Here is a 288358-nt window from a genome sequence, read left to right on the forward strand (position 1 = left end):
ACCGGTTTAAAACACACAGGAGTGAGGATTTAACACTGGGATGCTTTTGTGCTCAGAAATGCTAGAAGAACTAACAGTAGAGAGTTATAGTAGGCTTTGGACTCTAAATAAAAGAAAGCACTTCATGTAGAAGGTGGTGTTTTTTATTTGGTAGTTTATGTTGATAGATCAAGTAAGAAGAATGCACTGGAAATTGGTGTGAATGTACTTTATATATAAACAGAGATATGAAAAATTGTGTTCTATATGTGAAATAAGAAATGTGATGCATTCCGCTGTCATGTATTTAAAAATTAAAAGAATGAAAAGAGATAAATAAAATACATGATAATATTTTTTAAAAAGAATGCACTGTGCATTGGTGATATTAACGCACCAAGAGGATCACTGATGGATTGATAGAAGATTCGGTAGTGGGGCTAGTTACAAACGAGGTGAAGGCTATAGAAGAAAATGGATGAGAAGAATTAGAGACAAAAGGTAGACAAATTTTAAAACAGGTGCTTGTTTTTTATAAAGAAGAAAAGTAAAATAAGTTTAACATTGGAAGAATGTGGGTTGATAACACTTCATTTTTAATTTGGATGTAAATAACTAATACATCCCTTCTATAAATTAAAATACAATATTACTAATAATGTTAGAATTAAAATGTAATTTAAGCCCACAGAAGTCCATCAGAGTGCTTCCCCTTAAGTTCACAGAAGGAGAGTTTGACCTTGGAGAGATGTAAGCTTTATCCTCCTCAACCCTAAAGCTATTATGATTCAGTCTCTGGAATGAATGAAATGAGAGAAAGAGGATAGGAAAATATTTTTAATCCTAGGTATATAAAAGGAAATTATGACATGAATTTATTTTTGTCTTTGGACACTATTTGATTCCAACCATGGAATATTTTTTCTAAAGATGCACTATGAAAATAATTTTTGGAAGTTTGCCTAAGTAAAATGGAAAAACATCATAGTCTACATTCATCCTCAAAGTTTTGTGATACTCCAAGACTAAGGCCCTAAGGATTTTTATAATAGAGCCTAATATAGTTTTAAATATATATAAATATATAATTGAGCCTAATTTAGTTCTCAAATTTGTTTTTGCAAATAATGCCTTTTTGGTAAAAAGTTTTATGCACCATGAAACTAATTTTTAGCTAAAAGATGAAGGAAAACACTATTTGTATATATAGAATAAGCGGAAGATGTGTAACTAATTCTCTGTTCCTAGAAACTTCTAGATAAATCTTAGACACAAGTGGAGAGAGTCACTGAATGAACCAAGAACACCTTTCTGGTTGCAAGGAATTATTTATGTTGGATATTTTGAAATGTATTTTTCTGCTTAAATTAAATCATTTTTGGGGGGGAATAAGAAAGGAAAAAGACAAACATAAAAAATACTTAAATAAATTGTAAAGGATTCCTGACATTTTGTTATTTTTTTTAAATTTTGTCTTCTGTATGACATATTGTTTGATTCAGTATTTTGGTCCAGTGAGCTACGGCAAGTGATTGAATACAGTTTTCTCAATTTTTTATAATGGTAAATGCTTTTTAATAATGGTAAATTTTTTATAATGGTTACTGTATTCACACCAAATAGTGATTAGAATGTTGCACATTAACTCTTTTACAAAGTCACTGTGATTTTGCACTGTCTTGGGCATCAGTAACAATTAAAAAAATAAAATGACAAAATATTAATTAAGATGGCACCAGAAACTTCATCAGAGACTCAAAATTGAGAGTTGGGCTTTAGCTTTAGCCACCAGTTTCAAGGCATTCTGTGAACATATGGAATTACAATAAAATGCTTATGCACTTTTAGATAATACTGTTCCTAAATTACATATAAAATCAATGGATTATAGGACATTATTCATTAAGTGGAGAAACATTGCCACCAAATTCTGTTATGCTGGAGCTACTAAAATAAAAATTGTATTTTGAGGGATATAGATTATTTATATCTATATATAAACATATAATATCATATGATTTAAAATGATTCTTAAATGTTAGTATACCAGGGAAACAGAATATTATAAAATAAAACTTGAAATAATTTATGTTCTTAAATCATGTTCCTTACCCAGTGAGCAAGTTCCTGTGACTTTACTTAAAATTAACCAAATGGGAAAAGAATATCTGTCTTTAAAAATGAAATAAGACAGCTTAACTATTTACACTGACATGAACTGTAGTATTATTTTATGTATAGTCTGAATACATCCTTATGAAGTTCATAAAGATACAAGAAATATTAAATATTTTACTTTAAGAATACATAATTGTGATAATAAATACAGTTTTAGAGTAAAAGAGTCATGGCCAAGAATTCACATTATGAACATAGAAGAGATTTTTTACTAGTGTTCTGAAGCCTCCAAAGAATGACCTCTGTAAGCTATTTGATTCATAACTAAGTCCCTGAATAGCAACAAAATTGCAAATCACAATAATAAATACAATAAGGCAATTTTATACAAGTGCACAAACCTGATAATCTAAGCTGATAGTTTGGAAAATAATTACTTGCTTCCCTAAAGAAAGGCAGCTGTAAATTACTCAGGGGTTCTGCCAGCACTGGTGGAAATATTTCCTTTGTCTTGTATTTCTAGCTTAAATAATACCCTATCAAGAATTAGACAGTGTTATTATTTCCACATAAGTATGGATAGACTGGTTATCCTTTAGTTTCATATTCACATTTAGTTTCTTTTAAGGATCATCATTATCTCAAATGCCTCTTTCTATTCTGAATTTTTTTTTTAACTTCTCTTACTGAACAATTCTGTTAAGGCTTTCCTTGAATTTAAAAAAATAATAATAATAGTGGAAGAATTGATGGCTTGTATGCTAGAAAGATGTGAGTGTATGTGTATATATTCATGTGTATGCGTACATAGGTGGATGTACACACATATCTTCAGGTATCATCTTTCTTTCTCTGTCTGTCTGAATCCATGGACAAGTCCTGAATATTCCCAGTGGAGAAGAGAGAGTACCAGCAGATGGCTCAGCTCTAACATCCTGACCAAGGCAGTAGTTCAATAATGTCTCAATGCAAAAACAGCATGCCCTTGGAAAATCTCATGGCTCAATTCGTACGAGGATTATTTTTTATATACCTTCCATGTTTCAACACTCTGGTAGACTTTTTCATATTTATATGACCTCATTTATTGTTCCACGTGGACAATGATCATGTCTATGAACTTTCTTTTTCTGTGTGCGTGTGCGTGTGCGTGTGCGTGTGTGTGTGTGTGTGTGTGTTTCCCCACAATGTTCCATGGTTCCTTAGTCAGAAGGATTCTTTTGATAATAATAAAAGTCAATATTTATTTAGCACTTATTCTATGCCCCAAGAGGATTTAAATAGTTTGCACTTGTTATTTAAGCATTTCAACATTGCTCTGAAGTAGCTAAGAGCTACTTCAAATTTATAGAGAAGGATGTTAAAACTCAAAGAAATATTCAGCTTTCATGTGCTCTCTTTTTTTTATGCTCACTAGCTACTTAAATTCTTCTGTGTTGAAAACGGTTTGGTTGAGAAATAAAGAAAGATGCTGTGAAGTTGAACAGAACTGGTGTCGAATATGGCTCTGTTTATTCTTGATTGAAGAAAACTGAGAAGTAGCGAGACTGAGGTTGTGTGGCACTGACTCCACATACCTGTACTCCAAGGACCATACTCTACATACCTGTACACTAAGAACCATGACACATACTGCCCAATGGATCTGAGCACAAGTAAGGAAAGAGCATGTAAAACCAGAACTGCGATGCACAGCAGATTCTGGACCATGAAGACAGCTGAGTACCAAAATGATGATGGAGGTAAACAGAATTGAATTATTTTTCAAAAATTTTATAATTGGGGGCTTGTTAAGTCTGATCACTTTGACCATTCCCTCACTGTTCTAATTTGATTGCTCAAAGGTTATCTGAGCTTCGTAATATCAACTACCCCACAGCAGTTTGATGGTTGTAGTAATGCACATCAAACACCTAAATACCAGCTACAATACAATTAGGTGTTATTTATTTTTATTCTTGTTGTTTTCAGTTAATTGTTATGGCTTCATTTTTTTTTGTTCAGCAGCATAGTATTATTTTTCACTCCTTTAATTCTAGAGTTTCTATTTGACTTTATACATATAGTCTTTATTTTTTTCTTTCCTCCTTAATTGCACAAAAATACACAGACTTTTTTCCAGTTCGATCTGTCAGAACACGGTTTCATTGGTTCACATTCTCTTCCAAATTGGCATGACCCACTGGAATTACATATTGGTTTTCTTTCCTTACAATCTGAACTAGTTATGTTATTGATCCTTATGTTCTGACTTGGAAGAACTGTGCCATTTTACATTTTTGTAAACTTTATGACACGCAGAATAAACAATGCACGAAACTTGTTTAGTCAGTGTATTATTGAGCTACAGCAACTTCTTGACAATTCCATTAGCCAAAGAAGATAATTTACACTCTTAGATGTGTCCTAATATTTAAATTATTATGCTATTACTGAAAATGAATAAAAATCATAGAAGTGATAAAATATATAAACAATTTTTAGTCCATTATTCTCTGGCTGTTATTATGTTAGGAGATTTACTAGTAAATGCAACAACAACAACAACAAAAGCACAACTAAAGACAATACTTTTGGGGAGTAACAAAGTAAAATTATCTATCTATCTATCTATCTATCTATATATATATATATATATATATATATTGTACATTTCAGAAGTGTCATGAGTGTAATAGAATTTTACTGTGTTCTGTCATACCAAAGGGTTTCAAAGGAGATAATGTGTGAAGAAATGGCATTTTACTTCAGAGTGATAATTATCAGCTCTCTTCCATTACAGACAGATCACTACAAAGCAATAATAGTGCCTATTATGATTCAAGAAAACTTTTATGTGAAGTTATTCATATTTGAAGTGTGATTGTATAGATGACAATGATAAAATAACAGCACTTAGAAATAATAGCATGCTCCATTTTTTATTTTCTCCTGAAAGATCCTAGGTTTATATATTTGAAAGTCTCCCTTTATGCAATCATGGGAGGCAAGTAAAATATCAAATTATTTTCAGGGATAAGAAAGCAACTCCTCCTACCACAAGCACGCATGATTTGGAAGATGATATGCTTTTTTGAACAATTAATCATGACTTTGCAATGTGCTACAATAGATAAGTAATTTGACAACAAAAACAGCAGAAATTAGGCATTGGAAAACATAAAGGAATTCCAAATTGTAGACATCTCTTGTTTTAGGGCTCATTCAATAGTGATTTATTCAACACAGGGATTAAACAGTAATGGATAGTTTTATAATCATCATTTATTTAATATCACTTATTTTTTTCAATTATCATTTAATCAATAATTGATCTGACGATAAAAATTTCACATGATGAGCCTATATATATATATATAAAATATATATATTTATACATATTAGATGAGATGAATGACTCAAAACAAAAATAGGAATTTACTAAAAGTGATCCAAAAATACATTTGAATTTTTATATAACAGTTATCACAAAACCTATTAGGTAAATAGCTATGATTATAACTGTTGTTAAGGACTGATATGAGAATATCTCAATTTTAAGCAACTGATAAGTCTAAAATAAGTTAAACTTAAAATCTTCTAGGCCATAGAAAACAAATTGCAGTATTTCCAAATAAATAAATGAAGTTAGAATAACTTTAGTGTTAAAACTGGATATAGGGGGTTGGGGATGTGGCTCAAGTGCGAAGGATGCTGGGTTCGATCCTCAGCATCAGATAAAAAAATAAAATAAAATAAAGATGTTGTGTCCACCGAAAACTAAAAAATAAATAAATAAATATTAAAAAATTCTCTCTCTAAAAAAAACTGGATATATGAGGAGGGCTGGGGTGTGTCTCAGTGGTGGAGCACATGCTTAGCACATATGAGGCATAGGGTTCAATCCTCAGCACCACATAAAAATAAATTAAGTAAATAAAGGTATTGCATCCATTACAAATAAAAAATTGGATATATGATATATAGAAAAATAGATCAATCTTGTTGTAAATAAATATGAAGAAGTTAAATGTTAGATTTTAAAAGCCAGCAATGTATTAAGAGAAAAAATGCATTACTATACAATGTTTTTCTCTAAATTCAGCTGCAAATTTACATTAAGATTCATATTAATATTAATAATTTAAAGAGGAAAAATACATACTAACATCTTAGAATGTAATTTTTTGAAATTCATAGCAATATTGCTTTGAAAATAAATATAATTAGGAAAATTATCCGCATTTAATATTAAACATTTTTAAATATCAGTGGTTAATACTTTCTTTATTTGGGAAAGTAACACAAAATTGACTAAAACTTAGACCTTTAGAGCTTAATTAACACTCAAAATTGTTTTTGGACATTGTTTTGATGGTTGTACCAATTCCAGAAGACAAGGAAATAAGAGAATTATTTTTGTGATGATAAACCTAGGGGAAAGGAAAACTCGAGAAAAACATATCTAACATGAATTATATACCTTTATACATAAAAAAGTACCCAGAAATGTATATAGATAAATTGTTATCTAATAGCAGTAAAAACTGCACCCTCATTTATCAATAAATTTATCAATAATGTCCAGGTAGCACATGGTAAATCTTATCAAAACATATAAAACAGATTTTAAATGTAATGACATATGAACTTGTGTAAGAATGTTTTCATTAAATTTAATAATTAGAATGTATTATTTGAATATATAATTTTGAGTATATAAATGAACTTCTCATGTGACTTTGTATGATTTAGACTATGTTCAATTTTTTTAAAAAAAATATGTTCCAGTTTATATAACAGAATAAATTCTCTATGATTATAAACTAAAAATGATAATCAACACGGGAAATTACCCTATAATATATGACTGACTTATAAAACCAATTTGACCAAATCAATAAAATATGGACACAGTATGAATTAAAACATCATGGAATTGAATATCTAAAACAAATTCCTAAACATTATACTAACTAGAAATGTGACACATAGTATACTAACTAGAAATGTGACACATTTGCTTTACAGTGAAATACTTTTCTTACCTCTTATGCCTTCACTTTCTTTTTCATGCAACCAACAGTCCAGAGTTATTAACTCTGACCCTCAAGTGTGCAAATGTTATAGATTTCCTTAATCCAGGGATTCTTGACATGAGCACTTTGGAACAGTTAATTCTTTGTTGTAGGGGCCATACTGGGTGGTAGCAGCATCCCCCTAGATTCCTGTTGCCCCCCACTTTTGATCTCGAGAAACAAACATTGCCAAAGTTCACCAGGGAGGAATTAACTCTGTTTGAATTTGAAATTTTTGGTTCTATGTCATTCTTTAGGCTGATTTTTTTTCATGCTGGTTCAAACAGTTGTTAAATAAACATTTCCTGAAGATTAAATATGTCTAACAAAGACACCCTTCTAAAATTATCTTCCTAATATTTAAAGGTATTCAAATTTCAAACTGATCAATAAAAGACAAAGTAATAAGGTATGACCTGAGATGTCACTAAAATCAAAAACTCAGATGATTAATATACATATGAAAAATGACTGCAGTGATGTATAAGAAAATGTAAATTAAATAACAATGATAAATATATTTACCAAATATATTGATAAATATATTTTGCCTATGTGTAGGCAAAAATCTAAAAAAATTGGGGAAACGTGGTGATAAGAATAGAGGTTATATCTTTGTTGGTATTTTATTACAGATTTTTTTGAATGAAATTTTAAGTGACATCACAAACAGGAATCAATCATAAAGAAATAATTTCATATTTATATAAATATGTGTGTTGAATGATTTTAAATTTAAATATAAATGATTTGGATGTCTATTCACAGGGAAATGGCTAGACCAGGTGTTTGAGGAAACTCAAGTCCATGTTTGATGATAAATTGCTCTAAGAAAATTTTTCCCTTTAATGAACATCAGAGAAATTTCCAACTGCATTCTGTTTTGTCTGGATCAGTATCTGAGGAAAATGATAAGGAACCACAGGTACATTTTCCTCTCATTCATGTACTGATCTCCATCTGAGTCCCAGGCTCCCACAGTGTTTAATGTAAAGAGATCTTAGCAGGGATCTGCCAGTTCCACAAATATTTCATACACAACATTATTTTCTCTTCTAAAGGAGAAATGATGCTTTTCCCAGTGCTCTTCAATAAAAAATTATCTACTGTTTTTTCAGGATGAGAAAGCTGTTAACAGAGATTGAAAAGATGTTTGGCTCCTAACAAACCCAGAAAATCAAGATCTTTGATGAGGAGGTCTAAGCTTTACAGTTTTTCACTGTAATGAGAACCAAAATACTTTGAGATCCTCAATAAATCCAGCAAACAGGGAATATAATATTTTATTAGCCAACTGGATAAGAAAAGGGATTGGTGTCAAGATGCATAATTATTTATTAAGCTCTAATGATTATAAGATATTTATGAAATGTTTCTTTTTGGCTGTTACATTTTGTTATTCTGTTACCTTCATGAGCAATCAATATTTTGATAGCAGAAAAAATTTAACTCTTGAGAAATAATAAATGATTCCTATATTAGTCAGGATTCTCTAGAAACACAGAACTAGTAGGATTATATATATATGTATATACATTATAGATACATATATATAATTTATATATATATATATACATATATATATATGTATATACATATATATATAATTACTAAAAGGGGATTTATTAGATCAACTTACAGAATCAGAACTGGATGGTCCCATGATGGCTATTTGCAGGATGGATGAAGAGCCAGAGGAACCAGTATCTGCTCAGTCTAAAAAGATGGAGGTTTATAAGAAGGACTAAGGTTGCAGCTCCAGTCCAAGGCTAAAGGCCTGAAAGCTTCCTGAAGAATTGCTGGTTGGATTCAGCTTTGGAAGAGAGAAACACCTGCAGTCTGATGTCCTCAGATGGTCGCAGTAGTAATGGAGGCACCTGCTCCAGAAGGATGTGACTTGCATCTGTTTCAGCCTCCTCCTCCTCCACCTTTTTCCATATGAGCCTCCAATCTGTTAGACTGTACTGCTCATATTTAGGGTTGTTCTCTCTATTCAGTTGGCTCTCTCAGATGCTAATAATTTGTGAAAACAGTCTTACTAGCACACTCATAATTATCTTAACTGAATGCATCTCTTGAATGAAGTTGACAATCCACATTAACCATCACAGTTCTTAAGCAATCTTTCTTTACCTTTCTTAATGTTTGCAATTCTTATATTTTTTTTAAAGAGAGAGTGAGAGAGAAAGTGGGGGACAGAGAGAGAGAGAGAATTTTAACATTTATTTATTTTTTCCTTAGTTCTCGGCAGACACAACATCTTTGTTGGTATGTGGTGCTGAGGATCGAACCCGGGCCGCACGCATGCCAGGCGAGCGTGCTACTGCTTGAGCCATATCCCCAGCCCTGTTTGCAATTCTTTATACTTCTCTCTCAATGACTTTTTTATTATTCTTTTTGTTTCTTCCTTAGGTAATTGTTAAGTGAGTAATTGTTTGAGTTCCATCAAACACCTAGTCTAGCCATTTCCCTGTGAATGGATATCCAAATCATTTATATTTAAAATCATTCAACACACATATTCATATAAATATGAAATGTGGATATAAAAATGGCACAAAAGTGGGTATAAAAATCAATTTCATAATTTATTTTCCTATTTCTATAAGGAATGCAATTGGAATTTTGATTGGGATCTCATTGAATCTGTATAGTGCTTTTGGGAATATGTCATTTTGACAATATTAATTCTGCCTCTGAGAACACCGTAGATCTTTCCATCTTCTAAGTTCTTCTTTAATTTCTTTCTGTAGTGTGTTGTAGTTTTCATTCTAGAGGTCTTTCACCTCTTTCATTAATTTTTTTTGTTGTTGTTGTTTGAGGCTATTGTAAATGGCCTGGATTTCCCTATTTTCACATTCAGGGGATTTGTCACTGATGTACAGAAATGCTTTGGATTTATGGGTGTTGATTTTCTATCCAGCTACTTTGCTGAATTTATTTATTAGTTCTAGGAGATTTCTGGTGCAATGTTTTGGGTTTTCTAGGTATAGAATCATATCGTGTGCAAATAGTGATAGTTTGAGTTTTTCTTTTTCTATCTGTATCCCTTTACAAATTTTTTTTTTGTCTGTTTGATTGCTCTGGCTAGAATTTCAAGAACTATGGTAAATAGAAGTGGTGACAGAAGGCATCCCTGTCTTGTTCCAGTTTTTGAAAGGAATGCTTTCAATTTTTCTCCATTTAGAATGAGGTTGACCTGGAGCTTAGCATAGATTGACTTTATAATATTGAGGTACGTTTTTGTTATCCCTAGTTTTTCGGGGATTTTGAACATGAAGGGATACTGTATTTTATCAAATGCTTTCTTGGCATCTATTTAGAATATCATATAAAAGACCCAAAATAGCCAAAACAATCCTTAGCAAGAAGAATGAAGCTGGTGGCATTACTATTCCTGACCTAAAACTATACTATAGAGTAATAGTAACTAAAACATCATGATATTGTCAACAAAATAGACCTGTAGGCCAATAGTACACAATAGAGGACACAGTGTCTAACCCACATAATTTCAGTATGTACATTGGAGAAAAGATAGCCTCTTCAACAAATGGTGCTGGGAAAACTGAAATCCACTTGTAACAAAATGAAATTAAACCTATATTTCTCACCATGCACCAAACTCAACTCAAAGTGGATCAAGGACCTAGGAATTAAATCAGAGACCTTGCACCTAATGGAAGAAAAAGTAGACATAAATCTCTATCATGTTGGATTAGTCTCCAACTTTCTTTTTTTTTTCCTATCCCCTGCTATCCCCCCTCCCCTCCCCACCCATCATCCCTCTCTACCTCATCTACTGTTGTTCAATTCTCTCCCTTGTTTCCCCCCCCTTTCCCCTCACATCCTCTTCTATGTAATTTTGTGTAACATTGAGGGTCTCCTACCATTTCCATATGCTTTCCCTTCTCTCTCCCTTTCTCTCCCCCAACTCGTCTTTGTTTAATATTAATCTTTTCCTCATGCTCTTCCTCCCTGTTCTGTTCTTAGTTGCTCTCTTTATATCAAAGAAGACATTTGGCATTTGTTTTTTAAGGATTGGCTAGCTTCGCTTAGCATAATCTGCTCTAATGCCATCCACTTCCCTGCAAATTCTATGATTTTGTCATTTTTTATTGCTGCATAGTACTCCATTGTGTATAGATGCCACATTTTTTTTTTTATCCATTCATCTATTGAAGGGCATCTAGGTTGGTTCCACAGTCTAGCTATTGTGAATTGTGCCTCTATGATCATTGATGTGGCAGTATCCCTATAGTATGCTCTTTTAAGATCCTCAGGGAATAGTCTGAGGAGGGCTATAGCTGGGTCAAATGGAGGATCCATTCCCAGCTTTCCCAGGTATCTCCATACTGCTTTCCAAATTGGCCTTACCAATTTGCAGTCCCACCAGCAGTGTACAAGTGTACCCTTTTCCCCACATCCTCGCCAACACTTATTGTTGTTTGACTTCCTAATGGCTGCCAATCTTACTGGAGTGAGATGGTATCTTAGGGTGGTTTTGATTTGCATTTCTCTGACTGCTAGAGATGGTGAGCATTTTTTCATGTACTTGTTGATTGATTGTATGTCCTCCTCTGTGAAGTGTCTGTTCAGGTCCTTGGCCCATTTGTTGATTGGGTTATTTGTTATCTTATTGTTTAATTTTTTTAGTTCTTTGTATATTCTGGATATTAGGGCTCTATCTGAAGTGTGAGGGGTAAAAATTTGTTCCCAGGATATAGGCTCTCTATTTACCTCTCTTATTGTTTCTCTTGCTGAGAAAAAACTTTTTAGTTTAAGTAAGTCCCATTTGTTTATTCTTGTTATTAACTCTTGGGCTATGGGCGTCCTATTAAGGAATTTGGAGCCTGACCCCACAGTATGTAGTTCGTAGCCAACTTTTTCTTCTATCAGACGCAGTGTTTCTGATTTGATATCAAGCTCCTTGATCCATTTTGAGTTAACTTTGGTGCATGGGGAGAGAAAGGGATTCAGTTTCATTTTGTTGCATATGGATTTCCAGTTTTCCCAGCACCATTTGTTGAAGATGCTATCCTTCCTCCATTGCATGCTTTTAGCCCCTTTATCAAATATAAGAAAGTTGTAATTTTGTGGATTGGTTTCTGTGTCCTCTATTCTGTACCATTGGTCCACCCGCCTGTTTTGGTACCAGTACCATGCTGTTTTTGTTACTATTGCTTTGTAGTACAGTTTGAACTCAGGTATCGCTATACCACCTGATTCACACTTCCTGCTTAGAATTGCTTTTGCTATTCTGGGTCTTTTTTTCCATATGAATTTCATTATTGCTTTATCTATTTCTACATAAATGCCAATGGGATTTTAATTGGCATCGCATTAAACCTATAGAGAACTTTGGGTAATATCGCCATTTTGATGATGTTAGTTCTGCCTATCCATGAACAGGGTACATTTTTCCATCTTCTAAGATCTTCTTCTATCTCTCTCTTTAGGGTTCTGTAGTTTTCATTGTATAAATCTTTCACCTCTTTTGTTAGGTTGATTCCCAAGTATTTTATTTTCTTTGAGGATATTGTGAATGGAGTGGTTTTCAATTAAAACCAAGAATCAATAAGTAGGATGAATTCAAACTAAAAAGCTTCTTCTTAGCAAAAGAAACAATCAGTGAGGTGAATAGAGAGCCTACAAAATGGGAACAAACCTTTACAACAAGCACATCAGATAGAGCACTAATCTCTAGGATATATAAAGCACTCAAAAAACTTAACACACACATACACACACACACAAACACACACGTAAAATAACCTAATAAATAAATGGGCCAAGGACCTGAACAAACACTTCTCAGAAAATTATATAAAATCAATCGACAAATGTATGAAAAAAATGTCCAACACCACTACCAATTAGAGAAATGCAAATAATAACTACTCTAACATTCCATTTCACTCCAGGCAGAATCGCAGGTATTAAGAATACAAACAACAAGTGTTGGCAAGGATGTGGGGGAAAAGGCACACTCATACATTGCTGTTGGGACTTCAAATTGTTGTAACCAATATGGAAAGCAGTTTAGAGATTCCTTGGAAAACTGGGAATGGAACCCCCATTTGATCCAATCCTCAGCTTATACCCAAAGGACTTAAAAACTATATAGTATATGGTCACAGTCACTTCAATATTTATACCAGCATAATTCACAATAGCTAAACTGTGGAACCAAACTAGATGTCTTTCAGTAGATGAATGGATAGGGAAACTTTGGTATACATACACAATGGAATGTTACTCAGCATTAAAAGAGAATAAAATCATGGCGTTTGCAGGTAAATGGATGAAGTTGGAGAACAAAATGCTAAGTGAAGCAAGCCAATCCCCCAAAAAACAAAGGCTGAATGTTTTCTTTGATATGAGGATGCAGACGCATAATGGCGGTTGGGGCAGGGATAGCATAGGAGGAATGGAGGCACTTTCGATAGGGCAAAAGGGAAGAAGGGAAAAGGAGGGGGCAAAGGGGTAGGAATGATGGTGGAATGAGTTAGACATCTTACCCTAAGTACATGTATAGGACACGAATGGTGTGAAAATACTTTGCATACAACCAGTCTCTTGAAAAACTGTGTTCTATATGTGTAATATGAAATGAATCGCCTTCTGCCATCATGTATAACAAATCAGAATAAATTTTAAAAATGAGGATGTGCCAGGTGCAGAGGCGCACGCCTGTAATCCCACTGAATCGGGAGACTGAACTGATGTAAATAGCATTCTTTAAAATGAAAAGAAAAAGAGTTTTAGCAATTTATGTTTTTAAATATATTTTTAATTTTTTTAAATTACAGTGGAGCTCTTTTACTTCCATATAAGCTACTTGTCACATCATGGAAATAACAACAATATCCTTGTGTTCCTCTGGTTACGGTTTAAGATTAGGTGTCACCCCAAAAACTCATGTGTGAGACTGTGCAAGAAAGTTTAGAGATGAAATGACTGGGTTATGAAAGTTTTAACGTAGGCAACGCATTGATGCCCTGATAGAGATTGACTGGGTGGTAAATAAAGGCAAGTAGGTGTGGCTGGAGGAGGTAGGTCCTGGGAGTTGGCCTTTGAAGTTCAGATTTTGTCCTTCCTTCCTGGGGTCATGCTCCCAGTTGCTTTCCTCCACCACACTCTTCTGCCAGGATGTTCTGCCTCTCCTCAGGCCCCGAGGAATGGAGTCTACCCTCTGTGGACGGAGACCTCTAAAACTGTAAGCCCCCAAATAGACTTTTCCTTCTCTAAAATTGTTCTTGTCCGAGCTTTTGGTCACAGCAACAAAAAAGCTGACGAAAACACCTTTCAAATGTCCACAACCCAACTAAACTTTTATTCCTCCAAAATTCCAGCTGACTGACTCCTTGGTCCCAGCCAGGCAGGATAGGGGTAATCAGGAGGGAAATGAGTAAAGGCTACAGGAAAACTCACACTCAAGGACTAAAAGGAAACAACCCATCAAAACAGCCCCGGGCTCATCAATAGCCTTAGCCTTTTCCCAATACCTGATGAGTACAAATATCGAACACTGTCCCATTGCAGCAGCCCCACAGACCTCTGGACAGCACACTTACATGATAACCTGTATCAGGAACCTTCTTGCTCAGTGAGAGCTCTGCTGCTGCACTTCTCACTTGAATAAACTGTACTCTTCCACTCTCACTGTCATGGTGGATTTCCTTCACAAAACAAGAACCCAGAAAGAATTTGCTGGTGGTCTGCTCCTCAACTGCAGCACCAGCAAGCACAGCCTGCTACAGAGAGCGGCGACAGAAACAGACACAGTCGGCCACGACCACAGCACAGAGAATCTGGTTTCATGTCTAATCTGGTTCACTGTTACCCTCCCTACGTAATTTCATCATGTCAAACATCCCCCTTTACATTATGTTGTGCTCTATAATCAGATTAATGTTCATAAATAATTTATTTGGTAGAGGTACTTCCTAATTCAGAACACATTTAAAAATATATATATCTCTATAGAATCAAGGTTGAATTCTTGCTCCTGTCTTTAAGTGATTCTATAGATTGGCCCCAGCTTTTCTTTCCAGATTTAGTTAATTTTTCAACATACTTATTTGCCTGTGCCTGCAGACACCAAACGTATGTCGGTCCAATTCAGGAAATAACATTTCTTTGAGTATAATTTTGTATGATTATAGCTGAAACTTACTTTATCTGGAATAAAATTATTTTTTTTTCAAATTTTTAACTATAAAATCAGTTTTTAAGTATGACTTCGTCTAAATAATTTTCTAATTATCTTATTTTCAGGACATCTGGACATCCCCCCTTCCTCAAAACTTTTATAAGCACTTCCATATTCCTAATTTTATGATTTCTACCAGATTGCATGTCAGCAATTATTTGTATGTCCTAGCTTTCTGCTGCTGTTGGTATTCATAGTCAAGAGGGTATTATTCATGTGTATAATATAATGCAATATCTATCTGTAGAATATAGGGCAAAACCCCTAACTTTGATGGAGTTAGGGGTTTGTACATATGCTATTAAACAATTTCTACCTCTTCAGATAACTGATGTGTTGGATGAATTGTATTGTGGGTTGTGTTATGTGAATTATGTGTTGTATGCTGCAACACAGAAGTTCTTGTTACCAATGACATGTTTTGGTTTATGTTTTTTTTTCTTTTCTGAACACTGAGAAACTTCATTTTGAAATGAAATATAAAACATGTTATCCAGCTTTTCAACTCTGAAATAATTCATTAATATGTGTAGGTATGGATATTTAACATAAATAATTCAGACCCAAGAATAGGTATGTTTTTATTAATTTTAAGAATGCTAACATATAGTAGATTACTGACTAGCCAGGGCTAGTGCTAAATAAAGGAAAATTAAATGTGTGATATCACCAGTAAAGTCATCCCTCACGCTCCATGTAAACTCAGATCTATCCCATGTGTCAGCAGAAAGCAAGATGAGAAGCATTGGATTTGAAGGAAATGAGTATACTGTAGACGTGGTACCTCGAACATCATAAAGTAAAGTTTGGTTGGAATTAGAGAAAAGTGGAAGCTTATTTGTTTTATGTTGCCCAACAATATCAATAGAATAAAAATATAGGTAGTTTCCATTCAAATGAAAACTTTAGTTTTTAAAAATGCTTATTACACTTCAAAAATTCTTTATTTTCCTAAAATAGTTTTCCTTCCTCCAGGGGTCTTAACTTAAGGATATCAAAGAATCAGCATGGCCTCCACTTCCTCTGTTAGACTTACCCTTTTATTCTAACAAGTCAGTTGATGTCAAGTTCCTGTATTATAGCTGTAATAACCTGAGTGAGCTTTCCTAAGCACCACTGCACACTAAATTCCTAAATCCCAGGCAAAATATCTGGGATAAGGCACAGATGCCACAAACTTCCTCCTTACTATTACTACTTGACTTTCTCAAATGAGTATCGCACAGTTGCCAGCACTGTAGAGCCAAATGACATTCTGAACAGAGAGCACATGAATAGCAAGGTACTTTCAGATGGATCTATACATTTTGTCATTGTGCGAATACACAGGTTTTACATAATGTTAAGCCTCAGTACAAAGTACTCAAAAAATCAGATCAGTTCTTCACATCAAGGATGAAGGAGAACATTCTAACCATTCTAACATAGTAAAATTTCAGTTTTTCAACAGGCAGTTTCAATTGCTGAGAGAATTTCAATTGCAGAGTGAGAAAATTCCCACTGATGGCTAGATATGCATACTTAACCCTGATTTTTCACACGAAAAGACATAATAGCCAAAACCAGATGCTATTTGGTGCTTAAAGAATACAGACACACACACACACACACACACACACACACACACACAAAGTTATGAATCCTTCATGTACTTTTTCTATCTAGAGATAAATTGGGGAATGTTGGAAAACCTTGCTATCATAAGTTTAAGTTCTTATGGAACAAACAAAAGTAAATAAATAAATAAAATAAAAAGGAAAATAAAACCAAGCAAAGACAATATAGGAAAACAATAAAAAACAACAACAACAAAAAAAATCCCCAAATCCTTCCTGATGTGACAGTACTTACTCAGATACACTTGTCAGGTAAAATATTTGCAAACAGTTGAATCCTAAATAATGCACATAGACAAGTCATTTTAACCTCTTCGAGACAGTGCCTCACTAAAATAAAATTGGCAATGTCCCTAGAAGTAAAATGTGATGTTTTTAAGATGTGGAAGAAAGTAAACATGAGAATAAATAGTGACACATGGCAAGTTCAGGAGGTGAAACTGTGACCAGTAGAGAAGGGACAAGAACATACATTTTAATACCTTTTCTACTTGCAAAGCATAGTCAGTGGAGCTTGTGAGGCACCAGGAAATTTATATTTTACAAATATATTTCTATTATGAGAAAAATTGGAAAATGTGAAAGAACAAAAGAAACAGAAAATTGTTAGCCTTGAGAAAACATGAAAGCAGCTTGAACTAAGAAGTTAACATAGGGGAAATGTTGGTATATGTTTGAGGGTGATCTTAAAACATGTTTTCAGTGGATATCAATAATGGCTTTCATAGTCCAGTGGATATCAATAATGGCTTTCATAGTTCTACCTGAAGAGTATTATTATGCTAGCATGGCTGCTTCCCTTTGATCACATTAATTGGTAATTATAAATGTATAAGGTCATCATTATAAACTGTACATTTCAAAATCATACCTGGAATTTTGCTTGGTTCACAAATCACTGAAATACACATGACATTAAGGTTTGAAATTTAGAAAACATTTAAAATAAGAAGATTCCATGTAAATACACATATTTCTGTTTCTAAAAACTTGAGAGTATCTAATAACATTAGAACATTATTTCTTTATCCCTAGAGAAATAAAACAAGAGGTAACTTTTAAAATTACACAGCAGAAATCCCACTTAGTTAGTACTTTACTTCTTCAATTTACAACAATATTTCTTCATTCATTCATGTTTCCCTACCTGGTTACTATTGGTACCTATTTATATATACCTTTTGTGCCAATTGGCATTAAAAACAGACTAGGTAAAAATATTTCTGAAAAAAAAATTGAACTGAAGTCATATATATTAAAAATGCCATTCTCAAAGAGACAGCCAAATTAGGATCATTGTTTGAGATGACTACATATTTCTGCTTTCTTTTTGAAGATAAAATTTTTACTCACAGAACTCTGTTTTGCATTGTTTCATTTGTACTTTATTGCTATTGAACTTGATAATGAAATGTGCCAATGGGGTTGTCAGTATAACTGAGTTCAATCACCTTTTGATCCCCTGCTCTAGGATTCTTTTGAAAATCCAATAAATCTTCTGATGTCAATCACAACACTTTGTGCAAATATAGACAGGATTTTTCAACACATGCCACTCTCTCATTAACTGTATCAGACAGGAAGTATGAACTAGGAAGGAACAAGTGTTCTGTTCTTTTCTCTCTGAAGTGGAACACAATACACTATGCATGTATCAAGTTTCTACCAGCTAAATGATTATGCAGTGGCATATCAAATGATTGTAAATGGGGATGAAAGTAGAATTAAGTTTGTTCAATAAGATGATTGACATAGCTATTATTCTAAATTCTACTCAGTTTTCTACAAAATCTGAGACTCAGAGAATCATGTGATTCTCATAAAACCCAATATGTTTTAAAAAGTAGAGGTGGAATTAGAATATGTGTTCTTTCCTCTGTATCACCCTGCCTGCCCAGGAACTAATGCCTGACATCCTAACTCAATAAATTTCATTTTTAGATAGGATAGGCTATGTTATGCTAATATCAAACAACTCTAAATTTCAGTGGCTTACAGAGATCGTTTATTTTATTGATTCTACTTGTCTGTAGTTATTCTGCTATGGGCTTATTCCTTAGCCTGTTCTCTCCAAACCCAAGTGGAGGAACAGTTTCATTTAGAACATTTTTCTCTCATCAAGGCAGAGCAGAAAGAAAAACATGGCAGCTATGAAAGTACTTTTCAGGATTATGTTTACAAGTGATTTATGTTACATTTCACTAGCTAATGCAAGTCACATGATACTGCCTGAGATAAACGATTTTATGTATTATCCTTTCAAAAGCACTGGTGCTAAATATTTGGGAACAATATAATATGCCAGAAAACCACTAAGTAAATTGAACTTCAACAAACATACACTGAAATATTGAATAAATTAATGGAAAATGATTGCATCAATAAATATCACATAATGGAATCTGGGTAGATTTCTAGAATTCGTTTAAAATTGCACAGTGAAGTCACAACTTACCTGTGTGTCTTCCAGACTTTGGGGACTATTTTGATTCTAGAAAACTTGATCATTACAGTGCTGAGAATTTTCAATATTGGTTCTAAAATTTTTGAGTAAACAACAAACTAATTTAATTATGTTAAGTACATGTGTGACTTGGTGGATCTCTAATGGTCATTTTGCAAAGCTCTTTAGATATCAACATGTTAGAACACAAACAGAAAGACAGTATTCATTAACAAATGCATCAGACCTATCAACATAAATCTCTAAATGTGTGCTTTTTATGTTGAAAAACAGGAACTGTTTATTCCTGAAGTTTAGACAGAAAGGAAATCACTAAACTCAAATTTATATGAATGTTTCTCTTTTCCAAATGAGTTTTTCTATTGCTAATCTCTTTGAAAGCCTGCCAGACCACTTTGATTCAGGATTGGAGGGGCAACACAGATGTCTCTGTGTCATTTAGCTGCTTTCAGGTGAAATAAGGCAAAACGTAGAATTGACATCCAGCATGCTGATGAAAAGACAGGAATTCTACATCCAGTAAGTAACATATTGAATGAAATAGTTTTGTAGAAAAATGTATTTTCTTGACTAAATCACTTATATCATGTTAGAAAATTTTAAACTTCCCTCTGAGACAATTTAGCAATTTGTTTCTTTCCATAAAGCAAAGTTGTGTATTTTTAGATTCAGAGTGCTGTGTGAATTTTAGGAAGAATTTGCCGCATTTTGTGCTTTAATCTTCTTTATGATCTTTGGAAACCTACTTGCTATTTTCTCCATTTCATTTAATAAAACTCAGCAAGCACAGAAACATCACATTTGCACATCACTGTTGATTGCATTAAAAAAGACAGCATATTCATTTCATCAATCTTTGCACATGTGTAGCAGTCCTATGTACCAGGTGGGCATAATTAGCTTGAAATGTAGTTTGGCTGACAAATTGTTTCCTATTGGCTTCATCTTACCTCTGTTGTATCCCCATAGAAAAAGAAATAAATGATAATATTATTGAAAAGCTTTTGGAAAATATTTGATAGGCAATCATGGTTAGGTTTATCCAAATACAAATTTAAAATTCCAAAATTATGAAGTCATATAATCAAGGAAAGCAAAGAATATTTAATGAGAATTTTTTTTCTGAAGTCTGCCATTAAAACTGCATTACAATAAAAGAATTTGATCAATTTCATCCTTATAATGGTTTACTGAATTGTTCTTTCTCATGGGCAAGTTTCCATATCATTTACATAGCAAAAGAGTTACACAGTGACATAGTGAATATAAATAATAATTGATTTCATATTAACCCAAGTGGCCCATTTACTTTATTTACAATGGAAGCAAAATCATTTGTTTCAACAACTCCTCTTATGAATAAGAAAAAAAGGCATAAAAATTTTTATTTAAAAGAATTAGTAAGCAAAATAAACAGAAGAAAATATCTGAAAAACAATAGATGTAAATTTTGGATATGCAAGTGAATTTTTTCTCTGCATACAAGCACAGAAAATAGTAAAAAGCAAAGTATAATTCATAGTTAAATATTAGTGTTTATTTTGGCATACTGAGATTTTCTTAGGGAGAGAAACTTTTTCTGCGGTTTTGGTTACTAGTAAGTTTCACTAACAATTGTTTAGATTTAATTTGAAAAGAACATTAGAGTCACTACACAAGCCCTTTACTCAAAAATTCGGCAGGGTTTCAGAGATGTAAATATTCTATAGTGATTCTACCTATTATCTAAAATGACTAGATATGGGTTATTTCAGAGAGCTGTGTTGTATAACTTGCCAGTCACGAAAGTAGTAAATATCTCCATTTCATTATTTTCATCCTAATTTTTCAGAAACAAAGAGACTGTGGAAAGTATAATTATAATTAATGTTAAAAAGGAAACATGAGAGACAATTCTAAACGTGGTTAAAAAATAATCTTAAACCATTAAATGTAGCACATGGTAATGAACTCATTCCCAATTGAAATGAAATACTTTTATGAAATTCTATAAATATATTGCAATCATAGGCTTCCTAATAATAACTTTTGTATTTTCTTTGATTTCCATACCTGCCATAGAATCTCATCATTATGCAATAACAATTGGAATTTATGCCTTAAGGCCTGAAACACAGGCTTCCTTGGAAGTGACTTACTTGGTTGTTGATACCAGAAATCACATGTAAGAAACTGGGATGGTGAGGCAGGCCTGGGCAGGGCTATAAAGGACATGTTGATGAGTTGCTAGAGTAGAACAGGTCTCAGTCCTGCTAAGAACATCTGAGAAACAGCCTTAGGGCCACCTCAATTAGCTTCTCACTTCCCCCACGCCCTGAACCACCCCAATCTGTTACTGACCTGGAGTGGATCAAGCTTCACTGGAGACAGAATATTCAGGCCAAGAAGGAGATGGGTAAAGAGCATTCACAACCTCTCATCTATATCCCCTGAAAAGATTTGAAATAATCATTTTAGATATGTGGTTAAAACTTAAAATATCAAATTATTCCCAGGAAAAAAAAGGGCAAAATGAGTAGCTTTCTGTATTTCTGGAAAATCATGTGTCATTTCCAATATTAAAACCTAACAAGAAACATCCAGTTTGTTTCAGAAACCTATCAACGCATGCCCATTAGGTGACTGCTGTTAAGGGGGAAGATTCCATTCCTGGTGTGGAATCTGTGAGTTCAGTAGCTTTGAATTGGGATTCCTGCTGCCCTGAAGTGGAAGAAACAAGGGCATGGTCAATAGCCTTGAGGCACCAGCTCTCCAGAGCTAGAAAAGGTATTGTGCAAGTAGATAATCTCCAAAGAGCCTATTCCTGCTGGGCTTTGCTTTTTGTTTACCTTGAAGAAGTTCTTCTCACAATAAATCCTTTTGAAGTTTTTTTGTCTATAACATAACCATGCAGGCACTCCCTCTTTGTTAAGAGATCAGACTCTTCTAGGGCTGATCTACCCATGGAGCCCCACTGGTAATATATTAAGTGAGGCTTTGTCTTTATTTCTTATATTTCTTATTTCTAATGCCATCATCAGCTCTAGTTGGGGAAACTGAATAAACGTCAAGCAGGCTGTAACATTCATGTCTCATAATATCATTACGCTCTTGGATATTATAGAAGTATATATACAAGTTATATGAAAATATAACTGGCTCAGCTTTAAAACTCTCCATGATTTCTCCTTCCTCTGAGCATGGCACCATGAACAGAGTTCTCATCTGGCTCACCCACACTTTGTCATTTCCTTTGATGTTCTTTCTTCAGCAATAAGTAAGAATTAATTACTGAGCTTTGATTTTTTTTGCCCTCAACTCTCAATGAAATTAAATGATCTCTGCCCTTCCATGTGAATACAGCCTCTCATATAACTAATGTATACTCTTCTATGGCAAGTATTCCCTTCCTTCCTTCCCTCTTCCTCCTCCCTCTCCCTCTCCCTCTACCTCTATCTGTATCTCCATCTGTATCTGTATCTGTATCTGTATCTGTATCTGTATCTCTATCTCTATCTCTATCTCTATCTATCTCTATCTCTTTGAAAGTATTTATGCCACAATTTCCAACCCACCATCATGGAAAACAAAATATCAAGATATTTCTGTCTCGGTTTCTTCTACTTTTTTTTTCTTCTTGGTACCAGAGATTAAACTCAGGGGTATTTGATGGCTGAGCCACATCCCCAGCTCCATTTTGTATTTTATTTAGAGACAGAGCCTCACTGAGTTGCTTAGTGCCTCACTTTTGCTCACTGTCCTCTGGCTTCAGCATCCCAAGCCACTGGGTGTGCACCACTGCACCCAGGCCTGTCTGCTTTGGGTAGAGATATAATGACAATTAAACAATTAGAGCTTCAAAAAAACACACAGAAACAGTATGCATCAGACAGGCTGACATCATTGCACAGGAGTGGATATTCCAATGACCAAATTAAAAGCATTTAGGAGTGAAAGGAATACAAGATTCTTGATTAGATAAAAGTAACCTGAACAACCATGCAGCTCACCTGGATTTTCCTCTGGAAAAGGAATAAAACCTCGTCTACTGAATACACATTGAATGACATGCGTAAATTCAAGTTGAAGGATCATGGTGAACAGGTGCCTGATTCCAACACAGAATATTGAGTAAACACGAAACAAGTACTAAATGCTTTGAGGACAGGCAAAAGACAGTTGCAAAATTTCTTGATTGAGTTTACACAAAGGATATTCAGAGATTATTTCCTTAGCACTCAAAGAAATGGATAGTCAATCTAAAACACTACAGTCTCAAATAGGCGAAGTTTCTATGAAGTGAGTCAATGAACAAAAACAGAATTTGATAGAGAGATACTAGGCAGAGCTGAGAGCTACGGCGTGTCAGATGGGGAGCAGCAAAGGGAATTCGGGCAGCCCGAAGTTCCTAACATGTGATTATGGCATTCTCAACTGAAAGCAAAACCCCTCGTGGCACATAGCTTGTGTGACATGTGGAAACACTATGACCAGGAGTGATTCTTGACTTCTGTTAACTCTCCTTTCTCTCCCAGGCCAACCACAATTGCATGTGGTCAAAGAGCACACGATTTGTATTATCTTGTCTTACCCCTCCTTTCCTCTTATATGTCCTTATGTATAACCCTGAGGATCGCCGGAGGGGAGGGGAGGGGGGATAGTAGAGAATAGGACAGACAGCAGAATACATCAGACACTAGAAAGGCAATTTGTCAATCAATGGAAGGGTAACTGATGTGATTCAGCAATCTGTATATGGGGTATAATTGGGAGTTCATAACCCACTTGAATCAAATTGTGAAATATGATGTATTAAGAACTATGTAATGTTTTGAACGACCAACAATAAAAAAAAAAAAAAAAAAAAAAAGAGCACACGAGGCAAGCTCACAGAGGACGCCCGGTGGAAAGAGCAGACAGACCACATGCCTGTCCATGATAGATGGCCCAGGAAGAGGCTGACACTGTTGCATAAGGTGGACAGCTAATGGCCAAATTGAGGACATTCAAGAAACCTATAAAGACACGCCCATTTTCAGGTAACTGCTATTAAGGGTGAACATATGACTCTTAATTCCTTGAAGGCAGCCTGAACAGCCTGAACAGAGGATGACCTCTGGGAAGAGAATAAATTCTTTTCTACTGAATACATTTTAAATAACTGGGTAAATAAAGAAAAAATGATCATGATTTCATCACATAAGTCTACCTTTTTCATTGAATTAGATACAATATAAAATTTCATGCAGAATGGAAGGAAGCTGTTATATACTTTTTGATCTGTAGAATAATTACTTTTAGGAGATTACTGACATTAATTCTGCTTTGATGTGTTCAGCTATTGGCAAATATTATACAACAGGAAAAATTGACCTGCCAATTCAGATGTCCTCAGTTTGACTTCTGCCTACTTGGTTTATTAGTTGTGTGATTATTAGAATACTTAAATATTAACTTCACTAATGTAACATAATCTAAAATAGAGATAAATGTTATATCTATTTCATTATGGAATTTCGAGAGTGATTGATGCAGAATGTGATTACCTGGTAGAGTAGACCCTCACTATTGTTATCATCATTTATGTTATATAAATATTATAACCTAAATGTAAATCTTTTGTGGATGGTTTTCTTTGAATTCCTATCAAAAATTTCAACCACCTACCTGAAGATAGGTTAATTTAAGAATTTGAAATATCATTGAGACTTCAAAATAATTTTATGTCCAAAAATTGTATTGTGGGTAAAATATTCAGAGGGCAATTTCTTAAACAACTTAAAGAAACTTAATTATGAATGAGTACGGTATTTCTGTTTTGACCAGTTTGTATAAGTTCTCTGTCTTTGTTTACATGTGCTCAAGAATATATTTGATATTAATGTTCCTATTGAAATTTTTTTAAAATAAAAACAACCAAAAAACAATAACAAAAATTGTATAAAACCACTATATCAAACTGGATTACTAAGGTATTAAAACTGGATGGTCCCATCATTAATTTAATTTCTGCCCTTTATTCCTTACTATTGGGCTTAACAACTAGAATGTGGGTTTGGACCATAGACCAGACATCAAAGACAGATGTGAAAATATGTAGTTCTTATACTTCACTTTATTCTCCATTGTGCATGCTAAATAAATTAATAAAACATTGTCATTGGGGTTGAGGGGAGTAAGAGGGAACAAATGATACAGTCTAAGGGATACATAATTGAGATCTGCCTGTCAACATCTTTTATGGAGTGAGATGTTTGGTATGTTCTAGCCATAGAGTTGAATGACAATATGATGATTGAGATTATTACGTCTATATAGTTTACATAGTTTAAAAAGCTAAGTTTGTGTGTTTTATCTGCAACCTAACCCTCACCTGGGATATTCAGAAGTGTACATAAATAAATGCATGTAATAATGTCTCCTGGAAATTACATCATGTGGATGCTTTAGGTGTTTCATTACAATTGTTCTGTTATTTTCCCAAGTATTTTATCTTGTCCTGTGCTGTTTCTCTGAAATTTTTAAGAACATTTTTGTAATCATAAATAAAGTCAGTGTTAAATCTTTGAAACATGGATAATGTCAGTAACTTTGGTATGAATGGTTAGAAAGCAATTCTTTGAAGTAAATTTGGTCAATGCTGATGTCTTATGGAAAGCAAAAGTCTATTTTAAAAACACAGAGGTGAAACTCTGAAATTCCCTATTCTTGACACATCCAGGTGTCACGGGAAACATTTTCTTATCCTTTCAGTTCCAAGATGGGGTCAGTAAAGCTCAAAGGCCATTGCTCTCAATTCCATAATTTATTTTTCATATTATAAAAAATTGAATATATATAAAAGTATTTTTTTATTTAATAGAGTGGTGCAAGATTGATTTCCTCTACAATGGAGATTTTAATATAACAATCTTAGAGTTTCATGGTTTTCAGGCAGTGATACTTCAACATTAATATTTTAAGTATAAGAAGAGTAGAAATATTTATTTCAATAATAATTTGCTACCTCCATGTGTAGATATTGACAAAGTCCTACAAGGGACACATTTCAAGAGAAATCTCAATAAAAAATATAAACGTATACTGTACGAATATCTGCACTACAGGTAGTGGCAATGTAAGGTGTTATTTCTGTAAGCATGAAGAAAGGAATTTCAATGTTTTACTATAAAGAAATGATAAAAGTTTGAGGAGATATTCATTTTTCTATCCTGATTTGAACATTAAACAGCATACACATGAATTAAAATATTACATGGTACACAATTAATATGTAGAATTTTTATAGTTTTATGTATTTTAAAAATATGAAACAAATTTCAAGAGAAATTCTAAAATATGCATATCAAAAATGCCAAAGAGCAGTAAAAGTTTAAGTTCTGACATACACTGAGCACTATCATTTTACTCTGGGTAAAATAATGTGTTAAATTTACCACATAGAAAACATGTTGTTTTCTGCAAATCAAAAACCACATGTAGACTAAGAAATAATATTATTTCCTAAAAGTTTAATGTTGCTTACAAATAGAACATTTAGCTTTATACTATACTTTAAAAGTATAGTATTTCTTAGAAAGCAATACAGTTTTATTGCCCATTTTCATATGTTTACCTTATTGATAAAGTTCTACTTTCTCATTCTGTGCAGTGAGTAAAAAATATTAATTACATAATAAGTATTGGAAAAATATCATTTTCACTTCAGGAATGTTTATGATATACCATATGTTTCTCTTTGAAAGAGTACATAATAGATTACCTGTGCCAGTCAGGTTTCCGTCACTGTGAAAAAAACACTTGAGAAAACACGAAGGAGAAAATGTTTATCTAGGCTCATGATGATGAGGTTTCTGTCCATGAGCAGTCGGCCCTGTTGCTATGGGTCTATGGAGACACAGCACATGGACCAGTGCATGAGAAAGGCCGGTCTGTCTCATGGCAGCTGGGAAGCAAAAAGAAGAAGGAACTGGGGTCCTAGTGTTCATTCCAGGGCACCTTCCCAGCGACCCAGCCTCCTTTCTCTGGGCTCCCCCTCCCACAGGTTCTTGCTCCCAACAATGCCAGAAGCTGCAGACTAAGCCTTTGGCACAGGCCTCTGGGCAACACTCCAGACCCAGGCTATAGTATTAAGCTTAAAGATAACTTTACATAATGTGGTTGAGATGGCTTAGGATTCTATTTATGGAAGGAGAAGATACCACAAACAGTATAATTACTAAAGTTAACTTAGCTAGCATAAATAGCATGTTATATATCTTCGAAATATATTTTGTAATTAAAATAGAATTTTTTATCATTTGATTTTTTTTGTGTTTGTTCATTGCCTTTTTCATAATAAATATTTTTTGGTTTCTCCTATGTACACTCTGGATTCTCATAAAAATGACAAGAACAGTAATTGTCATTAAAGAAAACACTTGTATAATTAGTGTTTTCAGAAATTCATATTCTTGATAAATTAAATATTTAATTTCTTTAAAAATGTTCTTTAATTTCACATCAAAAAGCCATATCTGTGGGCATTAACTATGTATCTGGATTTTCCCTATTATAGACTTCAATGAGAATGTTTTTCTTTTTACACCCTTTAAATGGGTGAACATCTTTTTTACATGCTTCCCATCTAAACCCACTCCCACAAAGTGAAGAGCTTGTGGCATGAATGTTTTAACATCCTCGGAGCCAGCAAACTTTAACTGTTTCCAGAAGTGATAGTCTTTTCACAAAGGTAAAAGTTACACAAAGGGATTTAGAGACAACCACTAGACTTAGAGATAAATGGTAGCTGCTCAGTCTGGCTGAGCATAAATCACGAGCCACTGAAGCAGGAACAAACTTTATTTCTGAACTCCACCAGCACACCCACACACGCTCCCCGGGAACTCTCCCAAACGCCATGCGGCTCCTCCAGGAACCAGCAACCGGAAATATCCCTCCTCTGGCACTTCCCCAACCAATGGGAACTCTCCGGGAATCCCCGCGAGAGCTGGAACTCATCGGGAAGTCCACCAGAACTCAAAAGTCATCATCTTAATGGCTAGCTAGAGTCACCTCTCAACCACTACTTCTGGCAAAAATGCCATGCGTCATCCCGACTCAGCTGTGGCCCTCAACAGGTAGCTCCTCCACATGATTCAAAATGTAGTTGACATAAAATATGAGATCATTTTATCTGACTCTTTACATACTAAGCCTTTTATTATACCAGAAACGTTGGCTAAATTTCACATAAATTTCACAAGTATCTCCAATAACAACAGTAGGTAATGAGTGCGGTTTTACATGTCACAGTCGCAAATTCTTGAATAGCGTGAGGCTTTCAGATTTTTCTCATACTCATGCTAACAAAACTATGTAGTGCCAAGTACAGACTGATTACCAAAATAATTACCATAATAAAAAAATCCAATTTTCAAAAGACAATACTTCAGAAAATGCTTAAATATACATTTGGCTTTCTTTCAAGGGGAAATATTTTCTCATTAAGGGATCATGAAACATAACATTAATAATAGTAAGGATTATTATTTTACAGACTTTCGTGAACTACAAAAGTGCCTCTGAGAAAATGTTTCCTTTCCTGGATCTTGATTTAATTGGACAATTTTATGTGGGCTAATATTTGTGGTCTGGAAAGGCTTTCAAGGGAACCAATTATGTGCTTTCTCCCATCGATATTGCATTATTATAGGGTTTTCTGGGGCCTTTTGTCCCTTTTTTGTTGTAAATATTGAGTTAAGTTTGGCTCTTTGGGACACAACATTTCTTTGACTGTTATTGCTGCTGATAGCTGGAGGATTACCAGTAGAACCTTTGTTTTAAAGGAAAAGGAAAAGATTTTGCCCAGAAATGACTGTATTTTATTTCATAATCCATTAAACAGAGTTTTACTAACACTAGAGAATTACAGGTAGCTTGATATAGAAAGAAAGGGAAATTTCTTCCTATTGCAAATGGAAACTTCTGTAAATTATGACTGTAAGCCCTAAATAGTGATCCTGAGTGATAAGGAAAAGGGTACTTCTAAGCTTTCTGTAGTTTGTGCATTAATAGGTTTGATGAGAACCAAACAAATAACCACCTGAGAAAATCCCATCTTCAGGATAATCCCCTGGGATATTCAAAGTACAGGGAAAAAAAAAAAACCTGCAAGGCTGCTTTTCAAGATAAGGTTTGCTCACATTTAGTCTCTATAGGCCCTGGGGCTGGAGGCTGAAAAGCAGACCCACCTCTGTCAAAGAGGAGAGGTGCAAAACATTTGTGCTCACTCACTCGGCTCCCAGGGATGATGAGAGGAAAACAAGACTTCTCCATGTATAGGCTATTTGGCATGTCTCTTTCAAATTCTAAAAAAAAAAAAAAAAAATTATCCTTTTAAACATTCTGTGGTGTGATTTTAATGCGCAATTCTTAATGTTATTTAATAAAATCCATTTTAAAAATAAAAAAAATAAAAGTATTCTTAGAGAAAAGTGGTTTCTTTGGAGGTAGTGAAACTGAATTTGAGAAAAGATATATCAACAGTTGCCACTTAACCTTTTTTAAAGGAGGGAATTAACAAATAATTATATAGAAATATGGCAACACATTTCAAGTAATGGTTGAGTTTCATGTTAAAAAATCTCAACAGATAAATGCATAAAACACTCTTTTCTGAATTATTTCGAAATTTCTACTACATTACATATATTATTTATGATATAATTTACAGCACTTCTGAGAAGAAACAAAAGCATGAAATATTGACTAACATGAATCCAAAGTGGAAGTCGTGGATATCTCACTGCTTAATGCAAGGGGAAAAGTTATCATTTTTTTAAGTCACTGAATAAACATATTTGTATATTTGGTAACTGTCTGGATGTAGTCATAGTTGATTTTTAAATATACCTCAATAAATGTTCATGCTTTTTACTTAAACAGATTTGAATCTTTACTCCATGAATCCTTGGAGAAATCTCTCCTCTGTCCCTGAGGGTAGATTACTTTCATTCATTTACCACTTTCTTTCTGAATTTGACCATAGCTCCAGAGCACACAAATAGAGCAATTTATATGTATTTGGATGAAATAAGTGTTAGACTCAGGCATCTTATTAAAGGCTTCTAGAAATGTAGAAAATGTATAGTATAAAACAATGTCCATTTTCTTCTTTAGAGACAAATCTTGTTTTTTTGGGAGAACGTATAGTCTAATGTTAAAAGAACTAGGATTTAGACAACCTTATTACTCTCTGAAGGAAGTATTTAACTAGCCAAAATATCAATTTTGATATTTGAAAGTGTGAATAAAAATGGTATATATCATGATGACATAAAATCTCTAAAGTAATCCAAATATAAGATATCCTCAGTGTTTAGCACATTCTAGATATCCATTGATTATTATAATTAAGATTATCATCAACACTATTCTCTTTATCGCACTCTCCCCATACTGTTCATAAATTAGAGTTGTAAGGTAGAATTGCACTAATTAGAATATTCTGTTCAAAATTGTTTTTTTAATTCAGTTTACAAATTACTCCATAAGGGCTGGGGATTTAGCTCAGTTGGTAGAGTGCTTGCCTCTCATGCACAAGGCCCTGTGTTCAATTCTCAGTATCAACAACAACCAAAAAAAAAAAAAAAGAAAAAATTACTCCATAATCATACTTAAAAACATTTCCCTGTGTCTTGTACAATTATGGCCCAAAATATCCTGGGCTATACTAGTTTAAACTATGCATTCAATAAACAATAGGGGATGAAGTTGAGAATCCTTTAACTTGGTAGAAAAATTGGGATGTCATTTATCCATCACTGAGGCAGTCTGCTGGGCAGCCCGTAATTAATAACAATTTACAAAATCAGATATTTTGCTTCTGGGTGATATGACATATCTGGCAGAAGTGTTTGCTCCCTCCTAAAGAAACTAAAAAAGTCAAGTCAGGTAACAGAAATTGCCGCAGTCTGGCTGGGCACAAAATAACCCGGAGGTCATGAGCCACTTGTAGGTTCAAACAGGAACTACTTTATTGCCCGAACCCAACGGGAACTCTCTAGACCTCTACGGAAACTCCGCGAGAACCAATGGGAACTCAACGGGAACTCTGCGAGAACTCAAAAGTAGCGGGCACCTGAGGCAGCAGGAGCCGCCCCACTGCCGGACAGCAGAGGTCCACATACACAACTAATTACACAGCTTGCCCCAATCCAGCATCATCCAGTTACAGCAATCAGTCACCATCCCAATAATTAGACCCATCTTAACTTAATCACCATCATCCCAATGGCTCCCTGGCGTCACCTTCCAACCACTCCTTCTGGCAAAATGCCAGGCGCCATCCGGACTTGGCTGTGGCTCTCAACAAGAAATCATATGTTGAGAAGCAGCAGAGAGCTTCTGAACACGGTCTAGCGCGTCCAACATGGAGAAGGAAGAAGGCTGGTGGAGGAAGCTGAGCTCTGCAGCTGCTTTATCTCTGAGGGCCTCTGGCAGTTCTGAGCATGCGCAGGTGAGTGGAAAGATTCTGCACTGCTTGTTCAACACAGAGGGCTTCAAAAGACAAAAACACACCATGGTTTGAAGGAGGGTAGAGGGGCTCAAGCTCTTGAATGATTTTTCCCTACTATGACCAAGGGACTGGAACAGAACAATTTTAGAAGAGGAAGGTTTCTTTGGGGCTCACAGGTTTTTTTTTTTGTTGTTGTTGTTTGTTTTTTTGTTTTGTTGTGTTGTGTTTAGTACTGGGGATTCAATCCAGTGCCATGTGCAAGTGAGGCAAGCACTGTACCAAGGGAGCTATATCACAGTTTTAGAAGTCTCATTCATAGATGGCTGGCTCCTTTGCTCTGAGCCCAAGTTAAGACAGAACATCAAGGTGGAAAGATGCAGTGGAGGAAAGCAGCTCAGAAGCGAGGATCCTTAAGCAGAGAGAGATGCCCCTCACCAGGGACAAAGATAAAACACAAAGGCACCCCTCAGTGACCCACCTCTTCTAGGCACATCCTACCTGCCTATAGTTAGCACGCAGCTAATTCATTGGGGGATTAATGAACTGATTGTGTGAAAATTCTCATAACCCAATCATTTCTCCTCTAAAATTTCTTGTGTTGTCTCACACATGAGCTTTTGGGGACTACCTCATATCTAAACCATAACACTCAGGGTGTTTGCATAAACAGCACAGAAACTACACAAAGCAGGAGGACAATGGAAAAAGAGCTTTTAAAAAGCAGAGCAAAGATATTCTCTAATGATATGAAATAACGAGCACTGGACACTCAGCAGATGAAAGGACCCTGCAGAGTGCACCAGAAGCCTTGCAGAAGCTGCAGGGATCCAGGGTTAATAGGAGGTAGAAGAGCATTCACAGGGTTTTCACAAAATCCTTCTACCCAGCACAGCCTGATTGGGCCATGCTGATTGGTGTGTTATTGTATCTGGGCCCAGAGCAAAAGTAATCCTCCTGAACTGCATTTTATACATAAGAGGTTCCTGGCAATGAATATAACCCTCAGGAGAATAATAAAAGACACACTCCCACATCTGATAATTAGGGAAAAATTAGACTCACAGATAATCTAGATAGTGTAGTTATCTAAAAAAGATTTAAAAATCTCATTAAATTTTAAAAAAAGAGAAAGAAAAACAGAAAAAAAATAGGATAAAATAAAGAATTTCAACTACACACTGGAATGTGAAAAATACTGCTCAAATAGCAATATTATGACTAAATAATTATATATACACATATATAATTACATATAAAATACTATTAATGTGTATGTTATATAGAACATAGACTTCACATATTATGTTATATATGATATCATTTAGTATACACACTATATGGTATGCATAAATTATACACAATGTTATACATTTCATAGTATGTGATTACATATATTTATACATACATAAATATATATGAAAGATGTCATAAAACCTCAGGTTTCCATAGCAGATGACAAACAGAACAGATGGGAGGAGTGAACAGATAAGTACATCAATAGAAAGTAACCAAATTAAGCAAAAAGCTGGGTGCGTTGGTGCATACCTGTAATCCCAGTGACCCAGGAGTCTGAGGCAAGAGGATTGCAAGTTCAAAGCCAGCCCTAAGCACCTTAGAAAGCCTTGTCTGGGGATGTTGATTGTGTAAACTTGGGTTCAATCCCTGGTACAAAAAATAAAATAAAATAAGCAGAGAGAAGGAAAGGAAAAAATTAAAAATATGAGTTACCCTCAATCTCAGATACATGTAGTGGAAGACTTAGAACAAACAAAAATAAAGCCACAGTCAAAGAGTCAAACACAATAGGTGTGTTATGTCATTCCAACCTTACTAACAAAGGGATTATGCTAATTTGAATTAGAATGTAACATTTCAAGGATGTATGTTGTCATCTTTAGGGTAATTGAAGCATAGTGAAAAAATGAAAAGAAAATAGAGATAATTGAATTAAAGGCAAAAGTAATCAGTTCACAACGCAAAGAAAGAGTGCATGTGAGACATAACATAAGTGGACTTAGTGGGAAAAAAATACAGTAGTACTATGGTGTATACAGAATCAAGTGTATGATAATTACATTCTACATGTATAAATTGAATATTATAATGAAATGGCAAAGACTGAAAAACAGATAAAATAGAGCAATATCAAACAAAAATGCACACAACCAAATTCCATTTATAACAAACATATCTTAAACATATTGGCAGAGATAAAAGTAAGTCTATGAGTGTATTTCCTGTGAAAGAGTAACTAAGAAAACCTGATATTGTGATACTAATACAGGACAAAACTAGACACAAGGCATTAAGAGGAACAGTTCACAATACTATTGGCTGAAAACCACTAGGACAGAGTTTGTTTCATATGTTTACATTATAAGTACCTTTCAAGCCTAACAGAGTTTATAGAGAAATTTATGGCATTAAATTGGAAAAAGAAAGAAAATCTAAAAATGGACCATCTGTCTTTCTGGGCAGATAAAACATGGAAAGATTAATAAAGCCAAAAGAATGAGAATTAAGAAAATATCAAAAGAAGCAAACAAACCATATAATAAAGAAAGCAAGCAAAGCCAATTTTTACAAGAACAATTAATAAGGTGGTGGAGGAATGTGGCTCAGTGGTAAAGTGTACATCAATAACAAAAAGGGGTTAAAAAAAAGCACATGAATATGATCAATACACTCATGGGTAAATCGACTGGAAACAGGAAGGAAAACCCAGTAAGTAGCAAAATATGTAATAAAAATATTCACCAATACAGATTCAATCCTTATTAAATAGATAGATAGAAAATATTATGAGCTACTCAGAAGCTAAAGAGAGAGGAGATTCAAAAGGGAGGATCTCATGAGAATAGAGGAACAGAAGAAGGGTGCAGAGGGGAGGGAGGAGGGATGGAAAAGGAGAGGGAGGGTGAAATAAAATTGAGCAAACTAGGCTGTGTGCATGTGTAAATGTATCACAAGGAATTCAACTTTTATGCATAACTATAATACACCAATCAAAAAATAAATTAATAGAAGAAAGACCAAGAGAACAAAGAGAAGTGGAGGGGGGTAGTAGTGGGGAACTAAATGAAGTAAATTGTGCTGTATATATTTATCAATACTTCAAAGTTATCCCCACAATTATTTTTTTTAAGAGAGAGAGAGAGAGGAGAGAGAGAGAGAGAGAGAGAGAGAGAGAGAGAGAGAGAGAGAGAGAGAATTTTTATTTATTTTTTAGTTCTCGGCGGACACAACATCTTTGTTGGTATGTGGTGCTGAGGATCGAACCTGGGCCGCACGCATGCCAGGCGAGCGCGCTACCGCTTGAGCCACATCCCCAGCCCCCCCACAATTATTTATAAGTATAATGCACTAATAAAAAAAGAAACAATACTAACAATTTTAAAAATAAGAAAGGTTATAAGCAGTATTACACCAATAGTTTTATATATTGTTGATGTTATCATGAATGATAATATGGACAAACCCCTGAGGAATATTATTAATATAAGCAAAGAACACAGTTAAAGATAAAATGTTATAGAAAATAGAAATCAGTGTAAAATTTAATCCATTCTCAGAAATGAAGTCCAAAGACGAGGTAGATTCCCTTTGAAGGTTTTCACACATTTTATATATATAAATATTAACTTATACAAACTCTTTCACAGGATGCAAAATAGAGACTGGGGCCTCTATTTATTTTTCGAAACTAGTATGATCTTGCTTTCAACACCACCAAAGATATTATAAGAAAACCAATTACTGTCCAAACACTCATAAAAATAAATGACATCTAAAAAAAAATTCAGCAAATCAAATCCAGTGATGTATATAAAAGAATAATACGTCGTGAACAACTAGAACATATCCTAGAGTGCACATGTACCTTGTCATTCAAAGAGCAGAAAAAGAAAACCTGCCCCTGACAAGAGGAAACCACTCTGGTGTTCCTGCCAAAGGATCTGATGGAAGCCAGCTCAGCTTCTGTGATCTCCTGCTGAGCATCCGCAACTTCTCAGAACAGTGACATCTAACAAGGCAACTCTGTGACCAAGAAGGGTTAAGAAAAATATAAGATTCTTTACAATCAATTCCGAACAAGCAAATCCCAAATGTTGCTCAAATAATGAAAATGACCAGCATGCCCATCTGCAATAGTACACATAAAAAGTGTTGCTTTATTAATTGCAGCATTAACTTGCCTGCGTTCTTCTTAGATTTTTGTCACCGTATTCTCAAATTGCTAAAGACTCTATGTAATTTGTTGTCATGAAAAGCTACTGCTATGTGTAGAGGCATCTATACATATCTGTCAGGCAGAGTAAGATGTCATAAAAACCTAGTTGTACAATTTTGTACTTTAAGAACAAAACTATTCCTTCAAGGACATTTTACAGTACATTTGAATATTCTTAAATAAAACTTCGTTTCTTTTCTTGTATGATAAAATGATTTAGTTCGTGTTTCTATCTATGTTTGAGATGTTTTAATACACTGCTGGTGTTTTACCAGCTCCTATTAAACATGATGATAAAATAGTCTTCAGTTTCAATAAAGCTACAACAATATTGCCACATACCAGGTTACCAGGGATTGTATGAAGATTAATTAAGGTAAAATGTTTTTTTTTGTTGTTGTTGCATGAAAATAACTACAATAGTATATTTGGCATCATAAGAATTTTTGCAGTAGAAGGAAATGCTTCTAGGCATGGATACTTCAAATTGTTTATCTCACTTTGTCCACTTGCTCTTCTGATATGGGTCAGACATCAGAACTGATAACATAAGTCACTAATGTGTCTGGAAGCCAACCAAACTGTAAGTGAAGGAAGTTGTCTATTCTTATGATTCTATTTTATGATTTAAAAAAATACATAAGTAAAGCACTCAAGAGACACCACTATGGTCCTAGGATATTTTAAAAGTATAGATTAATCTATAAAATACCACTTCTGGATTAAAAATCCCAGGCTGAACAACTGCACTTTAGGTTTCCATTTTAAACCTGCAATAGAAGAGAAGACTTTTAAAATAATGGACACAAATAAAACTGTGCTTTTAAGTACTTATCCTCTTCAGTGTGCAACACATATCATCGTTCGCAGGAAGAGGAAAAAGCCATTTCAAAGGGAGGACGAGCCACTTATTCAACACTACCCTCTCTGCTACGGACCTGGAGGTGTAAAACAATATCCATTTTTCCTAAAGACTTTGTGTGAAGCCCACATTGCACATTCTCTACGTAACCAAGAAGAGGGAAACAGGTGCCATTGAAGCAAACCAAACCAAAGAACCGTTTGGAATTCTAATTATTTTCAGGTGAAAATTATTTATAAATAATTTTCAAGCGCAAGTAAATGTGAATCTATTTTTCAAGTACTAAATACAAGAAAAATGAAGCACCATTATATTCGTATTTTTCTTTTTTAAAAATATTTGAGAACAGTCATTAAGACTGACTGTGTGTGCATGTGATTTTGTGTGTACACATGCACAAGTTTGAATATTTACTCCAAACTTTAATATCTCAGTAAATCATTTCAAAAGGTTATGACAGGCTGTATTTGTCTGTGTTGTGCTAGTCTTTTTCTTTTTTCTTGACAGTTTTTCTTGCATAATTTTCTAATTTTAATTTTTTTCATCTTTAGATTTGAACACACACACACAGACACAAATTGTAGGCTCAGTAAGTTTTCTCGGATTACTCACAATTTCATCAGTGACTCCCTAGTGTCTCTGCTATAATAACTGTTTCAATATTTTTAAAGCTATTTTGCCTAATTAGTAATTAATAGGTCAAAAGTATAGATTAAATGTTCTAGTGCAAGGATTCCCAAACTTCTTGTTACTGTAAGCATTTCCTGGAACACTAAAAATGCACACTTGGTGCTCTTACAACAGACAGTGAAATAGACATTAAGTTGGGGAGCCTGGAGATCTGTATTGTGAATGCATTCTCAGCATGACCCATGAGATTGACAGAAATTCAGACTGTCTGAACCACAGTCCTAGCTACTAAATCAGATAGATATCCATATAAAAAAAGATACACAGGTAAATCATTCCATGTTTGAAGAATATTCCTCTACCATATCATCCCTTTCAATTACTCCCATAACTAAAACACCTTCATTATCTTTCCACCTATATGAAATAACATAATATTTCACTCCATCTTCACGCTTTATCAGAAAACAAAGATCCAGACATGTGGATTTTGATAATTAAATGGATCTTGATCTCTGTTCTCTGATGCGCACTGCTTTTCTAAAGTTGTTCTTGTGTGTGTGTGGTAACCAGGCTCTCTGTCCTTAGTTTATTATTCAAGGAACTCTATCTACCATTGGTGTCAATTGTCATTTTGAGCCAACTTCTGTTATTTCCTCTGTGTTCCTTCATTCATGCACTGATTGACTCGGGTAACATTGAACTCCCACTGATAGCCAATTTGGATCACTCATCATTCAGGACTCATCACACCTATCAGTCTTTGATGATTAAGGTCGTAAGGACTGAAGAGCACAACCCCATCAATATTCATGGAGAAAAATCTTGTAAACACTTCAAAATATTATTCAGTTATAATTTCCTCCCTAAAGCATTCTCTAATGATGGAGCTATGAAGGGATTTTTGTCTTCCTAAATCTCCTCTGGCAACACTTATTTTAGTTGCCTGTTGTTGTGGTAACAGATCAGGAACAACATTGTGGCTTAAAACAACACACTTTTTTTTTTTTTTCAAAAAAGAAGAGGTCAAAAGTCTCAAATCACTGTGCCAGAGAGCTGTGTTCCCCTCCAGAGACTTCAGTGGAGGACACGTCCAGTTAAAGTAAGATGTTCGAGGTTGCTGGAGGGTGGGAGGAACGAACACCTTTGGAGGGAAACTACTCAGTCCACCACAATGCTCTAGGCCTCTCAGGAAATGGATCACTAATGATGTGTTAGAAATAAGTGGTGCAATCAGGAAGGAAGGAAAGAAGGACAAAAAAGAAAGAGAAACACAAAGACAAGCAGAACTGGAATATCAAATTCAGCATCAATGGAGAGAATATTACTTTGTGTAGATCTTTTTGCAGTTAAACATGAGCTAAGAGCTTTGGTTCTCTCAAGTATGGGTTTCATGTCAGGCTAGCATGCCTATAATGAAATTTATTTTTTTGGCAGCATTTATTTATCCTGGAAAAATAAAAAATAAAAAAGTGACACTCCTCCTCCTTGTGGGGAAGGGATCGCATTACTCTGCACTCTTCGATAATTATAATCAAGAGAAACTTTTGCTCTTTATGACCTTCTAACCACAACAAGGTCTGTGATCCAACCTGTCTGATCACAGTATCCTTGAACAGCAGCTAAGAGAGAGAGAAAGAAAGAGCTCATTTCTGCTAGATTTCCTTCAGTCCAATGTTGTGGGAAAAGCCAGGCAGGTGGCATAGTTATGTTGCCCTTTTGTGGCTCAGATGAAAGAAAAATAAATATGTCCACATATATGTCTGCCTGTCTATCTATTTATCTGTCTGCCTACCTACCTACCTATTAATCATACACCACTGCATACCTTAACAGAGGTATATGTACAAGAGGTTTACATATAGCCATCTTTCCTAAACTTCTTAAGGAAACATTTTTTATTTGCTATTTCTCTATACTTTCATATCTAAAGAAAACTGTGTCATAATTGTGATTTTGTTTTCTTCAATACTATATATATAATATATATATTATATATATATATATATATTATTACATATGTATATATGTAATACTACACACACACACACACACACACACACACACACCATGAACTTTTACATAGGATACTAATCCTGGTTATAATATCCCATAGAAAATCAAACTACTTATAACAATAAAATCAGGAATACATAGTACTTTGAACACATTAATATCTATTTATCTATTCATTCATTCATTTTTTTAATATAACAAGTCTTCAGTTTTTTTTTTCAAACATATTTCTAGAATGGAAAATACTGGCAATTGATGAAAATAATTGTGGAACAATATTTTTTATTTTATAAGCTTATTAGTTCATTATATTTATACATGTTATTGGGATTCATCTTGGCATAATTATTTGAACATGGAATATAATATTCTCCAATTCAGTCCCAGTATTTCCTCTTTCCCTTCCCTTCTACCTCCCCTGTTTCCCTTCCTCTACTCTACTGGTTTTCCTTCTGTTTATTTTTAGGATTTTATTAAAGTAATGCTTATAGGTATACATAAAGGCTAGATACTTCATGACGTATTCGTATACGTACGTGGGTTAGTATGGTCAGTTCATTCCACCATTCCTCCCGTTTCCTGATCCTTCTCACCTCTCTTTTTCCCTTTCCTCTACTTCACTGATCTCTCTTCTACTTTCAAAGAATTCTTTGATAGCTTTTTCCCCCTTGTTTTGCTCTAGCTTCTACGTATGAGAGAAAACTTTCAACCCTTGATTCAACCCTTGAGTTTCTGAGTCTGGCTTATTTCACTTAACATGATATTCTCCATTTTTTATTTTTCTTCATGACTGAATATATACATGTGTGTGTATATATATACACACACATGTATATGTTAGATTATAGGAACATGACTGAATACACACACACACACACACACAATTTTCTTAATTTTATTAACCCATTCTTCTATTTCTGGGTACCTGGGCTGATTTCATGCTTTGGTTATTAAGAGTTGTGCTAGTCTTAACATTAACATGGCTGCATCAATAAAATATTCTGATTTTCATTCTTTTGGATAAATATCAAATAGTGGGACAGTTGGATGATATGGTGGTTCTATTCCTACTTTTGAGGAATCTTCGTACTGTTTTCAGAGCGGTTATACTAACTCTAGACACAGGAATCATGTAAGAAAAGGAAATTATAGTGATACAAATAGAAAAGAAGAAATTAAATTACCTCTGTTTGCTGATGACATGATTCTGCCTATATTTAGAAGACCCAAAAAACTCCACCAAGTGATTTACAGAGCTGATAACTTACAAAAGAAGCAGGTTATAAAATCAATATACATAAATCAGTCACGTTCCTATACTCCAAGAATGAATCTGCTGAAAGAGAAAGTAGAAAAATTGTCCCATTCACAATAGCCTCAAAAAAAGTGGGGGAGGGGAGTCAATCTAACAAAAGAGGTGAAAGACATCTACAATGAAATTCACAGACCACTAAAGAAAATAATTGAAGATGACATTAGAAGATGGAAAGATCTTCCATATTCTTTAATAGGCAGAATCAATATTACTAAAATGGCCATACTTACAAAGGCATTTTACAGATTCAATACAATGACCATCAAAATACCAAAGACATTCTTCACAGAACTAGAAAATACTATTCTAAAATGTATTTGGAAGAAGAAGAGAGCCAGAATATTCAAAGCAACCCTGAGCAAGAAGAGCAATGCTGGAAGCATCACAATACCTGATCTGATAATATACTAAAGACCCATAGTAACAAAAACCAGGACGGTATTGGTATCAGAGACAAGAAGACCAATGGGATAGTAGAGCAGACATAGGAAAACTGATAGTAGACAAAATTGTCAAAAACATACATTTGAGAAAAAAAATAGCCTTTTAAACAAAAGGTGATGTAAAACTTGATATTCATATGTAGAATAATAAAATTAGATCCCTATCTTTCACTCTGCCCAAAAATAAATTAAAAAGGACCAACGACCTAGAAATTAGTCCAGAAATTCTTCAATTGGTGGAAGAAAATATAGGCCCACCATTCCAACATATGGGTGCAAGAACTGACTTCCTTAACAAGACTTCCAACCTCAACAAATAAAACCAAAAATCAATATGGTGGAAGTCATAAATGATAAAGTATCTGTGCATCCAAGGAAACAAGAACATGAAGATAGAATCTATAGAATGGAAGAATAACTTTTCCTTCTGTTTTTCAGACAGCAAATTAATATCCAGAATATAAAAGAAGAATGAAATTATGGTATTTGCAGGTAAGTGGATAGAGCTAGAAAATATCATGCTAAGCAAAATAAACCAACCTACAGGGGAAAAAAAAAAAAAAACAGAGGCCAAATATTTTCTCTGATAAGTGGCTGTGGATCCATAATGGGAATGGGATGGGGGACGGTTCCAGAGAATGAAGGAATTTTGAATTTGGCAGAGAGAAGTGAGATGGGGAGAGGGTTTGTGGGAGTGGGATGGAGGGGAATGAGACAGACATTATTACATTAAATACATGTATGATTACATGGCCGGTTTGACTCTGTACCATGTTCAGCCAGAGGAATGAAAAGTTGTGCTCCATTTGCGTACAATGTGTTAAAATGCATTCTACTGTCATGTACAACTAATTAGAACAAATTAAAAATTAAAATAAATATAATCCAGGATATATAAAGAACTTAAAATTTTAACACCAAAAAAAATTAATAAATGGGCCAAAGGACCAATAATAAGAATTATAAATAGCCAACAAATGTAGGAAAAACTGTTAAAACATCTCTAGCTGAGAAATGCAAATTAAAACGACATTAAGATTTCATCTTACTCCAGTCAGATTGGTAATAATCATGAATACAAATAATAATACATGCTAGCAAGAATTTGGGGAAAAGGTACACTCAAAAATTGCTGGTGGGACTTCAAATTAGTACAACCACTCTAGAACAATATTCATTTATTCTCCTCTTTGGAGTCACATTCTTTCCCCCTTAGGCAAGGGCTAAGTTCATCCTGTTGCCAATCTCTTCTCCAAATTCTTCTGAAGATGACCATAAGGTAATCACAAGTTTCTCTTCCATAAGGACAGTCATTGAGTTTTGCTAGTATGCATGCCAGAGAAAAGAGAAGCTTAGCTGTTCGTACAGACTATTAAGAGAGATACATCTGGCTTAAATATTTAGCTTAAATGTTGCAGCATCAAAATAGAAAACTCTCAGCAAAGATCTGGGAGTGGCTCAAATATCCATTACCTCAAGCTCTTATCATTTATTCATCTTGAGTACATTCACATCTTTTCTTGTAATTATTCTGGGACATAGAATGCAATGGTTATGCTTCTTACCATGATTTGATTACCCTCAGTGGATGCATAGATCAAAACATCACACTGTTCCTCAGAAAAATGTCCAAATAGTATGTTGATCAAAGAAAGAATAAAATTAATAAAAGATTAAAATGACTCAAATAAAAATATGAAGTATAATGTGAAGTTTATATTTATTTGTTTAATTTACATTTTGTTTAAAATTCTACTTGAGTGTAAAAAGTTTCATGGTGTTACAAAAATCATGAATATTTAGAAAACTGGGGTGGGGGGAGTTTCCTCTATCATCATCTTTGCGAAATATATCACCAGATGAATTAGGGTAGCATTTTAAAACTCAGGGGAAAAAAATCTTACTTACCAACAAATACATATGCATAAATAGAGTACGTTTCATATGGGACACAAAGTAGTACTTCATTCTATTTCAGAAATGGTGCATTTGGTGTATGTACCATGTGGAGTGTGAAGTGGGGCCCAGGACCTGGCTAAAGAGCAAGGAATCCTAACCCTTTGGTGAATAAGGAGATGCAAATATAGTGAAGTAGAGCTGACTAGAAACTTCTTTCCACTCAGCAAATACTAATGTACTAAACCAGATTCTTCCCTCTTTTGGAAATTATCTATTTTATGACGGTTTATCTTACATTTTCTAAAACAAATGAAGAGTTTCATTTTTCTTAACAGAAATGTACTAAAATATTACATATGTAAAATAAGAAGTTTTAGGGCCCCAAGTTTAATACGGTCTATTTAGATATGATCTATGGGTCCTGGAGAAAATGTCTTTATTTTTCTTTTGGTACTAAGGATTGAACCCCAGGGGTGCTTAACTACTGAGCTACATCCCCAGTCCCTTTTAATATTTCATTTAGAGATGGGATCTTGCTGAATTGTGTAGGGCCTCACTAAATTGTTGAGGCTGTTTTTGAAATTGCAATCCTCCTGCCTTAACCTCCCCAGCCACTGGAATTACAGCCCTATGCCACCACAATAAGCAAGTTCTTAATTAATTTTTAAGACAACTCCATTTATTTGGTCATATTTGTAGAAACACCAGCTCACTATTTTAATTTTGATATTTAGATTCTCACAGTGCTCTACTAACTTCAATCCTGGGTCCAGTTTTAAATCAAGAGTTTGCAGTGCCTTGAAAACCCACAAAATACAAATAAAAATATAATAAGTATAAATACATGTTCAAAATTATATTCAAAATTATGTTGAGAGAACAAACTATTATTTTTCAAACATGGCTATCTAAAGGAAAAAATAGTTATGACATGGAGATTTTGTAGACACCTACAGTGATTAATTTGTACTATCACTGGCAATAAATGTTGCTATGTTCTTTGAGATGGTATAGTTTTAGTCCAAGTTTTCTTTCTTCATTTGAATCCAATGGGTACAGAGTATTTCTGGATATCCCTGCTTAAATGTAATTTTGAATGGCAATCTCACCAGTTTTTACACTTTAGAAGTAAAAAAAAAACTGAAAATATTTTTAGATAAGATGGTTTTATGTGTCCAATAACAAAGCTCTTTCTCCAAAGTTGAAGAAGCACACTATTTACATTCTACTTCCACTGACTCTCATAAGTTCATCAATACAATGGTATTGCTAAATCATCCTGTATAGCATTATATCACTTTTTTCCTATAATATATTTTCCATTCTATCATTCCTCACTTCAAGAATCAATAAGTGTTCAACATTGTCAATTGATCAGGTTTTTGAGAATTTTTTTGCTTATTATCTCATTGCATATTAACATCTCATCATCTTTGTCTATGTATTCTCTTTATAGTTCTACAAATTGTCATTATAGTTATAATTCCAGCTCTGTAATTAAATATTTCACTTATACAGTAGATATTATGTAATGTAGCTATACAACTATATACAACTAAAACAATGGTCAACATCCTGACATCAAAGACTGTCATATAAACTTCCCATTATTTCTCAATCCATTGAACACAGTGCAAATACAACATAGAGAAACCATGTAAATATATCAAATTCGACTCACAGATATTGAGAGTCCTGCCTACCACTTGAGAATGTATTCCAACACTCAAAATGTAAGTGGTGTAAACGCTTCTAATATATTTTAACATATTCCTATGAATGCTTTCACTTTCAGATAGACATCTTTCCTGAGTTCTTTGCCATAAAGCTTCGCATGGAAGCTTTAGGTGGAGGCATGTTTTTAGGTGGGGGTGGGGTACTGAAGATTGAACCTAAAGATGTTTTACCACTCAGCCAAATCTACAGATTTTCTTATTTTCTATTTTAAGATAGGGTCTCACTAAGTTGCTTAGGGCCTCATTAAGTTGCTGAGGCTGGCTTTGAACTTACGATCTTCTTGTCTCAGCCTCCTGAGTCCCTGGAATTATAAGCATGTGCCACCCACCACATCAGGCTCTCTATTTCATTATTGAAACTGTCTTGAGTATCTAGTCCTCAAGAATTGATCTATACCCAGTAGTATGCTTTTGATTCTTTTATTTCAGAATTAGATTTTTCATACATGTTGTCACTTAAGAATACTAAAATTTGGACTAATCACACACAGTTTGATACAAAATTTAGAATTCTGGATTCAAATTCAAATATATTTCATTTCAAAAGTCTTTAAAAATTTTTCGATTTGGTACAATTCTTGTTCAAACTATCTCTCTTTCTTAGTTTTTATTTTAGTTCTTTATATTTCTTTCTGATTCATATTTTTTTTATTTTTTTTGCATTATACAAGCTACACACGAAATAAGGATGTCATTACAACATCTGAAATGTGATGTAAAACAAGCAGGACTTTTAAATTTCACAAAATGGTCTCTATGCATAACAGAATAAAGTATAGTAAAAGTCATACAACAAACTGAGCATACTGCCTTGACCCTTCAATGCACAAATGATGCAAATATTTGATGTCAGTGTTCTCTGAAAAAGAGATTGAATGCAAGCGAAGGCATTTCTTTCAAGAACCACTGAGTCCAGCTATGTAGTGATAATTACTCTCGTCTTGTACACAATTATCTTAAGGGGAAAAATAGATTGCATAATATGTTCACTGGAGATATATATGTCTAATATATCTACCATTACCTATCTATATCTAATATGATATATCTAATATCTCTATATAATATAAATATCTAATATTTATATATAAATATAAATAATATATATAGCATATAAATATATTTATATGCATGATATATATTATGCATTATATATTATATATTATGCCATATTTATATAAATATATATAAACTATATATGTATATATGTGTATAGATATAGATATAGATATATAGATATATAGATATTTCTTTGATAAAAATAAAGTTTTTATTTCCTTTCCATAGTAAGCATGAAGAAATAAATTCATGGCCTTAATCTCTGTTTTGTACTCAATGTATTCTATTTCTCACATTATTTGAGAGTATCCTTGTGGGAAATGTTGAAAAATGAGTTGGATTAGAGATATGTTCAACTAACAAAATTTATAATTCAGTCAGAAAATGTAAAGATTGCAGTATTGAACTCAAAGAGTACAATGCATAGGTAATATGTGTTATTTTACATTCATTTTTCTTTCGTTTCGCATTTCTCTTAGATGTGCGTGTCAGACAGAGTGAAATTGACACTAGGACAATGAGCTCCTGTGCATTCTACTTTGTTCTCTTCTCCTTATGGAGAGGAAATCTTGAATAGAAACATTCATTTCCAGTTGGGTACCTTCTCTACTGAAGTGGAAAAAAATAAATAAATAAATCCATCATTGGATTTTTACATCCCATGTAAAATTGCTAGATTTAAAAGGCATTTAAAAAATAATGATTCTTTTCATGCGACAAAGTTTATGAAAAGAGAAAATGTTGGCTCAGGGAAAAGAGATGAATGAATACAATAAGACGTGTGTTGGGGGATTTATGATATATATTTAGCGCTGTAGACAACATAATACATCACTGCCATAGTCAATTTGAAAAATACATTAGATGCCATTTGCTTTTCATCAGCCTATCTGGGTTCTTTTCAGATGTCATTTTCAAGATTTATACATCCATTTTATGCCCTATCATAAAAACTCTATTACTGATTATAAACAAACTCTCAAACATAATGTTTTTGTTTTAATTTTGAGGCCAATCACATGCATGCTATGAACTTTGTGGTGATCCCTGAAAACTGAACACCACGCTGCTCAGGGATTCAAGGCCAGCACAGGAATGGTGAATGAAGTTTTTCTCCAGTCTCTTATGTGTCAGATTCAACGTCATGTGTGGCCACTTCTCAAAGAGTCCTGGCGGTCCAAGCTCAAATGCTGCCTGCAATTCTACAGAGACCTTTGTCTATCATATGTGATGCATATTGTGCGCACTGTGAAACCTACGGGTAGTTGTCTGTGTCTGACACAGTTTTGTCTTCATCAAGCTTGCGTCAGATTATAAATTCCTGAAGGCTTCTTTCTGTCAACTTGGCACCCTGATGTGCAATGATACAAATTGGTCGTGTTCACATTAATTTTATTTATGGGGATGATGACAGAAGAAGGCCAACAACTAAGAGTACATGTAGAATTCAAAATTCTTCAGGCTAGGAAAATCTCCTGATACCTTAACCATAAACCAAAATATCTAACAGTGTTCTTGATGAATGGCTATCATGGAATTTAACACTATTAATGTATGAAGGAAAAGCTTTAATATAAAACTCTGAATGAAAGATGGGCTTGACCTGCCCCCCCAAAAGAACTGTTGGAGCAAAAATTGACTGAAAAGAACATAGTTCAAAGAAACATACATATTATTGCCTTCATAGAACTCTCTCTACATTAAATAATATTTTACAACTTTCTGCTCACTCTTTTTATTAGAGAATGAACATTTTCACTAAATCAATCCAAGAATTAATGGTATTTTTTAAACTGAAGTTTTTAAATCATCCTTATTACTATTGACTTGCTTTTAATACTCTACCTATTTAAATATTTCAAAAGAGCTATTGCAGGGCTTATCATGTTAATCCTGCATCTTGCAGAGTTAAGTACGTTAATTTTATTTAATCCTTTTCTAAAGTATACATTTCAAATAAGCCAATGTCAAATCTATTTAAAATGAAGGGAGTTTGATATACTGCATAGATTGCTATGATAATAAGAATTATTCAAAATGTTTTATTTTTAGCTCAGGGATTATTTAAAAATATTCTATGATACACATTTTCAAACCCATCCTAAATAAGGTACTTTTCCCATAGGTAATCTAAGAGGTATTTAGAAGTTGAGTCTTGCCCACTCAAACTGATTAATGTGTAGATCAACCCCTGGTCTTCAGAGAGCATTTACATTAACACAAAAATTACATTTAAAAATGTCGTGTCCTCTTCTACCAAGTTAAATCAATGTGCTTGCTTTTTCCCTGAAGGCCAACACAAATTCAAGAATGCAATTTTAGAAGTGAAGGACCTCTATAAACAATATTCTATTTCCAATTTTAAGAAGGTGAAACCAAAAGATTGAACATATTTAAGTTTCAAAGTCTATTAATTACAGTTCTGTAAAAGAAGTAACCATTTATGTAGTTGATAAGACATAAACCATGAAGTTTAAAACATGAAACAAACAATATCCCAATCTGTGCACTGGTATTAATGATTAATACAGTCATAATGTTTACATTTTACTGATGTTTCAACATTTATCTGTATAGCTACCTACATTCTTCAAAAGTGAGGTATACCAGAGTGCAAGAGGAAAGCCTCACGGGAGAGTTTAAGCATGTATCTCATCAAGAATGTTCCATTATTACTCAATTGAAGCACTGAGAAAACCTAGACCAATTGGAAACTGAATAGGATCAATCACTTCGAACATAGTGTATTAACTATTTTTTTTTTAATTTTGAGTTCACAATTTAGTTTCTCAATTTAAATATTAAGGAAAGGAATCTCTGAGACTCTAAGTTGAACATGACACGGTAAGTATTGATAGGCTGTTATTCAAAGTCAGCTCTGTTCTGATGTGAAAGCTTATCCTGCTTTTGTTGCTACTATGTCTAGGTATCTCTGCATGGATCATTGCCCGGATTATCTCACTCACATATATTTTCAATATTTTTGTTCAAACAATGGCTCTAAAAATTATTTAGTGGTGGAGCTAAAGGAGTATTTCAAGTTATCTGAAACAACTCTTTATACATATAAGAAAAATAAGGCTTGATAAAGTGGTGGGATATCTCCAAGACAAACTTACTTCATATATATGTAAATATTTAGTTGTAGACAGACACACTACCTTTATTTATTTATGTTTATGTAGTGCTGAGGATCTTATCCAGTGCCCAGCATGTGCTAGGTGAGCGTGCCACTGCTGAGTTACAACCCTAAGATTGAGGCAGAAGGAGAAGGCAGGCCTGGTTCTGTTGGGCAGGAACCTTTTCAAGTGATCATCTTCTCGGTGAATATAAAATAGAAGTTCTAAACTGTAATTGAGGCTCTTCCAATTCTCTAAGCTTGATGCCCTGAGAATCATAAGAAATGTTAACATGAAATGGAAACATTGATTAACCTGAGACCAATAAAATATAATTTGAGATCAACAAAATATAAAATAAGCCAGGCATAGTGGCACACACCTATAATCCTAGTAGCTCAGGAGGCTGAGGCAGGAGGATTGAGAACTTGAAGCCAACCTCAGCAACTTAGCAAGGCACTGTTTCAAAATAAAAAAATAAAAAGGACTGTGTATGTGGATGTGCTTCAGTGGTTATGTGCCCCTGGGTTCAATCTCCAGTATTTTTTTTTTCAATAAGGTTTCATTTTCATTTATCTCAGTTTTTTTTTAAACTGAATTTATTTGGTATTTAAATTTTGGAATGAGGAAAACAAAGTAGTGGATAAATTATTTATCAGTGATCTTTTGTATCCATCCTTTCCTTAGAGATATATAATTATAAGATTTATGTATCTCTTTGTTTCTTTTTTATTTTGGTAACGTTTTTATTGATAAAATATGTTATCCTAAAAAATGCTTTAATTTCATATGCTGTCATACAACGTTAAAGTGTTTTATCTCTTTTATCTTAAAAAGAAAGTTTAATGATGAATTGGTATTTCTATTTTCCCTACACACTTTTATTGAGCTGTTCATAATAATGAAAATAGTACTTCCAAATTCATCAGTGTGTTAGACATTGGCTTTTTCTTCATAGTGCGCTTAACCAAAACTTTTCTTTGTAAATTATTATCTATCATCATGTTTCCCAATTGCTACCTTTAGTTTGACACTTGAGATTATACTGAATAGTGGAGCAATGGAAAAATTCTACTCCTTCTATTTTCACATTTCAAAAACCCTGAATATTGATATTTTTTTTCTAGTGTCTATTTTCATAAATAGCCTAGAAAAGTTAATTATATAGTCTTGGAATTGAATATACTTTCCTTCACCTTTGATATGTTTATTTCAATATACAATCATTTTATCTTATTATACCAACAAAGAAAGAAAAACCATATGATCTCTAATATAGGCACAGAATGCATTTAACAAAATTATAAGTCCTTTTTTGCTGTAAACTCTCTGCAAATTAAGAACAGACATGAATTTTCTTAATATGATAAAGGGTTTTTATATAACACTTATAGTTAACATAACACTGGTGAACTATTGAATGCATAAAATTAGGTTAAAAGAAAGAAATCATGTATACTCTTACTTCTTCATTTCAGTATTTTATACTAGAGGTCTTAGTCAATATAATAAATCAAGGAAGAGAGAGAGAGAAACTAAAAAGAAAAAAATTTCCCTGTTTACTGATAATGAGTTTCAATGTAAAGTTCTGCAAAATCTAAAAAACATCTACTGTAACTCATAACCAAATTTAGCAAGGTCATAGTGTATATGAACAATAAAAAATCAATTGTATTTCTCTACTCACAAATATTTGAATGACATGAATTTTTAAAACAATTATGTTTCCATAGCATTTTTAAAATCATAATATACTTAGGAATAAAATTAATAAAAATTTGCAAAATCTCTACACACATACACACAAAAAAATTATGGAGGGAAATTAGACAAGATCTAAATAAGTGGAAAATTGAATCATGTTCAAAGAATAGAAAACCCCATGTTAGATATTGATTATCCCCAAATTTATTGTGTACTTAGAGTTATTCATGTAAAAATTCTGGTCATTTTTTAAAAAATAGAAATATATGAGAAAATTCAAAATTTAAACTGCAGTGCAAAAGGTTCTAGCACAGTGAAGAAATTTTTGTTGGTTCTTTATAGTTATACATGACAATAGAATTCGTTTTGAAATAATTATAAAGTCATGGAATATAATTTGTTCTAGTTCAGTTCCCAGTACTTCCCCTTCTCCTCCCATCCTTCCACCCCATTCTTTTTCTTCTACTCTACTTATCTTTTTTCTGTTTACTTACAGTCTTTTTTTTCTCCCCCTTAATTAGTGTCTTGAGGATATATATGAGGGTGAGATTCACTGTGGTATATTCATATACATATACAAAAGAGTTAGGTCAGATTCATTCCAGTTTTTCCCTATCCCATCCCACTTCCCTTCTTTTCATTCCCCTTTGTCTTCTCCACTGATCTTTCTTCTATTCTTTTTTTTCTCCCCCCCACCTTATTTTGGATTAGCTTCAATTATCAGGGTAAACATTTGACCTTTTATATTTTGGGAAGGCCTTTTTACACTTAGAATGTACTCTCCAGTTCTACTCAATTACAGGCAAATGCGATAAATTATTCTCCTTCATGGCTGAGTAATACTATTTTTTGTATATATATTACTTTTTCTTTATCCACTGATTTGTCTAAGGGAACCAATGCTGGCTCCATAGCTTAGCTATTGTGAATCATGCCCTCATAAACATTGATTTTTGTTGAGTTACTGTAGCATGCTGATTTTAAATTCTTTGGATATATACTGAGGATTGGGATAACTAGGTCAAATAGTGGTTCCATTCCTAATTTTTTGAGAAATCTCCATACTGCCTTCCAGAGTGTGTTTCTTTCCCCCTTCATATAAGCTTAAATTTTTAAAATTAAAATATGGGAACAATAAATGTAGTTATTTTGCCTTTGTTAATTGAATTTACTAGTTATAAAGCAATTTGATCCCTGTGCAAATTTCTCACTACATCTTTATGGAATATAGAGTGATGTTCATTTATGCATTATGATTTGAAAAACTTAAAAATCTTAGATGATTCAACATCTCAAATATTTATCACTGCATTTTCATGATAATAGTCAAAATATTGAATCCCTTTGAACAAGGCTTTAAAACTGGAAAATTCTGCAACATGATCAAAAGTAAACATGAGTTTATAACAAAGTAATTTTAATACATTTTTTTTGTACTGGAGATTGGATTTAGGGGCATTCAACTACTAAGCCACATCTCCAACCCTATTTTTTTTTTCAATTTAGAGACAGAGTCAAACTGAGTTGCTTAGCACCTCACCATTGCTGAGGCTGGCTTTGAACTAACCATCCTCCTGCATCAGCCGCCCAGCTGCTGGGATTGCAGGCAAAGATATCTTTACTTAATATTTAGACAACCAAATTTAAGGGAAAAATACAATGAGGGAACTTATGAACAGAACACATAATGATATCTCAAATTTAATTTAAACAAATTAAGCATTTACATAAATCAATTTTATTTAAAACACAAGAATAATGTTTCCCCATGATTTCTTTAAAAGTTTCAATTTTCCACATAATTAGCAAATTATTTCTATTATTTTTGAAGCATCACCAAATGAAGTAACTAAATGATAATTTTTACTTAACATAAAGAAATTTAATTTCTAGGTTAAATTGATGATAATTCCATATTTCACATAACTTAAAATGACATTTATGTATTTATTAAAAGTCACTCAAATTACACAGTAGGTGAAAGAGCAGCATTCTGATCATTGAGGGCCACATTGCATGAGCAGGTGATACTGAAAGTGGCATGCTCAACTCTGTGAGGATTTCTGGAATAAAATGCAGGCAGGTATATTTCAACTTGATTTTTCATTAACATGCACTGGATTTTTATTGATATGAAGTCTAAGAACCTGCATTATAGGAAAGCTAATCTATAAAAAAAACAGGAGCAAGTAATTGATAAATCTGATAAACTAAAAATGTTGTATGCTTTAGAAGTACATTCCTATCGAGATTCTTTTTACAGTTTGGGAGCACAGAATTAAAAGGAGCATTGGACAGATATTTTTTTAAATAAAAGTAACATTTAATTATAAATAGTTGTCACTAATATATTCAAAACTAAAATATTCAGGTAGTTCTTTTAAAAGTAGCAAATTTTTTAAGGTTATTGTTACCCTTGATGGTGATATATTAATGAAATCCAAGTCAAGACTCTCACCTGTGGCAAAATTGTCAGTTTGCCTGGATGTGAAACTAAAACAGAAGGTGAAGAGACTGTTTCCATAATCTTCATTTTCAAATAAATATTCAATGACTGCATATCAGTTGTTTTATAGAACTCATTGATATAATAACTATAATTCCAATAAACTGAAAAATAAATTTTAACTAACTGATAATTTAAAAAAGGCAAATTCTACCAAGAAAAAAACAATTTTTTTAACCTACTGGCTCTAACACTTAGATGTAATTTAAATAAAGAAAAATCAGCATTTCAACACTTTTTTAAAAATATATTTTAGATATTGATGAGCCTTTATTTTGTCCACTTATTTATATATGATGCTGAGAATCGAACTCAGTGCCTCACACATGCTAGGCAAGCACTCTAATACTAAGCCACAATCCCCAACCAACATTTCAGCTCTTTTCATGTATGCATTTGGGCTGTGGTTGTGGCTCAGTGGCAGAGCTCTTGCCTCACATTTGTGGGGCATTGGGTTTGATCATTATCACCACTTAAGAATGAATAAAGTTGGGCTGGAGATGTGGCTCAGCGGTAGCGCGCTCGCCTGGCATGCGTATGGCCCGGGTTCGATCCTCAGCACCACATACCAACAAAGATGTTGTGTCCACCAAAAACTAAAAATAAATATTAAAATTTCTCTCTCTCTCTCTCTCTCTCTCTCTCTCTCTCTCTCTCTTAAAAAAAAGAATGAATAAAGCAAAGGTATTGTGTCCATCTACGACTAAAAAATAATTTTAAAATGTATGAATTTATATGCATGTGTATACATGTATACAAAGACATATATTCAAAAAATCTATGGATGATTTTTTGGCACATTGAAGATTAAACCCAGAGCTTTGAGCATGTTACCACCCAGTTACCTCTCTATCATTAAATATCATTTTTTAAAATATTTTTTTCTTTGAGACAAAGTCTCACTTTATTTCCCAGGTCCTACAGTCCTTGACTCAGGTAATCTTCCTGCCTCAGCCTATGAGTAGCTAAGGAAAAAATAAATTTATTTAAAAGTACAAATTTTGTTATGTACTTTGGTTCAATATAAATTTAGACTCATTACAAAGAACCTGGAGAACTTTGCAACCTTTATCAAAACCATAATTTATATACAATCTATAAAAATCTAAGAAAAATGTCAAATAGTCCCAATATACTTATTAAAGGCAAAGATTTAAGCAGGTTTTAAAAACTAGATATACCGTGAAATGTCAATATAGCAATGTAAGCGTAGTTAGAAGTAATGGCTACAAACTCTGTGAGACTCAGATAAGTATTTTATAATTATATTTAGATACAATGATTATTAATAATTATTAATGTATTTGGCATTATAATTCTTATCTAAGAGTATTCAGATGTATGCTTTGCTTGCCAGAATTGCTCAATTCTTAACTAGAAGGCTAAGACTCTGAGAAATTTCCCATATTCAACTTCAATGTTTTTACTGAACTATCAGTCAATTTCTTTAATTTCTACTAACTGGATCATGAAGGCCCAGAAACAACAGGAAACTATCAGAGAACTGCAATTCATTTGATCTCTAGTCTGCCTCAGAATCTTTCTAAGTACTATTTCTATGCATACCTTATTTGAACCTATAACATGAACATCTGGACTGCCCTTATGCACCAATGCACTGTACTCTGCTTAAAACTATTCTCCAAACAAAATATTTCTTGACCCTATGAAATCACATCTAAGATTTTTCTATATTTTTCTTATTCTTCTGATATTTAATGTTTTATGAAAATGTTTTGTTTTTTTTATATTTCTGACTTATCTGAGAAGACATATGTTTGAAAAGAACATGACCAGAAGTGTATTTGTTCTAAAATGACTATTGCTGTTGGAATGCAGTGGTCAGTGATTTTAAGCCAAAGTCGACAAAAAGTAATTAGACTTACAGAAGTTGTAGTTGCATTCAAACTCTATAATATCTAGAAGAAACAGGAAAAAGAGAAGCTAGCTTTTCCAAGTGATCCTATTTCTACCCCTTATTCTTATTCTTTTGCCATATGTAAGAACATATAGCCCTTCATATATGTTTGTAAAATCATCATATTGTAAGAAAAAATAATATGTAATATAATCAGAAACCAAGTTGCGTGAAATGTTAAATTAAGTAAAAAGTCGTAAGTCTATATTAAATTCAATACTGTAAATTACTGAATAAAATAAACATCTTTGTGGATGTAAGAGGAGGTAAGTAATAAATAGTCTCCTAGATATGTTATGAATTCTCTCACTACTAAAATAAGATGTGCAGATGAAAACAAATTTCAGAGTAGGCACACACACACACAAAAATTACTGTCTTTTCAGCAAATGTTTATATTCTAATCAAATAAAAAGAATTAAGATAGCACATTTCAAGCTAATAAAGTACTGGCAGAATATTTATTGGTTGTGCTTACCCTTATAATAATAAACATGTACAGATTGACACTCATCCCAAATGTGTTCTAGAAAGCCATCAATATAAAAATAAATTTAAATATGGTGCCAGAAACCTTCCCAACATGAGCATGTTTTGCAATATTCACATGGACATTTTAGTTAATAACCTCTTTAGCTTTGTTTTTCAGTGAAACAGGCCTGTTTTGTAGAAGTCAATTTTATGGAAACAAAATGCCTCGTTTATAGGTTTACGTTAATTATTTATATTTAGTTAATATAAAATTGCACTTGCTATGTCAATATGAATCATTATTGCCTAAAATCAAGTAAAAGCTCATTTGAGCTTCCAAGCAAATCAAAATCAAGATTTCTTTATGTCTTAGCATAGACCCTAAAATCTCTCAGTTGCTGGACTCCCTCCAAATACCCTGTCCTCCAAGAAGGCTGATCTTGCAGAAGGGGCCCGGATGGGTTTGTACACAGCACAGTCACCGAGAGCCTGCAATTCAGAGGGGTGCCACACTTGATTGAATGCTCCACTGCTACATTCTCAAAATGCTGTAGAGTTTTTGAAAAAGGGACCCTACATTTTACATTTTCATTGAATTCCACAAATTATAAACTCATTCCTGATTATCAGGTGCAAGAAGGAAGGTGGAACTATAACCTTTACCTGAGTGGGGCATGTTGGCCAAGGGGCACTGGGTTTGACCATTATCCCCACATAAGAATGAATAAAGTAAAGGTATTGTGTCCATATACAACTAAAAAAAATAATCGTATGAATTTATATGAATGTGTATACATATATACAAACATAGACAACCAAACTGCAAGACTCAAACCTCTGTTCAACCCCAAAATGAACTTTCAAAAATGACAATAAACTCAGCCATTGAAAGGCCAAAGGAGTTTTTATATTGATTTTTTTTCCCGTAGCATACATCTTAACTTTAAATAGAACCAAAAGCCTAAAAGTAAAATGATGTACAAGATATAATGGGCTATATATTACCAAAGTCAGAGCCAGATACGGCACTGTTAATATTAGGCAAAAAAAAACATATTAAGGCACTAAACATTAAATAAATATGGAGGTGACATAATAGCTATAACAATTTTAAATCAATTTAAATGAAAAGTAAAACATCTTTCAGTTTTATATATGAACATGTTCAAGGAAGAAATTATTAATTCAGCAGATAAGGAGATTTTAATAAAACTCATCTGGAAAATGATGCATTGAGGAGAAAGAAATGACAGACATCTGGATAATTTGATGAAAAGAGTTTAGTAAGTCCAGACTTACTGCTCATTCAGCAGTCTAGGTTCTAAACAGTCTACTTTCAAGCTGAGGTGATAAAATTATTACTCAACCCACCAAAAAATATGTACACTGTACTTGACCAAAAATAAGCCAGTTAAATAAATGTCAAATAACTGATACCTTATATAAGTGTTATTCTAGGATCACAAAGCAGTGACTTTAAAATTCCACTATAAAAACCATTCATGTTTCAGGGTTATAATTGCTGAAGGCAAGATCCATTAATGAATACTCAAATTAGTGTGCAAAACATTAAGGAGAAACAAAACATTTGCACAACCTCAAAGTATTGCACCCCAGATTTACAAATTGTGGTGTTATTTTCAACACAAGGATATACACCCTTTTGCACCCCATCCTTCAGGAGGTGGAGATCAATATCTTCCCCTTGAGTGGAGAGCTAGGGAAGATACAAATCAAGACCAACAATCACAGCTTTGCAAGCACTGACCCCCTGGGAGCAGCCAGATAAGTCAAATAATGACAATTCTCTAAGAATGAAACCTAGATGACACTCATCTTCTAATGCCCACTCCCACAGCTGTCAGACCATTGGTTTCTATCCTGATTGTGATGAATTGGTTTTCAAGGCTGGTGAAGAGCTGGAGAGAGAGATGGCGCTAAAAGTTAAAATGCCACAAATCTCTCTCTTCTTACTGAATTTCTGCAGCTATTCTTGAATAAAGCATCCTTGAATTGCTACACACTTTTGGTTGATTTCCAGAGTTACAAAAAAATGGGTCTTGAAAATTCTGTGAGCTTTTTTTATGAATTTGATGGAGGATGGACTGTAGAAGCCCCTACAGTCATTTCTTCTGACTAACATTAAACATATGATTAGCCTAAAGGACTGCAAGGAAGATTGATAGAATTAGAAACCTGCTGAAGAACCAGTAAAGAAAGTGTCTCCTGAATTTGTATTTGGTATAGTAAATGAGGAGTAAAATGATGTCTAAAACAGAAAGTGAAGAACAAGGCATAGAGGGAGGTTTTGTTTGTATTCCTGACTTTAAGGTGACATATATTGTATTAAATAAATGACATGCAAAGAGATATTGAAGAAATACATCCCCAAGGATCATATAAAAATTTTATTTTTGTTTCATGATTTTTAGGTTTTTTTCTTTCTTTCTTTTTTGTTGTTGACGATGTTTTCTTTTCCTTATGTGGAAAAAAAACCTGCAGAATTCAACTTACATAATTTGATTCCATCAGTTTGGATTAGAAAGAATTTTTTATTATCTGTATACACAAAAGGAATAATCTATTTTTGTATTGCTCTGCCATTTTCAAAGTGTTTCAACCAATTCATCTGATACTTACAGTAACATATTAAGAAAGTTTTATTTTTCCCATTTGTTATTGTTTTCTATTGTTACATAACAAACTATAGGAAATGTGTTGTTCAAATAACACCGATTTGTGAGCTCACAGGTTTTCTAGAGTGAGGGGTTCAGCAATGTTTGCTCCTAAGCAAGGCTGCAATCAGGGTGTTGTGTTTTTAAGAATTGTTAATTTATAATAGTGGGATACCAGGTATTGAACTCAGGGGCACTTGACCACTGAACCACATCCCCAGTCCTATTTTATGTTTTATTTAGAGACAGGGTCTCACTGAGTTGCTTAGCACCTCCCTGTTGCTGAGGCTGGCTTTAAATTAGCAATCTCCTGCCTCAGCCTCCTGAGCCATTCGGATTACAAGCATGCACCATCACGCCTGGCTTGACTGTGTAAGTTTGATCAAGTTTCTTAAGCCTCAGATCACAGGTTAATAAAATGGAGATACAATGGCTTATATCTTACAAGATTTTGTATACATTTAGTAAGTTAAGGCAAAGGCACAAGAAGTGCTTGAGATATCACTTACTCATTGTAATTGCTCCTAAGTTCTACTCATTATTATAAATGTTCTCAATAGCACTATTGTTTTGAACACACTAGACAACTTTAATATTAAGATTATTACTTAACATTTCTAAAATTTACTGTTTGTGCACTTCTGAAGATAAAGAAAATAGAATAGGTAAAATAAATATATTTAATTTTACTAAATCATGGCATTAAAAATCCATCTAAATTTTTTATAAAACACTCTCCCCAAATATTCATATTATGAAATTATAAATGAAAAGGTGGTGAAAGAAGAAAGCTATATTTAGGTCATAGCCTACACATTTATTCATTCTCTCCCACTTCACACATTTATTCATTGTGAGATATTTATCTATCTTTTGTAATAAAATAAGAAAGAAAGACATATGGATTTTGATATGAGTATGACAATGTTAGCAGTTTATATTATATGTTATAATTTTCTGCTTTCTACTCTGCTTTAAATAAATTAACACATTAGGGAGATAACCCACAATATCAAGTCTATAGAACAAATTTTGCCATAATAAGTATAAAAATACCATTATTACTATTTGCTTTTCCAAGATGTTGTTATGTTTCTCACTTAATAAACAATGAACAACCTTTTAGCTCTATATCTAATTCTTTTGAATAGTTAATTATTCTTTCCTTTATATGGATAAAAGATTGCTTATTTTTTTTCAACTGAAAACACTGTTGCAGCAAACTCCTTTGTGTGTATATTCTCCTTCATTCTACTCTATTTCTAAACGTAGACTGCAAAGAGTGCCACTGATGGGACAAGGAATTAATTTTAATTGCTTTATTTCTGTTTATTCTATTGAGAGGCAAATGTGTTCTCCTTTAGCAACAATGGAGATGAAAGATTCACTGGCACTGCAGTGACCACCATCTTCAAATGAATAAGTATATTTATCTCCAAATTCCCTGTGACCTTGGACTCCTCCTTGGACACACACAGGTATTCAATGTGATTCCCTTTTGTGAACTCTTAACATCTGACCACCATTTGACTTGTCTTTTGCTGCATTAATTTGTACAAGCTCAATGCTCACTGTGAGTTTCCAGTTTTTACTGGATTTATCAAAATTCCTTGCCTCTCTTCTTAGGTTTTTTCTTTGATTTTTTTTTTCTTTGGATGTATATTTGGTTTTTAATTTTATTTTTCATAAAACAAATATGTAAATCTGCTCTCATTTTTACTTTCTGGATTTATGTCTTTTTAAGGAAATATTTCTCCTCACAATTTACAAAAAGATACTCATCTAATTTTGTATTTTTATTTAATTACTCAGTTTTAATTCTTGATATTTCTCAAATTAATATTTATATGTTGATTAATGTGAAAAACAGTATTTTTCCACTCAATCATTTCACAATCTATCAAAATATTACCTTTACCATATATGTGTGTTAATTATGATAAGTATAATATTATGATTAAAATAATCTTGTAGGAGCTTTGCTGTCTGGTAAGTATGTCTGTCCATCATTATTATTGTTTTGTAAAAATGTTCATAGTCTCTCCTTTCTACTCTGTGTTGGACAAATAATTGAGACCTTCAATGATAACTGGATGACTTGCACATGGCTGGTGCTAACTTACCCCCTGTTGATATGGTGATCACAAAGACAGTGGTAATTAAAAATAATTGAAGGACTGGTCTGGGGATGTAGCTCAGTGGCAGAGCAATTGCCTAACATGTATAGTGCCCTTGGTTCCATTAAAATACTGCAAAAAAAAAAAGTGAAGTATGTATCCTGACAATGTCAGTAATACCACCAGATTTATTTCTTAAAGTGGTTTCATAGAAATGGAGGAATTTTTTTGTATTTCCATTTTGCCAACGGATTTTTGATAAGAATTCTTTGAAAATTTCTGAAGAAACTTTTTGTTGCCTTTAATTTCTATTTTTACTCCATTTGGAAAAGTCTATTTAAAAAAAATCAAACTGAAAAACTTCAGCAATGGAAACAATAAGTGAGGTGGATAGAAAGCCTACAGAATGGGAGCAAATTTATACCACACACACATCAGATAGAGCACAAATCTCTAGGATATATAAAGAACTAAAAAAAAAAGTTACCAAAAAAAAAATAGCCCAATTAATAAATGGGCTAACGAACTGAACACACACTTCACTTCTCGGAAGATGATATACAATCAATCAACAAATAGATGAAAAAATGTTCAACAACTCTAGCAATTAGAGAAACTCAAAATCAAAACTACTCCAAACAGATTTCATCTCACCTCAGTCATAATGGCAGCTATTAAGAATACAAACAACAATAAGTGTTGGCGAGAATGTGGGGGAAAGGCACATTCATATATTGCTGATGGGACTGCAAATTGGTGCAACCAATATGGAAAGCAGTATGGAGATTCCTTGCAAAACTTGGAATGGAACCATCATTTGACTCAGCTGTCCTACTCCTTGGTTATACCCAAAGGACTTAAAAACAGCATACTACAGAAACACAGCCACATCAACGTTTACTGCAGCACAATTCACAATACCTAAATTGTGGAACCAACTTAGATGTCCTTCAATATATGAATGGATAAAGAAGCTGTGTTATATATACAAAATAGAATATTAGTCATTAGCATTGAAAGAGAATAAAATCTTGACATTTTCAGGTAAATGGATGAAGTTGGAGAATATCATGCTAAGTGAAGAAAGCCAATTCCAAAAAAATCAATGGCTGAATGTTTTCTCTGATATATATATATATATATATATATATATATATATATATATTCTGATCCATAATTGGGATTGGGGGAATCATGTGAGAAATGGTGGAAATTTATATAGGGAAAAAGGGAGGGGGGAAAGAGAGGGGGCATGGGGGCAAGAAAGATGGTAGAATGAGATGGATATCATTACCCTAAGTACATATATGAAGACAAGAGTGGTATGACTCTACTTTGTGTACAACCAGAGAAATGAAAAATTGTGCTCTATATGTGTGCTATATATATATTGAAATGCATTCTGCTATCATGTGTAACAAATTAGAGTAAATAAATAAATTTTTAAAATATATTGAAGGCTTATTTGTGGTTTTAATAATTACATTTTCTTCCATTCAAATAATAAACAACCATGATCCCACTTAGGTCATTCCTAATATAAGTTCAAAGATTAATTAAGATGGAGCATATTCAGGATGGTATGGCCATGGACCATATTTTTAAAATGTCATGTAGAACTTGAAAATTTGGTGCATTTTTATTATTATGTATTTAGTGGTTCATATTTATTAGTGAATTATGTTTTAAATATCTTCTGTAATTCTTACTAATTGCTTCACTTTTTAACTTTGGAGATGAAGGTGTGGATTTTGATGAGAAATATCACTGTTCATATTTCCTATAAGTGTTTAATTATTTAGATTATTTTGAAACATTAAGCTTTTGTTTACAAGTTTTGTGACCTCATTTTCTATGAGGTTATTGTTACTTGACTCATTTTTTATATTGTTAAAACATTAATTTAGAAGGAATTAGACTGTATTTTCTGTTTCCCATGAATGAATGTGGAGAATCTGGTGGATCTGATGATGAAACTCTTATATAGTGTAGAACTATTGTGTTTTCTGGCTCCACAATTCTAATACCTTCTCTGCACTGATTCCCAGAAAAGACTCAAAAGTATGACCTTAAACATAACTACTGCCCACCAAACTCAAGTCTGATTAAGAACATTTGAAAATCTCAAGATGCAAACTAAGTATTTCCTGTACTTCCATGTTAGCTATCTAAAACTCTTTGTTGCTCTCTATATTTATGTTGTGATATAATTTTGTTTCTATAGTCAGTATTTTTCCCTGAGGGTGAAGCTCTGGAAAGAAGCATTCAATAGGTGTTTCTGGTTAGCTCTTATGGAAACACCTCCCTTCTGGTGATCTTATCTCTAAATGTAGTTTTTCCACAGTCACCCACTGTTCAAAGCCAGGAAGTTCTCTATATTTTTATTCTCAGGTCTATATTCCTATTTTTCCTCAATGGCCTTGGTTCTCTACTTTTAGGGATATATGGTTGGTGGCAAAATTGTGATTGCCACAGAGTAAATTGATGTTTCAGCAATTCTATTAAATTTGCAATCAATTATATATTTTCATTTCTTAGTATTAAGAAGAAAGAGAAAGTCTTCAAGGCAAAGTTTTTCTATAAGAGTAAAACCACATTAGATTCATGACTCTACCGTACTGTTTCCTAAATTTTAATACAATAGTAATTATATCAAAATCAAATAAAACACTGTAAGTGTTATGGCTCAATGGGATCAAGTTTTCTATACTTTGGAAAGTGTGTAAACATAAATTTATATTTTATGTGGTGAAGATGTCAAAAACTGTATTAAGAGTGATGATTTACTTTGTCTATAACATTTCAATGAATGCAGAAACACATAACTAAACTTATATGCCATTTAAAATACGAGAGAAGCATTTTCCATAAGTAGTAAGTTCTCAGTATTGCATGACTGACTGACATTTGTAAATCCCACCTGATTGTTATTGAATAATCTACTGGCTGTTCGAAGGCAAGCAGTGACAGAAACTAACTGTAAACCCGAGTTTTGGAAATTTCCTTGTCCAAATGAATAAAGAATGATAGTATATGTAAGTTCTGGAGTGAACTGTTGTGGAAGTTTTAAATATATTACTCACTTTTAAATTATCTAAATTAGCATGAAATAAATTGATGTTATACTTATGAGAAAAGAAAAGAATATTATTTTCAAAATTGAAGAGACACTAAAATGCATAGTGTAGGTCATTTGATAATTATCAGTATAACACATCAAAATCTTCCATAACTATTTATTCTGTGAACCATAGTCTGTTGAAATAAGAATTTGTTTATGGTTGGTTGATGATTTTAATATCAACAAAATATGTTAACACTGTTTATTATGATAAAACACTTTAGTTTAAAATAAAAAACAAATTTATTTCTTACAGCAAATTCTATGAAGAAGCAAAGACAATTTGAGAAAGTAATCTTATCTGCTGTGAGTTTATTGAATGCAACCACTTATTGGTCATGTCTGGGTGCAGAAGATGATATGGTCCTGATGAGGACAGATATAATTAGATGAGCACCCATTTTCTTAATGCAAGGAGTGTCAAAGTGTAGTTTTAATATTTTTAAAATACAAAACAGGCTATAAAGACAAGAAAATAAAAAAATATGACCATGTAGTATGTGAGTGCTTTTAAAAAAAAATGCTGTTTTGTTCTGTTTTAAACAGAAAGCTCACAAAGAAGTAAACTTTCTAAACTTGTATTTTAAAAGACTCCTTATATACTATGATTTGAAACATTTGCCATTTAAGAAAGAACACTCAATATTTTCTGAATGGTGAAAAATACTTTCCAAAGAATTCCACAAAGATTATCAATAACTTGCATGAATTTTGTGGTGTCATTTTTACCTCTATAATCTAAACAATTTAACCAGACTGAGATGTAAATACCATCCGTACAAAATCCTGCCCAGATATTGGGAACAGATTTTGCTCTTAATTGAAAAAGATATCATGAGCAGACAGGGAAGGACAGCAGCAGATGAGTAGAACAGGGAGAAATACTCAATCTCAATATCAAATGGGACAAGACAGTATAAATGTAATGGTGGGCAAGTCAGATGTGGAAAAAGAGAACCTGCTGAACAGGGGAAGGAAAAAGGAAAAGGAAAAGAGAGAAATAATCTCGGAATGAATTTTAGTTGTAACAATTATTTTTATTGCCCAGTATTTTTGACCAATATTGCTCTATCAAATGCATAATAGTAAGACATTTCTGGTGATAAATTAACATAGAATAAGGTGGCTGTTAGGGAGGTTTTATCATTTACTCATTTTTTTCACTAACAAAGTGGTATTCAAATTTGAGTCAGTATAATTATTCTTATTAAATTTTGAGCCATTAATGATTTTTGTTAATGTTACCATGTGGAACAGCTAGTAGACTTATTAATTGACAATGGCCATGTTTGTCAGCCAATGACTATAAGTCTACTTCCCAGCTCACAGTAGCTACTAAAGAGCTATTTCTTTTTAGGTAGTACATAAAGATGAACCAAATGTAAGATAACTACAAATAAAATATTGTTTTGTCAAGAGGAGTATACTGAAGTCATAATGCAACCTGGTAAATTATTTTTAAAGGAAAACAATTGGTTGCTGGAAGACAAATCTACTGAAATTATTCATTATGTATACTTTAATTCTATTAATGGTCTTTCAAACAATAATACCAAACAGTTTATGATGCTTCTCTTTAGGTCTTAATTCAAGAGGACTTACATAAAGCCACATTTAGCAAAATAATAAGGTCAAACATTTAATACAAGATATAAAAATGTTATTAAACGAAATCTGTTGTCCAAGAAGTCTCTCCACCCATTCTGAGAATGAGAGAGAGAGTAGCCCCTATTTTAGAAAGTTAATAAAGTTTATGTGAGGAAAGAGGAAGGTTTCTCATTTAAAATATATAAATGTAATGAGAATTTTCTCATAGGGTCCACTAACGCTCTGTGAAACCCTCTTCTGTTTCCCTGTGTTGATTAACTCGTATAATCTCAAAATGTAGTTGCATGAAGATTTCCAATAGTTCAGCTGGAATTACAGCAACTAAATTTGCAGTATCAGAATGAGTAGTTAGAAAAGCATAATATGAATCAAGTTTTAAAAACTTATTGCTGATTTCCTAAATTATATCACAGGAATTTGATTAGACCTGCTAACCTAAGGCTTGGGTGTTGAAGATGTCACCCTACCTGCACAGAAAAACAGGCACGTGTCTGTGTGTGTATTGCACATACGTCTGCAGATATGATGATAGGAACAGGAGACTTTAGGGCCAGGGACCATGTCATTTTTTTACAGAGCATTTTTCATGGTTTTGCCTGCCCCAGTTCTTGACCTGGTTACCCAGAGAGGGCCAGAACACATGATGGGGTTTTTATTTTGAATCTTGGAGAGTGCATAAGACTGTTGTCAAAGCAGTCCATTCACCCACTCTGAGAATGAGAGAGAGCAGCTCTTATTCTGGAAAGTTAATAAAATTTATGTGAGGGAAGGGGAAGGTTCCTCATCTGACAGCCCCTGAAATTGAAATGCATGGCCAAGGAGAAGCAGTGTCCAAGTCTCTTCGCGTGTCTTATTTTTAGTGTGCCAACCTAACCATTCTTTAACTTAGGTTGCAATGATTCCTTTTTCCTTCTCTGTGTTTTGTTGGTTTGTTTATTCATTTGTTAGAAAGCTCTGACCATGCAAAATGGAAAACAACCATGGGTACTGTTTCCCTACTGCTCTGCCCCTCAATTCTGTGCAGTCCAACCTCTGGAAGATTTTCTATGTGCCCTTGAATTGGCTGTTCCTATTAATATGTATAACAGGGCCAGGAATAAACCCATTCAATTAGTCTTATGCAACACGTAATAAACACTACTATGAGCAGGACAAAGAGCAGCAGAATAAGACTAATTCACAGTACTCGTTTCAGTTTTGATCCCAGATCCATAAATAGGTGGCTGAACAAATTCTACATACCATCAGTACCTCTTAAAAGACCAGGTAGCTTTCTCTTCAAATTTCTATATGCATCTTTCCATCTGACCCCAGGCATTAATCCAGATAAAGCATGATGAACCAACAACTGCATAGATATAATCTTGGCCTGCATTAAAAGTCTGGGGAATTGACAAATATTGAACCAGCACTTTAAATTGAATGACTCTTTTGAGTACACCTGCCTCCCCCATTTTACTTATGAATGATTAATCAGTTGTACCTCCAGGAGATTCCACCTTCTACTTCTTGAACATTACACCAATTCAGAGACCCCCATAGAATGACAGAATGGAGGTGGAGGAAACACATGGGAGTGGATTGCAGGTGAGGTGTAGGAGTTACAGATATCCACTGTGGCTTCACCGTTAGAGAAGGCTGACTCAGACTTTGAGATACTTGCAACTCTTTGGGAGATTAACACTAGAGTATTTTTCTTCCAGGAGCCATCTCCAGGGGTGGTTCTGAGAAGCAGCCATCATTTACAACCCTCCTGACTCTACCTCTAGGGTTTGAGGAGGTACCTCCTCATGTGTCAGGATTTTTTTCCTCCATCTTGACTTTCACAAAATCGATCTTTCTTAATTTAGTAAATAATTATTTACACCTTCTTCTCCAGTTATCACCCAGACATTATCCAAAAGGATCTGCGACAAGAAAGGCAAATGTCTTTTCACATAAGTTAACCAGAGTCCAGTGTGAATCCTGAGCACTCCTTTTGTTCAGTCTGCCATTCAGAGGGAGTGTCATCCTGGCTGAGCTGTGTTGCTATGAAAAAGAGAGAGGCATTTTTCTAGGAAAGATCAGAGCAGAATTATAAATTTCTAGATACAACCCTGAAAGGCCCTCACTCCTTTCATCCTGATATTAATTCAGGCAAAATAATCGAGAATACACTCTCTTTCTGAGTACAGCTGTGTTTACAAAACCAACCAATCAATCAACCAATAAACAGCAGGGTACTGTTCTCCTAGAGTATGGATCAGGAGAAGATGAGGGAGGAAACGGCAATCTTTCAGCTTAGACTGATTGACTTCTTGTATAAAATGGGCATTACCGTCAAACTGTGATTGGTCCAGAAAGCCAAACACATGAGACAAATTGGCTTCAAGCACCATATGAGCATGGTCAGAGGTAGCTAATCTATAGACAGGCAGGCAGGTGGGAAATATGAAGGTGTCAAAGTGCCAAGAATGATTGGTGGTCACATTCTATGCACTGAGGCCACCTTAGCCAGGAAGGTAGCAGAAATCATAATACTAATTTGTAGTTACTTTCTCTGCCTCAGAGACAAATCTTCTGGCCAGAGCTTGATTTCATGGTTCTCATCAGATAATAGGTTGTTGCTGAGTGCATAAACATACAGACAGGGGCTGGGGCTGTAGCTCTGTGGCAGAGTGCTTGCCTAGCACGTGTGAAGCCCTCAGCACCACATAAAAATAAATAAATAAAATAAAGCTATTGTGTCCAACTACAACTAAAAAATATTTAAACAAAAATACAGACAGTTCATGCCAAAACTGTGACCTACTTCCACAATCACATTGCTAGACTGTCCATCTGCATCAGTCTGAGTTCTGCCTATTGCGAAGCACAATAGTGCCCTGGTTTCAATTCGGGATACATGGTACAGAGGCTAGAAAAGCTACAGGGGACATTCCTGGGCTTTAGTTTAGCTTACTATTCATCAACCACTTCCTGTCATTTAGTATAACCTAAGGATCCTGAAAGAGTCACTAGGCTCCACCTTACTTCAGGCAGTAGAACAGGAAACAGTATTGAGGGCCACAGACAAGTCAAGATGGCACCTGGCACTTTGCCAGAGGGAGTGGTTTGTGAAGTAACGCCAGGGAGCCATTAGGATGATGGAGATTCCTTAATGACTGACTGCTGTATCTAGTTGATGTTAATTAATTTAAGCTGTGTGTAATTATTAAGATGATGAGGATTCCTTAATGACTAATTGCTGTATCTAGATGTTAACCGAAACAAGCTGTGTATTCAGTTATGTATATATATATACCCTTGCTGTCCTACAATAAAGCGGCTCCTGCTGTATCAATCTTCACAAGTTGCTTGTCACCCCCCCCCCTGGTTATTTTGCCCAGCCAGACTATGGCAAAACAGTTCTATCTCCGCCCCCAAGACATACCACCTTCATGCAAAGGCAGAGCTTCTACCTTCTCATGCAAAGGCAAGAAACTGCCTGAGATAAGCTGGTGAGTATTTACTATACCACATCCTAATTCAAAAACAGATTTTTTGAAACTCTTCCACCTTCTCAACGGCACACTTTTAATTTACCTTCTGAAAAAGTGAGCACTAGGTCAGAAAATCACCAAGATTTTTGTGGCTCAAGCATCCAACTTGTGATTTGGATATGATGTGTCCACCAAAAGCCTCTGTGTTAATGTAGGAATGTTCAGAGGTAAAATGAGTAGATAACGAGAGATATAACTTAATCCTTATTAGTTTGAATCAACTAAGTGGTAACTGTAGACAGGTGGATTGTGGCTGAAGAAGCTGGGCACCAGAGTTGTACCCTGGAAAGGTTTGCCTTCTCTGTGCCCCCAACCCCGCATACTTTCTGGCAAACTATGAATGAAATAGCACTTCTCCATCATGCCCTTCTGCCATGATTTTCTGCCTCAACATTAGTCCTGAGAAATGGAATTGGCCTACCATAAACTAAATCTATGAAACTGTGAGCCAAATTAGACTTTACCTTCTCTAACTTATTCTTGTCAGTTTTGATTTACAGCTAGGTAAAGTGGACAACTAGAGAGATCAGTAACAAGAGAGGGGCCATTGCTGTGACTAACGTTACCCTGTGATTCAGAAGCTTTTGAATTTGGTTTGTGGGAGGATTTTGGAAAAAAAAAAATTGGAGATGCAGACACTGAAGAAAACTTATCATTTTGTAAGCAAACTTTAATGGGTTATTCTTGTGGGAGCTCAGAAGACCAGATCAGTAATAGGGATGCAGAAAGTAAAGAAAATGATCAAGAGGTTTCAGAGGAAAAGTAGGACTCTGTTAGAAATTGGACTGGAGACCACTCATGCTACTTCTGACAAAGAACTTTTCTTTATTTTATCCTGTCCTGAGACCTTGTGTGAGACTGCATTTAAAGGTGAGTGACAAATTCATCTGGTGGAGGGAAATTCAAGGCATCATGACATTTAGTGGCAGGGATTTTGCTGGCATGTTTTAGCTAGATTTACTGTGCAACTTAGGAGTACAAAATAGAAATAAAGGATTTTAAAAATTTGCAGTTTCGCTAGAAAAGAATATGTACAATGGGACCAGGGAAGATGTGCTTGCTGAGGAGATTATTGTCACTGAAGAGGTGCTAGGTAATTTCACAGATATAAGTAGGAAATATGGCTTGAGGGCATTTCAGAAATTTGCATCAGGGTATAGAAGGAAATTTTTCTCTAAGAAGAGATCACAGGGATGTCCTATTGGCATGGGGAGACTTCAGAGGTTGTTTAATCATGCTCATTCCTCTGGGTACTCAGAGTATGCCACAGTCGTGATCCCTGGGGCTCAGCGACTGCTAAAGCTTGTGGTAGATCTTGTCTTCATCCTTGTGGTACTAGTTCTGCAGAAACTCAGGATGCTAGGGTTAGGGGGTCATGGAGGTTGCCACTGAGATTTCAAAGGAAGACCTTAGAGGCCACACAAGTGAAGCGGGGTCCAAACACCCTAGGAGGGTAATGTGTGAAACAGTACAGGTGAAGCCGAAGCTGAAATGGACATACAAGAAGGTCAAAGATGCCAGAAGTGTGGATTTTCTGATGAGAAAAATGCTGGCTGCAGAGAGATCCAGGTTAAAAGAGAAGCCAAGGGAGCAGGTCTGGCCAAATACTTTGGGAATGTGCCCTAGGTTTCAGAGGTGTAGTTACAAAGAATCTTTGAGTTTAGGTCTTGCTTTGGCCCATCCATTCTTCCTATGCCCTTATTCCTCCATTTGGGAGTGGGAATGTTTACTCCATGTCGCTCCATATGGGCTGTATATAACTTGCTTTTGATTTTTAGAGGAGCTAGCAAGGAAGTGTTTGTCCTCGTTTTTAGTCCTGGAATTTTGAGCAACACTGGAACTGTTAAGATTATGGACTCAACACATTTGGCTTTGTAAAATGGACATGAATTTTGGGAGTCTGGGAAAGAATGCTATATTTTGTATATGAAGTACTTCTCAAAAGCTCCTATTGTTAATGCAGGCTTATTCAGAGGTGAGGTAAATGCATGGTTAGAGCTGTAACCTAGTCAGTCCATCCTAGTTTAAATCAGTTGGGTAGCAGCTGTAGGCTGGTGGGGCATGACTGGAGCAAGAATGTCACTTATGGTGTTCCTGGAAGAGTTTGTCTTCTCTGTGGCCCTTCTCCATTTATCTGCTTCCTGGCCATCCTTAAGAAGAATAATTATCCTCCACCATTATCTTTAGCCATGATATTCTGCCTCTTCTTGGCTCCAGAGCAATGGAGTCAGCCTACCATAAACTAAATTTTTGAAACAATGAGTCAAAATGAAATTTCTATTTTCTACGTTGTTCTTGTCAGGTATTTTGTTCAAAGCAACATAAACTTAACTAACATACAAATCATTAGCAAGCTATATTTCATAAAATAATCTATCTAATAGGTTTTTCAAGACTCTAAGTCCAAATTATCCCAAGGTTAAATGGAAGTAAGTACTTCAACCTTTTGTATACAGTCTTCTCTTACTTTCCAATCAACAAAAATCATCATCACTGTCAGAGACTCCTTCTATCTCCATTATACAATGGTATAATAAGCCACTTGTTAAATCTTAATAGATTCAATAGGGGCAAAAATCTGGTCAGTTTTTTACATTAATTCACTTATCTTTTTCCAATTTTTCCATTCTTAGAATGTTCCCTTTGCCACAGAGATAGGAGATGACAAATATATAAAATCCCAAATCAATTTCTATTATATATTCATTTATAGGATCAATGAGACAACAAAAAGGCATTCAAATTTCTTATATTTTGTATTGTAATTTTTTTCTCTATTCTATGGCATAAGTTTAGCAATCCAAAGGGTATGTTCAGGCCTGTCAGGGTGTCCATTGTCTACTTGATAAGTTCTGGGAAATGCCAGATATCAGGGAAAAGAGATTGAAGGGAAATCATGAAGTGAGGTTTCATCAGCTCAGACTTCTATTCCTCCTCACTGTCTATTTCCTGTCCACTTCCCTGTAGCTGGCTGTGCATAGGCTCCAGGGCTGTTTCTATCTACTTCTTATTTATGAGCATGATTTCATTCCTACAGAATCTAGCACCTTCAGAATTCATTCCTTTGCCCACTGTTGGGCAGGATGTCTCTTTGGTGCCTCTTTCAACACTGCTGCGAACTTTGAATCCCTCCCAACTCTGAGGTTCCAACATATTTGAATGATTGCATCGTCAATCTTATGGGGTACATACCTTGAACCTATTCCTAATTCTTAAAGATGATGAGTTTCAGAGGAAGGCAAATTGACCAGTAAATATCACAGAGACATTCTTTTCTACTTCTGAGATGAATTTTGTTTACCAAACTCTCATCATATTTGAGACTCCTGGAATTTTTCTCTCCTACTTGGAGGAAAAGTAAAAAACAAAAGCACTATTCAGTTGTCTTTTTGCAAACCCACTTTCTGCTAGTTGGCCATCAACCATTTTCTTAAATAGGTAACTGACTAGAGAAAAATACACTTCTCCATGGACAGAACAATTTTTCAACGTACATACTACCACTTCACATTGGCCCAAAAGGCTTTTAATTTTTGATTTTGAGAAAGCTATGGTTTTGCAAGTATATCTCATCCTTATCACCAAAATTGTTAATTTTTTATATAGATTTGTTTATTTTTCCTGAACAAGAAACATGAAGTCTCTGGAATAGAGAACAGATCAACTATAATTTATATAGCATTTTATTGCTCATTCTCCATATAATTTTATATATATATATATATATATATATATATATATATATATATATATATGATTGCATTATTTGGGGACAATTTAAAAATGTTACAACAACTACCAAATCATCAAACAGTTATAAAATTATACTCATTTCTATATTGATTTTTCAATTTCTGCCATAACAAATTACAGCACAAACTTGAAGGCTTAAAACAACCCAAGCTTATTACATCACAATTTTGGAGGTTAGAGGTTCTACATGGGTCTAAAGGGGCTGAACAGAAGCTGTTGGCAAGGCGGTTCTTTCTGGAGGCCCAGGGGAGATTGTTGTCTATGACTCCTCCAGATTTTAGAGGCTGCCATATTGCTTGAGTCCTGGTTTCACAGTTCTAATCATTTATTCTGTTTCATACCACCTTTTCCTTCATGAATACTTTTGTCTTCTTGATATCAGGTCACTTGGGAGCCAAGAGATATTGTTCCTATTTCAAGATACTAGGTTTAGTCACATCTGTAAAGTTCCTTCTGCTGTGTAAGAACATATTCATAGGTTATAAGAATTAGAACATAAACATCTTGGGAAGGCCTTCCATATCACAGCTGTTTTGTGATGAAATATTAGTGAAATAACTACTCTATTTACCAATGACCTGTAGTTTCAGTGATAGAATGGAGACATGAAATAGGACATTACTCAAAGTCTATTCTACCAGAATGATCATTACTGGTTCTCACTGGAGAATAACCAAGAGAACAAAAATGTAATTAATATTATATATTATGCTACTGTAATCCTGGTAGTAACTAATGTTCAGATATATTTTCAAAACCCATTATCATTCCAAAATGTAACCCCCAAATATAAAATTAATGGTGATGCATTTCAGATAGGATAAGCACACTTTTCTTCATCTGGAATGTATCATATAGCTACCCCCCACAAGAGTATTAAGTGTACAGAATTTTAAAAAAATCAATGTCTACTTTCTGTTCAGTTTTAATCAATATTATTTTCTTACCTCAACTTCTGCAAAATAGTATTTTAATACCTCATGAATAGATAAGATACTTAAATAATCCTAAATGAAAAAGTTTAAAAGGAAGTGTATTTTTAAGTGTGTGCAAATTTCCTTGTGCCCACATATTATGCTTTATCATTCCCCATCTGACAGTGGGGAACGTGATTTATTTGAACAATCAAGACATACAACAATTTTTCCTTGTTTCCTGTTTTAGATTTGAGGGTGATGACTTTGAAACAACCCTAAATGCAAATTTTCCTTAGCTTTCCATCTCCCCATAAACCTTTTACTCACATGCAGAAGTGAGTTATTGGAATGTTAAAACTGCTGCAGATGGATATCTCAATAAAATTAAAACTAACATAAAAGTAGACCAAGTGGTAAAAGGAATATTGACTTTCTCTTTATTGCACATTTAACAATATGAAAGATAATAAAATATAATTTTATGTTAGATAATAATAAAAATATGTGTTCTACAACACTATGTATTTATGGCATGCTTTTCCATTTTCTGCTTAATTTCTGAATATGAGAACCTATGACACATTTTGTTTAGTAGCTGTGTAATTCCTAGTGAAAGTAATGTTTATTCATCATTGAAGTATTAGCAATTTCCTTTCGCAAATGATTATCATTACCAAGAATATACACATACATAAATACATTGTGATCGGTAAATAAGAAATGGAGAGAAAAGCCAGTTCTAGAAATGGTCTGCTATGTTCGTGAAGGTTTTGTTTAGATGCATATATGAATATAGGCTGAAAAGGTCATTTACTTTTCTGAAACAGGTGATAGTTTGCTGTGATTATATTTAAAACATATTAGATAATTCATTTGTTGTATGCATTTTCTTTTTTTAAAGTTATGACTTTGAGGTAGTTTCTGTTTGGTTGTAGGGAAACATATTTCCCCTCAATTCCTTGATTGGCTTTTTACTCAAGTTAAACTACACCACATATATGTAAAATATTATCATTATGGTAGACCACAATTTCAACAGTTGAAGACCAGTTACCTATTAAAAATTATTGATCTTTCCTTTCATCTTGCCAAAGCCATTTGGGCTTCAGATGAAGAAACAGGGCTATAAAACAAAAGATTTTGCAAAGTTTGTGTGCCCTGCATATTCTTAAATTAAAAATATGTTTTAACAGTGGCTGCTCTGGTTTGATAATAAATACAATTAGTGATTTAATTACAAAGAAAAAACTAGTCTTTCTTATTTTACACATGGGTAATTTAGCTCTGTTACACTCTTTGCTGTATATATCATGTATAATGATCCAAAGTGCTTCAGGTTTAAGCCACTGTAAAGTTCAGAGTTTTATACTGTTTTTCCATTTGTCAATTTTGCTCTAATAAGGCTGCATTTCTCAGAAGTGAGGCCCAGTTTTAAATCAAATACACACATAAACGATAGCCGTCTACAGCTAGAGCAGAGACTTTGGTAGGAGCCCCGCTCTAGAAACAACGTCCATGTTCCCCCAGGTCTTGCTCTTCGCCTACAACAATGCTGCCTGGAAGGAAGGGCAGCTCTGCATGTCACCATCTTTAGTCTCTTGGAAAAGGGATCCAGGAAGCTACGACACTGTATTTAAACCATGTGGTCTCTCCATCCTTTCTATAACCCAAAATGTATTTCAACAAAATTATTAAAATTCATTTGATCCAAAATGTAGTGATTGATTTACACTTGTATTATAGATGTGAATAAGCCAGAAGAACACCATTTCATTTAGCTATGACAAACTTTGGAGAACAAATGAGTAAAAGGCTACTTCAAAGTTGCTAACGTCCCCTGTGAGAAAGAAATATACTAAGTAGTGGACAATGTTTGCATGCAGTGTTTAACAGAGTTTCCAACAAAAACACTGTTTCATAAAGTAATTAGGTCAGTCTCTTACCCCATTCCCCTCAATGAGGTCGCATCGTTCATCTCTACATCTATCTGCCTGCCATCCCTCTATTGTCTAACTACCTATCTTTCTTTCTTTTTTCCCTTCCATCATATCTTGGTTTCTGATCCTTTGAAAGATGTATACTTATGCATCTGTGTGTGGGGGGCACACATGTGCACACACATGCACCTGCATGTGTTCATGAGGAATATCGCACGGTAATTTTATTTCAGCACCCCTGTCTTCTTTCACTATGGTAATGCTGCTACCATCATAGGACATGTTGAGTAACTTTCTACCTTCTTCTTTTTCTGTAGGAGATAAGGGAGAATTAATATTATTATTACTTTCATTTATTGAATTCACCGGTAGAATTCTCGACTCTGGAAAACTTTGGGGGGATGTTTAACTAAATATTCATTTTTATTAAACATAGGATTATTTAAACTATCCATTTCTTCCTGGTGGTGTTGTGAGTTTGAGTCTTCCAAGACATTGATCCATTTCCTCAAAGCCCTCAAATGGATTGATATGATTAACTTCTTCTCAGGAGGTGTCACCTTTTCACAGGTCCCTTATATCAATATTTAAAAATTTGCTACTTGTTTGCCTGAGCAGCATGAGTAGATGTTTGTCAATTGTATTAATATTTTTAAAGAGCCGCCCTTTATTTCAGTTCCGTTTTGTTGCCATTGCCACGTTGAAGAGTTTCTACTTCAATTTGCATTTTTCCTTACTCCATTTGCCTTGTATTAAATTTGCTGTCTTCCCGAGTTCTCACAGTGGACTTTTAGAGTGCTCCATTTGAGTTGGGTTAGCTTCCCTAAAAAGCTGGCTTTCACAACAGGGTTTTCCTCTGAACTCTATTTTAATTACACCCGAACATGTTGACACACTGTGTTCCCATTTTTACTTTAAAAATACTTTAAATTTACCCTCAACCTTTGTTAACATATAGATTTTATGGAAGTGTGTTATTTTTCCAATTATTTGAAGACTATCAAAAATATTTTGGTTATTAATCTCTAGTATAACTCTTTTGGTTCAAGAGCATACCTTATATGGTTTATATTCCTTTAGATTTGTTAAGGTGTCTTTGTGGCATGAAATATGGTCTATCAAGGCTACTGTTACTTGCGGATTTGAGAAAAATGTGTATTCGGCTATTGGATGATCTGTTCAGTAAATATCAACTCAACCAAGTTGTCTTCAGACAGAGCTGTTTGGGTTTACTGTTAACATGGATAACCTCACTGATGTTGTATTTCTTCTACCAGATGCTGAGACAAGAGTGTTAGAGTCTCCATCTACAATTTTAGATTTTTTAATATTATTTCTTTTTTTAATTTTCAGTCTTCTCATCATTATTTTAGAACTCTGATGGTCAGTGATTACACATCTGAGATGAATGTAGGCTTCTGTAGAATTGACTCTCTGTCATTATTTATTTTCTCTATTACCTGTTTTCCTTGTTGTTTGTGTTTGCATGATATTCAAATCTGCATCATTGTGTTTTTAATCTCTGTCAAATTTTAAATTAAGAGGTTTTATGTCAGCTTTACAGTAGGTTTTGTTTCTATAAAAAATTCATTCTCAGGGCTGGGGCCATGACTCTGTGGCAGAGCACCCGCCTTGCACATGTGAGGCATTGGGTTCAACCCTCAGTGCCACATAAAAATAAATAAAAACAAAATAAAGATAGTGTGTTCATCTATAACTAAAAAATATTTTTTAAAAATCTACTAATTAAAAAAAAATCATTCTCAGAACCAATGCATTCCTTCAACAAATGTGTTTACACTATTTCCATTTATAGTGACTATCCAAATGTCTTTACTAAAAACTATCACCTCCCTTGCTTTCTTATAGTTTTTCCACCTTTTTTCCCCATATTTCTTTTCTATGCTTTTCCAAGTATAAATTTCATCTTGTGGAAGCAATTTGGGCTATATAATAGGCATTGGAGGAAATAAAATAGAATTTTATTTTATTTTATTTCCTCCATTGCCTATTATATGGTGGCTTATGTAAAGTTTACAAACTATGTTTTTAAATTATATAATCCTTTCTAAAAATAATATGCAACTAAGGTAGCAGTTTTATAGTTTAACTTCCTATACCTGTATATGTCCTAATTCTCCCTCCCATCCTTTGCTCTATTTTTCATTAATTTCACTTTTATAAATGACATAACAACTTAAATTTAAAAGGTAAGAAAATGTCTTATCAATTGTTTAATTTCTAATGTTATTCATTCTTTGTGTGTAGAAACAAGTTTGTGAATCACATATTTCAACAATTGTCATATTCCTTCAACAAAAAGAATGGTTTTGAGCATTCCTAAAGATTAAGTGAGCTAAAAATTTCCTCTTTTTCTTTGTTTTAAAATTTCTTTCCTTCTCTTTAGTATTATTATGCTTTTGTTATTGAGTAATAATTCAATATAATATGGTTCACTTCCAGTATATACTTTTGATGTTATTAATTTTATACACAGAGTTTGACAACCATAAACTTAGCTTATTGGTAGAAATCCCACTTCCCCAAAATGAAGTCCCTTCCCAGTTAGCAATCATTCCCCATTCCTCAAATTCCTAACTCTAGACAATCACTAATCTACTTTCTGTTCTAAATTTGCCTTTTCTACATATTTCCTACAAATGTTCATTATCTAGGATTTTTTTCTATCTAAAGCCTCGTAAATCAAATGGCATAATATTTTTATAGAACATATACATAACTTCCTATAATTTTAAATCATCCCCAGATTACTTATAATATTTAATGCAATGTAAATAGTCAGGATTGGATTAGTTTACGCTGTGTTGTTTCTGTTAAGTTTCTTCAACTTGGCATATTTTATTGGTTGGATGTGAGTTACAAGTCCTGCCCCAAATCAGGAAATGGTCATTTGACCAACAGTGGAAATCCAGGGAGTAATTGGGAGGACCATGTTAGAATTGTGACCACATTTATCTAAATTTATGTGCATCTGTTGTCGACATTTTCTCTTTTATGTTGTACTTTACATAGCCATATACCAGGCCAGGAATGGACACTTAGACATTCCTTCTATTATTATTTTCTATGAGGACTATAAATATTTCATCTGTTTCAAACCAAGTTTTAATTATATGTGTACTATTATGCTTCCAGTGGATTTTATATGGTCAATTGATGCTCATAGAATGCTTTCCATAGCATTGTTAGGTTTATGTTAGAGAGAAAAGTGTTAAAAAGAAGAGCATAACCTGGAATTTTCCTCATTTATAAAGGATTCAGGAGTTGTTTTTGCTAAATTGAATTATCTTTTTTAAATACTTCAAAAATATTAACTCTTTATCTTTCCTTTCCTTCTTTTTAATTATAACTCAAGAGTGATTACTTTTTTAAGTACAAAGATGTTACCCTGATTTGATCATTGCACATTTTGTACATGCATCAAATTAAATGCAGTAACCCATAAACATGTACAATTGTTATTTCAATTAAAATAAATTTACAAAATTAAAATAGCCCTAATATATCAAAACATCAAAAAACAATAACTGATAATAATTGATAATAATTGCTGATTATCACAATATTCATAGCACTGCTTATTTCAAATTGTCAAGACGTTATCCTTGAAGACACATTTGGAAGGAATGTGCCAGTAGCATATTATATAAATTTTTTTCTGTACAAATACATATACAATTTCAAAAGTATAGATATTAGTACAATAAAAGATACTATGTCTTGATTCACTTTTACTTTGTTTATTATATAATGTATTTACATTTAATATTTATAAAATTTAATTTTAGATAACACATAGATTTAAAGTCTTCCAGGTAGACTCCTAAAATTTTACAATTACCTCTACAGTTTTATTCTTTTTCTAGCAGATGAGAACAGCAGTTTTATGGAGAAGTTACAAAGGGAGATGCATATGCTTGTGGCTAATTGTCTCTCCCTCCTTCCTTCCTTCTCCTCTTCCTTCTGTCCATCCAATTGCTCTTCCTTTTCTTCCTTCCTTCCTTCCTTGTTTTTTTTGTGCCTTCCTTCTCCCCTATCTTTCCTGTCTTTTTTCTTTTTGTCATTTGCTTTTTCTGCAATAAATTCTCTATAGTGGAAACTAGGGTCTATAGTTAACATATTGACCCACCTCCCAATATATTAAGTAAATAACTTTCTTATTGTAGGGCTTGTTTTTAATATTACAAACTTACAACTAGAACTTTACTAGAACTTTTGTTATTCATTGTTTATCTCACTTTTGATTTATTTACAAATATTTCATAAACATTTGGGCAAGTAGCCTAAAAATGATAATTTCTTTTTACTACAAAGTTTACATTTGGTGAAATAGTGTTCAAATTACAAAATAAATATTATAATAATTAATCAAATTAATTCTCATTTCTCTTTCTTGGATGGCCCAGAGAAGTAGCTTAGCTGACATTTTACTTTAGCTAAATGTATCTTGGAGTTCTTGGTACCAGTGTAGAAGACATAAAATAACCTCAATTTGGAAAAAAAAAAAAAAACAGTTGAGAAGTAGAGAAAAGAAAAAAAGGAGATGAATAGAGAAAGACTTCTAGACTGACAAGAAGCAAAGTACTCAGTTTTGCAAATTGCTTATCAATCTGGGGGTAAGTAACAGGAAAACTTGGCATTGGGCCCCCACAACTGATTTCAGTCATGGAAAACAACATCTGCAGTTATGTCAAAGTGAAGAATAGACTGGGACAAGAATAATATCCCTTTTACATTGGTGTTTAGGTCAGTTCATTTGGGACTTAGAAAAGCTTATGGAGTGCTAGACACCTGAAACCTGCTGAGAAACCAGGTGTTTCATTTGCTTTACCTCTGAAAGAAATGCAAATGGCCTTTTCTGATTGACATGTGGCAAGTTGAGATTGGCAAGACAGAAAAACAGATTTTACAGATGTTCATTTTTACTTACTACAGAGTAATAGCTTCAATGAGATATTCACAACTTCTTAAATTTTGTTTTATAACTGTGTTTCTGACATAAGCAAACTGACACTCTGGGCTCATAAGATATGTGAGATCATTTAGATGTCAAACAAATGTCCCTGTGTATTTGTACATGATGTACCTTGAAAGGAAATACTTTCTTATCTAAATTAATAGAAATAATAATATGTTCTTTTAAATTTGTTTTGCCATAACTTAAATAAGCTTAAAATACCATCTATATACATTGTCTGATTCTTTTAGGAGTTTTCTTTTAAAACTTGATCTTTCCCAAATACATGACTTTCTCCCCTTAGTTTATGTCTTATCAATTAGAAAAGTAATTTTGTGGATATTCAAGATAATACTATCTTCAGTACAACCTTGCACATAAAGGTGACACAAAGCATTTTCCTTTCATTTCCTACCAGACACACTTTTTTTTCTCTCTCTCTGTTTTGTTTCTACTTCTTGTTATAGGCGATATAGTTAAATAGAGAGAAAGAGAACTCATCTTTGATACATCTATCTACTTAGGTGGAAAAGACTTCTGTACATTAAGCATTAAGTCGTATCTTTTTAGAAGTATTTGAGTTTTCAAAAGCAATCTCCTGCAGCCAGTGAGCCCCATGTATTCAAATAGTCATATTGATGTTACACTGCTGTGCCTTTGGTCACTTGGCTTTAAAAAAATCTATCAGGAATTTAAATTAAAAGTCATATTCCTAATTTTGCTTAAACTGCCATGCTGGTGAATATTACGTGTCTGGATGATTTATTCTTCTCAGCGTGAAACCTTTACGGACCATGGCAAATGTGCAGCAGAAAATAAAATGATATGGTACTTCTCATTTCAAAGCAAAGGGAAAGATGCACTTACGGAACAGAAAGCTCTGTTGGCTCTGTTAGGAAAATAATATGTATTTTTTAAAGATAGACTGCTATTAGGACCTGCTATGTCAATAAAACATACTTTGCTATATATTTACCCAGTGGCTTTTAGTGAATTCAGAGAGAATCTTAACATTATGATCAATCAGGTCAATTACAGGGTTGGGGTGGGGTAAATGATACTATTATTTGCGTGATAAACTCCTTTTCAGATCTTATATTGCTTCAAACCTGCACCTGCTTATGCAGCTGCAGAAAAAAAAAAAGCAATAGGCGATGCTTTAGGAATATTATAGTGAAATACAATGACAAAATGGGGTTAAAACCTGCACAATTTTGGGTTACAGAGTTCATTACTCCTACAAGTTATTAATTTATGTTTGCTTCTGCCTAACTTTCTTCTCTGGGAGATGGGTGGAGACTATATAAAAACAAATAGAAAAACAGAAGCTCTATAATGTGCTAAAGTGGAGTCGTTATAAAAGCTGTGTCCAAAAACCCCATCAGCACAGATCCATGGAGATGAGCAAAGCCAACAAGACCACTGAACCAATAGCAAGGCAAGTCTCAAACTGATGTGCCTTCCATGAGCCAGAGCTTTATTCTTGATGAAAGGCTCCATTATTCTGCTGCTCAAAGTGTTTCAAACGATAATGGCCTTTAAACTTCCAGATCTTTATTCAAATGGGTATGACATATATACTCAATGTAAAAGGATATGTACATAAAGAAATCAAATTTTTGAGGGTATAGATATGTTTAACATGTTAAGTATTATACAGTGTACACATGTATGAAAACTTTACATATTTCCCATGAATATGTACAATTTTTATGCTTTTATATTATCAGTTAAAAGATAAATTTTAGATCTCACGTTCACTCAGATCATAACTCCTAGTTGTATCATCTTCAAAAAGTATCACAATTAGCCAATCCTCATAAACCAAAGGTAGAATGGAATGTTGCCTCTGATATGCAGATGTTGATTCACAATAAGGTGGGGGGCCCCAGGGAAGAATAAAGTTACTTTAGATTAGATAGAGGGGAGTGAAGGGAGAGGAGGGGATCTGGAATAGGATAGTAGAATGAAACAGACATTATTACCTTATATACGTATATGACTGCATGGCCAGTGTGATTCTACAACATGTATGATCAGAAAAGTGAGAAATTATACCTATTTATGTATGACATATAAGTTCCTAAATGCATTCTTCTGTCATGTATATAACTAAAAAAAATAAAAAAATATATATATATAAAGAAAAAAGTATCAAAAGTGTGAATAAAAATTTTTCTAAACATACAAGAGACTTCCCTTGTTCTATATAATAGAATACTTTGTGCTATTTATGCACATGTACAGAATACATTCAAAGAACTATACATAAAGGAGATACTGTCCTGATTACAAAACTTAGTGTATTAATGATGAAGTTTCCTTACCTCAAAAACAAAGCTGTTATTTTTTTAGGAGAAACCACCACCACACACACACACACACACACACACAACTAAGTTCCAAATGAGATGCACTATTTGTTTTCAAATTTATGATATCATTATAAGCAACTAGAACATTGGATGAAAACCAGTGGTTTTCAGACATTAGCAACATGGATCATAATCCCTGAAGGGAAAATTTTAGATAGGAGAATTTCAAGACTCTCTATCTTCTACTTTGAGGCATTTTTTGACTAAGGTAGAAAAAAGGGAACAGAATCCCATAACCAACAACTGAAAAGGAAATAAAGAATCATAGCAGAATAACAACAAAGATAAACATACGAAGTTCCATTTTAATCATTTTACTGTAAGACAGTGAAAAAAATAAAGATTTAAGAGCAGAAGAGAAAATGTTTAGACATACATCTAAACAGAACAATAACAAATTTAGCACCAAACTATCATCAAGCTTTAGTAAGCCATAGACAACGGAATGATGTCTTTCTTTCTTGTGTTAAAAATAAAACAATATAGAAGTAACAGATATGCATATCAAAATTGGTATTTGACTATTCATAGCAGTCTTAATCTTAAACTCATAATCACATCAAATAACAAATAACTCAAAATTCTGTTTATAGAGAGATGGATAAATGTATCTTGGTACCTACATATCATGAGATATATTCAATAGTAAAAAGAAATAGATTATTTCTATATGCCAACACAGAAGTTTATCTCAAAAAACAATAGGATGTACAAAAGTACACAACTATAGTACTCCATTTTTATGAAAATCTAGGAAAGACAAAACTAATTTTTAGAGACACATAGATCATTAGTGATTGACTTGTCTAAGACTTGGCAACAAAGTATGATATGCTTTTTGTAATAATAAAAAAACCCTGCATCTTAATGCCAGTTACATGGAACTATGAATTTGTTAACTCATAAAATTTATGAATTCTACCTTAATAATTTCAAGTAAAACTCTATGGTCAGAAAAATAAACATTAACAGGAAATATCTGGGGTTAAAGTGATAAAATCAAATGTTGTGTAAAGCAAGGTACCATGATTTAGCTGTTTCCTCTTCCATCACTGATGGGAACTGTGACCTAAGATGCTAGTTAATATTAATTTAATACATTTCTTCCCATTTATACTTGATACCATTGATCAAAAGCAAATTGTGGTGTGTTTGTAAATAATTCCCATAACATTTACTTAAACAAATCATTGATATTTTGAGTAATAAATTTTTAACTATGTTATTCTATCAGTATTCACACTTTTCTTTGTCCTAAATTTTGCTGTGGTTGAAAGATCAAATCATTTTTGTTTAATCCAGTTTTCCCTGTTTCTTCTCTATGATTGTCTAAGTGCCAGCATGTGCTATTACTCCTTCAAACTTTATCACCCATCTGTTTATCTGCTTCCACTTGAGAATTTCAAAGAAATCCCAAAATATCCAAATCCCTCCACCCACAGACACGAATAAACTTTTCCATGGTTTCTTACACCCTAAGGCCTTGATCCTTGGAGGCCAACCCCATTTTATTCCCTGCTTAAGAAAACTCCTGACTGCCAAACTGATTTACCATCTGATTCAGCAAACACCTCCCTTTCCTCAAATATTTACTAAAAAATAAATTGAGAATTGCATGTCCTTGTCCTGTCCCTTTGAGGCACATGTTTAGGCATGTTCTACAACCCAGTAAAGTCTTTCTCAGTGACCTGAAAGTCAGTTTAGGGCTGCTGTCTTCCATTCTCTGAGAAAGGGTAGCATCTAACTCCAGTCATCACGAGCTGGCAGACAATTCACCCTTGACTATGTCTTTGTCATTTTTCAGATTCCTCCTGTACTGGACCTGGGACCAGTCCCCTTGCCACTCCCTGGCTCTGCATTTAAAATGCCCCATCACCTCTGCAGAGATCAAAATGGAGCGCTGCACTTTTCACTCCCAAAAGCAGTTACTGAGTGACATGTGCATCCACCACTTTACCTAAAGCCCAGCTTTCATTATATGGACAATTCTTCAAAGTAAGCAAATGAGTCTAAGAATTAAATGGACATCCTCCCCAAAATGATTTCCATTGCAAACCTTAAATTGCATTTAGCTTAGTGAGTATCACGAGTGACCAAAACAAAATCAGATTTTTATTAAAGAAGATGGTCTTCAAAATCCACTTTATTGAAAACCCATTTTAATAAATGTTACTTAAATTTCAAAAACAATGTTGACTTGGACAGTATAATTCTTCCCAATTATAAACATTTAACTATAACATTGGTGAATATTAAATCATTCCTAATTCACAATCGCCTACTGAAGGCAGCCATAACTGAAATTAATAGAAAATAATGAATGGCAGGCATGGAGTAACATGTCTGTAATTCCAGTCACTTTGGAAGATGAAGGAAGAGGTTCATTAGTTCAAGGTCAGCTTGGGAAATTTAGCCAGACTCTGATTCAAAATAAAAAAATAACAAGGGATGGGGATGTGGTTCAGTGACAAAGCAACCCTAGGTTCAGTTCTCAGTACAAAAAAAAAAAAAAGAAAAAAGAAAATAATAAATGAAGAACTTAGGATAATGATTTACATAGTAAGGCATTATATAGTGTTTTAAAAGCCTGTGCTTTTGAATAATATCAACATTAATGGAAATTACATTATGTATGTGAAAGGTTTGTTTCATATTATTTAGAAAAGAGTAATTGAGAATAGAAATGGAACAAAGCAGCTGTTTTTACAAATTTGACAAGTGAAATATTATTTAGGATATTTTAGTTCTATTAAAACTGTTACAACAATTTAAACTAGACTTCTTCTTTATTTGTATTTTACATTTAATTCTAAATCTTACACTTGCCTTACATTTATTAACTGATATTTTCCATTTTTATATATAATTCATTTAAGAATAAGTTAATTGGTTAGCTTATTTCATAAGAGATTTTACAGTAAACTGTCAAAAATCTAGATTTCTTTTTGTTTACCTCAAATGGCAGCACCTGCCATAGTTATGGATGAAAATATGAATGGGTGAAGAGATGAATGAGAGATGGATTATGGATAGATATTTTGCATTATGGAGGCAAGAACTTATTATCAAAGGAAATAACCTGACTATACTGATTAAAATAAAACATTTCTGCAAGATAGAAATTATAATTGCTTTGCTGAACTTGAGCTGCTCTTTACACTTGGAATGAATTAGGCCATTATTATTCTATGTTCAGATTCCCCCAGGTCCTTTGCTTTTGGTTTGGATCTGCTTAATTCAGATCAGTTAGTGAGCACCTTTGGCTAGTGTCATGATATTTCTATTGTAGAATTTAAATTCGTCTGAAAGAAATGTGTCAAGTTGCTACCCTTTAGTGAAGGTGCACTCTATTAAAGCCGCTTTGATTTGGAGCTTCTTTAGAACGCATTTCAAGAGCATTTAAGGCATTAAGAAATTCTGTACAAAGGTACAATTGATTCATAGGATCCCTTTCTTGCTCCCATGTGCTATTTTTGTACATTCACCCCTTCTAATAGTCTTTTATATTTTTTCTTTTATTCATCCCAATTGTCCTGTTCCAATCCATTTTGCACTCTTCAATCCAATGTATTTACCTGCACATTTTTATTATTTTCAATGTGAGTCCCCAAAGAAAAGCTATTTTAGTTGAGTAGAGCTCACAGTATTCATTATAGCCAATCAATTGTGTGAGTACTGATAATGAATAATCAGAATATGTGAAAAATTATCAAAATAGAAAGCAGTAATAAATATAAATGAGATAGGGCTAATCATTCCCTGAATATTACAAGAGTAATATTGCTTGTGATTTCACATCAAATGAAAATTACAAAAACATTTATCAATATGTTTTATTCCGAATAAAATGTCAGATCATACAGGATGTACTCATGGGTAAAGAAACTAGAATAATCTTGGTAAAATGATCTTTATGTTTAGATAATAAACTTAGTGTTTGTAAATCCTAAGGAAGTTTGACCTCAACTGTTTTGGAGGTTGCACTTAGAAGCTTGCACCCATGTGCTGGAGAATTTATTAATTCTTATTTCACTAATCTCATGGGTGAATCCCACTGAGAACAAAAGTACTATTATTCATTAGTTCATTTTGTTGACCTTGAGATATAAGCATCATATGTGCAGTTAGGAATATTTTAGTAAATAGAAAAACAAACAAACAAAAAGCAAGAGTAAGTAAAGTTCATAAGTAAGAAAAATGGTGAGAGAAATGTTCTTTTCTGGGTATTGAGGCAAAAGACTAGATTATAGTTTGTAGAATCAAGGGCACATAGGAATTGCACACAACGGTCATGATTTATTAAAGTATTTTGGAAGGGAGAAAAACAATATTAATTGTAAAAATTTTGCTTTTTTGGGTTAATTTGAAATATTCCCTCACCTCTCATATCACATTGGCATAAATGTGATGGGTGAATTCAAATACCCACATACACAATTTTAGCACGCATTTTTATAAATGATTCTAGAACATTCACATTTAGATGTTTTAATTAGAATACCATAGTGGAGTACTTAGTTCAGAAAATTGTAAGAATTCAAATGATGAATTATTGGCTTATATAAGAAGTGTGCTAAATTTTAGACAGAATATATTCTCAATTCTAACTTACTGTGTCTAAATCAGGCCTCTAATTGCTTTTTGGGATTTAATGAAAATTTACCAGTAGAATAATTAGCTGGCCATCAATCCCCTAGAAATCTCAAATGCATGCCTGTGGTTTTTTTTTTTTTTTTTTTTTTTTAATGCTAGCTATACTTGTTTTAATGAAGTAAAACTAGAAAATAGGGGAAGAGGATTTGAAATGACTATTCCTGATGCACATTTTTGCTCAGTCATGTTTGGGGATGGGGACAAGGTATTAAATTATCTTTTTCATTTATTAATTCTAAAATTTCAGTTCCACTTCAAGAAGTGAAATCAGGTTGATTTTGACCTTGAGAGTTTGAATAGTATAGAAGAGAAGTTAGAAAGTTATTGAGAGTAAAATAAATTGAGGGATGTGTTTTATTTAAAACAAGGAAAATATTGTTAACAACCTCCATGGTTCAGTATAAACCATCAACATATCAATCCATTGCCTATTTGATATGCTGGTAGTTACAAACAGAGACTAGGTAAGAAACATGGTATGATTGTTCAATAATTTCCATGGCAATCAATTTAAAATCATAGTTATCCTTCACATAATTTGTCAATAATATGTCATTTATTTAAACAAAACATATATCAAAAGTATAATGCTCTAACTTCAATATGTCAAAAAGGTGAAGCAAACTATGTGACTCTATTTGTTGTTGCTGTGATTGTATGAGGATTAAAAGAACTATTGCCAAATGTGTTTGTTTAGAACATACAGATTATTTTTTTAAAGTATTTCTTTCAAGACATTTTTCTTATAAAGTCAAATATGGCATTAGTTTAAGTTCAAGTGTGGGAAACTCTTGGACATAGTAAATTGAAAATCATTTTTGTGCTCAGAATCTACATTTGTAAGATGGATAGACTTGTCATATTTCCATAACTAATGTGAACATACAATTTCATAACAGTATCTATTTTATATTTGCATAGAAATACACAATGATCTTTATTGTGAATGCTTTTTAAATTTTATAATAAAAAACTAGAATCAAAAATAATTACTTAGCAAGAGTGTTAAATATATGGTAATTAACTGCCAATACTTCTTGCTTATAATTCAGAAACATTTTAGTATTTATTTGTTCTATTAAAATTTTATTCAACAAAATTTTTCCCATTAGTTAATATTCTGATTAGAAATATATTTTGTCTATATTATATAAAATAAATGTAAATAGATATAGAAATAGAAGCAGACAAATGCACAATTAAAAATATGACTAAAAATATTAATTAAAATGTGTAAAAGAGATGAAATTTAAATAAAGGCAAATTAACTTATAATAATAATGTAGGTGGACACAGCATTATAGTTTTAGAAACAAACCTCTGTGTACCACACTTTGAGAATCAGTGCCATCAAAAACAGGTGACACCAAATGCTAAAACAGTTAATGTAGAAGACAGCTTGTCAGAGGAAGGAAAACAAAATCAAACAAAAGATCTAAGAAGAAAAACAGACCAAAATGAAAGTTGGCAGCTGGTAACATATTTCTCTGTCTTAATAGGCAGTGGCCATGTAATTTACACTAAATTTCGAATAGAAATATTTATTCTAGTGTGTCTTACTCATTTATTGTATTTTAGTAAACTTCTTTCTAAATTAGTAATTTTATAGCTTCAATTGTATATCAATATATATTTTTCTTTGACTCAATCAGTAGTTACCTTAAAAAAGTATTTTATATTCATGTTATCCTATATAAACAAGAGTTAACCCATAGAGTACCTTGCTTTCCAGAAATGAAAAGAAAAGCAAAAATGGAACTCAGTATGCTACATGTGAACTTATTTTTCCTATACATCCTTTTTTCCAAATGATTTAATTGCTGATCAATTTACCAGATAACAGTGCCCATCAAACATTTCAGAGCTCCTTAAAGATCTGCTGCATTCACTTTCAGATGACCTGCCTATGGTCCCACCAGCACACAGCAAAGTGAAAGTCCTTATGTATGCAAGTCAAATGTCTCTTTGACTTAGTAAAATAACATGCTCTAAAGGCCTCAAATCTGCCTCTCTGAACTACTTTATGTGCTTAGTTCACTAATAACCAATTTGTTAATTGAAAACTGATATTTAGTATTTTATTTTACTTAGATTTTATGCAATATTATATGGATAAATTTCAATTAGTAAATTAACATATCTTAAGAAGAAAGCAAAAACTTTCCCAGAAATATATTTTAAATCAAATGTTCTCCACTTGATGGAAAAGGTTTTGGTATTCATGTCTGAGCTTCTTTAAATGAACTTCTATTTGACAGATTCAGTAAAACCAACAGTCAAAATAAGTACAGTAAACAAAATTCAGTAAATCAGATTTTTAGTATTAATTTTGTCAAACATTGAAATACATATAATGCTGTTCTATTAATTTTTAGTATTGTTGACATTTCATTTTTTATTAGTTTGATAATATAATATCAAATGCCTTCTTGATTGAAGGCTGCTATAAGTATCATATTATATGCACATGTCTATAAGTAGAACAAGCAGCAAATTATATGTGGATTTGTTTAATTGTTATCATTAAAATCTATCTTTTATATTTAACCCATACAAAATATCATGCAAAACAAGGTGTTATTGATATTGCACAATATCAAATCTTAAATTTGAACAATAAACATGTAAAAAATTGCTGTCCACAATAGGCATTTAATTTCTGAGTTCCTAAAAAAAATTGAAGTATAACTAGAAGTATTTTGTTTTTAAATAAGTCTGAATTCAATTCAATATAATGCTATAGATGTTCAAAATATATTGTGCTTTCAGGTGAGTAGGACTAATGTTTATTGTATAGTATATACATCAAATTTTAGTATTTGGGGTTGATCTAAGTTTATACCAGCTATCTTGTCTATATTTCCATTTCGATGCTTTGTTATAATAAGAATATCTAATTGTTTATTCTTAATTACATTAGTAGTTAAATGGTAAGTTTCAGTAATAATTTACTGTTAATAGAATTCAAACTATTAAATGTTGATGTTAAAATATTAGAAAATATATAAAAAGTATTCTTTCATGTCCTGGAAGACAAATTTAATAAAATTTTAAAAAATGGCAGAGAAAAATTGTAAAATTTTACAAATGTAATTTTATAAATATAATTAAATATAACTTAAGCATATTTGAAACAAAGTCAGTTCACCAACAGAAAAGACAAGCACATGCCTGAATTTAGGTAAGGATTGCCTTTTGTGTAAAAAAGATTCATTAAGAATAACTGAACTCTCTGGCATGAGACTTCCAATAATGGTAGAATAGCCATTAGGAAGGGTGCACATTAATTGCTGGACACAGTCTCAGAAGCAAGAGGTGGTCCTTATTTAAAAGGTATATTTTATAATGCAATAGAATAGGGGTTGGGATGATAATCCTTTTTAAAGTCCAGAATATCTGGACCTTCTACCAGGAAATTTATATCTTATTTTACTATTTTATGTTATCTTTGTGTGATTTCCAGATTACAAAGTGATTATTAAAACGTACTGAGGTAATTGGTAATAAAATTAATATAAGTGTTTAGCTGAATGAGATGGAGACAGAGGCTATGGAGGTTGAGGCAAAGACACATGTGCCAGGCCAAATTTAACAATTTAGTAACTTAGTGAAACTTTCTCTCTCTCTCACTCTCTCTCTCTCTCTCTCTCTCTCTCTCTCTCTCTCTCTCTCTTTTACACACACACACACACACACAAAAAAAAAAAAAAAAAAAAACACCTGTGTGTATATAAACAAAAACTATGTGTTTAATGACTGATAATTACATGTGAAAGTATCAATCAGAGCAATGATTTTCAGATCCTGTATCCTTGATACATATATTTCATATTTTAATGATTTATTAAGTAGTATTTTTTAAAAAATTAATATAATTTATATTTATTCAAGGAAATGTGAAGCAAAATTAAAAATATAAAATTGCAAGTTCTAGAAGTCCATCATCTTTTAATTATTCCCATTGTTGTTTTCTATTATTCAAATATTTATATATTGCCTTCCCATTTCTCTCTGTTAAATTGCTATGAACATAGGCATGTGCGTTTTGTATAATAAATCATAATCTGAAGTGGGTTGGAGATTTTACTGTACTTACCTGCCACAGGCAACTCAACAGGGTCATATTATAAGGTTAGATATTTCCTGCTTAACAAACCTAAGATTATGAGACTGGGAGTATGTTTAAGGTAAAGGACATATCTGCTATTCCTTCCAACTGAAAAGAGACAGGTTTCACAATTCTAGAATGTAAACAGACGTTTTCAGAGGAGAGAGAGGAAAGATGTTTCTGTTTTTCGTATGGCGGGTCAGTGTTCTTTGTTCAAAATGCCTGGAGCATACAGACATACTACTAAATCTAGGGAGATTGTTTAGCCAAAAATAACTCTTTTTTCAAGAATATGTAAGTGGACCCTCAAAATAGTTAAATAAATGTAGCTTTCCATTTATTTCCAAAATCATCATTATGGATGATGGAAATTTTTTTACGTTTTTTTTCTGTTTGGGGAAAATACTAGATAGAACATCATAGCAAGAAACTCAGTAATCATTTGAATATGAAGTCACAACACTGGAAGTAGAAGTACCTGATCAAAGGGCAAACACTTCCCAAAGGCTAATGACTTACAGAAAAACTGTAATAATTCTATCTACATCATTTGTAGAGAAGTTTCAACACATTCCAGAGAGAAGCCATGAGATTTTATGTTTCAATGTATTCCCATTACTTTTGAGCACCATAGAAAAATTAGTAAATAAAAAAATAATAATTTCAGGACATTTGACATTTATTTTATCAAAGAGCTGAGAACATGCTTATCTTACGTTTTTATCAATTTGTATGCTTTCTTCTGATAAATGAACGTTTATACTTAGGAATATTTACTATACCTGGATTTGAATATTTTGCATTAATTTGTACACAATTTCCATGTTTTTTCATATTTACTGTAAATATTTATCAGCTTTCTCTTTAATTTCACTTATGCTAATATGTATAAGTCGAAAATTTTAACTATGTATTTCTAAGATTTCATGTTTTTCATATATCACTATTATCCCTCCAGAATTTTTTTACATATTATGGGAGGGAATACTAGAAATGCCTATGTTTCCACTAAATCTGTTAAGTACATATTTCAGTGCTTTCAATAAGATAATTGTATGTATTCTTATGATTTTTAATAACATTATTTTATGTAAAACTGTACTGTGTCTCCAAGTGTTGAGAAAGCAGCTCTTTCTTTGACTTCCACTTCTTTAAATCCTCATGTCCAGCATGTCTCAAATCCATTCACTCCTCTTCATTATAATTGTGAACATATTATTATTTAATAAAAATAAATCTTAATGACAATTTTGAGAACAAAAGTTTTCATAGGATCAGATCTGAATCACTAAAAATTAAGAAAACTGTGGATATATTTAGGCGATAGAGTGCTTGCCTAACATATGTTAGCCCCTGGGTTCTACCCACAGAACCAAAAAAACAACAACAACAACAACAAAAAAAAAAAAAAACAACAAGCAAATAAAAAAAATGAATAAGAGTTAGGAGAAACTACCCACAATTGCGTTTATTATATTGCTGGGTATGTTCTGTGTACCAATCACAAAAATTTAGAGACATTTTATGCTCAATATTGCATACATTAGTTTATTTAAGCAGTGCATAGCAATAGATATTTAAGACACAAAAACACTATTGATTCAACTTCTTCATGGAACACCGTACCAAGCAAAACTTCAAATGCTCTGTGGGTATAGAGGATTTCTCCAGGATTCCACATATACTCAAATGAAAAAGACAAACCTGTAAACAGATACAAAAAGCCTAAGCATTTAATCAGGGAGAGAAAGAGATCAAGTAACTAGGTGTAGAACAGGGACACAAAGGTAAGCACATATTTCTTGGAGGGAATGCCAGAAAAGTTGACACCTAGAAAAAAAATCAGCAAATCTTTGAAGGAGAGGGCAATGCACCGTGATTGAGAAAGGCAGTGGTGTAAGCCAAAGGAAATAGCTTAGACTTCCTGATAAGAAAATATGGCACATTTGCACTTCTGCATGGAATTCAGCCTTCCTAGAACACAGCAATGTAGTTTAGCAGAAGCAAGGCATGAAGTCAGAGATGCAGGCATGAGCTCCATGACGCCATGCCTTGTAATCTGTGTAAGGATACAGAGTGTTAGGAGACCAGCAGCACCATAGTAAGAAGCAGAGGACTAGGATGAGTAGAGTAGTTCTTTAGAAACAGTACAGCTTCTAAGTCACAGAGAGTGAAATTTGATTTGTGATGGGAACCATCCAGAAAAATGGAAAAATGTGACAAAATCGCTACATAAATGTAGATGACAGGTTATGATCTGCTGATGACACTTGTGCAAATAGCACCCTGTCACTTTATTCCTTTCATAGACACACACTTCCAACAGTTAGCTCCTAAGCTGTCTGTCTCTAGGTCTTGCTTCTCATTGTCCTTCCCATCCCTACATATGCACTGAAGGTTTCATTTAAAATCCATCAGTTATCAATCATCACAGAGAGTCTGATGTAACCACTCAGTGGAATTTAAAAAAATATATATTTCAACTCTGCTGCTTAAATTTCTTCCATGATCTTCATTACCTTACAATTCCTTCTGGTTTCTCCCAGTCTACTTGACCTATAAATATTAGTATTTCTCAAGTCTTTATTGTGACAATTCATTTTGTCACCCCTCTAGTTTCTCCAGAGGTGTTTAACAGAACTCAGTGAGACCTAAACTTCAAGGTCCCTCACTTGTATGCGACCCTTTCAAAACAGCAGCAAGAGCTTTTTAACATGTGACTGTGTCTCCTTATTTTTATAAAATCTATCCTAAATTGATGAGAACCCCATATATTTTTTCCTTCTCTATCCCTTATTCATTTCCCTTTATCACTGGAAAAAAATACAGAAGTTCTATCTTTGGGCTCCAGCTGAGAGAAGATGTCTTAGATATGTGTTCAATTTAAGTTGAAATGGTCATTTGTGTGGTTTCTCAGTCTCTGCTGTGTGTGATTAAATTACTCCCACTTGGACAAACAAGCCAGAGTGGCTTCCAGGAATGTCTCTACTGCTCCTTGTGCTAACTCACTAGAGCTGGGACATAAAAGTGCAGAGACAAGTATTGTATTCAAATGTGAATATGATATTCCTCAAATTCAATATAATCTTAAAATATTTATAGGCCCTACTAATAATGAGTTGGAAAACAAAAGAGAAACACTGCAAAACTATTAATATTGTAACTGTTAAAAAATTATGCTAGAGAAAACAGATTTATCGTGCTATCATTTCCACTGAACATGATACTGAAAATAAGTCATTTTCATTCGAGGTGATCCAACAAGGAGACTATATATATAAAGAGTAATATGAAGGCATGGTTTCAGGTTACTGATTAAGCAATATATTGTTGATAGAATTTTATGGGGTTGATATTTGCCCTATTTTATTTTTAATTTTTACTGAAAATTGAAAAAATTTAATGTAAACTTTTTTTAATATTTAATTTTTAGCTGTAGAGGGATACAACACAATACCTTTATTTTTTTTTTTTATGTGGTGCTGATGATTGAACCTGGGTCCTGCCCATGCTAGGCAGGCGAGCGCTCTATTGCTGAGCCACAATCCCAGCCCCTAATGTAAACATTTTAATCAGTTTGGAGATATGTAAGAAACCTTAGTACTCTCACCACAATCAAGGTACTAAAAAATGTCCAATACTTCAACAATTTCCTTCTCTTATGAAATTATGCCACTTCCAAAAACACATGTGTCTGAAGATCATCGTATTAAGCAACATAAGCTATATTCAAAAGACAAGTATCTTATGCTTTCTTTCATATGTGGAAGCTAGAGGGAAAAATTTAAAGAAAGAACATCATGAAAGGAGAAAGTGATCCATTAGGGTAGCCTGAGGGGATCAGGGGAAGGAGAGAAGGGAGGACAATAGGAGGTACTGGATGGTGAAATTGATCCTTAATTTAGATGCATGCAGGCATTCACCACAATAAAACCCATGATTCCATAAAATGAATATGCACCAATAAAAACTTCACTAGCAATGTATCACAAAAAAAAGTAAAGAAAGAAAAGAAATGAGTTTCCTAGAATTATTTGCCAAGCATGGCTGGAATTCAGTCAGGATGGCCCTGAATAGTTTGTCACTATTTTGAACTTTGTAGTTTCTGCTACTAGTAGCCAGTCATGCCAAGATCCAGCGCAGTTCCCATCTTCCTCCCTTTGACTTTGATTGATGATCACTGCCTAGAGTCATAAATACATAATTTCTCATTCTGTTCTTACATGGGATTTTGTGTGTGTGCTTGTGTACGTGCACATGCACATGTGCATGCAAATGGGCTCAGAAGCCTTGACATGGGGTCAGTCCTCTTAATGTATTTTAAAGTGCACAATATTATTTTGTTATTGTAGATATTCTGTTGTTCAGCAGATATCTGGAAATCACTCATCCTGTTCAGCTGATGCTTTCTACTTATTGAATAACAATTCCACACTTACCCCTCCATTAAGCCTCACTCTATTTTCTGCTTCTGTGTGGTTGACTTTATTTCAACTGTCCGAATGCAAATGCTAATCTTCTCTTTTTACATGCTTTTGTATTCTAAATTATTTAATTTGCCAAGATGGTAAAAACTCAAGATGTTCAATGTGATGATTTTGTATGTTTACACTGTAGAATAATACCACTTTCAAATTAATTAAATATTTGTCACTGCTCACATTGTACATCAGGTTCCCCCAAATTATTAGTCTTCTTAGTTAGAATTGTTCTTCTCTCTGCTTTTGTTAAGTTTGATTTTTTTTTTTTTAAGATTCCACATGGAAGTGAGATACACCGCATTTTTGTGTGTCTGACTGGTTCTGAGTAATCCTACTTATTAATTTTTGCTTTTTATTTCTAATCTTTTGATGTCATATCAAAAAATAAGTAAATAAACATTACTACTAAGACTAACATCAAGTAACGTTTCCTTGGTGTTCTCCTAGGAGTTGTATGGTCTCATATCTTACGTGTAAGTCTTTAAATGTACTTTTGATCCAGGATCAGAGATGCATGCCTATAATCCCAGTAGCTCAGGAGCCTAGGCAGGAAAAAAATGAGTTCAAAAATCAGTCTCAATATAATCAGGCCATCAGCAAGTTTGAAAGACTCTGTCTCAAAATAAAATGTATAAAAAGCGTCGGGATGTGGCTCAGTGATTAAGCACGACTGGAGTCAATCCTTGGTAACAAAATTATATAAATAAATAAATACATAAATTTATTTTTAGTTACTTTTAGTAAATGCAATAAGATAGGGATCCAGTATCCTTGTCAAAGACTAATTGTTAATACTCAGGTTTTACTCTCTTCTCTTCATTCTGTCCCACTTGTATGTGTCATTTTAATGCCAACACCATGTTTTTATCACTGTAGGCTCCCAGTATAGTTTGAAATAAGACCATGATGCCCCAGCTCATTTGTCTTTCTCAGGATTGCTTGGTCTGTTCATGATCTTTTGTAGTCTCATATGGATTTTCAACATATTTATGTGAAAATGCCATTGGAATTAAATGACAATTGCTGTAAGTTTGCCTATTACTTTAGGTACTATGGGAATTTTCACAATATTAATTACTTCCATCAGTGAGCATAGAATGCTCTTTTGTTTATTTGTCTTCTATAATTTCTTTCATAAATTTCTTAGTAGAATTCATTTTACATATCTTTCACATCCTGGTTAAATTTATTTCTTTGTATTCTTTCTGATATTATTACAAATGAGATTGTCTACTCGATTTATTTTTTTGAATTGTTCATTTTAAGTGTATAAAATGCAACTAATTTTTATATTGATTTTGTTTATTTGTTCTAACATTTTTTAGAGACTTTTATGGGTTTTTTAAAATATATTTATTAGTTATTGATGGACATTTATTTATTTATTTGCTTATATATGGAGCTAAGAATCGAACCGAGTGCCTCTCACATGCTAGGCAAGTGCTCTACCACTGAGCCACAACCTCAGTATAAAAGATCACAACATCTACAAAAGAGGCAGGAAGTTTACTTCCTTTCCCAATTACAATCACTTTTATCAGAGGGATTTCAATAGTATTCAACCTATGCAAATTGATAAATATTGATAAACATTGAAAGACTGAAGTCTACAGAGGCAAAGCACCATCCATTCATACATGCATACTGTATTCTTAGAAACATTTATTGACAGGACAGTGTGTATGACACATACTGCAACACAGTAAGTTAGTGTCTTTAGTACACTGCACTATTTCCATGCAAAGACAAATAATACCTTTCTCATGAGTAAGATTTACAGAAAAGGAAAATATATTTATGAAGGCAAACATTTCTCTGAATGATTATTAGGTTTCCATTTGTGAAATATCCTCTCCAGAAACCAGCAGTTCAAAAGAATTTTATATCTTTGTGGTGAATCTATTTTAGTCTTTCTTTCTCTATAAACTACGTTCTGAATTGATATAATATGGCAGAATCAGATTTCATTTGGGGGAAATATTTTGCTAAATACAATTAATATTTTGCCTTCACAAACTTATTAAAACTTTTATCACCAACAAATATGTAAAAAAATGTACTAAAATTCCAAAATTAACACAGGACAGGTCACAAGGAAGATTCTCTTAAAATTTTAAATTTACATCCTGAACTAAGGAACATGTATTAGTTTTTTAACAGGATTATAACAAGATCCTCAAAACTAGATAGTTTAAAACAACATGAATTTGAGAATTATACACTTAAAAATGTTTAGGGCTGGGGATGTGGCTCAAGCAGTAGCGCGCTTGCCTGGCATGCTGGAGGCGCTGGGTTCGATCCTCAGTACCACATAAAAATAAAGATGTTGTGTCCATTGAAAACTAAAAAATAAATATTAAAAATTCTCTCTCTCTCTCTCTCTCTCTCTCTCTCTCTCTCTCTCTCTCTCTCTGTCTCTCTCTCTCTCAAAAAAAATGGTTAGAATAAAAAATTACGTATTGTGTATACCTAATCACAAAAGTTCCTCTTCTCACCCCAAGTAAACTCCAAAACTTATTCTCTCGCAGTTCTGGAGGCTAGAGTAAAAACTTAAATTGTCAGCAGGGTGTTTTTCTTGTAGGTCTAAGATGGAGTCTTTCCTTTCTGCCACCCTCTGGGGAGCCATAGAGGTTCTGGCCTCCTGACAACACAAGTCCAATCTCTGTCTCTTTTTGATGAGTCTGTCTGAATCTCCCAGTCCTTTCTGTTATAAAGACAGAAGTGATTTGATTTAGTGCCCTCACTAGTCTAGTATGACCTCCTATTAACGTAACTCATCACATCTGAAAAGATCCAATTTCCAAATAAAGTTATGTTCTGATGTCCTAGACAGGCATGGATTTTAGGGGACACTATTTACCTGCTAAAGAAGAAATTGACTCACAACAGGACAGGCCCCATTTTCTTGGTCTGAGATTGGAAGACCTGTCAAAGCCTTTTGATCATTTGTTCATTTGTCCCATGGACTGACTTAAAAATTCCTGAGGAGGTCAAGTTGGATTCACGGAAAGCAGTAGGGAGGAAGGACAGGTTTGCTGAAAACAAGAGGCGTTTCTGCTTATAGTGGATCAGACTTCATATAAGTCCTAACTTGCCCCTCTGCATTTTGAAGGATTAGAATACAGAGATAGAGGCAGTTGAGCAGCATCAGATTGGTCACTGAGAGAGCACCACTGAGTTAAGACCAACACAAAGGAAATCAGCCAGTTACTGTGAAGACATTTGGTTGTAGAAATTTAGGAAACTGAGTAACAACAAATCAACATAATTCTTTTTATTTTCCTTTGTTTAGACACTTAATAAATACAAACCTTTTCTCTCCTAAATTGGGTGTAAGTCAGAGGACTATGCATGTGGACTTGGGACATGCTCCTTTCCGTTACTCAGTAGCAACGTAATAAGGGAATGTACAGGTACTGGTTGGAAGGAGCCAAAGTTCCAGATAGAGTGCTAAAACAACTCTCCAATATTAGCAAGAAGAGAACAAGCGTGCATTTATTGTACAAGAGTAAAATGGTAGTGTGGAAGCACTTTAACTCAGAAATGCCTATGCTATGTCACAGTCACATTCCAAAAAATTAATGTACTTTTTAAAACCAAACATGAAATTTCTGAAATCAATAAAAAGTTTTCATTATATTCCCATGTGTCATTTTAGGTTTCTGTGTGATGTTTTTCAATATAATTATAACTGAGATTTTTCTATTAATTGACAAATAATTAATATTTATGATGAAATGAAAGTACAGAAGAAATGCAGCTCAGAAAGAAAAAAATAGTACAGAAACCTCCTTGGGAGAGTTCTCCCTATCTCTATTTTCATTTGATACTAATAGTATATCACTTGCCTTTCTCTCTCTCTCTCCCTCCCTCTCCCTCTCTCGTTCTTTCTCACCTCTCTTAAAGTTGCCCAGGCTGGCTCTGAACTCCTGGGCCAACACCATCCTCCTGCCTCAGCCTCTGTGTTCCTCAGACTACAGGAACAGGCCCCTGCACCTGGTTTACCACAGCCTGGTAGAACCTTTCAGCAAAAGATAATTTGTTCTGTGAGAAATCAGAAAATTTATAGAACACATATTCAGAAATTAAGGAAAATACAGATTATGGTTTATGTACCTCAGACATACAATAAAGTTTATATTTATAGTCAATATTTATTATATTCATCTATTTAAAAATTAATTTTAAAAAAAGAAATTAAATTGGAGTTTTTCCTTCAATTAAATGAATGCTTAATTTTCTATCATGAAAGTACAGCACTAATCACAGAGCATAGAATGATAAAGATGTTGAAACATGGAAGTGTATTTTGTAATTGAAAATATCTTGGAATTGCGAATTTGATATTCTCAAAAAATAGTCATAGTTTTGTTTAAAAAAAAATTGTCTTGGGGCTGGGTTTGTGGCTCAGCAGTAGAGCATTTGCCCAGCATGTGGAAGGCCCTGGGTTCCATCCTCAGGACCACATAAAAGTAAATATATAAAATAAAGGTATTGTGTCCAACTACAACTAAAAAAGAAATATTGTTTTTAATTGTCCTTTCTGTGTAAGGCCCTGGGTTTGACCCCTAGCACAAAAATAAATAAATAAATGAAAGAAAGAAAGAAAGAAAGAAAGAAAGAAAGAAAGAAAGAAACATCTTGTCATATGTATTCTAATATAATAAGATTTTAAAATTTCCTATCTTTCTTTTCTTTTTTTTTGAATTTTTATCAGCTTTATTATTCTCCCCATATCTTTCTTTTTAGAGTGATATCTTTCCCCCCAAATTTTGTGTGCACGCACGCGTGTGTGTGTGTGTGTGTGTGTGAGAGAGAGAGAGAGAGAGAGAGAGAGAGAGAGAAAGAGAGAGAGAGAGAGATGTGTGTTACTGTGTGGAATTTAAAGGATTCCAGGATGAAAATAACTATATAAAATCTTATAAAAAAATTTATCTTCAGGGATCCCCATACACTTCATGAATGGCAGAACTGCTCCCCAAAACATTGACATGAGGAGAACAATAAACTAACCATTATGTCTTTCTTATTTCACTACCTAATTACTTTAATACTTACAGAATGCTATGTGAACTGAGGAAAAGTGGTTCACAATATAACTATGATATATTATAACTATCATAAATAGGGTAATTTCGGCAACACACTAAAATAGATCTCAGCCTCAAGACATTTTGGGGCACAAGTAACAATTACAAATTTTCCTTCCTTGAATGATTTATCTAAATCTTATGTGTAAAATTTGTGGTTCATCCATGATTGTACTTTACAATTTTTCAGGACTGAAACTATAAAAGATAATTAAAAGAAACTTTGTTGAAAATAAACTCAACTAACAATAACAAAGTGACTATAAACTTCACCCTATACTTCCCTGACTTTCACAAGCCATACAGAACTCTCTCACGGAGGTTAAATTCTTAATTTCTTTATGGGAAGTACTTAAATATTTATGTTTTTAAAAGGAAGGTCAAAAATTTTCTGCATCTAATTTTGGTGCAGTGATCACATCCATTAAGAAAATGGGCCCATGAAAAACTATAGAAGTTAAAAATGTTAAGCTATGTGTAATTCAAAATATCTATGTGATTGAGTTCATAATTATATTTAGCAATGTCAAATATTTCATATTCTCAGACAAATAAATTTTGTTTGTACAGTTTTTTTTTGGCTAAATAATCTAATAAAAGGAAAGTTCAATGGAACCATTTCTCTGTTAGTTTCAAACTTCCAGTTGCTTATTTCAGTCTATGTAGACCAAGATTTAACCATCTTTTATGAATCTATACACATAAATAAGACATTTTCTCTAAATATTGCAATTATTCAAAAAAGGCGGGGATAGTAGTTCAAGGGGATTTTATAAAAAATATCATTGTTTCTTTTTCTTCTCTTTTTGTCTCTTTCTCATCTACCATTTAAACATCAGTGGAGAGGTTGGTTTCCATGTTTTAGCTTACATAAAAGATGAAACAAAGAAAGAGGAAAATATAATTATTTGTCAATATATTTGTATTATTTAGCTTTTGATCACCATGAAAATACCTAAGGCAATTCCCTTTATACAAAGATGTTTATTTAGCTCATGGTTTTGATACTGGTCTTGGAGATCAGGAATGGGTCCTTCTTCCCCTGGTGCTGAAGATTAAACAACTGATAAACGCTGAAGCAAGCATAGAAAGCAAGTTTTATTACTAAAGGGACAGAGATAGACTTACCTGGAGAGAAGTAGGACCTGGCTTGGTGCCTGAGGGAGTAGCTATGCCTCTTTCTTTTATAAACCTTCAGAATCCCCTGCCCACCTTCTCTTTCTTCTTCTATGTATAAATGCCTAAGGGCAGAAAGGAGCAAGGAGTAGACTCCTAGCAACTCCTTTTGCTGGAAAGTGGGATCCTGGAGATTAGCTGTTGGCAAACCATTATCTTCTTTCATAACCAGCCCTCATCTTCTCCAAAGCCATCATTAATTATCTATGATAATTGCCAGGCCTTCTGGCCACCCTCCTCCTCAATTCATTGAAGAATGTTACATTTCCTGTTCCTTCAGAGGAGGATAAGCCTTAGGTTGCTTTTGTTAAAGAAACATGCGGGAGTCAGTCCAGTGGGCTCATTTTACAGAATTATTCTCTTAACCTCATGCTCCCACCATCCTCATCTACTTATCCTCTTACATTTTGAAGGCCAAAAGTGACAGCATATTGCAGGCTCTTGCAGAGACCCCATTGTGGCTGGTGGGAGTACACATCAGAGCAAGTCACAGCTACTAGTGGATCCATAGTAGTTCATGCGGATTCTAAGAAAAATTTTCCTGTTTCTGTAAAAAAACATCATTACAGTTTATATAGAGATTGTATTGAATCTGTAGATCACATTGGATAGTGTCTTCATCTTAACAATGTTAAATCTTCTAATCCATGAACATGGAATTTCTTTCCACAAATCTAGAACTCTTTTATTGAAGAGAACATGTTTTATTCCAAGCTCAATCCTTTTAAGGTCACAAATTATATTTTATTGCAAATTTTGATTTTTTCATAATTGAGCCTAAGCAGGTTTTGTATAGCTAAGAAATTTTCAATTCCATCCAGATTATACAATTTGTTAATTATTGGTAGTACTATCCTATAATTATTTTTATTTTCACATAATCAGTAGTAAAGTACCCGATTATATTTTTTATTTTAACAATTTGAGTCTTCTCTTTTTGTTAGTTTATTTTTTAATTTGGATTTTTTAAAAAGCAAATTTTTGTCTTTATTGATATTTCATTGTTTTGATATACTATGTTTCTTTTATTTGTTTGCTTTTTGGGTGGTACTAGGGTTTAAATTCAGTGGCATTTGACCACCAAGCCACTATCCCAGCCCTATTTTGTGTTTGATTTTGAGACAGGGTCTCACTGAGTTGCTTAATGCCTTGCTTTGCTGAGGCTGGCTTTGAACATGCAATCCTCCTGCCTCAGCCTCCCAAACTGCTGGGATTATAGGCATGCACCACAGAACCAGGCTCTCTAATTTTTACTACTTTCTTTCAAATTTGTGTTAGGACTTGTTTGTCCAGCTGTATTTCAGTCTAGTTTTGGTCCCATCCCTTCTTTTTGTGCTGCTATGTGTCTCTTTTGGAATGGAAATATTTACTCTGTGCCCAGATTACATATTAGGGATATGTAATCTGCTTTTGATCTTTTACTTTCTCAGTTATGAGTTTGTCTGTCACAGATTCTATTTTTGACTTGGATTTTCGGCTATGCTGAAATTTTTAAAACCAAGCGACTCTGAGGAATGAACTAAATGTATTTTTCATTGTGAGATGGGGATGAGCTTTTGAGGGCAGAAGCAGAGTGCTATGATTAGAATATGAGGCATCCCCCCAAAACTCACGTGTGAGCAGTGCAAGAATGTTCAGAGGTAAAATGCTCACATTCTGAGAGGTCTAATGTAATCAGTGGATTAACCCATTTGGTAATCAGTGGATCAACCCATTGGAGATGTAGGGTGTGGCTGTAGGAAGTAAGCCCTTGGGAGCCTGCTCCTGGTGTTCCTTTTTTTTTTTTTTTTTTTTGACCCTGGCACTTTGCCTTCTCTATCTTTGCTTCCTCTGCTTCCTGGTTTCCCTGACTGAGAAGCTTTCCTCTGTCCTGTCCCTCTGCCGTTGTGTCCTGGCATATTTTGGGCACAGAGCTATAGAGGCCACAGACCATGGGTCAATCTCTGAAACCATGAGCTCCAAATAAACTTTTCTTCCTCCAAGTTGTTATTACAAGGCCATTTGGTCACATGATAGAAAGTTGACTAAAACCTTAAAGAAAACCCATGCAAATGGAGATACTTATTTATATAATTCTAGTGTTGACCACAGGCTTTACTGGGTCAGTAGCTGTTTGGTGTGATGCGTTTTCGGTCACTTAGGATGAAAACAAGTGAGTGATCACAACTTGGGTAGACGAATCAAACCACTTAGGAAGGTGAAGTTTTAAAAAGGTCAAAGGTGACAAGTCCTTATTGGGTTTTAGAAAATTATGTCAGGCCTAAACATGGGATAGGCACAATTATATTAAACAAAAATATGACAATTGTTCACTTACGTTGTGTAGTAAAAGTGCAGACTTACAAATTAAAGTAATCGAACCTTTTAGAATTGTCCCTTTATTTACCTGTACTGTCATCTTAAATTTTTTAATACAGATTTTTGTTCGTCTAGTGTCTTTTGCATTTCAACCTCCAGGAACCTCTTGGGCAATTTTTTTTTCAGGGGGAGTAAATTATCCAGAGATAAGAAACTCCCTCAGCTTTTTTTGTTTGTTTGTTTGATTTCAACCTGGAAATATTTTTATTTCTTCCTTATTTTTGAAGATGAATATAAGATTCCTGGCTGACTTTTTGACCCAGTGTTTGGAATACGTAAACACATTACCTTCTGCTTTCCAACAGGACATCTGCTGATAATCTTATCTTATATGTTATGAGCCACTATTTTCTACTTTGTTGCTTCTTTCAAGATTTTCTGATTTTGTGTGTTGACAGTTTAATTAAGTGTGTCTCAGTGAGTATCTCTGATTTTGTTGTCCTGGAAAATTATTGAGTTCCTCAGATGTTTACATTCATATTTTTCACTGATTTGGGGGAAATTTCAGTCTTTTTCTTTCACCTATTTTCTGTGTCTAGTTTTTGTCTCTCTCCTTCTGAAATTCTTGTTCCACCTGGTCCTGTAGGCACTGTTTATACTTTTTCATTTTATACTTTTTTTTTCCTCTTTTTTTTTTCCCTTGATCAGCTCAGTTGACTTATTTTCCAAATTGTTGATTCTTTTCTGTTCAATATATCTTTGAATACCTGCAGTACTTTCTGAAATCCTCAATTACCATGATTTTCACATGCAAAATTTGGGGAGGAGGATGTTTTTCTTTCTAGAATTTTCTGTCTTTTGTTGTTATTTCCACTTTATTTATACATGATTTTCTTAACATTCTTGATGTCTTCTTTTAGTTCTTGGTTCATCTTTAATACAACATCAAGGTCTTTCCAGAATTTAGAGAATTCATAGACTTTGTACACTTAGTAGGTCTGTTGCCACTTCCATCTCATGGATAGCATCTATTGGTTTAATTCCTTGTTTGTTTGTTTGTTTGGATGTGATATACTTTCCTGCTTCTTTCTATGCCTCTTGGCTTTTATTGTCATTGTTAAAATGTAACATTTGGCTCTAATAATGTGGTCACCTGGGAAATCATACTCTTCTATCTTCCTCAGAGCTTTGGTGTTTTGTTGTCCTTGTGCTGAGTATCAGCCTGAAGTTTTTGTTGTTGTTTGTTTGTTTAATGTTTTCATCTTTAATGATCATGCCTCAAAAAGAGAAAAATTAAAGGGAGTGAAAAGTCACCAGCATTTTAAATTCTCCACAAATCACTTTACTTGAAAGTCCAAGGTTCTTTGCCAGAGATTAAAATGCACACACACAGATTGCAGTGACAAAGATGAAGTACTTGACTGCCAGCTGGTACTAGCTTATATAGAGAGTGAGAGTCAGTGATCTTCAACCAGGAAGCTCCCGGGGCCAATCATAGTAAAGGTCAGGTCATCACCTACAGTGCATGCATGTCCGCCCAGGGTAAGATTCATGAGTACAAGATGGGAGGGCCAATTAGAAGGTTTGCAAAACAACTGGTTATCCACCCACTGGCAATTTGCCTGCTACCATATTGCATTAGGGGCCCCTTATCTGAAAGGCCTGGGGAGAAAGGCCCAGGGAGTTCTCAAGGAAACTCCCAACATCACTCAGATTAGGAGAAATTTGCATCAAAGGAAGGTTTTAAAACAATGTTCCTCACCTCTCTTTCTGTTCCTCTGTATTCCTAAGCAGCAATCAGCAATTAGAGAGACCTCATAGCCCATCCTTACTTCTGTAAGCTATTCTAGTCACACATACCCTGTCGCCTGCTATGAGGCTGTTGGGTGGGGATTGATAGTCAAGAATTTAAACTAACAGATTAATTTCAAGTAACCATCTAAGCCTTCTGTTGGAAGTTACATTCACTTGATAGAATTCAGAGTTCAAAAATCTCACATCACAGATTTTGTGAGTGTAATTGTTCTTCAGAGAGTGACAGCTTCATATCTCTTTTTGATCTAGCAAATACCTAGAATCCTTTCATAACTTTTCTTTTGCTTTTTAAGGAAATGAGTTATAATGTGTTCCAACAGTTGCAAGCCTTGATGGTTTCAGTGACATATTTCACCAAAATTATACAAATCAAATAACAAAATCTTTGCAATAAAAATGAGAGAACAGCCTACTATTAATTGTAGAATACAAGAACCACACTAATACTAGAAACAGAAAAGGGTATTATAAGAAAATATAGATCTTTATACTTCATGAATCTATGGTCAAAACAAAACAAAATTAAGCAAAACAAAAAAATTAATAATATAATCCTGGCACTTACATATAGAAATATGAACTCAATAAATTATTAAAGTCAAAATAGTGTCCATAGAAGTAGAGATTCAGTTAACATATGAAATCAAACAAAAATGCAATTCATTATGTAATAGACTACACTGATTGATAAAATATCACAATAATTAGGGATAAATGCAAGTTTACTCAAATTTATAAAATACCTATGAATTACCTAGAGTTAATATGTTAATAATAAATTTGCAATATTTTTGTGTAGTATTAGAAGTCAATGATTATTTTTATTAGTTATGTTTAACAGTTATTGTATGTCTTAGCCATTATAACCTAAGGAAAATTAAATTGAAAGAATAAGAGAAAAATATTGAGTATGACATGATTATGTATATAAAAATATAAAAAAATCTACTGTGAACTATTAGAACTAACAGTTGCTGGATAGAAAGCAATTATACAAAAGTAAAATAAAATTCTAAATGATAGCAAAAACAAAAATTCAAAATAAAAATAAAAGATTCAAATTATCATAAAAATAATACTATAAAATGCCTAGGAAGTTTGATAAAAATATAACTAAGATCTCTTTATTAATGATTAAAAAAGACCTAGAGAAATAGAAAATTATTCAATGTGAATGCATTGAAACAGTTAACATGCTTAACATGTTACATTTTTTTTATTTATATATGACAACAGAATGCATTAAAATTCTTATTACACACATAATGGGATAGGGAGAAGGAACATGTTAATTCTTTACAAAACAATTTACAGGCTTAATATAATATTAATTAAAATTTCAACTTGTTTTTTATGAAAACTGACACATTCTAAAATATGTACAGATATACAAAAAAAACTAATAAAATAATGTTACAAAAGATGAAAAATAAGACTGCCCAATTTTAAAACATATACACAACTAGAGTAATCAAAATATAAAATCAAAGACCTATAATTAAATATTATTAAAATTTTCTACTCTATCAAAGTTACCATTAAAGAAATAAAGATGCAAGACATTGACCAAAGGAGAGAATATCTGCTAAATGCAAAAGGGAAAGATAATGTGTACAGAATACATGAAAAAGTTCCACGCAGTGTTAAAAAATAGAGAAATAAAACAGAATGGCCCTATGAGTTGAGTAATCTCTGTCTTTTTCTCAGGACAATAAAAAAAAGTCCAAGAACATGACCAGTGACCCAACACATTGCTCCAAAGAAAAGCAAAACATAAGAAAGCAATTTTATCCTACACATGAATGAAAATGATTTAGTTTGAAAAATGTCATCTCACTATAAAAGATATTGATCAGAAAGTAAAGAAATGGAAAAAGTCATACATTGCTGGTATTTCTTTTAACATAGTTGTATAAATAGCTATTCTGAAACAGCGAAAGCTACCTTCTCAATATTTTTTAATGAAAATTTGCAATATTTCTTCAAGAGTTTTGTATAACATATTTCAGACAAAATTTGCTCTAATGAAAAGAAAATAGAAACACAGATGTCCACCAACAATAGATAAAGCATGTTATATTTATACGATGAGCCACAACTCATGATTGAATATTTCCCACTCTGTAACACAGTGATTAGATCTGAAACAACCACATTGTATTTATTTGAAAATCTCAAATAAAATACAATGATAAGTAGAAACTTGTATTGGAAGCTTTTTAAAAAAATCATCCTCAGAAATTCCATTATATGAACCCATTATGAGATTTTATGAACTGAACGACAGGTATGGATCCTATGGGTAACAGAGCTTGCTGTCTTCCCACCAGGCCTGGAGGCTCTTGTTCCCTGTGATATAGGGGAGAAAGGCAAGAATTGTGTTTTACCCTGAATAAGAGCTGTCCCCTTCTCCCATACGTACACTAGCACCTGGAAATTTCCATAGCCCCATGGTGGCTCCCAATCTTTTTCATGAGCACATGATATTTTGGGGGAAAACACAAACCAAGTCAGTGCAAACCGTCTTTTGTCTGTGACTGTATGCTTGCTCATGCATGGCTTTCAGCAATTCATTAAAATTAGAGCAATGATGTGTAGAAAGATGAAGCAAAATGATGTGTAGAAAGATGAGATATTATTGATTTGAATGTATTTCATAGCACTAAACATGAAAATGCATTAACAAAAGATTTCCAACTTCTTAAGGAGATAGATAAGAGTGAGAAGAAGGAGAACATCAAGAATAAAGAAGTAAAGAACTATGTCTTCAAAGGTCAAATATTAAATTCTGTATTCTTGAAAGAATGAAATCTCTTCTCAGAGCTTTTGAAACAAATTTACAGGCTCAGAAAGTTTGGCTTTGAAATTGGAAAAGGAGGCTATTGCCAGAATAGAAAGTTCAAATTGAGGGTGACCAATCTTTAAAGATTATTTCTTTTTTTCCAAGACTTTTTTCTTTCGCTCTTAAATAATTCATTTTTTTTCCTATAAGATAAGAACATATATTGAAATCAAAGTTCTGGTTATGGATTTGAGGAAACTGAGAAGCATTACCATGTTTCTCACAAAAACCCAGTTCCACTGAGTCTCACTTCCTCTAAAGCTTGTCAGTTTAGGCTGAAAACTTTTAAATGGCACCAGGCTCAGTTGTAGATTTGCCTAGAATCTATCATCAATAATCTGTTGCCTTGGGGCTGGGGATGTGGCTCAAGCGGTAACCCAGCGGGGCGCTGGGTTCAATCCTCAGCACCACATAAAATAAAAGATGTTGTGTCCACCCAAAACTGAAAAATAAATATTAAAAATTCTCTTTTTCTCTCTCTCTCTCCTCTCTCTCTCTCTCTCTCTCTCTCTTTAAACAGAGGGCCTTCTTCCCTCAGGCTGCAGAGTTACAGATTTCCATGTATATAAATCAAGCTTTCTTAGATGTAATAGTAATTCAAATATTGGAATATAATTAGCCTTCAAATTGTCTCTTTTCTTTAAACCCCCAAATAAACAAAAATTCCACTTATCAAATCTTTCTTATTTAATAATCTTCTTCTATCTTCACAGTCATTTATTTCAAACATAAAGTTTGTATTTTGTAAAACTCAAATTATACTCAACGAATTCTACACGTAACTGCTTATGTATACACAAGCTCTTCTCCCCTAGGGGAACTCCTTCTCTGCTTATTTTCATTGCTTATCAGGAGAAGTCTTGTGCTTGTGCGTCTACCCCTCTTGAATAATTAATCATTTTCAACCCTATGAAGTTTTTTTTTCCAAAATTTCATCTTATATTGATCTTTCCTGTTTCTGAAGACTCGTGATTTATCATGTGTTTTGAAATATTCTAATCTGCTTTACATTATTCTTAAAGAAATCTATATTTGGAAGATGAATAGATAGAGAGATATGGATGTGTATGTGTATATATATGTCAAAATTCAGGAACAAAATAGTATAAAATTAGTATAAATAATATTGATATTTTAATTGAAACCCAAAGAAGAAATACTATTATCAATTTATTAGTATAATTTCCACAGCAATTATAATTATTCTAATCTTATTGCCTAATTATGAAAACTAATTATTAATTATTATTTTAAAAATATATTCAGGAATTAATTGGAGTATTTTGGTCTATAAAGTGTTATACTCTTATTGTAATTTAAAATGTTTATTAATCAAAGTCAAGGAAAATTACTAGAATATTGAAATAAGGAACTATAAGAAACAGAAAAAGACCTCATCAATTTAATGAACCTCTTCATATTTAAAAGCACCTTTAAACACCACACATGATGTGCTTTTGGCAATACCATTTATGTAGATAAGCTTTCTCCCATGAGGTCATAAGTTATCTTTTACACCCTTAAGTCATATGAACATTTATGCACATTTTCTACCTGCCAACCTGCATCCCAATAGGAGACTGGCTTTGACTCTTGGCTACTTACATGTGCTTGGCGTCAATTCTACAGTAGCAATGACTTCATATTTCAATGAAAATCAGAGGAATTCTTTGCTAATAGACCAATGTTATGTTATATTATTTGATACTTAAGTACATCAATTGCTATTTAGATCAATAGTCTCAGAAATCTACTTACAAAAGAAACATTGCCCTCCTACAGCTGAATTATTAAAAGGTCTGTGATTTTATTCATGTGTTGGGCAGTGAGTAGATGATTAGTATAAGCCAACAATGCATGTCACTTCTCTCACCAATAACTTCAAAAGGAAATGTCCTGAGGCCTCTGGGAAGGTAGTCCAAATGGAAGAGAGTACAGAAGGGAAACACTACACTGTCTTTAGATAGCGTCATACAAAGATGTGATGCTTCCAGCTCCAGGAGTCATTGTGAAAATATCATGATAAAACCCACATCATGACATAGCCAAAATAGACATCATTATTGCACTAAGAAAATCAATTTTTTCTTATGTTATATAAAAGCATATCACCCTGCTTATTTCCCCAATCTGTTATGTGAAGTCAAAGACAGCTTCACTGATACATTTGATATTATTTTACTATTAAAATCAGTAATAATAAAAGTAACTGACTATTTCCAATATTTAGTGTAGTTAAGAACAATGATTTGAATGGACTGCAAACAGAGCTCTTTTTCATTGCTCATGACAAGAACAAAAAATAAACCTCTCCTATATATACATTAATTTATTTACTGGGAAGCAATGTTTCCAGCAGTGTGGCTACAGCAAATCCAAGGTTCTTCAGCAATAATGATGAGGGGCTATCTTTTTTAATACTGAAAAATAATTTCACATCATGTGACACTTTTATTAGATCTAAAATAACCACATTATGTTTATTTGAATAGGTCAAAACTTGGGATTGGTATACATTTTGGGATTATCGTTAGCATTCGTTATTTGAACTCATTATAAGATTTTCTGAAAGGATTTCATTCTATGAACTAATTCATTATTTAAGTTGAAGGACAGATATGTATCCTTTTGGTGACAGTGTTCGCGTTCCTTCCTAAGGAATTACAGACTCAGAGACAGAGAAGGGTTAGGCATTGGGTTCTCTCATTGGTGATGGCTACTGCCTTCTTCCATGACTATACTAAAGCATGGAAATTTCCACAGCCCAATGTTGGCCTCCAGCCTTTCTCATGAGTACATTATATTATATGAATAACCAATCTTCTGTTGGTGGCTCCAATGTATTTTATATACTCAGTTCACACATATGTGGCTCTTAGCAATTCATTACTAGTGTTCATTGAATCTTATCTGCTTTTAGGTGGTCACATATTTTTCCTGTGCTCTACTCCAAGGAAGTGAGTGCTTGTGTTTATATGTTTCCTTAGAGGTGCATTTTTTCTTAGATTTTGAGATAATTGAATTTGTTGCCTTCTGGTCTCAACTCTCTAATAGTTTAAAGATTTCTTAAATTTTTATTATTTTTTTTTAAATCTTGCTAATGCAAGAGGACAATTTTTCTAACTTCATGCATTCATGCAGAAGCTAGAACTGTTTCTTTGTTTAATTTGTCCAGCATAATTAGGCATTAAGGAAACATTAGAGAAAAAGAACACAATTCTAAATCTATTATAAATGTAGATGTAAAAGTACTTACTTCTTTGTAGTATAGTTCAGTCGCAAATAAATAAGAAGAATAATATTTTGCTGATAAGAAATTAATAAATGACTTAGGTCACTGCATACAAGACTCAACTCTCTCCAACAGCAGAGGATGCTTAGAATTGAGACTTTTCTTACCTTGCTCTCTGGTGGGAAGGGTGAATGATCTGTGTCATTTGTCAATGATCCATCATCTCACTTCACCAGCTGTGGCCAGGCTATGGTCCAATAAGAGTTCTGCTGCATTATAACCATAATAATGGTATGTATTTACTTCAAATTTTGGTGATATTGTAGATCTCAGTGAAGAATTATTAGCATACTAACATAAAAGTAGAGATGATGGCAGATCAGTTGAAGGAGGTACTTTCCAGCAGTTGCTCAGGGCCAGACCTAAGAAGTGAGAAGACTGCTCCTGGGTGAGGTGGGTAACTAAGGGAACTCTCTGAAACAACACTAAATAATAAAGATCCAAGAGACACAGAAAGCCATAAACTTTAAATATAATATAAGAAACTCTACCATAAAGATGTGCTGGTTTGGCTGCTGATGGGAATAGAGTATAAACAGAAACAGAAAAAAAACAAAACCTGGTTTAAAAAAAAAGAGAGAAAAAAATTAAATTGGCCTTTGAAATGGAGATATTTGTCTGAATGGACCCACAGTTGGTGAGGGAAGTGGTTGAAATAACTTGGCCAATGGGAGGAGAGTTCAGAAAAAAATCCAGGTCAATAGCACAGGAATTATGTATAAGTGCTAAGCACAACACAGATCTCAAAGTTCATAAATAGATATAGATCACTAACAGAATAATCCACTAAATAAAAATCAAGACACAATTATATACATAAGACAAAATGAAATGTCAGGAAACTACAAATGTATTCATGATAACACTGAGTGTACATGACCTTATCTTCTCAATTAAAAAAAAATGAATTAGCAGAATAGATCAAAAAACAAGATCCAACTGTATTCTGTATGCCAGAGACTTATTTCATAGGCAAAGACACCCACAGGCTGAAAGTACAAGGAGGAAAGAAAAGTAATTCCATGAAAATGGAGTCTAAAAACAAGGAGAAGTAGCTATTCCCACATGGCAAAACAGATTCAAGCAGAAATTAATCAGAAGAGACAAAGGAAGCCATGACATACTGGCAGAGAGAGTAATCCAATGATATGGTGTACTGATAATAAATGTGTATAGCCCAAATATGCACCTAATTCCATGAATAAAAACATACACCTTGAAAGACCTCAGTACAATAATACTGGATGATTTCAATACACCCTTCTCAACAATAGACAAGTCATACAAACATAAAATTAATAAAGATATCCCTTACCTAAATAATACTATAAGTCAAATGGACCTAATAGAACTATACATAATATTTCATACCGAAACAGCTGAATTTACCATCTTCTCATCAGCTTTTCCAAAATAGATAAGCTTCTAGCTCACAATGTGAGTCTTCGCAATTAAAAAAAAAAAAGGAAAAGATATGATTTTGTACATCCTATTCGATTTATAATGGAATGAAAATAAAAATCAACAAATTAACAGCAAGAGAAATAATAGAAACCACATAATCCCATGGAGATTGAATAATACTCTTAAAATGAAGAATAGATCATAGAAGTAAAGAGAGAAGAAAAATCCTTAGAAACAAATAAAAACAGAGAACACTCTATCAAAACAAGACAGAATGAAAGAAGTTTGAAAAGGAACATTTATATCATTGAATGCCCCATTAAAACAAAAACAGATCCCAAATAACTAAGCTTATATTCCAGCAAAGGCCCTAGAAAAGGAAGTATATATTAATACCAAAATCAGTAGAAGACATGAAATAATAAATATCAGAGCTGAAATTAATGCAATTGAAAATTTTTAAAAAGTATGCAGGATCAATGCAACAGAGTTGGTTCTTTGAAAATATAAATAAAATTTATAAATCCTTAGTCAACCTATAATGAGAGATAAGAATCAAATTAATAAAATCATACATAAAAAAGGAGATATCAATGAAAAGGAGAGCGTCAAGCTGAGTGAAATAAGATAGACTCAGAAAATCAATGGTCATATGGTTTCTTTCTTGTAGGAAGCTAGAAAGAAAAGAAGGAAAATAAGCAGGGGAAATTGGGTATCATAAAGACATGGGGAAGATCATAAGTGTAGAAGAAGTGGACTGAGAAGAAGGAAGGTAGGGCAAGAAAGGAGAAAGCATGTGAAAATAATTTAATAAAATCACTTTATTAGAATACTAGTATAACACAAGGAATTTCACCTTTATGAATGTGTGGAGAGCACAAAAGATGGCTAATGGATGACCAAAGGGAAGATGAGTGGAGTTGATTCCTCCTGGGTGAAGAGATATGGGGAGAGAGAGAGGGACTGAAATGAAGTGAGTCAGATTCCATGCATGAATGACTTTGTTGGGATAAACGTAGCTACTATATATAACTATATTGCTCTAATAAAAAATAAAAGTAAAAACAAACTATAGTTATATCAAATGAAAATTATTTGCAATATTTCACACATTAGACATAAATATGGTAGAAATAATAGCACCCAAGAAAAATTCAGAAGGCAGAAGCTATTATTTATAAGATATTATGTGGTTAAATAATTTAAATAGAATATCAATTTAAAAGAAATTTCAGTAAGAATGAATGAAAATGGAATAAAATTTAGTCAATGTGCTAGTATTGGTTAATGAAAAAAGAATAAAATTACAAAAATGATGGAATATGTAAATACAAATACATGGAGGACATGCCATGATCACTGATCAGGGGATTCAATATTTACATATATATTAAGTACATATATGTGTGCATATGCAAATCAAAAAATATTCCTAAAATTATATAGAGTCAAGAATGAGTAAAGCAATCTTGAAAAGGGAAAAATTTAGATATTTTAAAGTGAAGGTTATCAAGACCTATTGTAACGCTAAACTAACTGAATGATGTAGTATGATTATGAAGTTAGAGACATTTTAATTCCTAACACTGTCCAAGGTCCAGTTAATGAGAGAGTCTAGAAATAGATCATATAGATATTGTCACCTGATTTCAGATGAATGTGACATTGCAGTGCAAAGTAGTGGGAAGGATATTTTTATAAATGAAGCTGGTCAATTGGTTATTTTATATTAATGTTCTATCAATTACAATGCACAAAATAATGCAGATTGATTGCAGATCTTCACCTGACAAAGAGTTTTAGGTAAATCTATAAATCACTAATAAAACATAATGATCATAACCTTAGAAAGAGATTTCTTAAATACCAAAATTATTACAAATATAATATGGTTGTGTTCAAATGGATAGCTTACTTGTGATTAAAAAAAACAAGAATAAAATGAAGTTAATAATGAAAGAAAAAATACAATTGTAGATATAAGCCTCTTACAACAAATTAAAACTCAATATATTAAACAAATTCTTCTATTTGCTAAAGTAAAACAAATTTTAAAAAGTCCTTCCCAAATGAAAGTTTGTCAAAATACATATAGAAACAACAACTGGATGTATTTAGGTAAAACATAAGCATCAGAGAAGGTGAACAATATTATCACTTAAAAAAATCTATTGAAGAGAGAAGTGATGGGAGGGGAAAGGGGGAAAAGAAGGACAGCAGAGTAAAATAGACATTATTATTGCTGTGTGTATATACCTGACTTCATGACCAATGTGATTCTGTAACCTGTGCACTCAGAAAAGTGAGAAATTATACCCCATCTGATTCATATGTATGATATGTCAAGATCTTTGTACTGTCATGTGTAACTAATTTAAACAAATTAAAAAATCTATTGAAGTTACCTTACAATACCACTATAACAATAAAAGAATGGCTAAATCAAAAGACGTTTATTTGAAAAGTATATAAGGATGTGGGATACCCAGAAATCTCAAGCAAACAATCACACAATTAAGAAAAATTAATTGGGGTGCTTGTTAAGAGTGAATATGTGCAATACCTGTGTCTTCCAAATTCGATTTGTAGCTATATTCATACTTTATTTTGATCCTCCCAAAAAACCAACAATGAGACAGAGTTTAAAGGTAAAACTGTGTTTGGCCTACAAGAAGTTTATGAAAATCAATATTTATAAAAGAAATCAGAGGTAGGCAGATTTGGAAAGTGGTAATATGTGAACTGGAAAACCAATCTGCCCCAGGCTCTTCCAATCCTATGAAGAACTCTAGAGAAAAACTTTGTTATACTTTGTATGTGAGGTGTCCCACAAAAGCTCATGTGTAGGACAATGCAAGAAGGTATAGAGGTGAAATGATTAGTTTATAAGTGTCTTACCCCAATCAGTGAATTAATTATTTGTTAGGGATTAAATGAATGGTAACTGTATGCCGATAAGGTATGGCTGGGGATGTGGGTCATTGGGGATGTTCCTTTGGGGTCTATAGTTTATATGTGGTGAGTTCAGTCTCTCTCTTTCTGCTTCTTGGTGTGATGTTTTGATCTACTTCCCTCCAACACAGTCTTCCTCCCATGATGTTCTGCCTTTCCTCACAGCCCAAGGAATGGAGTCAGCCATTTATGAACTGACACCTCTGAAACAATGAGCCCCAAATAAACTTTCCTCATCTAATTATCCTTGTCAACTCTTTTTGGTTACAGCAGTGAAAAAGCTGACAAAACACATCTTCTGCCAAATTCTACTCATGACAATCTACTACAGCCAACTGTCCTGTCCTCACCTGAGCTCACAGAGTCATCAGAAATGGCCTTCTGGGAAGAGTGTGAGCACAGGCAAGACAGCTCTTTGCACATGAGCAGGTGACAGCAGGTAGTTGCTGCCCAAAGACCTTTCAGCTGGTAGCACGGACTCCCTGAAACTGGACTAGTGCATCTACGTATTTAGAACAATATTAAAAATTAATGCTTGCACCTATTCAGACCCTTGCATAGACACACATATGCTTGTAAAATTGTATTTACAAAAGCTATGTATAATAGCTAAACACTGGAAACAATCCAAATACTCAACAATTGGGGAATGAATAAACAAACCCTAGTGTATTCAAGCCCAAACTGTAATTAACTATTACAATGTGGATGGATTCCACATATGTCATATTGAGGTAAGAATTTCAAGAGTAGATCATGTGTAAATACACTACATGAAATCAAGAAACATGGAAATTAATTCTGTAATTAGAATGTTGATACATTTACAGGAAGTAAACAGAGGGTTTTTTTTTTCTTTCTGTCAATGTTAAATGCTTGGATTTGATAGCTGGCATTTTAGTACAGTGTGTTGACGTGGCAAAAATATATTCAGCTGCACACTTAATTTGTTGTACTTCTTTCCTGACATTTTAATATAAACATTTTTCAAGCACTCAAAATAGCCAAAATAATTTTGAAACAAACACCCATGTGCCCTTTATCTCTATTACACCACTAGCTATTTATTTGGTTTCTCACAATAAAATGGTTGCTCATTCTGTTTTGCCTTTTTTATAAATCATAAAATGTATTCTTCTTTAAAATTTAGCATCAGTTATTATTTTATATTCTTGGGAATCTTTATATCCAGAAGGGTATTGCTTTTAGGAAACAGTAAGGCTTTCCACATTCTCTTCCTTTCTCTCCCTTGATCCCTTCCTCTCCATCTCATTCTTACAGGGATGTCTCTCACTGCTAGACCAACACTCTATCCCTGCATCACATCCCCAACCCTCTCTCTCTTTAAATGCTCACACACATATGTGCACACAGTGATTGTATATGTGTTTATTTACATATAAATATAGAGAATGTAAATATTAGAAAATATGTAGTATGCATGCATATATATGAGGATGGTCCCTGACATGTTTATTTGACTTTATAATGCTGAAAAAGTCCTGTGCATTCAGTTGAAAACATACTTGCAATTTTGAATTTTGATTTTTGCCTGGATTGAACATAGTCATACTGTCTTGCAATGCTGGGCAGCAGCCCCCAGCTGCAGCTCCCTGTCAGCCATGTGATTATGAGTATAAACAGCTATGCTCTGCACTGTTCTGACTTTACAAGCAATGCTATTTATTAAGTCAGATGCATTAAATGCATATCAACTTAATATAAACCCATTGTAAGTTGGAAAGAATTGTTATATATAAATCAAAACATATAAGAGAATATACAACATATACATGTATTGATGTATACATTTATTTTTGAGAATAATATGATCATGTGTACATGCAAAATATATATGGAATAATGCATGTACACACACTCGAATGCCTAGGAACAAAAATATATCTGCAGCATAAAATCATGTAAATGTATTTTGCAAGTTATCTCATTCACCCAAATATAAAAAATTTCCAAATCTCAGATTGTTCTTCACATGACATTCACTATTGGAAGTGAAATAAAAGTATTACTTAATGATCCATGTTATGAGAATGATACAAAATTTTGGAGGAAAAAAAACAGATTTAAAGGTGTATTACAAATGCATTCATGATATAATTTTTGAGGTGAAAAATGAATATGTGAAGTAGTGAAATATGACTAATCAAAAGCATTCTCCCTCAATAATACCATATTAAAGGCATTGCAGAATGAGAATTGCAATATAGTGATATGAAGGAAGAACAATCTATTTAAATTCTTGCTTCTATTTTTTGGTTCTGTGGAGGAAGGAAAATGTACAAAGAGAGAGTATTTGAAAGCTTAATACTCAGTAATAGTCAGAGTTTTTAAAAATGATATGTACGACAGTGTTATTTGTCTTCTAGTCCTATCTTCAATTTTTCTAAATTGTTGGTAATAGAATCAGAAGGCACTTACCAATAATCCACATAAATAATATAAATAATGAATTCCAGCAGAGTGAATCATGTGTCACAGACAAGCACTCACGATTATATATGCATTATCTTGTTCTATCCTCTCCATTACCCTGTCAGCTTATAGAACAAGATGTTTCAGTTCTTCAAATCTTCACAGTGCGACTTCCTTCACTTCAATTGCTACAGACACCCAGCTGTCCAAAACTCTTCAATTATTTATTTATCCTTTATTTATCTATATCTCCGCAGAACTGTAGCTTGCTATCACACATCTTTTCTCAGTCTGAGTGATCACAAAGCTTCTAATATAACTTCTTGAGAAATTGAGCCAGTCTAGTTGAAAGGAATGAAATTTTGCCATCTAATCAGAACATGCTACTACATCTTTCAGAAAGTTTTCAAAAAATATTTTAAATTGAAGCTATCATGCTCAATTCTGGTGATTTACTGTGAGGGTAAGAAGAGGAAGTTATGAATTATAACCATCATTTTAGTCTTGTGCTTTGTTTTTGTTCGTAGATGCTTTTCCTTTTATATATATCCCAGTGTAATGAGAGTAATCATCAAAAATGTCACTTCAAAACCTGTGTTAATGTGTTTGTTTCCTGCTTTGTAAGATATCACCATCTGTACGAAAATATAAACTAATACATGCAAGACAAAAATAAAGTTGTGATAAGAAGTAAAGTATCACATGTGATTCTAATATTTTTTCCTATGTTTACTATTTCTTAGTATAGATAAAACTTTGAAAACACTGCTAATATTTTATTACATTTTCTAAGAAATGCAAACCTATGACTTCACAGAGGTTCTTTATAGATGATATTCTGATTTATATAGTGTCTATTTTCAAAGGTAAAGTTTTTGAAATGTAACTCATATCTCATATACAGTCACAGTGGTCAGTGGTCTTCTTAATATCAATCAATATTTCATGAACTCTAACATTCTTGAAGTAAGCTGAATAAGTCATCATTTTCAGCTACCATGCTTGGGGACATTATTATAAATAAAATAAGTATGAATAGATAATTACTATAACAGATTTTCTCAAAGTGTATAGATATTGGAATTTCACCTTCCTAGTTAGCACAATACTTATGGTAGCCTCAACCTTATATTTATCTTATGGCTAAATTTATTCTTACTGTAATGATGCTTGAAACTAATATCCTCATGTTCAAAATACAACTCTTACATTTTATACTTTTTATTCCTGAAAACTCACAATATCCCAATCATTTCTTCTGTATTTTTGCTTTGTTTGATTTGGTTTGGCACTGGGGATTGAACCCAGGGATAACATTGCATTATATCCCCAACCCTCCTTACTTTTTTTTTTTTTTTTTAATTTGAGACAGGATCTCTCTAAATTGCTGAGTTGGTCTTGAATTTCATAATCCTCCTGTCTCATTCTCTCAAGTTTATGGGAGTATAGGTGTGAGAAAATAGCTGTTTCTTCTCTATTTTCTAAATATTGTTATCAAATATGTAGAAATTAATTGGAATATAATACACACATTACCTATATGCAAGATGAGATACCTGTATTAAAGGCGTAGGGTTGGTTCTAGATCTTCATACTTATAATGTTTGATTGACATATTTATAATTACATTAGTCAAATCATAAATTTGGCCAAAAAATAATCATTAAAGCTTGTGAAAAGTGAGTGATAAGATGCTTTAAAATAAATTTCAATCAGGTAGTCATTATGTAGCATGTATCAAAATTATTAAATTAAATGAGAAAATACAAAAAATAAACAAAGCATAAGAATAAAATAAAAACAATTTTTAGTGGTGACAGAAACCATCTTCCGAATTTATTTTATGATATTGTGCCAGAAAATATGGTAAGGTAAAGAAAGTATTTATGCAATAAAGATTCTGCTCCCTGTGTGAAGATTCCATTTCTAATTGAGTCTTTTTCCTGGGTAAACTGTTTAAGCTTTTGAAAATCAGTTTAATTAACTTTCTATCCATAGTGAAGTTGTTAGAAAGACAGTGCATACTAGTGACAGTTTGAAGGTTATGAGGGGAAAAAAAGTTTCTGCTTCCCATGTGTACATGGAAGTGCTGAGTTACTTCATTTTTAATATCAAAGTTCAACAGGAGCAAGAAATGGACATTAAGTGAGGGTCTGGTCTGTGATCAAACCTCATTCTTAAATTTAAATTCAGAAATGCTTTAAGATTTGAATAGATTTGAAATTATCCTCATGAAATTATATAGTTATTACCAATTTTAGGTTTAAAATTGTCTGTTTGATTTATATTGGCTTGGGAAATAACAACATAATTAGATTTACACAATTTTTAGTCATGAGTCTTCAAGAATGCTCAGGAGAAGATATGCAGGCTGAATTCAAAAAGTTCTGGATCACCTTTGAGTTCATTTCAAGAATAAATAGCAATTATTTCAAAATGCTTCTTTTGTTACTTTCCTCAGAAAGCTCACACTTATTATTTTATTCCATCTCCTAGGATATCCTAATGTTGTTTCCTATATTACCCCTACAAACAGTTCCTCAGAATGTCCCACTACCTGACCTCTATCAATTTCATATTTAATCTGTGGGGAGTAGAACAGACTTTTCATTTTTCACAGACTCTGCAGATCAAGGATGCGATTTTCACAGGCATTATTTTCATTTATTAAAAGTTATTACAATGCTTTTTCATTTTCCCCCCAAAACCTGATTGGATTTTTTAAAAAAAACTGTGTTGCTGTTTTTAAATGTACTTTCTCTGAAATTTAGCCACAAATTTCTTAAATAGTTTAGAATTATGGCAAAGTGAATTCTTTGCTGCTTTGTGTGTCTGCACTAATAAAAAATATTAATGTGTTCTTGTTTTTGTGATCTTTCTGTTATTCTGTTTTATTTATAAATATTTCTATTTACAATAAAAACAAGTGCAAGAAATGAAGCAATTTCACAGTATAGATGATCAATACATTAATTATTGTGCAGTTCTCATTTCCTATTCTGTTTATTTCTGGTACTATTTAATAAATATGCTTTTGCTTTTATTTTACTAATTCACTTTCTTTGGGTTCTGATGAATTTCAATATAACATTTTTCACTTGCTCAACTACTTTCATGTATATGAAGGCAAGTCTTGATAATACTAAAAGGTAATCATTTAGTTATGATAGAAAATCCTGACAGGTACAATATAATTTCTGATTGAATGCATATTTCTTAATAGAAATTGAATATCCACAGGATTTTTAAGAAATAATACAAAAAGTTCCTATATGCACTTCTACATTTTGTTCAAATTCTCCACTGGTAACATCTTTCAAACTACAGTATACGGTTATAACCAGATGTTGACATTGTTGACATTAATACTCCAACACTATACTTTAGGTTTCTGGTGTGTGTGTGTGTGTGTGTGTGTGTGTGTGTGTGTGTGTGTGTGTGTGTTCCTTTGTAACTTTTTAAAAAATGTGTAACAACTGCATTGTAACATAAAGTTCCTTTGTAACTTTTTAAAAAATGTGTAACAACCCATTCACATGGGTTAATTGGCATCTTCAGTTGAAACAAATAGGTCTGTTCTCCACACTTTGTGTTGGTTTTTGTGGAAACTCAAGCTTCATTCCTGTGCATTAAATATCCAAGAGTGCAATTGCTGGGTCATATGATCGTTGTATGTCTTCTTAAAGAAAACAGTCAATTGTTTTTCAGTGTAGTTATATAATAATTTTACATTCCAATCAGCAAAGTAGGAATGATTCTATTTCTCTAGGTCCTCTCCAGAATTTGCTGCTGTCATACTTTTTAAGCCATTTTGACAGATGTATAGACATATCTCATTGTGGATTTAATTTGCATCTCTCTCATGGGTAATGATACTGAACACGTTTTCATGGCTTATTTATCTGAATATCCCCCTTGGTGAAATGTCTATTGATATCTTTTGCCAATTTTTAAATTGGATTGTTAGTGCTTTTTTTCAAATAAATGCTGTTGGATTTTGTGTCATCTCTTTCATTTTTATCAGTTTTACTAGGTGTTTATCAATTGATTGATATTCATCAATAAATCAGTCTATCTCACATTTTTCCTATATTCAATTTCAGTAATTTCTGTTATTATCTTATTTTCTTTAGCCTGAATTTTTTGAGTTTATTTCACTTTTTCTTCATTTTTTGAGGTTTTATTGTTTGAGACTTTTTCTTGTCTCATCTATATATAGCATTGGGTACCATAAGTTCTCTTCCTTCCACCGCCATAGCTACTTCTCCCCTATTATATATTTCATATTTCTTTCCATACAAAAGAAAAAAAAGACTCTATAATTTCTTGCAGCTTTTAATTTTATTTAAGATTCCAGATTTAATGCATGGATTAGAATTGTGTTTCATAATTCCCAGTTTGGAAGCTTGCCTGTTTTCCTTCTATTACTGATTTCTGGTTTAATTCTACTATGTTTAGACAGAATACATTTTAGACAATATAAATTCTTTGAAAACCTTCAAGGTTTGTTTTAGGATGCATGCAATCATTTTTTTTTAGTTAATATTCTTCATTCAATGAGTTATATAAAATTTTGTTTCCATATTCTGCTAGTAATATATACACATAGATGCAGATACAGTTAATATAGATAATATGTACATTTGATTGATGTTTGTGTACCTGTTGTGTGTGTGTGTCTGAGTCTATGTGTGTGTTATGTAATCCTGCTGATGGATTATTTCAAGATCTATGTATTTGGTGACTGACGAATTTCTGTCCAATAATTCTGTGAGTTGCTAAGAAAGTGTTTTTAAATTCTGCAAATATACTCCACAACATTCACAATTATTTCAAAAGCTTCTCTTTAGTCAACATGTAAACACAAGTCTGCTAGCAATACATTTCTTCAATATGTTAACAAATATTATCAATCCTTCCTTTCTTGGACATAGTTTTACCTCATGTAATATTTAAAATTAGCAGTTTATCTTACAGCATCTGAAAAAAATATTTGTTCACTTCATTCTGGCCTCCATTAATACAGGAAAAAATTATTTCTATTCGCCTTGTTCTTTCTTGGTAGAAAAATGTATTGTTTCTAATTGACTGCTTCTAAGATTTTGTCCTTAGTTATCAAAAGTTTAACTATTTTGGGTGGGTGTAATGTGTTTGTTCCCTGTGGGACTTATTCAGCCTCTGTACTCTGTAGGTTTGTATCCATACAGTGGAATTCTATTTAACCTTCCACAGGGAAACTTTAAAACTCGAGTCACTGGGTCGTCATTTTCTTGCCCAGATGGCCAAGCAGTCACCAGAAGACCCTGAGTTAGTGAAAATGTGTCAGAGAACTTTAGCAGAGGTGGTATGTACGGCAGTCTCCATTATCTCCATTGCATGCAGTATGGCCCATGGAATGGGTGCTGCTGAATCTGGAGCAGAACTCTGTTGTACATTTTATCAAGAAAACATGCATTTTTCCATGAATCATGATTATTGTATCCTTTTGGCATATAATTGTTTCGGGTGTCATATTTTTGAGTTGGGTTGTTTATGATATTCAAATATTAAGGGTATCAGAATTTTATAAATCATGTCCTCACTTTTCAAATTGAAAAATGCTTTTCATAATGGCTCAAGAAAATTAAAACCTAATGATATAATGGCATACACAATATCAGCATATTAGCCATTTATTTGTAGCCTCTGGAAGTAAATGACAAATTGAAAGGGGGTTGTCAGCATTTTATTTGTTCAAGTCAAATATTAAAATCTGTAATAATAAATCCATTGAAATATGAAAATTGGGATATTGTTTATTCTAACTAATAAAATATGCATTGATAATCAAATATTATAGATTTTTATTAGTCATGACAGATACACAATATTTGCATTGCATTCTAATTGCATTTATTGAGATATATATTTACCCATGCATAACTTACTCATAATTTTAAGAAGACAAATGATTAAGCTTGATAAATGTATAATTTTGTATTTCCTGACAAATCCAGATATAGGATATCTCCATTATTGCATACATTTGGATATCTTAGAGTAAACATAAAGATCCTATTCATTATACTTACTTCTTTACCTTCTCAATGAAATTATGAAATTAAGTTACCTCTCACTATGTTCATAATTAAGTATTTTAAGTGACATTAATTCTTTATTAGTTATGCAGTATAAGTACTTGCATCTTTCCCAACTAAATTACACATGTGCCTTCAGTAAAGCTGGAATGAATATGGAATTGCTTTCTTTTCCCACTGTTTCTTTTTGAGCCAAGAAAAATTACTTTCAAGAATAAAAGTTATCACTGAAACATAAACAATTCATTTAAGAAAATTCAACCTTTTCCATTAACATGATCAATGTATGAATTTCCAGATATACATGGCAATAACTCTTCAGATAAAATGAGCAAACAAGAAGTTGCCATATGGAATCCAGTTTTTATATATGATTTGGAGGTTAATGGCGCAAGTTCTAGGCTGGGCTTCTAAATAATTCCTGGAGCTCCAGGAAATGACAGGGCAGAGGGGGGAGCTCCTTTGCCATGATTGAGGTGCTAGAGAATCAGGATGCACCCTGTGAAACACAGGCTCTCACAGGATGTGGGCATTGCCATCTCATTAACTTTGCATCTAAACAAAATGATTAGTTCAAATATTACTAAACTTATGTGAAACATTTTTAGAGAATAAAAGGATTCAACAATTTGTTTAAGTTATGGGACATTAACCAATTAATATCTCTACTTTTAGAAAAATTGCAAGAAAGGCAATATTTTTTTGTCCTCATTTCATGAAAGCTAAATAAGTTGTTCTGATATAATTTCTAAGTTTTCTTCTCTGTTCTGACACTGAAGCTGGGAAGGTCAAATATTCACATTTCAATTTAATTGTATAAAGAAATTTGCCATATACTTCATAGTATCATTTATAATAAACCATATATTTCTAAAAAGGAAGAAAGGAAGAGAAGGAAAAAGATAAAAGGAAGGAAGGGAAGAAGGACGGTAAAGAAGAATATGTTTATTCTGCTTTTCTCTTCACCATTTGCCTTAGAGTCACAGTAGAAGCCCCATTCATGTATTTCTCTAACAGGAATACTACATGCTCATTTTTTTAATACCAGCCCAATTCCTTTTTCTTTATTTTGCAATGTTCCTCTTCTTGCTAAAATCTCTGTTCCCTACCTTCTAGTTTGTGTATTCTTGTTTTATTTTATGTATCTTTTGTGTTTCTTGCATGGTTAATGCACAAGGCAGGAAATGTAGAAGTCAGTCCTCTTCCAAATTTAACTGGACCCTAACTGTGTCCCTATATTGTGAATCACCACTTTATTCTACAGGTTATATTTTATTGTACCAATAATTGTAGATTCCACTACCACACACAATCTTGGATCCTGAGATCTGTGGATCCGGTAGCTATGAATTTCAGCCATCATTTCTATGGAATCCATCTCAGTCTGCTATAGCCTCTCTGTCCTTTAAATATGAGAGTAAATATAAATGAGCATTATAAAGTCAGCCAGGAAGTCACACAGTCCTGTAAGTCACCTCTTTTCAAAAATCCAAAGACGCATATGCACAAAGTTTCTCTTTGTTTTTTCTCTTAGCATCAAAAAATGTATTTCAACAGCAGATTCTAGGATCATAGGATCCCAGCCACAACCATGGTTGAAAGATACAGAATGTCATTAGGTGCAAAACTGGGGACTAGAAATGCTTTTGTTTTTGTTTTTTGTTACTCTTGCTAATAGTAACTGGTTCTTTTATTACTGTGGCCTAAATAGCCCTATTAACTTACTTGCTAGGGAAAAGAACAGAATGGTATCTCCCACATGGGGTCTTTCTGCCTTGAAGGTAGTCACATCTAAAACTTGATTTCTCAGCAAGCCCTGGAATGTAGTAGTTTACCTTTTTCAAATTGAGCAGGTAGTCAAAATTCCAGAGGTTTGGAAGGTACCATGTTGGGGATGCAAATCAAGTCAAGATGGCGCCTGGCACTTTGCCAGGAGGAGTGGTTTGTGAAGTAATGCCAGGGAGCCATTAAAATGGTGAGGATTCCTTAATGACTATATCTAGATGATGTTAATTAAGTTAAGCTGTGTGCAATTAGTTGGGTATACGTACCTCTGCTGTCCTGCAGAGAAGCGCCTCCTACTATCTCAGGTGCCCACCACTTTGAGTTCTCACTCAGTTCCTGCTGAGTTAACTCGCATTAAAGTGGTTCCCGCTTCAACCTTCAAGTTGCTTGTCACCTCGCAGTTACTTTGCCCAGCCAGACTGTGGCAGTACCAGAGTAAGCCAATCTGAAATAGAAGAACAGTCTACTCAAAAATTCTTCTTCATTCATTCGCCTATTTGTTCTAAAGCCCAAACTTCAAAAGTGTAGCAATAACGAGTATGTTTCCCTCCCAAACATAATTCAATTTTATCTTGTACAAATTCAAGTTCACTGATGCACTCCAAAATACCTACTCATGATGTCCTTTCCTACTGATTCAGTCATTAACTGTGTCATAATATCCTGAAAATACATAGTACATTGAAAATTATCCCAATCAACCAACAATACCAATTTTTCAGTTGAGTAAAAATAGAGGGAAAAACAGTAAATCAATGTGTACCTGCCATTGCAGGTGGGAAGAACACACAGGAATGCGTTACCATTTATGTCATAACCCGTCATAGAGACGTGGACGGATGGTGATTATACCATTTTTTCTGCATTGCTTATCCTCCATTGCTCTGTGCTATATTAAATTATCCAGGTTTCCCTAACAAGATTTCACTACTCATGAACTGAGCCCTTAGTTTTTTTGTCAACATGAAGTTGTTTTGATCCTTCATTAACATTTTCCTCTTGACAGAAAACCTAGGTGGTATTTGAGGAGTACAACTCCAGGCCCAAACTCTACAGGATCTTTCTGCCACAGTCTGGCTGGGCACAATCAGGAGCCACTTGTCAAAAGAAACTAACTTTATTTTTAGAACCGCACACGCCAAACAAAACAGCTCTTCAGGAAAACCCCTCAGAGCCCAACTGCCACCACCGGCTTCCCACAAGCTTCTCCCCAAAACCACAAACCTCCCCACCTCCTACAATCCTCCTGCTCTTGAGGCCGATTGGCTGGGTCACGTGGGCGGAGCCAAAAAAGTCCCCCAATGAGCAGCTCCGTGGTCTGAAAGGGCAGGGAAACAGCCCAATGAGCATCACCGCAGAGGAGCCAATCAGCTAGATGTTGCTAGGGCCGCTGTGAGCCAATCATCAGCTGGCAGTCTGAAAGTTTGCTGGGGCCCCTTTGGCTGTGGCTCTCAACATCTCCCCCTCTCTGTTTAAACAACAGGCCTGTGGCTTAGGGACCATGCCTGCCTTAGGTTGTCCAATAGTACATATGGTTCTTACCCGTTATCGGATGAGCTGACCTCAAGGCGTCAGCCTCCTGTCTTAGGTTGGTACCACTGCAATTGGATCTTACCCGTCACTGACTACCGGTCCAGTATACAGCCACACCTGTGGAGAGGTCTTTGTACCAGCGGGGGGGTGAGGTTCTTTGCCTCACCTCTTTTGGCCCCAAAATTTTAGCTGAACGATCATGACAAGCAGAAGGGAGGAAGATACACCAAGCCAATTGACGGCTCCTTTTGGACAAACTGTACCACCTATGACATCATCAGCAAAAATACCCCAACACTACCACAAGTCGCTGCACCAACAGATAGTTCACAATGCATACAGGTGAGTTCACAATGCATACAAGTGATACATACAAGTTCTGCAAGCAGTTCAGTGATGGCTATTGCAGAAGCTGTAGATTGGTTTTATCTTTGTCTTCACCAGCACTGGGATGAAGATAGGAATTCTGGCAATAATGGCTAAAGAAAAGATTATGTAACATTCCAGGAGGCACTAAAAGAAAACAATTTTCTTAACAATTTACATTATCTTGAAGAGAATTATTAAATATAATGAAAAGGAAAGGTGAAAGTAAACAAACAGATCTGTTAACCTCCTTTTTTTGTTCACATATTAAAACAATCCTCAACAGTTGTTCAACCTTCCAATGAACTATCCAGTTAATATGCTCTCTGCCTAAAGTTGTGGGTTTTTTTGTGGAACACCCACCCCATAAAGGTGAGATTTACTATAAACTTGATTTGTATGCCCTATTTTTAACCTCATAAGTGTGTTGGTATCTAAATTTGAAAGAATTGCAAACATTTAGGGTGACCTAAGTTTTTATAATTTATCCCAAACTCATCATCTAAATCTTCCACCTAGCCATGTGTACTGAACACCCAATATTACTCCAAAAATCCCAATTTTGTACTTTCTCTCTTGCAGCATTGCTATATTTAAGTATAAAAAGGTTTTATTTAATTCCATGACTATTATTAATATCCTTGTTTTTAATTCTACTTCCTTCCTAAGGACTATACTAATGTCACAGTCCCCCACCCCACCCCCTGTGCAAGTATTAAGTCTATAGCCACAGTTGTAGAGTATCCAATGAGGTAATAATTTTTTTTGGAATTAATATTAAAATATTTATAAAATAATATTGTGTGGCCCATGGAAAAAGACACAAAATATTAATTTCAGTGTGTCCTCAAATAGTTTTTTTGCATCCCAGACATGATAATTCTTTTATATATCATCTACAAATGCCACATATAATAATGGCAGAAATGAGTACTGGCAACAGAAATGTGATGCAAAAATCTAGAATATTTACATTTTAGCCATCTAGTATTTATTTATTTTGGTGCTAGGCAAAGAACCCAGGTGTACTTTACCACTGAGTTACTTCCCCAGTCCTTTTTATTTTTACTTTTTTTTATTCTGAGTCAGTGCCTCACTAGGTTGCTGAGGTTCTTAATAAGTTTCTATAGTTGGCCTCAAACTTGCAGTCCTCCTGCCTCAGCCTCCTGAGTTGCTGGGATTATAGGCATACAACACTTTGCCTTGTGCTTTCTAGACCTTTATAGTAAAGATTTGTAGGCATGTTAGAAAGTATTCCATAAGTGTAGATCTGTATTATATTTTAATATAAATTTTTGTTTATCTGCATCCCAAGTACAAATTTTTTAGAAAAAGTGTAATCTAGAAACAGAAGCTACAACATATTTATAATTAGATCTCAAGCACTGTCATGCAATGGCAAAAATATACTGTGAAAAACAGTCGCAAGTTTCAAGCAAATAGGAAAAAATTATTTCTTCTGTTAAATCCCTTTGCATCCAACCAAAAATGTAGCTGTCATTCCGTTTTACCTTACTGCTCTTTTCATATTAACTCTGATACATAGTAATAAAATGATCATCAAATTTCTTAGTAGAGGCATTTTATAAACCTGAGATTTTTGCTTTATTTTTTTTTCTAGCTAGTACTCAAAGAGTGAAAAGGATCTCTACATTATAAAATCAAATCATTTAATTAATAACATTGAATCATCTAATAAATGAACTCTGGCTTAATTAAATATGTTCATTGAGTTTTACTGCTTTTCAAAATAACATTTGCACATTCATACAAGTAGATTCACAATGTGTCTACTCAGTTATTTATATTTGGTGCAGAATTAATAAGTGTAAAATTTGTTCGAACTGAAGAAATTCTAGAATTCAGAAGAGGAAAGAAATTTGAAATTCATGTTACAAGAAAATTGCAAGTTTTTAATTAATCATTATTTTATAGCCACTGTCATATTGGAAAAGGAGAGTTAAAATTAACATTAATCTTTAATAAATGAAATATCAAAATTAGGAAAAATTCATTGGCTTGTGTTATTATTTGTGTTATTATTTTACATATTTTTTTATAATTCTCTTATGTTTCTGTTATAAACATATGAAAGAATAAATGGAAGCTTGAAAACTAGGAAAAACGTATTTCTGTTGTATAGTGATATGAAAAGTCATGTTTCATAAACCTTTATAAAGTTGCAGTCATTTGCCATGATATTTGTTTTACATACTGATGTTGATAAATTTCCCTTATAAATTTTTCAAGTATTATGTTTTATGAAGCAAGTGCTTGTAACATGCAGCAAAAGGTGGCAGATCTGAAAAATATCATTATTGCCACATTGTTATGGAAGAACAATGAATGCCAGGAAGTAAAAATTATAGGAATGCAACTTTGCAAAATATAAGGAGAAAATAAAACTGACCTAGAGTTTCCAAAACACAAGCCATTGTGGTGGAAAACAGCAAGCAACACAGTTTGTGCTATGGCAGTCCAGCAACTGCTCAGAAGTTGGTGAGGTCTGCATTGCTCTAAGTTGAAGACAGAAGGCAGAAAGACCTACTAATGTATTTTAAGGAAGCAATGAGTTTATCCAACTCTCCTTTTTTTTCTGCGTAGACAAATAAATTGTTCCTCTACCACTTTAACAACCCAGCCTCTTTAGAGGACAAAACATTAAAACAAACTAGAGTAGACTACCACATGGAGATGGAAAGCATTCATGCAGACCTTCGAGACAGCCCTGATTTAAGCTCCACATTGCTCCCTACACAGGCCAAACAACTGCACAGGCTCATGGCAGGTAATTGTAATATATTGTCCACAAAAGAAAACCCTCCTCAGGCCAGGAACAATAGCCTATACTTTAATTAACATAATGGTCCATAGAAACTAGGTTTAGACTTGCACTTTATTTTTGAGTTATTTTAAATACTTACCTCTAAGTATTTCATTGTAGAGATGTTCTTCATAAGAACATAGAGGATTTTTTTTATTGGATAAAACATCATAATCTTGTAATTAGGTAATAGTTCATTGGATTCATTTTTGAAAACTCCAAGTCACATCATGGAATCTTAGTAATTGTAGTTTTATTATATCTTGAAAAATTTTTCTAAGTCTTCATACCAGGGATAATTTAATAATGCTTTATCAGTTTTCTCAGTTTATATTATAATTAAGTCCAAAATAATATAAAATGGAGAGATGGGATGTCAAAATATTTGATATAATAGATATAATAGCAAAAAAATCATCACTAGTATATCATTCTTATTGAATTGTCTATAATATTGACTATCTCTCAAAACATTTAGAAATAGATTGATGGTAGTATTTCTATGATCTTTCTTTACACTCATTGAACGGTGTTGACATTCAAAATGGTTTTGTTCATAGCATAAAAGAGATCAAATTTGAAAAAGATATTTTAAAATATTCCTCCAAATCTAAAGAATGTCAGTATATAAATAAAAACAATTTAGACCTCAATGATGGTGAAATTGATCGCCTAAACACATTCCACGCTATACATATTCAGCTTACAATATCCTATATGAATTTCCCAACCTAAGGGATACATGTAAAATATATCTCTAAAAATAAAAATAGTTATTTCCATAATTAGTAATTTAATATGGCCTTTCTTGCCTCCTATTTTGGGATAAAGGCCTGGAATAGTCCAAAAAATTTCAAAGGTTGACTTTTCAGGAAGTGATTGGACCAGAGGGCTCTGACCTCATCAGGGGGTTTGTCCATTGATAAGTTCATAGATGAGTATGCTACTACAACATGGGACACAGCTGGATGAGGAAGTTCATGGGGATTTGCTTTTCAAGAGGGTATATTTTGTTAGTGGCCTTCCTTTTTTCTTTCTGTCTGCCTACTAGCAGCCATGAGATGAGCAACCATGCTCTACCACAAACTGTCTTCCATGATTCTCTGCTTCCCTACAAACTCATAGCAATAGAGACAGTTAACCATAAACAGAAAGCTCTGAAACCATGAGCCAAAATATATCTCCTATCCTTAAGTTGATTGTTTTATATTTGTGTATAATGCTAGTTCTTGGAAATACATAATAAAAACTAAGCAAGTATTCTTTATGAAGTAAATATGTTTTTAGTAAGTTTTCTTCACTGTAATCAAAAGACTCAACAAGAGTAGCACAGAGGAGAAAAAGGATATATTGGCTCACAGTTTCAGAGGTTAAGTCCATAGTCAGCAGACTTCATAGCTTTGGAACTGGGCAAGGCAGAATTTCATGGTGGAAGGGTGTGGCAGAGGAAAGCAGTTCAGGACATAGCATTCAGGAAGCAGAGAGAGCTCTGCTTACAAGGGACAAATTATAAACCACAAAGGCATGTCCCAGTGACCCACTTGTTTTATTTTTTAAGAGAAGTGGCCATGGCATATTAGTGACTGAGCTTTGGAAGAAAGCTAAATCATCTTTTTTATGGCAATTACTATGTAATGTCTATAAGGAAGATATAAAGAAAGAGCACTACAAATAGAAATAGAGGAGAAAATTCCAAAATTAAACATCTGAATCAACTTGAAATCATTGCCTCCAAGGACCAGAACTGGTTGGTAGAAAGCAAAGCAAGAAACTGCAAATATTTATTTTGATCTTTGTAAAGCTAGAGGATGTTTGGTCTATGTGAATGTGCATAGAAATAAGACTATATTCATACAAATTTGTTTCCATGTTTGTAAAAGTTTTTCAGGTAATCAAAAAAGTCCCATTTTTCCTTTAGAAATATTTTCATCAGGAATTTCACATTTTTAAACTAATTGTAATCTACTACAACTGGGAAGTCTTCCTTCCAAGACTCAGGAGTCTTCCCAAATGGTTTTGGCTGACAGTGAGACCCATCCAGTCAAAGCTAATAAAGCACACAAGGAAACAAAGCAGTGTGAGCAATAAGTGGCAGGAAAACAAGAAAAATGAAAAGAAACAAGAAAATCAGCACAAAACTTGCAAATTTAATGTTAGTGGAGACTCACTGAAAAACAAGTATTTTTACTAGGTTTTAAGAAATGAAAAGAGTTATTGGCCAAATAATAAATAAGTAAATAAACAGTGTGTTTTAGCAGTTCTGACATGAAATAAATGGTAAATTTTAAAGAACGAATAATATTATGGCTGAAATAAAACAGCAGGAACACAAGCACATGAATGCTTTGGACACAGCCCATGAAAGCACTTGAGACCTGGAAGCAAACATGGAAAAGAGAGAACAGAATTCATGTCATGAGGGTGATAACAAAGCAGAGCTCTTGACAGAAGTCATGAGCTGGTGTATGGAAGGCACATTTAAATAGAGTTTGAGAAAAATAAATGGGGCAAAGAAGTGTTTGAATACTTACTGGTTTAGAAGTCTCCACAAAAGATGAAAGACATAAATGTATGTCTTCAAGAAGCCCAGTGAAATTAAACAAACAATAAACCCACACTAAATGATCCATCTGATGGAAGACATATTAAAACAGAAAAAAATGCTTTAATAATATAATTTATATTTTATGAAGTTCTAATTTTTATATTTTATAATTTACTTCCTTTTATTGAACTGAATATTTTATATATTATAAGTAGAATAACTCTTGTGTTTCGGACTCTTTCCACCATCATTCACACTTCTGCTTGTCCCTTCAAGAGAAGGTGACATTGGTGCTGGATGAATAGTTCATCCACATGTAGCAGAAACCTAGCAAATGCAGGAGCCTCTTTAAATCCTGCCATTTCTCATTATCTTTAGCTGGTGTTTCATCAGTTTTAGGAACTATTAACCCTATTACTACAAATTTTACATAAAATCATTGGTCATATTTCAGACCAAACTCTGCTCTTCATCAGATCACTATTAATTCCAGTCATGCTTTCATTACTCTGTCTTTCAGTACCTGCAGCTTCTGTTCCCATAGGAAGATACAAGATGTGCCTATAAAGATATATGCCATGTATATGATACTGTTCACACTGTAATTAACCAATTTTTGTAAGTTTGATGTAAGAAAACAAATATTAATATTGGCTTAAAAACCAATATATTGACTTAACTTTTGACCAACTGCTACCAGAAGCCAACATTAAGAAAATCCTAATGGGTGTGTGTTTGTGTGTGTGTGTGTGTGTGTGTGTGTGTGTGTGCACATTTGTTTAGACAAAATGTGAGTGATTAATATGAAAAATTTTCAATATTAAAAAGAAGTATGAACAAAAGAAATGTTAATCTCACTTTTTAAGAAATGAATAATGATATATAATGAACTCAGAGAAAATCTAAATGATGGTGGAATGTGATGGATATCATTATCCAAAGTCTGTGTTTGAAGATGAATATTGGTGTGAATATACTTTGTACATAACCAGAGATATGAAAAATTGTGCTGTATAAGAATTGTAATGCATTCTGATGTCATATATAAAAAACTAATAAAATAAAATCTTAAAAATCAAATCAAGGAGAAATAAAAGTGTAGATGAATGAAACTAGCATCTAAGGTAATTTCAATATATAAGAAAAGTAATTATTAAATTCAAATTTGAAAAATTCATTACATGTTTCCAATTTATTTATGAACATTAAAGAACAGAGTTCAGACATCACAAACTTAAAAAAGATCATAACCAAATAAAAAGAGAAATGCAAATTAAAAATAAGTGGAGACTTAACAGAAATGAGAGAAAAAATGTCTAGAGAGAAATCACAAAATAGAATTGGAGACTTAACATAAATATCAGCAAATAAATTAACTATGTGAATATATACTTTAATGAAAATAAATAATTTTGTCAACTTGTAAAAAATATCCAACTATATGGTGTTAAAAAAAAGAAATAACTGTGAGTATAGCAGGGATCAAAAGTAAAATACTGGAAAAGAAAAAACAAAACTAAAAAATCAGAAGAATGATATTAATATCTAATAGATATAAGAAAACAAGTATTTAAAAAATCTATAAGTAGATAATACAAATTATAATTGAAACAAGTAGACATAAATTTAAGTTGTGTGAGCTGAATAATATATAGAAAAAATTGAGCAACTCAAAGATAAATTTTCAAACACAAAATTACAAAAAGTGATCCCAACACAACCTCCTCCACAATGGGTTGAAATGTCAGGGAGATATATGATTATTAGTCTTAAAATATTAGGAATGAATACGTAAAGAATTTAATTTGTTATATTTTTCTATAATTATTTTATTTCTGTTTACTTTTATTAAGTCTTTATTCAGATAAAACACTTCTCTTGTTGAATGTTGTTTCCAGCTACACTCTCATGTTCATTGCACCACTAGTCACAATAGTCAAGATAGGAATCAACCTAAGCATCCACCAGTGCTAAATATATTCAATAGAATATTATTTGGTTGTAAAAAGGAAGTACTGTTGTTTCAAGTAATATTGATGAAGGAGGACATTGTATTAACTGAAATAAGCAAGAAAGAGAAAGACAAGTACAATATATTGTCAAACATTATGTGCAACTATAAAAATAGTTTACCTTATAGAGACAGTCTTTTTAAAAAAAATTTATTGTTGGTTGTTCAAAACATTACATAGTTCTTGATCTATCATATTTCACATTTTGATTCAAATGGGTTATGAATTCCCATTTTTACCCCATATACAGATTGCAGAATCACATCAGTTACACATCTACTGATTTACATATTGCCATACTAGTGTCTGTTGTATTCTGCTGCCTTTCCTATCCTCTACTGTCCCCCCTCCCCTCCCTTCCCCTCCCCTCTTCTCTCTCTACCCCATCTACTGTAATTCATTTCTCCCCCTTGTTTTTATTTGTTTTCCTTTCCCCTCACTTTCTCTTGTATGTAATTTTGTATAACCCTGAGGGTCTCCTTCCATTTCCATGCAATTTCCCTTCTCTCTCCCTTTCCCTCCCACCTCTCATCCCTGTTTAATGTTAATCTTCTTCTCATGCTCTTCCTCCCTACTCTGTTCTTAGTTACTCTCCTTATATCAAAGAAGACATTTGGAATTTGTTTTTTTAGGGATTGGCTAGCTTCACTTAGCATAATCTGCTCTAATGCCATCCATTTCCCTGCAAATTCTATGATTTTGTCATTTTTTAATGCAGAGTAATACTCCATTGTGTATAAATGCCACATTTTTTTTTTATCCATTCATCTATTGAAGGGCATCTAGGTTGGTTCCACAGTCTTGCTATTGTGAATTGTGCTGCTATGAACATCGATGTAGCAGTGTCCCTGTAGTATGTTCTTTTTAGGTCTTTAGGGAATAGACTGAGAAGGGGAATAGCTGGGTCAAATGGTGGTTCCATTCCCAGCTTTCCAAGAAATCTCCATACTGCTTTCCAAATTGGCTGCACCAATTTGCAGTCCCACCAGCAGTGTACAAATGTACCCTTTTCCCCACATCCTCACCAGCACTTGTTGTTGTTGTTTGACTTCATAATGGCTGCCAGTCTTACTGGAGTGAGATGGTATCTTAGGGTGATTTTGATTTGCATTTCTCTGACTGCTAGCGATGGTGAGCATTTTTTCATGTACTTGTTGATTGATTGTATGTCCTCCTCTGAGAAGTGTCTGTTCAGGTCCTTGGCCCATTTGTTGATTGGGTTATTTGTTTTCTTATTGTTTAATTTTTTGAGTTCTTTGTATACTCTGGATATTAGGGCTCAATCTGAAGTGTGAGGAGTAAAGATTTGTTCCCAGGATGTAGGCTCCCTATTTACCTCTCTTATTGTTTCTTTTTCTGAGAAAAAACTTTTTAGTTTGAGTAAGTCCCATTTGTTGATTCTAGCTATTAACTCTTGTGCTATGGGTGTCCTATTGAGGAATTTGGAGCCCGACCCCACAGTATGTAGATGGTAGCCAACTTTTTCTTCTATTAGACGCCATAAAATCAGGCGGGTAGAGACAGTCTTTGATGGTAGTTGCTAGAGGCTGGAATGATTAAGGGGCAGGAGGAGACAGATCTTGGTCAAGGATCAACTCAAGATTAGGTCAGGGATCAGTCATACCATACGGTAACCATAGGTAAGGATAGTATGTTGCATCCTTGAAAATTGTAGGGAATAAATATTAAGGGTTATCATATAGAAATGGTCACTGTGAGGCAATATGTTTTTAATTAGCTGGATTTAGCCTTTCCACAGTGTATATACACTTCAAGTCAGGGTGTATATAAATAAATATGCATGTTATATATATATATATATATATATATATATAAATCTTAAAAAATTAAAAATTATAAAGGTTTTTTCATTCTGATTATAGTGCAATTTTCACTTGGAAAAAATTTTAGAGCTTAATACTATTTTAGGCTTATAAAGTGAATTAAGCTGTGTTGAAGTAGTATGTAAAAATATACTGTTTTTGAGTAATTGCTAACTATGTTGAGTCATGAACCCATGAACCAACAGTAAAGACAGAATAATTAATGAGCTTCAGGCAAACTGCAAACAAGTAGTCAAGAAAAATGAAAGGACCTTTTCTCATGGTCATTCTTAATTAGAACCACTAGTAGTGAAGGCAAGAATGTTCAGTAGATGTGAACTTGTAAGCTTGGGCTGGATTCTCTGATTCACAGGCTATATTTTACCATTCTAACTTCTTTGGTTAAAAGTATTTTGTTTTTTCCACTTGAGCATTATTTTATCAATCTAAATGATAGTTAGATATGCACAAGTATAATAATTTGTCCAACATAATTATCAGGAACACACAGAAGGAATTATGAATAATGTCAAGCAAAAGCATAAAAAGCTGTATTTTACACACTCTATGTTTCCTTGAAATGTGTACATAAAGTTGAATCTGTACCTTAACCATTGACAGAAGTGCCTGAGAAATATATTAACTCAAATTAATTTGTTTGAAATTTATTTTTTATATTTTATAATTTTATTTTTTTCAGTGTTTCTGGACAGATAAGAACTAATTTACTTTTATTTTAAATGTCAGGATTATTTTCAGTTCTCTCCTGTAGAGTCTTTCGGGTGTTTAAAAAAAATTAATGCAAAAATTTGGATTTAAAGAACTAAGTTTCTTTCTATACTCAGGTTGAAAATACTGTTCTTGGACTTTGTTGCTAAAACATGCTTAAAGCTAACCAACATGTGTCTAAGCTTTCCTTAAATATGTTCTATAATGTCTTCACCATCAGGGTGTATCTAATGGAAAAAAGAGTCTTTTCAGTTTGCAAAAGGCAAAACTAAATAGGTCATGGTTTGACTATATTAATTGATTTGAATAATAGAAAATACATCAAATCTACTACTTGGAATCTTATAATTCTAAAATATTCTATCATTTTTAATCTCTGGAAGTAGAATTATAGCAATTCAAAGAGTTAAAAGCAATCCACATGTAGTGTGTGCATCTGTTTTTGATGGTAGGTTTTTAAAATAGATTACTCATCTAGAACTTTATTTTAAGAATACAAAATAAAAAAAGAACTAAAGATTAATCAAGATAAAAGAAAACAAAAGCAACACATCATCCTCTGGGTCTGCAATGTAAGGTATTTACTTCAAATTATTCAAATTTACCTGAAGTATGGTATATATTTAATTTCAGGTTTAGGCTGCATTTGGAAAGTAGAACACACTGCTTCATTCAAGCAATGAAAACTAAATTGAAAAACAGTATATATAGTAGACGGAAGTTGAACATAATCTTTGAAAATAAAATATAAACTTATATAAAATATTATCAGATTTTTATTGCAGCCTGGTACTTATACCATATATTAAAGCATACAAAGTGATATGCCATACATATGTACATTAAACAGTGGTCACCGCAGGGTAATGATAATACCCAGCACCTCATGCATTTTTTTTATTTCCAGTGTTGAAAACCCTTTTAGCAATTTGGACTGTGCGTTGATATTCCAAGTATTCTTCTTTTGTAAGACAGTACATGGGCTTATTCCTTCTGTCTACCTTTCATTGTACCCATTGACCAACCACTTCCTCATCCTAATTTCTTCTGGCCTCTCCCCATTTCTGGTAACCACTAAATTTCTTCTATGTAGTTGACCGTTTTAGAATCCCATATGAGTGAGATCACATGGCATTTGACTTTCAATTAACATAATGACTTTCATCCATGCTGTCACCAATAATGGGGTTTCATCCCTTTTTTTTTATGTCTGAAAATATTCCACTGCGTCTCTATGTCACATTTTCTTTATCCATTCATGTGTCATCATAGCTTGATTCCAAATCTTGATGGTTGCGAATAATACTGTGATAAACATGGGCATGAAGATATCATTTTGTCATACTGATTTTGATACCTTTGCATATGTGCCCAGTAGTTCTGTTTTTAGTGTTCTGAACAACCTCCATGCTGTTTTCGTATTTCCACCAACAGTGAATAAGATTGCCTGTTTCTCCATGTCCTTGTTAGTATTTGCTATTTCTTGTCTTTTTTAACCACTCCTCTCGATATACCTCATTAGATGTTGTTATTTTCATTTCCCTGAATAATGATCAGAGATAGTGAACATATTTTTCTACACCTTCTGCACATCTGTGTATCTTCTTTTGAGAAATAACTTTTCAAATATTTTGCCCATTTTAAAATCAGATTATTTGGTTTTTCTTGCTATTGACATGTTTGAGTGTTTTATATATCCTGAATATTAACTCCTCATAAGATGTACAGAATGCCAATATTTTCTCTCATTCTATAGGTTTCTTCTCCACATTGCTGATTCTTTGGTTATGCTGTGCAGAATTTTTTCAGTTTGATGTTAATACCATTGTCTAATACCATTTTGGTTAATTTTCATTTGCTTTCTGAAATGCTACTTAAAAAAAATCCTTGCCTTCACCAATGTCATCTGATGTTTAAATTTAAAATATATAATGAGAACAGCAAACAATGGCCTGGCAGTCAGAATCATCAGAGTCAACAGCTGACCCTCTATAGTACACTGTGTTGCTAAGGTATGTTGTTGGAAGGCTAGATGCTCCATGTACATGTTGATTTATGACATTTTCAATGTATGTTGGACTTATCAGAACAAAACTCCATCTTAACTTAAGCAGCATTCCTGAAAGGTTAAAAAAATGCAGACTTTTTAAGGTTAAATCTTAGAACATGCATTTTCTAGACTTAAATTTTCAGATTAAACATTAGGATAAAAATAATTCCAAGATTCTACTAATCTAATTCCAATATGTAAGTAGAACATAAAAGTACAGTGATCTCAGACATTACTTTATGATCAGTAGGCAAATTTTGTAATAAGATGGCATATATGCCTTTAATGTCTGAACACAGGACAATGTGAGAAGACTTGGGAGGTTCCATTTTATCAACATGCTCCTTCTCTCTCCTCCTCAGAACCACCAGCTTAGCACCAGAATGCCTACTACTTATGAGCTTTGTTTGTGGAGGAGGCTTTATTTCTAGAAATGCCAAATATCAGAAAATAATGGCTAATAGCGATTGCAATAACATAATAATAACTTCATTTATTTTGTTGAGAATTTTGAGGCAGCCAGAACACCTGCCTTTCCTACCATAATATCTACAAATCCACCTGAATCCACACACTATACTTCTCTCCCACCACCATGCATGAATTGATACTCAGTCAAGAACATCACTTCACAGGTTTTTCCTTCTTCTTCTGATATTATCTCTTCTCCCTCTGTCCCAAGATCATCACCATCAATGTGAAAGTTGCTTTAATATTTCCCATTTTAGAAAGAAAGAATTTTTTAAAAAATCTTTTCAACATCACATTCTTTTCCAGCTGGACTTTCATTTATTAACTCCACTTTCATTCCTTCTTTGAGCATATTTGAGGTAAGGGTTAGACTTTATAATGTCACTGAAGCTTACCTGCATTTTACCGAATACATTTCCAAAGCCAAATTTTATATTGATGTTCTTACTTATATTGAAAACTCTGCCCCCTGAAACACCAGTGTGTTTGCTATTGCTTCACTCTTAAACATTACAGGACGCTCGACTTGGTGCTCAGATATATCCCTTCTCCATACACATTTCCGTAGTGCTGTGACCTGCACAGCCTTTAATTCAGGTGCCAGACAGAATGATGAGTAGATGAAGAAAAGACAAACAGACCCACAAATAGAGAAAAGCTGGGGGCCTGGTGGTTCTCCAACCCCTGAGGAGGGATGGACTACCCAGAGCCAGCTCAGCAACTTCATTATATAGGTCTTAACATCAAAAGGGTTATTGTGAGAAAGTTTCTTCAAAACAAGCATAACCAAGGTCTTAGAAGTGAGCAGCTGAATTACGATGATCAGCTCCTGCCCATAACTTTCTACCCCCGGGCAGCTGGTATCTGAACTGACAACAGGATGGCTGGCACAGAATCTCCTACTGAACAGGGTGTCACCACAGCAACTGGGAAATCTTTAATCAGCAGCTGCACACTGAAGCTTCCCAGGAGAGGACTGCCTCTGTCATAGGACAGCTCAAGAACCACAATTCAGTCACTGCTCCTGACAGCTAAATAAGTGATCTCATTAAGATACCTCTTTAAATAATTCCTCTATGCTAATCATAAAATTAATAAAAATGAATACAATTAATAAATAAAAAGTAACCATAAAATTACTTTTCCATCCTTGAATGCTATGCTTTGTACAAAATCATAAGCCCTTGTAATCAACTAACAGTAAGTAGCCTCCACATGGAGAAGAAAATGCATCTCCAGTGTCATGTATCCAAAACCAAATCCATAATACCATAAAATTATTTCAATAGAAACCATGATTATTTTTATCTCAATAAGCAGAAAGTTCATCTTTCCTGGTGCTTTCCTAAGAAGAAAGAAAGAAAGAAAGAAAGAAAGAAAGAAAGAAAGAAAGAAAGAAAGAAAGAAAGAAAGAAAGAGAGAAAGAAAAAAAGAAGTCAACCTTGACTCTTCTTCTTGCATACTACATAGCAAATCCATTACTTTATCTTAATACTTCCCATCTTAAAAACAACCAAAGAATTCTCAGCTTAGACTTTCAAATATGTCAACACACCAGTCATTTCTAATCTCTGACAATATGTCAACATTCCCACTGTTCTAAGACAGCATTTTTCTTCACTAGGTCATTTCAATATCCTTCATATTTGCACTTTGTGTTAAACACAACAGCTTTTAACACTATTCAAATCACTGTGCTAGTCCAAATCTGTATCCCTCCCACATAACCTTACTATATTTTCATGTATCTTGGTCTTTCTCTTAATTTATTTCTTAACATCCTCCATCTGGTTCGTCCCACCAGAAACAAACCTATCTCCTTTGGTTTAATGCAAATATAATACCTCTCTCCCATCGGATACCCTTTTCCTGTTTCTTTGGCTTGGTTAATCTTTTCAGATATCTTTGTGTTAGTCATTGAATCCTTCAAATCTCTCTTAAAATGCCAACATGGTCTAGGACCACTCTAAGCCTTCCTTACATAAAATAGTAACACTTATCCTCAGTTCTGGTCAACTCACTGTAGCTCTTTACTAACTTTTCTGGTTTTATTTCTCCCAAAGCCTATCTGAACACTTGACAGAGGAGCCTTCTGTTGACTACCTCGTACCCTGCTCTAGCCTCAAGACCTGGAAAAGAAACAAGCATTGTGACATGTACCCGGTCAATGTGTACTCAATTAATAGTTTAATGAGTGCATAGTCAGCTATAAATAAATATCATTATCATTTGCATGTGAAATGCTAAAAACATGAAAGACTTTGAAGACCTCAAAGTTATTCTACTGTGCAGAAACAATTTGAAATTAAGAGTGAAGCATCCCCACACCTGGAATTGAATCCATGCCTGGTTCTCAGCAGGGATTTAGTGGTCACTGCAGAGTGGCCATATGTTGTAAGATAAGGATGCAAGGAATCCAAGGCCTGGCAGGTGGAGATATGCCGAACATACGCTTCACTTCACAGCTTTGCCTTGGATTTGTTGAAGAAGTTTAATACAACATGTTACCACTGCAAAAACTCTCCCCAAATCCCTACTCAGAACTTCAGCTCAGATCAAGGCCCGGATAGCTCGTGACATGAAATTGGCCTTTTATACATGATGATGGTCTTTTTAAGTCCAAGATAAGTACATTATTAAAAAGAATTTTTATCCTGTTTTATCTGTACTTTGATCAGTAAAAGGATTTTTCTACTCTGATATGACTTTATCATTCCTTTTTTAACAAATTCCTATCTATTCCTATTTTAAATAAGCATAAAGCCTACTACCATTTTTAAGATAAATGCTCTTTTATCTGCTATTTCCAGGGGTTTGCTTTAGGTATCCATCTAATTATAAAAGTTTTTGAAATTTTACATATTTTATAACATTTCATTCTGTGTGTTTTAATTTTTATAAGAAATATCTTGAGAGACGTGATACATAATATATTATGCAAAACCTCTCAAAAAACCTTCAATGATTTTTAGCATCAAAGGTCATTTATTCTTCTGAGAGCCTTGTGACCTTTAAGTTAATCTCCTATTTTATAGATTTTTATGAATTACTCAGTAGTGTGGGTTATGTGTACAGAAAGCATACCACCTTACTTTAACTTTTTTTTTCAAATTGTTTTTGTAAATAATCAGGCAAATCTCTACTCCAGCAATCTATTTGTAATAAATATTTGTGTAGAATAGTAGATGAAGAAAGTATATATATAATGTTGAATGAAACAGTACCGCCACAGTTAACCTGTAGGGCAAATAAACCTTTCAAAAATATAACAGAAGAGTTAAGCTAGAGCACAAGAGTGTGTTAAGTAAATGTTAGAAAGGATAAGCGACCACAAAATACCTGGGTTATCCACACTGAGAATTCAATATCCATGCATGAATTACAGGGGTAATCACAACTATCACAAATCCTGTTCCACCCTGTTTTGGAATTGTCATATCCACAAGGGAAAATAACTACAAAAATGCATCAGTTAAGTGTCTTCTGTTTGCCAGAGCATACACTATCTATATAGGCCTACACATATAGGCTATGTAGCTTTCTTCCTTAGTTGCTTGAAAATGTGCTTTATTAGGGAAATTATTACCAGGCTTTATGAGAAAATCATCTGTTTCTTTGCTTTGTGGAAAATTTAAGCAAAAGTTTGATTCAATAGAGAGTCATTTTACACAAACACACAGAGACATAGCTCATCACAAATACATAGATATTTTTAGAAACATCAAAATAGCATGCTAATTTAGAAAAAAAAATCTAACCAGCATTGTTTTGTGTTCTTAAAACGTTATTAGTGGCAATGGCTGCAGGATGTGGATCCTGATTAACTTCATTTCCAATATTAGTTTTATCCTTAAAGATCTGTAGGATCTTTGCAACTTTGATCATCTGTCCACACTTGAATTTTATCATCTGTCCAATAATATGATACTACTAGTGTTACAAAGTCAGTCTGCTCTCAGATCCATTTCCTCTGTGGTTTTATTATCATCATTAGGTCCTTGCTAAAGAAACCTGCATTGTTACCTTGGACTCAGGCAAGGCCAGGCAAGGAGAAGCCTGGGAGCAGGAGGAAGGCAGGGTATGGTCCTTTTCTCCCGCATTTTTCTCTGCAAAAGAAATGGACCCTCTATTAGAAGTCATATTTCTCAGTAGATATCTCCTTGCTAGGCAGGAGACTCCTGAGATCACCTTCCTTGGGCCCCTGGAACTCCATTCTCTGTCCATGATTCTCCTATGTTAAGGGAGCAGTTGGATTCCTCTGGGGCTATTCTCTGGGCTTCATCTCTTCCCCTAATTTTGTTTCTCAGCTTTTTTCACTGCATGGGTAACCTAGTTTTTGTATTAGAATAATAGTTTTTAATAAACAATAGATCCATTTCCATTTTAGGGGCTATGCCATCAACAAAGAAGTGAATACCCACGTCAACAGGTGAACAGTAGGAACTGGCTTAGGAGATGAGCAGTGTGCATGACACAGATTCAATTCTCAATAAATATTTTCTCTTAGTGAAGTGTAAAAACTACAAGCACACTCCTTTCATATTGTCATTGATTTTAGAGCAAAATAATCAGTCATTAACAAACCAAGGCTGGATTTATGCAAGATTATTCAGCCAATATTCATTAATCATTTACTCTGTGCCAGAAATGGGTCTTTGTGCTGGAGTAAGTGATGAAAAGAAATTTCTAAAAAAGCTCACATTCTTTCTTCTAGGGGGGAAAAAAACAGAAGTAAAGAAATAGAAAGAAATGCAGTGTGTGAGATGCTGATAAGTTCTAGAGAGAAATTTAAATCTAGGTTAAAAGTGACTGGGTGGCAGGTGGTTAAAGAGATTCTCTGTGAAAAGGAGTCCACTGAGCAGGTCCGGAGTGAAGTCGGGTCCAGGCTGCATAAGTACCAGAGCATGAGAATGTGCAGGCAGAAATGTCAATTTTAAGGTGAGTGAAGCTTGGCATTTTCAAGGAATATCAGGAATCTATTGAGGACAGAATGAAAGTAGTGAGAGCTAGGATAAGAGAAGTGATGGACAGGGAATTAGGGAACCTGAGAATGTTGGAGTTCACAAGTACTGGCAGGGTTTAGGCTTCTGAGAAGGGGATCTGTTAGAAAGCTGTGAGCAAGAGGATGGCATTCTTTGTTCTATGTTTGAAGATCCTTCTGACTACTGAATGGAAACTGGACTTTAGGAAACAGGGTGACACCCAGAACAATCAGTTAAGAAACTATTCTGATTATCTAAGTGCCTTGACCTTGCCTAGATTCGGCTGCTAGTGAAAGTCATCTGGTATCTCTTAAGGGCAAGCATTCATGGATTCGACATGGTGTTTGAAAGAAAGGAGTCACTACATGTAACACTCCTTGAGTCAAAATTGAGGAGTTAAATAATGAATGGTAATTATATTCAGAGATGAAGGAGAAAGGGGTTGTAGCAACCTAAGTCATTAAAAATGAAGCCAAAAATGAACAAGATTAAAACGTTATTATACAGTGAGCTGCTAAGATGGGAAATTGTCATATCTATATTCACAGATTAAAAAAAATAATTATCCCACAAAACTCCCACCCTTTCCTAGGAACTTTGTGTTCTTACCAGCTTTAATTTGGAATGCCTGGACTTCTAAATACAGAAAATTACATTTGTCAGCACTATTATTCCTACATTACTTTACTTCCTGTGATGCTTATTATGCAACATTAATATGTATCATTTTTCATAAACTAGTTTATTTTTATCATCACTTATATTTTAAAACACTCAACAATTACTGATATGTCTCCCCTTGTTTTCTTGGATTTAATATAGGAACACAAAATTTTGTTGTCAACTTTGCTTTTTTACTGGAATATCTATTGCTTTCCATCTTTTATTTAGAATTTTTAAAACTTTAGATGGTCTTTGTGACCCTGCTATCACTAAAAGTTTTATTCAAAAGTAACAAGGTGTACAATGTAACAGTTAATGAGCACATTTTAAAGTGTGATCATAAGTCTTAAGATACATTTTTGAAATTGTCACATTATCATCAATATAATATGGCAATATATCTTTAGTTATATAGACATGGATATTGATTGATATGAATGTCCCCCTGATTTTCTTACTTATGGAACCTTGATTTGATCGGGATTCTGAGTCTAGAAGCATGCTTCTTCTCATGTAGTCATGAAAAACTTTTCCTTAATCTTCCTTCTGTCATATGTTAAGGTCTGATCACTTCTTATAATTGAATAGGTAGACATTCTGTGGAGGACAGAGGTTGCTTCAGAATACGTATAAATGTTCATGCCAGACTTCCTGTGTATCTATTTTGCTTTGAATGTTGTATTCAAGGTAAGAGTAAGTGGAAAACAGAGAGAACGATCAAATGAAAAGAAAAACATTTCTGAAAATAATGAATCAAGTGAAAATTATTTGTCAAAAATTTTCAAAGAGAAAAAAGTAGATTTTAATATTATTCTGTTGTATACAAAAATGTTACTTTCTATGAAAATAGGTTAAATCATTCAGAATATTTTCTATTCATGATAGCTATTGACTCATTATTACATTTCATGCTAAGTCAGAGATTCATGCTCCATCAAAAGAAGTAAAAGTTTCCCCTAACTTCTAGGAATATAATAAGTACAAAAAAATACACAATAAAATATTTTCTGTATCTATTAAATCAGTTTAATATTTATTTGGAATACTCTCAATTTATATGAATCAGATTTCACAAAGGAGTTTTTATTTGAAATGCTATCCTCTTACTGGAGACCAAATTAACCACATTAATTTAAATACCAATATTTGCATATTTGCAGACCTGTGCAGAGAATGGAAGTTAATGCAAATATTGTGACATATACAGTCCAGGCTTAATTTTATTAATTCAAATACAGTTCAATGAGAAATTCAGATGGAAGCACTACAGTCACATAATATAGTTCAGAAGAACTACATTTCTTTACCACGTGTCTCTGTGTATTTCACTTTTACCATCTTGAAAAAATGAACCAGGTAAATTTTACATATACTCAACTCACATATCATTCTAAGGATGATAAAAACAACTCACAACCAAAGATTTTGTCATATAGGCAGATTCACGTGTCCTTTCAGGGTTTGGTGGGTAATTTTTTTTCTGAATCTCTTCTCTCTCACTCTCTTCTCTCTCACAGTGACTACAGGTGGAGTTTTCTCCTCCACCTGAGCCAGAAGAAGGATGCTCAGGGCTGGAACCTGTGTATGGAAGATGCCCTCGGAGCTGGCAAAGACTCTTCCTGGCTCACTATTCAGACTCCTGTGAACGCTTCTTTTATGAAAACCTTATTTCTGGGCCCTCTTTATAGACTGCCTAGTTCAGTTGTTGCATGAATCTGCTCATTTTAAAGAGAATCTTCCACCTTCGAAATGTGATCACTCTGGCCTGCCTTGAGCAACAATCCTGTTGGTAACAAGAAGCCCCTGTCCTTGATGTCTCCCCTTCACAACTTGCATCTATGGACCCTCTCACTCTGCCTGTTGTTTATTCTTCCGCAGCTATGATTTATGTATTCAGGGTTGAGCCCAGCCTTCCTTCCCTATTATAATCACCTGGCATCTATCACAACAATCCTGAATAAATTCATCCTTAGCTTTTTAACAAGTGTCAGAATACTTTTTTCTTTAACAGAACTGAAAAAAAAATTCCTTAACTATTGAAGTAAAACAATTATATTTCCTGCAGATTTTTTTTTCTCAATTATAATTCATTTCAAGTTTCTAAAGTGTGTTTGCTTTGTGTACTTTTTTATTTTTTTGTAGAGTAACTTCCCATTTATTTGTTTGGAGATGTATTTTTAGTTGAGTGAAAAATTTTCCTTCTTAATGGGTGTAAAATTAAATAAGAATGGAATGTTGGAAATAGAACACATGAAATATAAAACTGTCAGAACTTGTTAACTTAATTTTGGCTCCAAGGACCACAATGTTAATGAGGTGACTTCTGAAACTCGACATAATGCTTTGTATTAAGAGCTAAAGTAGTCATGAATTAATGCAGAGGGACAAGTGAAATATTGACTTCGTGGAGTTACGCCTATGTTAACCAAATGAAATAAAATAACAAGGAAGTTTGTAAAGAACATGCTATTTATTACTTTAAAAGTTTCATTTAGAGTGTTAACACAATATCTTATAGTGTTTATCATTCATCCATGTAGTCTGAGTGAAAAGAAACAGCTAACATTTTAATGAAATATTTTACTCCATAAAAATATTTTAAAACTCAAGTGTCAAGTTTAAGTTTTTTAAATGTTTGATTGTTTAAAATTTAAGCACATATAAAAATCTTAGAAAAGGACCATCATTACTAAAATATTCAAAATATGGTAAATTATGCATGATGATTTAATATATGCAAATTGACAAGTGAAATGAATAGTAAATTTGAATAGAGAAAATATGTACATAAATGAACGGTATTTCAGAATCTTAGCAAATTGATGACTGCATTATGTACTTGTCCCCAATGTAAATGAAATATTAATTAGAAAACATTTTTTATTAAAGGACCAATAATAGGTATGATGGAAAATTGGTATAATTTTTAACCCTCATCTTTAAGAATTTTTCATCTTAATTTTTCATTTTACTTTTCCTCAGACTGCTATGCTTATAACTGGACTGTTCTATAAAAGGATGAATAATGGAACTCTACTTAGCCATGGAGGAGTTGATGGTATGTATTCATCTACATTTAATCTTATTCAAATACACTTACAAGGCATCTATGCTAACATTACTAGTGATAGTTTTTAAAGCAGATATGTTTTCCCTGTGACTTTCTGAGAAAAGAAAGTCACTTGATATATGTTAAAATAAATATATACATATGCTACATATTAAAAATAAAGATATCTATTTCCCATTTAAAAATGCTTTGTGATTTACAATACATTTGTAGTATTTGATTTGGCCAATTGTAGGTGAGTCTATAATGATAGTGAACGGCAAGTTCGAGATTTTAAAATAATTTTTTAAATAAGAAAAAAAATATCTAAAATACTATCTTTAAACTACAGATCAATATTATACTGGTTGAAATATTGAACTCTTTCTGATGGTGAGTGAATACTTGTTGCTTATCTAGTAGCTTGTCCTAATTCCATAATGAAATGAGAACCATATGATTTTATGATCACTTTGCTCTGCTCCATAGTTTTGGAAATATTATGGAGAACTTCAAACAGATTAGAGACAAAAATATTAAAATGTAGCTGAATGATTTATAGTTTCAGTTCCAGAGCTCTTCTCTGAGAGATATGGTGCCTAGGGAAATCACATTGTTTTCTGCTTCTCTCTCCTTAATACTATTATATGGAAGTCCAGCTAAAATGTGTATAAAAACAGGTCACTCTCAGTGTGACCTAGCTGAAGCAATACATCTGCACTATGAAGAAATATTGAACATTTTGTTGGTTTATTTACTTAACTATAAACGTCTTATTTAATTTAAAATTTATAATACATTTAACTACGAATTTTTATGTCCTCTCTTTTATTCAATACTCTGTGCTTAAACATTTTTCTAGGCTACATTTATATATCACTATCAAAAGCATAATCTGCCACCTAACTGAACACAATACAAAAAAACTATTTTTCCTGAATGATAAACTCTATTTGTACTCCTATCATTGATTGAGATTATCTAGAGTATTAAGCAGATATGAAAGGGCATTTGGTAGAGTACTTACTTTGTCTTGGGAAGATACACATATCAACCAATGTTTTTCTCTGTTGCATACCATTCCGAATTTAAAAATCTATCCTTTGAAATTTTAATTGATTTGCTGCTCATTGGTTTTACTCAGTTCCTTTAGTAATTGTAAAATCTTCCAGAGCATAATAAAGTAACAAATTAGGTTTAATTCTGTCATATTTAAGGTAATCATTGTAAAGTCTAAGTCAGTTCTTGTTTTTATATAACTGTGTTCTAAATATCACATCTTTGCATGGTTTCACTGTTTTCTTATAACTTGACTTTTAAGAGATATGAAATGTTTTGGATCAGAGAAATCATATGCTTCAGATCAGTGGTGGACAGACTCCAAGGCATTTACTAAGTAACAATGATGGTGGCAAAGTCTGGCAAACAGTGAGGATCATTTTCAAATATTTTAAAAATCCCACCTGAATATTTACTTGTTATACATGGCAGCCATCAAAAAACCTAGAGTAAAGAAGATCTTAGTAAAATATGTTGAAATTGTCAAATAAATTATTTATTCATTTAAATATTATTATTTCACATAATTATTTAAATTTTGTAGAACAGTCAAGTCAAGCAGTGTATGTAAGGATATGAACAACCTTTTATTTTAGGCAAAAAAATTAAAATGCTAATTAGCTGGTAGAGATGAACTTTTCAACCTATGAAGCACAAACACCTGTCCTTACTGAATTTGAAAAGGTTAGTCTAAGTCTGTAAAGAAGATATTTTTTACACAATAAATGGTAAAAAAAATGTATTTTTAACCCTATCATTGCTTCACAAGGTTGTAATGTTTTTGACAAGAAATAAGTAAACATCCATCATATGACATTACAGAGGAGAGGATGAAGATTAAAAAATATTTTGTATCCAAAACCTTTGACATGAGGTATAATATTGAATCAATCTGAATATATTCCTTATCTCTGTACCAGAATGTGTGCATGTATTTCAAGACATCATTAGATCTCTGAATCACGGAAACCAGGGAAAGCTATCCCAAGCTGCTTTCTTGTCCTATAGATTAAGAATTGTAAGGTTTTCAAGATGTATTTACTATATCTCCAATAGTTCCAAATCTTATAACCATATGATGATACTTGAACATTCCATGATAGGATTCACATAGAAATAAGCATTTGCTTCAGTAACATGCTTATAAAAACACATTTTGAAGTTTAAATTATACATAGATTAAACAAAAATTTGTATATTCTTCACCTAACTACACATTTCTGAAGCCTATAGAAATGTTTAAATGACTTTCTAAGAATACAAAAACCAATGCCATTTTCTTAAGATTCACAGATGTAGAGTGCTCCCAAAGCAGAATCAATCTTATTAAACATTTTAAAGTTTGGCATAATTTTTAGAACTGGTTGTAATAAACAGAAGTATCATTAATTTAAACATAGTTGAAGGACAAGAGAGTAAGAATGAAAGGGAACATATTTACAGCATTGAAAAGTATATTATCCCATTAATGAGATCCACAAAGCTGAATTACTTCGCACAGGATCATGTACCTGCATTATTGGAAGGTGTTTCTACTCTTCACTTCTTGATTTTACCTGTTTGTCACGAAAATGAGCAAGACCTTGTAATAACTTACTTACTACCAATAGGCAGCACTACTTCAGAGAATCATGTAGTATTTAAAGACATAAGTCTTTCAGGTGAGGGTCTCTAAAATGTAGAAGTCAATGTAAATTAATGTTTTGAAAGCTATATCCAGATTAACTGGCAGCTATTGACAGTATTTCTCAACACTAAGGTTGAGAAGAAATTACAGAAATTGGAGAAATTTGAGCCATTGATACAAGTTTTATAGAAGCTCTGAACAAGACAAATTGAATAGTTAAGCATATTCTTAGATGATGATTAAAGCACCACCAAAAAAACGTGGACATTTCTGCACAAACTAATTGGTTTATGAATTGCATGACTCAAGAATATAACACACTAGATGTCAGAAAGAAAATTATGTAACAGTGGGAAATGGATGGAATTTTTCTTTGAATGTAATGACTGTTTTTAATTTAACCTCAGACACATTCACATGAACACTTTTTTAAAAAGTTGAAGGTTGAGTTGATAGAGCTCTCAAAATATCTCATGCTACCTTTCCAACTACTGGAATCGTTTCCATGGGTCATCTGACAATTATTTATATCCAAATGTCACACTTAGTTTATCTGACATTGTAGTCCACCTTAAGAAGCCAATTTTAAGAAAATAAAGAAACACGTTATTTTAAAAAATACTTTTTTTTCAGTAAAAGATATGAGTATGTTTGAAGTATGTTTCCATAGGGAAAGACAAACCTGCATTGAAACATGAGAGAACATTCAGCTCAGACATAGAGATTGAGGAGAGCAAAATAGATCAACTGTAAAGGAGAGTGTTTTCAGAGGAAGAAACAGAATGTGAGGGAAACAGAGAATGATATCAAGGGTAGGGTAAAAAGGCCGGAACGTCAGAGGGAAAATGGGAAGCTTGCTAGAGAAAATTGGGAATTAAAGTGAACACAGAATTATTTGGAAAGGCACAGAGAAAATATGAAGGTGTAAACAGAAGCAGAGAGGAAGGAATTATAGAAATGATAATGGGAAATTCTATGGAAAACAATTATGCTACCAACTTGGCCTTCCAGATTCTCTGGCATTCAATAGAGAATAGGAAACATGCGTTCTCTAAGACACTTGGAAATTAGAGGAGAAGATACTCTTTTGTTCCATAGATGCAAAAACATTTTTTTCCTGAATGCTAGTACAGCTGTTATCCAGCTGTAAAGACAAGAGAACCTCTCTCTCTTTCTTTTTCAAAATTTTTGAAAGAGTGTGATATACTTTCATCATTTGTCTAATCAACTCATTTACTGTTAATTGTTTTCTGTTTATATTTTTCTCCAAAAGTGGCAGATGTTCATAACACAAAAATTTCCCAGATTAATTATTCTAGTTGCGATGTTAAATTTATGTGGAGATATAGAAAGTACTCCTGGGGCACTCCTGGAGATGGAGGCCTGATGGGGGTGGGGTGCACTACATGACACTCTGGATCTGCAAATCCGGAGAATATATGGGAAACACATACTTGGAGAAATAGGTTAACATTTTAAATTCTATGAGGAAAACAATGAACATTGAGTAAGGAAGAGAAAAGGATGTAGAAACGCTTCCTTCCCACAGTAGGTGAAGGGCATTGTGAGGACCATACACTTTCATTCTCACCTGATTCCTGCAGTTGAGCAGAATAACAGGTAGGAAGGAGCTTTCCTGGTGTGCATTTCTCCATCTGGGTCTGAGTTTTCATTTCAGCACACACCCATCCTTTCATTTGCCATTCAGAGAAGTGGATGATCCAGGCTATTTTCTGCACTTCTCTTTTGTTTTTTAGCATCATTCCAATTGTGTATCTAATTTTGATCTCTGCTTCCATGACTCTTTGCTTGATGTTGAGCTCTTAAATGTTTCTCATTCTTTTTTTTTTCTTATAGACAGTGATTTATTTTTTCTTCATTAAAATTTTGTTGATTCTCTTAATAAACTGTATTGAACTATAGAAAAATATTTATAGACATATATGCCTTTAATTGTTAAAATATTCTCCCACTACCTTATAAATTTGGTATGAATATTAGCACAATTATAAAAGCCAAATATTTCAATCCTGCCTCTAGGGTCAAGGTAAAATTGCAAATAAGTTTCCCTTTAATGTATTTATTTTTTATTTTTTTTAAATTTATTTTTATTTTTATTTTTTTATTATTTTTTAATGTTGGTTGTTCAAAACATTACATAGTTCTTGATATATCATATTTCACATTTTGATTCAAGCAGGTTATGAACTCCCATTTTACCCCGTATACAGCTTGCAGAATCACATCAGTTACACTTCATTGCTTTACATATTGATATACTCATGTCTGTTGTATTCTGCTGCCCTTCCTATCCTCTACTATCCCCCCTCCCCTCCCCTCCCCTCCCCTCTTCTCTCTCTACCCCCACTACTGTAATTCATTCCTCCCCCTTGTACTGTTTTTCCCTTTCCCCTCACTTCCTCTTGTATGTAATTTTGTATAACCCTGAGGTTCTCCTTCCATTTCCATGCAATTTCCCTTCTCTCTCCCTTTCCCTCCCACCTCTCATCCTTGTTTAATGTTGGTCTTCTTCTCGTGCTCTTTTTCCCTAGTCTGTTCTTAGTTACTCTCCTTATATCAAAGAAGACATTTGGCATTTGTTTTTTAGGGCTTGGCTAGCTTCGCTTAGCATAATCTGCTCTAATGCCATCCATTTCCCACCAAATTCTATGATTTTGTCATTTTTTACTGCAGAGTAATACTCCATTGTGTATAAATGCCACATTTTTTTTTATCCATTCGTCTATTGAAGGGCATCTAGGTTGATTCCACAGTCTTGCTATTGTGAATTGTGCTGCTATGAACATCGATGTAGCAGTGTCCCTGTAGCATGCTCTTTTTAGGTCTTTAGGGAATAGACCGAGAAGGGGAATGGCTGGGTCAAATGGTGGTTCCATTCCCAGCTTTCCAAGAAATCTCCATACTGCTTTCCAAATTGGCTGCACCAATTTGCAGTCCCACCAACAATGTACAAGTGTACCCTTTTCCCCACATCCTCGCCAGCACTTGTTGTTGTTTGGCTTCATAATGGCTGCCAATCTTACTGGAGTGAGATGGTATCTTAGGGTGGTTTTGATTTGCATTTCTCTGGCTGCTAGCGATGATGAGCATTTTTTCATGTACTTGTTGATTGATTGTATGTCCTCCTCTGAGAAATGTCTGTTCAAGTCCTTGGCCCATTTGTTGATTGGGTTATTTGTTATCTTATTGTCTAATTTTCTGAGTTCTTTATATATTCTGGATATTAGGGCTCTATCTGAAGTGTGAGGAGTAAAGATTTGTTCCCATGATGTAGGCTCCCTATTTACCTCTCTTATTGTTTCTTTTGCTGAGAAAAAACTTTTTAGTTTGAGTAAGTCCCATTTGTTGATTCTAGATGTTAACTCTTGTGCTATGGGTGTCCTATTGAGGAATTTGGAGCCCGACCCCACAGCATGTAGGTCGTAGCCAACTTTTTCTTCTATCAGATGCCGTGTCTCTGATCTGATATCAAGCTCCTTGATCCATTTTGAGTTAACTTTTGTGCTTCGCGAGAGAAAGGGATTCAGATTCATTTTGATGCAAATGGATTTCCAGTTTTCCCAGCACCATTTGTTGAAGATGCTATCCTTCCTCCATTGCATGCTTTTAGCCCCTTTATCAAATATAAGAAAGTTGTAGTTTTGTGGATTGGTTTCTGTGTCCTCTATTCTGTACCATTGGTCCACCCGCCTGTTTTGGTACCAGTACCATGCTGTTTTTGTTACTATTGCTCTGTAGTATAGTTTGAGATCTGGAATCACTATACCACCTGATTCACACTTCCTGCTTAGTATTGTTTTTGCTATTCTGGGTCTTTTATTCTTCCATATGAATTTTATGATTGCTTTCTCTATTTCTACAAGAAATGCCGTTGGGATTTTGATTGGCATTGCATTAAACCTATAGAGAACTTTTGGTAATATCGCCATTTTGATGATGTTAGTTCTGCCTATCCATGAGCAGGGTATGTTTTTCCATCTTCTAAGGTCTTCTTCAATTTCTCTTTTTAGGGTTCTTTAGTTTTCATTGTATAAGTCTTTCACCTCTTTTGTTAGGTTGATTCCCAAGTATTTTATTCTTTTTGAGGATATTGTGAACGGAGTGGTTGTCCTCGTTTCCATTTCAGCGGATTTGTCGCTGATATACAGGAATGCCTTTGATTTATGCGTGTTGATTTTATAACCTGCCACTTTGCTGAATTCATTTATCATCTCTAATAGTTTCTTTGTAGACCCTTTTGGGTCTGCTAGGTATAGAATCATGTCATCTGCAAATAGTGATAATTTAAGTTCTTCTTTTCCTATTTTTATGCCTTTAATTTCTTTCGTCTGTCTAATTGCTCTGGCCAGTGTTTCGAGAACTATGTTGAACAGAAGTGGTGAGAGAGGGCATCCCTGTCTTGTTCCAGATCTTAGAGGGAATGCCTTCAATTTTTCTCCATTCAGAATGATGCTAACCTGAGGCTTAGCATAAATTGCTTTTACAATGTTGAGGTATGTTCCTGTTATCCCTAGTTTTTCAAGAGTTTTGAACATAAAGGGATGCTGTACTTTGTCGAATGCTTTTTCCGCATCTATCGAGATGATCATATGGTTCTTATTTTTAAGTCTATTTATGTGGTGAATAACATTTATTGATTTCCGTATATTGAACCAACCTTGCATACCAGGGATGAATCCTACTTGATCATGGTGCACAATTTTTTTGATATGTTTTTGTATCCGATTCGCCAGAATTTTATTGAGGATTTTTGCATCTAGGTTCATTAGAGATATTGGTCTGTAGTTTTCTTTCTTTGAAGTGTCTTTGTCTGGTTTCGGAATCAGGGTGATGTTAGCCTCCTAGAATGAATTTGGTAGTTCTCCCTCTTTTTCTATTTCCTGAAATAGCTTGAAAAGTATTGATATTAGTTCCTCTTTAAAGGTTTTGTAAAACTCTGCTGTATACCCGTCCGGTCCTGGGCTTTTCTTAGATGGTAATCTTTTGATGGTTTCTTCTATTTCCTCAATTGATATTGGTCTGTTTAGGTTGTTTATATCCTCCTGACTCAATCTGGGCAGATTATATGACTTAAGAAATTTATCGATGCCTTCTCTATCTTCTATTTTATTGGAGTATAAGGATTCAAAATAATTTCTGATTATCTTCTGTATTTCTGAAGTGTCTGTTGTGATATTGCCTCTTTCATCCCGTATGCTGGTAATTTGAGTTCTCTCTCTTCTTCTCAGTCATTCTTAAAATTTTAGCATCATGTTCTAAAAGAGACCTAAAGGAGTATTCTACTATGTTGAGGGGCCAACATAAACAACTTCCTTGATTGTTAATCCATTTAGAAAAGGAATAGTATTCTTCATTTTTAAGAGCATCATATGATTATATCCTGATTTGTATAACTGAAAAATTCCAGAAAAAATAAATGTAATATTTTTCTGAGAAAGATTATTTTTACAACCTCCCAAGGACCCATTAAACAATAGAAAGGAACTATCCCCAGTTTCTATTAGTGTTTTTAATATTAGATTTATTAAATATACCATACAACCTTATAACACTTAAGAGGAATAAATAAGTAAATATTTCAGCAATGTCTTAAATATATTTCTATTTAACAATTTGAAACAACTAGGACCATGTTTAAACTACTGAGCCAAAGGAAAAAACTTATTTTTAATAAAATATTAATTTGAATAATATTATTAAAATAGTATTTTGTTACCACAATTGTATAATATTTTAATAATGACTTTCAAAATGGTTTCACTTATTTATATTACAAATAACAAGTTACTGCAAAACCACACCATTTAGTTTATTTTAACAATAAACTTGTTTTATATAATCTTATTCCATTATTATTTTAATATTCATCCTTTCTATAATTTATTCATTACTATTTATGTTCTAATATAAATTTTATTTGCCTGCCTTAAATAAAAATCATGAATTGCAAAATAAAACTTAAATATGTTTATAATTTAATAACATGGGGTAAAATTTTCTCATTTAAAAGCACATAGCTTGAAACTTTCTTGATGTTGAACTACTGTGGATATATTTCGTCAGTTATTAAAATTCCCCTTTCAGGTTAATATCAAGTCAACAAAAATTTGAAGTACTCTTGACCCTTTTTCCAATGTGTAAATTAGTAATATAATGGCAATATTCAGACAAGCAAATGTAGACTAAATTCCTTTGATGAAAACGACATGAGGTAAGGCTTCCCTACTGAGAATCATCTTAGTTTGTGAAATAGTAATTTGGAAAGAATATATCTGCAAAGTATATGGGCAGAACGGAAATGTGGAAAGCATTATGCATCTCTAGTCATTTTATATGTCTTTATTATTATAAAATTTGAAATACACGTCTAACAGATAAATGCCTTCAACAAATTTTAAAAAAAAAAACTAATCATTTTATCGGTAGTATTCTGACTTTGATTTTGAGTTTGTGAAATTTAATTAGGGAAAAAGAGATAGCGTCTATATAAACATAATAGGATTTCAAATATAATGTTTTTCTTTGGAAATTTAAATGTTTTAAGTGAATGTATAGTAAAGACATAAATATTCATAAGCATTACATATCTATTCAGCATGTTCAGGAATCATTTTCGGTAATTATCTGACTCTTTCCTGCCCTGTCATTTTCTTCACCTTTTTTCCTCTTTAGCATAAATTGAGCTGCTTTTAAAACATCTATGAATAATAAACATAGAATTTTCCAACAATGTCAAATGTGCTTTATTCCAAATATTGATTTCCAAGGAAGTCAATATTTTCTGTATGCTGGAGATATTGGAACCAATAGAAAAAAAATTACAGAAAGTTATAATATTTGAAAATAACCCTATAAAACATTTATTTTAAAAAATAATTATTTTGTAAATTTAAGAAATTATCTGTTATATGACTGGTGTAAGTTCAAAGGTATATTAAGAAAATATTTTTAATGAAATAAAGTTTACCTATTAAATTTTCTTAAAAGCTGAGAGTTACAATTAAAATAAAGTTCCACTGACATCTAAAAAAGTTTAAAATATAGAGAATCATTTACAGAAAACAAAGACGATGTCAAAGGATTAGCTGATAGATTGCCAACAATAGACTTATAAATTTTTAAAAAACTGAATAATATTAGAGAATTCAGAAATGATGAAGATTTAACCATGAATCAAAAATGCAATTCTTTCAGCAATCGGGAGGCTATTATAATAATTCGATCATCTATATGTATAATTTATACATAAGGACATTTTGTTTAAATATTTTCTTTATTTTCATATTATACATCAATCAATTTACATATTTAATTAGAAATTAACTTATAAATGGGTTAATTTAACAAAGCTAAAATAGTTTTAAACTTTAAGTTCCAAAAGATAAGCAACTTTGTTTTAAAATAATAAATGAATTTTTTATTTTTTAAAATTTTGAGCATAATTCAGATGAGAACTAGTTATAAAATTTGCATGAGTAAATTGAGCAGTTTTTCATATCTTGTTTTCTTTGCCCCACTAAAATACGTTTCACTATCTCATAAATCAAATGAAAAGCTATGTTATTTCAGGAAGTCATCTTTTTATGTTATGTATTTATTATGTCATTAGCGTTCAAACATTAGTCTAAATTTGAATACTTCTTGAAATTCATTATATACATCTATATAAAATTGATTTATGTTGAATTTCTAAGATATATAAAAATTTTGTATTATTTTTTTACTTCTAAATGCTTATAATTCAAGTGGAAGTATTCTTAATGTTTATGTTTACTTGCAACTTGAAGTAGACAAAAGTTAGAAAAATTTTCAGAGAAACTTCAAAAAAGTGTGGAATAGTGGATAATTGGTCTTCATTATTTGTAAATTCACCTACTTCCTAAAATTTATTTATAGCCCCCAAATCAAGTTGGCAGTACCTTTGGGCTCATTCACTGACATGGTCCGAGAAGCTACAAAGTGAATGTGCCTCATGCATATTCCCAGCAGAGATTGAACACAGCAATGTTCTGTCTTTTTTCAGCTTTCCTAATGTAAGAAAAAGCTCTTACCATATTCAGTGTGGTGCCATATTTTTTTATATTTTTGCTACATTGGTGACTGTGCCTTGAAAATGACCTCAAAGATAGGGTTGCCATGCTACTGTTCCTCAGTACAAAAAAAAAAAATGTGTGTGGGATGAACATGAATCATTAATTTTTAATGCCTCATGATTTCGATATTAATAGGTTTGATTTCAGTGTTGATGTAACACTGGGGTACAGACCAAAAAAAGGAATTTAATTCTTTTGTCTATAAGGTTGATTTGGACAGTGTTGAAGTAAAATCTATAGTGCAGGATGAAGCGATGGGGAAAATGGAAATGTGGCTAAATTTACAGACTACTGAGTTGTTGGCTAATTTAAAAAAAAAGTGTAGTGGATGGCATTGTTGTGAGGGTGAAAGCCACAGAAATTTATAATCCTGTTACTCAGGAAACATAAAACCCCTTTTTGACTAAGCTGGCAGGGTGACATGTTTAAAATGGCAAATCGGCAGGAAGCATGTTAAACTTGCAGGTGAAGAATTATCTGCAGATCAAGAATTTATTTTTGAAATACCTGGTAAGAATGTTATACAGTAAAAGGGGTATATGGAAGAGCAGGTTTCCAATCTTGCTGAGATTGGCTTGGTTTACAAAGACATTGACATGTGAGTTTGTATAATACAAATGGCATTTCAGTTGTTGAAACATTGTTTCAAATTGAAGTAATGAAACTCAAGGCTTACAAGAACACAACCATGTGTTTCCTGTAGAAACAGGAGTGTATTATTCATTAATAACATTTGAAGTGATCTTAGAGACTATAATTGCAACAAAGACCTAACTATATTAGTAAATATTAAAATGATCCATATAATACAGAAGTAGATCAATATATATGAAAAAATCTACCCTATTTTTCCCTCCAAGTTGCACAAGTTTGTATTAATTCTAAAGAACAATGGAAAAACAAATTTATTTCAAATCCTTCATTTTATAATATGTATCTGTAAGAATATTAAAACAATGATAAGGGGTTAAACTCTGCATTTTCATGTTGATTAGAAAACAAAGGTTAAACATAAGAAAAAATGTCTCATGATATAAGGATAGACAATACATAGCTACACAGAAACATAGAGACATAAATGGGAAAATGCTAACCTAATGAATGTATTTAAGTCAAAATATGGTAAATATAGAATAGATGGCAATACCTTATACGGATAGATCTCATTTCCTAGAAACATATCATTTCAAACAAATATACCTAAGAGTAAATTCAATTTATATAAAACAAGGATTAAAGAACATTATATTTCAAATATAAGTTTAAAAACATGATTACAGATTTCAAGATCTAAAAAAAATTTTAACATCTTTATGAGACTACAATACTAGACTTATATAAATCTACATAATTCTGAAGTTTTTTTATAGTAAATGCACTGTTGATCAAGTTTCAATGCACTAAACAATATAAAGGAACTATTCCCAGTTTCTATTAGAGTTTTTAATAAATTACAAAAAGTATACCATACATTCTTGCAAAACTTGGAAGGAAAAAAATCAGTACATATTTCAGTCATGCCTTTAAATATATTTGTATTTAACAATTTGAAACAATCTGCAAACTGTTTGTATTACCAAAGTAAATGAAACAGCAATTAAATATATACATGCACATATATGTGTGTGTATTTATATATATAAATATATATATAAATACACATTTGTCAATGTTCTTGTAATAAAAGCAAAATCTGCAAGAACAAGAATGAGACTAGACTTCCTTGCAGTTGGGTCAGATCTGATATAAAAGTTCATAAACACTTGGGCCATAGTGTAGATGAGTATAAACACCTAGAGATTTTGAGAGCCCCAGAAAATGTTGTTCCTACTGCTGGAAGATCTTTATCATGGGTCTCACTCTGTTACAGTTAAAACCCAAGCAGGAGTGGGAAATCAGAGAAAACCACCCTTCAGTGTTACAGGTCAAGATGGGGAAGGAGCTATGGAAACCAGTGAAATCATTATATGTCTTTGGGATTCTCGAGAAAGACAGAAATAATTAATATTTGACATGATAAAGGCTGAGAACTTTCTTGAAATTATATTAGAGATCAAATCACAGATTCAAGAATTTCTCAAACATTAATAAAGTTAATATCAAGGACATACATGCAGGCACACAACAAAAACAGAAAACCTTCAAGGCAACTACAGAAAAACAAAGTCAAACTACAAATAAAGGAAAGTGAATGTAAGATTATGGCAGGTTTTGCCTCCCAAACAATGCAAGCCAGAACACAATGGATGGGCATGTTTCTTTAACTTTATTGGCTATCTAAAGCCATTTATTTCAATCTATCAAGAGACATGTAACTATGATAATTATACTTTGGTAAGTACAAAAATCTGAATGTTGGATATCTTAAAAGTGCTGAAAACTCAATCTAGATTTTTATATGAGCCAAGTTTAAATTCTATTTCAAATAAGGGAGAAAGAGCTTTTATTCAAACAAAAACTGAGGATGTTGAAGTAGTGGAAAAGCACACACACACACACAAAAAAAAAAAAAAAAAACAACTATTGATGTCAAATTCCATGAAGGAAATATCTTTCAAAACTGAAGAGAAAATAGCATGTTTCTCAGGGAAAAAGAACATAAGACACTTTAATATCACCTATTAAACACTGTAAGAAATTTTAAAACTAGGCATAAAGAATATAATATTAGACAAAGCATAGGTCTACATAAATATATAAAGATTCTCAGAAATGAAAAACATAAAGGCAAATATAAAAATGTACTTTTTCTCTTTTAATCACACTTATTTGACTCTTGAGCTGGTTAGGGGTTTTGTAGTAGCACATGCCTGGCATGTATGAGACCATGGGCTTGACCCCTAGCACCACAGACAATACAAACATGGAAATATGTTTGACTCTCTAAAGAAATAAAAGTAGCAATAAGGTTTAGCAACCTTATAGCCTATGTAAAAATAAAAGATAATGTCACAAATACAGAAGTGGGATTTTGAGAATATATTCTTCAAGGTTCCTTCTACTCTATATGTTCTTTGAATTTGATTGTGTTTACTAAAAGAAATATGTTGTAAACCATGGGACAATCACACAAATAGGTAACTAAAAAGAGAAAAATAATACAGTAAGTATAATATAGAACTATAAAAATACTCAACATGCCAAAGAAAGGCAGCAAAAAACTAAAAATCAATAAAATCAGAAAATCTAATAAGTGGGGTCATTGCCGATAAAATCTAAATATATTTATAATCACAATATAGAATGCCATGTCCCCAGATGCCTTCCTGTGGTGCACACCAGCTATGTTGTTCCACCTCACCTCAGGGACCAAGGCCTGGAGTCGATCACCTATGGACTGAGACTTCTGAAACTTGAACCCCCAAACACTTGTCCTCTCTCTAATTATTCTTGTAAGGTCTTTTGGTCCCAGCTGCAAAAAGCTGACTAAAATGTATTCAGTGACACACACAGTATACATTCTGTGACAAAAATTAAATAAACCTATAATTCAGAAAGACATGGAAAATTCCAAACATTCGAAAATAAAATCACACACTTTCCCATAGCCTCTGTGGAAAAATTAAGTCAATCAGAAATTTTTTTTAAAAAAGAAGAATGCTTTCTGTTTTATTTGTTCTTTTGCTTCTTTCCCCCTCCCCATTTCCTCCCCCTTTCTTTATCTGATTTGGCATAAGTGTGATACTTGCTTATAGATTGAGTTGGGAAGTATTATTCTCTCTTTAATTTCTGGAAAACTTGTATAAAAGAATTTTATTCCATTTTAAAATACATGATAGAACTCTAAACCAATTAAACTAGAAATTCTGGAGCATTTCCTTTGGTAAGGTCTAAAGTGGTGGTTTTAACCCTGTGGGGAATACTGGCAAGCTCTGTAGATATTTTGAGTCTTCATTATGGCTATGTGTTATTGGCATGTGTCACAGGTAGGGTTGCAACTGAGCTTACTCAAAGGCACAGACAACCTTCCACGACAAGAAATTATTTGAATCAATCTATCAAAATTGAGAAGGGTACAGGATGGTTTATAGCATTCATTTATGTATTCAATGTTCTAGGAATCTTGGGTTTTAGTAGTTCATAGACCTTGAGAAAGAGGTTCCTTTTGTCCAATTCATTAAAATCATATGGATAGAAGTGCCCATAATAATTTCTAATTAAACCATTAATATATATACAGTCTTATTAAAGATTTATCACTTTCTAAAAAAGAATTATCATCTGCTTCACTAATTTCTATTGTGTTCATTTACAATTGTAGGATTCCTTATGCAGTATTAATATTTCTCCTCTTTTTGCTATTTATTTCATAGAAGTTTAGATTTTCAGTTTGATTTATTTTTTTTCTCTTCTTTTTCTTTTTTTTACATACAGAAACACGGAGCTAAACATTTCCCTCTAATTACATCTCTAGATGCAACTTGGAGATTTTGCTACATTCTATTTTATTTTTCAGTTCTACATATTTTTTTAAATTCTCTTTGAGGCTTATTTTTTGACTGCTGGGTTACTCAGTAATGTATTATTTTAATTTCAAGTATTTGGGGGAGTATTTTGTTAATTTTCTGACCTCAATTTCCAGTTAATTGTATTATATACAAAGAATATGCATTTCATATTTTTAAAAATAATTTTTATTTTATGATGCAGTATTGATGCAGTTATTTCAGTTATTTAAAGAATGCCTTTCTCTATCATTTGTTTCCTCCATAATTTTTTTCCTACTTTCTAGTTTGGACAAGATGGAGTGCTTCTCTTTATTTTTTATTGCACAGTGGCTGGTGGGCATTGTTTACAATACTCTTCTTCAAAATCTTTATATTTACAGTATAAACTGATAGGAAGTGAAGGGGTTTTATTTGTTTACTTATTTTTAGATTAAAATTGCCCTGTGCCAAGAAGATGGTTCTGAAGGACCCCACTCTGGAGTTTCTATAGCACCAGAGAGGCCTCAGAATTCCCAACCCTGCTCACAATAGGGCAGAGAGGGCTCTCCATCAGGACTGTTATCCATATTGAGTTACATTTTTTTTTTCAGAACAAAGAACAGATATCAGGGCATGTAGCATCCAAACATGGGCAAAGAAATATATTTTTAAAAAATGGCTGCATTACCATTCTTAGAATGGTGATTTGATGATAGATAATGGTAACAGGTCATTGAAACACTGGGTTCTAGATAAATAGAGGCATGTCTGGCATATGTGCCTTCACAAGTGTGTATTCACACTCACCAAGAGGAAACCTGGGGAAGAGGCTTAGAAGACAGATCCATTTGCTTTTCTACGGGACCTAGGGAAGAGAGGACATGTGTAGCCCCCCTCCAGTGCAGGATATGGAACCAGGGTCACTAGGAGGCATTTGCGCTGGCACTAACAGATTACACAGACACAGAAAATACCTTTGTGGGGGTTGCCGTAGTCCAGCTGGGTTAAATAACCCAGCAGTGAGAAGCAACTTGAAAGTTGAATCAGAAACTACTTTATTGCCAGTGAACTCAGTGGGAACTGGGCGAGAACCCGAGATAGCAGGAGCTGCTTCTCTGCCAGACAGCAGAGGTACATATACTTAACTAATTACACACAGCTTAACTCAGTTAACATAAACTAGATACAGCAGTCAACCAATAAGGAATCCTCATCATCTTAATGGCTCGCTGGCCTTTCTTCACAGACCACTCCTCCTGGCAAAGTGCCAGGTGCCACCTTGACTTGATTTCAGCCCTCAACAGGGGTGATTTCAGGATGGCTTTTCTGCTTCAGATGTCAGCTCCTACAAGGAGGGGTAAGAGAAAGACACAGGAGACAGACAAGGTGGGGGCACATCCTGAAGCCTATTTATTGAGGGGAGTCATTTGATAGAACATTCCATCCAAAGAAGTTAAGGGGCAATATTACAACAAACAAATGGGCATAACTCAGCCCCATCAGGTGACACCCAATCCCAGAGCTGCACCTCTCTGGCCAAGCAGAGGCAAATCCACATGCATTGTAGCAGGTGCAATGCCAGTTCAGTATCTCCTTACTCAAGACTTAAAGATGTGCTTAGCTCCTGTTAAGGGCAGCCTCTGACAGGCTTGGGCAGGGTTGAGGTCTCAGAACTAATTCTGTAACTGTGGCTTATAAAAGAAAGCATTCTCCCCAGTACAGAACTAGAATTCCTACAGGGCTGATAGGATAATGGCATTACCACACCTGATAAAATTGTGGCTGCTGGTGAATTCAACTGTTTTCTAGTATGTGTGATGACTACTACTTCTGTATCTATTTATGCCTACTCTGTATCAACCAGATTAAGTGAGGAAGAGGAACTCAGTAGAACAGTACAGTGCATGCAATCTGGACCAGCACCATTCCCCGAGCACAACATATTTTCCAAAGGTTGAAATACCTATGAAAATCAATGACAAATATAGAGAAAAAGAAATATTACCAGATGATTAAAATATAGAATAAATTGGTTTTGCAAGGAAGAAAACCCAAATTGCAATGGTCCTTCAAAAAAAGTTCAGTACAAACAATCGCTATTGATTCCTGCTACAGTTAGACCAGGTGCCCCAGAAGACCATGTCAGGATGATCCATGCTCTTGGAACCTGACTTCAAATGGAAGTCTGCAAATGTACATCACTGTGAGATGTTTGGGTCATGTGATGTAAGGATGAACGGAATGAGTTTTAATAAACAAGTGGGATGTCAATAATGTGTTCATTTATTTTTCCATTTGCTTTTCATTGTGCACCTGATACAAAGGAGACCATTAAGGGCACAATTTTGGGGGAACTGATTTCAACCAGACTGTTGGACTATAAAGAATGCAGGCCCCACCTACCTTATTTCTATGCATCTAAACATTTTGATATTCAAATATTTGGAGAACTCAGCAAAGTAGATGAAATGTAGCAGCAACATGTCCAATGCTAGAGAGTACTGTGAACAAAAAACAGCTGTTTTGTGAAAAGAAAACCATTGGACATGTTAGAAATAGGAAATGGATTTCTGGTGGAAATAAAGTTTTAGACATCACATATTGGTTCAGATTATACCTGGAGAGAGCCCCATCATGAGGCAAAAGGAGTGCAGAGAATCAATCTACATTACAACTCAGTATAACCAAAATTTATCTAACTCTAGTGTGGACAACCCAAACATGTAGGGTATAAAACATGAGTCCTGGCTCCAGGAAGCCCTTGTGCACAATGGGAAGCACAGTCATGGTAATAAAACAAGGACTGGCAAGGCAGAAAAGTGCTTCAGGGAGATAGGTGCCCCCGTAAGCATGGTGGGACAGGCTAAGTTAGTTTCTAGTGTGTAATGACATTCAGAGGCATAAGAGTCGGCAACAAGAATACACAGGTAAAGGGGACTTCTCTTCTGTGAGAGAAGGGTGGGAATTCTGTCTAAAGTCTTTGTCTTATGGAGTTTCTCCTACTACATTTCAATTTGTTTGGACTTGGAGATTTGTCTCTGACCTTCACTTCAGGATCCCAAAGAATATGACTTGAACTTTCCTAGAACCAATAAATGTTCTCAAGGTTTAATTCCCTGATTAAAAACAAAAATCTTTCTTAATGATTGCCTCCTTAAGGCAATAATAATAGTTTTATATTTTATTGAACATTAAAAAAAATTAGTGGAGTGGAGAGTGTGTTGGGATTTCTAGCCTAGACTACTGCTGGGGGTGGAGGGACAGGAGCAAAGATTACTATCAAAAATAGGAATTCATCCTCTGGCATTATAGATTTGGGATGCATTCGAAATACAATGGAGATGGGGAATTAGCTTTTAAACTTTAAGATTATTAGCATAAGGAGTCATGTAACTTAAATTTCTACCGGGATTTAAGTTAATTTCTTTCTGGGTTATAAATGAATATGGTATTATTCCTCAATATTAAATATGAAATAATATTGAATCCATTAAGCAAAGATCTGTCTTAATTGTATAGAATATTTTGCCTTGGAATACATACAGATCTAGTGTAGATCAATATACATCTTAAATTATAGCACATTTTGTTCAAATTCTTTGCACTAATTTCATATGTTGTATTTTCTTTTCTAGCAAAACTGTTTATCTTGGAGTTCCCACTAAGAGAAGATTCAAAATGAAGGTAAAGAATTCTTATTAATCGTCTGAATCTGGTATATCAAAATGCTAGTTCTACATTAATATTGAATTCATAATGTGAATTATGAGGCTTTTTATAATTCTGTTTAGGGAAATTTACAGCTTTCTTTAGATTTTTATGTTGCAATATTTTCAGAATATGAGCCAAAACAGAGTTGTAATAAATTTTCTCATTTTAAAGATTTTTCACATATAATGTGGATTTTGGATTATTATAAATCCAAACACACTTACAGTAGATTTCTACAAGACATAATTAAGGAAAAATCATGATTAATTATACTCTCCTTATCAAGATAACCCAAATACAGTCATTGTTTATTTTAAAGATGATTATAATGCAACATACCCTTTTGTGAGATGGCACAGAATTTTCTATTATTTCAAATCTCTCAAGTTCAATGGTTCATGCCTAAAAGATGTAAAAATAAAGGTTGTTCTATGGTATTATGTATTATCAAGTACACAGTATTTTTTACTGAAAAAATGTGATTTCCTGTGACAATTTTTTCAAGTCTCTTCTATTTGTCCCCTATTATCAACAGGGGAAATTTTCTTTTCTTATTTCTCACTAATCATTTCTGACATGAAGTTGGCAAGCTGAGCTGTGAAGAGCCATCCACCGGGTCCAGGTCGACCTCCCCCCTCGGGAAGAAGGCACACATGGTGCCCAAGAATAAATGCCCTCCAACGGAGGGGAAGGACAGTGCTTCGTGTCATTTTCATATGGAATTTTTTTTTTCCCTCAGCATAATCTGCTTATCTCTTTGTGGTACAATTTAACTGTTGAGATATTATTTAACTGTTTAAAGTGTTCACACACATGATTTAGCAGGTGTTTGACATGCCCTACATTTTGTTCTCCCTACCAAGAAAAATGAAAGTTTTGTATTATATTTGAACTCTCTTCCTTAGATCATATGTAGTACAAGTCAGCTTCAGTTGAAAAAAATCCAAATTCTATTTAAATATTAATGAAAATAATCTTACCAAAGTAAGACAGCTGCAATATTAAAATCTGTGATGTGTGTGTGTATGTGTGTGTGTGTGTGTGTGTGTGTGTGTGTTTTCTCACATTTTAATAGAAAGAAGAGAAATGGATGTTTAATCATTGGGAAGAAAAAAATCTAAATAATTCTTACTAATATACATATTAAATTTCTTGTGATACTGAAACAGAGTTAATATTCTAAATGTCAATGACTGATGTACAAATTTACTTCAAAGCCCACTCATTGCTCTGAATTTTTGTAGTAACTACAATTGCATTAAAAAAATAAACAAGACACTGCAATATAGACCTCTTCAAATATAAATGCAAGAGTTTGTTTTTAATTCACTCAAGAATGTTTGCAGAGTATGTTAGGGTATTGAGTGTCTGTGTCCCTTCCAAAATTCATGTTGAAACTTAATTTCCACTGGGCAGTGTTAAGAGGTGGGACTTTATATGTAGTATGTCAATGAAGATAGAGTCCTCATGGGACTTTTGCTATAAAAATGGCTGGAAATGACTGACAAGATTTGACTGAAAGTATTTAAATCAATTTAATCCATAAAAATACTATAAAGTAAATTCAGGTAAATTCCCTTTTGCCCCTCCATCTTCTAATTGAACTGGTCTGATCCTTATTAGTTACCAAACCTACCTTGATTTTGGACTTCCCAAGCTCCAGAACTGTTCTTTCTTCATTACCCAGTCTCAGGCATTTTGTTGGGGTAGCACTAAGGGACTAAGATTGCAGACTGACATGCTAGGTATGTTGCTAATTTCAGAATAATGAGCAATAACTGCACTCTTTTGATCTCATGGTCTACTGCAGTGATAAAGCAGACATTTTCTTTTTTTCTTGTCTCTTTATAACTCTTTTTTTAAAATTATTAAATAATGAGAGAAACATAAAAATTTACAAACAGTCCTTCCACTGACATAATTGTTTCGAAGTCTGTAGTATTATTTTGTTATATGTAAACTCTAAAGCTAATACAGGCTGTATGCTAATTAATCTGTTCATTTTAAATGAAAATAGGCCTTGCATACATAGCAGTAAACACACAAGGTTAAAGGTTCTAAAACTCAGAAGAGTGAAAATGAAATACTCTATTTGAAACATCGGCATAGAGTTTACACTGAGGGTAATTTTTAGTCATTAGTTTAAATGGGACAAAATAAAATAAATATTAATTGGTTAAAACAGAGGAACTTAAATGGAAAGATGAAGTGATAAAGAGCCCAGAGAAAATTGCTCAGTTTGCATATAAATTAGGTAATTAGCCCCTCACCTACCCAGGTAGAGGTTCATAACCCTAATTAAAATAATTATATAAACTTCCAGGACGTATTAGGAAGATGTGAGAAGGAAAATAAAACACATCGTTGGCCTCTGTGTAATTTTACCTGAATTTACTTTATAGTATTTTCATAGATTAAATTGATTTAAGCACTTTCAGAAACATTTTCCACTAAAATAACAAAAACATTTGATAGTTGAAGACTGAAAGAGCTTTACTTAAAAACAAAACAGATGAGAAACATTTTTTCTATAAAAAATGAGGATAAGTAAGATGATGAGAATTTGAGGAGAATTAATGATTATTTTCATTGTTTTCTTCAAAACAAATGTGGTTGGTGTACAATGCTTTCATGGTCTAGTATTTTATGAGTATAAATATAATTATTTTCTTATTAATTAAATATTACTAAAAATGTTGCAAAGTCTTAAACTTTTGTGCTTAAGCAAGCCTCAAACTTAAAATCAATTTTTGATAGTTTATTGAATAAAGTATTCAAGTAGTTGACACTAATCCATTTCATACACATCTATGTATAAAATATCATGCTCAGAAGATGAGTGTGATTTAAATAAGGAGACAGGTTCCTGACATCAAGGAGACTATATATTTGTGAGGTACATAAAACAGAACAAATGAAAAAGGCAAACATGTAGGGTTTGTTTATAGGTACTATAAATTTGCTAATAGGGAAGAACTAAATAAATCAGAACATGAAAAAAAGGAAAGAAATGGACATATTAGTATACAATATATGTTCAACACTGTTCAGGGTGCCTTGAACATTTTAATACTTAATTCTAATACCAAAATCTTCTGATTTATTATAGATAATATAACTGAGGATAATAAAAATCTGTCATCTTTAAATTTTGAAATCTTCATAAATTAACTGAGTACATGATATTTTGTGAAATAAAAAAGAAGAATAATAAAATACTTTATAAGAATTAGAAAACAAGGAACAAATTAGGAAATAACAAAATTATAATATGACTTTAACATAGGATTTAAAAATATAACAGAATGGAGGATAGAATCAAATAATGGCTTCCTAGTAAACCCAGGCTAAAATATTAGAATCACATTCAGAATAATATAAGAGATAAGATATTGTAGTTTGTATAAGAAGTGAAAATAATTGAAAATTGACTTGACAGGAAAAGCATGACAAAGAAAATAACATCTCACTGGGAAAACTGAAACTTTGGTAAATTCCTCCCTGTGGACAATACAGTCTAACTTTCCATGGTGTCCTAAAACTTGGCCCTCCCTCATGGCATTAATTTTCTCGTGAGTCCTGCTGTCTTCCTAGTATGGTAGCATGGTCTGAATGCCTATAAGAAACACCAATCCTCCCAGTCTGCCCACAGTTCAGATTCTGGCAGAGATTTTCTTTTTATTTTGCTCGGGTTATCTAGATGTTTGGTGGTGGTTTTTGTGTTGTGTTTTTATTTGTTTTTAAAGAATCAGATTATATATTTTTTCTTTTGTATTTTTGTTTTCTATTTTTAGACTTCTAGTTTATCTCTGGATCTTACTTTCTTCTTCTTTGAATTTAATTTTCTTTTCTTTTTTGTTTGTAAGTTAGAAAATTTTTATCATTAACTTTAAACTACTTTCCTGTGTTTAATATAAATATCTAAAGCCATCAACTTCTTCCCAAGGAATCCTGAAGTGAATATGGTCATATTTTATCAAGACCAATTACTTTTTGGTTTACTTTTTGACTATTATTTGACATAGAGATCATTTTGAAATTTATTCCTTCCAAACATTTAGGGGTTTCCATAGAAACCTCCTGAACTTGGAATTTGTGTGTGTGTAAAAAGTTTTAAATCATAGATTCAATTTACTTAATAAAACAAGATAATTCATTTACTACTTATTTTTAGATAACTTTTTGGAATGTATTTTCTTTCAAATCACATTCATTTTATCTAAATTTTAAAATGTTTTGGCATAAACTTTAAAAAAGTGTTTTTATTATCTTTTATGATCTCTAGTACAAATATATTTAATCTTTTATTTCTTGTTTTAGTGTCTGTATATTTTCTCTTATATTTTACTGATAAGAATGATAATCATGGAGTCCATTGATATTTAATATTGTTCTGCTAATTTTAAATAAATTTTGCTCTTAATATATTTGAGATGTCATATCAAAATACAATAAGTGTATATCTTATAAAGAACAGAAGTTTATTCTACAGTTCTAAAGTCTGAGAAGTTTAAAATCAAGACAACAGCAGATTTGGTGTCTGGTGAGGGCACAGTGCCTCATATGTAAATGGTACCTCCCATGGTCTCCATGTGACACAGAGGGCAAACAGTTCTCCATGGCCTCTTTAGAAGTGGGACACAAATTGTCCTATTAAGAAGTCTTAGACTGCCATTCTCTTGACCTAATCTCCCCCCACCAAAAAAACTCATTTTTTAATTCTATCCCTGCAAGGATTTAGATTCCAACAGGAATTTTGAGGAGAAAACAAACATTCAGACCATAGCATGTAGCTTAATGATTTCAATTTGCTTTGGTTATTGATTGAATTATTTTTTCCTAATAGAGATATATATTGTTATAAAAGTTATTTCAAAGAGCATTGCTTCAGTTGTGTACATGAATTTCAAATAATTTGCATGCTCATTTTCATTCATTTCAAAGCAATTTCTGATTTTCCTTTTGATTTTTCACAACCTTACATTAGTTTTAGGTATACATAACAGTTTTTAGAAAGTTTGAATAAATTTTAAATAACATGAGTATTGTATATTTGAATTTTGTCTTGCTAGAAAACATATCTTTTCATGACATAAATTCTTTTCAATTTATTGAAACTCATTTTATGGACCTGAATATGGCCTATCATGATCAACATCTGCACACTGTGTTTTTCAGTAGTTATACAAATGTAAAATGGCTAAAATTGCCAGTATTTTTCAACACTTGTTTTCCTACAAATTGTTTATTAGTTATATCTTAAGGGATGTTAAAATTTCAAACTATACTTCAGATAAAATATTTTATTTTTAAACTTAATCATTTTTGGTTTTATGTGTTTGAATTTCTCTTTAGGGACAATTATATATATAAGATTTCTACCTTAATTCTGTATGTCTCATCATCCCAGATGTGGAACACCTCTTCAAAGTTTAAACTGAACAACAAATAGGCCACGGTATTAAGTTTTGAAATAAACATGATTTTAGAGTTCTTTTGAGAAAATTTGTATGACAAATTAGAGCATTAGAAAACACACATACACACACACACACATACACACACTATAGATTGTAAGCTATAAAATATGATTTTCAACCTATTTTAATGTCAATTTCATTGAAATAGGCACAGAACTGAATTCATGAATGAATGCAGTAGCCCATTTATAACTAGTGAATAGGTTTTCTATTCCTGGCAAAAGTTTGTTTGCTTTTGAAATCTTCTTAGTTTAATATTAAGGTAGTCACTCTTATCTATGTTCATTATATTCATGTTTTTTGTACCTTTTAAAAACTCACATTTATAACAGTTGAATATTATTCTGTTTTCTATATCATTTCTGAGCTTTTTCTCACTAATTGGTTATTTCAGGTTCAAGTCACTTTTCTCCTTCTTCTTACTGTTGGAACTTTTTCAGTGGAAACTAGATACTGTTCATTCAATGTTTCCATTTTATAGATTTTATTAAATTGATGGATTTGGTCGAATCCTATAATATTTTTGTGTTTTTTTTCTTCGACACAAATTTCTGTAAATCAGTTACACGTGTCCATAGACTGCTTAAAATTTATCTCATGGAAGATGCAGAAAAGCTAGGCTTAAGGCAAAGCTAGCTCTCCTGCAAAAACACTTCCCTGATGATTCTACTCAGTATCCCATGTAGTTCCCTGTCTTCTCCTCTGGCTGATGGCAGTGTAAACAGATGCAGGGAGTTTTGAACATTGGGAATTGTTCTGACTACCCTTGGTTTTGACATTTTTCATCAGGCTCAGTTATTTTCTTGGTGCATTCATGGATTACCATGAGCGGAAGACTCCATGATCTCCTGCATAGGTCTGAAAATCTCTCTCAATCTTACTACCCAGAAAACCTGAGTCTGGGATGTGGCTCATTGATAGAGTGCTTGCTTAGAATGCCAAGGCCCTGGGTTCAAGAACTGCAAAACATAAGAAGAAATAAATAAACAATATTCCAGAAAACCTCTCTGATCCTTGGTATGCAATTATAGCCACATTTCCTCCCCAAACTTCACTCCTCAGTTCCTTACTACACAGAGAGACCCGGACTCTAGTTATCCCTCCAGTCTGGAAATTGTAGCAGAAAGGCAAGAATTGTACTTACCTATCCTGCTTTCTATCAGGACCCAGCATCTTGAGTATTATTTTGTCCATGGCTTAAAAAAATCATTATTTATTGTATTTGATCAGCACTTTTACTTTTTGGTTTTGTATTTTGGTATTGGTTCTAAAAGGTTTAATCTATCCCCTGTTACTCCATCATGGTGATATACACCCCAGCTGCTCTGTATTATTTCTTTCTATTTTCAATTATTTATTTTTTATTGTTTTTCTTGAAAATTTATTTTATTTGGACTACTGGATTATCAGCTACATATTTTGCTTATTTTTCCCTATTCAGTGTTCTAGAGTGCTGTGGTCTGGACATGGAGTATCCCCCAAAGTATCTGTGTCAGTGCAGGAATATTCCGAGGTAAAATGCAGGTGGGGTATGCTGGAGAGGCTGGGTCACTGGGGACATCCCTGGGAGGTTTATCATCTTTGTGGCTCTTTCCATCCTCTCTTTGATTTCCAACTGCCATGAAGGCAGGAGCCTCCCTCCATCATTCTCTTCTGCCATGATGCTCTGCCTCACCTTGAGCCCAGCAGTGGAGTTTACTGACCATGGAATAAACCTTGGAAACTCTGAGCCAGAATAAACCTTTCCTTTTCTAAGCTATTCTTATCAGGTAATTTGGTCACACAAAGAAGTATAGTATCTGCCATTAATTTTCCAATTAATAATATTTATTAATATTAATAAAAGTTTTTTTTTTCCCCTGAACATTTCCTGAAGAAGATTTGCTTACATTCTATTACAGCTTGCCTACGGACTTTAGAAATGTAATAATTGAAAGAAATGCATACAATTTGCAAAAACATCTTTCTTAAAGATGAAATTATAGTTTATATGAAAAATTTAAAGAGCATCTACAAAAAAAGCTAAGGGAGAAAAAAATATCTTCAACTACAATAGGATAAAGGCCTAACACAAGTCATTTTTCTTATATGGATTCACAATACAATTAACAGTTGATTTGCAATAAAGAAAATAAGGATATAAGGAAGCACCCAAACAATGAAGGAATGAAGTTTATATTAAGAATTAATAAACAAACAAACAAGCAAATAAAAACTTGAGTGGCTTCTACCTGGGAATTGATAAGATTAAAACAACAAAATAATTACAGTAATGGATCATCTTCCACAGAGTAAAATAAAAAAATCCATCAGCCCACATGAGAAAAATGAATAAATACATGGCAGAACATACTATTTTCTCTGTAAGATAGCCAACCAATAAAAAAAAAAATAGTGATATACTTAAAACATCAGTCTTTGGCAGTATTATGGTAACATCTATCTGAGTTGAGAAACATCAATGTATTCTAAAACTTGTGGGTAAATGTGTGATAAAATTAATTAATAATTAATAAACTGGAATTCCTTACCAGTTTCAAATATCTTTCCACAAAATGCTAAATTATGTGTACATAGATAATGTGCATGTATGTGTGTATATATATATATATATACACACTTATCTCCACTATATGTATTTAACATACAATTAACTTTACCTTATATTGTTATTAAGAAAAGGAGGAATAATCTTACACTACAGAAACCAGAAAAATATCACCTTTCAAATGATCACAGTTTAAATAATTACTGACAGGTTAAACGTATTTCATAAAAATGACCTAATGAGATAATTAGGGAGGAAACAGCATCATTTTGGTCATTTTTTGGCTAAAAATGCAGATATTTACCACTAGTTATGAGACAACATCAGGGAAATTGAAATTGAGATAGATTCTAAAAGTATTATTCATCTGGCGTGTAATCAAAAACATTGAGGATGCCTGGCGTGGCGATGCACACCTGTAATACCGGCAATTTGGGAGACTGAGTTAGAAGGATTGCAAGATCAAGGCCAATCTCAGAAATTTAGAGAGACCCTGTCTTAAAGCAAATATAAACAGTACTGGATGCAACTCAGTGGTAAATGTTGCTGAGATCAATTGCTAGCAACAAAAAAAAAAAAAAAAAAAAAAAAAAAGTTTGGGAAGCTGTGAAGGTCAAGGAAGTTACTACACTCGTTGATTTAAGAAGCTAGAGAGACATGGAATCCAGGAGAATAGGTTTCCTATTAAAAAAGTGTCAGGCAGCTTCTGAACTCCAGTAGGTCTAATCTGGGTGAATGTTACTTGGCAGTTTATTATATTGCTTTAGCAACTTCTCGTAAGTTGCCATGGTTTCATATAAACATTAAAAAAAAAAAAGTAACTTCCACCAGGCACAAGGTACCTGCCTGATTTCTGTCTCAGAGATTTCAGAGAAGCTGTTTTCCTTCTAGAATTTTTTTTTTTAATTATTTGTCTATTAGTTTCATCTGGGCCATAATTGGTAGGAATCAATCCTTTATTCTATAAACTAGGATTTTGTTTCCAGTGATGTTTCACTTTTTTAAATTTTTATTTTCTTCCTTTTTTTCTTTTCTTTTTCCTTTTTTATAAATAGGAAAAGTTAATGATAAGGATCTTTTGACCAAGTAAACCAAGCAGTTTTATATCTAGTCACAATTAAATAAAGTATCAAATATTTGATTTTGTCTTGGCTTTCTGAGAGATACCCTTTTAAAGAGAGAATGCTAAATGGTTGTCTTAAAAATAAAACATACTTGATCTAGGAAAACTTACCTCTTGTGGTTTCTCCTTCCCAAAGTGGCCACACTCTGGGTTCTTGGGAACAGGTGCTGCCTCTCTGTGGAGTGGTGAATCAGCAGATCTGTACACCCAGGGTCTCAGCTACAGCATGTTTCTGAAAACAGGCTCAACTTCTGGCCTGTGCCGCTGTCTTCTTCATCAGTTTTCAGTTAACCCTGGCTGATTTGGAGAAAGTATCTCGGAATATGTATTCCTGCATCATTTTCTAAAGCACCATTTTATTTTGAAGTGCATCTGACATAAAATGAAAGAAAACAAATATAAAGCTGTTCCCCCAAATTGAGTTTGGCTAATTATAGTTTATTACTTTAAGAAGAATGAAGAGATGACTACCCATCCTATTATATTTTTCTGATTGGGATTTACTCAAACTTTACCAGGTAGTCTTAGGTTTTAGTTATGCTTCCCTTTAACAAGTTAAAGAATAACATATTATGGGAGCTATTTTATCAATTTGGGATCCATTCGAAAATACAGAGCAATAATATTTCACATGTCAGGGTTTATTATTGTAAGGCTTCATTACCATATATCTGATCATACTAAGTTTATGAATGTAAGAAATATTACCAATGAGTATTCAAGCACTATAACTGAGTTTCTTCTTGACTCAACAAAATAGAGATAGAAAATACCTACATATTCACAGGGATCTGGAAATACTGTCTTGGTTGTTTGATAATTCAACTATCAGGTGCTACAAGTAAGCATTCTTGCCTTCTCTATCCATTTTTAAGTATATTCATTTCCTTCCTTCATGTCTTGAATTTAGCATTCTATTCCCAACTTAAAACCAAGTCAAATGTACACTATTAGCACTATTATTTTCATTTCTGTTTTTATCTAACATTAAATATGAAATCATTCCTATCTTGATATAAATCTATAATATGTTTTTAATCATTCCAATCCATACCTACCATTTATTTAGTTATTATAATAATTTGTATGATTTCTGGAAATAGCCTTCTATATGGAATATTCTCCTTAGTTTTTTTTTTTTAAATGCAGTCAATTTTATGAATTCCAAATGTGAGCAAGGGATTTTTTTTTAATACAGAAGGCTTGACTTCTACAAATACTTACTTGATTTATTCTTAAAATGATTTATTCAATGACTACCTATCTAAGAGAGTGCTAAGGCTTGTGGATATGGTGTTAAGAAAAACACAGGGCCCTTGCTGTCATGAAGTTTTCATTCTCATTTTTGGGAAATTACACATTTTATGTTTGTATGTACAAGTCCACTGATATTCAGTACATGCTTCTCTCTTTGCTTTAGGAAATAACCACTCAGCCATCCAGATTTCACAATATGGTGATCCTTGTAGATCTCTATGTAGGTCCTTTATGTAGATCTTCATTCTGATGTTTTTGTTTGTTTGTTTCTTTCTTTGTTTTCAGAACTGACCCTGTGTCAGGACAGACCAGAAACAGACACACCATCATGCAGAACAGCATCAAAAGAAGGAAGAAGGGATTGGGGCTGGGGCTTAGCGGTAGAGTGCTCGCTTAGAACATGCAAGACTCTGGGTTCGATCCTTAGCACCACATAGAAATAGATTTTTAAAAAGGTAATAAATTGAAGAAAGAAAAGATTTTATTAGATGCTTGTCTGTTTGGATTATTATGCTAAGGACTTTGGGTATAACATTATATTTTATTAGTATATTTTATGATCTTCCCATCTTAATCATCCTTAATCCATGCTCCTTATTAATTTTCACTAAAAGTTTCACTTCAAATGCAAAATTGAAGCTTAAATTCGAATTTCCTTAACCCTTCAAACTCCACCTTTATAAAACAAGAATGCCTATTCCATATTCTTATAGCATGTATCAGGTACTATGATTACAGGTTACTTGACATCATGTTTTCCCTAATACATAACCCAATGCTTCATGTTTAATATATACTCATTGAATTAATGAATGATTAATTAGAAAAACTATGTGAACATTAGAAAAACTATATACTGTTTCAAGTCTTCTAAGAATCAGACGTGGAGACACACTTGCTCATGTATGAAAATAAACGCAGGAGAGGCCATGGAAGGGTCAAGAGAAGACAGAGCCAGAGGAGGCTGGGAGAGCCTCCAGATCAAGGGACAAGTATGGCACCTGCAAAAGGGGACAGCCCAGGAGGCCTGGTGGAGAAGGAGGAACCTCTGTTTGCAGTGCTGGCATGAGAAGTTCTCAGAAGCACTGGAAAACAAGAGCAGATACTACCCTTCAGAGGAGTTCAAGGAAACAGGCTTCAGTAAACCTGTCCCACTCAGCCAGTGGCCAAAAGCTACTGGGGGAGCACAAATCTGCTTTAACACTATGGCAGCACTGAAGCAAGATGGCTTGAGTTGACCACCATCTTCTGTCCCCCTGGAGGCTCATCTCCATGAAAATCTAGAGAGTATTTTTGGACTGACAAATCTTATCTCAGAATTTTAGCATAGAAATTTCATGATCCAATATAAAAATAAGTCAAGAAATAAGAGGCCAGAGTGTGTGCACCAACCTAATAAATGAGAACACCTATTTTCCGTTTTTGTTTTTTTTTATTTAATTTTCTAATGCTGTTTCAACTTCCCCCTCAACATGGCAGCAAAAATGTTTGCAAAAGTTTAAGGGCATTATACCCAAATATTATGATCTCCAAGACCAAGAGAGAGTGTGCCTTTTTTTTTTTTTTTTGCACTTCTACTAGAAACTCATGCAGAAATTACTCCTCATTTGTCTTTGTACTGAATTGAGTTCCATACCTATTTTTGTTCTAATCACAACAAACAAAAACAAAGTTAGACTATACTTAGATTAATCACATCAAACTTGAATCTGTGAGGGAGAGAATCAACCTTGAGGCTCAGATACACTCAATATGTTCAGTATTGAGGAGAAAAAGGAGAGGAAATGTATGCTGGCAGCTAAACAATAGCATATGCTACTAATGAAAGCTGCAAAGTCATTTAAGTTCAGCATTAGTGATTTTATTAGGAGCTATTTGCAGTACACACACCCAGTTTCTCTTTTCCCTGTACAATAAATTTGGATAATATTTACAATGTTCTACATATTGATATAGAGTTGTCGAGATGTAGATTCTAGTCTCTGAAACCTGCATAGAAATGATGGGCCCTTCCTACAGACCTGGCTAAGATAAACCTTCATCTCATAATTTCCAATATTCATTTTTCTGCATTTCTTTTTGGCTAAAATCAAAACAATCCTTAACACAACCTCAAGAGTATGTGTCAAGGTAGCAAAATCACAGATCAAAGAAAAATGGGTCTTTGAATTACGCTACTGGAAACCAAAAATATCATCTCTACTGTGTAAATTACCAGTGACTTATAGTATTCAGACTGGAAGATTTTGTTATTTCAGCATTATTGTTATCTCAATTATCTCAGAAAATAAAACCATGGTTGAAAAAACAATTAAAAGGAGCAAGACTTGTTGACATCTATGAAGTATTTTATTTCTCTCAATACCACACCCTCTAAACTTTAATTCTATAGAAAAAATTAACTATTCTCCACATTTAGCATAAAGGGGCATAAAATATCCACGTGTACTTCCAATGATCACAACTATTATACGAATATTATACGTTTAATTAATTATTGTTGAATGTAGGAAAATTTGAATTCATCCTTACATTTTCAATCTTCTTTTGTTTCTATTAAATATATTATTAAACTGTACTAGTGGTGTCATAGTGTCTTAGAAATAGTTATCATGTTTCTGATCTTTAATTTGCTTTGCATATCCTTGTAGAGATTCATTATACCTCTTCTAGATTATCCCATAAAGAACATACTATCAGTAACATATATATTTACAAAATTAAAACTTATCTGTAGTATATTCATGCTGCTCCTTCTAGATTAAGTTTCCTTGTGAGTTTGGATACTTTGTTCAGATGTGCTCAAATAGAATGCTTAAGAATCTCACAGCAACCTTCATTAACATTTCCATGCACAATTTCTGGTGTATGGAACAAAATCAAAAAACATATTTAATTGAGCAAAAATTGAAAGACATTGATAAAATGCAGTACAAATATTGATTTTTTTTATTTTTAGAAGCCCAATTCTGGAATGAGAAACTTAAATAGTTGATAGACCTTTTGTATCAGAAATTATTAATAGTCATTATTCAACATAAAGTGTAATGATCTGAGATTGATAAGTATTTCAGAGCTGAAGAATAAGAAAACCATTAAGGTAATCCCACAATTCTCATTGCTTCCAAACAAAACCTGATATAATTTAAGGCTCTGAGCAGCCTTCTTTCTCAGTAGAAAAACAGATTCACCTCCCTCTCCATTAAAGAGGAAGACATCATCACAATCAATCTCAATACACAATGCATTTTTATTAAAACTTCAGGAATTTTTACAACAAATTCAAACTATAATGGCTTCATTCAAATTATCTTTATGCTCTTGAAAGTTTTAAAATCCCATGTCTAAAAGTAGAATAGAGTACGGTAAAGGTTATCCACAAGTAATCTATTAAATAGAAGAATTGATTGGGATTTTTATCATTAGTTGATCTTAATTTAACAAATGTTTCAGTCGTCTGACAAGTAGACAATTTCCATTTGGAGCTCCAAGACGTTGTACTTCTCCTCTGATACATATCCTGTTTTTTCAAAAATTGAAATGATTTCACATTTGGAGTTTGATGAAATAATTTCTAATTGACTCACTTAAAATGGGTCATTTATATATTCCAAGTATTACCAGGCTCAAAATTATTTTCAAAGCAAAACAGAATTTGTTTCATTGTTCCAATAGAAGATAAATGCTCCTTGTTAGATCCATTTCTAGCCATTATTAAGTCTATGAATTGTATGCATCTTAAAGAATGTTAGAGAATCTAGAAAGAATAATATTTCTGGTTTTGAATATTCTTTAGCTCCAAATCATATAGAAAATTTTCCAACAAGGGAGTAAAAGAGAGGAAAGTTATGAATTTATGAATCTGAATTATCCCAAGAAGTTAAACAATAGAATTTGAGACTGTAGGCAGTCCCTACCAGAGGCACTGCTATTAAGTAGATCATGGAAAAGATGTTGAAAGAATCGATCAGACAAGAATGAGGGGTATTCTTTTAGGGGAAACGACACCAATAATTTGGAACTAAAGTGCAGAACTGCATATATGCATCCCTATATTTTGCAGAGCACTTAGCAAACTAAACTCTACACTTAACCAGCTTCTTTGTATCTTGATGAGAAAATGGAACTAATTTTTGAAGAATGACATGGTAGCAAAAGCAATATGTAGAGCACCCAATTAGTGTTGTTAAAAGAAATGTGTGCATCCGTTTATCCTCCTGCACTGCTAAACAGAATTTATAGACTATTTTGAGTTGTCTCATTTATGAAGAGAAAAAGATCCCAGGAATATAAAAGAAACAAAATAAATCAGCATCATGGGTCTATCATAACATCACTGGAATTCTCATCAAATTTTTATATGAAAAAAGATATAAATTCTCTTAAGCTATTCATCTTGTTTTTACATAGACTCCAAGATGTCATTAATTATTGCTTTATGTGCCACTAAGAAGCATTTAAAAGTGTTTCCAATTAAACTGTGGCACACTGCTAAATATCTCTTAGATGCCTCAAACAGGATTTTAAATTTAGTAATTATATTTCACATATACATGCCCATTTACCAATTTCAAGTTTTCCCTTGAAAGCGTCTTGTCACATTGAAAATCCTGCCTGAAATAATATTTTTTTATATTTATGTCTGTCTTTATATTTTAACAAAATAATCTGTTAACCATTATAAAAATTCAGAGTTATGAGAATAAAATATTTTAGGTCATTGTATAGAATTATATCTTGATTTGAAATTCCAGTTACTGATTATTAATAGATAAATGATGTACACTCTGCATGAATGAGACACATAAATCTGAAACCTAGCTCATAACATGTGTTCACAAGGTAAAGTGCCAGTGTTTTCAGAATGGGTGTAAGTATATATCGAGTACTGTTGCGATCCAGAAGTCTCTACTGTATATCCTCCCAGTCATCACCATAGGCCCTCATTATTCTTTTATCTTCATGAAACAAATTCACTGGATACAATATGGAATAGTAGTCATAATGATAATAATAATAGTAATGATTTCAGTCTGGCCTGTAAACACACAGCTAACAGGGTGCTTTTCCAGGCTGCTTCTCTGCTAGAGCAGTGGCAGCAAAGGCAGCAACAGTACACAAGTGTCTTGGGAAACTCCACTGAGAGTGCAGGGCCTGGGCTCTGCTCAGCAGCAGCTGTGCTCACATTGGGTCAGTGGTTGGTCTGGAATCATAGGATGAGACGAACCACCTTCTCCAGCTTATTCTTCCAGTTTCTGGGTGAAGTGGCCTCCATTGGTCTCGATTTCTCTTTTGACCTTTCGAAGACTTCAGTAACTATCCTCAAAATTATTCTCTTTCCTTTAGAAATGTCTCTATTTTATGCACTGGTACAAAATCTATTTTCCAACTCCTAGTACAAAACTATTGCATCATCCTTCATTCATATTATCAACTTCATTCTCGATTCTAGGACTCTTCAGTCCTATAGTGGTTTCTCTTTACCACAATTTACCCATTTGTGTGTTATTATATATTATAGTGTTTATATACGTTATATTATATATTACATTTTCAAGTAGTTAGGTATCTCCATGATTCATCTCCCGGTGTTTGGATCCATTAATGTGAGAGTGGTCAGATGAATAAGCAGATGCTTAGCCTTCTACAAGTCCCAACACATAGCATCTTTGCATCTTTCAACCTCAGTCTCCCATTACCATTTCTCTCTTTGATAAACTGTCTATGTAAATGGCTGGAGTTGGAGAACATCATGCCAAGGGAAATAAACCAATCCCACAAAACCAAAGGCCAGTTGTTTTCTCTAAAATGCAGATACCAATTCACAATAAGGCTGGGGACACTAGGGAAGAATACTGATGCCTTAGACTAGGTAAAGAGAAGTGATAGGAGGGATGGGGAGGGGATGTGGGATAGGAAAGATAGTAGTATACGAAACAGACATTATTAGTGTGTGTATATATATATATATATATATATATATATATATGTATGTATATATATGACTGCAAGACCAATATGCTCTGCAAAATGTACACTCAGAAAAATGAGAAATTATAACCTATCAAAGTATATAAATGCATTCTACTGTAATGTATAACTAATTAAAAAATTCAAATTAAAAAACCCAGCTATTAAAAAGGAAAATTTATAGAAGTCAGTGATTGATTTAAAAAAAAAAAAGTCATGTTAAGGAATGGTGTGATTCTACTTTGTGTACAACCAGAGATATGAAAAATTGTGCTCTCTATGTATAATATGAATTGTAATTCATCTGCTGTCATATATAAAATATTAGAATTTAAAAATTCACAAAAATAATATATCCTATTCATTTTACAAAGATTTTAAATAAGCATACAAAACTTTATATTTAATGGAATTTTCTACATCATGTTGCAGATAATATGTTACAAAAATAAAGTCACAAAACTACCAGTTTGGACAATATATCAATAACCATTATTATTTCGTCACGCAGAAAATGATTTCTTTTCATGTAAAGTAAAAATTAAAATGAAATAAGACACTATTCTATATTTCAAATGGCAAGGTTGTTATGACATCAAAGCATATGAAGATAGCTTGATAGGCCCATAGAGTGACCAATAAGTACCAAGTGATTGCAGGTGATATATGTATAGATGTGTCAACCTTAACAAAAGTGATGTAGTGGAAAATTTTAGGCAACTTTATGGAATATGCTCAAATAGTGATATTTATTGTTTCTGAAACTTTGTAATCCATTTCCAACTTTTCTTGGTAGGACTAGTTTTCTGGCAAATGGTAATTTTTATAGACCCTTTAAATATCCCCATTTCCCCAAGACATATTAATTCAGATTATAAGCAGCTAAAAATACTGTTAATAAAATGAAATATTGATCATTTCCAAAGAGAAAAAGAAAGTTTTGTAAGCTTCACATAATGATCTTTTACAGTCTTATTTTTGCAAGCAATTTGCCAATAGATTTGTCATGCACAGTTATGGTGAATGGAGACTGAAGCTGTTGCAATACAAAGTAAGTTGGTTTTTAATTAGGCTGTGAGTGATGCCCTGAAGCATATTTATTTGATATTTTATCTATTGTTTAATATTGTGTCCCAGGAATTACTTATAGGGAGAGAGATCAATATCTTTGAATGTATTGCAAATAATTATATAATTTAACTAGAAATTGCCTTATTCATTTGCCAACATTATTATAGTCACTGGAAAGTAAATAGCAAAATAATTTCCAACTTCTATGCATATGGAATTCTTATTTTTCAAATATCCCCAAATGCCTATATTTTTACAAAATGTTTTCTATTGATTTCATCACATGCATTTAAAGTGAATATTCTAACAGAAGGATACACTGTCACCCCATTACCCTTCCTAAACATTTACTGAAAACCTCAAGGTCCCATGAAGAACAGAGGCATTTGGAATCTATTGCTTCAAGATCAACACACAAAAAGAATAGTAGAAATTTCATGGCCATCAATATGCAAGGTTGTCCATGTGTCATTCCATAAAGGCATATCTTATGGAAAGTTGTTAGATATTTGTTGAATCAGGTGTTATTGTTTCATTGAGTTCTATGAAGGCAACCAAATATTGGGCTCTCTGAAACATATATCAAGATGTATTAGGAGTTAAACTAAGACACAACAAAGTTTTAAAGTTGACGTCAATCACTAACAATCCATAGTTCTGGTGCTCTTTCAAGGAAACATAAAAGGGAGGTTGATTACAAAATGGAAATGGAAATTCAGCAGATGGGTCAGAGTTTCTAAGTAACACAGTGGCCTTATTTGGTCTCTCCCATTGAAAAGTCGCTAGTATACATATAAGTTTGTTCACTGCTTCTGATTGGTCTAGCTGCATCCTGGTTTTCTTTACTATAGGCATTAAAAGAAAAAAAAAAAAACTCAAGTTTACCTTAGGTTTTTAGCTTGAGGTCCCTTGCAAGGTCTCACTGGCTTTGTGTGCTCAGCTGCTCTTCAGGCTGGATCCAGGTCTGTTGGCTTTAACCATGGTTACTTTAAATAGGAATTAAATATAGGATTTATATGATTTTAGTCAAAAAGTTAAAATAGATGTTAGAATTATTTGGGGTCTTTCAGACATGATGTTTTCAACAGTATAAATGGGCAGAATTACCAAAAGAAAACTTGAAACATTTTTCAGTTTTACAACTTTGCAAAAATCATAAGGAGTCTGACAGGACAAATACTTAAATGTTGAGATCGAGAAAAAGAAAGAAAAAAATGAGTCGTTACCAAAGTAGTCTCAGCTTACAGGTGAAATTGTTTACAGGACATATTTATTGAAATGATACTGACTTTATTAGGGGTACAGTTTACTATAGAGGGTATGCTTAGCAGGCATAGGCCCTGGGTTCAATCACCAACACTGAGGGCAACAGCGAGGGGTGGGTAGTGAAAGAAAGAAACAAAAGAAAAGAAAAAAAAAAAGAAACGTTACCTGAAAGTTAATTTATTATAAATCAACTAATTAATTATAGGTATTAAAATCTAAAACAGAAATGAGGCTAGTTAAGAAGGAATGTGATCCTGATAATTTTAATAGCGTATTTATTAAAATTAAGAGCTAAATCATTTGTTTCAGGGAGGCACATTTAACTTATTCAGACACTAATATAGATTTTTCCAGACAATTCAGGATGAAGAAAATACTGCAGAACTTTCTTACCATTACGCCTAATGTACACATAACCTCTGGTTCCATAAGTCTGTTCCCCTATTATCCCCCAGGGTAGGGATACAGACAGTCTGATACACACATCTCCATGTTTTGACATCACAGCTTTGGGTACATTTTTGTGATGGTATAGTTGCCTCCATTTGCTGTCTTGTTATTCTTTCCCAACTGAAAGGACATTAGCAAGGAAATTATAGACCAATTTAAGTGAAATCTATTAATGCTTTTTTAAATCACTTTTCTTGCACATATAAAATAGTCAAACTAGGGTAAATGGAGTTTATTTTCTTCAGATACAGTGATTTTCATGGATAAGTCTTTTCCTTGTGAAAGAGCAGTCACAGAAGTTTATTTTAACTTAGGTTTTTTAAAAAATTCCTCACAATTTGACAGTTTACAACATCAAAAATATTTTATGTTGTCTCCAAATTTTTTACATTGCTCTCCATATTCATGTTATTTTAGACTCTCTTCTCTACAAGCTCTTTGTTTTTAAGTACTCCTAAATGGGTAATAAACTTCTTTCTATGATAGTAGCTTATGTTTAAATTGCTTTTTCTTAATTTTCTTTGGCAGAGAACACTAATTTTCTTGTTTTTATTTTACCTTTTTTATTGGTTCTTTTTTAGTTATACATAACATTAGGATTCATTTTGATGTGATTTTTAAAAGCATAAAATATAATTTGATTTAATTCAATCCCTAGTACTTCCCTGTTCCCTTCCCTCTGGCCCTCTCCCTACTCTTCTTCCCTTCCCTCTACTCTCCTTATCTTTCTGCTATGGACTTTTAGTTTTGTTCTTGTTGTTGTTAGTGTCATGTGGATATAGTATACATGATAGTATACACATGTACACACACACACACACACACACACACACACACACACACATACACATATATGAAAGTTTGTCAGATTCACTTTTTCCTGTGGTAATCATGGTCTTACAAATATTTAGTTATTTGGAATTTAATCCTCTGTTATCTCTGATATTTCAGTGGAAGCTAATTTTTTCCAGTCTCTCAATCCACTTTCATCTTCATTCATCTATTCTCCTATGAACACAATTTGAGAACTTGTTCACTGGGCTTTTAATATTCATCTTTCCTAATTTAGTTTTGGATGTGTACAAAAATAGTCTTAGCCAGAAACAGATTCCTCAGTGAATCTGTTTTAATCATAACTTTTTCTAGTTCTTATTCTTGAGAAATATGAAGAGATCCAGGTTAACTTTTTCCATTGAATAGACACATTCTCTGTAGGTGAGAGACGAAAAATAATTCCTCTGTGTGTGTGTGTGTGTGTGTGTGTGTGTGTGTGTATGTTTCCAACAGGAAGGAAGCAGCTGCTCTCCTGTCCTGAAAAGTGTTCCCTCTTTTTTTTTTTTTTTATTTGTAAATTCGCTTCAGGAACCAGGTATTCTCATGAGTCAAGGATTGTAGAACTTAAGTTGTCTCCAAGTTCTGAAATTGCACTTCTTTTGGCCTGTGAATATAGCAGAGATAAAGCTCTAGTCTCCCTCCTAGGAAAACCTGGCTCTCGACTAACTAGACCAGGGAAACTCTGTTTTATTATCCTTTCAGACCAAAGCAATTAAAAAGGCAAATGGCTACAAATATGATTCTCCAGGTACGAGAACAATTTCTCAGGAAGCCATGCCTGTTGGCAGGTTCACTGAAAATTTCAGAATGTATTATTTCTCCACATGTTTTTGTAGAATACCATAGGGTAGAATGGAAAATTTAAATGGTAATGTGCTTAAAATATTTTAAATTGTCTTAAATGTCATTTTTTTTTCAAAATCCTTTTCAAATAGTGAACATTTTTCTAGGGTGTCTTTAAAGGTTTTCCAAAATGATATAGATGATCTCAAGTTTTCATTATTATCCCTACCCAAATATCATATCTACTTTCAACAAACCTTTTATTAGGTACTTTTACCTAATTCATTTGGAAATTTTTGTAGGAATGGTTAGATGATTGTATTTTTATGTAGCATATTTTCATTGGATTATCTAGATTTATTTTATGGTTTTAATTAATAATCACTTAAAAGTACATTTATGGTTTTCCAAACATGCTACATGTGCATTGGATATATCAATAAGCAATATAAACAAATTCAACTGAAAGACATCCTTGATGGCAACTCATATTTTGAAAAATAAAATATGACAAATCAAATAAAAGTAGATGAATTATTACTCAGACATCCACTTATGGTTGGGGACATATTCTGACAGGACATATCAGAAAAATGCCTCCAAGTGTCTTCACTTCAGGACAAAAAGTCACTTTGTTATTTTTCTAAAAGCTATTTTTGCAAACATCAACATCTTTTTAAAATCACCTGTCTATACATTGGCATGAACATTTGTTGATGCTTCTAAGCAAAATTTTAAACGCTGAATTTAGTACTTGAAATAGCTTGATGTAGTCACTTTTAAAACATTTAATATTAACATATAAACATTAGGGAACATTTTTCTCTCGAAATTGCATGTCATTTATATTTGTAAAGTGCTTTGCTTGTAATACTTAAATCTACTTCTTATGAAATTCCAAGTTTAACCCAAAAAGTCCACTTTTAGTTTTTTGTAAAAGTATATAATGTCCATAGTGATGCTCTCAAATTATAATCACACAGCCATGCCTGCACTTTATTAATTTGATTCCAACTGAACCCTACCACAGTAGACAGTAAGATCTGTGTATGCAAAAACACAGAGCCAGTTGAGAAAATAATTGTGATTTTACTAATCAAACACTGTGAATTAGGAGCCTCCCTCCTGAGGCTGTGCATACTCCGTCAGGGGTAGGAGAATGTGAGAGCCAGTAGCAGCACAGTGGCTGACACATCCTTAACTGATTTTACCTTCCTGGTGTTTGCAGGCTAATGGCTAAATAACTAAGACAAAGTACACTAGCTACCATCTTTTAGTTGGGAAATGCACTTATAGGTACTTTCTTCATAAGGAATTTCTATTATTTTTTCAGGTTTCCATAGAATAAAAGAAAATATCTCTCACTCTTAGGTAACTAACTGCACATATTAAATAGGAACGGTACAGAAAACATGTAAGACATCAATTTCTTTAAAATATCTGATTTGCTTAAGTTATCCTATAGAAACAATGTATCAGACTATATAACAAGGAACCTTTTATTTAATGTGGTTTTACTGTCTGAAACAATATTCAAATCAATCCATTATTCTTCTATCATGAATCATTTTTATTTGATCTACTTTCAAGAAAACATTATGAGGCTCTTACCAAGATATGTGCCTTTTCATCCAATCTCAATATTCTAAAATACTGTAGTTGCATGGTTGGCTGATAGCACAGATCATACTTTTAAAATACATGAGGTTTGACACAGGAAGAATCACACTGAAGGATTAAGCAGTCCTTGTAAAGAGGACAGATGTGACCTAGAAGAAGCAGGAAACAACATGTAGACACAGGTGGTTATTTGAGTCCCACAAGAGAGGTATTTTTCCGTCTTTTATGTGTTCTAAGTCTGAATCAATGCAGCTTATGATGCATAGGTGCTTGGACACTCCTGAGCACTTATGACCCAGTGGGAAGGTAAATACAAACACAGGGGAGTTTCTCTGTATGATAGATGGAGAGACAAAACAACTTAAGCTTACCAAGAAGAGAAAGAAGGAAGAAAGGTAGGAAGCAGGTGCAACAGTGATTCAGCCTGGCATTACATACCACTTGGGAAAGGAATAGAAGGATTAATTGAATGCCGACGTGGGTGGGAAAAGAAAGAAGAAAAAAGAAGCAGAGCAGAACAGAACTGTGACTGATTGATAATTATTGCTAATGTTAAATCATTTACAGAAGGTATTTATTGGGTTGGTGATTTAGGAGATTTGGGGAAAGATGTTGTCAAGCTAGTCTGTCACCTCACAATCCAACCTCAAGTAAATTCTGACTCCACTTACAAACATCAGTATCCTAAAGGTTTAAATTAAGCCAATATCATGAGACATAAGATGATGATATTTACATTTATAAAAGGGAAAACAATATTTATTGAGTGCTAAATAAGGTTTTTATAGAATCATAATTGTTATTGAAGTCACCTCAGTTTGAGTCAAGTAAGAAAGAACTTGAAATCTTTTGTGGCACCAGTGTCTAGTGATAGTGTATGAAAATGTGAGGATTACTTAATGTGCATAGTTGAGCTCAATAAAATCAAATCGAAACAAGAATTTCTAGGGGAAGAATAATATTCTTTTTTAAAATTGGTTCATAGCATTTAGAGTGGTGAGTTTCATGTGGCATATCCATTAATGCATATTACTTAATGTGATCAGTTCCATTCCCCACCCCTCCACTGGCCTTCCCTTCCCCCGTACCGTACCCCTTTCTCTATTCCAATGACATCCCTTTAAATTGTTCCCTTTCTAGCTTTCATAAAGTATATGACACTTTTCTTACTGAGTCTGGCTTTTTTGAGTTAGTGTGATGCTCTCCAGTTCCCTCCATTTTTCTGTGAATTGCATGACTTTCTTCTTCTTTACGGCTGAATAAAATCCCTTGTATGTCTACACATTTTCTTTATACAATCATCTCTTGACAGACACCTGATTCCATAATTTGGCTATTGTGAACTGTGCTTCTATAAACACAAAGACACACATATCTTTACAGTAAGCTGTCTTCAATATTTTTGGATAAAGACTCCAGACTGGTTCAGAAGGATCATATAGCAGTTCAATTTTTAGAATTTTAAGGTACTCCATACTGAGTTCTATGGTGGTTATACTAACATTCTTCATCCGTCAAGCAAGAAAACCGTAGAAGAGAAAAAGGCAGCATTAGATTTCAAGGTTGAAGTGCCCTTAGAGAGTCCAAGGAAGTCAGCAAAATTATCTCCAACATGAACACAAGGTGAAAAAAATGGAACAAAGAAACATTTCATAGATTTCAGGCACAAGCAAGAACATAAAGAAGCTGTATTTAAAGACAATAATGAAACTTTTGATAAGGCATTAAAGAAAAAAAATTCAGGTTCAGGAATTTGGCAAGTTCTGAACAGTCAGAAAAATAAATCCCAACTATAAATAACACCAATGTACTAAATCTTAAAAAACGTCCACTAGACAGACTAATATAATACATGATATAAAGTTTTCCGATTTCAAAAGAGCATCATTCTGATGAAGGAAGAAACAGAACATTCAGGACAACAAATGTTTTCAGAAATTTCAATAGACTTGCTGAAGAACTACCAACAAAAGTAACTCTGAAAGACCAAAAAGCTGCTAAAATACAGTTGCAAAAACATGTAGTGACTGGAAGTATCAGAACTGTTAAATTTGGGAGCTAATCTGCATTAGTATTGACTTAAAATAATGCTGCTAGTACTAATAAATACATGGCAACTGTAAGAATCGAAAATGAGTTTTGGTTCATAGTATAAACTACTCCAATTCAATGCTCCTTTGAAGGTCGCCAGTGTGATTCCCAGGTTGCTAGAACAAAAGTAGACTTTGTGCTCTCATTTTGTTGAACTACCAATAACAGTTATTTTCTTAGTCCCTTGTCTTAAAATAAACAACAAGACATTTTCTTGTTTGGTTTTGACAACACACTCTCCTGCTTCTCCACTTCTATCTTTATGGGCTAAGAGTCTTGGAGATTCTTCTGTAGTTATACTCATTCCCCTGATCACTTTTTCCAAACCTATGATTTAAAATTCTGTTTATTCCAAGAAATTGCAAATTTATCATTTACCTCTTACCTTTTTTCTAAATACCCCACATCCAAATATCCGAATTTATGTGATATCTTTGTTTGAGAGGCAGAAAAACAACTCAAATTTGGAATGTGCAAAGTTGATCCACACATTACAATTGGCCTTAGATAAAAAATCTGGAGTCATTTCTATCTCCTTTTTTTCCCTATATTCTGCACATCCATTCTCTCCACAGCTCTTATTGCTTTGTCACCAGAATTTATCCAAAAATTTAACCTCTTTTAGTCTCTCCCAGAAACAGATCCTGAGAAAAAATTATTCAGCCATAAGTAATCGATGGTGTGAAACAAGCTGATTTTCTCATTCAGGCTTTTAAATTATTCATGTAAATGCTGTTTGTTGAAAGTCATCCACTGATTACCTTTATTAAAATTATAATGTGTCACTATTTTAAAGCACATTCTACCTCACTTCATTTTTTCCATAAAACACATAGTATTTCAACATACATTTTATTTTCTACACTAATTTTCATGAGGGAGAAGATTTTCTTTTCTTTAAAACTCTAAATTTAGACGTTTCATTACGGTGGATTAAATGATGTCCACCCAGTTTCCAAAAGTAAAGAGTCACGTGCCACAAAATGATGTTTGGGTCAGCAACAGATTGCATATATGTTAATCATCATGAATCTTCCAGTGACGTAACCATTTTAGCTTCTGTAAGCCCACTCTACAACAATCAGAAATGAGATCAACCAAGGATGCATTTCTCAGAATGTATTCCTGTGACTAAGTGACACATGACTGTGTATGGAGATACATCCCAATCTCACCCCCAAAATCTATGAATGTGACTTTATTTAGGGAAAACAAAAGATCTTTTGCAGATACAATTAAGATAAAGATATTGAGATGAGATCATCCTGGATGTTCCAAATCACCTTAAATCTAATGATGAATATTCTTGTGAGACACACAAATGAGAAAACTGGAGAGGAGACAGGAGGACACAGGAGAGGAAGGGGCATTAGAGAGAAGAGGAGAGAGCCCAGGAGTGAAGAGGGCAAGGATGAAGGGAGGAAAGAAGAGAGGAGACGAGTGGGAAGAAGAGAGGAGAGAAAAGGAGAGGAGAGGAGAGGAAAAGGGAGAGGAGAGGAGAAGAGAGGAGAGGAGAGAAGAGGAGAGGAGAGGAGAGGAGAGGAGAGGAGAGGAGAGGAGAGGAGAGGAGAGGTTCCTTAAGAGTGACAACAGGGCTCAGGGTTATGCAGCCCCAAACCAAGGAATTTGTGAACTGGAAGATGAAAAGGGTTCACCCCAGAGCTTGGGAAGGACTGTGGCCCTACCAACACCTTTATCTGAGGTTTCTGACCTCCAGAATTATAAGGGGAACTGTTACTTTCCTTGCTGTAAGTCACCTAATTTGTGGTGGTTTGTTAGGCAGGCCCTATCAAACAGTATATTCACAATGAATTCAATAATCATTGATTGTAAATCTAGTCATTTAGATAGTGTGGCATTGATTTGGAAATGAGTAATTTAAAAATTGAAATAAAACAGGGAACTCATACATACAGATAAGATTTTTATCTCATATGTATCTTAGAGAGTGAATAACTGTTAAAACATAAGAGTGGTATACTTGGTTAACACATGGAAAAATTATAAAATGTAACATGCCATCATACAAATTCTAATTGTGAAATAAGCATTATGCTACTTTTAAAGAAAACAAAAAATATATTTTATTTATTCAAATTGAGTCTTTAAATGATAATATTTATTGCTTTTATTTTACTATTTAGTTTACTAGTTAGTATTTGAGAAAATCCTTTCTTCTTTGTGAGGGAATTAGAAAACACAAGCTCTAGTGTTGGATGGTAGAGAAGTAGCTCTATGGAAATACTCTGGAAAGCCACTTGGCAATATGAAGAGGCACATACACAAAAGTTTAAAATTCCCCTGCTCTGTCTATTCCATGAAAATTCAAACATATATGAGGAATAAAACCATAACTATTCATTGCAGATCTATTTATAACATTCAAAATAGTTAACAAAAATCAAATATTTATTAATATGAAAATTAGTAGTTGTATGTTTAATGAAATCCCATGACAAAATTTAGCAAAAACAGATATCCAAGCATCTCAGGAATGGATCACACACACACACACAAAGAAATTATGAAGCATGTTCCAACATAATACAAATAAAACAATAACACTTTATTTTGAAGATACAAACAACCCTTTATCCTGAATATAAATATTCTGCATATATATATCTATATTTAAAAATATAGAAATATTCATGGGGAAGGTAAGCATCAAGTTTTGGTGAATAGGTGTCACCCATAGTATCTCTTCTAATAAAATCTTCATATTTATGGTGCTGTATCAATTGTTTTCTCAATTTTCTTGATAACTTTGAAATATTTTATGGTTGGAAGTAGAACATTTTAATAACATAGTAGATTTAGAAAGAGAAAGAAGAAATGACTGGTATTTTTTTTAATGTACCAACACATGAGCACTTATATATCTAATTTTGTTTAAAATCAGTGGGAAGTCTTGGAAGGTTTGTGAACAGAACTGTTCCTGTCGTGTCATGGAGACTCTTGTATTACATTAATGGGAACAAGAGTGTTTGGGAGGAAGGAGATGGAATAAAAACTAATCATTTTCCCTTATCTGATAAAGTAGTATGATGTTAAAGTATCTCCTTAGATTTCAATTCTCATCCCATCAAAGGGTAAGGACCCAAAGTCCTTGACCTTGAATAAGGTCAGAGTGAGCCTCAGGAGGGCTTCCTTGTTGCCAGTCTGGGGGAAACCCAAGCCTTGCAGAGACTCTACAAACATGACTTCTGGGACCAGTCAAGTTCATTGGAGGCTTCAAAAGCACAAGGCCAAGTGCCAGATACAGTAGTACAGAAACATCCTGGGCATGAATAATGCAGTCCCAGCTGCTCCAAACCAGTTCCTTGAGTTAAGTTTGTGCATGAAAATCTTCCCAGTTGAGGCTGAAAAAGCAGGAGCTGAGGAGAATCAGCCCACTGTGCCACTGCTGAAATCCCCACCCACACAATCTGTGAGCATAATACAAGTGTATCTTTTATACCAATAAGTTTGGGGTGGTTTATCATGAAGCAATAAAGCTGGAATTAATAAAAATCTCTTTTTCAGTACATAAATTACATAGCCTAGCATCTGCTATGGCTTCAACTTGTCTCCAATCTCCATATTTTCAAAATAGTCTGGTTTTCTTTTCTATTTCTTTGGAAAAAAAAAACAGTGTGCTTTATTTATATATTAGATAAAGTATATTATTAAATCAAAATATAATACAATTCCCAAGATGTTTTAAAAAACTGATTTTTTTGGTGGGGATAGTTACCAGGGATTCAACTCAGGGGCACTCCACCACTGAGTCACATCTTCACCCCTATTTTTTAATTTTATTTAGAGACAGGGTCTCACTGAGTTGCTTAGCGCCTCACTTTTGCTGAGCCTGGCTTTGAACTCATGATTCTCTTGCCTCAACTTCCCAAGCTGCTGTGATTACAGGCATGAGACACTGCGCCTGGACTGAATTTAATTATTTTAGGTTTCAACATCTCTGTCTTCAGATATCATCCATTTGATAATAATAGTAGGACATTTTTCTTATAGTCAGTTTTTCTTTTTTCTCTTTTGAACTACAGTTCTTTCTACCATATTTGCCATGTTGGTAGAACTGCTCAAAACCTACAGTGTGTGTGTGTGTGTGTGTGTGTGTGTGTGTGTGTGTGTGTATAAATGTATAGTATATATGCTTTACAATTCTTTCCACATATCTGGTAATTTTGAAGCATTCCAGCTCATATCTTTGGCTCATCACATTATTCTCATAGATTAAATATCCTATTGATCATACTAAACACTCAAAAATGTTTGTTATTGAATGAGTTAAACTGTATTTAATCTACTATAATTTCCAGACTAAATCTATGTCATAAGTGTTATCTGCTTCAGATAGGTCGGGTTTTGGCTGAAAATCACATACAACATAAAGAAAAGGAGTCCTGACATACAAAGGGTTAATTTTCTTCAACAGAAGCAGCCAGGGAAGACATTCCAGGACTAAGAGAAGAGTAACCAGACAGTGACATTGAAGATTGAGTTACAGACATGGAAGGACATGTTTCACATTCCCTTGGAAAGAAGTGTCATCTAAGATTGCATGATATCTCTGGCACCTTGAGGCATGATGTTCATGTTCAAGGCATAAAAAGCTGGGAAGGCAGGAGCCACAAAGAGCTCAGGGCAAGAGACCGGCAAGCCATCTCTGCTTTTTAAGAACTTTCCTGGAACTCTTCTGTAATATTCACTCACATTTCACCTGGATCACCTTGCCAGGCAGGAGGCATGGATATCGGAAGCTTCACATATAAAAATCTAGGCAAGGGAAAAAGTTTACAAATAACTGTTGCATGGCTTATCAATACTTTCTGCCAAGACAATTCCCATATTTAATGTTTCAGAAAGTGAGGTCACAATGTAGCTAATTGGTGTCTTTTTATATTTAAAGTAAAAAGTATATGTGTATATGAGTACATACACACACACACACACACACACACACACATGTATTTGAAACCAACCAATTTCTGCTGCTTGTACTGTAAAACCCATGTTTCTGTCTCTCAAATTTGTCCCCTTTGAAGGTATCTTTGATTTTGGTAAAAACAGCCATGATTTATTGAGTGTTTTCCTACATAGAAATTACTGTGTAACTTTATTTCCATTCAGTATGTCATTTAATCTGCCTTTCTAGAATCATTACTAATATTCCTACTTTAGAAATTAATAAGGTACAAGTGGCCAAATTTAAAAATCAGCTCTTCTTTTCACTGCTAGTCAGCAGCACATTACATTTGATTACAAATTTCTTGGTTTCCAAAGCTCCTGTTCTTATCCCTTAGGTTAAACATGAGACCACTAAACATGTGCAGTGACAGTTGATTGCAATGAGTACAATATGCCTGATCCAACAGGAAAGGTACTGAGATATCTTCCAAAGTGAACAGCACTGCTTCTATGAGGAAGAAACACTGCCAATGAGTGTTTTGTTAATCCTCTGAGAGATATCCACATATGTACGTCACATTTTCTAAAAAATATCTGTGCAGTAATTGCCATAAGAAACCATATGTTCCAGCTTTATATATTCTGAAAGTGCAGTCCAGGATGGGGGGAACTTTCCCTGGTTAAACAGATTTGTTTGATTGTTAATTTGTTTAACACTAGTTGTCGGAGTCCGATCTCACTGCTGTAACACAATGCCATTATTTATAAGTAATTATATTCAATTTTTCACAGTTCTGTAAGTTGGGAATCACAAGATCATTGCACCAACAGATTCAGTCCAGCGAACCAATTCTATGATGGCATTTTCTCCGAAATCCTCACAGGATGGAAGATGCAGGAGGGCAAAGGGAGAGTGCTGCATCCTCACGTGGTGGTAATCCTATCCAGAGAGCTGGCAATTCTCTAAAGACTCTTTTGCAAGACCATTAACCCCATTCATGGAGGGACAGCCATAACATATTCATTTCCTAAAACCCCACCTCCTACAATCTTCTCATCTTTAAGTAACAGCATGAATGTTTGGAAGGACGCATACGTTCAAATCATAGCACTAGTTTAAATATGGTTAAGGAGATCTTTTTACTTTATAATGGTTAATATGTTAAAATTTTATGAATATTTAAACAGGATAAATTATATAATTCCCCCAAATATATTTACATGAAATAATTTCAATAAATTTCTGTACATGGCAACACTATATGGGCCTATGGGCTTTTTGAGATCATCAACTAACTTTTCTTAAATTTTTGATAGCAATTTTAGGATACTAATATTTTGCAAATTTTTAAAAACACTAGTGCTACTAAATATAAATGAGATGAAATCTGTAAGGAACAAAAAGTATTCGGAGAAACAGAACTAGTGACTATGATCACAAGTTTCAGCTGCTTCTCTGCATTGGTCATTAAGAATTAACACGGTGCTTATATCATTGGAGTTCCCCAATATATTTATAAATTCAGATATATAAGAATCTCATTCTAGGGATTTCAAGCATTACTTCTGGGATTTTAAAGGAATATTTGTTCCTCTTATTCACATACATAATGTATCAGTCCAATGAAAGCTGTATTTTTAATTAAGGACCAGTGGGGAAATATTTAACACCAAGAAAACTTCAGAGTCAACTGTGTGTAGGAAACTTCTGTTATTTGGTTGAAATTTTCAAATAAGTTCCACTACTGCCCTGAATTCTATTCATAGGTGGAAGAATAAAACTATATCCCCATCTCTTACCCTCCACAAAAATCAAATCAAAGTGTGTCAAAGACCATGGAATGAGAACAGGAACACTGAAACAGCTGGAAGAAAACATAGGGTCAACACTCCAACATACTGGTACAGGCACCAACTTCCTTGATAAGACTTCTAAATCTCAAGAAATAAAATCAAGAATCAATAAGCAAGATGTCTTCAAATGAAAATAAAAACAAGATAAAAAACTTCTGCTTAGTAAATGAAACAAGACAACAAGACTGTGAAGAGAGAGCCTGTGAGAGGAAAAAAACAAAATCTTTGTTAGCTATTGTTTTAGGAGGGCAGTAATATCGACATCATATAAAAACTCAAAAAAAAATAGAACAAAAAGAAAAAGCAAAGAACTCATTCAATAAATGAGCAACTGAACTAAATAGGCATTTCTCAAAAGAAGAAATGCAAATGGTAAGCAAATCTATGACAAAATGTTCATCATTCTTAGCAATGAACAAAATGCAAGTGAAAACTACACTTAGATTTCATCTCACACCAGTTAGAATTACACTCACCAAGAACACAAGCAACAATAAATTCTGGTGAGGTTGTAAGGAAAAAGATACATGTATATATTGTTGGTGGGACTAAAAATTAGCCCAACTGCTTGGGAAAGCCAGACACCAGACTGGGTGTCCCTCAATAGATGAATGGACAAAGAAAATACTGGATATATACAGAATGGAGTTATACTCAACCATATAGAAGAATAAAATTTTGTCTTTTGCTGGTAAATAGTTGGAATGGAGAATGCCATGCTAAGTGAAACAAGCCAGACTCAGAAAGTCAAGATTCAGATGTTTTCTCCCATACATGAAGGTTAGAAAAAATTAAGGGATTTAAGAAAAAAAAAGTGATCATGAAAATAGAAGGGAAAACATTAAAGTAGAGGACGGGGTTCAAGTAAGAGGGAGGAGAGATGAGAAAGAGAAGTACAGAGTGAAATTGACTAAAGTATGCTATGTGCTTGTACAAGTGCATCACAATGAATTCCACTTTCATGTATAACTATAATGCACCAATAACAAATATTAGAAGGAACACTGAATAGAATAGAGAACAGAGATTAGGGCAAGGGAGGAGGGGAGGAAATAGGGAAATGCAAGATTGTACTAGAAATTTAAATGGAGCAAAATAGCCTACATGCATATGACTGCATCAAAATGAACCTTACAACTATGTGTCACTATTATGTACTAATGCAAAAAATTCTGAATTGGCTTATACCTTTTTCTCACTATCTTAATTGAGATATTTAATGATTTTATTCTTTTTTGGAAGGGAGTGTACTGGGGATTAAACTCAGGGGCACTCAACCCCTGAGCTACATCCCCAGCTTTATTTTGTATTTTATTTGGAGACAGAGTCTCACTGAATTATGTAGTACCTTGCTTTTGTGGAGGCTAACTTTGAACTTGTGATCCTCCTATCTCATCCTCCTGAGCCACTGAGATTATGGGACTGTGACACTGCACCTGGCTAAGATTTTATTCTTAATAACTTCAATAAGCTGAGTAACTATTTTATGAGCATTGATAATTCTTGCTTTTAATTTAACAAATTTTTACTTTTTCCATGTTTTTCATGATTTTGAAGCTGATTATTATTAATATATTAATGAAAAATTTACTTGGCATTTTTCTGAATAATAAAAATCAGGAACATTTTTAGAGAGATATGGAACTGCTTTTAGAATACATAGACTGACAAAATCTCATTATATGGAACAATTTATATATATATATATATATATATATATATATATATATGAATAACAGATTTTCCAATAACAATTTATATATATATATATATATATATATAAATTGTTATTGGAAAATATATATATATATGAATAACAGATTTTCCATCAATTTTTTGCAGTTAAATTTTAGGGTAAAAGTTATGTATTTTAATAAGTGATCTAATTTTTTTAAAAATTCAAGACTAAATTGATTAAAAATTCATTATATTAATTTTTGTTAAGTTTGATTATCAATCTTTATTGAAGTATTTTCTCTAAAAGAAAGCAAATAACATGGGTTTATAAATAAATCAACATGAACTATTCCTCAAAGGATATTAGAATGGCAATTAAATGGCATGAATATAATAATTATTTAAAGTAGAATGTGATGTCATAAAAAAATTGTAGGTAAAATAACTTATTAAACTACAATAGCAAAAAATGTCTTGGGTAGCTGAGGCCAGAGGATCACAGGTTCAAAGCCAGACTCAGCAACTTAGTGAGGCCTAAGAAACTTAGCAAGACACTCAAAATTAAAAAAAAAAAAAAAAAATGAACTGGGGATGTTGCTCATTGGTTAAACATCTCTGGGTTCAATCTCTGGTACCAAAAAAGAAAAAATAAAATGAAGATGTTTCTTTGTGAGGCATAAAGGTAGAATATTTGGAAGAACTGATATTTAAGCAAATCTTGGAGAGACTCAACTTATAATAAAAACAGGCAAAAGAGATGAACGGCCACCTCAGATTAGAAGAAATACAAATAATTAAATACATGAAATATGTTTAACATTACTATGAACCATTGAAGTAAAAAAAATTAGCTACCATTTTTTTCCCACGCAAAGAATGGCAGAATAAAAACATTAATAAGGTTTTTGAGAGAAGGGGGAAGTGATAGATTCAGGCATGGTGGTCCAAGTGTAAAACCTAGAGTTTCTTCTGAGTGCAACCCTTTCATATTCTATATTTGGTACATGATAAGTTTCTGACATCCTGCTCCTGGAAATATTGTAGATAATTGCACAAGGCAGAGCTATCTGAATCTCAATCGTTTCCTCCCTGTGTTGACTCTGAGCAATGTACTTCCAATCTTGGTTTTTTTTTTTTTTTCTTATTTTCCTCATCAGTAAAATAGAAATAACTGCATTCTTACCTTCACTAGTTTGTCAGGATGATTAAATGAGATTTTCTATATCATACCTAATACCCACTACATAGTAAGCACCCCGTTAAATTTGCCTATTGCTATATTTATTATTTATTTTTATATTATGAGCATGGTAAGATTTATAAGTTACATTGTTGAATAAAAAAAAAATGATGTTTCAAACTGACCCATACGGTAGCACTTGACAATGAATGCAGTCTCCCAAAGCAGTGATCATATTTTCAGTAGGTAAATGTGCATGCATTCATCAATGCATTTAATGTGTTTGGAGAAAAGACACACCAAACTGGAAACATTGATGTCTTTGAAGAAGAGATTGTGCTTGAACAACATTCAAACAAGTCTATGTTTCTGAAATGTTTTAATTTTCTGTAAGAAGGAGGTATTTCTGATGCAATTAAGATATTATGCATACTAAGTCCTGAGTGACTGATGGAATCCTGTAAAATAGATGGGGACAGATGCTGCATTGGTCATAATATTTTCAGTTATTAAGAAATCATGGTCTTCTTCAAATATCTAGGCATAGTAGTCTTTTAGATGGTGATATGGTGTGAGTTCTTTCATTAAGCCAAAAATTATTAGTTAGTGAGCAAGAGATTATTTTTTCAACACAGGGGGCTCTAATGGTGTTTTCAGGTTTTTGTATTATGTTATCTGCAGGCCAAGTTACCCATTTCCATTCCAGCTTAGCATTCTGGTGACTAGAATGCATTGTTGTTCACATTATTTACTCTTCAGTGATCTAACACAAATAACACCAGCCTATAGAAACAACAGTCAATTATAACACAAAACACACTGAAGAATCAAACAGCACCGTGCGATAGACATAAAAACACCTTATTAACATTTTTATAACACTCTCAACCGAAATAAACAGACCACTCTCAATTATAGCATCTGGTTCCAAACAATTCTTGTTTGGGTGAGAACTTTTTTAAAAACAAATGCTGGGCATCTTTCATGGACTTCTCATCAAGAAACAGCTGTTCCTTTGGAACAAAATGTATGCATGTTGGAAGTGTGACTGATGCTCACTTCTGCTTAGTTTTGTGTGAAAAAGCTTTACGTTGGGTGCAATTCCGGAAGACAAATGGCTTCAGATGTTTGAAAGGATGCCATAGCAGTAGTTTCAATGCAGCTTCTTGTGATTTTTAGACTATTTTCAGCTACCGTTTTTGCATTCACATTTTACATTCAAATTATAGCTGGAGGAAGACATTCTTCTTCAGGACAAAGGCATTTCTGTTTTCATGTGCTCTTGGGCATCTTTAGGTTATTCATTATATCAATCATTTATCTTCATAAAGAGTTTGGTTATGAGCGATTACTTACTACACCAAAGCATAAAAGAAAGAGATAGAGTGCATCTATTCTTGAATGCACTTCCACAAGATTCCCTTAGGATAATTCTTGTTTCAACTTCAGCTATTAAAATTTTTGCTGAATTCAAATCACCTCATCGTGCTGGAGCATGTGGAGACAAATACCCACAGATGTTTGCCTGAAGGTCCAAGCATATTTAAAAGCAAGTTAATTATAAGACACTATGAAGTTTTCCCAATTAATTTGGATCTAAATATTCTACATCTGCTTAGTCTTTAAAAAAATTTAAAAACTTAAAGAAATATTTACTTTTTACATGATTATGTCTTTGATCTTAGGTTAAAAATAACATATATTGGCATTTAGAAAATAATTTTAAACAATGTTTCAATAAGTGTTTTTTAATAACATTAAAAATACCAGTCTTTAAAAACACACTCTATTTTATCAGCTGCTCATTTCTTGTTGCATTTGTTTATACTCCTGAACTTCTTGTTATTAAAACTCTCATGCAAAACAGAGAGAAACCTTGAATTGGTTATTTTCTATCTAATCTAGGTTAACATATTAAAGTTAGTAAATTACAATGCCCAATAACAAAAATCTCATGCACAGAAAGCTTAACATTTCTGAATAATAAGAAGTATAGCATTATGGAAGGTACAATGCCACTTTTGTATGATTTAGAAATGAGCACTGAGTTGAACAATGATCTCCTTCCCTCCCTCTGCCCCCTCTGCCTGTCTCTCCCCCTCTCCTCTCTTTCTCTCACTCTGTGCTCACTCTTGCTTTTGCATAATCGATATTTCAAACATTCACAGGGCTTTCGAATACTCTGGCCCAGATTTAATCTTCTTATTTTCTGTTTTCTTGCTTCAATGTCTGTCTGTTCTTCGCATTTTCCTTTCCATTTCATAAGAGGAGAACACATCTTTTCTTCCATGCTCATAAACACAATGCTAGCATTATTTACATTTCCCTTGCCTATATCTTTTCATTTTACTTCTCTTCCTTGAACCTAGGGGGAAATTTGGAAAGAAAGCAAAATCCTGCTCTGACCAGACGTTGATTGATTAAGCCAGGGATAGACAATCTATAGACAATGAGGCAAATCCTGGTGGCTCTCGCTGTCATAAATAAAACTTCATAGGGCCCAATGGGATTCTCATCCTTTACACATTGCCCTGTACTATTTAAGTTCTGCAGTCAGAGTTGGGTGTTTGCCACACAGGCTGTAAGACCCACAAACCTAAGCCAGAATCCTTGTTGTAATTTCAGAACAACTCTTTTTGAGTTTATAGTTTTGTTTTCTTTCTTGAAAAGCCCCACTCCCTATTCTCCAAATATAATGTGCTATAGACCTGACAAAATACAGATCCAGTATGGCTGTGGCATGGAATTCTCTCTAGTTATTAATATTTTCCTTCCCTCTCAATTTTATACAGTGGTATCACTCCTTTAGCCATTTGACTACTCTTTAGTGGCTTTTGCACTCAATCTTGACTACTGAGAGATTTTTTTTTTTTAATTTTGACTTAATAATAACTTACTTCAAAAAATTCTGTCCTTCTTTAATTCTATAACACTTTTAATTCCTACTTTTCCATATCGATTTATAAGTCATATGGGTGTTTATTCCCATCTACTCTGACCTCAAAATGAAGAAACCTTTTAAAATTTCTGGACTAATTCTTACACATAGACGCAATTTCTTGAAATGATAATAAATAAATAAATAGATTGTACTGTAGATCATACCGAATATCAAGCTTTCCTGGTAATTGTAAGAAAATGGCTTATGATCAGGCACAAGCAGAGCAGGGAAAGTTCAGACAGGTTGTCTCCTGAGAGCCACTTCTTCTGAGGCAGACAGACGCAACTTCTAGGAGATGTGTGTAACACCACACTTGCATGGAGGCAGCCTACTCAGTCAGGTGTATTCACTTTTTCACTGTAAGGGTTACACTTGTGACATATGTAGCTTTTCTCGGGGAGTCAGAGACCCTTTCCTTTTCAATCTACCTTCTTACTATGGTTAACATATCAGTGCAAGATATTCCGATGCATTCTCATTACTGGCTTTATAATATTTTTTTGCACTACTTCACTGAAGCTCACTAATACTCTGACCTTGATTGGAACCCTGAAATAGAGAAGAGGCATTTCCTCTGCAAAGCTTATTATCTTACAGATCTACTGATGTTCACTTAACAACTCAATTATTTTCCTCTTGATCACCCTTAATTATTTGAAACAATTTTTACCTGTATGTGGGAACATTTAATTGGATACATAATTTTCTCAGTTCACATTTTATGAAAAGTTAGTTTCTATATAAATTGTATTTTAGAGATTGCCAGTTTTAGCACACTCTGATTTTCATAGGTCATTTTCCAATAAAACCCCATTTTCCCCATTAACACCCCATAGATGTCACAGAATTATTCTTTATGCATTCAATTCCAGCCAATTCTACAACATGGAAAACAAACTCTCTTTATATCCATACTACCTGGGCTGTTAGAGATCAAAGTTCACATTGTTCAGTGAAACTCTGCTATATCTTAGGAAAATGTGGCTTTCTGCTAATTTAATCTGCTTGTCTTGTCTATCTGTGAACTCACTGAACAAAAGATATAGTGATTAGCATTTCTAGTAATTCTTCTTAAGTGAAGCTACATGCTTACCCCTCGCGCTATTGATGAGAGAAGAATTGGTATTCACTTCATATATTGAGTTTGATCCATATCTTCCACACAAATTGATTTCACTTGTAGCTAAGTCCTCTGAAAACTTGGGGCCCCATTTAAGTATGAGGCCTTTTCATTCTGATGAGTCTCCTAAATGCCAACTGAACTAGATTCAATTTCCTGTGACCAACTCCTATAAAATTTTTAAGAATGCCTGCATAGGGAGGGGGTAGTGCTGATTCATTGGTCACTTAAGTTGTTGACATTATATGTTAATTAATGGAGTTTGAAAAAAAAATAATTTGCTCCCCAAAATAGTGTGCTCCTCGTGATTCACAATTACATGCATTATATCCATAAACATTGTTTCATTTTGTTGTACCATAATGCTTCCCAGGAATGTCCTCTGGAGAGGACTTCTTTATTTTCAATGAACAGATCAAACACACATTTTATAGACCTAAGACTTTCTGAGTTCTAGTTCTGTATTTATATTAATTCGTAAATTTTATTCATATTCCAAATGGTATGTTCAAAGGAACAAATCGGATCAAACAGTGAATTGCTAAGCAGACAGCTACTATCTCCTCCCATTATAACAGAGAACTGTCTTAGAAACGCATCATCTTGATTTATGGCCATGTAGAGTACAGAAAGTCTGCTCTATTGCCTCCTCTACTCTGTACAATTCATTGCTGGTTTCCCTGAGGGGGGAGAAAGGAGGAGAATGGTAAACAAAGCCTAGGAACTAACTGATAACTGCAGACAGCTACTCATAAACTGAGCCATCAGGGGGTACTTTGTCATTACTTTTATCCAAATTATACAGGTAGAACATCCAAGTCAGTAGGAGTCCAATTTCCCTTCTCTACAGAAAACAAGCCAAGAGATTCCTACCAACAAAGGCCATTTGTTTCAACAACAATGGCAAAAGATGGTTAAGTATTATATCTTTTCTTTGAGCTGTTTGCATGAAAATATTGTAATGGTTTCCTTTTGTGGTAACATAATCTTATGAAAACCTTTCCCATCTGCTGTGATTTTATCCTATTTCCAAAATAAGTTCTCTTAGCTTGTAGACCTCATCACACATATTTATCTTCACAGATAATAACAAGAGCTTTCCTAAGGCCCAAATGAAAGTTATAAAATTTGACAGAGAACCTCAGAAACCTCTACTTGGTGACAGAACTGAATCCACCTTTAGACTTAATTCGGTTCCTGGGGATCATGCTTGGGAACTGATATAATCTTCCTCATAGCAACGTGCATTGGGTTTGTGGCTCTCTGGGAGGCAGAACAAAAGTTTGAAAGGTGGGAAACTCACCAAGTTACATCACCACTCCCTGCCATTACCGTCTCTCTTATCTTAGAAACCTTCACAGCGGATTTCGCAACTCTGTTCTCATATCTATCTGAGGACTCCATGATTTAACTGGCCAGTCATTCATTATTTTTGAGTAAGGACCTTACTTTTCTGTTTATTATTATGTCCTATGCAATTATGTTGCTGGTGCTGCTATTACTTCAGCTTCTTCATCTACTCTGATAACATGTGTCATTCAAAGGAATTATAAATAAGACAGATTTCCAATCAAAATTCTGAAGAATTTGAACTGGTGATCCTATTGAATTTTTCCTGGTTGGCCCCACTTTGCGTATGTTCTAATATCATCTGACCCACTGGATCAGATCCTAAAGGCCTGGGGCTATGGCCTGTACAACCAACTATCATAATATCTTAACACCACTTTCTGTTAATTGCCTGTAGTCTTCCTATTTATACCTTGCTTGGAATCTCAGAGAGTGATCTTAATAGGAAATTTCCAGGTATAATTAGTTAAAATGAGCTCAAAAAATATTAGAGAGAGTCCCAAGTCCAATAACTGGTATTGCCCAAATGAGAAAAGAGGACACACAGAGAGAAGAGGGTGATATGTTAAAGGGGAGGTTAGAGTAGCCTGTGCATAAACCAGGAAGCACAATAGATTCTAGGGAGGCCACAGCAGACAGGGGAGGTAAAAACAGCTTCTCTCCTGGAAGTTTCAGACAGAACACAGCACTGTCAACGCCTTCATTTCAGTCTCCCAGCATCCAGAACTGTGAAGTAATAGATTTAAGCCACCCAATTAGGAGTACCTTGTTACAGGAGCCATAAGATGCTAATTCGGTGCTATATTCACACTCTGAATACTTTTCAGGGACTTTGTAAATAGGGTAAACAGATTCTTGGTGAGGAGTAATCTTGGCAATTTCATTGTTTATTGGCAAGTTTTATGAGAAATTAATTACCTCTTACAGTTTAAAAAATGTTCCTGATTGCTTTATAATAATTGCCAGAAATTTTATATATTGGGCTGTCTTAAATTGTACCTGGTTTATCAGCTTGCTTCTCATTGCAGTACCGGCAACTATGATCTTTAATCTTCTATCCAGCTCTTTTCTCTGAAAACAAATAGCCATAAAGAAGTATACAATATTTTTATTGTTTGTCATTCATTTGACTTCACTGTATTATAGCAATGTGACAGTAGATTAATGAAACAAATCTGACATAAAATAGTAAACATATATTTGTGTCCATTCCACTAGGTTCAAATTGTTTCTGGCTCAAACTGAAACTTGGGATAGGAAAGAAAATACTAGCTAAAGCTGGAATAGCTTGCAAGACAGACCCATGTGCTTGCAGCCTGTGGAGCCACGGAGAACCCTGTGCAGGGGTTCCTGCCACTAATTAGTTTAAGGCTGTGTTGTAGCTACCTTGAAATTCTTAATAATTTTTGAAAAAAAAGCTTGTGTGTCTTTATTTATACACAGCCGCACAAATTATATATCCAGTTTTGATTAGTTTTCCTTCCCTTTTTGTCTATTTTATTGCTGTGTACTCTTTCTCCTATGAACTCCACCTAATGCCTTCAAATGAATCACTGTCCACCTTACTTATTGTCTAGTCAGAAATATTCAAAGGAAGTACTTAATGGAAGAAAAAGTTCTGAACCATTCCCTTAATTAGACAGGTAATTTCCCATTGCCCCTTAGGATTCTGCATTGCTTAATGTTTATTAATAATAAGAGCTTGAGAAACACTAAATGATCTCATTTGGCTCAGGTAGTTAAACCTAATGAAGAGAGAGCCTTGTCACTATCCTATGAGGAAAAGGCAAAGACAACAATGTCCCACTCATGTGTACATTCTGTCTTAATTTTATGTTCATGTAAAAGTGTAACAATCACTTCCTAGTGTCTTCAATCCTGCAGTCTGGTCACATCCTTCATCTTTACTTTGGCTTCCTCCCTCATTTTATTTTCTCTCAATCCACTGGGATTTCATAAGAGCATATGTGGGTCCCTCCCTGCCTTCCATGAGGGTTAGTGTACATTTGGTCCTTCCTTCTAGCGGTGCTAAAATACTTTGCATTCCATTCCAGGCCCATGGACAAAAATCTCTGATGAGGATTGAGTGAATAGATTTCACTATCTTATTCTACATTTTTCAGGTTCTGTGATTTTAACTAAAGGGGTAAATTCAGCCCATTCTACATCATTATCCTCCTAATGAATTTGAACTTCTCTTGTCACAGATAAATAAAGTGAATTTTCCATGGTACTTTAAGAGATGGGGATGAGTTACAGTACTTCTGTCCTCCCACTGAAAGGTTGACGATCTACCTTTACTTCCTTATTTACAATCTTATCAAGGTTCTCTTTTTTAATTTTTTAAAAATATTCCATCCCTCCCTTTTTAATGTAAATTCATGTAGATGAGCCAACTGTCTGTGTCCTTCTCTGATTTTTAACTTCTGTCTGTTGTGGTCAGGACATGAAAGCTTGTTTCTCCAGATAGCCCTGTGTGTATTAATTAAGCTAGAAACCTGTCACTGCTCTCTAAATTTATTTTGTTACTTTATTTATTCATCTATTTTTGGTCTCCCACCATATGCAAGGCTCCTAAGTTGAAGGAGCTTTACCTGGCCGCTGTTCATGGCATCTATGACCATCCTGGACCAGAGCATTAGCCGGAATACTCTCGGGACAGCATACAGCCTGCATCAGGTCATTTGTACCTGTGTCATTCCAAGCACATGGAAAGGAGTGTCCGAGTGGTGATTCAGGAAGGGGTTAGAGCTGCTGCTTGCCTTAGAGCAGGTCTGTCTTGCTTCGACAAGCGCTGTGGAGGTTCTCTCATAGTATCTACATGGAAGTGTCTTCTCAAAATGTGCACTCCTCCGTGAGTGCGGCCCTGCCCACGAGACACCTCAGAACTGAGACACATCCCCATAGCTAAGTGAAGAAGCCATGCCAAGGCAGCTCCACCAGTCTGGGTGGTGAATATGCTGTTGTATGACTGAAATTCCCACGTGACTCAGTCGTTACCTGACCTTGGCTTCCAATTATATGAATAGTTTTTCAACTGTTTACTTGTGCTCTTCCAAGGAAACGTGAAATTTCTCCAAGAAGGAAGGGAGGGATAAGAAGGCCTTCTAATGAAGAAAAATTCAGCCTTGCAGCTTTTTTTCTACCATCATTTCCTCCACTACGAAGGGTTCACAACTGTATTAGCAAAATCCTGGTAATAGATTTTTTTTTTTGAGGGGTTGGGGATTGAACCCAGGAATGCACCATAATTGAGCAACATCTTGGGCCCTTTGTTTTTTTGAGACAAGGTCTTGCTATGCTTCTGAGGCTGGTCTCAAACTTATGATCTTCCTTTTTAAGGCTCCCAAGTCCCTGGGATTACAGAAGTGGACCACTGTGCCCAAGTGCCAGGTGATGAAACTTTACCTGACTTCCCCTGTCTTCATTTTCCAAGTGTTTCTTCTGCAGATCTGACCTTTGCCTTCAGCCGTCAGTGGTGACACTCATGCCCTTTATTTACCTTGAAATTCCCCGACTTTACACCAAGAATGGCTGGTGAATGGTTTTAGAATCCAATTCTCATCATAATTGTTCCATTGCATCCTCTTTATTAGGAAAGGAAGTCTTTCTAGCCCTTTTATTTGCGGCTTAAAAGCCAATCCTGCCTGCAGTGCCAATCTGAACTCACAGAAAGTACTGAATTCTCAAATAAAAAGCTTGTTCAATATGGAGCGCAACTGAGGATTTCAAAGCTATAATAATGAAGCATGGGTGAAGAAGACAAAGCCCTAGGCCTTCTCTTCTTCCTGAATTTGCCCTGGCCTGTGTTTTCAGTCTTGATTTGTACATAAAGTGTTCACTTGCTTTAATTACACAGGAGTATCATTGGTCATAAAACACGTTTTAATCTTAGTGACAACTAATATGACATTTTCCTGGGAATTATGACTTTAAATTTATTCATTCCTGGTTTGCTTTTCATAAGTGATTACAGAAAACTCTGTATGTCTTCTTTTAAAAAAGTTTTATAAATGACTTTTTTGCTACAAAAATTGTTTAGTTTCCTTACCCAAAGCCTCTTAATACTTTTTTACAGAAACATTAGACAAGTACACCTGTGTTCTTTATTTCCCAGGTTTTCTCCTCACCTTCCTCCCTCAAAGGAAATAATAAACAGGTGCTGTCCCTTTCCTTGCCCCTCTGCACTCTCACACCACCTAGCTCCATGCTTGGGGTTGACAGCACCATTTTCATCCATAACCATATCTCCCATACATCAAATGTATATGATGGTATATTGACTAGAGATCACATATTTCCTCTTGAACCTGAAATGTAATGAAGCTTAAAATTGGTTGATTTCATCCAATAAATCTCCCCTCAATTTCAGTCCTCATCTCTATTCTTATTGTCACTGCTACCATTAAGGACTTCATGAATTTACATCTAGACACATGAATTAATTTAAAGTATTATCTTCCTGCTTTTCTTTTTAGGCTTAAATTTTTCAAACTTTTCCTCATTCTAATGAAATTCTGATTATTTTAACATGATAATTTGGTCATTGAAATCATTCAATATCATTTTCTGTCTTCTGATTTTATAAATAAACATTGGATTCACAGTTGTTATTTAGTTTTCAAGATACATTAACCGACACATATCCATAAAAACTTATTTTGTGCTTCATATATATGGATTATTATCTCACACGTTCAATCCTTCAAACATTTGTTTCTTCACTTATCCCCAAATAAATTCCTACCTACACAGGAATTGCCAGCCCATGGTGTTGATTTCACTCATCTCCAGTAGTTCTGGAACTTCGTCCATGCACCTGAAAGCAGCTGGAGAGAAGCACAGAGCTAAATCATGTTCACTGTTACCTCTTTTTAAAATCATGACCTCATCCCGTGTCCACGAAGCCCATTACTCCTTCATAAACCATCACCTTTTCTCCTTCGTGCAAGATTCTTTTCTCATTCCAAACCTCTCCCAGTCTTCTTTCCAATCTTAATGTCAGTTGATAGCCCTGTTTCTCATGTCATGTTAAAATGAATCAGGAGATGTGCACAAGCTTCCACAGATACTAAAGCCAGCGTCCAAAACTAGGTAGCAGTCATCCTGTGTGCTACTCTGAGAGAATCCTCTAGCTCTTTGACATATTGAGGCTCTGTCCGACTGGGGGGATTGGAAAATCACCCTGCGTGTTGGGAAATGTTTAGTAACATTGCTGGCATCTCCCATTGATGCCAGGAGACATTCCATTCAGCAGTGGTGACAAATGAATCTTCACACATTGCCAAATGTCACTTTGAGGACAAAGTCTCTCCTTGCTAAAAACCACCACCTGAAGTGTTCAGCTCCACCTCATGAGCATCCTCTTTGCTGGTCTCTTAACTCTCTGGTTAACTTGGATGCTGTTCCATAAATACAACCCCTTTTGTATAGCCAATTCCTCCTCCTTGCTGGGTTATCTCATGGCCATTTGGCTCTGTTATCAGTTCTCACACCACAGAAAACTGAACTAAAGGAGCACTTACTTTCACTTTCCACATTATCCTTGTCAAGTATCACCAGAGAATTTGATCCTTTTTTCATCAAAATGCCTCAAAGGAGTCATTTATTTTTACTGTGTCCATTTTCCTCATTTCATTCTCCATTATATCTCTTACATTCACTATTATTATTCTTATTCTTATTCTTATTATTATTATTTTGCCTCAGTACTTTAAGCTTCCCTCACAGTTTATTGCAATGGTTCTGTTCCCTCTACCCACCTTCTGTCTCTGTCTCTGTCTCTGTGTCTCTGTCTCTCTGTCTCTCTCTCTCTCTCTCTCTCTCTCTCTCTCTCGCATCTTCCTTGATCTATCACCAATATCTGAAATGCCTCATTACTAACTTCTCCTTATTAGACTATCTTCATTTCACGTCATGGTTCTTCAATTATTTCCCTAACCCTTCTTCTTTTTCTCTTACAGGGTCTTTCACCAGTTCTCCTATTCCTAAAACTCATACCTTGAAGCGCTTTACTCCGTACTTTCCCTCCGACCTCATTTTCTTTGCACTTTCTTCCTTGGTGATCTCATCCAAACTTACAGCTTTATATGCAATCTAAATGCTAATGACTCCCAAATTTATGTTTCTGTGCCATATCTCTATCCTGAATTGAACTCTCATGAATTGCATTTTTGACACTTCCATTTGAAATTGTTGATTATGATAGGTCTATGCTTTCCTCAAATACACTGCTCACTCTGCACTGTTGGAGGATGTGAACAAGATACTGTGTGATCTCGGGATTTTCTGGAGTTTGACATCTAGGTGAAATTAGCAGGAAATACATGTAGAATGGAGGAAAGGCAGGAGCAAGGGGAATCCGGGTTTATTTCCATTCCTTTTATCATGGCTGATAGCTGCATTTCCTAGAGGAATTTCCAGCTTTTACATGTCTTTTACATAGACATGCCATTATTAAAAGTGAATATGGTAAGATATGTAATGTTCAACACCTGTTCAGAAAGAGAGAGAACATTGGTCTTTTTTGGGGGGTGGAAAGTAGGGATAAAGCTTAGGGGCACTCGACCCGCTGAGCCACATCCCCCGCCCTATTTTGTATTTTATTTAGAGACAGGGTCTCGCTGAGTTGCTTAATGCCTTGCTTTTGCTGAGGCTGGCTTTGAATTGGTGATCCCCCTGCCTCAGCCTCCAGAGCTTTCTGGGATTACAGGCATGTGCCATCATGCCCAGTGAAAACAGTGGTCTTTGAAAACTGTGAAAGGCATCTTGGTAGACATGTAGAATGAGTTCTACCCTAATAAGGAAAGCAGGTATATGACTGGACTGGCTTTTGTTTCTTAGGAAGAACACATAGATCAATTGGGCTTTAATTCCTAGCTCTTCCCTTTGGGGATGTGTAATTTATATCATGTTTTCTGATATCTAAGTTTCCCATCCACTGTTTCTTCACTGTCAACACAGTGCCACTTACATGAGCTCTGTGCTGTACTCCTATTCATTCCTTCTAACACTTGCTTTCAATGAAGATGGGATATAGTAAAAAATAACTTCAGATCTCTGTGGTGCCATGGGGAGTTTCAAGAATGAAGCTTTGGGATGGCTTTCAGGACTGCCATTCATATTTCATTGGCCAGAACTCACTTACTGCATAGCTCACTGCCATCATCAATCACTGAAGTTAGATCCCCAAGTCACAGCCTTGGATTTTTCTCTTCCTCAACAATCCATCTTCTTGGACTTTGGTTTTGATTCAGCCTGTCTCCTCATGAAATATCTTTGACTTCCATCTAATTCTCATTTAGATATTGTGAAAGCTTTCTGCTTTACCTCTTTACTGTCAGGCTCAACTTCTCTGATCCATTCTTTCAACATTCACTAAACTATGTCTTGAAAGAGTTGATAAATCATCATATCAACGTCATGATTAAAGCTTAGCTTGTATTGCTGCAGTCAGAAGTTCAAATTCCTTCAACTATAGAATTTTATAAGAACTGGCTCCTGACTTACTCTTTGTCCTGATCTCTAATCTTATTTATTCCAGTTAAAAATCTGTGCCTCATGCAGCATAAATTTACTGTCTCAGTGTATCTCACCTGATGAAATGTGTTTTGGCTTTTTTTCTCAAAGCTGTATTTTTAACTTAATAGTAATTTCCACAGTTTTCATGTTTATGTTAACTTTCATCTATATTCACTTCATACTTTGATTTTTGAAAATCTGCCCTTAGCTGTTATATGTTGTATCAATAAAATGTAAAGCTAGAAGAATATTTAAAAATAACTTAAATATTTTTTTAAGTTTAGCTATTTAATTATGTCTCTAACAGTTAACAAATTTTATGTTTCCCTTTTTGCATGACATGCATATTAATTTTGCCACTTTTTATTTCCACAATAAATCATAAGGTCAATTTTACTCTATTAACTGAACTTGATCTTAGAAATGTTTGAAATTAGAACACAATATGAGCATATCTTGAGAGATTTCAAATCTTAAAATATCATAACTTATGAAAAGAAAAATGTGTATTTGTTTCATTTTTCCTTTTAATGGATCAGTTGAACAGATAAAATTATTCATTAAGTGAGTTCTAAATATCAGAATTTTTTCCCAATTAATCTTCTCAATACCATAATAAAAATCATGCTAAATATGAATAATTAATAACAAACCATATTTTAACTAAGTACTGAATAAAATGATATTAAAATTTCTTTTTAAAATTGTATTACCAAATATGTTTATTTTCTAGAGATGTATTCTCATGCACATTGATAGAAATGACTATAATATAATTTTAAATCTATTTGGTAAAAAAATGAGGCAAAATAGCAGATTATGGTCATTGTTAAATATGGGTGAAGGTTGAATATAGATTTATTATATTATTTAATGTGGGTATGAAAACTAAGTAGTTCTCATGTTATTTAACATTATAGTGTCTACATATACAGTGTCTGAAGTATCATTGGTACAAGCCAAAAATTATTTAATATCTAAGGATACAAAATTAAAAGTTCATGAATGAGGGCTGGGGATGTGGCTCAAGCTGTAGCGCACTCGCCTGGCATGAGTGTGGCCCGGGTTCGATCCTCAGCACCACATACAAACAAAGATGTTGTGTCCGCCAAAAACTAAAAAATAAACATTAAAATTTAAAAAAAATGTTCATGAATGACCCATATTAAGGTGATGAAATATCTACTGAGTAACCATATAGAGTAATATTCTTATTTATATTTTTAAAATATATTTTTCTTATTATCTTAAAAATGATATTAAGCTTATACAATTTGAAAATGCACCAAAATGGCTTATACATATATAATGACATGATTAAAAAAGAAAGCATAAAGGCATGTTTTATGGTTTAGATATGAGGAGCTCCCCTAAAGCTCTGTACTAATGCAGAAATGATTGCTGGTGGAATGATTGGATTGGGATTAACTATAACCTAATCAGTTCATTCTAGTTTGAATGGACTGAGTGGTAACTGCAGGCAAGTGAGGGATATCTGGAAAGGGTGGGTCACCAGGGGTGTGATCTAGAAGGGTAGTGCTTCCTGGGGGGGAGGGGCTTCCTGACCCCACCATGAGCTGAGAAGCTTTACTCCACTAGGCTCTTCCCCACATGGTGCTACTTTACTTTGGGCCCAGAAAAATGGAGCTGGCCATCTTTGGACATTGACCTCTGAAATAGTGAGCCCCCCCAAAACTTTCATCCTTTAAATTGTTCTTATCTAGTGTTTTGGTCAGAGCAATACCAAAATTAATCAAAACAGCATATTTCTTTTAGAAAATAGTTTATTGTTTACCTGAAAGTATAATTTCGTATTACATCTTTCTCAATCATCATCAATTGCTATTATACAAATTAGAAATTGAAAAGTTCAAAATTATATTAATGTTAAATCTGAAAGTGATTAGTAGTAACTAATGAGAATAAGAATTTTACAGCATATTATGTCAATCAATGGAAGGGTAACTGATGTGATACAGCAATCTGTATACGGGGTAAAATTGGGAGTTCATAACCCACTTGAATCAAACAGTGAAATATGATGTATTAAGAACTATGTAATGTTTTGAACGACCAACAATAAAAAAAAAAAAAAAAAGAATGAGGAAGCCCTCTACCGGAGGATGTACGGGTCAGAGCAAATGGGAGCCCGCCTCAGCATAGCATCCACCGCCTATAACAAGGAAAGCTCCCGCAAGTCTGGTAAGGGGCCCAGAAGTGTCCTCCTGAGGTCCTTCCTGTCAGAGGAACCAAAACTCCTACCATCCTTGGCTCAAAGGCATCCACGTCAATCCAACCCGTGTGCACCCAGGAAAGCCACCTAGAGTCTCTGTAGGGATCATGCCCTATGGCAAGCAGGGGGTGACCTGGACAGGAGGCCAGTAGCTGCAGCCACCCCTGTGAATTCTCTCTTCTCAGGAAATCAATATAATGTATTCTGAGTTCCCAGATCATGTTGATAACACGGACCCCATGAATTCCCAATTATTTAAATAATTTAGATAAGGTGACAGTGTCAATCACAAAAGGTGCCACACCTGCAGACCTGAAGGGCTGCCAAGGCCCTGCTCACACCTAGGGAGGAGCAGGTGTCAGTTACACCAAAGCCCCACTTCCAAGTTCTGAGCCCCGTGTTCCACCACTTTGTAATGGACTCAGCGTTGTGTGATCTGGGCAAGCCTCTCCATCCCTATGGTCCAGTTTTCTCACGTGTAAAATGGGACAATAACATTACCTGCCTCATAGTGTGGCAGAGGGGCTTCGGCAAGATGTTGCATGTACAGTGTCCACTCTGACACAGGGGAGATGCTCAATAAATATCAGTGACAATTGCTAAGTAAAAATTTGGCTAAAATCTTGGGTAGGTGTATCATGGGGTTAGAATAGCAGATGCATTAGTTGTACATGGCCTTTTGAAACAGAAGGAGGAGGTGAAAGAGAAACCTGGAAGGGATTCCAGCTAGCCCAGGGGAAAAGCAGGCAAGAGCCTTTGAATGGGAGCTGCCGATTCTACCACCTAATGTTGCCTCAATTGTGCCCAAAATATGTCTTTCCCCCCCCTTTTTATTTAATGCACCAAAGACAGTGTAATCAAACTGTAGTCAGTGGCCTGTCAGGATAAATATGATTGTTCTCAATACAGTATAGGATCCTGGACTGAGTCCCCGAATAGCATTTTAGTGGAAAAACTGATAAAATCCAAAAAAGCTCTGTAATGTACCAATGTTTATTTCTTAGTCTTGATGAATGGTCCGTGGGCATAAAGATGTCAGCATTCAAGAAAACTGAATAAAGACTGTATAGGAACACTCAAAAAAAATAAACTTTACAAGAATTATATATGCCAATAAACATTATGCCTTTGAACTTAAATTCTATATGTTTTACTCTTCAATTTTTAAAGGCTTGGAAATTCTGACTACAATTTTTAATGAGATATTATGAATTGGGCTTGGTGGACATTGCTTCAAATATGCTTGAAACATTAGTTTATTGCACCACCTCATTATTTGTTTTAAAATATATTTGTGTTGTGGTTGCTTGGAATAAAGGATTTTACATAGTTAAACTCTGGGTTTAATGAAAACTGCCTACATCCAATGCCATTCTTATTTTTATTGTAATGTGATGACAGTTATTTTGTATGTGTTTATCATATTTTTATGATATAATGTTTGATTAAAGTATCTGACCCATGATAAATATTAATAGAATGAATACATTGGAGATAATATCCAACTGAAGAGTGGGAACAGTGTCACTAATTTTGCAGCTGTCTTTCACACACTGTTTGCCATACAGAGCAGCTACTCTTGATTTTGAGCTTAGAGTTCCTTGTCTTCCTAAGAGCCAGCATGAGGTTAAAGACATATCTGTGGATCTAGACAGCCTGTGTTTGGATCTTGTTTCTCCTATTTACAATCTATTTGTAAGCATTATCTCTGGTTCCTTTCTGGAAATTTGAATATTTTGAAAAAGTAGAAAAGTGAAATGATGAAATCTGCTGCTTTTACATACAGAATAGAGAAACTGACCTTCAAAGTTTCCCTTTCTGGATGAAGCCCAAATGTGAAATCACAAAAAATCAAATAAGCACATCACTTCCAGAATTGTAACTAGAAAATTGTCATTTGCAACTCCTTTTTAATATTAATATATGAATGTTAATATGCTGCTTGAAATATCTTGGGGTCCTAAGTCAAAAATATATATCCTAGAAGTGTCATTATAAGCAGTAAATTCTAAATCCTTTCCATGATTCCTTTAAGTCAAATACAGTCTTCTGCTGAAAAGCAACATAAGTGGGATATAACTGTGTAGGAGCAACACTGCATATTTATTGCACATCAGAGAAAGATGCAGATGCTCTAATGATTCTGTTAGTAATCCCAAGAAATGATTGTTGCTCTTCTTTCAAGGGGTGTGTATACACATGCTAGAGCGAGGGAAGAAGAGAAATTCTTATGCATGGCTGCTCATTCAATCAGTTATATTTTTTAAAGACCTGAAATAATACTGGATATTAGTTATCCACAGTGGAAGACCTCAAACATGAAAATAGAAGCCTGGACAAAAAATAAAGAAAAAGAAAAAGATCTCACTGACATTTTCACTTAAAAATACAACAAATCAAAACTAATGAGAACAATAAAAGCACAAGCTCAGTGGGGAGAGAGTCAGGCTGTCTTATCTAGAGGCATTTCAGAGGCCAAATCTGTGAATTCCAGGAAGAGAACACTAAGTGTTGGAACCACGTGACAAATATCTGTAGCAAACACTGTCATAAAGGTGATCTTGAAGGAAGGTAAAGAAAGCAAATCATCCTAGTGAATAAAATTTCCGGAGATACAGTCCCTATATTGCCATCTTTTCCAAAATAATCTACTTCTGTTAGAGAAAATGCAAAGTGCTTCAAATAGGAAGACACACATTATTAAAAGTATCTTCCTTCATATATATACACTAATCAGGACTCTAGTAATGCCAAAAATTATCAAATGTATATCTGTATATATTTTTATAGGAGAGCTTATAAAATATAAAATAACTGCTGTCATGAAGTTATAAATTAGACAAAAGATTATGGGGGAAATGCCTACAAGGACTTAAGGAGAGAAAGCAAGTGTACAGGAACACAGCTTCCTCAGAGACATAAGCTGACTTCTGGAAAAAAGAGGGAGAAGGAAGAATGACTGAAACAGAAACGACCCAGCCTACAGCACAATTCCAGCAAAATGTGGCCAGGTCAGTGGGAGTCTCCAATCCAAAGTTATCTGCTGGAAGACCCATTTCTTAAAAATGGTTCTTGCTCAGTCATTGTCCAAAAGCACCTGAAAAATATGACCTTAATGCAAAGACAGTTATGCAAATACAGAGACAGTACCTGGGGCTGCCTGTCACCTAGGTTCTGAAGCAGAATTTCTGAATGACCCCCACTATTAAAACCAACAACAACAAGAAAACAAAACCATGAAATGATAGCTTCCAAAGCCCAACTTAGGTGAGATAAGTGTTCTGTTTGGTACTTAAATATCTAATCATTGCATATGCACATATATATGTACTTATGTGCATCATTTTCTCTTTTTAACTGAGAATGCTTCAGTAATATTAACATTATCATTTATGTAATCCTGATTTTCTTTTTAAAAGTCCACTTAAAAGGAGAAGCTAAAATACTCAGCTTTAATTTCTCCAGTAGATTTCTAATGTTTTGTAATCATAATGTTTAATTTGTGCTGTTCTTAGAACTTTAATTATGAAGCTAAATTGTACTAATACCCATTAGGTACTTCTTAATTGAAGGCACATCATATGTCTGATGCAGCAGTACTAATTGGTGTAATTAAATTCTAATATGCATCAGTAGCCTAATTTTAAGAAGTGAATAAAAAGCAGATAGAAATAAGTCAGTTCTTGGAGCTGCCTAGCTGTAAAATACACACATGCATTTGCAATTGTAACATACACATTTACTCAGAACAGGGAACACACCATTCACATTTCAAAATGATTTCACCAGATAACTTGGAATAAAGACTTCAAACAGATTGGTCAGGCAAATTGGAATGTGCCATCAAAACCAACCACCATGAAGTTCAGCTTTTCTCTTTTACAAATCCTTCTCAAAGTTAAACACTGTGAGAGTCACTCGATTCCTGATTGTACTGTTTGGGGTGAAATCACAACCCTCTTGTAAATGATGTTATTGAGTTTTTGATCAGAGGTGGATCACTGCTTAGAGATCACCCTGCTGATGCAATCTCCAAAAAACAGCAAAAAAAAAAAAAAAAAAGTTGTGTTCAAAAATGCTCAATTTTGATCCAATTTCTTTTTTTGTTAAGCTTAATAAAGGTGATTTAAAAATAAGTCATTTTGATTATGTATTTATTCTGATCCTAATTGATTTAATAATGGAAAATTAAATGTAGCTTAAGTTTTAAAAAATCATATGGAATTAAAGTATCAAATTAAATTATAAATTATAATTTTTTGAGATTTTTCTTTAAAAATCTTATTTTCTTATCTTAAAAATGTATTCATGTAAAATTTATTTCTGAGCACAAATACCAACATCATTGCTAATTTAATTCAAGTTTTCTTTTTCTTCATGCAAGAATTGAATTTTTCTCTTTTAATCAGTTTGCAGAATCTTTAGACTCACCTACTTAAAAATGGTCTCAGGGCTGGCTTCATGCTTGTATGCCCTGGGAAGTCTCATCGGATCCCATGGAAGAAACTTCATTCCTGGTTGAATTCTCTGCTGTTGCCTTCTTGAATTTCTAGCATGTTCTTAACAAGATGTAACCCTTCTCACTTTGCACTGCACTCTGCTAATCAGGTAGCCAGTCATGGATGTGCTCAGTATTATCCTACAACCAGAAATTTTAATGTACTGAAGACATAGAAAATTAATTAAAAACTCCAAAGGATAATTTTAAAAGACATTTTAACTTGCGAAGAAAATAAATGTTTTACAAAGACTAAAAGATGACACAGCCTTTTGATATTGCTGGTTTGGGAAATGTGAGTAGCTCACTTCCAGACCATGCATGGAGAAGCTGTGTCATTCCTGTGCAGTTCAACTTGGAATCATCCTTGAGCACACACTTTCAATGCAGTTTGTAACCACCTAATGCACACTGAAAGTTAACCTTCCACATATATATGAAGAAATATGTAGAATTATTTGATTATAAACACATAAAAGTGGTTCTAAACTCTTTAATGATTTGATATCTGTCAGAGGAAATTACTAGAATTAGGGATCATCCAAAGCACCACAAAAATAACCCTCTCACACAAAAATAATCACCAGTGACAATAACTCTAGAAAAATGGAACTCTCTGTTTTTAGGAGTAAGATATGTAAGAATAGAGAAAACCAAGGGAAGTATGCCTATTGATGTGAGATTGCCAAGTTGTAAACAGAAGACATACCATAAAATATTGGCAAAATCCCTAGGTAGAGATTTTTTGTGGTTGTTTTATACTTGTCATTTATTATTTATATTTACTTATTTCATAAATATATAATGACTAACAAATACAACTACTTCAAATAAATAGATCAAAAGTCATTCAAAATCAAAGCAATGATAAGCTGTTGATATAAAAATAAGTTGAGGCCAAAGAAAAGGCTAAATATTGGTAATGTGGTTTTGTTTTGAATTTGCTTTCCATCATAGAAAGTACTCAGATAAGCCAGGCTCAGTGATGCATGCTTTTGATCAGAAGCTGAGTCAGGATGATTGCAAGTTCAAAGCCAGCCTCAGCTATATAACAACATTCATTCTAAAAATAAAAAAGTAAATAAAAAGGTGAGGGTATATGGTTCAGTGGAAAAGCATCCTAAGTGCCCCTAGGTTCAATCCTGCTTTAAAAATTTAAAAACAAGAAAAGAAAAAGAAAGTGATTTCTATAGTATTATCATTTTTTAAAAAAAAAATCAGAGTTTTGTAAGAAATTCTAAACTTAAATAAACTCCTATAAGTAAAATATTTTGCAAATATTTAATTTATTTATTTGTTTTATTCAGTGCTGGGGATTGAACTTGTTGACATATTTTAGAGGTGGGAGAATCAGAAGCCAGACTGGAAACAAACATATTTAAAGTAAATTGGGAGGCAAGGCTCAAATATCTGAAAAGAACATATCTTTGAGTACAAGAGCCTTTCCAACAAGCTCACAATTTCCACAATTTTCAAGTTTTCTGATACATCTTTTTCAAATCATGTTTAACCTAGAAGTAGAAATAAATAAAAGACACAAAATTATAGCTAATTTTGTTGAAACTGGGTTGACTCCACAGAGCATAGTTAGCAAATGATTACATTAAGCTGTATATATGCAGCATTCTTGTGAATTTCAAAGCAGTAGACAAAAATCTATAAATAATGTAAAAGAAATATTAGCATGCTAAGCACAATATGCATTCATTGCTTTGACTTAACAGGATAGTTCTTTATTAATTCTTTCACTGTAATAAAATTTCTTTGCCAAAAAACACCTTGAAAATCAATATATCTCGGTAAGAAAAATATGTAGCGAGGACAAAGAACAGGAGAAGAGGACTTTTTAGGCCTCTGGTGGCCTATGCTTCCAGCCAGTCTGACCCATACCAGGATTCCCAATAAAATTCAACTGGTCTTTGTTTCTTAAAAAGAAAAAAAAAGAAAAGAAAAGAAAAGAAAAGGAGCAAAATGATGAGACAAATACTCATAAATGTAACACTCAACTAGACTAATTTTGTTTTTTGTAATAGTAAACGAGTACCATGGGACTTTTCATTAGGCAAGTCTTCCTTCAAGTCTTAAATGTAGTGTCTGGAGTCACTAAAATACCAGTGGAAGCATTTAAAAATTTCAATTGAACCATTTTTCTTCTTCCGTAAAGAAAACTATCAGGACTGAAACGCTGTACTTGACGTTCTATATGAGTCTGCCAATTTCATGTTATCTTTTGTGTGTTTTCCTCACCATACCACTCTATTTCTCCATGGGAACCAAATGTCACTCCACCCCACATCTGCATAGGTTCCCCCCAATGCCCATACTCTGATAGGCAAATTATTCCACGTTTTTAATGAACACTGGAACCCTGTTGTGGCTGGAAAATATTTCCTTCTCAGCACCTTTTTATCAGAGAGTGGCTACCTTCTGGTCTATTTCTACTTCACACACCTGATGATCAAAACGCTGTTTTTATGTGATTTTGGTTTTTATTCCTAGCTGTCAGGCTCCTATTCTTCTCCCCTCTACAGAAAAACACAAACCTGCAAACATCACCAGTGAACTTTGCCCATTTGTGGTCATGGCTTGTGCCTGCGCCACGCTTTCCACTTCTCAAGGCTCTTTACCACGTTTTCTTCTCTTTCTGCACCATGACAACTTCAGCTTTTGGCTTTCAGAAATATTTTCTCAACTGAACCCCTGTCATTATTTTATACTGTTTTTACTAAAAATTGATTATTTCAAAATCTACCACTCGGTTGTTGTTGTTGTTTTAACCACCACAACTGTATTGACTTACATCTGTTTATATTTTAGATAGCATTTGTTTCTTAATTTAAAAAAAAAAAAATCATGCCTTAGTCTGTAGTTATCTCCACCTCCCACTTCATCCATCGGCAAATGTTCAAGATCCACACTAGTAAAGGTGATTGAAATCTTAGAGACTGGCACTCTGTAGACTACAGTATCTTCCTTCTCCTCTTCCTTCTCTCTTTATTTCTGTTCCCTATTTTTCCAGGAAAATATTTCTTGTTCCTTCATTATGAGACTCATTCTTTTCAAGTTAATACAAAACAATTTATTATGCTAAATCATCACATTACATATTTTCTGTGTCCTGCTTTGTACACAGTAGACATTTTGAAATTTGATTTTCATTCACTTAACTAATATCTCTCTCCCCATTAGACAATAAATACAGTACAAACAGATAATGAGTTAGTTTTTGCTCATCATATTACCACTGGTGTTTAGAATATTTTGCCAAATGGTCACAATAAAATAATTCCGAGTCAATAAATTTATTTCTCACAGTGATCTTTTCAAATTCAGTGCTGTATTTCTATGCAAGTTTCTATTTACACATTCACAGTCTCCTTTTTAAATGATTTTATAATTATTTACTTAAGGCAGAACACATACTTTAACTCATGGTTAACTTTCTTTTAGAAAATTAACTCTTGTACACTAGATGCAATGTCCTCCTTTCTTAGGGTCAGCATACAATTTACAGTTATTTTTCCTGTACATAAAAGTCTAAATCTCAAAGAAAAACTTCTATTTACCACTCAGTGCTCATATTAAACTTCTTACTTCAAATAGAGATTATTTAAGCTGGGGGGGATTGTTGTTGTTTTTATTCATTCTTTAAGTGAAGAAAGTCTGTTTCAAGAATAGCAAGTAAATAATCTTTGCAGAAGATTTGTTGTTCTCTAAATTTCTCAGGCTTACAGGAACGAAAAGCAAAAAGTAGATTCTGTTAGGGGTTGAGTAAAATCCCCTCATTCTTATCGGCTCATACAATATGCAATGCCTATCTTGGCCATACGTTAAATCTCAAGACTGATGTGGCCTTGCCAGGGTAAAAATCCAGGTGCTGGCCTTGTTGGACCTCAGTGAGGAAAGTCCATTTTTCTCCCTGTCTAGAGACAAGGTATTGAAAGGTTTTCACCTTTACAAATTATGACCTTCACCATCCTATAATAGTGACTCTTAAAAAGTCTGCAGCCCCCAAAGGAATAGGAACACATTGACGGGGGCCCCCATCCTTGTGGAAGAATACCTGGGTGCTGTTTTTAAAATAGCTGACTTTTGCATGGAATGCTTCATTTTGTTTAGTAGACACTTCCTTATGTGTATTAAATACATTTTACAATACAAAGAACATGGACAACAAGTTTAGGAAAGATGATCTCTAATTTTTATTTTTTTTGTGACATTGCCCCAAGAAAATTAGGTAAAGTTATTTTCTTCTCAGTTTCACATTTGAAATAGCAAACAATTATTATTGAATTTGACTATTTATCAACTCAAAATTCCACAGTTTTAGTCTATCCATCATTCCATAAGTCTTCATGATTGATTTAGCCAGAAGACATATTTAATTTAAACTGGAAGAAAAATAAGTGCAGTCATTTCATCATATATTCAAGTTCATTCTCAAAGTATGTACTGATATACAGGAACAAGAGAGTTGGCTTTGCATAGTATATTTTAATGTGGTTTGAGTATGGGGCTTAAAATGTCTCTGAGTTCAGTTGTTATAAATCCTGTAAAGTGACATTTAACTCATACTCTGAACATGACAAGTGGCCATTGATTTCTATTGGAAGTTTTCAAGTTAATTTTTAGAGATCCAAGAACAAACCACATTATTTTAAAAAATAAAAAAAAAAATCTCTGAAAGTTTAAAGCTGCATAATCTTCCATAAGTCTAGAACTGTCTTTACCATAACAAAAACTAAAAATTAATGTCCTTCACAGACAAAACAAACTCACCAAACATTGTTGGGATTAAGAAAAAAAATTAGACATGACCTACATACCCAACAGTAGAGAATGCTAAAACAATGTACAATGCCCCACAATGAAATTCAGTACATTAGCAATAACAAATGCAAATCAATATTCATGAGCCACAGAAGCTTGAAAAAAAAATCAAGAGGCAAAATAATAAATCTATGAAATTATTTAGAGTTAAAAACAGGCAAATATTTCATTTGTCCTTGGGTTAATAATAATTCAGCAGAAGAATGTTAGAAATGCACAATAAGGATAAACATTAAACACATGCAAGCAATTGTTTGTGGAACAAGTGAGTAGAATGGATCAGAGAAGAGCATAGAAAGGATGGGTTGTGTTTAGGAAGGGGGGTGGTTGTGTGAATCATTTAACAATTTTTTTTTTACGTTGCATCTTTCTAATATTTTCAATGAAAAAAAGCACAAGAACATTGGATACATTTTATCAAAGTGATAACAAAGAAGCAGCTCCACACATCTAAATATTGATTTAGGTAAAAACCTTACATTAATTCCTAAATAGGGACATCTTCATGCATCTGGAAATAAATGGGAAGGTGAGATGGGATTTTAAAATTCCAGACACCTCTGTGAAGTTGTCTAGCCAGCAACAGTAATAGCCACCACTTACTTACCAGGTGTCTATCTGCATGCCCAGCCCGGCCTTCTGTGCCTGGTTACTTCTTCCACTTGGCATTCAGATCACTCTGATGTTTATTTTATTTTTTTTCTATTTTAAAGATAATAAAGATACCATGACCAAACAAATAGGGAAATTAGAAGTGTTTTAATGCTTTATCCTATTATCTGTTTCTAACAGCAAACATAATAAATTTGTAATACTTGATCTGAATGCCTTTATGAAATGATTTTGGATTTCACAATATTGGAAACATAATGTGTTTTTTGTTTAATGTATTTTTTTTTGTTTTCTAGTTTTTTTAAGCTGGAAATGTTGCCAATTCTTGACTATTTCAATAATTAATTTTCAAATCATGTACTTTCAGTTTACCTGGATAGGCATCAGATGGCATGGCGGCATTTGGCTCTAGATAGGTCAGAGAATCTGCCCTTTACACGCGATGTCCAGATGCTCTGTGTAATCAGAGGCCTTCCATTGCTTATTTTTATTACATCTGGTCAATAACACTTATTTGTGCTATTTACCAGGCTCCTTGGGGACAGAAAGAGGAAAGAGGAAGGAATAAAAGGAGAATGAAGAGGCTGAATAAATGTCATTCACCTACTCAGAGTTGTCTCAGAAAATTAAATGTTTCTCTTGGTTTCTTCACTAAGCTCTTCCTCCAGACACATTAGGAATGTCCTCATGGAGTCTTAACTGCTTGTCCTCAGGACATGCTCTGGATTTTATATAGGGACTTTTTTGACCATTCTATGTTGAAGAAATTATAGGGACCCTGATGTTAAAATAGAAAATATGTGTTAATATGACATATTTAATGACATTTCCATAGGCCAGAATTATGTCATGATATGTTCCCTTACTGATCTTTGCCATAGCATTTTTAAGAATGAAATACCATGACCCAAATGATAATTGTTATTATGAAAATCAATACTGATTCCAAAAGGTTTCAATAATTTTGTGTCTCTTTTTTCAGATTGGTAGCATCTATTGTATATATTTATAATAAAAATCAATATTGAAATTCAGCTATCTATTCTAATGTTCTTGATTAGCTCCAAATTATGCTGAGTAGATGATTATTTTATATACATATGCTGATATGAATATCAGTTTGGGTAATCAAAATAGAAGTTTTACTCCAACATACAGGCAAAGGCAATGACTTCCTAGTAGGATTCCTATAACTCGGGCAATAATATCTAGAATTAATAAATAGAGAAACATCAAATTAAAAAGCTTGTGCAAACAAAGAAAACACAAGCATGAAGAGACGGGGCTACAAGTGAGAAAAAATAGTTGACAGTGGATGACCTGAAGGAGGGTTATATCCAGAATATAGAAAGAACTAAAAAAATGCATGAATATAAATACCCCAATCAATAAATGGGAAAAGGAACTAAGCAGACATTTCCCAAAAGAAACATAAACTCACACTAGCCAAGTCATGGGACTAGTCTTGGCAGATGAATGGATTAAAAAATGTAATATGCATATACAAGGGAATTTTATTTATCCATAAAGGAGGAAATTATGTCATTTGTCGGAAAGTGGATAGAACTAGAGAGCATTGTGTTGAACAAAATAAGTCAGATTCAGAAAGTCAAGGATCACGTTTGCTCCTACATGTGGAAACTAGCCAAAAAAAAAAAAAAAAAAAAAAAGATCTCCTGAAGGTAATCAAGGGTAGTAAGGAGAGAAGGGGGAGGGGAGGTACTAGAGAATGAAATCAATCAACTATGTTATGTGTATGTACAAATAGACCCCAGTGAAATTCACTATTCTGTCCAAGTGGTATGCACCAATAAAAAATTTTAAAATAAAATAATACATACTATCTAAAAAATTATAGAATTTTTTATTTGTATGTTTCTTGGTTTTTTTTTTTTTGGGGGGGGGGTACTCTGGTTTGAACCCAGAGGCACTGGTTTGAACCCAGAGGCACTCTATCACTGAGCCACATCCCCAATCCTTTTTTTAAAAAAAAAATATTTATTTTGAGATGGAGTTCACTAAGTTTCTAAATCTAGCATGAAATTTGTGATATGTTTGCCTCAGCCTCTCTGGGACTACAGGTAGGCAGGGCTGTACCCAGCTGATAAAAATTATAAGTTTGACTACAATCATTAAGTAAATCATGATAGGAGTATATAATTTTTTGCTAGATTTCCTATGAATTAATATCTTAAAAATAAATTAAATGTCTCAAATAAAAATCTTAACTTCTATAAATTTATATATGTATACACATATATGTGTGTGTGTATGTTTCATTTTTGCCTTGTAACATATTGTACACTATTATTATTTTTCCCAGTTAAATTTTGTGGATTATTTGTGTGTGTGTGTGTGTGTGTGTTGTGTGTTTATTGTGTCTTTGTCTTCTCCAAATATAGGAAAGTTTGACATCTACTGACATCTACTCTCCTTAAATTAAGGTGTAAAAATAAACTATGTGATTCTGTGAACATTTTTTATGTTGGCCCATGGAAGCTGGAAGTCCAAAAAATTTTCAGAGTGAATTCAAGGACTCTGAAGATAGCTTAGTTAACTCAACTTTTTAAATAAACTGTTACCTTATGGCACTCAAGAAGACTGTCCACCCGGGAGATGCTGTTGACTTGAAGGTCACTGCAACCCAGGAGGTACTCAGGCTTGGATGCAAGTGGGACAGACAGGCAAGTTGTGATTAGGGGACTTTTCATGAGTCACAGGCCAATGATGTATAACTGTAATTTTATTGTCCATGTATGTGGGTGATAGTGCAAAAGCTGCAGCTATAACTCCTTGGTAAACTCCCTGTGAGTTTGGACACAGACAAAGAAACAATGATGGAGTCAGAACCACTCCCCCCACTTACAGCTTAGAACAAATGAACATCACTTTGAAATGAGGAGATGCCAGCCATTTTGAAACTATTAAAGTGGTATGTGCACTTCAAAAAGGAGATGTTAGGAATTCATTACTTAAAAGGGGCATGATGAGCCAGCCAGCCAGGAAGGCTGTGGCAGGAGGATCTTAGTTCAAAGCCATCCTCAGCACTTAGTGAGGTCATAAGCAACTTAGTGAGACCCTGCCTCAAAATATAAAAATGGAGATGTGGCTCAGTGGTTAGGCGCCCCTGGGTTCAATGCTGGTGCCAAAAAAGGTGTGTGTGTGTGGGGGGGAGCATAATGAGGAATGACTACAAAAATAATCTAACTAAAGTTGAATTCGATTTCTTGAAATGAGAATCTGTGCATTAAAAAAAAACATAGTGCTGAAAATGGCTTTATGTTGCTTAGAAAATTTATATCAGCATTTATTTTAATTTTAAATTTAATTTGATTTTAATTCCTTTGCACAAGTCTTTCCATAGCAGAATGAACTTTTTGTTGCCTTTTGTCATCTTAATATATTCTTTTTCTGAAAAAAATTTTATTATCTATTGCCCATTCCACTTAGAGTATAATACAAAAGTAATACAATCTGCCAATTAACCAATTCAACTATAATGTATAGCAAACAAGATGGAACTGAAAGAAAAAAAGAAAAACCTAAAAATATGCATAATCATGGTCAATATAATGTCATTAAAAATGTTCAGATATGTGCAATGTACCATCCTAAATAAAGAAGTATTTGAATACTGAATATATATAAACATATATATAAACATATATATAAACATTAAATAAATCAAGATAAATTATTCACAGTCAAAAGTAATTTAAGTCTAGTTCATATTTGGTTTTACCTATAAGATGTCGAAAATATTGATAGCACATACTGCTTTTTTAAGGTAAAAATTAGTACAATAAGTACAAGTAATAATAACATTATTACTTGAACACATGGGTATTTTTGTTAAGATTCTTGGTGTATATTTCATATACAACAGGAAAATTTAAGAGCTTTTTCTTTTTCATCCAAATCCTTTGAATACATTCTAGTCTGCTTTTGACATGACATTTAGATGATAACTATTAAAAATATATTTTAGTGCATCATTACTTCTCCTGATCTCTTTGATTTGAAGAGGATGATTCATAGTGGAATAGGGAGCAGGAGCATGGTAGGAATAGACAAAACCTAGAAAGGGCAGGGGTTTGGAGGGGAAGGAAGGGGGCATGGGATTATTAACGATGGTGAAATGTGATGGACATTATTATCCAAAATACAGGTATGAAGACAGGAATTGGTGTGAATATACTGTGTATACAACCAGAGATATGAAAAATTGTGCTCTATATATGTAATTAGAATTGTAATGCATTCTGCTCTCATATATAAACCAAAATGAATCAAAAATATATATTTTAGTGCATCATTTCTTCTCCTGATCTCTCAAAGTTTCATATATATATATTTTTAAGAATTTTAAAGTTCTGAGATTAGTATGCATAAACATATCCTCTTTTCAAATAGAAAAAAAATTATACTATCACTTTGTAATATATTTAAATGATAATTCATCCTAATTTGTAGTTTTATTACTTGAACACATGGGTACAGGAGTTTCCAGCAACTGAAGAAAATTAAAGTACGAATTTTAATTTCTGAAATACTTATTATATACTTTTTGTATACTTCTGAAGACAAATTATGCAGTTATTTTGGAAAACTGAGCACAAAATTCCAGTGTCAAGCAATTCAGATGCAAAACTATTGTATGAGGACACTCTTTGATCTTTAGTAACAAGATTCTCAGATCAGGATAAAGCCCCACTCATTTTCTGGGTACTTTGTCTAGATAAAAACAGAGAAGAAGAGAGAGTCAGATGCAGATATACTTACATAGATAAGTGGAATAATATTTTAAAATATCATAAATAAATATGCATGTGTCAATATGTTTTTTGAGAGTTAATTTCTAATCAATCAAGATAGAAAGGAGCTTAACATAATTTACAAAAATCATCATATCTAGTCAAGTGTGTTTTCAAAGGTGAAAGGTTTCTTTTCTTTTTCTTTTTTCTCTATGAGATGAGAAAGCAACTATTGGAAAATTTTAAATCTTGCTTTTATTAAAATACATTTTCTCAATTTTTATTGTTGAAATAATATAGAATTTGGTTTAGTAGTTATTCTAGTCAGGTAATGTATTCTTTCAAGAGGACGGCAAGGTACCTTGCATACAAAATCACCAAATAAGTAATGTTGCCGCTGATGAATTTTTACCTAATTATTCAATATATTTCTTTCTCTCAAAAGGAGAATGATTAAATGAATTAAACAACAGTTAAACAATTAGATTCAGTTCCTGCATTATGTGTCCTCTGTGCATACTTTTGTGTTTTCAAGGTCAATCATTACATAGAAAAAATATAATTGTTTCTTCAGAAGATAAAAATATAGTACTCAATCTTGAATAAATTTGTTAATAACTAAGGAACATTTAAAAAAAATTCCTGCCCAAAGCTGCAAAACTGCATTTTAATGTGCACACAGAAGTTGTCTTTAGGATACCACAGTAGGAAAAATAAGTGAAAAATAAAAACTTTCCAAAATTCAAAACCCGAACCTAAGTCTCACAAATTTTCCAAAGCAATAACCACAATAAAATATGCACAGTATTTCTGCTTATGTTTTAATGAAAGAAAACAACAGCACTACCAGGGAAATGGATCTCCACTGATGGCTTCTCTGGATTTAATATTTACAATTGAAAATCAGGTTGTTCAAGATTCTCTCAACTTTACACTCTGGCATCATTTTCTCTTCATATTTCTACCAGTCACACACAATACTGATATTGTTTCATTTGCAATCCTTCAATGTCACATTGCTTTCTGCACATCTGTGTGTAAGTCAGAAGATAGAAGTTTGTCAGTCAGAGGGTAGAAGTTATCCAGGATCCAACCCTGGGCTACTATGCCAGACTCTTGGAATCTGATTAAATGAAGCAAGTGGAAGTATAATTTTATTTATCTATTTTTCTCCCCCATCCCCCCTTTTTTGGAAGTACTGAGGATGGAATCCAGGGCTTTAGTACTTGTTATGCTAATTCTCTAAGACAGAGCTACACCTCCAGTGGATGTACAATTTTTTGGATTGAATGGTTTGCGTACCGAAGACATGCTCATGGGCAAGTTGTTTGCTATTTCTAAAAATTGGTGTTCCGTGGGTTAGCCAGTCGTCCACGTCCACAAGGCCAATGATGTCAGATGCACCCTCAAACCGTGTTCCATTGTACTCCATTCAGAGTATTAAGTTTCTTTTTACAGTTGTTCTCTCAGCAGATGCCATTACCATGAAACAGCAAAGAGTTCAAGAAGATTTTGTGATAAGATTGAAAATGGAGTAAAGAGAACAGTTCCCAATTTGTGATGATCTGGGTCCCTGGGTCTCTAGCCTTCTGATAATTGGATTGGTCCAGTTCTTATCAGTGAGTTAACACAATGCAACAGATAGCCAGACCATATATGAAGTTTGACCCATTACCTCTATAGCTACCAGCCCAAGAAGCCAACCAACCTCACCATAAAGCAAACCAGATAGCTATGACTCAGTGAATAATGGCCAGATTTCCTGTTCCTTGTTCCCTACCCCAGACCATCGTGAGTAAGTAAAAAATGGTTCCATGACTATCACATAAGATGCTCCTCTTACTTGTAGCCCACCTCCTGCTTCCTCATACCAGGAACCAGAGGAAATCTGATTCCCTGCTCTACTCAGTATTAAAGCCTGCCTATTCCTTGGTCCTACTCTGAGTCTCTGAAAAACAAAAGTTATGGTTCCTGAGTCCCTAACAAGATCTTAACAGCCTCAGTTTGTTCTCATTTGTATGGCTTTTATTTATTTTCCAAAACTACTAAAAATAATAATAATAATAATCTATAGTCATGATACTAGTTAAAGTGGTAATATTGGAAAATTATCCTAAAATCAGGATGAGAGAAAGTGTGTCTAACCATTTACTTTCAATATATATCTATAAGATGTAACCATTACAAAAAGACAAGAAAAATGAGTAGACTACATAATAACTGACTAGGAAAAATAAAACTATATTTACTTGAAAAGGATATCTTTATTTATGAGAAAAATCTAAGGAAACTGTTTTAAAAACTAAGAAAACTATATTTATATAAATTTTTTAGCAAACAAGGTTAATTTACCAAAGCTAAAATGTATTTCTACCTAGCAATGAACAAAAAAAAATGAGAAAACTGTATTTATAATAGAATAGTCATAAAAATAGTGCCTGGGAATAAATATAGCCAATTTTATGAAAGGCTTTTATCTGAGTACTACAAAATGATATTGAGACTATTTAAAAAAGATTTAACAAAAGGTCTATACATGATTGTATTGAAATGTTATTAAGATTCCTAGTCTACTTAAATTTATCTAAAATTTCATTTTAAACTCAGTAAATAAAAAAGCACAGTAGATTTTAATACAAAGCAGAAATAACTGATTTGATACTAAAATGTATATGAATATTTATGTAGAAATACAAAGGACTATGAAAAACCAATCTTAGTAAAGAATAAAATAAAAGCTGTAGCATTAAATTATTTCAAAACTTATAAAGATGCATATTTCAAAAGTGTTGTTTTGGTATAATGATCAGAAACTAAATTAACGGAGCATCCATAAATACTCTCACATATAATATATTGGGTGAATTGATTTTCTACAAACTGAAAGGGCAATTACATAGAAAATAAATATCTTTGCAACAAGATAAATTTATGGAAATAAAATTAACTTCAATTCTCATGTCACACCTTATACAAACTTGAGATGGGTCCAATTTGAGATGGATCATCGGCCTGAATCTAAAAACTAAAAATATAAATACATGGAATTATAAGCTTGTTTATTTGAGAAAGCAAGGATACTTTACAGAAAAGACACAAATAAAAACACATAACCCTAAAGGGAAAAATAAATAAAAAGAGCTTCTTCAAAATAAAATTATCTATTCTTCAAGATAAAGCAATGTAAAAAATTAAAAGTTCATGGAAGGAGAAAATATTTGCAACACAAATGTTCACAAATTATGTGCACAAAAATAAATTACTGGTATACTACCTAGTAATAAAACATCTAATAACTTACTCTAGAGAGCCATAAGTCTTGAATTTTTAGAAAGGAAAACATTGTAATTATGCAGCACATACAAACATTATGTACCTTTAGAGTGTAAAATGGGACATTCTAGAAGGCAGTATATTAATATTTTACAAACTTCAAAATATTTTTACTTTGACCCTTTCACAGTTATGTATCCAACAGTAACAACCCATTCCCAGATAGAGACTTGTTGAAAACTAAGAAGAAATGCTTCATTCCTAATGCCCTAAAAATTGAACAACACAAACATCCCTTAACAGAAGAGTGGAGAAATTGCATGTACATACTCATGCAACTGTAATGCAACTGCACTCAGCATTAACACCAGTAACTACAAATCAACTAGTGATAGTGTGAAAATTATTTGGGTGTTTATAATATTAAGTTGAATGTAAGAGATGGGAAACAGAGGATTACACAGATTTCAAATACATTCATATGATACTCAAAAATAGATAAAGCTAGGCCAAGATTATGAAAAGAAGAAGGAATGATTTATATGATGTGGGATTTAAGTGGAAAAGTCATGAGGGAAATTTCAAGGTGCCAGCAGTGTTCTGTAGCTTAAATGGATATTGATTACATGAACACTTTATTTTAATTTAAAAAGATTATAAATTAAGATCTGTTTAATAATCTTCAAAACTATATTTTAAATACAAAAGATGTTGTTTGCTGTTCTGTTAATGTTGTTGTTAATGCTCAGTTGCTAAGGCTGGCCTTAAACTTGAGATCCTCCTACCTCAGCATCCCAATCCTTTCTGGGATTACAGACATGTGCCACCACACGGGGCTGATTTTCTATTCTTGATATTGCTGGACCATGAAATATTGACTGTCTGCACCTGGGTGTACTAGAGGGGGAAGGGGGGATGTGTTAATATATAGATCATTCTCCCAAACCCAAGTTTTGGATTCATTATAAATTGATACGAAGAATATGACAGGAAGTTGAGAAACTAACAAAAGTGCTCTAATTAAGAAGACTTGGAAGAAGTAGATGAATTTGATTTACTATGCATGGAAATGGGGCTTTCTAATACTGAATTCCAGAACTAGGCACCACCTTTCAATGTAGAAGTAGAGGATGTGTGTTTCTTATAGAAAGTACTTAAATTAGAAGAACAAAAAGACATATATTTTTCTAAAATAAATGTTACCTTCAGTAAGCCTCATAGAATTAATTTAATAACCCGTGCTTTGCCATAAATAAAACCGTACAAGGTACACAGTCTAAATTAAACATTTGTTAAAAGTGCATTGTATTTTAACACAAACTGTATTCATAATTCATATTGATTTAGTTCTCAGTCATGTATATCAACCTCTGAGGACTTCCTTTTTCATCTTTTATTTTCTTAGTGGCATAATATTATTTTTTTTTAGTCTTCTCAGAAAGCTCTCATAAGCTTTTTATTCCTCTAATTTCCTAGATGTTTAAGGTTAACTGTATCATACATTCAGTGTCAGGGAATTCTGATTCTGTTCGAAGCTCTCTAATTATGCTTTTCCATAAAAGTTGGTAAATAGTATTTTGTTTGGAAAACCCACGTAGAAGAATATTTTGCCTATGTTTTAGATTCTTGTGTTTTAAAAATTTGCTTAGAGAATAATTATTTTTGTCCAATAACATCTTAGTGTTTTCATTGTTCTTTATTCATAAAATGCTTCCAGATACATTATTATTCTTTATGTTGTTATGTGACATTTTCTTCTATTACTTCTTTAAACCTCACTGTATTAAATATATTAATATTATTTTACTATGTCTAAAAATTTTATCTTATTCTAATGAATATTCTATAAAATTTTACTTTTATTATTGGAACATCAACAACTCAATTTCTAACTTATGTCTGATTGCAGTCTGTTAGAACCATTATCTATCCAACATTCTGTAATAACACGTCTCTGGGAATCCACTGACATCTTGACTCTGCTGCAGGTTCACTTGCAGAGTGCTTCTTGAAAAAAATATCTTTTGCACTGCAAATTTTATATCAGAAATTTTGGAGAGAAAATTAGAAAAAGATCAATGAGGGATTATTGCAATAATAAAATAAAATAGCAAATTCCTGTCATGCAAAAGAGAGCACTCTTTTATCTACTTTTCTACTGCAGTGTACATTAAGATATATATGGTAGGGAAAATGTTTCATATATTTATGATATCCATTTTTATGTCTATATAAGAATTCTGAGATTTACTTTAATTTCTATTTCCCGTAAAATAAAATGAATAAACTACAAACACAAGTTAAAATAGAATAGATTTTTAAGTCAATAAATTTTTGAATCATTAATAAAAATACCTACTACTAGAAACACCTAGATAATAAAGCTAGGTTGCCTTGAGCAGAGTTGTCCTTGATGATCAAGTACTAGAAAGAGCTTATTTGTTTGTTGCTCATGAATAACAAGTATATCTGGTGCTCAAATTAATCATGAAGAATATTTATTACATCTCTCATTTCTCCCTATCGTGATAAATTATCGCTATGCTGCTTTCTGCATTTTTGAAATGTTTTTCATGTTTGAATAATTATTTCATACAAAAAGATTGTGTTTAAAAGTCTACATTTAGTGCGACAATAAATGTTTTTGACAATCTAAGCATTTTAAAACCTTATACATGATTTAATACTGTATATACTATTTCCTAGATATTTAGTCTTGGCATGCATATAAAATAACCAAGAATTATTGCTCCCCCTGAGTACATTGATTCCAGTATTTCAGTTTTTTTTTTTTTTCAATTTTGTCTAGTGAATAAGCTTAATTCCATGGCATTGGAATTTTTAAAGAGAGGCCTAAGTGTTTATGGCTACGCCGTGGGTGTATTTTCTTTATTACTCAAAGTGAAAAAAAAAATTAACAGCAGTCTGTCATTGAGCCTCCAACATGCAAACCGGCTCAATACACTTAAAGCCCCGATGGAAGGCTGAATGTCTCCTGTGCAAACAGCCTCAGACATTTGACACCTAGGCACAGTCTAACCTTTTAAAGGGAAAGGTAAATGAGGTTCCATGGAATTAAGGTGATCCAAGACTGAACTTGTTTTGTATCTAACTCAGATCCTCGAATCCTTAGAGAGCTGGAGGCTATGTTTTGTTGTAAAAACGATGCCTGGAGACAAATGGTTAGGCTTTCCCACCCAGGGTATCTATCAAGGGCAAGTCCATGTGTGTTCTTTCTGACCCTGGATTATTCTTCTCCATGAAAAGACAAAGTGACTTCCTTGCAAGTTCTTATTCCCCTCATAATTCTGGATATTCTTTAAGGTGTACAAAAGTTCAAGAGTTTTTTTCTTTTTTTTAATCAATAATTATTGTCCCCTTGTTACCAATTTCGAGCCTGTGTTTTCATTTGGTTTTGAGTTTCACGCCTATAGAGCCTGCTTCCTGGAGCAAGAACATTACCCACTCACCCTTCCTTTTCTTTTTCAATTTCAGAAATGAAAAGGAGAACAAGGAATTGCCAAAAGCTGGTTCCGAGAGACCCTAGGCTTCTGTCAAAACCTAGTTTGGATGATCACCTAGAATATTTAACATTTTATTAATATCAATATGTGCATTCACTTGTAGCAAGATTTTGACTTGATTTCTAAGTCACTGACCTTCAATGAAGAATTGCAAAATAGAAGACTTCACAAATATTATCATTTAAGGCATCCTTACTTTAAACATTTTAAAGTTATTCTTATTTAATCCATCATACTCTCCATCATACTCTGACCTTTACCTTAGAAAAGGAAAATGTAAATCTCCCAGACAGCAGCGAACAAACTGTCATAAAAATGAAACTGTATTTTCTAATAGCTGTAGTTGTACAGTGCTGCTCTAACCCAAACTGTCACTTCAGTTGCTTCAGATTATTAATGGAAAATACTTATTTTCTAGCTTTGAACACACACATGCAAAAAAAAAAAAACCCTTAGTTTATGAATTGTTTAACTAGGATATCCATGTATTACTCATAGTTATAAAAGAAAACTGATGGTATAATTAGAAAAGCATAATTCAGGGAGGGTTTGGGGACTCTATGAAGCTGGTGAAGGGACAAGACAGAATACAAGGGTGCAGTCACCCATGAGAGACATCTGGTCACTCTTCTGTTTAGCAAAACTTGCTAGGGCAAGTGTAATAAAATTTCACCAGGAGAGAGGAGAGCACTAATCCATGTGTGAGGGTCAAAATAAGTCACTGTTTGGAAGCCAACATTAAAAGTCCTTCAATCTTTCAAGGACATAATGTATATTATTAACTACGGTCAACTTTCTGAAAAATAGATTGTTTTTTTTTTAAAATTGTTCCTCTTAACTATAATTGTATGTCATTTGACCGAAAATCTCCCCATCTCTGCCTACCACCTACACCCTCCAGGCTCAATGAAGAGCCATTTCATTCTGTGTTCTATGAGATCAACTATTATTTATTTATTTGGGGCTGAAGATTGAACTCAGGCCTATAGCATTGTAGGCAAGCACCTTACCACTGAGTTAAACCCCAGCCCTCAACTGGTTTTCAGATTTCACATAAAATAATACCCACTACAACAAGAGTAACTTTCTGAGATAATGCATTTGCTAATTAGCTGAATCCAACTATTGGCAATGTATATGAACTTGAAAACATGTTATACACAATAAATACATAGAATGATGTCATTTTTTCAAAAAGTTAAAATTAACTTTAAAAATTCCTTGATCTTGTTTTCTGCCTTCCTGTGAATTGAAATCATTTACTTTACCTCTCTGAATTTCCCTCAGCAGTTAGAAGAGAAAGGGGGACGTACTTGTAGATGATACTTGTGGACGGAACTCATGCTCAAGGGATCTATGCTAGTTTCTTTTTTACTAAAACACCTGACCAGAACCACCTGGAAGAGGAAATGTTTACTTTGACTTTACTATTTCAGAGGTCCAGGATCAGTAGAATTCAACCACTCTGGGACGAGGAGAAGGAGAGACATCATGGCAGATGGACACAGCATGATCTGGCTCATAAAATATGAAAAACTTTATCTCGTAGATCCCTAGAAGTTGAGAGAGGAGTGGTGGTTATTAGAGTCTAGGAAGAAGTAGGGGTGGGAAATTAAGAAATGCTGACCACTGGGTACTAAGCTATAGTTAAACCGGTGTAAGAAGTTCTGATTTGCTATTAAAAAAGGTGACTCTAGTTAGTGGAATACTTTAAAAAGTTGTAAGAAATTATTTCAGAAATTTTCACCATAAAAGATGAACTATTTTTATTAGATGCATATGCTCAGCCTGGTTTAAACTTTATTCAATGTATGCATGTGTTAAGGTTTGAATCTGTGATGTCCTCCAAAAGCTCATTTGTGAGACAATGCAAGCAGGTTCGGAAGAGAAATGATTGGTTTATGGCATTAACCTACTCAGTGAATTAATCCCTGGTGGGTTTAGCTGAGTAGTAACTGGAGGCAGGTGAGGTGTGGGTAGAGGAAGTGGTTCATTGGGGGTGTCGCTACAGGTTATATATTTTATATCTTGAGAGTGGAGACTCTGTTTCTTGATCATCATGTAAGCTGCTTCCCTCTGCTACTCTCTTCCACCATGATCTCCTGCCTTACCTCCAGCCCTGAGGGGTGGGGCCCGCCTTCTATGGAGTGAGACTTCTGCAACCATGAGCCCTTAAATACACTTTCCTTCCTGTAAAGTTTTCTACTAAGATCTTTTAGTACAGAAGAAGAAAAAAATGGCTAAAACAGCATGTAATAAAAATACCACATCACTCCACTAATATGTACAACTTTCTGTTCATCAAATAAGAGATCAATTTAATTAAGATTTTTTTTTACTAATTTATTTAAGATTAAGAAAAGATATTTAAATCACAGTGCCAAAATATATATATTAGGACAACTACAAATCATTTGGGAAAACAAAAATGTCTGTATATAAAAATAGGAAAAGACTTTACTGAAATATTTAAAGGAGTGGATCTAAAGATCTTCAAATTCATCAATAATTGGGTAAAGAAAATTGAACATATGACACCTTTTGTTTTTAAAAGTTGTTTGTGATTCTTAAATAAAATTGTTTGTGATTCTTAAATAAAATCTTCAAAATCAACTTTTATAAATCAAAGTAGATCAGGGGTTAGAATATTTTCAGAACCCAGAACCTCCAAGTTGACTCTTTCTAAGAGAAGTGGCTATTAACTTGGCTTTTATTATCATTTCATTGTTACGCTTCAAAAAGACACACATTGTAAGTGTTTCTGAAAAACGCCTTCGTTTTTTGCCTGCTTTGAAAATTCACAGGAACTTCTGTGCGTTACTTTGTGTCATACTTCTTTTGCTCAATATATATTTCTGAGAAACATCCCTATGGTTGAAAGTAGCTGTAATTCCTCTATTTTTGCTTCTCTGTAGTGTTCCATTTTTTACATAAATGTGGATTATTTTTCTAGTCTTCATAAACATTTGTTTTATCAGAAATGTTGAGTGCTTGGGAACAAAGCTTATAGGAAAATACATGTTTTGAGAAATGCATAAGTTCAGGAAAGAGATATGAATACTTATTTAATTTGGGACAATATTTTTTATGTCAGTATGATTAATTTGTGCTTCCTGAGATATAATGAAATAATATTTTTATGCATAAATTTAGTAAAATTACAAAGATTTAATAACATCAAATTATATCTATAATGTAAAACTTTAATTAATCAATTAATTTTTGGAATTAGAGATTGAACCCAGGGGCATTTTAACACTGAGTTACATCCCCAGCTTTTTTAAATTTTTATTTTGAGATGGTTTTCACTAAATTGCATAGAGTCTTGCTAAGTTGCTGAGGCTACCCTGGAACTTCAGGTCCTATCTCAGCCTCCTGAGTCTCTGGAATTACAGTCATGACCACCACACCCAGAGGTAAAACCATTTTAGATGTCAACTTTTAAAATGCATGAATTTTATATCTTCTGCATCTTACAAAGGAAATTTTCTTTGATTATCATCTGCCTAGAGAAATAGTAACATGTATCCATAAAATGTTATTTAAGAATGTTCATTGAATTTTTTATTTAAATACTCAAATCTTTGTAAATATCTTAGATATTCATCAACAGAGAGAGAGAGATCTAAATAAATTATGGCATATCCAAGGGCTAAAGGAATGATGTATATTAACATGTACTGAGTCACTAAAAAATACAAGGCACATTAAACTGAAAAAATAAAATTTCAGTATTGTGGGTAAAAATATACACAGTACATAATCCTTGATTACCAAGTAAGACTCTCATGCATTGGAGGGAGATCTTTTTCTTTAAATTATTTTTTTATTAATATATGACAGCAAAATACATTTCAATTCTTATTACACAGATAAAGCACAATTTTTCATATCTCTGTTTCATATCTCCCTTCCCTTCCCACCTCTCTGCCCTATATAGAGTTTGTCTATTCCTCCCTGCATTGGAAGGAGATCTTATGCTAGTTTAGGTAACAGTTTCAAGGACACAAGTGATGTAAAGGCACAGGCAGCTTGGGGTGTGATCCAGTCACACACAGGCTCCTCTGATCCCTTATTTCCATATTAGCTCTGTTTGGCCCAAGAAGTAGATGATGTTTCTAAGAAAATGTTCAACCTTCACTTACACAAGGGAGACACTTAAATCATGAAATATCACATTACATCTTCAAATACTCCAAGACTGCTTTCCCAATAAGTTTTTTGGGTTTTTTTTTTTTGTTTGTTTGTTTTGTTTTGTTTTTTAGGTGAGGTATTGGCGGGGCAGGCTACTTTTTAAAAAATATTCTGTAGGTAAGTAATTCCCTTCTGGGAAAAGAGTAGTTTACATGCTTGCAGGTCTGTCAGTACTGTTTCCAGAGAAATTGCCTTCTTTGTCTCTGGCATACTCTTATTAAAGGCAGTGAATGCAATACAGAACTATTGCTTACCCATGTGATGACACACATCTTCCTGTAAACTCAAAAATTCCTTTGGAAAATGTCTGGAAGCATACAAACCACAATAATGGCAACAGTTGTCTCGGGAAGAAACAGCACACAATAGAGTTATTTGTGCTTGCATTTTCCTCAGAATAACTCATTCCTATATTACTTCTATAAATAAAAAATATATTTAATATAATTTCCATGTGTGATGATAATATGACACATGTATAGGGTACTGGTCTTACTGTGATAGATACCTACAGTGTATTTGTAGTTGATAAAGTTCAGAAAATGCAGCTTGAAGACTGAGTCTGTTTTGCTGTCTAAGTGTATACAGCCTGCAAGCTGACAATGCTTTTACAATTTTGAATGGTTTAAAAAATCAACAGAAGAGTACATAAAATTATATGAAATTAACATATGTCCACGAATAAAGTTTTATTATATCATTGCCATATCCTTTTGTTTACATATTATCCATGACAACTTTTGTGCTAATACAGAGTTTAATAGTCATGATAGAAACTAATAGTTTCATGAAACATAAGCACAGTAATGCTCTTTGCAGAAAAAAAAAATTGCTGAATGCTGGTGAGTCATAATGAAGTTTAAACTAATTTTTAAATTAGTTCAACAAAAATTTATAGCACACACATACATACAGATGGGGTTGCAAGTATTTGAGTATTGGTTTTATTATTATTGCAATTTTTATGGGATTTTGAATTTTTAAAAAAGATACGCCTTGGGAAAATGTTTACAAAGGATAAATTGCTAGATAGCAGTCTCACTCATTACTGAAGTTTTGATGTTGATACAGTTACAAAATCCTATTCTATGAATAACTGTTTCTAGGGAATCATTTCTTGAAAAAGAAGGGTAAATAAAAATAAAATATAAAACAAAATAGGAATTGGAATAAAATGAAGAGAAGAGTACAATGTTGTAGAAGTTGTTTTTGTTTTGTTTTTTGGTAAAGAAGTACCTAAAATGATTTGGATAAAAAGGAAACCGTATATTATTCTGTATCTTCCAGATGAGTTGAAATCTGTTTCCTTTTAAAGTTATGTACGAAACCATTCTTGGAACTTCTTTGCGTCACTGAATTACGATGAATTTACCGTATAGACTCCTTTCATAATTTAGACTAAAATTTAATTCCTTTGAAGGTGATAATTATTACATACCTCTTGGGTTTGCATCCCCTCCAAATTGGGATTGTATTTGAAAATAATTATTGCTTTGAAAATTTGAGAAAGAGAGCTAAGGGAAACAGTTAACAAAAAAGTGAGTGAATTCTGTGTCTTATTAAAGTGTTTTAGAGACTAAAAAAAAAGGACAGAAAATGAGTGAAGATATAGGAGAATGCAGGTTTGAATATTAGTATTATTAGGCTGAAAATTTTCAGAAGGCAGGAAACAACTAGTTGAATCATTTTAACTAGTGGTCATTTGATTGCTATATGTATGACCCATTCCTTTGTTCACATTTTGGATAAAATGTGGAATATCACAATGGAATAAAGCCAGGAGAGAAACTTGAGGGAAATCAGTGTGCAGAGTGAGCTTAATTTATTTGACACAGTAAATTCAAGTAGGCCATTGAAAGAATGAGCAGGAAAAAATAAGCAATTTAACTGGATACAATGCAACTTTTTTTTTTCTTTTTGAAGTTTATCTGTTCAGGCACTACTTGAAAAAAAAAAAATCAGTTTCTACTCTTGCTTTTGTTTTTCTACCAAACTCTGATAAGTTTGTCTTCTGATGACCTTTCTAAGCTAATTTGTGTGTTAGAATGCTGTGGGCTAATGGATCTCAATGTTTTCTTGTGACCAATATTTTATTCCATCTACTAAGGAATAGAAACTTTTACCCTCAACCCAAGAAAGCTGTGAAATAAACTTCTGTTTATTTCCAATTGAAACTTATTTGATAAAATAGAAAGAGGAATTTTTATCAGATATGTTATTTATATTTTCATGACTCTCATTCAAGAATTCAAGAGTTTCCACACTTCTTTATACATTCAAAAGTTTTAAAGTTTTTTTCTTGAACATAAAATGCTACTCTAAATGCTTTTAATGCATTTTTATAATACTTTTGTTCTTATTCTCTGAGGATCTCTTGAGCCTTTTACTTCCTCTCAAAATGATCAAAGAAAGAATTAATTGACAAGCTAAGAAAAGTTAACACAAAGTAACACTGTATGTCTAAGTAACAGAGGTTACAATTACCATTTATTAAAATACTAGTTGTCCTCTACATTGTATTGTTGAAAATGTAGCCATGAAAGTTAACAGTTAGACAGTCTTTAGTGATTGAAAACAAAGCATCCATGATGATTAGGAACATACAATGAAGGGGGCTTTGTGGGAACACAGCACTTTCCAAAAATAATGATGGGTTCAAGTATGCATTCAGTAGCCTTGGTTAGTCTAACTTAGGAAATGACTAAGGCTTCAAATGTCTAATTCCAAGCTAGTCAAATGAAGCCTCTCCCTCCATGTTTGTATTCTGCACTGTTAACATACTTTGAGAATTAAGATGAAGTTTACACAAACAACAAAATCCTGTCCTTTCATTATTGAGAAAGGAGTTTGATGTAATGAGAGAAACAGGTTGTGGTTACCGATTTGTCTCTTAATGAATGTAAAACTTTATGCCTTTTCCTTTCAGTTTTGCTATTTTTTCTGTAACTAAGTCATCCAGTTAGTAATATTCTGTATGTTCTTATTAAATACTTTATTTTAGAGTGAATACCAACTCTTGTACTTCTTTTTTATAAGTAGTATAGTATAGATCTCAGCATAAAATAAAATTTTAATATGATCTTTGTGATTTATAATCCTAGGTGAGATTATGTTGTGGGTTTCCCTTTGTCTTAAATTATACTTAGTCAATTGTGTTTGCAACAGTTTATTTTTATCTTTCTTTTCTTCCTTTCACCTCCTGTCCATGTATGCTTCCTCCATAGACTGTCTCGACTGCAGTGACCCTACCACCCTTCTCCAGAAACCTGGGCTAGGCTGAGTTTCCCATAAGTTACCTTCCAAAAAGATCGATATTTCTGAAAACAAAATGTTAACTTAGATTATTATACTTTAAATTAAGAATCACAAATCATAAAAGGACCCTCAATGCTGTTAAGCTTCCTGCTATAATTCATAATGCATTCACTCTCACACTGTGTATGACAATATTCTACAAAGTGCCCACCTATATTTGCGTGAGCATGAGTGTGTGTACAGCAACATGCCCATCCAGGTCTATTTCTATACCTGTAAATTAATTTCTATTTCCATTTCTAAATTAGGAAAAATAAACAAAAAATGCATATTGATATATGTTATTCTGATCAAATATTACCGAAGTCTTACCTCATTCTTCTCTGTAACTTCTTCCTCCAAGACAGAGGCACATAAATCCTCTTGTACTCAATATACTCAGTGTAGTTAGGTATTGCTATTTTATTTTCTAGTTTCTACGATCTGTCAGACAGGATCCCTAAGAATCTAATAATGTCTGATATGTACTTAATACTCAAACAATATATATTAAATAAATACATGTATAAACATGATGGAATATCATGCAATATAATTCCTTTATAACATCATATCAAAGGAAAAACATTAATATGATAATTATAACATTAATATGCTCACTATTGATCAGTCTAATTTACTATTTCCCTAAATCTATAGTAAAGTCATTATCATTTGAAATTTTGGATTAGTTATCATTAAATAAATATATGGATCATACATTAGGTCGTTAATGTTTTCCATTTCTCAAGAAAAATACATGTGTTTGGTATTTTTAATGTGAAGTATTTTATTCTTTTTTTGTTATATAAGATCTTCTGAGAAGGGGAAAGGAAAGACAAAGTAATTATAGTAGAAATATTGAAGGGTTGTTATGAATTAAATTCCTCTAAGGCAGCAGTCATTCAAGGAACTCCATCATTATACATTGTGTGTCATTAAATAAAGTGCTTTATTGTTCAGTTACTCTTTTTTTGTTTTTGTTTTTTATAAGTGTATTATAATTATACATAAAAGTGTAATTCATTATGATATGTCCATATATGCACATGACATAGTTAGGCTAATTTCATAGAATGCTTCCTTTTTATTCCCTATAAAATAATTATACTATGGTCATTGGAATATTGTGTGCTACAGTCACATAGGATATTCTAATAATACTACTTGTGGAAAAAGTATTGAGGAGGTTTTAGGACCAAAGACTATTTGTTTAATCGTGTCAGAACTCATTTTAACACTATGAAAAAGCTATGTATTTGTTCAATTTTCACTCACAGCACAAAGCATTAGATAAAAGAAGATTTTCAGTAATAGCATTTCATTTTGAGTCTTACCAATCCTTTTAGTTTTGGTATAACAAAAAGGCTATTAGATTCTACTCTGTTGTGTTGAATTTTGATGATTTCTGACAGTCTTCACTGATATGCTCAAAGAAATGAGACTTGCCAGTCGAATAACGAAGATTTCATTAAATTTACCAGCAACAAAATAGCTCTTTCGTCTCTTAACTTTGTGATGTGTTGTCTTTTTCTAATCCTCCTCTCAAGATCCATTTAAAAAGCAATAAAATTTTTATTTTTGTGTGTTCAAAGGTTTCTCCATTATCAAGAGAATAGTCAATACTGAACTTTAGGATTATTACATTTATGGACAAAATAAACACAAAAATTATTATGGAAATTAATCAAATTCTGGTACTAATATGTAGTAAAAGTTGTAAAAATATTGTGCATGATATTTATAACATTTATACAAAAGATATAATATACTGTTTAAATTTTAACACAAAATAAATAGGACAGATGATATTATCATTTTTATCAGTCAGAAAAAGGCCTATAAATGTGAATATCTTTCTTCAAGCTGTAAGCCAGTGAGCCATAGAGATATTAATGATTCCAAATATTGCAAAATTCTCTTTTGAAATGATTCCCATCTTTGTCTTTATATCTCATTGTTTTAACAAGGGACTTTATGTTCTGTTGTATTTAATGGGTACTCTCTATCTACAGAGCATCATTGCAATAGTTTAAATTAAACATTTGAAGGGAGAGCGAAAAGACCTTTGCTGCCTGACAGTAGAAGGAGGAATATTTGGAAGCAATGTGTTGCCATTAAGTAGCTTAGTATGATCTTGCTTCCCGGAATCCTTGGGTGAAGACAGATGCTCTTAGAATCATGGAAGGAAGAAAATTTTCCTCATTTTCTGGAAATCAGGGTTATAGTAAGTGCTAAATATATATTTCAAAATAGAAAGAATGAAGGTATTGATAGAAACTGGGAACAATGTAATACATATAAAAACCAATATATCTAAAGTATTTTACTGTGAAAATGGCTTTCGGTTATCAAAACTCTAAAAGAAAAAACATGGAGGTATGTTTTTTATACAAGATACTCTGAGAAGCACACATAAAACCTGTATCTTTCCTGAAATAACAGCACATGGAGGGTTGGTATTTTTACTATTTCCTTTTTAGAAAAGAAGAATGGAAGACTCATCTTAGTATCATTGAAATGTGTCATATGAGTGAATTACCAGAGATGTTTTGTTTGTTTTATTATTAAGGATCAAGAGTAGACGCAGCATTGATTGTGCAAAGCTAGTACAGTAATGAAAAAAAATTACTGACCAAGGATTCTAAGAGTGGTTTTTCTTCTAGGCTAACAAAGAAGGATATAATATGTAAGCCAATGAAATTCAATAATTATATGAACAAGAAGATCAAAGATATAAATAATCCAATGGGAACTAAGGCTTATATTCAATTTAAGGATAGATGGAGACAAATTCACTCAATCTATAGGTATTTATTTTGGTGTCTCATTGAATAAATATCTATTCTGAAGGAGATCTTATTTTATTTCATTATCTCAAGGAAAAAAACTGTACTAAATCAAGGACCAACCAAAAGTGTTTTATTCATTTATTTTCATGTAAAACAGAGTGTCAAGTATAATGGGATGTTAGTTACACTGTACTTTTCTGAGTGCTATGTGAAAATGAGATTATTTTGTCATTGTAAATAAAATAAAATAAAGCAGAGATTCTCCACAACAGAATATGGTGTCTGTCTGTCTGTTTTTAGTTATTCCAAGGTTTCCTCAAAATACCAGGAATAACAGGAATGTAATGGAGTAGCAAAACAAAGAGCTAAGTAATCATATAAAATCTAGAATGCAGAATAAATTGGCTGAATCTTAAGAGCATGAGACCAGCAGAGTGGGGTTCAGGCCAAGGAGAAAATGAACACAAGGGAGAAATGGGAAGGGCCTACCTACAGTCAATAGAGTGCAATGAAAAATCAAAAATCAATACTCATCCCTTAGAGAAAAGGGCTTTACCCTGAAGTAAAACAGAGAGAAAATGAGGAGAAAGAGGAGACAAAGTTAGACATTAAAATGATCTAAAAGAGTAAAAGGTGAGCAAACAAGAGAAGGACAATTATTTTCATAAAACATAAAAACAACTTTAAGGAATATCATATCAAGTAGAAACAACACAAAATCAGGAAGAGATAAAGAGGATAAAAATGAGAGTAATTCTCATTTTCTCATGTATTCTACAGAAGAAAAATAAAATACACAGGTAAATTTTTTGAGCATGCAGTTAGAAAGGTAGGAAACTCATATTGACAATGAAATCTTTGACATTAACATACAGGAAAATAATCAACTGATTTAATTATTATGAAAGAAAGAACATGGTAGTCAAATAATGCTTTATTTACCCATATTGTGCATCATGTCTAATGAATGCAAAACATCATGAACACTCAGGAATTTGGGAAATACAGTCCTATGATGATTGAGAAATCTCCTAGTTACTTATCTTCAGACAACATATCATAAGGCTTGTAAATAAGTATTAAATATATTTAATTTTAGGGTTGAGATTATGTAATGGGGATAAAAGTGACAAAACTTACTAACTTCAAATGTGCCAAGAATGAACAAATAATGCAACTTACAACAAATAGGAAAAAAGGGGAAGATAAGGAAAGAAAAAAAATCATCCAAAATTTCAAGAATTCCTAAGTGCTGTTAAGAGGATAATCAGTAAAAATAAATGCTAGTCAAAAAGAAGGGAGGGGGGAAAAAGGAGACTGGAGAACATATCATTATCTTTAAAGAAATACCAGACATTGTTAAAATACAATAGAAGAGTGATATATGTTTCTATTATTCTAAAATAATGACCAGAATAAACATGAACATTTCTAAATCTGAAACAAATCTCTGTGTCAATCAGCTTTTCATTGTTCTGACTCAAATAATTGACACAAATAATATAAAGGAGAAAGGTTTATTTTGGCTCATACTTTCAGATGTTTTGGTCCATGGGAAGCCAGTTCATTGCTCTGAACCTGAGAGAGGCCCAACGTCATGGGGGAAGCGTGTGGTGGAGGAAAATTATTCAGCTCACAGAAGCCAGGAATCAAGGAGGGAGAGAGGGTGGGACAGAAGGAGCCAGGGACAAGACAGAGTCCCCAAGCTTATACCCCCCACTAACCTAACCTAGTCCCCACAACCATGCCCAAACTTCCTACAGCTTTCATTACCATCCAGCGGTTCATTCATATTCTTAGGCCATCAAATTTATTAACGATGAGACTAGAGCCCTCAGGATCCAATCATTTCCTAAAAGCCCCTGAATATTACTGCATTGTGAACCAAGCCTTCAACACATGAGACGTTAGAAGACATTCCAGATCCAAGCCATAACAATCCCCCCAAACAAACCACAATAACAACAAAAATGTGTAAATGTAGTGCAAAGTTTTATCTAAATAGTATATATAGCAAGATAAGCAGGACAGAACTGAAAATGAACACAGTAAGCATCTCAGAAACCAAAATGAGCTTAACTTACCATTAAATAAGTGTTTTGGGATCATATAATGAAATAGAATACAATACATTCTTGTGCAAAGAGACAGCATTCTGAAGTGTTTCAACATACAGCAAGATCAAAGAAATCTCTTTTCTGATGGCAAGAGTGTGAAGCTGTCATGACAATTATGCTGAAATAAGGTAGAATTTAGAACAAAATATATTAAAGCCTTCAGCCAACATTAAAATCTAGTGGATAGTAATAAAATATACCAAATTACAAATTTCCATAAGGCAAAATTGACAGAGATTGAAAGAATAAACTGACGTGTTAAAAATGGAGATTTTAACATAGCCTATTCATTGGAAAGTCATTGAAGAAATAAATAACCATAATCCTCAGATTTAAAAAAAAAATCATATTTCATGACAAAGATTCTCCTATAGGCCAAACTTTGTTAAGGCCCTATGAGCCATCTTCTCCACAAGATCTTTACCTGGGACACTGTTCTTGCCCAACTGTAGTAGACCACTTCAAGCAAGAACTCTGCTAAGTGAGTTTAAAAACAATCTTCTTGTCTTGACTTCTGATCATCCTGGTGTGTCTTCAAAGCAAATCCTGAGATACGGTTTAGTTAGGATTGCTATATTTCTGATGTCTCATCTTAGTAATTTCTTTATCCACTCATTCCTCATCCTGGTCCTTGGCCATGTGTTTCTTCTTGTCCTTATAGTCACAGTTGAGATTAATTCTGCACTAAAGCCTCTATTCCCATCTTAAAATAGCTTCTGATTAAAACCTGACTTTACCACTTTACTATCTGGATTTGGTTGTCTTTGACATTGCTCTTTGAAGACTCCATTTTAGTGAAAAACAATGAATGTAAGGTGACCAGATCAATGTCAATTACCCCAGTACAAACTGCAGATGATGATAACGAAGATGATGGTGACTTGGACAGCAATTGCAATGGACTGAATGATTATTTCTGCCCCAATATTATATATTGAAATCCCAACCTCCATATGATGGCATTTGGGTATAGGTTCTTGAGGAGGTGAGGAGGTCATGAGGGTGAGGCCTTCTTGGATAGGATGAGTTTTTTCATAAAAGGGACCCCAGACCACTTTCATTTCCTTTCTGTTATATGAGTATATGAGAAGGTGTCCTGTTGCAGCTCTGAAGAGATCAATCCCCCAAACCCGAGCATGCTGGTAATTTGAACTCAGCCTCCAGAACTATACAAAATAAATTTCTGTTTCTGATTGGCCATCCTGTCTGTGACCCTTTGTTATAGCTGTCGGAACCAATTAAGCAATAGTAGCAATGCTGAGAGAAAAAGTAAAGTCATTTGAGATATGCTTTGGGGAAAGAAATAACAGGACTATCCGTTATTTTAATGTTTAGAATGAGATAATTGAAAGAAGGTGATAAAAAAAAAAACCTCTGGTTCTAAGTCTGTAGGTAGAGAACAATCAAAGGTAAAGTAGCATTGTCAGAGTTATAAATATATATGAGGCTTTTTTCATATTTACTTTCAGTTGTAGGTGGACACAGTACCTTTATTTTATTTTTATGTGGTGCTGATGATCGAACCCAGTGCCTCACTCATGCTAGGCAAGTGCTCTACCACTGAGCCACAACCCCAGCCCCCATGTGAGCCTTTTTAGTCAATGATTTTGTTGTGTTGGTTTTAATCATCCAAGCAAGGGTTTAGATAGAAAAGAGAAATCAATACCAAACATCTCAAGAAAACAAACGTGTCAAAAGTTGAGCTGAGAATAAATAGCTGAAATGGCAAGAAAAAAAAATCCACATCAGTATAATTTTAAAGATACCTATAATGGAAAATGCTTTGAAGGGGAGGAAGTTGTCAATTATTTGAAATACTGCTGAGACTGGGAAATGTGAGTAGTACCCATGTAAAAGTTATTGATGGTCATTAAAAGAACACTTTCATTAGAATTATGGATGGGAAACTAGATTAGAATGAGATGAATAGGTCTTTAATTCTAAAATTATGGCAATATAAAAAAAAAACCTAAAAACTCTTATTAGAAACACAAGAAATGCAACATAAACTACAACAACTCTCCATTTAGAAACATACTAGAGGATTTCTCGTTCTGGCCATGAGTGAACAAGCCCACACAATGAAGAGGGCTATAAAAGCTCAGCAAAATATATCAGATAACTGCTGGAAGGCACAGGAGAACAGCCCACCATGCAGAGCACGAAGGGATTTATTGGGAAGAAGAAATAAACATACAAGATGAATTATATTCACCCAGATTTTTTTAAACATTTCCCAAATACTGATGTGAAGAAAGAGAGCATAAGACCCTTTGAGGAGATAGAGACAGAGCTTGGAGCATCCAATGTGTCTGGGATACTAGGGATACGTTTCCAAGAAGGAGGTGACCACAGAGATGGCCCCAGACCTTCATACCAGTGCTCTTTAATTGTGGTCAGCCTCCAAACTCTGCCTGCACAGAGTGACCCTTGAAGAATCCCAGCAGGAAGCACTGCACGGGAGATTGGAGTGCTAAGCTGGAATCCCACTGGTGCTTCAAGGAAGGAAAAGGCTGTGGCTCAAATATGTAAATTCTGGGTGTTTCTGAAACTAAATGTTATTGTTTAATTAACTACATGTAGAAGCTGGCCATGAATAGGTAGGGGTGAAAGTACACATATATCAAAGACAATGATTTACCTCTTTCTCCAGATTGAGACCAAATTGACAACCACAGTTTTCATCATATTCTATATATTCTGATTAACCCTGAATTTAGAAAGCGCCTCATTAGCCTGGTAAAGCATATATTTTGAAATTTTGTAATGAATATCTTTGACATGATGCAAAATATTAGAAGACCTCCTCAAATTTAAGAAAAAGGCAAGAAAGATGAACCATTAACTTCTTGAGACTGGTACAAGAATTTACCATCATGTGGCTAACTTAAAACAACACAGATGTATTCTCTTACAGTTCTGGAGGCCTGAAATCCATAATCAGTTTCACTGGGCCACAGTCATGGTTTGTGACTACACAGGGCCATAGCTGCTAGACACTTCAGGGCAGACTTGTTCAAGAAGCATACCAGTGCACTCAACCACAGAGGTACATCCCCAGACCTATTTTGTATTTTATTTAGACACAGGATTTCACTGAATTGCTTAGTGTCTTGCTTTTTGCTGGCTTTGAACTTGTGATCCTCCTGTCTCCGCTTCCTGAGCCCCTGGGATTCCAGGTGTGCGCCACAGCTCCTGGCTCTAAGATCTCAGTGGATCCGTTTCAATTTTTTTTTTCCAACATTGCTTCCTGGGTTGATCTTAGTTGCTTTCCTGTTGATATTGATTTTGAGAAAATAATGATTGACTAAGCTAAGAGAGAACAGAAGACAGAAAACAGGCAATTCTCAATGATAAAAATGGAATATTATGATTTGTGGACAGTGAATGAAAGTAAGCCATGCTGCTTGCGAAAAATCCCTCTAGATGTCAGATAAATTGTTGAAAATTAATGTATTAGCTACTTCCAAATTTTCTAACCTAAATAAATATGAATTACATAGGGATCACATTAAAGAAATAACTTTTGAACTCTGTTACTTATATATTTAATCTCCCATTTTTTGGTGAGGCATTTCACATAGTTTCAATGTGGTCATTAAATTTTAAATAAAGTTAAACAATAAATTAATATTCCTTCCCATAGTGTCTAAAATTCTATTGTAACCTCAGTTTTAATGATTCCAAAATGCTAAATTATAAAACAAAAAAGGAAAATGTGTGCTAGATTCAAATTAATGTAATATATTATAATATTATATGTGATAAGGATATTTAAAACCCAATCATAAAGATGAAAGGATGAGAGGACTTAACCCTAGAATACAATACTCGAAACCTCTCTAGGTTTCATTAAATATTAGTTCAGTAATTTGATTTTGTAGTTTGATATCTATAGACCACAGAGATATATAGGTTCAAGAACTATCTTGGTAAATAGAGATATACTACAATACAGTGACATCAGATGTTTTTACATATCTTCTATGACTGTTTAAATGTTATAATGGCAAATCTGAGTAATTATGACAGATATCCCATGGCCCACACAGTCTAAAACATTTTGAGGTTGATTCTTCACTGGAAGTTTGAGAAGCATTGTTCTGGGCTAGCTCAGATTCAATGTCATTTGGTGAAGCAATTTTGTTGGTCTGACCATGTTTGGTTTCCTTTTTAGTGACAATAATCATCACTGCCTCTAGACAGAAGATTCCAATTATTTTAGGGTTTCATTATTAGGAATGGTTCATTTAATTAAGCTATAGTTTTTACTTCAAGTATAATTAATTAGTGAAGGTATATTGCTTTTATGGGATATAATTACAGGCAGACAGGTTACTGCTTTGCAGCATGGTTATAATTTAGATGTTGTGGCTTTATAGAATTTAAAGATACAGTTTGTTTTTTATGGATTGTGTCTCACATTATGTAGTTCGTGTGATACCACTCTGGTATAGCCTGTTATTGGTGTTTACTCTTAATTTATTTTACACATGAAATTTGGAAAGGAGAGAATTCATGTTGATAAAGGTAAAATTCACACAAATATGCCAGATACATTGTCAGAGTAAACAAATGCATATATTAACTTAGTAAGTTATTTTGTCACTTGAGCAAACAACAAATTTTGCACACTTAACATCTGTATAAAATAAACCATTTTGTTATTCATGTTGTATTTCTGAATGACCTCTAGATATAGCTTACACTTTAACCTTACTTCTTTAAAACTTACCCTAAGTGGTCATTTAATTTTGTCAGCAAAAAATAATGCACTTAGGATGGCTTAGTGAATACATGTGAAGAACTCTGGGTCACAACAAACCTGAAATGTAGGGTCTCCATAGTTATTTTAGCATATTTGAATTGCATATCTAGGTGTGTTTATTATTGAAGCTTAGTAACTTGATTTGAAGAGTTTTATTCTTCTTCTATGTTTTGCTTGTTTGCACAAGTTGGTATATGATTAAATAGTAAAATTTATAGTACAAGAGATCTGGAGTAGGCGACAAACAGAGACATCCACATGAACTACACATGGATTTTAAAGCAGATTTACATGTTTTGAATTTGTTATTATTCTTTGTTTCCCATGGTAACAATGGGTTACAGCCATTTGCCCATATCTCTAGTGAAACAATACATAACAAGAGTAATGGGACTATTAACTAAAAAGGGAGGGGGCAGTATTCATAAGCCATGCTTGATTTTCAGTACCATGTAGATAGGTTCTTTATTTTTACAAATATCTTGGCTTTGTATAATAATTATTTAGGAATTTTTTTTTCTCATTGGAAATTTCTTGTTAGAGAACAACTTGATCTGAACATTTGTGAGCAAATTAACTTTATAATTAATTTGCTAAAACAAAGTTAAACACCTATTTCCCAGGTTGATAATTTATCAGATCGAAAATGAATACTAATTCTGAAGCATTCTATTGATTGCCCTTAGAATGTCTCTGTGTGTTTGTTCCATATCAGACAAACCAGAGGAATGTACCTATATACCAAAGGAGCATGACCATGGTCAGAGTGAGGGTGGGCTGTGGGGCTCTTCTACAGGAATCACTGCAACTTCAAGCAGCCCCTGAGCATGAGTTCTGCCAACAAAGTGTATGGGCTCTCCACTCTCAGGATGCTGACAGAATAGAACTTCTCGCCTTGCCTACAACTCGGAGATAATGAACACACAAACCATCAGAGCAATACCATTTCCATATATCAGTATTCTGTAAAAATAGGATAAGTTCTCACCAAACTATCAGTGGCCTGACTCCGCTCATTCCTATTTCATTCACTTCACATACCCATGGTGCTCATGCATATGGACAATAAAAAAATAATAATAATAAAATTAGCATCTCTAAAGTTTACCATCTGATGGCCCAGCCTAAAAGTGGCAAACATAACTTCAGGTTATATTTTATTTACCAGTCAAATAGTACCAATGTACTTGTAACTGAGGTTGGGAAACATATTAAAAACAACAACAATACAACTCAGCCAGATGCAGTGGTGCACACCTATAACCCCAGCTACTTGAGAGGCTGAGGCAGGAGGATCACAAATTCAAGGCCAGCCCCAGCAACTTTGCAAGGCCCTAAGCAACTTATTGAGACTCTGTTTCAAAATAAACAATGAAAAGGGCTGGGGATGTGGCTCAGTGGCTAAACCCTGCAGGTTTAATTCTTAGTACTTTAAGTTTCTTCCCAGATCACTACAACTTTTAGGGAAATAAGTCACCTGTAAATTTCCCTCTAAGACTAGCTATTTTTCATATGAAAAGAAAAATCATATAAAGTAAGTCAAGCACACTTTCAATTCATCTTTATTTTTAAAACAATTCTTGTTATTTTTTAAAATGTCCCAATTATTAGTTTTATCTTACATAAGAACCAAGTTTGAAGAATTATCAATCACAAAAGCCTTTTCCCCATTTATTACAAATTAGCAAGAAGAATTAAAGGTCAAAATTTTAGACAATCTTGGATCATTATTCTTAGCATTTCATATTGTGCATTATTTCATATTTTCTTTCATATTCCCAAAAATAGTACATGGTTGATAAACTTCTTCTTTTTTTTTTTTTTTTGTAACAGTGATTGAACCAGCAGAACTTAACTGGTGAGCCCAAATCCAAATCCTTTATTAAAAATCTTTATTTTGAAACAGTGTCTCTCTAAGTTGCTTAGAGCCTAACTAAGTTGCTTAGAGCCTAACAAAGTTGCTGAGCCTAACGAAGTTGCTGAGGCTGGCTTTGAACTGGTAATCCTCCTGTGGTAGCCTTCCAAGAAGCTGGGATTACAGGCATACACTCCTGCTCCTGGCCTACATAGTTGAGAAATTATTAATAAACACCTGTCACTATTTGAGCCATTAGCAGTTCTGGGGATGTGAGAACATAAGATGAATTTACAAAGCTGCAGAAAGGTGAGAAGATGATACGATGTCTCTGAAAACAACAGAGTGGCAACCTCTCAGCCTGGCCATAAATTATTCCAGATTTTTTAAAATCACTTTTAGAGAAGCAAAGAAGTTGATTTCTCAAGACCTTTTAAGGGGAAAAAATAGTTTGATATAAATGCCAACATCTCTCAGGAATGGGTATTTTAATAAGTGCTTCTCTTTGTTTGTTTGTTTGTTTCCCAATGCCAGGGACTGAACTCAGGGTCCTCTAAGAGCTCAGAGCTACATCCCCAGCCCTTTCTATTTTTGCTTTGAGACAGTGTCCCCTGCTCTGTTGATGAAGCTGGCCTTTAACTTGTGGAACTCTTCCCTTGGCCTCCTGGGAAGCGGGGACACCACCATGACCAGTTAAAGAAGTGACTTTAATGCAGTAGTGCTGCTTGTCTTTCCAACACAAGACATGGGGGGATGCTCTGTTCCTTGTGTTCATTCTGGCCCCAGAGTGGTTTCCATCTTGTTGCTCTCCATAGTTCTCATTTAGGGTTTTATTCTCATGATTGAAGTTATCTCAGCAATATTTCTTCATTCCAGCTAGAACAAACTATCTGAGGGGAAAACAAAACAAAACTAAACTAAAACTTAAAACAATCAGATTTGTCTTTACAGAACTTAACTGGAATTTATGTCCATGTTGCTTTCCTATTGCACTTGATCAAAATTAATCATTGTATAAGAATCTTTGAAGTGCAATTGTCTGCCCATCATCATCTGTATTTCAGAATACATACTAAAATGTATAAAAGAATTTATACTAAAAACAATTTGTGTCTCTAATACAAAAAGTCACTGAGTCATTTGATAGCACAGAAAAGCTTTTATTTTCTGCTGTGCTATCACCCTGGGAAGGTCTACATGGCATTCAGTAATAGTCAGGATATGAATAACATGAATAATGAGGTGCTTCGTGACAGAAGTGGAAAAGCATATAAGTTGAATGATTATTGCTTTATAATGTTCTTGGAAGAAAAATAGAAACTGGAGAAAAATCACATTTGATTGACATCAGTTACATAAATTTATTAAATTTCTGTCTCTGAATTATTTCTGAAAAATAGAATCAAATAGATACAAATCTTTACCTTTTTTGGCAAATCAATTTTTTAGTTTCATTCTTTCTTAATCAAGAATAGATAACAGGTTTGGTATTCTTTCCAAATTTCAACATTTATAAGTTTTTGAAATTCCATCTAGGAAGAGACATGGTTATACTTAAATTATGTTTGAATGAGGAGATAAGTGTGTGTGTGTGTGTGTGTGTGTGTGTGTGTGTGTGTGTGTGTGTGGGAGAGAAGAGAGAGAGAGAGAGAGAGAGAGAGAGAGAGAGAGAGAGAGAGAGAGAGAAGGAAGAAGAAGAAGAAGAAGAAGAAGAAGAAGAAGAAGAAGAAGAAGAAGAAGAAGAAGAAGTAGTTGTTGTTGTTAAAGTGGAGAGAATTCAGAATTTAAAATAAAAAAGGAAAAAGCACTTTCCCCTTAATTTTTCTATAATGCTAGCCACTCATATGCTCAGTTATATATAAAAAAAAGTCTGGTTTTCCTTCCTTAGTTCCACTTTCCTGAGACTTTAAATAGCCATCCATTAGAAAATGTCACTTCAACTATAGTTCCAATTTAATTTACCTGCTAAAGATATGCAGCACGGTTAATTAGAAACATATGATCTTAGAGCATGAAGGATTCTTTGAGATTGTATAATCCCATTCTCTCACTTAGGCTTGTGGAAATGGGTTTAGTAAACTTATTGAGGTCACAAAACTTCAAAAAAAAAAACACTCAGAAAATCTTTTTGATAAAATGCAAATAAATGTATAAATTCATCTGAAATATTAATTTGTTTATTTGTGAATATATGTATACAGAAATATTAAGTCTTTTAAAACTATCTTTCCTGTATGGAATATTGCTGGTAAATTTAGTGGCATTCAAAGCAATGGCTTTAAATATTTCAAGATTCTTTTTTATATAATAATATACTTTTTTACAAGTGTTAGGGGTCCGCCACAGTGGAAGTTATTAATTTTGAGACTGGACAAACCATGGATGTATGGGATTGCATCAAACTCTCAAAATGTACACTTGAAGAATAAAAAATATATTTTTGCCAAAAGGGCTCTTGACACCAGCGCCTCAAAGGACTGGCCTTTGCTATTGGTACAAATTCCATTGATTTATTATTAATATTTCAAAAGCCCAAATTTGTTGTTTTATAATAAATTTTGAAAATTGTTTGATGAAATAAAAAGTTAGCCCTCCTTTTCATAAAATTATACTACTTTTACAATCAGAGTTTGAAAGGAAACCTATCAATCTCCTGGAAGTTACAGTGAGCGCACTAATTTTGAAGATCCATAGACAGATGACGCTGGGGCTAAGGATGACCATGGCAAAAACAATATAAAAAAACAGTTACATTCCTAATTTATTACTTCATAGTAAAGTAGAGGCATTTTTGATTCCTACATATCAACTGTCACATTCACATGTAAACTTAAGCACACTGAGGTTCCGTAAGTTCCAATTCCCAGCTGTCATGTGAATGCTGCTGAGATTCCACATTCATTTATTAGCCTTGGATTTTCAAGTTAAAAGTTTTTATGAGACAATATGGAAAAAATGAAAGCATTATAACTGTCCTATCAGTTTGGAAAGAGCTCATCAGAATTCTCTGAAGCATATAATGAGGAAAATATATTCTGCTGCATTCTAACAAGTTAGTATTTAATAACATTAGTGTCTTTTTCTTTTAATTGAGATTTTACCCACATTCCAGAGTACTGGCTACAAAATCATGTATGCTATATGACATAAACAAAAACACCTTTAAATATTAAATAAATCTTCTATGTATGCATGTTTATCATTGCCCTGAAAATACATATGTGAATGTATACACATATGTACACAAGTGTTTACACACATGATTATATTCTCTGGTGATGATATTCTTACTTAAAAATATATGCAAACCTAGAGTGACTGTTAAATTAATCTTAGCTTAGCTGTAGATGATGTATATGAGCTAGAAAACATTGCTGAAGATCATTTCTCAGTCATTCCACAGAGACTTACTGAGCACCTCCTATGTGCTAGCACATTTCTAGAAGCTGTGGTCAAAGAAGTGAGTAAAACACTTGAAAAGCCTTGATTTCATGAGGCCCTCATTTTAGTACTATAAGAAAGAATAATTGCATCAGAAAGTATAAGTTCTTCTGTGTCACACAATGTTAGATTCCACGGAAAAACATGGAGCCAGGAAGGAGAAAAGGGAGTCCTGGAGATGGGAGTTGGATTCAAAGCAAAGTGGTTGCTGGGGTCTCACTGTCAGGCACAGTGGATACAATGACTGATAATGACAAAGGAGCAAGGAGCTTAGTGACAAGAGACACTTCAAGGAGTGGGAGCATCACCTGAGGCCTTGGGGTTGAGGTGCATGGGACACTCCTGAAAGGATGTCCTGGTGGTGGAGCGGAGATGAGGTCAGGTGCCCAAGGATGGGTAAGGTCACATAAAGCTTCTTAGGAAATGAGGACTTGGCCATTTTCTTTAGTAGACAAAGATGGTTGTAAGGAGAAAAGCAATACTCTCTTTAAAGATGGGGCAGCATCATTCATGACTACTGCTACAGGAAAATAGACAACAGGAAAGGAGGGAGATCGGTGAGGGAAATCCTGGGTAAACTGTTTCTGAATCTCTTCTAAATTTGTATGACTATGAGCTGAGTTTTTTCTCTGAAAATCACTTGTTTTAACCCTTAGAGACATAAGTTCAGATTTTTGCCTGAACAATTAAAGGAAGACTTTCGGGGTTACTTATTGAGTGTATTTGAGAGCAGCAAATTTGAGTTTAGAGGTGGAGTAAAATAAATATTTTTACAGTTAGCATGCCTAATTTAAATAGGTATTTAATTGTATGGCATATTTTAAATAAATTATTATTCTTATAAAAGAATGCCAGGGTATATTGATAATGTCACCTCTGACATAAATTAATATTAGAAAAAATACCTATTGACCACCAATTGTTGGCACAGTTTGGCAGTGAGGTAACTTTTGATTTTGTTTCAGTGCATTTCACAGGATTTTTAGAAAATAAATAAATTACATAAATTTTTAATCACCCATGATGCTATAAAAAGAAGTACATTTTTTAGTACTTATGCTATCAGTATATTTTGATTGAATCTACTGACAAAAAATTACATAGTAGGAATTTTTAAAATATCCTCAATGTGTACGTTGCTTGCATTTCTAATCGAGTTCCTTTTAAATATGATTCTCATTCCCATATTGATATAATTCAGAGACTACATTGGACACATTTTAATGAATAAGCAAATTAGTTCCAGTTATTTCAATATAAAATTCCTCTTTATGTAATGGCTGTCTCTAGAGATACAGGATAATTTGAATGTTTAATTTGGTGACTCAGTCCTATTTCATATTGTCTTATGAGTGTGTGAAAAAAAGAAATGCTACGATGTGTGTTCCAGAGAAAATTCATCATCTAATTACATTTGGGGGCATGATACCTCTTCAAAGCCTTGTTTTAGCATAAATATCATTCATTTTTAAAGGCTATGGTGCCTATGTGTTTATGTCTTTAAATTTTTTTTTAAAGTTTTGGCATTTACGTAAAATATAGAGACAATAGCAATAAGAAAACTTATTTATATTTCAGCATCCAAACAACTGTGTGATGACATTTTTTATTTTACTAAAAATAATACATTCACATTTGTCTGGGGAAAATTTACAATGTTTTAGTTAGAATACACCTTTAATTCCAGTGTCGTCATTTGAATTAAATGAGCACAAGTCCTGAGTTCTCTGCTCCATACATTGGACACATTTTAATGAATAAGCAAATTAGTTCCAGTTATTTCAATATAAAATTCCTTTTCTCCATGGACCTACACAGGAAAGGGTCAATCTTGTGTATTGGGAAATGAGGGTCAGGATACTGAGATCTGGAAGCAACATTTAGATAGTGTGCCACAGTCCAGAGGGATAATCCCCGAAGTTGGAGCCCTGAGTAGAGCATGGCTTTACTTTTATACATAACAAGTTTGGGGTACATAGTCAAGAGAGTTAGTGCAATTCTGTTGGAGTGTGCATTCTCATTCTTTATATGGGTACAAGCTTGTCAACAGTGTAGAGACTCTTAGCTCATACAGCTTTGGCGTTTTACTGCACCAAGCCTAGAGGGGGCTTGTTCTATTTTGTTTCCTGATTCTGCTACTGCAGTTATTTGTTTCAGGTACCTGTTAGCCACTGCTGCAAGCCTCTGTGGTTAAATGTCAGTAAGCAGAGCGGCTGTGTGTCAGCATGCAAAACCACAGCCTGTCAGCTCTTAAACTGCTGAAGTTCCCATCCAGTTCTACCACACTTGGAGAGCCCATCCCACCAGGACCTCCATTCAAAATGCTACCCCACCACTTCCCTGATTCCTACTCAACTATTCTGACTCCAGTAAAGACATAACACTTAATTTTCTTATAATGTAATTCAATATGATAGTGATTACCTCAAGTATTTGGGTACCATTTAATTGAATAGATATAGTAAAAGCACTTCCTAAAATAGAAAGCTCTGAACAACTGTTACATATACAGTGTGATTAAGCAATAATCATATGTAGTACTCTGCTTTTTAAATGTTTTGTCATGGAAACATGATACAAAGGAAATTTTTAAAGCATGCCATAACACCAGTGGTGATAGTATTGTTCCTCAGATAAGGACTAAATTGGGGTGTGTGGGCAGCCATGAGCCAGGAGCTCCCACAGTGGAGTCCCTTCTTTATCCTGCTGTCAACCTTGCAGTACCTCTGAGAATACTGAGTCCACTGAGCAAGTGCTTTTGAGCATGCAGTTTTATCATCACAATTTCACAATGAGTAAAGGGATAGACTTAAAAAAAATTGAAGAACATCACTGAGTATCATACTGAGGAAAATCTTCCATTCTATGAAGTATTTATAGCAATTCTTCATTTATGGAAGCACTGTTGTTTTATTATAAACTCCTGCTCCAGGTGCAATAGACAAGATCACCCAGAATGAAGTCACTGTGCTTGCTAAAACATTATCAAGAGTAATTTCAAAACAGGAGAGCTATGCAACATACTACATGTATAGCAACCAGTCAGAAGGGACCCAGTGTACCTGGGCTGCAATGGTAAGGAAGACCCTCTGCTTCAAACTTACAAGGGAAGTAACTTTGAATATATGAGTCTGGATTTGTTTTGTTTTGTTGTTCTATTTCTGTGACCCTTTCCTATCAATGAAGCCACACTCTACTTCTTATCATCAAAGCACCCTTTGTCCTTCATAGATGATATGCTGCCAATTCATGAATTTCTAACAAAAGTCAATTAGACCTGTTGACTAAAGTTTTTGAAATTTTGTTTTGTTTTCAACAAATGCAACCATAGATGCCTCTTGTGGGAAATAAGAAGAATGGAAGCATTGTTTATAGAATAATGAAGATGAGAACAAATGACTTAACAATATAGTCATGTAATTTGCTTTTACATATGAAAATAAAGAATGGCAGATATTTTGAAACATAAAATGATCAAGGGAAAACAGTAACTATGTCCTTTTCTTTGGAAAAAGACATGATGGATTGCCAGTGTCCCAGAAATGAAAATGAAGATGTAGCAATCAAATGATTAATAGTTTTAGATACATTTACATAACAACAGAGAAAAAATAACCCAAGGGGCTACAGTTACACAACAGCTGTTATAAACCTTTAAAATACTTTAGAAGTATCAAAAAAATAAAGAACATATGGAAGGAAGCTAAATGCATTAGCATCTTCTTCATAGCATGTAATCAATATTCAAGCTTCATGATTCCTGAGATAAAAGAAATATTATTTCATCTATTTTAATCTTACAAGTGTCGTTTGTAATGTTCCTCTAAATACTTTAAGTAACCAAAATTACTTGGTAAAAAAGCCAAAGAAAAAAAAATAACAGTAAAATCAGAAAAAAAAAGCACTTAGGGCAAAACTGGAATACAGGGAATCTCCACAGATATCTTAGTTCAGTTAACTTGGCCAAAACACAACAGCATGTTCTTGCAGAAGACACAAAGCTATAAATCTGGTTTTGGAAGAAAATGAAAAAAACAAACAAACAAACAAACAAACAAAAAACACTACCTAAAATATCTACAAGATTTAGAATTATTTTTAATTTGTTCTTTTTAGTTATATACACAACAGTAAAGTGTATTTTGACATATCATACATACATGGAGTATAATGCCCATTCTTGTGTTTGTACATGATATGAAATTTAGATAATTTTAAATTACTAAAAATAGTCATCATTGAAATGACAAGTTCCTAGTTTAGGAGAAAACCTAGGAGGATAAGACTGAAAAGCTGATTTTTGAAATTAAAAATAAAAACAAAACAAACAACAACAGCAAAACCTTCACAATGTATATGCTGTATACTGCAAGTGTTTAAAACTGCCATGAAAGCCGATCCCGGAGGACTACGAATGGCTCAGAAAAGCTGACCTTTGAAGACAAACTTGAGAAAAGATCTAAATTTCAGGAAAGCTGGGGAGAAGAAAAAGAGAAATGAAAGTGAAGCCAGAACTCAAATAGACAGTCAGTGTAGACAGATAAATCAGGCCAGGTTGAAGAAATCAGGTTGGAGGCCACAAGGTTGGAGACTGCAACATGGGAGTCTGAAATGTCCACAGCCTATCCTGCACTGCCCCTCTTAAGAATTGGTACTGAAGCAACTCTTGAGCAGCTGGGGAACTGCTAATTAATTTGCCCTGGGCCACCCCCTTCCTTGCCCTGGCCCCTCTAGCCCACCTGTTTCCCCCATCACATGTAAGGGATGAGGACAAATGACCAAGGAAAGGAAGAGGAATGTAAAAGAACAAAGAAAGTTTTAGATGTGTAATAGGGATGGGACTTCCTCATCCCATGGATTCCACTTTTGGGTCCCCTTCTTCCTCCAGGGAGAAGTCTCTTCTACTATCCTTTAAATACACCTTCTTACTTTCTACTCTGTGCTTGCCTGGGTGAGCTTCTCTAGTGTTATACTTCAACATCCTGGGAAACAGGACTTGTCAAGTTAACCGGTAACCAGCAGTATCAAAAGGACTAGTAGAAAAAGTTTCCCCAAAACAAAACAACAAAAAAAATCACCATAAACTTGTCAAAGTCAGACAATAACTACCACCAAAAGCAATGTCTAGAAAAGAAAATAATTTCTCACATGAAGACAAATGAGGTAGAAAGAGTTTCTGAACCAATTTACACTTTAGAAATAGAAATTCTGTATTTTGAAAAGACATGAAGCCCAGAATACAGTTTAGGGTCATTTCTTCAGACCCATAAGTTTTCCGGTACTCCGAGAAAAGTAAACTAATTTAAGCATGGAGAAAACACAGAATCGAAAACCAAAATGAAGATTGCAAGATAAAACTGCGAATTAATGATTATAGCACAGTGCCAAGAGGAAGGCATTGAAAGGCAAGACCCCAAATAGGTGAAAAACCCCAAATTCAGAATTAAGCTAATATTTCTCTTGCATAGGTGACTATTTTAAAATGTTCTTAGATTTAATATAAAATGGTTTTAAGTAATTTTGGATTTAGATAGAACTGGAGTTTTTATCAACTTCTCCTCCAAAAGAGTTGTGTGGGTAGAGTTTGCATTCCCCTCCCCATGATGTGAAAGAGCTGATTTCTCTAGCCACCCAAGGGAGGTCCTGCGACTCTTCTTTCAGAGAGTGGGCTAGGTAAAAAACATGTCTGTCCTATGAATTAGCACTTTACTAATTATCTTGAGATTTTGTTTCCTCTGACTAAACATGATTTTCATATCTCTTTGGTTGTGAAATTTCTGTCCTTGTATTTGTATTGGACTTTAGTCCTTTGTCCCTCATTTTTAAGAGCATTTTAATATATAAGGGACATTCACTCTTCATTCATAGAATGCACTGAAACTATTTTCTCCCAGTTTATCTATTACTTTTACTCATTTTGAGTATGATTACTTTCAGTAAATATAAGCAAATAAATATAATTTGTTTTCCTGTTTTTGAAAATTTTATTATGAATGAATATTTAATTTTATCAGTTTTAGTGATTCATTAAATATTTATATGATTTGTTTTTAGATCCTTAAATATAGTATGTGATATGTTTGAATGTTGAAATGACCTTGCATTCTTGGAATAAGTCTCTTTGATTATAGTGTATTATTTTCTGAATTTTCAGTATGAAGTCAAATTCTATTTCTAATATTGTATTTATTATTTTCACCTGAAGTTCATGAGAAGTTTTACCCTGTATTTTTTTCTTTTTTTAATAGAGTTCAGCATTAAAATTATATATGCTTCATAAGAGAAATTTTGAAGATTTCTTTTTCCTTTTGAATGTTCTACAATAATTTATAGAACATCAGGACTGGCATTTAAAGTTTGGATGAAATTTCTTATTTGAAATCTTCTGGACCTAATATTGGTTCTTTTATTATTGTTGTTTTTGCTTTTTTTTCTTTTTGTCTGGTTTATCACAAGTCCATGACAGCTTTTAAAAGTTTATCCAATGGGAATTCATGTCATTAAACTATTTGTCCTAATCAAGGCCTTGAAACTACTTCAGTAGTATAAATTTTCTCTAGACATTTTTTCAATTTATTATTTCCCCCTTTTTCCTTAATCATAATGGTAAGTAATTTTTCTTTTAATTCTTCAAAATCATAGGATTCTTCTTTATTAAATCAATGTACATTTTAATTCTTTGTGATTAATCCCATATTTACCAGTCTTAGTTTTCCTTATGCTTCATTTTGTTTGTTACTCTTTTTTTCTGTATTTTTTAATTAAATATTGATTTATTTTCCTTCTTTCACTTTTATAAAATGTGTATTTCTGTGAATCATACTTTGATTACAGCTATAATAGAATTCTATATATTCTGACATGTTTTGTCTTTGATGCCAATACATCTTTAAATTCCATAATTTCAATTTGATTCATCTTTTACACCAAGTTACTTAGTAAAAGATTATTATTATGTTCCTCTGTGAGAGGTACTTCCTAGTTTTTATTTTAGTTACCTATTTTAGTCTATGTTTATTGTATTGTGAACAGAGGGTTGCGATATTTCTGTTTCATGTCAATGAGTGTTTTATTTTGCTTTGTTTTGTTTAATTTTAGCACCTACCTAAAGTAAGATCAACTTCTATGAATGAGTTTTGGAGACCAGGTAAATGGTAAATAGGTACAAAATGTGTCAACAGTGGAAATACGAGGAATGTAGAAGAAAATACTAGGCGCAGGAAAAATCTTGCTTTTGAAATAATACATATGTTCCAAACAAGACTAGCAAGGAAACATTCTACTTCAGGTCAACATGGGGTGACAATATTTACCCTTCTACCTGATATAACTAAACACACACACACACACACACACACACACACACACACACACTTCCAGACATCAGCAAGCAATAAGACAGAAGATGACCTTTGTATTGTGTTAAAGAGATGAGGAAGCCTACCATGTTACCATGCATACTTGTGCAAGGAATGCACACCTGTAAGGAAACTACTGAAAGACGGTTCAAACGTCCCCAAAACATTAAAAGAAACAAAGGGCTGGGGCTCGTGTGTTCTTAGCATATAAAGGGAGACTTTGGTCAATAACTGAGCATCAGACAATGTACAGATAATTGTTTGGATTCAATAGTGGGAAAATTAGCTCAAACTTAAAGCCTGCTCTTATTCAGCTGACCAAAGCTTAAAACAGGTCAGTCTGTATCAAACTAACTGAACTATGTCCTAAAATAAGACTCAAACATATTTATAGGAACACAAAACTGCCTCCCACCCAACAGGATAAAATTCACTATATTAACCATCAACAATGGCCAGGGTAAAAAAAAGAAGCAAAAAAATATGACTCCTAGTGAGAATAAAAATCAGTCAATAGAATTATACCCTGAGATGACACATACATTAGAATTAGAGACAAAGATATCTACACATAAAGGATTATGATAGAAATAATATTTGATAAAGTTAAGCTAAAAGGAGTTATAAAATTGCATAATGTAAACTCAGTTTTGTTAAACAGTGAAATGCAATGACTAGAAGTTATACTAGGTTCAACATTTATGATGATATTTTTAACATTTTATATGTGAGTATTTATCAAATAATCTATAATAAACAGTTAATATAGATTCTAAAATTTTTATTTTGGATGATAAATAATAATAATTGCATCTTATTAAAATCAAAATATATTTTTCAATGTATTCATTTAACTATACATATTTAAGCATAAATTATACATATTTACAACAGAATACTAGAAGGAATATAAAATTGCATAGGAATAAGCTAACCATCTCTATATATTTAATTAAATATAATTAAAAACAAAGTTATTACAATGTAAATATTTTAGAAATGCATTTTATTTCTCCCTCAGTGCATGGATAAATTTATTATCATTACATTTTTTCAGCATCACTGAAGTTTGTAATTTTATTATATTTGGAAAACTTGAATAATCCAATTTTTATATGTATCATGATCTAAATCACCATGGCACTAACTTCACAAACAACAACATAATCAAATGGTGAAAAATAAAACTAATCTTTTCTGTCTGCTTTTCTGTACATTTTAGCTTGCACAAATATTACTGACATATATTTTTCTTTGAAATCATCGTTGTATCATCTGTTGATAAGAACATTTACCAAATGACATTTATCAGAGCTTCTAAAATGGATGAGAAAGATTTATTTTCAACTCATTTTCTTATAAAACTTGGCAAGAAAACTGATCCATATACTGAAAAAGTTACTGGAATATAAGCATAAAGGAGAATTCTATGAAAATAACATCTTTGTGATCTAACTGTAAACACTATTAAGATTTGACAACTTCTAAACTACTTAACATGATGGTATAATTACATTTTGCCATGGTAGTGGAAAAAGAAAGATTCTAGAAAATTCAAAGGGTAATGTGCCTTAAAGAAACTTACAGAGCTCCCCAGAATGAAATGTGTTAATTTTGACATGTAAGTGTTGTTTCTTCAGTTATTACCCACTAATAGATAAAACTTTTCAAAACTTCCATGGTAGAATTGATTCTTACTTCACTACATAGAGTACCTGAACTTCAAGGTATTATAATCATTTGGCAAACAAAACAAGTACTCAGAAAAGGAATGCTTTTTGATTATATAAATTCTTACATACATACCAGAAATTCTGAAGAATAGGGGTCCTATAAAATGGATTACCTTTCAGGAAAATTGCTTTACTTTTCTCAGTTTAACTGATTAATGAATAAGCACTTTTGTTTACATCTTTGTTTTGGGGGGGATTAGTAGCAAGACATCAATTTAAAATTAAATATGTCCTAGTATAAATTAATAAATTGGTGTATGGTTTATATATTTGTGTCTGCCGTAATATTATTATAAATTTAGAAGAACCACCCTAAAATTGGTCCAAGGCAAAGCCACTAGAAGTGTCATTGATAAAAATTAATACTTGACACATGGTTCTCTGTTTCTCAATATCAACATTAATGTGAAACAAAATTTGTGTGTTGAACATTGTTTTGAGAGCTCATACTTGTTAAAAGCCTTCCGCTTTTAGATCAATAGATAGGTACAAGACAATTTTACAGCAATTGCATAAGTGTTTCTATAATTCACAACTCACAGTTGGACATAAGTATACTAAATTTTTTGAGATTCTGTTAAATATGTAGTGTTATAACACTGTACTCAGATAGTGTGGATAATTTCTGTAAAGGAGTTGTTATGATTTGGATGTGAATTGTCCCCCAAAAGCTCATGCATGAGACAATGCAAGAAGGTTTAGAGGAGAAATGACTGGGCTGTGAAATCATCAATGTAATCAGTGGATGAATCCCCTGATAAAGATTAGCTGAAAGAGGTTGTGGCTGCAGGAAGTAGGTCACTGGGGGCATGGCTCTGTGGTATACATTGTGTATCTTGACAGTGGAGTCTCTCTCTGCTTTCTCATCATCATCTGCCACACTCTTCCACTATAATGTTCAGCCTCACCTTCAGCCCCAAGGAATGGACCCGTCTGTCCATGGACTGAAACCTCTGAAACTGTGAGCCCTTAAATAATCTTTTTCTCCTTTACAATGTCTGGTCAGGTCTTTTAGTCATAGCAGTGAAAAAGATAACTACAAAAGGAGTGTTTTCCATGAATAAGATATTATACATCTCTCTTTTTTGTCAAAATATCTAGAATATTAAAGAGAACACACACACTCAGATTAATTCAAGATGAAGATATGTAGAATTGAAGCAAGTTAGAGCTATTGCCATGAATTAGGCATTTTATAGACCCCTATCTAAAACACTACAAAATCTATTAGTGTTCTCTGTGTCCATAAGTAATAATGAAAACATTCTGCTGTTATTTTATTACTCATGATCCATGCTTTATGCTACTTTATTTCATTAGCTTATTCCATTTAATCCTCAAAAAAAGATCTGCATTAGATTTGCCCAGCCTATAGATTCAGGAACAAAGAAGCAAGCAGAATTTAGTTGCACCTTATTGTAGATGACATGACCTGATAAACAGAAAACCCTCTAGAATCCACTAAAAGAACTGTGAGAATTAATAAGTGAATGCAGTCATTTCAGGATATAAATACAGCATACAAAAAGCTGTAGCTTTTTTGTACACAAATAGTGAAATATCAAAAATTGTATCAAGATAAGCTCATTTTTAAAAGCTACAGAAATAAAATTCTTAGCAATAAATTTAACTAAGGAGTTGTAACTTTTCTACTCTGAAAACTATTAAACAAAGAAATGGAAAGATAGGCAGTATTTATGGATTGGAAATGTTACTCCTGATTAAATATTCAGACAACCAAAATCAATATACACTTTCAATATGATTTCTATAAAACTCAATGATAAATTTTACATAAATAGAAAACCAATTCTAAATTTGGACAATGACATTGGCAAATATAATATTTTATCATGTGCATGTATGAATATATAACAACAAATTGCACCATTATGTACACCTACAATGTACCCCAAAACTGAAAAAAAAAATAAAACTGTAAAAAATAAAACTGCATTAAATCACCAAACTCCTGAATAGCTGAAGCAATCATAAGTAACATTGAAAGTCACTTTGTAGTGACTTCAATATACACTACAAAGCCAGGCATGGTGGTGTGGATCCGTAATCCTAGCAGCCCAAGAGGCTGAAGCAGAAGGATCACAAGTTCAAAGGCAGTTTCAGCAACTTAGCAAAACCCTGTCTCAAAATAAAAAAAAACTGTGAAAACGGCTGGGCATGTGGCTTCATGGCTAAGTGCCTCTGGATTCAATCCCTGGTACAAGACATAACTAAAAATATATGTGTGTGTGTATTATTTATATATATAACATATATATATATACATATATTATGTGTGTATATTTATATATATATAAAATTATACATATAAAAATTATATATATGTATATATATATAATTACACACACACTTACACACACATGAAAACTACAGTAATCAAAAGAATATGGTATGGTACAGGCATAAACACACAACACACAGATATATAGACCAAAGTTTTTAGTCAGCTTTTCATTGCTGTGAACAAAAGACTTGACCACAACAATTTGAAGAGGTAAGGTTTATTTGGTTTCTCATGGTTTCAGAGGTCTCTGTCCATAGATGGGGTCCTGATGTGAAGCAGAAGATCCTTGCAGAAGGGTGTGGCAGAGAAAGGAAGCTGGAGCATGTCACCAGGAAACAGGGGAAATGGAGAGGGGACATGTGCACACTCACTTTACTTCCCAGGGACAAAATATAAATCCCAAATGCATCCTTCCTGTGACCCACCTCCTCCAGCTGTACCCTACCTGCCTAATTACTGCCCAATTAATCCATATCAATGGTTGCATACATTGATTCTGTGTTATAATTCTAACAATCCAACCACTCTACCTCCAAGCAATTCTTGTATTGTCTCACATAGGAGTTTTAGGGACATCTTTTAACATATATTTTAAAAATCTGATTAAATAAACAAATTCTTAAGAAAAATAATGAATAAAACTGACTACTGCAGAGGGGAGGTGGTGTTGAATGTTCTTAAAAATCATTAAAGAATTTAAAAAATATATTTCCTCGACCTCTGTTTTAAAATAAATATGAAAATAAGCAGAAAGGCAAGATTCAAGAAAAAGATAATTCTGGTTGTTTCAAGCCCATTCAGAGAAAGTAGAAAGCTAGAATTATATAGCTGGGTGCAGTGGTGCACACCTGTAATCCCAGGGGCTTAGGAGTTTGAGACAGGAGGATCCCACGTTCAAAGCCAGCCTCAGCAATGGTGAGGCACTAAGCAACTCAGTGAGATCCTGTCTCTAAATGAAATGCAAAATAGGGCTGGGGGTGTGGCTCAGAGGTCCAATGCCCCTGAGTTCAATCCCTAGTACATTGCCCCCTAACCCCACCCCCAACCCCCCCAAAAAAAGAAAAAAAGAAAAGAAGGGTAGAATAATCTTAAAACCTAGACCTGTCAATTGAAACACAAAGAAACTACAGTCTAATCTTATCCATGAAAAGAAAGAAAAAATCTTGAATTCATGCTGATGAAAGCAATGCTACATTGTTTAAAATAGAACTATACCCTGGGGAGGAAATGTGTTTTCCTTCTACCTTTTTAAATTCTCAGATGGCATTGCAGAGGTAAGAAACTGATTAACAAGATGAAAGAATACAAAAGTATTTAGTGTAAATTTTACATGTCCTAGCACCTTCATGAAAAAATGAAGACCTAAAGAAGAGGTTAAAGCTGAGCATCTGATTGATAGTGGTTTGATGACAAATTGCAAGTAAGTTTAAAAATATGCTCAGAGTTATGTGCTAAGGGTAATGAATTTAGACCAATTTAGCAAGACTGGTCATATGGTTCCCTCTCTGTGCCCCTCTGTCTTCAGAGACAAGGATGCTTCTTTTCTCTGTACTTAGAGAGGGAAAATCTCACAGGAAGGTCTTAGGCCTTGCTTCCAGGAAGCTTAAGAGTCCTGCATGCCCCTGTAGTTTCTCATATTCTTGACTTAATATATTAGTGTGCCAAGGTGTCCCATTTGGCAGAAGCGTGTCATAAACCCTGTGCATATCATCAAGGAGTTGGATTATTTTTTATTGAAAGGTTTATAAATATTAGTCTTATTATCAAAATTAGCAAATAAAATAAGTCATAAAATAAACCAATAAAATTAAAATATAATAATTCTAATAAAGGCATAGCACTTTAAATATTAATCATAAAGCTCTAAGTAAAATGAGAAAAACTTTTTTACCATGATAAAGAGAAATCACATATGAACATTTAATTAACTTTGAAATCAGAAACAATACATCCCAATTTCAGCAATTCCTTCAAGTAATATAATCCTCATGAGTAGATAAATTAATTAAAATTTAAAATAATTGGAAATAGAAAACGAGTTATCAGATATCAAGTAACCAATAAATTCTCAAAACAAAGAATATCTCACAATTTCAGTAAATACCCTGTACAAACTGTTAGTTCATGAAGTTTCTTAAAATAATTTTTAAATTAAGAATATTTTACTTTTCTGTCTTTCCATATATTTGTGAATATTCTCCTGCCACTGAGTAGTAAATTAAATTATTATATTTTTATGTAAAAATATTGATTTATTTTTAAATATCAGTTGTTATTTAATTTGGTATATCATATCAAAAACTCAAATTATTTAATCATATAGACAAGCTCTGCAAAATAATTACTATTCAAAGTCCTCAAGTAGATGCAATGACATTTCTACTAACTTAAAATTTTATTGATTTATTTTCTCAGACTTTTACTTATTGAAAATAGGTTTCTTGAAGTATATTGTTTGCTGACTAATCTCTTAAAAGTCAGGTTTTTAGATTGCCACCACTATTGCTATTTTGAAAGGAAATATTATTTTCTTTGTCATTTTAGACAAGTTCTCAATTGTCCAGAGCACCAATTCACTTCATGGTCATTTTCATACAAAGAAGCATTTAGGTACACTAGCAAAATATTAACTATGCATTCAATAATCACTGATTTAGTTAGAAGTATTAGTAGAATTCTTTCTCATTTTAACAAATATTGATTTGCATTATGACTTAGATCCTGTGGTTATAAATGCCTTCTTCCACATGCATGTGCAGGGGAAGTGTGTGTTCACACCTTTGCTCATGTGTGCACAGAAACTTGCCACCAACAAAAGGCTTTTCTTTAAGTGCTTTGCTTCTCTTACATTCAATGATGGTATCCTTAAAAAAAAAAATTATAGCACAGAGCCTCATTTTTTCTAACACTGTTTATAGAATGGATCTGAATACTCTGAAGCTATTCTGATAATGAATTAATTTTAGGACTACAAAAGCTATTTGACACTTTGTAGGCTCTGATTATACACCTATGAAAGTGCCAAATTAATAAATTTGCTTTGATACTTAGTCTAAAATTGAAATATTTCATTCACTAGGGGAAAGTGCAAGTGGTTGTATTTTGTTTATTTTTTCACTTATGCTTTTGGGATATATCCTTATTTTGTAAGAATAATTAATTTCATTGCAGATTGAAGGTTCTTATTTCAGGGAAGACGACAAGATTGCCTTTTGAATATTAAAACATTAGAATGTTTACAGTTTCTTTTTTCTTGAAATTGACATTCTTTTTCCTTTTACAATGTTTACCACTTTATTTTAGAAAATAATGAATTAAATTTAAATGATAATAACAACACATCCATGGGTTCACTAGTGAACCCATTGTTATTATCATTTAAATTTCAGTAGTTGTTTTCTAAAATAAACAAACATTGCAGGTGTAGATCACTTTGGGAGTACTGCCACCTTAAAAATATGAAGTATTTTAATCCATGAACATAGATTGTCCTTCCATTTCTTTTAAGTCTCTTTAATTCTTTCAACAATATTTTGTAGTTTTTGGTGCACAAGTTTCATGCTTCTCCTGTGATATTTATTACAAGTATTTTATTCTTTTTTGATGTTATTATAAATGAAATTGTCTTTTAAATTTTATTTCAGATTGTTCATTACTAATATCTAGATATACAACTGATTTTCATATGATGATCTTATACACCGAATATTCACTGACCTTGTTTATTTGGTCTAGTAATTCATTAGTGTATTCCTTGCATTCAGTAACATGTTATCCTTGAAAAAAAATATAAAAAGCATCAAGATATTTCATCAGTAACTTTTGGAAGTTCAAAAACTTTCAGAACTGTTCTATTTTTTTCAACTGTTATTTTTGTATTATTTAGATGTTTGCATTATTACCTTTGTCCAATCATTTATTTCAAAGTTAGAATTTTTAAAGATTTTATTTCATTAACTTTTAATTATAACATCAACCAAGCAATAAAAGAAATTACATAAAAATAAAATAAAATGAATGCAAAGTTTAATTTATATTTTAAGTTATATCATAATTTCAGTAATTTCCATAAATAGTGAAAAGTTTCAACTTGTACTTCTCACTGCAACTGTAATAATATTTTTGAATTCTGTAATGGAAAAATAAATAAAATATGAGTGAAATCAGCTTATGCCTGTGGAACAACAAAAGATCAAGAGAAAGATATGTTATATTCCAGTAACTTGACTGTTTTTCTTGAATTTGAGAAACATAATTCAAATTTTACAAATCTATACAGCTTAAATTATTTAAATAAGAAATTTAACTTGCTATTCATTTTCAGTATAGATTGTTTCTTTTCTTCTTTTAAAAAGTTGTTTTTAATTTTGACCAAATATAAAAGACAATTTCTGATATGCACGTATTTAGATATACACTCACATTTAGCTTTTATAATCCCTGAATTCTTAGAAGCAAAATGTACTGTTCTAACGTAGAATTCTTGACTCCAAATCAAAAGCTATACATTACAACAATGTGATGGCCCTAAATGAAATCTGGTGGTTTTTTTTTTTTTTTTTTTTTTTTAGCACTATGAAATAAAGATACCCATAATGTTCAGTTTTTGCAAATGAATAAGAAAGCTTTTCATTGTGAATATGTGGGTACCAAAGTCAGAAGAAATTTAATAACAGTAGGACAAATTCAAGAACAACTGTTCGTACATGATTTTACCATAAATACAAGGTGCCTACTGTGTAGATCTCCTGGCATATGTACATTTTGTTGCAAAGTAAATTGCCAGATTGTTTAAAAAATATCTGTAGCAACTTATTCTTTACCAGAAATAAATGGAAGAATGCTAGCAGCTATAGGTTCTATGTTACCTTGGAATATGTCCTGCCTGTTGCTTTTCTAGTGACAGTCCTTGTTATTTTTTTTTTATCTTCCTATTATTTTTCCTGTTATTTTTGATACAACTTCCTAGACATTTTCTTTATAAATCCCATAAAAGCCTTTTTCCTAGTTCTCTCAACTAACTTGGGCATTGTGTTGGAGAGTAATTTTGGTTGTCAAATGTTGAAGTTAGCAGAAAAATTTTGTGTCACTGAATGTCTAAGTGCAAGTAATTTCTCTGACCTAAGTATTCTTCTGATAGGTTTTTGACAGAGGGAAAAGGGGAGAATTATCTTATAAGACATAAAATTTGTACTGTCTTTCTTCACCACAGTTTCCATAGTATGTACATATTCTTTTTCTTATTTTCATGGGGTTCCTAACTGCATTTTTTTGTTATTTTGGGGATCTTTACATATATTATAAATATTACCTCTTGCCATCCGTTTTAACACAATATTTTCTCAAAATGTCCTTTTTTAGTTAGGTGTTAAGCATTATTTTATAAATACTATTACCCAGTAGATAAAGAACACCTGCATCCTTGTTCCTTCCCTTTTCTTGCCCTCTCCATTTGATGTATCATTTTCAAGAATGATCTGAAATCAAGATCCCATGTACTGCCTCATCAAGAGAGTCAGTTTGTCTCCACTTATTCTTCCTCAAAAAGTGGAGATATTTAGGAAAATTTAAACCATTTCTTATTTCGCCCCTGCCCTCCAAGCAAGTTTAGAACAAGTTTCTTTCCTTCACCAAAGTCCATTATCCAAAAAAATATCTCAGAAGTTTGTTGATATACTGTTACTAAAATGCTTTTTTGGGGGGAATGATGTGTTATAACTTGCCCATATGAAATATTTGGCAGCCTCTAAAACACCATTTTAGAGCAATTCAGATTTTGTTTAAGGGATTTCCATGAGTAATTGATGAAAGGAAAAAGCAATATAAAGAAAATGTGTTCATTTCCCTATCCGGCATGAAACCTAAGTCATTCATTTTGGAGGAGGAGTAATATACATATTAGAAGCAGCTAAGCGTTGTTTATTTGAGCTCTGGGGATTGATGGGTAGCAATAGCAGAAGCAAGTCAAGAAAAAGGAAAGAATAGTGCTACTTGAGAAAAAATAGAAATGATGCATAAAGTGATTCGCATAAGAAATGAAGTGGGGTGACTGAGAAGATGTGAAGAACTTTCATACCAATTTCCTTTTTCTCATCAGATGTGACAAATAAACTCCAATAAACAAAACAAGTGCTATATGGGTTTCAGTCTTGACTTTGAGATTTAATTGCTATTGTCAATTCAGTTCTGTCTTATCCCGATATTCTTACCATAATTTACTAAAACCAGAGTTTTCAAATTATTTTATTATTATCATAGCCATAATGAGCCCTAAGAAAGTCTAACTGTGTGAGCAACACTCGATGACCCACCTTCTTAGAGGTGACAAGCTCTGGGCTGGAGCTTCAGGATCTCACCTACTCACTCCACCATATGCTAGGGAGTGTTTGTCAGATGCTAGACTAAGGCCCTGTGTTTTTCTGCACAACTGGGCTGACTAATTTGTTCATGGACTTGGTAATGCTGTGTGCCTCAGTTTCACTTATTTCAAATGAAACTTTACTTTTGAAAGAACTGTTTTTGTAATATTGCTAATTAGAAGCGATAATTGATGGGAGCATGGCTTATTTGTAAAATGGTTTGTGTCTAGAAATGAGTGTATTCATAAGACTCATGTCTGCCTCCAAGAAAAAAAAAAGGAAATTAGTTTATTTTTCTGGTTCTGACAAAATGTAATGTTAAATATTCAGAAATATTATTTAAAAGTGATTATGTTGATTCCACAACCACTGAAAGCAATCTTTGCAATACTAAAAAAAAAAAAAAGCCATCTTTAATTTCTTTCCTAATGTATTAGAGCAAAATTTATCAATAATCTAAACTTTTACCAAAGGGCTTCAGAGGTATCTAATATTATTACTTCTAAATTCATTTTGTTCAAATATTATTTTTATGTTTTATTTATTTTTCATATATTCTCAGTAACATTTTTTATATTGAGATAGTTAACTAAGTTGCTTATATTTATGGTATCACAATATAATCTAAATATAATTTTGATGTTTACTCTACTTCTACTTTCCTAATTGAGATTAAAAAAATAAATTTTGTTCCATTTTCCCAGTCAGGTGAACTTATACATGTAATCAATATCTCTAATCACCAAGCTTGTTTCTATTTTGTTATGTTTTCCCCCAGAAAAAATGTTTATGATAGTTTGAATGGCAGATCAAACATATCATTTGGATACAGTTATTTTTTCAAAGACACTTAAGGGAAGCAAGAATCTGTATAGACAGATTAAAATAAAAGCATGTATAAGATAAAATGGCTGATATTTAAAGTAATTGGGAAATGCTAGTGTTTGGGGAAATTGGTATATGTTGCTTAGGGGTGTAAGGGAACAAAACTCAAACCTTGCTATTTACCAATATTTTGAAAAATTTTCTATATCTCTAAGTTGTATCTCAGAATTTCCTCTTCTCAGTACACACAAATAATAAAATATATGGTACATTTAGAGCAAGCATATTTGTGTGTATATATATAAATACACATTTACATTAGATTTCAGATATAAGGATTTAAAATATGGCATTGTTTACAATAGCAAATAATTCTGGGAAAATTTTCAGCATATATTGCTCAGAAAAATTATTGTAATGATAGTAAATTTATTTTGTGTGTAATGTCTGTGTAATGGGAATTGGCTTTACTTTAAATCAAAGGAAGTTAAATCTTTAGGACTTCTCATTCCTGTGGGTCATTCTCCAGCTCATGGGTTTTTTTGTTTTTTGTTTTTTTTTTTTTTTTTTACAAAAGTTACCATGCAAATGTTTTAACTAAAACTAATAAAGGTTACTGCCTCTTGGCTTTAGTCACTTATCTTCCTAGCAGGTAATGCTGGTTCATTCCAGCAATTTTAGAATCCGTTCAAGTTGAATAGGGCTACTATTAATTTGAGTTTCCTGAGGTCATTACATGTGACCTCCATGTCACTTCCATGTAAAATGTAGTTGTTGCGAGTACCCGGGAGCATTGGCCCTGCTCTCTGTAGACTCACCTGGTGTCAGAACACAAGGGCACAGAGAGGAATGCTGGGAGATGCAGCACATTCTACAGTGCTTGACACCCACACGGGAAGGGTGTGAGGGTAAAAGGCAAGAGTGGCCTGGTTAGGCCTCTCCTTTCCCTAGCTTTTACCCTGTGCTCATGGGAAGAGAACCAGGCTCCCAACATGGCGGGGATCTCCTGGGAAAACAATCTGGGCCTGTGTGTGGCACAGTGACTCAGCTGCCTCAACTCTAAGAGTGTCTCCCCAGTAAGTAAGGGAGAAATCCCGAGGTCTTACTCTAGCTCCCTGGAAGACAGTTAAGCCTCCGCAGGCAAAGATGTGGCTCTGGAAGGAGGGCAGGCTTACAGGTGCTCCTGAGGGCCTTAGTGCCACCGCAAGATGAGACCCTTGAACCAGGCTTTCTCCAGCCCTCTTCAAGCCCTCATCCTCCTCCCCCTGTCAGTGAACTATGAGAGATAAAAGCCTGTTTTTAAGCCACCAGTTTAAGGTATTTTGATGAAGCAGTCTATATTGGTCAGTTTTCCATTACCCTAAGGAAATTCCTGAGATAATCAATCTTCCAAGAGAAAAGGTTTATGTTTGTTCACAGTTTTAGGGTTTCCAATTCATGAGCCATTGGTCCTGTTTCCCTGACCTGTCCTTAAGCAGCAGGTCATCACAAGAGCATGTTGGAAGAAAACTACACACCGTAAGGCCAGAAAGAAAGAGAAACGAAGGAAGGGCCATGTCCCACCATCACCTTTAAGGATGTGCTGCCAATGACCTCAGGAATTCCCACAGGGCCCCAACTCTGAAAACTTCCTTATGTCCCAATACCACCACTCAACCTTAAAACATGGGCCTATGGGAGACATTTAAGATCCAAACTCTTGCAAGCCCAAGATGGCTAAAGCTCTTACTGAAAGAAAAGAAAATGAAAAGTTGTAACTACAAAGCCTGGAAAAGGATGAGATCATTTTTCTTTTCTTACAATTATATTCTGTTTGTTGTCCTTTAAGTTTGCTGCTTCTCTTACTTGCTGTTCCATTTGGAAGATGTAGTAGTATATGTACTTGTCCACTGATATCCACCATAGTAAATCAGAATTTGAAAAAAACATGGCCCTTTCCTGTTAAATGTGGAATAATGTTGCAGCTTCTAGGCTGATTTTATTTATTTTGTTTCTTTTCCTACTAAGTGGAAATGCTTTTGTTGCCAATGATTTCTCCTCCAATATTGTGAGGTTTGGGGCCATTATTAGAGAAACATGCCCACTTGCAGATTAGCCGGCAGCAGACTCCGTGACCCAAGATCAGTAACAGAAAATGATTAGTTTCTCTGGCAGTAGGATACAATATGCTTCATCTATTCTGAAATCCATCAATTTTCTGGTCTGTTGATGGCTTCCTCTATTATTTTCAAGGGTCGTCACAGCCTATTCTGTTTATCCTTCATGCTATTTTCTGTTGAATTATTAGAATGGAACTTTGGCATTTTGAAACCATATTATTGCTTATTTTTCTTTCCAAATTACCAAAGTAATTAAAAAAACTCTTAAAAATCAGGAATGTGATTAATATTCTCTTTCTATGTGGAAATATTAGAAATTGGAAATGAAAAATACGGGGAGCTATTTAGTATGTGTAAACAAAGAAGGATGCTGTAAAGAAGCTGAATGTTTTCAGTTAGGGTGAGACATTATTGGTAAATTATTGAGGTGACCAATGAATCCTTAGTCTACTTGGCAAATAAAGCCCAAAGGAGGTTCAAATAGTGGTAAATAACAAAAATTACACTTTTGTGGTATTTCACTCAAAATTGTTACCTTTATTCAAATACTGTTTTAGTCAGCTTTTTCACTGCTCTGACTAAAAGAACTAAACCAGAACAATTTTGGAAGAGGAAGAGGTTACTTGAGGGCTTATGGTTTTAGAGGTCTTAGTCCATAGAAGGCCAGCTCCTTTTCTCAGGGCTCAAGGTGAGGCAGGACATCATGGGGGAAGAGTGTGGCAAAGCAAAGCAGCTTACATGGTGATCAGAAAGAAGAGAGTGACTCACTTTCCAGATACAAATATATACTCCAAAGCCAAGCCCCAATTCCACCTCCTCCAGCCACACCCTACCATTTCAGTTATCACTCAATTAATCCCTATCAGGGGATTGATTCACTGATTGGATTAAGACTCTCACAACCCAATCATTTCTCCTCTGAACCTTCTTGCAATGTGTCACACATGAGCTTTTGGGGGACACCTCATATTTAAAACATAACAAATAACCAGTTACACCTTACTCTAAATTGACTTACCAATTAAAGAAAAACATTATTTTTCATGTAAATAGAAAATTAAAATATGATCTTGATATTGACATTTCTTAAAACACTACAGTTTTGAAAGTAGCTATCAAAATTTGTATTTATTAAAGTCAAATTCTAATGTGTAAATTAGTACAATTAATATTTTATATAAAAATGAATCTGATACTTTATCTTGTAAGCTCCTACAACTAAGAATTTTAAATTTATTCTCAAACAAATTAGAAAAAAATGGAAACCCTGATATGTCCAAATTCTTTCGTGTTTATGTTCCTCTTTCAATTTCAAACATTTGCATAGATTAAGTAAATTAAGCTCACACAGTCGGTATTTACGTAGCCTGCTCATTGGTTATTACCTTAAACCACATCTTAGAATAATATGTGACATTACAAACTACCTACACATCTTCCTAAGAACTGATGTTTTAATAGGGCCAGAGTAGGGTAAAGATGTTTACATTATTTCAAATCTTGCTATGTTTTCTGCTATGAAATCAGGGTTCCAAGCTATAGGTTAGATCACTAAAGGTAAATAAGCATTTATAGCTAAAATATTTTGAGAATTTGGATAGCTATCATTTCAATTGAAAGAAGATTGCTTGGCCTGGCATGGTGCTGCATGCCTGTTTCCAAATAACTCAGGAGATTCAAACAGGAGGATTATAAATTCAAGGCTAGCCTCAGTAATTTTCTGAGAAAATGTTTCAAAATAAGAAGGGGTAGCTCTGTGGCTAAGTGGTAAATTGCCTCTGGTTCTGTCCCCAGTACCATACACACACACACACACACACACACACACACACACACAAACACACACACACAAAGAGCAACTACTTATAATATAATCCTGCCTTGGGCCTTCAAGTATATAAAATGTTCTTTTTAAATTCCATTATATAGAATCTTTCATTCATTTGCTTTAACATTTATGATTCTTCAGCATAGTAAAAATTTCACAAAACTTGCATTTTCTAAATGTCAACACTCCAAATATACCATTTATTTTTAAAATAGTGTTTGCATAAAATCCCATTGCTGTGTCAAGAGTCAATTGTACTTAAAAATATAATTATCAGTTACTCAGCAAAAATGGGCAGATTTTAAACAACCATGTGGAAAGAAATATTTCAACACATCATTTTTACTAAATGAATTTTTCTGTATGTTTTATGCATTAGCTTATCTGCTTTCTTTCCTTTTTGGTGGTTTAAATAAAGAACTATGATTATCTGTAAAACTGATTGCTCAAAGTAATTAATCATTTTTCTTATGAAATTACCAGGGTAAATTAAAAATCTTATAATTAAAGAGTTTTCTCTTGTGTAAATGAAACGTGCAGAGAGACTGTGTCAGGAAATTACTATTTCAAAACCAATCAAATTAAATCTTGTATACTGGACTTTTAGCAAATATATATACCACACATTTCTTTTCTATCATGATAGAGAATATACTCTTTAAATTTTTCACATTTAAAAAAGAAATACTGAAGAATTAAAATGGCACAAGTAATTATTTTCAAATTTCCTTTGATTACATGTAAATGAAAACCTTCTCTCCTCTTGTTAAATTCTACAAATAATAGGAATACTTATTCTTATGTAAGATTATTTGTACAAAGTGCTATTTCTGATGTATGTCATTAAAAATTCATATTACTGGCCTTCATTTTAGGCTATACGTTCAAATAAGTTGATTTATTATGTGCTGGGCATGGTGGCACACACCTGTAATCCCAGGAATTTGGGAGGCTGTGTCAGAAGGATTGAAAGTTCTAGGCCAGCTTCAGTAAATTAAGGAGACCCTGTCTCAAAAAATTAAAAAGGGCTGGGAATTTGGCTCAGTGGGTAAGCATCCCTGGGTTCAATCCTCAGTACCTAAAGAAAGAGAAAACTTCAGATTGATAATGGTTATTTATCTCAGTGAATGCTATATAACCATATTTACAGTCTTCTTTCAAACACTTTTCTAATGCTTACCAAGAAACTTAGGTTTTATAACTGAAAAAGGATAACTTAGGATTTAGAATCAGATTTGGGACATATGACAAATTCTCAGTAAAAAGTGCTATACTAAAAAAAAATTAATTTCATATATAAGTATACAAATTCATATACATTTGTAGATATAGATACCTAAAACTAGAGAAAAACAAGGAAAATGACCTAGGCCAGAACACCAGCAACAGTTGTGCACAAGCAATCAACTAATTTAAATTTTCTACCTGGTAAGAGAGATCAGCACAGCAACTTATAAATTTTGATTTCATCACAGCTCATCAATGAAGAAGTGATGCATAACTGAACCTGTAATTAAAGAGAAGACAAGGAAATATTCATTAACCAGAACAGAGAATGGAAAATGAAGTTTGACTGTCAATCTTGGAGCAACAGATAGGAAAAAAAATGCATTCTTGTCTGAGAATCTATGGCTATCATATGTTTTGTGTCTTCAAACTTAAAAATTGTATGGCCATGAACCTACAACCTAACAAATTAACACACAAATATGTTACGTTGGTTGATACTCTGAGGGTTAGGACAAAGAAGGCACATATTTTTCTTGATCAAGAATTAGAAAACTGTTTCTGCAAAAAGTCAGAGTAAACTCTTTAGGATTTCTTGGCTATTTTTAATAACAGCATACATCCAACAAAAGGTGCGATCAACAACATAGAAAGTAAGGATGAAGAATTATTTGGAATGCAATAAGTAAACTGTTCTTATTTGGATATGAGGCATCCCCTGAAAGCTTGTTTGAGACAATACAGGATTCAGAGGTGAGATGATTAGATTATGAGAGCTGTGACCTAGTCAGCAGATTAATCCATTTGATGGATTAAGGGTTTAAATGGATTAATGGTGGTAGCTTCAAGCAGGTAGGGGCCCGCTGGCAAAAATGGGGATTATGATATCCCTGAATCATTGTACCCAAACTCTCTCTCTGCTTCCTAGCTCTCATGAACTGAGCAGCTTCTCTCTGTCACACAGCTGCTCCACATGTTCAGCCCACCTCAGCACAAGCCTGTGGAGTCAGCCAAGCACGGACTGGACCTCTGAAACCAGGAGCCCAAAGACACTTCTGCTCTAAACTGCTCTTGTTGGATCTTTGGCGACAGCAATGAAAAGCTAACACAGAAATAAAAAGAACATACAAAAAGTGGAAAGGCATGGAGTATAGAATAAAATGACCCCAGGAACATATAATTGCAGAAAGAGAATGGATAAAACAGAAACAATGTGATGATGATGGTTATCTTCCTCTAGGAAAGTTACAATAGGATACTTCCATTGTAATCACAAGAAAGGTACCGTTTTAAATACTTTATCTATCTATCTATCTATCTATCTATCTATCTATCTATCATCTATCTATCTATCTGTCTATCTATCCACATACACACACACACACACACACAAACAATGTGGATGGATGTAAAGAAACACTATATTGAATCAAACAAAAATAAATTCTGATAGAATCTATATATGAGACAGATATTCAAATTAGTGGCTGAAAAAATGCAGAACATGTGTCCAGACACTCACTATAATCTAAACTAGAATCTTAAGGAGACACAATCATATGAAGGGTCAAACAAGCATGCAGCAGCTTTGAGCACACTTGCAGACTGGAATCCAAGGACTCCCAAAATTTGACCTTAACTTCAGGGAGTCTTGTATAGGTAATCCCTGCAAAAGCAAAGTGAAATACTCAGTTTTTATTAAGTACGCTTGCAAATCATTTACAATTTTATTAAGTTTATAATTTTATTCTTCTTCTTCCAGTAATATGTGTATGTGTTTGAGAGAAATAAAGAGAATGCACATTTGCCTGCAGGTAGAAAGAGAGACAGAGAAACAGAGAAAGAGAGAGAAGGAAGAGGTTCACCATGTTTTTAAGGATAATAGAATATCTCAAAATGATTCAACAGACAAAAGAAACAATTTAAAACATAAAAGTGTCAGATGGAAGCTAGACTATAAATATGCTACAGCATTTAAAGGAATAAAATAGAAACTTAAAGATTCATTCAGGGAAAATACAAATATTCAGGGAAAATACAAACATTTGGGAATATTATGCCTTTTTCACATATTAACATAATGACTAGAGAAACAGTTCAAGTGCAAGAAGGAGAAATAAGATAAAATATTGAAGAAAAGTTAAGAGATGTAGAGAATAAAACTCA

The sequence above is a fragment of the Urocitellus parryii genome, chromosome 10 (genome assembly GCF_045843805.1).
Source record: "Urocitellus parryii isolate mUroPar1 chromosome 10, mUroPar1.hap1, whole genome shotgun sequence".
NCBI lineage: Eukaryota > Metazoa > Chordata > Mammalia > Rodentia > Sciuridae > Urocitellus > Urocitellus parryii.